This window comes from Hyla sarda, chromosome 2, assembly GCF_029499605.1.
Source record: "Hyla sarda isolate aHylSar1 chromosome 2, aHylSar1.hap1, whole genome shotgun sequence".
In the NCBI taxonomy this organism is placed as follows: Eukaryota; Metazoa; Chordata; class Amphibia; order Anura; family Hylidae; genus Hyla; species Hyla sarda.
In genome coordinates this window covers 277,890,337-278,178,694 of record NC_079190.1, presented here as the reverse complement: position 1 = coordinate 278,178,694, position 288,358 = coordinate 277,890,337, and the positions used below count along the sequence as shown (strand labels likewise).

The window sequence follows — 288,358 nt, the reverse complement described above, 5'->3', positions numbered from 1 at the left end:
AATATTGCATTGACATACGTATTCATACCCTTTAGTCGGTACTTAGTTGAAGCCTTATTTTGGCAGATATTACAGCCTCCCGTTTTTTTATGGGTGATGCCACAAGGTTTGCACACTTGGATTTGGGGATTTTCTGCCATTCTTCTCTGCAGATTCTCAAGCTCTGTGAGGTTGAATGGGAACCAGTGGTGGGGTGGTCTCTCCAGAGATATTCAATTGGGTTTAAATCAGGGCTCTGGCTGGATCACTCAAGTTGTCCCTAAGTCACTCCTATCATGTCTTGGCTGTGTGCTTGGGGTCATTGCCTTGTTGGACTTTGAACCTTCGACCCAGTCAGAGGCAGACCAAAACTGGCTATGTGGTTTTGGCTGCTGTACCAGGCTGTGTAACTGTTCAAGGCTGGTCCCCTGGCTCGAAGTGCAATTAGCTGGGGTGAGATCACACTGCCACTTTAAATTATTCAGGACATCAAGCGTACATATACTGTTCAGGATACCGGGCATACAAGTACGCCACAGTGTCCTTGTACGTAAAGACCAAGTCTGTACCTATATGCCCCGATGCCTTTACGCCTTAACGACGCAGGACGTATATTTACATCATGCGCCAGCTCCCACAATATATCATAATGGGTCAGTCCCAGCGGCCATCAACGTCCGGGACCCGTGGCTAATACGGGACATGACTGATCAAGGTGATGCCAGGTATTAATCCTTCAGATGCGGCGATCAAAGTTGATTGCCGCATCTGAAGTAAAAGTGAAACCTTCCCGACAGCTCTGTGGTGCTGTACGGGACCGCTGCAGTGAAATCGCGGTGTCCCGAACAGCTTACAGGACGCGAGGAGGATCCCTACCTGCCTCCTCGCTGTCTGATCACTGAATGACTGCTCCGTGCCTGAGATCCAGGCAGGAGCAGTCGAGCGGCAAGAACACTGATCAATGCCATGTTAATGCATGGTAGTGAACAGTGTAGGAAATCAGTGTGTGTAATTTTATAGTCTTCTATGGGGGCTATAACATTGGAAAAAAAAAGTAAAAATAAAGTGTTAATTAATGTGATTTAACCCCTTCCCTAATACAAGTCTGAATCACCCCCCTTTTCTCATTAAAACAAAAACTATGTAAAAATAAATAAACGTATGTGGTATCGCCGCGTGCGTAAATGTCCGAACTATAAAAATATATTGTTAATTAAACCACACAGTCAATGGTGTACACATAAAAAAATTCCAAAGTCCAAAATAGCGTCATTTGGTCACTTTTATACCATAAGAAAATTAATAAAAAGCGATCAAAAACAAAAATGGTACAGATAAAACTTCAGATCACGGTGCAAAAAATGAGCCCTCACCCATATGCAGAAAAATAAAAAAGTTATAGGGGTCAGAAAAGGACATTTTTAAACGTACAAATTTTCGTGCATGTAGTTATAATTTTTTCCAGAAGTAAGACAAAATCAAGTAGGGTATCATTTTAATTTTATGGACCTACAGAATAAAGAGAAGGTGTAATTTTACAGAAAATTGCACTGCATAGAAACGGAAGCCCCCAAAAGTTACAATTATGTCGCACAATGATTTTTTTTTTTTGGGGGGGGGGTTTCGCCATAGATTTTTGGGTAAAATGACTGATGTAATTACAAAGTACAATTGGTGGCGCAAAAAAAATATGCCATCATATGGATTTTTAGGTGGAAAATTGAAAGGGTTATGATTTTTAAAAGGTAAGGAGGAAAAAACAAAAAATGCAAAAACTGAAAAATGCTGAGTCCTTAAAGGGGTACTCCGGTGAAAACCTATTTTCTTTTAAATCAACTGGTGGCAGAAAGTTAAACATATTTGTAAATTACTTCTATTAAAAAATCTTAATCCTTCCTGTACTTATTAGCTGCTGAATACTACAGAGGAAATTCTTTTCTTTTTGGTATGCTCTCTGATGACATCACAAGCACAGTTCTCTCTGCTGACGTTATTATAATAATAATAACGCTCTATTTATTGTTGGCCTTAGTGGGATTTTAACCCAAGTCGCAGCACTGCAAGGCAACAGTGCTAACCACTGAGCTACCATGGTGCATCTGCTATGCGTGGTTGCTAAAATGGACAGAGATGTCAGCAGAGAGCACTGTGCTCGTGATGTCATCAGTGTTCCAAAAAGAAAAGAATTTCCTCTGTAGCATTCAGCAGCTAATAAGTACTGGAAGGATTAAGATTTTTTAATAGAAGTAATTTACAAATATGTTTAACTTTCTGCCACCAGTTGATTTAAAAGAAAAAAGGTTTTCACCGGAGTACCCCTTTAAGAGGTTAAGGACAATGAACATATATTTACATCCATTGCCCGCTCCCGTTATATGAAGCACGTTCAGGAACTGAGCGTGCTTCATACCCAGTGGGTCTCGGTTGCTATCAGCAATCAGGACACGCGGCTAATGCCGATCGGTGCCTCGGTGCTCCAGTCAGCAATGGCAGCCTGGAGCAGTTGAGCACTGATAACACTGATCAGTGCTATGCGATGACATAGCATTGAACAGTGTATGCAATCTAAGGATTGCATGTAATAGTCCCCTATGGGGACTAAAAAATAATGTAAAAATGTTTTAAAATAGTTAATAAATGTGATTTAACCCCTTCCCTAATAAAACTATGAATAACCCCCTTTTCCCATAAAAAAAATGTTAAACAAAAATAAACATATGTGGTACCGCCACATGCGTAAATGTCCAAAATTTGTGCATTTTTGGTCACTTAGTATGCCCTAGAAAAAAAAAATATTTATATAAAGCGATAAAAAGGTCCCATCAAAATAAAAATGGAAGCAATAAAAACTACAGATCATGGCACAAAAAATTGTGCCCTAACCCATCCCCGTATATGGAAAAATAAAAAAAGTTATAGGGGTCAGAAGAAGACATTTGTACACATGCTAATTTTCTAAAAGAAGTCTTACTAAATAAAACCTATATAAGTTTAATTGTATGGACCTACAGAATAAAGATAAGGTGTAATTTTAACCAAAAAGTGCACTGTGTAGAATTGGAAGCACCTAAAAATTACAAAATGGTGTGGTTTTATTTTTTTATTTTTTTTTCAATTTTGCCCCACAAATATTTTTTCTTTTTTGGTTTCCACTTAGATTTCATGGTGTAATGATTGATGTCATTACAAAGTAAAATTGCTGCCACAAAAAACGAGGCCTTGTATGAGTTTGTAGGTGGAAAATTTAAAGTGTTATGATTTTTAGATGGTGAGATAGGAAAAAACAAAAGTGCAAAAATGAAAAAACCTGTGGTCCTTAAGGGGTAAAATACATTGAGCGTAAGTGTTCGCCCTAGTCCTGCTCCCGTTGTATGAAGTGCACTCAGGAGCTGAGCACGCTTCATACCCGGTGGGTCCCGGTGGCTGTGGGCAGCCAGAACCTATGGCTAATGTTGTGCATTGCCAATCAGGACTTAGGAGGACTTATCGGTCTGGAGGACGAGGACAGAGAGGTCTGGAGGTAGAACATAATGGGGTGGGATTCTGCCGAACTGAGAAGAAACTGAGAAGTGTTTGGCAGTATTATTTTCAGGAGCACTGTGTGTGGCAGGGTTATATTCACGGGGAACAATGTACGGCAGGGTTATAATAATTATTGTCTTCATATAGAGGATGTGTCATGTTGCGCAGGGAATAGTGCAAGCTCACCCAGACCACTGTCCCTGCCTTTTGGGGTGCCCACCTCCTTAATCGGATTGCCTCAACCATGGTGCCAGACCCTATTCTACTACAGTACAAAATGTAGTAAAGTCCAATACAGTAAACAAACACTATACAGAAGTCAGGAAAACTGGTAAGGATGCAATGGGTAAACAGGCCAGAAATAGATACAAAACACAGGATAAACAGACAAACAGTAAAAGAGTAATGAGAAAGGCCAAATGCATAGCAGATAGGGTTAATTATTATTATTTTTTTTACTTCATAAGCCCCGATAAAATGTGGAGCCAGTTTCAAGAGGGTACTTTGAGATGCAAATTTCTGGAGAGCCAAACCTTATCTCAAAACTGGAACCACATGTATTTCTATTATGGTATTTTTTCTTTGTATCTCTTGGGCTTCCCTCAGGTTCTCTTTAACCTGGGCCCAAACCGTGCACAGTTTTTCATAAGTAGAGCCAACTTCAGGATTATCGGACTCTGACAAGAAGTATACAAAGGATGAAAATAATATGTAAAATTAAATGGAGACAAAGCAGTAGAGGAATTTTCACGATTGTTCAAGGCAATCTCAGCCAACGGCAGAAAAGACACCAACTCATTTTGATTATTGGACACATAACATTGGAGATGTGGTTCAATATTTTCTTGACACAAGCTCAGGCAAGCACAAAAGCCCCCACATCCCTGTTTAGAGTTGGCTACTAGATATGAGCAAAGTTACAGTACTCCGATTCTGCACGAACCTTGCGGCTCAGCGGTTGCTGACTTTAGCCTGCATAAATTAGTTCAGCTTTCTGGTGCTCCGATGGGCTGGAAAAGGTGGATACAGTCCTAGGAGCGTCTCCTAGGACTGTATCCACATTTTTCCAGCCCACCGGAGCACCTGAAGGCTGAACTAATTAATGCAGGCTAAAGTCAGCAACCGCCGAGCCGCGAGGTTTGTGCAGAATCGAAGTACTGTAACTTCCTCATCTCTACTGGCCACCAATACCTTCTATGAACCAATCTCTTAGTGCCTGATACACCAGGGGAGAGTTTAGACACTCCTCTAAAAACGAATGAAAGACAAAATTGGCTGGGTAAAAAAGTCTTGTCAAAGGGTAGTGTGATGTCCCAGTGCGGTAGTCCTGTACAGTACTTAGGCCCTGTCATGTTGAGTCCCTCTGTGTCCTTGGGTCTCTCCTGCAACATCTCTCCCATAGTGTTATATGTATAAAGGACCTTTGAGTTAGTCACATGATACTGTTGTCTCATGTTCAATTCACTTGTCTGTTACCCAGAGAGCACCACCTAAATAGGTGACCTGCAGCTTTACCTATGGCCTCCTTGCTCAGCCCCCCTTTATAAGAGGAGGAGCCATTACAATCTCTCTCTCTTCCACCACACTTTCTGCTGAGGTCAAGTTCAGTCCAGACGTCTCAGAGTCAGTGCCTAGCACACCTGGAGGCCTCAAGCCTAACCTACAGCCACATGTCAGTTAGTCAAGTCATCTATGTCTGCTGTCACTACCTTCAGTCAAGTCTATTATAGTCAGTGTAGCTGTCCTAAAGTCTGTCAAGTCACTGCAAGTCCCAGCAAGCTGCAAGGTCCCTTCTGTGTTACTGGCCACCTCTCTGGGATCCTAGCCTAGCTGTAAAGACTGTTACCATCTATCTACCTCAGTAAAGCTACCATTAACATTAAGCTGGTCTTGGACTATTATTACCCTGCCTAACCTAGGGATAGCAGAGCTACCTTCGGGTAGTTACTTAGGAAAACCACGCCCTGGCGTCACGAACATTTAGGGGTTGATACCATCTGCCCCCGGGCTATAACATCTGCCTCATACACCTCACCTTCGCACCCCCGTGGCACACCACAGAAGCAAATAAAAAATTAAAAAACAATGAGCAAAAGGAGGAAAAGCCGGCACAGCTTAGCCTCAACAACGCAGTCCCACAATGTGTATAGGCGGACAGCAAGGGTGATGCAAATGATAGACCCAGTTTACGAATCCCGTCTTGGGTGCTCAATCCTCAAAGATATGCAGTTCATCAAAGACTTTAACAGTAGAAGTAGGAGGCACTCACCACTGGGATTTCGTGAAAATACGTAGCTTTATTTCAGACGTGCAGAAGCATGGAGGACTAGTGTGGATGCAGCACACCGTGCAGAGGTTACAGCTATTTCACGCCAACTAGGGGCCACTGAAGAAGCGCCCCTAGTTGGCGTGAAATAGCTGTAACCTCTGCACGGTGTGCTGCGTCCACACTAGTCCTCCATGCTTCTGCACGTCTGAAATAAATCTACGTATTTTCACGAAATCCCAGTGGTGAGTGCCTCCTACTTTTACTGTTATAAAAAAAATAAAAATACTGAAACCACAACCCCCATAGGTAAAATGGTTTTAGGGTCTAAGTCTCGGGCCTGAATAGTAGAAAAAACATCAGCTTTCAAATTTTTAAAACCTGGACGGTATATAATTACAAAATGAAACCTGGTAAAGAATAAAGCCCACGAGGCTTGATTAAGGTGGATGTATTTAGCTGACTCCAGGAAGGTACATTTTTTGTGATTAGTAATGACTGTCACAGTATGAACTGCAATGCAGGAGTAGAAATCTGGGCCGGTAACTGCAGGACTTGAAGACTGTGCGTGGATAGAGGAGGGATATATGCTAGGTACGCTCCAAGTGCTGAATGCTCCAGCCGGTGCTAAGTCAATGCAGGTGTAATGACAAATGGCTGTAGAGAAGATACAATAGAAGACTTGCACTCTTCATGCGTATGAAGGCTTTATTGTGATGGATAAAGCATAACCATTAACAGCAGGCAAATAAGCAGAAGGCAGGGGTGCAGGACAGATCCGTTTCGCGCAGCAGAGCACGCTTCCCCAAGCTGACACACGGCGTCTCCCCTGGCGCATGCGCCAGATATCACGAGAATATATCACGGAAGGACTTCCATGGCAACATGTAAACAATAAACGTGATTGAACAACAAGTATATAGAATGTAAGTGCAATTAAATCTAGACAAGTATGTAATCAACATTAACAAAGAAGTACAAAAAGTTACAAAAACGGTGCAAGCTTGTTGCGATCGTTCAGGTGTAATGCTCCCGTGGAGTCTAGTTTAGCGATCCATTTAGCTTCCCTTTGTAAAAGCATAACATGTTGGTCACCTCAATGCAGGGGAGCATTCACTCTCTCTCGAGTCCTGCTAATCGCAGAGTGTTGTAATCCCCTCCGTGCAATTCTTTTACGTGGGCGTATAACCTGGGGACACCAGATCCAGTCCGTATGGAGCGAAAATACTCACGAATGCGGACATGGAGCTGTCTGATGGCTTTGCCCACGTAAAAAAAAACGCACGGACAAAGCAGAACGTATACAACGAAAGCAGTGCGGCAAGTAATGAGGTGGTTAACAGTGTTGTTATGGTTACGGCAGGTGGTGGATCTTCTGGGCCTGTGTGGATGATGACGCGAGCCGTGCCAGGGAGCGGGGTCTAAGGTGCCACTGGCACGACTCATCCACACAGGTAGCTGGGAGGTGGCGTGGCACAGAAGGAGACTGGCAGGATGTGGCAAGATGGCAGTAGGTCAGGGCAGGAACACAGATGCAGGGTAGGAAGGTAGCAAGGAACAGGTACACAGTAACAGAGACACAGAACTTTCACTATGGCAGTAGACAACCAAAGATCCGGCAGGGAAACAAGGGAGGAGCTGATATTTAAGGACAGGAGACAGGTGTAGACACTTTGATTCATTGAGCACTGGCCCTTTAAGAGTGAGAGTTCTGGCACGCGCCCTAGGAGGCGGGGACAGGCGCACCGGGGCGGCGAAAACAGGGAGGTAAGTGACGGGCTGGGATTCGCATGCGGGCGCGTCCCACGATGCGAATCCCAGCCCCGCCGGCAACGGGGATATGACAGTGCGCTCTCGGCCAGCGTGTCTGGCCGGAGCGCGGATGTTACAGTACCCGCCCCTTTGGTCTCCCCCTCTTTTTTAGAACTCAAAAAGTTCCCCACTGCATGAGACCAAGGGGTTTCTGGAATGGGCAAAAGCTGTAAAGGACTAGCAGGCTTCTGTCGTGGAGTCTTCCGTTTTCTAAGGTGACCAACTGGCAAAGAAGAATGTCCCCAGTTCAAGACTTTTTGTCTGAGTTTAACAGGCACAGAAGATAACTCAGGGGGAACCAGATAGTGATCTTGGCAATATTGTCCCCAACAAGTGATTTCACAAGTCAAGATGTGGAGAATGACGTTGAAACCAAGGAAGACCGAGAAGAAGCTCCAAAGTACAATGTGGTAGCACATAGAACTAAATTTTTTCCTTATGCAAATTCCCTACATGCATGCCGAGGGGTTTCGTGCGAAATTGCACCTTATAGTTCAGATTTTGTCCATTAACAGAAGAGATGTAGAAGGGCTTGGCAAGACGATACCCTGGAAGTCGGTGTTTATAGATCTGGGAGGCACCAATGAAGTTAACTGCGGAGCCGGATTCCAAAAGAGCAGAAGCAATGAAAGAAGTCTTGGCAGGGGTAAACACTTGAACCGGGGTGGTCAAGCGAGGAGGGGAAATATTCACATCAAGGGATGCCACTCCAACTTGTCCAAGATGAGAGTGTTCTCCCGGACGCGGAGGACGTACAGAACAGTCTTTGAGAAAGAGCTTTGGACTGGCACAGTATAGGCACAAATTCTCATCATGTTAACGGGATCTTTCCTGCTGTGTTAAGTGAAAATGGTCCACTTCCATAGCCTCTTTGGCAGGAGGCAAAGTAGACAGTAAAGGTGGATGTTGGAACACGGTTGCCAGGCAAGGTAATCGCCGTGTTCTGGCCAGTTCTTTTTCCAAAGGAAGTTCTTCCTACCTCTCAGCAATACGCACATCTATTCGAGTGGCTATATATATATATAAGTTTGCTCAGGTTAGTCAGAGAATCTCGTGCAGCAAGAGCATCCTTGATTTGAAAGGAAAGTCCTTTTTTAAAGGTAGCACACAAGGCCTCGTCGTTCCAAGCAAGTTCAGAAGCAAGAGTGCAGAACTGAACCATGTAGCCGCCAATGGAGGAGTTCCCTTGGCAGAGGTTCAGTAGAGCCGTCTCGGCAGAGGACGCTCGTGCGGGTTCTTCAAATGCGTTGCGGAATTCTGCAAGGAAGGCTGACAGGTTCAAGGAGACTGGATCTCTATGAACCCAGAGAGGAGTAACCCAGGCCAAAGCTTTTCCAGACAGTAGACTGAACACAAACGCCACTTTAGCAGGCTCCATCGGGAACAGATCCACCATGAGTTCAAGATGGATAGAACACTGTGTCACAAAGCCTCTACACAGCTTGGGATCTCCGTCATACTTCGAAGGCAAGGACAAACGAAGCTTGGTCCCAGGAGAAGCTGCAGACACAGGAGGAGGCTCAGGAACAGGTGGCTCCTGCTGTTGTTTCTGCTGAGCGGCAAGAAGCTGTTGCACCATGGCAGTGAGTTGATTAAGTTGTTGCCCCTGATGGGCTAACTGCTGCGACTGTTGAGCCACGACGGTGGGAAGATCCGAGACATCTGGCAAAGGCAACCCAGCGGGATCCATGGCCGGCTCTTACTGTTATGGTCACAGCAGGTGGTGGATCCTCTGGGCCTGTGTGGATGATGATGTGAGCTGTGCCAGGGAGCGGAGTCTAAGGTGCCGCTGGTTTTCACCAGAGCCCGCCGCAAACGGGATGGTCTTGCTGCAGCAGGCGGCACCCAGGTCGATACCCCTGGCACGACTCGTCCACACAGTTAGCTGGGAGGTGGCGTGGCATAGAAGGAGACTGGCAGGACGTGGCAAGATGGCAGTAGGTCAGGGCAGAAACACAGGTACAGGGTAGGAAGGTATCAAGGAACAGGTACACAGTAACAGAGACACAGAACTTTCACTATGGCAGTAGACAACCAAAGATCCGGCAGGGAAACAAGGGAGGAGCTGATATTTAAGGACAGGAGACAGGTGTAGACACTTTGATTAATTGAGCACTGGCCCTTTAAGAGTGAGAGCTCCGGCGCGTGCATGCCCTAGGAGGTGAGTGACGGGCTGAGATTTGCATGCGGGCGCGTCCCTGCGATGCATATCCCAGCCCTCACGGCCAACGTGTCTGGGCGGAGCGCGGATGTTACAAGTGTGTGTATGGCTGCCTAATTTCACGTATCGACTCGCATTGTAGGCACAAAGGGATCAGGTCCTACAGGGATAATTACCTTTGGGTAAATCTCTGGATAACCAATTTTTGGTTGTAGGTGTTTGATATTGACTGCAAGATCTTTTAAGTTTAGTCTCCTATAGTAATGCTCTTTCTGAAGGTTATGAGTGGAGGGTGTTTGATGACCTCTTTTAGGTCCGTGTCTGTATCAAGGATGTACCAGTCACAACGTATTGCATTGGACACTACGGAATTAGGTTGGTATTGTTAAGGTAAAAGGTGAAACGTGACCTGTGAGCGATTTCTAAGTAAATCTGCTCTATCAATAGTTTATATTCGTTCAAGGCCATCGTGGATGATGGCACTAGGGTAACCTCGTTGTTTTAAAGAGGAACATAAATCACTGGCTTGTTGTTCGAACACTTTTTGGTCACTATTTATCCTTTTTAATTTTAAGCGGAGTAATTGAGAATATGGGATGTCCTACTTTATGTGTGGTGGGTTGGAGCTTGAAAAATGGAGGAGTGCATTGCAGGTGGTGGACTTGCAGTATCCCATAGTAACCAACCTGTTATCAATGACTCTAAGCTTCACATCTAGGAAATCAGGCTCTTGGCCTCAAAACACATAAGTAAAGTACATACGGTACTATCCTTGTTGGAAGTATTCAAGAAAGAAACAAAATTAGAAAAATCCACCTCTATGCCATCCCAAACCACCAAAATATAATCAACAAAACTTAAAAAAAGGTTTTATGTGTTTCACGAAGGGGTTACTGGGAGAGAAGACATAACGTTGTTCAAGGGCGGCAAGGAAAAGGTTGGCAATGCACTGCACTCCTCCATTTATCAAGCTCCCAGCCACCACACGTAAAGAAGGGCATCCCATATTCTCAATTACCCAATGATGGCCTTGAACAAATAAAAACTATTGATATAGCAGATTTACTTAAACCTAAACCTAGAAATCACTCACAGGTCAGACGTTTCACCTTTTCCCTGTAGTATCTAATGCAATACGCTGTAACTGGTACATTCTTGATACAAACCTAAAAGAAGTCACCAAACACCCTCCACTCATAACCTTCAGAAAGAGCATTATCATAGGATACAAGTGTAAGCCTATTTGGCTGTGTTTGTGCAAGGGGCTGGAGTATTCCACCCCCAGACTAATAGGTGGGGCTTATAGGCTTTGTGGTTGGGGGCAGGTATATATAACACCCCTCCTCCCACTAGCAGGGTGTGCGTGACGTTTTGCAGATGGTGGTGGACTTCCTGCCTTCCCCACGTGTTTCAGTGCTCGGTCCAGGAGCGTTTTGCTGGGGCGGTGGGTAAAGGCACAGTGTGCCGTGCAATCCTCCATATTTCCTTTCCTTGGCAGGAAGAGCGCAGTCGGGCTTGTGTGTCAGCAGCCGGCACACCGCTGCCAACCCTGAGCACAGGGCTGGTTAGTATATCGCAAAGCCCTGCTCTGCGGCGTAGAGCCGCGCTCCATTCGCATGTGTCGCGCACATGTCCGCTCCTGGTGCAAAATATGTGTTTCCTCCCCGGTATCCATGCAGTATCATAAAATCAGTAACCTAGATAATGGTTTTCTAATTGTTACACACTTTCTGCCACCTCTCTATATCCAGATCGATGTTAGTCAAAGCGCTGCAGCTACCTGGTTTTGCCCACGGTCTGGGCTCTCGGCACTGCGATGCGCTCCCAGCCCCGCCCCCCGCAGCGGGATTGGGCAAATCATACATCATGGCCAGGACATCTGGCGGACGTCGCTGATTACCGGAGCTCCTCAGTGGGCTCCGACTCCAGCTTCTCCAGCGCTGCAGAATGATAAGGGGACACCGGAACGTTGTTGCTAAAGCTTTAAGTTACGTAATTTATAGTTGAATTGATAAATGTGTCTGGTTGGTCAGAGCATACCGCTATTCTCACAGTTGGTTCGTTTGTCCACTGTGAATTATTCGGGACATGTGTATGTAGACTGGGTTGCCCTCAAATGCTATTCTGCTATGTTGCGAATTGTTCGCCGGCGAACGGTTCCTGGCAAACTTCCCTTGTTTGCGTTCGCCTCGCCGGGCGAACATATGTGAAGTTCGATCCACCCCCTATTCATTAACATTGCAGTCAACTTTGACCCTGTCTGTCACAGTCAGCAGACACATTACAGCCAATCACTAGCAGACCCTCCCTTCCAGACCCTCCTACCTCCTGCACGGACGCCATTTTACTTTCATTCGGCATGCTGTAGGCTTAGAGAGAGGAGGGAAAGTGAAGCTGCTCTTGCTGTAATAGGGAAAGCGATAGCTAGGTGGTTCATTCAGGGTCCACTACACTCCTAAACCACTAATATAACATCTGCTTTAAGGACAGCACCCAAAAAAAGCCATTTTTAGGGCTCAAATATCAGTCCGTGTGTCTTGCACTAGCTGGAGGCACCCTGGTTGGGAGGGAACCACAGGTTAAAAGGGGTACTCTGGTTGAAAACTTGATTTCTTTCAAGCAGCTACAGTATTAGAAGGGCTCAAAGATCAGTCCGTGTGTTGTGCAACAGCTGGAGGCACCCTGGTTTGGTAACCTCTGGTTAAGGGTTACTCTGCTGGCAAACTTTTTTTCAGTCCAGCAACTACAGTATTAGAAGGGCTCAAACATCAGTCCGTGTGTTTTGCAACAGCTGGAGGCACCCTGGTTGGGTAACCACTGTTTAAAAGAGGAACTCCGCTGGCAAACTTTTATTCAGTCCAGCAACTACTGTATTAAAAGGGCTCAAACATCAGTCCGTGTGTCTTTCAATAGCTGGAGGCACCCTGGTTGGGAGGGAACCACAGGTTAAAAGGGGGACTCTGGTTGAAAACTTGATTTCTTTCAAGCAGCTACAGTATTAGAAGGGCCCAAAGATCAGTACATGTGTTTTGCAACAGCTGGAGGCACCCTGGTTGGGTAACCTCTGGTTAAGGGGTACTCCGCTGGCAAACTTTTTTTCAGTCCAGCAACTACAGTATTAAAAGGGCTCAAACATCAGTCCGTGTGTTTTGCAACAGCTGGAGGCACCCTGGTTGGGTAACCACTGTTTAAAAGGGGTACTCCGCTGACAAACTTTTATTCAGTCCAGCAACTACAGTATTAAAAGGGCTCAAACATCAGTCCGTGTGTTTTGCAACAGCTGGAGGCATCCTGGTCGGGTAACCTCTGGTTAAGGGGTACTCCGCTGGCAAACTTTTTTTCAGTCCAGCAACTACAGTATTAAAAGGGCTCAAACATCAGTCCGTATGTTTTGCAACAGCTGGAGGCACCCTGGTTGGTTAACCACTGTTTAAAAGGCGTACTTCGCTGGCAAACTTTTTTTCAGTCCAGCAACTACAGTATTGAAAGGGCTCAAACATCAGTCCATGTGTTTTACAACAGCTGGAGGCACCCTGGTTGGGTAACCACTGTTTAAAAGGGGTACTCTTCTGGTAAACTTTTTTCAGTCCAGCAACTACAGTATTAAAAGGGCTCAAACACCAGTCCGTGTGTTTTGCAACAGCTGGAGGCACCCTGGTTGGGTAACCACTGTTTAAAAGGGGTACTCCGCTGGCAAACTTTTTTTCAGTCCAGCAACTACAGTATTAAAAGGGCTCAAACATTAGTCCGTGTGTTTTGCAACAGCTGGAGGCACCCTGGTTGGGTAACCACAGTTTAAAAGCGGTACTCTGCTGGCAAACTTTTTTCAGTCCAGCAACTACAGTGATAAAAGGGCTCAGACATCAGTCCGTGTGTTTTACAACAGCTGGAGGCATCCTGGTTGGGTAACCTCTGGTTAAGGGGTACTCCGCTGGCAAACTTTTTTTCAGTCCAGCAACTACAGTGATAAAAGGGCTCAGACATCAGTCCGTGTGTTTTACAACAGCTGGAGGCATCCTGGTTGGGTAACCTCTGGTTAAGGGGTACTCCGCTGGCAAACTTTTTTTCAGTCCAGCAACTACAGTATTAGAAGGGCTCAAACATCAGTCCGTGTGTTTTGCAACAGCTGGAGGCATCCTGGTTGGGTAACCTCTGGTTAAGGGGTACTCCGCTGGCAAACTTTTTTTCAGTCCAGCAACTACAGTATTAAAAGGGCTCAAACATTAGTCCGTGTGTTTTGCAACAGCTGGAGGCACCCTGGTTGGGTAACCACTGTTTAAAAGGGGTACTCCGCTGGCAAACTTTTTTCAGTCCAGCAACTACAGTATTAAAAGGGCTTAAACATCAGTCCATGTGTTTTGCAACAGCTGGAGGCACCCTGGTTGGGTAACCACTGTTTAAAAGGGGTACTCCGCTGGCAAACTTTTTTTCAGTCCAGCAACTACAGTATTAAAAGGGCTCAAACATCAGTCCGTGTGTTTTGCAACAGCTGGAGGCACCCTGGTTGGGTAACCACTGTTTAAAAGGGGTACTCCGCTGGCAAACTTTTTTTCAATCCAGCACTACAGTATTAAAAGGGCTCAAACATCAGTCCGTGTGTTTTGCAACAGCTGGAGGCACCCTGGTTGGGTAACCACTGTTTAAAAGGGGTACTCCGCTGGTAAACTTTTTTTCTTTCCAGCAACTAGTGCAAATCATCTTTGGGGTGACCTTAGTGTAAATTTGAAAAAAAAATACCTTTTTTGGCTGTAAAATAAAATCAGTAACTTCAATTCACACTTGGGAGTCTTTTGGCCTTCAGGGCTCATTGTCACACTAGTGCAAATCCTCTTTGGGGTGACCGTAGTGTAAATTTAAAAAAAAGAAACCTTTTTTGGCTGTAAAATAAAATCAGTCACTTCACTTCACACTTGGAAGTCTTTTGGCCTTCAGGGCTCATTGTCTCACTAGTGCAAATCATCTTTGGGGTGAGCATAGTGTAAATTAAAAAAAAAAAAAACTTTTTTGGCTGTGAAATAAAAACAGTCACTTCACTTCACACTTGGGAGTTTTTGGGCCTGCTGGGCACATTGTCACACTAGTGCAAATCATATGTGGTGTGACCGTAGTGTAAATTTGAAAAAAAAAAACAAATTTTGGCTGTTAAATAAAATCAGTCAGTTCACTTCACACTTGGGAGTTTTTGGGCCTGCTGGGCTCATTGTCACACTAGTGCAAATCATATGTGGTGTGACCGTAGTGTAAATTTGAAAAAAAAAAACTTTTTGGGCTGTGAAATAAAATCAGTCAGTTCACTTCACACTTGGGAGTTCTTGGGCCTGCTGGGCTCATTGTCACACTAGTGCAAATCATATGTGCTGTGACCGTAGTGTAAATTTGAAAAAAAAAAGACCTTTTTGGGCTGTGAAATTAAAGGGGTATTCCAGGCAAAACCTTGTTTTATATATAGCAACTGGCTCCGGAAAGTTAAACAGATTTGTAAATTACTTCTATTAAAAAATCTTAATCCTTCCAATAGTTATTAGCTTCTGAAGTTTTCTGTCTAACTGCTAAATGATGATGTCACGTCCCGGGAGCTGTGCATGATGGGAGAATATCCCCATAGGAACTGCACAGCTCCCGGGACGTGAGTCATCAGAGAGCAGTTAGACAGAAAACAACAACTCAACTTCAGCAGCTAATAACTATTGGAAGGATTAACATTTTTTAATAGAAGTAATTTACAAATCTGTTTAACTTTCCGGAGCCAGTTGATATATAAAAAAAAGTTTTGGCCTGGAATACCCCTTTAACATCAGTCACTTCACTTCACACTTGGGAGTTTTTGGGCCTGCTGGGCTCATTGTCACACTAGTGCAAATCATATGTGGTGTGACAGCTGGCTTGTCTGAACTCATAGCACGCCAGCTTTTAAAAAAAAAAAAAAAAAATGTATTTAAAAAATGTAAATTTTTTTTAACAAATTTACAAAAAAATTGCTAAAACATTTTTTACAGCTCTTGCACCCCACCCACCTGTATCAGGTGTATATTAGGTGTCTTGGATGTTTTAAATCTTGCAATGCCTGCTAAACTGTTCACACAGAGGCATATTCATAGTGTTGGGTCCGTCCCAATTAGGTCACCTTACCGTGGTGGGATGGTCCAAGCTATTTGCCCGCCAAATTGCAAGCTAAGTACCTCACTATGCATAACTTCATCATTTTATATTTTCATTTTTTTGAACCATAGCTATATAGCTTTTCATGTTGTATCTATATAGTCATGTTTTATCTATATATTTGTGCTAACAGTGTGCTGCTGTATTCTCCTGTTGCTGCATATTTTAGCCCAGCAGCTGGCACCTGCTAGCCAGGTCCATATAATAGTTTGTAACCAATAGTGCAGGCTAACTTATCCTTTGGCTAAAAAATGTTTTAGCTATTGGGACACCGCAGTGGAAGGTACCCGGCCGAAATGTAAAAAAATTTAAACATTTTTTTTTAAGATTAAAAAAAAAATAGCTAACATTTTTTTTTTAGCTATTGGAACACCGGAGTGGAAGGTACCCCGCCAAAATTTCTTTGCACAAAAAGCAATCCCCAACCTGTACTCGTTTGTGCAACAGGAAGTAATGGCATGTCTGGCACACAGTGTTGGGGAAAGGGTCCATCTGACCACTGATACCTAGTCTGCAAAGCATGGTCAGGGCAGGTATATCACCTACATTGCGCATTGGGTAAACCTGGTGACGCTGTGCAGGGTTGCCGCGGTGGATTTTGAATGAAGATGGGCCTCTTGAAGCTGATTGGTCGCTCGCTGCTGGATGGTATGGGGGCGACCAATCAGGAACGTGCCGTACATGGCTGTGTATTGTTACGCTGTCATAGGAAAAAGTCAGTGAGGGGATGTCATCCAAACATGGGCATGGGGATGGTAGGCTTAACTCTGATTGGCTGTTCGGGATGTCGAGTGAGCCAATCAGAGAGGGGACGTATGAGTTCAGGTTGCAAGTCTTTGCCGCTGGTGGCGGCAGGATGTCTTTCAAATCTTTCTGCCAATCGCTGCTGGGCAGGTCCGGGCAGCGACCAATCAGGTTAAAGACATATCATTTCTCTTTGGGGGATTCCTAGAGGCATCGGCGGCAAATCTTTTTTAAAGAATTCGACCAATCGCTGCTGGGCAGGTCCGGGCGGTGACCAATCAGGTTAAAGACGTATAATTCCTCTTTGGAGGATTCCTAGAGGCATCGGTGGCAAATCTTTTTTGAAGAATTCGACCAATCGGTGCTGGGCAGGTCCGGGCGGCGACCAATCAGGTTAAAGACGTATAAAACCTCTTTGGGGGATTCCTAGAGGCATCAATGGCAAATCTTTTTTGAAGAATTCGATCAATCGCTGCTGGGCAGGTCCGGGCGGCGACCAATCAGGTTAAAGACGTATAATTCCTCTTTGGGGCATTCCTAGAGGCATCGGCGGCAAATCTTTTTGGAAGAATTCGACCAATCGCTGCTGAGCAGGTCCGGCCAGCGACCAATCAGGCTAAAGACGTATAATTCCTCTTTGGGGGATTCCTAGAGGCATCGGCGGCAAATCTTTTTTGAAGTATTCGACCAATCGCTGCTGGGCAGGTCCGGCCGGCGACCAATAATAATAATAATTTATTTATATAGCGCCTACAGATTCCGCAGCGCTTACAATTATGGGGTACAAACAAAGACAAGTATCAGACATAATATTACACAATAACTATTGAAACAAGAGGTGTGGGGATATGTTGAGGATATGTTGAGACCAATTAAAGAATGTTATAGGCCTGTCTAAAGAGATGTGTTTTCAGGCCACGTTTGAAACTATGGATGTTCTTGTAAGGGATTGAGGGATAGCATTCCAGAGAATCGGTGCAGCACGAGTGAAGTCTTGGAGACGGGAGTGAGAAGTTTGGATTATAGAAGATGTTAGTGTGAGATCATTAGCAGATCGGAGAGAACGTGTAGGATGGTAGACAGAGATGAGAAAGGAGATGTAGGGCGGTGCAGCATTGTGGAGGGCTTTGTGTGTGAGACTGAGGATTTTGTACTGTATTCTGGACTGAATTGGTAACCAGTGTAGTGACTGGCACTGGGAGGAGGCATCGGTGTAGCGGCTGGAGAGGAAGATGAGTCTGGCTGCGGCATTAAGGATGGACTGGAGAGGAGAGAGTTTGGAGAAAGGAAGTCCTATTAGTAAAGAGTTACAGTAGTCGAGGCGGGAGTGAATCAAAGCAATAATGAGAGTTTTAGCAGATTCAGTAGTGAGAAACGGGCGGATTCTGGAAATGTTTTTGGGATGCAGGTGACAAACGTGAAAGGGACTGAATATGGGGAGTGAAAGACAGATCAGAGTCAAGTATAACTCCAAGACAGCGAGCCTGCTGCCTGGGAGTTATGGTAGTACCACATACCGAGATGGAAATGTCAGGGTTAGGTACAGTATCAGTTGATGGAGAAAAACAAGAAGTTTTGTTTTCGAAAGATTTAGTTTCAGATATAAAGAGGACATGATGTCTGAGACAGCAGAGAGACAGTCACTGGTATTCTGTAGGAGTGCAGGGGTGATGTTGGAGGAAGAGGTATAGAGTTGGGTGTCATCAGCATAGAGGTGGTACTGGAAACCAAATCTACTGATGGTTTTTCCAATGGGGGATGTGTAGAGTGAAAAGAGTAGAGGACCCAGGACCGATCCCTGGGGAACCCCGACAGCAAGGGGAAGAGGAGAAGAAGTAGAGCCGGAAAATGAGACGCTAAAGGAGCGCCCAGAGAGATAGGAGGAAAACCAGGCGAGAGCAGAGTCCTTGAGACTGATGGAGCGGAGACTACTGAGGAGGAGTTGGTGATCCACAGTGTCAAAAGCCGCAGAGAGGTCCAAGAGAATCAGTAAAGAGAAATTGCCATTTGATTTGGCCGTCAGAAGATCGTCAGTGACTTTGGTTAGGGCCATTTCTGTGGAGTGAAGTGAGCGGAAACCAGACTCTAAGGGGTCAAGGAGAGAGTTCTCGGAGAGATAGCGGATAAGGCGGGAGTAGACCAAGCGTTACAGGAGTTTGGAGATAAAGGGGAGATTTGAGACGGGTCGATAGTTGGCTGCACAGGACGGGTCCAGAGATGGTTTTTTCAATATTGGGGTTATGGTAGAGTGTTTGAAGGAGGAGGGAAAGACCCCAGAAGAGAGGGAGAGGTTAAAGATTTTAGTTAGGTGACAGCTGATAGCAGGAGAGAGAGACTGGATGAGGTGTGAAGGCATGGGGTCACTAGAGCAGGTAGTGGGGCGGGCGGAGGAGAGGAGCTTGGAAACCTCATCCTCCATTACAGGCTCAAAAACTGAGAGTGATGAAGAGGAGACGTGGCTGGGAAATGGATCAGAACTTTTCTGGGACTGGGAGAGGATTTCATCTCGAATGTCATCGATTTTAGTTTTGAAGTATTTGGCCAGGTCTTCAGCACAGAGATCAGTGATTGGGGTCTGTACTATAGGCCGAAGGCCTAACAACCCAAAAAGGCGTTTTGGGTTGTTAGACAGAGAGGAAATGAGGGAGGTAAAATATGTTTGTTTGGCGAGATGAAGAGCGGAGTAATAGGATTTAAGCATGAATTTATAGTGCAGATAGTCTGAAGGAGTCTTAGTTTTCCTCCACAGATGTTCAGCACACCTAGAGCATCGCCTGAGAAAGCGGGTTGTTTGCGTGTGCCAGGGTTGCTGCTGTCTGTGTCGGGAGGTTCGTGTTTTAGGGGGTGCCATTTGATCCAGGGTAGACTTTAGGGTGTCATGGTAATGTTTGGCTGCTAGATTAGGGCAGGAGAGGGAAGAGATTGGTGATAGTGAACATTGTAGAATGTCTATAAATTGATTTGTGTTTATGGCACGCAGGTTTCTGTAAGTGTACAAGGTTGGAGTGTCCGGAAGAGGATAGGAGTTACTGATAGAGAAAGAGAGAAGGTTGTGGTCAGAGAGCTCAAAAGGAGAATTAGTGAATTCAGAGACAGAGCAAATTCTAGAGAAGATCAAGTCCAGTGTATTCCCATCCTTGTGTGTGGGAGAGTCAGTAAGCTGTGAAAGGGCAAAGGAGGAAGTTAGAGACAGAAGCCGAGAGGCAGAAGAGGAGATTGGGGTATCAATAGGGATATTAAAATCACCCATGATGAGTGTAGGTGTTTCTGAGGAAAGAAAGTGAGGGAGCAAGGTGGCAAAATGATCCAGGAACATTTGGGGAGAACCAGGAGGACGATAGATGACCGCCACTCTGAGAGACAGTGGGCGGAAGAGCCTGAGGGTGTGGACCTCAAAAGAAGGAAACGTGAGTGAGGGTAGTGGGGGGGATGACTTGAAAAGTGCATTGTGGTGCTAGAAGCACCCCAACTCCTCCACCATGCCTGGTGTCAGATCTGGGGGTATGGGAAAAGTGAAGGTCACCATAAGATAAAGCAGTGAGAGAAGCAGTGTCAAAAGGTTGTATCCATGTTTCTGTGAGAGCCAGCAGATTAAGAGAATTAGTGAGAAATAAATCATGAATCTGGGTGAGCTTATTGCACACAGATCGAGAGTTTAGGAGAGCGCAGTAAAAGTTTGTAGTGGTTCCGCAAGAGGCAGGTAGTGTAGAGCAAGTATTAGTGAAAGGTGGGCCAGGGTTAGGAGCAATGTCCCCAGCAGCTAAAAGGAGAAGAAAGAAAAGGGAGAGCAGATGGCTGGGTGAAGTGATGGAGGGACTTCTGTGCTGTACCATGGAATGAGGTGACTTTGGGTGGTTTATGATGGTGAGCAGTGCATGCGAGCAATACATAGGTGAGGGAAGGAGACATGGACAGATGTATATAGAGTCCACCGGAGAAATTGGTGGGGGATAGAAGAGAAAATGTATCGCAATGATGTAAATAATAAGTGTGTGCATGTTTGGTATTTGTTTTTTTTTTTCCTGAAAAGGAGTGACTTATTTTTGTAGTCATAATGTTGAGTTAGTTACCTTTTGTTCCCTTCTGGTTCAATTCTGGTATAATTCTTGCTATCACACTTAAGAGCACTTTAGATGGCAGTATTAGATGGCTACAGACCTATTGGCTCAGATATTTAGTGCTAGGCTGAGCCAGCAAATTGCCAGAGGATTGCAATCAGGTGTGAAAAGGGGTGGGGGAGCAATAGCATTTGGAGAATAAAGTTAAGAAAAAATAAACAGTTTGGGATCACTCAGGGGAAATGAGTTGTGATCAAACAAAATAGAAACACATACCAAATAACAGTACTAAGTATACATGACAATGCAATGATGGGGGTAGTTGTTCAAGAGATGAATGATGACATACCAAATAATCAGGGATGAGACGTGTATTTCCTCTTTGGAGAATTCCAAGAGGCATCAGCGGCAACTCTTTTTTGAAGAATCCGACCAATCATGTTCTGTCTGGGTAAGGTGGCGACCAAGGATGACTTGCCTGACTTATCCGCCACCAACTAGGGTTCAAGCCGCAATGTTTTAGGGCACTTTCTGCCTGAGAAACAAACAGAATTTTTTCTGGCCGCTGCTACAGCGGCTGCGTCAATGCCAAATTTTCCAGCCATGTGTACATGCCTAATTTTTCTGGCCTCTGGTGCTGCACTTTTTTTGGTACTGCAATTTTTCTGTCCGCTGCTTTCATCTTTATTTGATGAAAATTTTTATTTAGAAAAGGATTTCTTTGTGTGTGTGTTTCTCTGTCCTGCATTATAGAGTCTTCTGGACTTTCTGATAATTTAAACATGAATTTTCCAGAGTACTAACCATTACACCATGGAATGCTTGTTGTGTGTGATTTTTTAAGTGAAATAAAAAATTTAAAAAATACAGAGAGGGATAAACTCTGCTTCTTTATTTGATTAAAAATTTTATTTAGAAAATAATTTCTTTTCTTGGTCCACCGTCCTGCATTATGTGCTGCCTAATATGGGGGAATCTATGTGCTGCCTAAAGGGGGCTCTAACTATATGCTGCCTAATATGGGGGAATCTATGTGCTGCCTAAAGGGGGGATCTATGTGCTGCCTAACATGGGGGAATCTATGTGCTGCCTAAAGGGAGGATCTAACTATGTGATACCTAAAGGGGGCTCTATGTGCTGCCTAAAGGGAGGCTGTACCTATGTGCTGCCTAAAGGAGGGATCTAACTATGTGATGCCTAAAGGGGGGATCTAACTATCTGCTGCCTAAAGGGGGCTCTATGTGCTGCCTAAAGGGGGGCTCTAACTATGTGCTGCCTAATATGGAGGAATCTATTTGCTGCCTAAAGGGGGGATCTAACTATGTTATGCCTAAAGGGGGGCTCTATGTGCTGCCTAAAGGGGGCTAAAGCACGTTATTCCAAACAATTTAGGAATAATGTTAGGTGATTTATGCCCTTTATGCATCAAAACCAGACTCTGCATCAACTATGTAATTTTCCATGGGAGTTTTGCCATGGATCCCCCTCCAGCACGCCACAGTCCAGGAGTTAGTCCCCTTGAAACAACTTTTCCATCACTATTGTGGCCAGAAAGAGTCCCTGTTGGTTTTAAAATTCGCCTGTCCATTGAAGTCAATGGCGGTTCGCCCTTTTGCGGAAGTTCGCCGTTCGCGAACCGAAAATTTTATGTTCGCGACATCACTATCGTTGAGTACTTGCTTGGCATTTCTTGTCATGGGTTGTGTTCTGAGTTGTGCTTGGGGTTGTGCTCACTATTCTGCTGGTGGGGGCACTCTGTGCAGGCATTGCATTGCTGCTCCTGTGCAGATAGTGAGTCGTGCCCTGGAACTCTAGTCCTTATTCTGCCGGTGGGGTCACTGTGTTCATATATTTTATTACAGTTTTCATGTATACAATGTCATGCTTGTATTTACATTTACATTTCTATAGGGTACCTATCTTGCGTTTTTACATAAGGTGCCATGCTTCCGTGAAAATTCGACTCACCACGCTCACGTTACCACAATATATCCCGCAATGTTCCTGGCAATAAAAAAATAAATAAAGTGTATGTATATATATATATGTGTGTGTATGTATATGTATGTGTATATGTATGTACAGTGCATAGTGAAAGTATTCGGCCCCCTTGAACTTTTCGACTTCTTGCCACATTTCAGGCTTTAAACATAAAGATATAAAACTGTAATTTTTTGTGAAGAATCAACAACAAGTGGGACACAATCATGAAGTGGAATGAAATTTATTGGATATTTCAAACTTTTTTTAATAAATAAAAAATTGAAAAATTGGGCGTGCAAAATTATTCAGCCCCTTTACTTTCAGTGCAGCAAACTCTCTCCAGAAAAAAAAGTTCAAGGGGGCCGAATACTGTACATATGGATATAAAAAATATATATATAAAATTAATAATCAAAACGTACACGAGTATAGTCATGTGCAGTGTGTACGCCTGCACCCTGCAGGCGGTCTATGCTCTATGGGTAGGCAGTACGTACAGTTACAGTATTGAATACGGTACTACACCAGCAGTCATAGTTAGTGTGGTGTTTAGTTTCAGACATGTGCATGTGCAGTGCAGTGTAGTGGAATGTGCAGTGCATTCAATACAGACGCTCATAGTGCTGTATGCAGGGCATAAGTTAGTGTTGTAGACACATACGCTCATAGTTTTACATGCAGTACGTTCAGTTATGGTATTCTATACAGTACACACGCACACTGTTATATGCAGCGGGTACAGTTATAGTGGTGTATGCAGTACTCATTCCCATAGTAACGCATACGGTCCATATGGTTAGAGTATCAGTGCGGTATGGTGTTCTAATTTCTGTACATTCAGTTATTTATAGGTGTTAATCTATATGTGGCATCTCTATCGTAGCAGTTATAGGTATTTATTTTCATGGTAGTGATTACAGTGTGTATATTTCATTTAATTCAGTTTCTCAAGTTACTATGATTACAGTGCTTTTATCTTGGTAGATACATTATAGTGTTGGATGTGCACAGACATTCATAGCGTTAGGACGCGCAAATTTCACATTAGCAATCATAGGTATGTTGCAGTCATTGCATAGACAGTTTCATAGTATTTATAGTGTGTATTCTTTGTAGCTTTGTCAATGGGTCACGCGCTGAACCTACTATAGTGATTCAAAGGTATAGGCAACAACGTTTGTTTAGCGGATTAGGGTATTATGTCATGGCCATTATGTCAATGCCTTAGTAGCATTTTATACTCTTGCTTGTGCTCGTGCTTGTGGCAGTTATGCTGTTGATGCGCCCATCGCAGTGATGTTGGGCATTCGCCCCTGGCATGACTCTGTTCATAGACACGTATGAGAAGTATAATGTTTATATTTTCATGCCATCGATACTGTGTTACGCTAGTGGCTTCATTGTGAATATTCAGGACATTCTTAGTGTTATAGGGTTTATAGGGTTACACGTTCATGCGCTCTCGTTTTTTGGTACGCTTCATTTGATTGGTCATGGTCATACGCTTAGGGCAGAGGTAAGGTTATACTCTTATAGCAGTTATACTGTCTACATTCATTTAGGATTCATACTGTTCACACGTTATGGCAGGTGTACTTTAAGTTCGTGTCATGGCAATTATACTATTCACTTGCTTGTGGCCGCCATGGCGTTCATACGCTTGTGGTGGTTTATACTCTACTAGGTTGTTCAACAGCTCATGGCAGTCAATGTCATGGGCTTGGGAAATTGGTACTGCATACAAGCATGATATCATATTGTTCATTTGTTGGTTTTACACAATGCACACACTCAGGATATGAGTTGGCAGATGTTTATAGTATTTCCTACGGTCTACACACTTATGGTTTCCCTGGCCACACGCTCGTGGCATCTACAATGCCCGCATGCGCTTGGCATTTATACTGATCTTACGGTCACGGCATTCATTTTGTTATATGCTCCTGGCATCTTTGTTGTTCAAACGCTTATAGCATCTATATTCGTATATTTTAGCATGTGTATTGGTCGGACATTCATAACATTTGGGCTGTTCACGTCAGTCATACGGTCTTACAATCAGCGTATTCACACTCTCATACGCGCCCGTTTGTTCATACACTCATAGCTTCATGCGGTACGTGTACTCGTGGTGTTTTTATGCTCTACTTGTGCTGGTGTGCTGGATTCAGGCGCTTAGGGCATTTATTTTGCGCATGGCATTACACATATTCTACGCTAATAGTATTGAGGTGGTTGCTCTATCATACCTGCTACTTCTGCAAGGGGTTGCACTGCGTGGTGGTCGGTTATCTGACACATATTCAGAGCACCAAGACACATAGGTGGTTATACCCTTTATACTTCCCACGACTGCAGAGGGATACGTGGCATAGTAGTCACTACAGTCACTTTTCAGAACAACATCACAACATATAGGCAGGTATATACCCTTTATACCTACCATGTGTACAGGGGGTTACTTTGCATTACTCGAGCGTTTTCAGAGTAGCAACATCTCGACACGGTTGTATACCCATTGCCTGCCACGTCTGCAGGAGGATACATTGCGTAGTTGTTATTTCTGACACCTTTCAGAGCAACAACATCACGACACATAGGTGTATGTCCATTATACCTGCCACGTCTGCAGGGCGATACGTGGCATGGTTGTTGTTACTGACGTTTCAGAGCAACAACAGCATGACACATAGGCGGTTGTATACCCATTATACCTGCATCATCTGCAGGGGGATACATTGCATAGTTGTTGTTACTGACACGTTCTTTCAGAGCAACAACATCACTACACATAGACGGTTGTATACCCATTATACCTGCCCCGTCTGCAGGGGGATACATTGCATAGTTGTTGTTGCTGACATGTTCTTTCAGAGCAACAACATCACGACACATAGGCGGTGGTATACCCATTATACCTGCCACGTCTTCAGGGGGATACATTGCATAGTTGTTGTTACTGACACGTTTTTCAGAGCAACAACATAACGACACATAGGCGGTTGCATGCACATTATGCCTGCCACGTCTGCAGGGGGTTGCACTGCGCAGTTGTTGTTATTGACACGTCTTCAGAGCAACAACATCACGACACATAGGCAGTGGTAAACCCATTATACCTGCCACGTCTGCAGGGGGATACATTGCACGGTTGTTGTTACTGACATGTTTTTCAGAGCAACAACATCACGACACATAGGTGGTTGTATGCACATTATACCTGCCACGTCTGCAGGGGATGCACTGTGCAGTTGTTACTGACACGTCTTCAGAGCAACAACATCACGTCACATTGGCGGTGGTATACTCATCATACCTGTCACGTTTACAGGGGGATACATGGCATAAGTTGTCATTATTGATATGACAACATCAACGCACATAGGCTGTGGTATACCGATCTCATGCGGCATGTCTGAAGGGAATTCTGCGCAATTGTCATTACGGTCCAGTTTTCAGAACAATAACATAATTTTTCACGACACATAGACGGTGGGATAGCCAGCATACCTGCCACGTGTGCAGGGTAGTACACTGGGCAGTTGTTGTCATTGACACGGCTTCAGGGCAACAACTTGTTACACAGGTGGCTGTGCACTCTTTATACCCAACACAGCTGCAGGAAGAGGCACTGGGGACTTGGTGTTACTGACACAACTTCAGAGCAATAACAGCATGGCATATAGGGGTCGTACTCCTTTCATACCTGCCACACCTGAAGTGGCATACACGGTGTAGTTATTATTACTGATACGTTTTTTCGCAGATATAGTTTAAAAAAAATATGGTTATGCCAGACCTGTCACGTGTACAGGCACGAGGGTAACGCGGAGACCTGTCACCTTTTACAGGTACGAGGCTCATGAAGAGAATTGGTGGAGCTGCAGGCATAACGGTTCTCAAATAGGGTCACAAAAGGGACTGTCACGTTTACAGGCACGGTGGAAATGAAGATATCTGTCACTTACGGCAGCATGTCACCCCGGAGTCTAGTTTGAAGCAAGTTTGGCGGTTTTAAGGTTGGGTTTGTGTACAGGAAGGGGTTGTTTCAAGTGTAGGTGTTGGTACATAGTACCTCTCAGGTGAATAGGCACAGTGTATACGCTTAGTCCTGGCCTGTCTGCAGGCACGACGGTTATGCAAGAATCAATCTCCTGAAACAGGCAATTTCTTCAAAGTACAGTTGGCAGGTAATTCACACTTTCGCGGTCGTTACAATTCGGGTAGTTTTCAGGTAGGTTTTTCGAGCTTTTTGGCCTCTAAAAAATAGGGATTGGATATTACAGTGTTAGGCCTGATAGGCAGCTATCAGTTCTCTTGGCTGGATAACACTGGTCAGCATGTTTATCTTGTATACTATCATGGTCTTGGGTTAGTACTGGCTTATTCCGCAGGGTAGGCATAGTGGCTAAAGCTATCCACTACCAGGTAAGACGTCGTTTCACAACTAGTTGGTTAATCCCACTGTCAGAGGGTCTGTATCATGTAATTAGGGTGCGGTATGGTTTTATGAGGTTTATACATTCTATTAATAACCTACCGGTTAATGTGTTTTGCCCTCTTAAGGCCTGCCCTCAGTCGCGGTTTATGGGCACACTTCAACCGCTGTTGTCAGGTTTAATATTTTACATACAGGTACGTAAAACGTTGGTGATGCAGGTACGTTAAATGTTTGTGACACGAACACGAGTGGAAGCCTATTTGGCTGTGTTTGTGCAAGAGGCTGGATTATTCCACCCCCAGACTAATAGGTGGGACTTATAGGCTTTGTGGGTGGGGGCAGGTGTATATAACACCCCTCCTCCCACTAGTGGGGTGTGCGTGACGTTTTGCAGATCCCTCCCAACCCGCCCTATTTTACTTTCATTTACTATTTATATTATTATTATAGGGTATGCCCTCTTAAGGTCTGCCCTCGGTCGCGGTTTATGGGCACACTTCAACCGCTGTTGTCAGGTTTAATATTTTACATACAGGTACGTAAAACGTTGGTGATGCAGGTACGTTAAATGTTCGTGACACGAACACAAGTGGAAGCCCTGAGCACAAACTTAAAAGATCTTCCTGTCAATATCAAACACCTACAACCAAAAATTGGTTATCCAGAGATTAACCCAAAGGTAATTATCCCTGAAGGACCTGCTCCCTTTGTGCCTACAATGCAGTCGATACGTGAAATTAGGCAGCCATACACACATTGTTAACCACCTCATTACTTTCCGCACTACTTTCATTGTATACGTTCTGTTTTGTCCGTGCGGTTTATTTAACGTGGGCAAAACCATCAGACAGCCCCATGTCCGCATTCCTGAACCTTTTTTGCTCCATACGGACTGGATCTGGTGCCCCCAGGTTAATTGCCCACGTAAAAGAATCGCACAGAGGGGTTTGCAAAACTCTGCGATTTGCAGGACTTGAGAGAGAGAATGCTTCCCTGCATGGAGGTGACCGACATGTTATCATTTTACAAAGGGAAGCTAAATGGATCGCTAAACTAGATGCCACGGGAGCATTAGGCCTGAACAATTTTAACTTTTTGTACTTCTTTGTTAATGTTGATTACATACTTATCTAGATTTCATTGCACTTACGCTCTATGGCTCAGATTTATGAAACTGTGTGAGAGAAAAAAATTTAATGATTTTACCACAACAACCAATCACAGCTCAGGTTTCACTTTACCTCAGCTCGTTAGCTGAGCTGTGATTGGTTGCTGTGGGGAAATCATTCCTTTTTTTCTCTCACACAGTTTGATAAATCTGGGCCTATATACAGTCACGATTATTGTTTACATGTTGCCATGGAAGTCCTTCCGGTGATCTTGTGATATCTGGTGCATGCGCCAGGGGAAACGCTGTGTGTCAGCTTGTGGAAGTGTGCTCAGTCGCGCAAAACAGATCTGTCCTGCGCACCTGCCCTCTGCTTATCTGCCTGCTGTTAATGGTTATGCTTTATCCATCACAATAAAACATAACCCAAGAAGGCACATTTCCAATTTGACAAATAATTGATTTTCATGTAACACTTGTAATACGTTTCGCACATTTCACATTCAAAGACCAATCTGAAGACTAAATTAGGATATTGTCCAAATACACCATTAGAAGCCTTCCTAGAAATTCTCAAAATATACTACTGAGAAGATTTTGGAACACAGCAAGCCTGTTGCTTAGCCGGAAAGGCATGGCAAGATATTCAAAGTGCCCTTCAGGAGTATTGAAGGCTATTTTCTACTCATCCCCTTCTTTTATGTGTAGAAAATTATAGGCCCCCTGAGATCTAGTTTGGAGAACCAGCAGGAGAACCTGAACCTGGTTGCAGATATAAGAGATGAGTGGCAAAGGGTACTGGTTCTTAATAGTGATTTTATTGAGAGCCTGACAATCTTTGCAGGGTCTCAAGCCACTGTTTTTTTTGTTTGTTTGTTTTTTTAGCTATGAAGAAGCCATTGCCATAGGAGACACAGAAGGCCAGATATGACCCCTTTGAAGACTGGACTGAAATTCATTAAATGGCACAATCATAAGCTCAGTGTGGAGTTAGAGCTTAGGAGGCCTCCTTAGAAAGACATTTTTAAATCAACTGGTGCCAGAAAGTTAAACAGATTTGTAAACTACTACTTTTAAAAAATCTTAATCCTTCCAGTACTTAACAGCTGTTGTTATGATCCACAGGAAGTTCTTTTCTTTTTGAATTTCCTTTTTGCCTGACCACAGACCCCCATAGAAAACCTATTCTGCCCTGGACAGTTCCTTAAATGGACAGAGGTGTCAGCAGAGAGCACTGTGGTCAGGTAGAACAGAAATTAAAAAAGAAAAGACCTTCCTGTGGTTCATAACAGCAGCTGAGAAGTACTGGAAGGATTAAGATAGAAGTAATTTACAAATCTGTTTAACTTTCTGGCACCAGTTCATAAAAAAATAAAATGTTTTCCATTGGAGTACCCCTTTAAATAAAGTCATAAAGATTGCTCTGACCAACACCAGAGACCATATATAGGCAGGAATAAAATTAACCATGCTATGGGAACCCCATTGATTAGTTCACCAGAGGCCCAGTTCAACACCAGATTTGTAACCAAGGTAGACCCAAAAGGAAATTGACAGACAGATTTTTCTGAAACAAAAAACTAGATTTTTTGGCAAAGAACCCACTAACAACCCCATCCCTGTCAAATGAGTATTATCTACACCAGAGAGAAGAATGGGATTTTCAAGAGATTTTGAAGAAAGACCAAAGAAGGGATAAAACCAAAATCCACAAAATTGGGGGGACGCCATGGAGCGTGCTTCCTCCTGAACCCCCCCCCCACCTCCGATTCCCCTCACCCAGCAGCGCTATGGAAACAGCCTGGAGGCTGGGCGTGGTTGTGTCTGACGCGCCTGCCGGGGTCATGTGATGAGAGGCAGCCAGGCATTGCAACAGAGCACTGACTCACCACCAGCTACTGGATTCTTCCCCTGGCCTTTTTGATTCGTGGAGATGCCAGGGATGCAGAGGGATGAAGACTGGGACCTTATGGGAAGCTGTGGGGAGAGGACAGAGTCCTGACCGGGCTACATGGGGGCGCAGCTCGACCTCTCTACCAGTAGGTCTGAAGTGGTGGCCCCCTCCCTCGACAGCTATAAAATGCAGAGCCAGTAAGGCCTTTATTCCGATCTGCCCAGTGGTGTGGAACAGTACACCCTCCAAGACTCTGCCATCAAACATCGGTCTGATGGTCAGAGTGTCATGTCCTTTGAAAATGCAGCTCCTTGGATGGGATGATTTTATACTATGATTGTATGGGGGACCTTCCATAAACTCCTCCAAACTCGTAATTGCAGATTAGAACTTTACCCTTTGTTAAGAAACTCTTTTGTCGATTTTGTGGGGGGTCTGTCATTATATATACTATAACAGACGTTTAAAACATGAAAGAATAAAAACAAGGCACTACAAGAACTGCAGGTAAGTGGAGGAGGTACAGCAGGCATAAATACACGGAATACAGGGAAAGATGTTTCATAAAATCACAATAAAAGATTATAAGATCTGAAAATGTATACCCACGCACTTTTTAGGCTAAAATTTTTAGCCTAAAGTCTGTGTGCGTGTTATACGCCGATACACCCCCAGGAAAGGCAGGGGGAGAGAGGCCGTCGCTGCCCGCTTCTCTCCCCCTGCCTTTCCTGGGGTCTAGAGCGCTGCTGTCAGCCCTTCTCACCCCCTGGCTATCGGCGCCGCTGCCCGTTCTGTCCCCCTGACTATCGGTGCCGGCGCCGATAGCCAGGGGGAGAGAAGGGGCAGCGGCACCCATTGCCGGCGCCGCTGCCCCGTTGCCTCCCCCCATCCCCGGTGGCATAATTACCTGAGTCGGGTCCGCGCTGCTGCAGGCCTCTGGCGTGCGTCCCCGGCATCGTTGCTATGCGCTGAATGGCGCGGCGCATGACGTCAGTGCGCCGCGCCGTGCATAGCAACGACGCAGGGGACGCATGCCGGAGGCCTGCAGCAGCGCGGACCCGACTCAGGTAATTATGCCACCGGGGATGGGGGGAGGCAACGGGGCAGCGGCGCCGGCAATGGGTGCCGCTGCCCCTTCTCTCCCCCTGGCTATCGGCGCCGGCAATGGGGCGCCGGCACCGATAGTCAGGGGGACAGAACGGGCAGCGGTGCCGATAGCCAGGGGGAGAGAAGGGCCGGCAGCAGGGCTCTAGACCCCAGGAAAGGCAGGGGGAGAGAAGCGGGCAGCGACGGCCTCTCTCCCCCTGCCTTTCCTGGGGGTATATCGGGGTGTACACGCGCACACACGCACCCTCATTTTACCATGGATATTTGGGTAAAAAACTTTTTTTACCCAAATATCCTTGGTAAAATGAGGATGCGTGTTATAGGCTGGTGCGTGGTATACCCCGATAAATACGGTAATAAATGCTAGACAGATAGTATTCACAGGATTAATGGAAAACTATAAGTGAGAAGAGGTCATAACATCCTGCTATGCATTGCCTACCTACCAACTCCAATCCCAACGTACGTTTCACTTGTGCTTCGTCAGGGTGACGACCTCTGACGAAGCACAATCGGAACGTACGTTGGGGTTTGAGTTGGTAGGTAGGCAATGGATGGCAGGATGTTATGACCTTTTCTCACTTATAGTTTTCCATTAATCCTGTGAATACTATCTGTCTAGCATTTATTATACATATTCTGATCTTATAATCTTCTATTGTGATTTATTACACATCTTTCCCTGTATTCCGTGTATTTATGCCTGCTGTACCTCCTCCACTTACCTGCAGTTGTTCTTGTAGTGCCTTGTTTTTATTCTTTCATGTTTTAAACGTCTGTTATTCTTATATTTGTTAAATAAAATATATATTTTTCACTACTAGTTTTCTTTTTGTTGGTGTATATGTATATTTCATAAACTAGTGGTGGCTCTTCCCTTTATGGCTAGGCGCCTCTTATGTTTGTTGGTGAAACATTATATATACTACCGGTTTCCTCGGTGGCTAAGCTTTGCTCAGGAATAAATTTTAGTACAGACATTATCCCGCTCTCCTCTGTTTTGTGAGCCTCCAGCTGTTGCAAAAACTGTATATTAGCTGTCATAGAGAAGTCAAGCTGTGAGCTTGAACAGACAATACCATGTTTCCCCCTGACCCATTTGTTGCCATCAGGAATCTCATATGTGTCGCTATGTAGGAGATAATTCAACGGTTAATATATGTTATATATCTTATTACCCTGCCCTTTGTTTTGGAAACCTCCAGCGAGGAACTGTATCTAAGATGTTATGGAGGTGACAATCTGTGGGCTTAAATATATAATACCATGTTCTCCCTTGGGTTAAGGACCTTCTGTTGCCTTGAGGAATCCGACATAAGTCGCCACTGGTTGAAATACATTTTTCCATCCTCCCTTCAGTTCTGGGAGTCTCCAGCTGCGGAGAGAAGCTATACATAAGTTGATGCTGGATATAAGCTGTTGGCTCATAAATAATATTTGTTCTAGGTTTGATTGAACTTCTCCATCTCTCTCTGTGTCTCTAATTTGCTTAGCCACACACCAAGGTGTATGCACAGCATTTAGAATCAAATCCGGCTGCTCTCTAAGGTGGGCTTAGACAGTGGGTACAATGTTACTCTACCATTATTCAGAGGTGAAGGAATCTTTTATCACACTTGGTAATGATGTAAAGGATTTAGCATCCACTGTTTCATTTTCTGAAGTTCTGCCTGTGCATAACATTCAGAATGATAGGCAGAGGCGCATAAATTAGTTCAATTTATGGCTTAGTTAATGGTGTCAAGAGCAAGGATTTGGCTTTGTGTCTTATGATAGCTCTACTTGGAATAGAAAGGAACTGTACAAAAAAAGATGGTTTGCATCTTTCTCTCAAAGGAACGAATTTCAAGAATTTGCTAAGGAGTATTTAAACTAGGAAGGGGGGGGGGGGGGGGCAAAAGAGTGAAAATCCATGAGTCCATAAATACAAGTTAGCGAGGCAAACATAGAGTCAGTTTGGGTTACGTTGCAGTTTGGTAATCAGACAGTAACTCGTGTAGGTTTGATATATAGACCACCTGGCCAAGTTAAAGAATTAGATGATCTTCTAGTTGAAGAAATAGCTAAAATGACAATGAAAGTAGACGTTATCATTATGGGAGACTTCAATCTTCCGTATATAAACTGGAAAACCAAAATAGCTAGTTCTGCCAGGAGTACAGATATTCTAAATTCCCTACTGGGATTATCTCTACAACAAGTGGGGATTTGGTATATTATGTTATTATAAGCGAAAGCTTGGGATCTAGTGGTCACCAGTCAGTGTGGTTTAATATAAGAACAGTGAAGGAGTCACACCAGACAAAAACAAAAGTTTTAGATTTTAGAAAAACAGACTTTTCAAAAATGAGATTAGTCATAAATGAGTCCCTATCAGACTGGATTGGAATACATGGAGTCCAGGAGAAATGGGACTACTTAAAAGACGCATTATTGAAGGCAACAGAAAATTGCATTAAGGTGCATTCACACCACGTTTTTGCAATACAGTTCCCGTATACGTTTTCAATGTAATTTCTGAAATGTCTTAATCCTTCCAGTAATTATCAGCTGCTGTTATGATCCACAGGAAGCTCTTTACTTTTTGAATTTCCTTTCTGCCTGACCACAGTGCTCTCTGCTGACACCTCTGTCCATTTTAGGAAATGTCCAGAGTAGGAGCAAATACCCATAGAAAACCTATCCTGCTCTGGACAGTTCCTAAAATGGACAGAGGTGTCAGCAGAGAGCACTGTGGTCAGGCAGAAAGGAAATTAAAAAAGTAGAGAACTTCCTGTGGATCACAACAGCAGCTGATAATTACTGGAAGGACTAAGATTTTTTTACAAAGTAATTTACAAATCTGAAGAAAAAATAGATTACTCAGTCCTCAGCTATACCACTCAAAAAAGTGTATGATGGATGTATGGTTCAAATGGAAAACATTATAGACTTCCAGACCAATAATTGTTATAAAATTTAATGAAGAAAATAGCAAACTTACAAAAAAAAAATCACAGCCGTAGGGCTCCAAGGCTGTGTGACTTGTTAAAATGATTACATAAATTTCTATCACAAATAGTGAATATGCCCTGGAGAGTATAATGTTGCTCACATATAATATACAGTCATATAAAGCAATGTTAATCAATGGGGATTGTAGATTAGGGATTGTGTAGTATAACCCTATGAAACAATGTAGCAACAATGTAACAATATAGCAACAATATAACAATATGTCTATATAACAGCTTGTGATTCCAAAACCTGTAAAGAAAATGGCAAATGGATAGCAAAAAAGAAACCAGTCTTTATATAACTCTCTGATGCATCAAAATCAGATACTTCCAAAATCCTCAAAGAAAAAATCTATAGAATTTCATAGAACTTGGGACAACTGCTAAAATTTGGCCCCTTTTCTCTTTTCTAACAACCCTAGAATCAATAAATGCGAAAACAGAAATCAACCTGTTTGAAAAAAAAAAAAAAAACACTGGCTGGTAGCAGAATTTTAGAACGAGATTTAGGAGATACCTGTGCACCTTAGTAATCTGCCTGATAATCACTCGTGCTGGCTTTTCCCGGCTGCTGATGTTTGGGGCAGGCAGAAAGCATATGACTGGTGTCTCCTCAATAGAAACATAGAATGAAAGAAGGGAGCTGGTTTGGCAACTTATTAACGATGAGCGAACTTTTCAAAAATTTGATTCGGCCGATTCGCCAAATTTTCCCGAAAAGTTTGTTTCGATCCTAATTTGTTCGCGGTGAATCGATATTAAAAAAGTCTATTTCTAGCCTACATACAGCCTCTATAGGGGTATAGAACACTTTGCTGTGTCCTAAAACGCATATGGAGTGTGCTGGGGTAGTGAAATAATACTGTTATTCAGAATAGCATGCAGATTACCGGCGTCGCTCTTAGAATCACTGTCACACAGCAGCACAATGACAGAGCCTGGTGGTGGCATCAGTGTCAGGAGACCATATAGTGACTGAATGACATAGCGTGGACATGTTGGCAGCAAGAGGAGACCATTTAGTGGCTGAATGGCACAGCGTGGAGTTGGCTGATGCACTAGTACACTACACAACAGGGCTTCACAATCCCCCCCAAAAAAACAACACAATATATGACATTTTTGACAAAGATTTCTCATTGGTAGCACCCGCTATCCAAAAATTTGAAATTTCCAGACCCAGGCCCCACCTCTGCGGCATCAGGAACCCATATATTGCCTGAAGGACACAGCCTGGAGTTGGCTGATGCACCAGTACACACCCGGGCTTTACAATCCCCTCCAAAAAACAACAACATTTTAGAAATGTTTTCAAGAAATACCTTTGTGTAAGAACAAGCGCATATCCAACAGTTCACAAGACTCTATAATGCAGGACGGTGGACCACCCAAAGACATTCTTCTCAAAAATAATAAACCACACAATGTTTGAAATTTTTTTACAAAAACGAATTCAATATGTGTGTAAGCGCATCTGTCTCCAAAAGACCAGATCACCAAAGGACTTTTCTCGCCCAAAATGATGAAGCAGAGTTAATCCCAGTCCGTTTTTTTTTTTTTTTCATTTAAAAATCACACGCAACAAGTGTTCCGTTGTGTAACGATTAGCATTCTGGAAAATGAAATTTTATAACCAATAAAAACAAGCGCATATACAGCATTTCAGAAGACTCTATAATGCAGGACGGTGGACCACCAATAGACATTCTTCTCAAAAATAATAAATCACACAATATGTTCCAGTTTAAAAAAAAATTGAAATTCCAAGACCAAGGCCCCGCCTCTGCTGCATCAGTAACCCATATAACGGACACAGAATGGAGTTGACTGATGCACTAGTACACACTACATCCCCGTCACCCGGGCTTCACAATCCACCCAAAAAAAACGCAAAATTTTATTGAAATTGTCTGACAAAATACCTTTTTAAAAAAAAAACAAAAAACAAGCGCATATAAAGCAGTTCAAAAGACTCTATAATGCAGAATGGTGGACCACCAAAAGACATTCTTCTCAAAAATAATAAACCACACAATGTTTGAAATTTGGTTAAAAAAATGATTACATGTGTGTAAGCGCATCTGTCTCGAAAAAATCAGATGACAAAAGGATTCTAATCGGCAAAAATGATTAAGCAGAGTTAATCCCTCTCCATTTTTTTTTTCATAAAAAAATCACACGCAACAAGCGTTCCGTTGTGTAACCGTTAGCATTCTGCAAAATTCAATTTTATTACTGATAAAATTACCAGTAAATTTAACAATAACACTACCCAAGAGTGTTTAATTACCCCAAACATTGCACCAGGAGCAGTCAGGAGTAGGCCTAAGCAGTACCCAAGAGGCTTTAATAACCCCTTACCTTGCCTGATCAATTGCGAGATCGAGCAATAACAGGTGTGTTATGCCCTCAGATGTCCGGGGCCACAGGCGCGCTCCACTGAACGGATTAGCGTGTTTCTATCTTTCAAGGACAGGTGCGTGTTGCAAGCTGAAACCAGTTCGTGATAGGGATCTGGGATTGCAATTATTTAACCTTAAAACGAGGAATTACCAGTAAGTGAGGTTCATAAGCTGGCGTTGATTAAGTCCCTGCCCTTTGTACACACCGCCCGTCACTATAAGCGATTGGATTAGTTAGTGAGTTGGTTAGTGAGGTCCTCGGATAGGCCCAGGCGGGGTAGGAGAAGGCCCTGGCAGAGCGTTGAGAATTTAACGATCATTGTTGAAATTTGCATTAAGCATGTATTTAGCTACTGCTAAACATCCAAAAATGTAAGGCCCAAGGCCAGAGGCACCAGGGAGGCAAGTAGTTCCTGAAAGACACAAAATGAGTCTGGAGCATGCATTTGCAGTACCCAAGAGGTTTTCATAACCCCTTACATTTAAAGATCAATGTTTACATTTGCATTAAGCATGTATTTAGCTACTGCTAAACTTCAAAAAATTATAGGCCCAAGGCCTGAGGCACCAGGGAGGCAAGTAGTTTGTGAAAGACACAGAATGAGTCTGGAGCAGTCATTCGCAGTACCCAAGAGGGTTTCATAACCCCTTACATTTAAAGATTAATGTTGACATTTGCATTAAGCATGTATTTAGCTACTGCTAAACTTCAAAAATTATAGGCCCAAGGCCAGAAGCATCAGTTTTCCCCATATTAGGAGCCTAGTTGTCCCCTAGATTAGGCAGCATAGATGTCCCCCAGATTAGGAGCATAGTTGTCCCCCAGAGTAGGCAGCATAGATGTCCCCCAGATTAGGAGCATACTTGTCCCCCAGATTAGGCAGCATAGATGTCCCCCAGATTAGGAGCATAGTTGTCCCCCAGATTAGGCAGCATGGATGTCCCCCAGATTAGGAGCATAGTTGTCCCCCAGAGTAGGCAGCATAGATGTCCCCCAGATTAGAAGCATACTTGTCCCCCAGATTAGGCAGCATAGATGTCCCCCAGATTAGGAGCATAGTTGTCCTCCAGATTAGGCAGCATAGATGTCCCCCAGATTAGGCAGCATAGATGTCCCCCAGATTAGGAGCATACATGTCCCCCAGAGTAGGCAGCATAGATGTCCCCCCAGATTAGGAGCATACTTGTCCCCCAGATTAGGCAGCATAGATGTCCCCCAGATTAGGAGCATAGTTGTCCCCCAGATTAGGCAGCATAGATGTCACCCAGATTAGGCAGCATAGATGTCCCCCAGATTAGGAGCATACTTGTCCCCCAGAGTAGGCAGCATAGATGTCACCCAGATTAGGCAGCATAGATCTCACCCAGATTAGGCAGCATAGCTGTCCACCAGATTAGGAGTTTAGTTGTCCCCCAGATTAGGAGCATAGTTGTCCCCCAGATTAGGCAGCATAGTTGTCCCCCAATCAGCACGGGCCAGTCAGAGCCAATCAAAGGGCCGTATGTGGCAAGCGGGCCATACAATGCCCAGGTCTGCCCCAGAGGGTTTCATAACACACCAGAATAGAGAAAATGTTGTTGTAGGAGCATGGTTAATCTACTCAGACCCATCTGTCATTGGTGGCTGGAAATCCTGGCTGAACCATCCCTGATTCATCTTGACAAACGTCAGTCTCTCCACATTTTTAGTGGACAGATGAGTTCGCCTTGGGGTGACTATGGCCCGCTCTGATGGCACACTACTGGCCGGGCAGGACAGCTTTTCCAGGGCAAACTCCGCTAGTTGCGGCCATAAATCGAGTTTGGCTGCCCAGAAGCCCAGCGGATCTTCAACGGTTGTTGGCAGGGTCATGTCGAGGTAAGCCACAACCTGCTGGTTCAGGTCCTGCTCCATGTCCACCTGCTGTTGATGAGTAGCTTCACTATGCAGCTGAAGGAAGCTACTCATCAGCGACTGTAGACTCAGGCTGCTGCTGATTGAGCCGGTACTGCTCCTGCCACCCCTCCCCTCCCCAGCAGACGTGGCAGTGGAAGGTGAGCGCAGAGGGCCCCCCCAAGTCAGACCTGCGAGTGGATGGACCATGTGGCCGATACGTAGAAGCTCCCTGAAGTAGGTCAGTTTGTCCTCCTTCTCAGTGTGTGTAAAAAAGGCCCCCATTCTGGGCCGGTAGCGATGGTCTAATAATGTGGAGATCCAAAAGTCATCGTGCTGACGAATTTTGACAATTCGGGGGTCACTACGCAAGCAACTCAGCATGCATCGTGCCATTTGTGACAGTGACTCGCTGGGACTACCTGCCTCCATCTCCACTGCATACTGCCATGATGTGTCTGGGTCCTCTGTCTCGCCTCCCTCGTAATAACCCTCCAGCTCCTCTGGCTGCTCCTGCTCCTCCTCTCCTGTCCAATGACCAGAAACACCGGCCATCTCATCCACCGTAAACTGTGCTCCGCTCTGCCCCTCATCATCCTCCTCCAGTTCATCCCCCACAGGACTCATGTAGCCTTCTGATGTAGGCGCAACGTCTCCATTGCCATGAGCAGCCATGTTTTCAATCATTTTTTGGAGTAAATGTAGGAGTGGAATTACGTAGTGCATGGCGTAATTCGAGCGACTAACAAAAAATGTGGCTTCCTCAAAGGGCCTCAGCAAACGGCAGGTGTCATGTATGAGCTGCCACTCGTTCACATTGAAGTTACACAGGGGAGTACTCCTATCTGCTTGTATCATCAAAAAATCCGTGATGGCTTTTCTTTGTTCGTATAGTCTGTCCAACATATGGAGGGTGGAATTACAACGTGTGGCAACGTCACAAATGAGACTATGTTGTGGGATATAGTTCTGACGCTGCAGCTCAAGCAAAGTGTGCTTGGCGGTGTACGAGTGGCTGAAGTGCATGCACAGTTTCCTTGCCATTGTCAGGACGTCTTGCAAATGGGGTGAAGACTTGATGAACTTCTTGACAACCAGATTCAACACGTGTGCCATGCAGGGCGAATGGTTCACACTTCCTTGTCGCAGCGCGGCCACAATGTTCTTCCCATTGTCGGTCACAATGGTTCCCATTTCCAGATTTTGTGGAGTAAGCCATACTCGGATTTCTTCCCTAATGAACTTTAGCAGTTCCTCCCCTGTGTGACTCCGTTCGCCAAGGCAAACCATGTGAAGGACGGCTTGACACCGCTGTGCCCTACACACGTGATACGATGAGGGGCCACCAAGATTTGGACGTGCAGTGGAGGCCGAGGACACGGGGGAGGAGGAGGCTCACACTGTAAAAGGACCAACTGCCTGGGAGCCAGAGCGCGGAGGAGGAAGCGGTGTGACCTGTCCAAGTTGCTGTTGTGGCTGTGCAGGAACATTTACCCAGTGGGCCGTAAAAGACATGTATTGTCCCTGCCCGTAGTTACAGCTCCACACGTCGGCGCTGCTGTGCACTTTTGAACACACCGACAGGCTCAAGGACTGGCCCACCTTCTCTTGTACAAACTTATGCAGGGCTGGTACTGCCTTCTTCGCAAAGAAATGACGGCTTGGGACTCTCCACCTCGGCTCGGCACAAGCCATCAATTCCCTGAAAGCTGCAGAGTCCACCAGTTGGAAAGGGAGGGACTGCAACACCAGCAACTTGGACAGGAGCACATTCAACTTCTGCGCCGTTGGATAAGTGGGCGCATACTGTTGTCTCTTGGACATGGCTTCGCCGATCAATTGTTGGCGGAATGGCTGACTACGAGTGGAAGAAGCAGGAGCGCAAGAAGGAGGGTTTGACACAATGCTCCCTTCGGCTGAAGGGAGCCTTGGCTGGATGACGGAGGGAGCGGATGGCCACTGGGTGATGCGGCAGGCTGGACCACTACCTCGGAGCCACGGTTATCCCAGGCCGCTTTATGGTGGCGAATCATGTGTTGACGCAGGGCCGTGGTGCCGAGATTGGGACCCTGGCCACGCTTCACTTTCTGCCGACAGATTTTGCATGTGACTACGCTAATGTCCTCCGGATTCTTTATGAAGAACAACCACACCGCAGAGTAACTGATTTTCCCACCCGCAGTTCGCACTATTTCACTGCTATTGGCGCCGTCTCCAGGAACCCCTGTTCCACTACCTCCCTGAATGGTAGCTTGCCGCGAAGCAGGTGGTCTCCCCCTGGCACGTTTGGCTCCTGAATTTCCACTACTGCCACCACCACGCTGATTGCCAACCGTGCTACCACCTTGCTGCCTCATAGACAAAGAGCAAATCTCTTCTCCTGATGATGATGAAGCCCCGGCTTCTGCACCCAGCTCCCAATTGCGATCGGCTTCATCATCATCATCAAAAGATGTGTGCACGTCACTGATGTCCTCCTCATGTTCCACAACAGTGTCTGCCTCAGGACCCTGAACAATTGAAACACCGCCTCCCACGTCACTCTCCGCATCAATACTTGCCCGCCTTGCGGAGCAAGGAACGCATGTCTCCTCTTATTCTTGGCTGCCCATTAGATGCTGACTGTCCTCTATTACATCGTCCTCACTAAATAGTGGAGCTGAACCCAAAGAATGAGATACTTTTTTGGGAGAGGGAACAGCATAGGACAAAGGCAATGGGATTACAGGGACTGCTCCCGGGCCATGCCAACTGAGGGTTGTGTCTGAGGAACCCACCAACTCTTGACTGGGGTTGTCAGATGTCACTTGTGATGATGGGGATGAGTGTGCAAACCAATTGACGAGGAGAGATGGGTCGACGACACGACCACTGGGTGTTAACGGGAGCTCAGGCCTATGATAAGGCCACTGTTAAGCGTATTTGTACTCAGGAAATTTTTTTTTTCTTTAATACACCGGCAGGTGTATAACGTGTGGTATAACACTTAATATAGCACAGAGACAGAAAAAAAGGTGGTATATGGTACGCTATTTGCTTGTATGTAGGCCCTTTGCAATGATAAGGCCACTGAAAAAGCGTATTTGTACGCAGGAAAAACTTTTTTTTTCTTTAATACACCGGCAGGTGTATAACGTGTGGTATTACACTTAATTTAGCACAGAGGCAAAAAAAAGGTAGTATATGGCATGCTATTTGCTTGTATGTAGGCCCTTTGCAATGATAAGGCCACTGTTAAGCGTATTTGTACTCAGGAAAACCTTTTTTTTCTTTAATACACCTGCAGGTGTATAACGTGTGGTATAACACTGAATTTAGCACAGAGACAGAAAAAAAGGTGGTATGTGGTACGCTATTTGCTTGTATGTAGGCCCTTTGCAATGATAAGGCCACTGAAAAAGCGTATTTGTACTCAGGAAAAACTTATTTTTTCTTTAATACACCGGCAGGTGTATAACGTGTGGTATTACACTTAATTTAGCACAGAGACAGAAAAAAAGGTGGTATATGGTACGCTATTTGCTTGTATGTAGGCCCTTTGCAATGATAAGGCCACTGTTAAGTGTATTTGTACTCAGGAAAACCTTTTTTTTCTTAAATACACCGGCAGCTGTATAACGTGTGGTATAACACTGAATTTAGCACAGAGACAGAAAAAAAGGTGGTATATGGTACGATATTTGCTTGTATGTAGGCCCTTTGCAATGATAAGGCCACTGTTAAGCGTATTTGTACTCAGGAAAAACTTTTTTTTCTTTAATACACCTGCAGGTGTATAACGTGTGGTATAACACTTAATTTAGCACAGAGACAGAAAAAAAGGTGGTATATGGTACACTATTTGCTTGTATGTAGGCCCTTTGCAATGATAAGGCCACTGTTAAGCGTATTTGTACTCAGGAAAAAAAAAATTTTCTTTAATACACCTGCAGGTGTATAACGTGTGGTATAACACTTAATTTAGCACAGAGACAGAAAAAAAGGTGGTATATGGTACGCTATTTGCTTGTATTTAGGCCCTTTGCAATGATAAGGCCACTGTTAAGCGTATTTGTACTCAGGAAAAACTTTTTTTTCTTTAATACACCTGCAGGTGTATAACGTGTGGTATAACACTTAATTTAGCACAGAGACAGAAAAAAAGGTGGTATATGGTACACTATTTGCTTGTATGTAGGCCCTTTGCAATGATAAGGCCACTGTTAAGCGTATTTGTACTCAGGAAAATTATTTTTTTCTTTAATACACCTGCAGGTGTATAACGTGTGGTATAACACTTAATTTAGCACAAAGACAGAAAAAAAGGTGGTATATGGTACCCTATTTGCTTGTATGTAGGCCCTTTGCAATGATAAGGCGATTGAAAAAGCGTATTTGTACTCAGGAAAAAAAATGTTTTGTTTAATACACCGGCAGGTGTATAACGTGTGGTGTAACACTGAATTTAGCACAGAGACAGAAAAAAAGGTGGTATATGGTACGCTATTTGCTTGTATGTAGGCCCTTTCCAATGATAAGGCGATTGAAAAAGCGTATTTGTACTCAGGAAAAACTTTTTTTTTCTTTAATACACCGGCAGGTGTATAACGTGTTGTATAACACTGAATTTAGCACAGAGACAGAAAAAAAGGTAGTATATGGCACGCTATTTGCTTGTATGTAGGCCCTTTGCAATGATAAGGCCACTGAAAAAGCGTATTTGTACTCAGGAAAAACTTTTTTTTCTTTAATACACTGGCAGGTGTATAATGTGTGGTATAACACTGAATTTAGCATAGAGACAGAAAAAAAGGTAGTATATGGTACGCTATTTGCTTGTATGTAGGCCCTTTGCAGTGATAAGGCCATTGAAAAAGCGTATTTGTACTCAGGAAAAACTTTTTTTTCTTTAATACACCGGCAGGTGTATAACGTGTTGTATAACACTGAATTTAGCACAGAGACAGAGTAACAGGTGAAAAATGGTAAAAATGCACTAAAGTCCACACTAATATGACTTATTTCTGAACAGCAGCAGGACCCAACAGTGCAGCACCACCAAAAAAAAAATCCAGGGATTAAACCCTAAAGTGCACTCTGTCACACAATTCTGAGCAGCAGAAGATTTGTGGCGCAAAAAAAAAAAAATCAATTGGGCTGAAAAATGAGGAGATAAGATGCTTCAGAAAGTTCATGCAGCTTGGAGATCTGTATGAGGCAGCTGACAGCTATCTGCCCATCTCTGCTGCAATGCTCAATAACGTGAATAGGAGGTTTAGCAATCAATGATCCTTCTCAGAGTAACAGCACAGCACTCTGCACTCCTGCCTTTCCCTAATGCTGATGTGAGTAGCAGTTGCAGTGTAACGCTGTGGTATGAGCTATTCACACACACACAGTCCCGTCCTCTCCATCTGAGTGCATAGATGAAATGAAGTGAGGCAAGATGGCCGCCGATTATATAGGGGCTATGACATCGCAGGGGTCAGTGAACACTGATAGGCTGCATCTCACATGTGGTTCAGGGTCAGCCCGCCTACCTTCATTCCCGCCGCTGTTTCCCGCCCTCCCATAATCCCCTGCCCTATATACTCACATGTGGATCCGCCATCTTAGGTCTCCAATAGCCTGGAACGCTGTAAAATGGAGTTTAATGAAGCGATTCATGCGATAGAATCGTGGCGATATTCGTATTCGTTGCAAATCAAATTCTTCATGAAATTCGTAATGAATTCGGGTTCGTCAACTTCGATTTGCTCATCTCTATTATCAATGTTTGGTCTGCACAGATTTTTATAAATACCCCCCTTAGCATTTAACTAAGTTCCTTCTTTCTTGAGGGGACATGGTCCCCACTTGCATGGGCATTGATCTGTAACTGAAGAAGAGGAGAAGGTAGAGGACAAAGTATAGGGAAAGTGAGTGACAAGGGTAACAGATCATTCATGACATCTCTCCCTAGGCCACCTGTCCAAACGCACTGCCAAGGTCTTAGCCTGCTCCAAAGTGTCAAGGGAGGGGTAAATGATCAGCAAATCTTTTACGCTCTCAGACAACCCAAGTCAGCATTGTCAGTGAAATATTGAGGATGTTATTGTTAAAGGGGTTATCCAGGAAGAAACTTTTTTATATATATCAACTGGCTCCAGAAAGTTAAGCAGATTTGTAAATTACTTCTATTAAAAAATCTTAATCCTTTCAGTACTTATGAGCTGCTGAAGTTAAGGTTGTTCTTTTCTGTCTAAGTGCGCTCTGATAACACGTGTCTCGGGAACTGCCCAGTTTAGAAGCAAATCCCCATAGCAAACTCTTCTAAACTGGGCGGTTCCCAAGACACGTGTCATCAGAGAGCACTTAGACAGAAAAGAACAACTTTAACTTCAGAAGCTCATAAGTACTGAAAGGATTAAGATTTTTAAATAGAAGTAATTTACAAATCTGTTTAACTTTCTGGAGCCAGTTGATATATATAAAAAAAAGTTTTTTCCTGGATAATCCCTTTAAAGTGTACCTGTCAATATGGAGCTGTCCATCCCATACGTGGCAAGACCCAATAGCGAAGCAGTAAGAGTATTCAGAGCTGTGGGTTTTTTTTGTGCATATATTTCCTCCTCATGTAGCTTCAGGAAAAGTTGCAGAAGTCTCATGAAGTTAGGAGAGTTCAGGCATCTTGATGAAAGAGTCACATAGTGATACCAATATAGACAGCCATAACTGAAGAGGGGTCCTAAATAATATCAAACCTGAGGGAACACTGGTTGGTGGCCACCAGCACGCCTGAGGGGACTTATGATATGCAGCTGTACCCAGGGCTCAAGTCTTGCAGGAACACATGGGGACTGAGTTCCTGCACTTCTTCCACAGCATGAACACCATTCCTATTAGCAGGACTAGCCTTTGAGTGGAAATCTTGGGTGAGTTCCCACACTTTTTTCCCCCCCCCCAAGACTTGAACCCTGGCTGTACCCCTTACAGAATGACCCCAAGTTCTGAGATCATAGTCAGAGCAACACAAGTGAACAGTGGGTATGGTGCAGGAAAAGGAGCAATCAAGATAGCTACAGTGACCCCCCGACCTACGATGGCCCCGACATATGATCAAATCGACATATGATGGCCTCTCAGAGGCCATCGCATGTCGATGTCAGCATCGACATACGATGCTTTTTTATGTCGGGCCATCGCATTAACTGCTATCCGACAGCGCAAAATGCTTAAGCTGCTGCCGGATAGCAGCTTAATGTTCCCCGTGTGGTGCGGTAAGTATTACTTACCCCTCCATGATGCTCCGGGGTGCCCTCCGGGTCCAGCGCTGGTCTTCTGGTGTCTTCTCGGCCCTCTCCGATGACGTCAATACGCTGCTGCGCACGTCATCCAATAGGAATGGCGTACGCAGCGGCGTAATGACGTCGCTACGCAGGCCCAGTAAGGCCATGCGGAAGACAGCAGAGGACCGGAGACCGGAGGACCGGAGAAGACAGCGGAGAGCCCAGCGGAGGCCCGGGGACACCATCGCGAGCGACGGGGACAGGTGAGTACAGCTTCCTATACTTTACATTGCACGAATCCCTCAACATACGATGGATTCGACAAACGATGGCTCGTTTGGAAATAATTACCATCGTATGATGAGGGACCACTGTATATCTGCTAAGAGAAAGAGAGCAGTAATCAAGGCTTGCCACAAGATGGCACTATAAGTACTCAAATGAAGAAACAATGAAAGCACTTTATAGTAAAAAATTTTTTTTTTTAAAAAGCAGATGAGCAGGTATGTGCTGAGAGCAAATAAGTACAAGCCCCCCCTATCCACGCCCTCAGCTGTGCCCCAAACCATGCCTGCAGAATGGGAATCTCTCTTTAACAGCAATAATTATTGTTGTTAGTCTATCACCTACATTTAGGGGGACCTCCTGTACTTAGGTGACAGACTGACAACGGACACCATCATTACCACAACAGATATATATATATATATATATATATATATGTGATTATCTGTGATCGGAGTCGTTCACATTGCTATTTCTTCTCCCTCCAGCTCAAACTATCATGATGATTTCTTTCAGGTACGACTCATCTCTGCAGAACCTGCCAGAAAAAACATTTGAGGCTCTACACAAGACCTATGGCGTTCCAAACAGTAATAATAGCCCCCCCACCACCACCACCACCATTTTAGTGTCCCTCATAGGAGGTCCCCCTCCTTTAGATAGTTAGGTCACTTCAGTAGGTAGGTAGGTCCCTTCCCATAGTTTACGTAGGTACCCCGAGTAGGTTGAACCCCCCCCCAGATAGCTGCTTCCTGTACATAGATGCCCCTAGATAGCTGCCCCCAGTAGGTTTATTCCCCTAGATGGCTGTCCCCTGTAGGTAGACACCCTGGAAATAGTTGCCCAATGTAGGGAGACTCCCTGGAGATAGCTGCCCCCTGTAGGCAGAAGCTCCTAGATAGTTGCCCCCTGTAGATAATTTGCACCTTGTATATAGTTGCACCCCTGTAAATAGTTGTCCCCTGTATATTGTTGGCCCCTTGTAGACAGTTGCCCCCCTGTAGATATTTGTCTACCTGTAGATAGTTGCCCCCTGTAAATAGTTTCCCCAATGTATATAGTCCCTTGTAGATAGTTGCCCCCTGTATATAGTTTCCCCCTATAGTTGCCCTCCTGTACATAGTTGCCATCGTGTATATTGTTGGCTCATTGTAGATAGTTGCTCCCCTGTATATAGTTGGCCCCTTATAGACAGTTGCCCCCTGTAGATAGTTGTCTACCTGTAGATAGTTGACCCCCTTGTACATAGTTGCCATCCTGTATATTGTTGGCTCATTGTAAATAGTTGTCTACCTGTATATAGTTTCCCCTTGTAGACAGTTGCCCCCCTGTAGATACTTGTCTACCTGTACATAGTTGCCCCCCTGTATATAGTTGACCACCTTGTGCATACAGTCATGGCCGTAAATGTTTGCACCCCTGAAATTTTTTATGAAAAGGAAGTATTTCTCACAGAAAAGGATTGCAGTAACACATGTTTTGCTATACACATGTTTATTCCCTTTGTGTGTATTGGAACTAAACCAAAAAAGGGAGGTGTCAGGCCCAAGGCCTGATTATGGAAACATACATGTGTTTTATAATTATATCTATGTATTATCCAAGACATGGGCGAGGGGTCATTCAGACGGTGTATCCGTTTTGTGTATTGTATTTTATTGGGGGTCTGGCTGTTTGTTTGTATCTCCTTTGAAGTCATGCACTCTGGTCTCATCATATAATCAAAGAGATAAGGGGTCAGGAAGAGAGAAGCCCCACCTGGTGGAATCAGAGGGGAGGGGGGGAATGGAGTTTCCCTCCAAAGAAGCAGATAAGACTTAAAATGCTAGACTCAGGGTGTTTAATGCTGTGCCAAAGCTGACAAGAGCTGGACTCTCACTCACTGAAGGACTGCTATATCATCGTGCTGTAAAAACTTCATCTTTTGTTTTCTGAACTTGCCTTGCTAAACTCTTTTATATATTGTTATACCTGTATGTCATTTGTTCCTGTATTTTATATATTTAGCACTGGGATACTGTTTCGCCGAGCGCTCCGGGGCCCCGCTCCTCCCCGGAGTGCTCGCAGCGTTCTCCTGTTCGCAGCGCCCCGGTCAGACCCGCTGACCGGGAGCACTGCGACAATGTCCCTAGCCGGGATGCGATTCGCAATGCGGGACGCGCCCGCTCGCGGTGCGCATCCCGACCCGCTTACCAGACTCGTTCGTCGTCTGTGCTGTCCCGGCGCGCGCGGCCCCGCTCCCTAGGGCGTGCGCGCCCGCTCTCTGCGATTTAAAGGGCCAGTGCGCCACTGATTGGCGCATGGTTTTAATTAGTGTGTTCACCTGTGCACTTCCCTATATTACCTCACTTCCCCTTCACTTCCTTGCCGGATCTTGTTGCCATTGTGCCAGTGAAAGCGTTCCTTGTGTATCCCAAGCCAGTGTTCCAGACCTCTTGCCGTTGCCCCTGACTACGATCCTTGCTGCCTGCCCTGACCTTCTGCTATGTCAGACCTTGCTCTTGTCTATTCCCTTGTGCCGCGCCTATCTCAGCAGTCAGAGAGGTTGAGCCGTTGCCGGTGGATACGACCTGGTTGCTACCACCGCTGCAAGACCATCCCGCCTTGCGGCGGACTCTGATGAAAACCAGTAGCAACTTAGAACCGGTCCGCCGGCACGGTCCACACCAATCCCTCTCTGACACAGAGGATCCACCTCCAGCCTGCCGAATCCTGACAGATACCTTTTATCAGATTAAATGCTTATTTAATTAATCAGCTCTGGTCTTTGATCTCTAAATATATGAGCTCACCTTTCTGAAGGCAGCTCTGGTGGAAACACGTTTATCTAAGGGTTAATTTGGTGACTTGCTGGGATTAGTAGTGGATACCCAGAGGTCTGGCGGCTTTAACCCTTGCACCATCACACTCTCTCTAATGTCTTGGCTGGACCGATAGGGTGTGATCGTGACAACTGGTGGCAGCGTCGGGATATATTTAGAGATTTTTTGTGCTTGCTGGATTTTTCCTGTAAGGAAATCTTAGCACTAAAAAAGAAATTGCATACATCTTCTTGTGTGTAAATTCCAAAGACAGAGCACAGTACTGGTTTAAAAGACATACAAAAAGAGTGCAAGACAGTTCTGTCCTCCCCATCTCCTGTTTTACCTACTCTGTCTCATCTCGGAAATATGGAGGCATATCGCAAGCAGTCCTAGCCTGCACTGGAGCTAATGTGCCAAGAAAAGGACATCCCTACTGCAGGAAAGAACAAGGAACAACTTATTGCTGATCTTGTGGAGTATGATGCCCGTGGAGAAGAGCTGAGTGACATGAGGCAAAGTCCTACAGCTGGAACTGCCATCCAAGGACTGATATCTCCTGGGGAATACAACATTTCTCCCCATCAGGACAGTACTCCACATGAGGCCTTGGACTCTTATATGCGGACTGCCTTACAACACTTTGGGAATGTGGATGCCAATATGAAACTCCAACTGCTTCTCCAGTACCAAACTGCAGAGAGAGAGGCACGAGCGGCAGAGAGAGAGGCCCAGGCATGAGCCGCAGAAAGAGAGGCCCAGGCACAAGCCGCAGAAAGAGAGGCCCAGCGAAGGCATGAACTGGAGGTTCTGAGGCTGAGAGGGGATGCTTCATCCGCACGGAGTGATGTGCAGGATCAAGGAGACCACAAACCCCGCGTGGACATTTCCCCATGTTGGAGAAAGATGGTGATCTGGATGTGTTCCTGAGGGGATTTGAAAAGGTTTGCCGGCAGTTCCATCTACCTAAGGAACAGTGGGGACGATATCTAACCCCACAGCTGCGAGGGAAAGCTCTGGATGTGTTTGCTTCGCTTACCTCTGAAAGTGACCAGGACTATGAGGCAATAAAATCGGCCCTGCTAAAAAGTTTTAATCTGACTCCAGAGGCTTATCGGAAAAGATTTAGGACTTTGCAACAAAGCGCCACAGAAAGCTGCACTGAACATGCAGGTCAGCTAAGGACTGCATTCAGGCAATGAACTGGGGGCCTACAAGTCACTACCTATGAGGCCCTGGAGGACTTGATGGTCCTAGATCAGTTTCTCCAAACACGGAGCTTTGAAGCCAGAGTGGATTTTGGACCGCAAGCCCAAGACAGCCATGGAAGCAGCAGAACTAGGAGATGACTTTGCCAACAATCGGGCGCCAGCAGCAAAGCGTGGATCTGCACAAGCTGGAGCAAGTACCTGGAGGGGAGCCACACAACCACAAAGCACCACCAGGTCAACCGGGAAATTCTTGCCATCATTCCCAAAAGCAACAGAAGCCACATTGGGTCAGTGGGACACCCGCCGATGTTACATATGCAACAATATTGGGCACCTGAGTGCCACTTGCCCCAACAAAAATAATTCTCCACCAGTAGCTGGAGGACACACAGCCGTTCTTCTGGTGTCCGGAGCGGTGGAGAAAAGAGCGGATAACCTGCAGAGTGTAACTGTGGGTGACCGGGTGACAGTGGGTTTGCGAGATTCTGGAGCCTCCTTTACCTTGGTGCGGCCTGAAGTGGTGGATACAGAGGACATCATCCCTGGAAGAACCATGGCCTTAAAAGCAATTGGAGGTGTGCGGCCTGCTGTGCCCATGGCCCGTGTGTACCTGGATTGGGGTACAGGCCAAGGTTTGCGGGAGGTGGGGGTCTCTGAGAACATCCCTGTTAAAAGTTCTGCGGGGGAATGATTTGGGTCGGATGCTCTGTCGTTATGCTCCAGAGGACACTACCTGCACACCGGAAGGGCTAGGAGAGAGCCCTGTTCATTCTGAGGTACTGTGCGAGAGTTTGGGAGACACTGCAAAATGTGGTAACTAGGAGGGAATGCAGGGGATTGATAATTGTTTACCTGTGACTGAACCAGTAATGTTTTCCAAAAGTGAAATGGGGTGTATTGTAAAATGTGGTGACAATGCATTGCCAATGCCAAAACCTAGTGGAGATGGGCTAGGGGGAGGGGTTGGTGTGCCCCTGGTGACATTTAAGGATGAGGGACCAGCAGTGAGTGATATGTCCCAATCCTGTGAGCCTAAGGAGGAGGAGGGAAGGAGTGATATATGTGTATGATGCCTGTAATATTGTTATGTCTGGAACTGAGGTGGCATTGGTAACGCGTCAGCAGCATGCCAGGGCTGCAGCTTTAAAAGGAAGGGAGGATGGTGATGCAAGGGGCAAGCTGTGTGACTTGCAAGCCCCAGCAGAGGAAGGTGGAGATGCTAGTTCACCTGGGGGAAATGTGCTCCCTGATACCACGAGATGGGGGAGGGAAATTAGCATTTCCGGGAAGCTCTGCGCAGTGACCCTTCCCTTGAAGGGCTGAGACAATGGGCTGAACATACAGGTGTTGACACAGATGTGCATCGGGTATATTGGGAAAATGATATCTTGTACTGGGAGACCCTTTCCAAAGGCATGCTAGGGGCCCAGGAGGGAGAAAGGCCGTTAGTGGTTCCTAGGCAGTACAGGAAAGAGCTGCTGAGGTTGGCCCATGAGACCCCCCTGGCAGGACATTTGGGAGTGGCCTATGCGGTCATAGAGATGGAATGTCTAGCTGTGGTCTGGGCTTTGCAAAAATTACAACCAGACCTGTATGGCAGGGATTTTACTATCATAACTGATCACAACCCTCTACATTGGTTGGACAGAGTGTCCGGTAACAAGTATTTACCCCATCTGTTATTTGCTTACAGGGAGGTACCCCAAGAGCCTACAGGTTTCTCGCCCTTTGAGTTATTATATGGTCACAAAGTGCGGGGACCCCGAGATTTAGTTAGGGAAAAATGGAAAGGGGGGCTACCTGCCCCTGAGACTTCTGTGGTGGAGTATGTTCTGAGATTCAGCGACAGGATGCAGGCATTGACTGGGCTGGTACAGGACAACATCATAGCAGCACAGTCCAGGCAGAAGTACTGGTATGATCACAATGTAAGGGACCGGGTCTATGAAGTGGGACAGAAGGTAATGGTTCTGAACCCCATCAGGCAGAATAAGTTGCAGGCTGCCTGGGAGGGTCCCTTCCCCATTTTGCAGTGCCTAGAACCCACCACATATGTAGTTGCCCTTGATGAAAAAGGTCAGAGGCAGAGACAGTATCACATTAATATGGCATACTATGACCCTGAGAAGGTGGTACTCAGTGTATGCAGTGCACCAGAGGAAGGGCTGGGTAGTGATCCCCTACTGGACCTAGTGGAGGAAGCTAAGAGCCAGGGATCCCTTCAGGATGTAGAGATCAATCCCCAGCTCTTAGCTGCAAAGAAAAGGTAGCTAAATTATGAAATAGGCCCCTTCAGTGCCATCTTTGCCTGGAAATGCAGGGCCTGTGGTGTCAAGAAAGAAATAGATGGTTAAGGGAGACAGATCTATCAGCCTGTAGAGGCAAGATCTCTCTGTCCCCATCTTAAAGGGAGATGTCAGGCCCAAGGCCTGATTATGGAAACATACATGTGTTTTATAATTATATCTATGTATTATCCAAGACATGGGTGAGGGGTCATTCAGACGGTGTATCCGTTTTGTGTATTGCATTTTATTGGGGGTCTGGCTGTTTGTTTGTATCTCCTTTGAAGTCATGCACTCTGGTCTCATCATATAATAAAAGAGATAAGGGGTCAGGAAGAGAGATGCCCCACCTGGTGGGATCAGAGGGGAGGGGGGGAATGGAGTTTCCCTCCAAAGAAGCAGATAAGGCTTAAAATGCTAGACTCAGGGTGTTCAATGCTGTGCAAAAGCTGACAAGAGCTGGACTCTCACTCACTGAAGGACTGCTATAAAAACTTCATCTTTTGTTTTCTGAACTTGCCTTGCTAAACTCTTTTATATATTGTTATACCTGTATGTCATTTGTTCCTGTATTTTATATATTTAGCACTGTGATACCTTTTATCAGATTAAATGTTTAATTAATCAGCTCTGGTCTTTGATCTCTAAATATATGAGCTCACCTTTCTGAAGGCAGCTCTGGTGGAAACACGTTTATCTAAGGGTTAATTTGGTGACTTGCTGGGACTAGTAGTGGATACCCAGAGGTCTGGCAGCTTTAACCCTTGCACCATCACACTCTCTCTAATGTCTTGGCTGGACCGATAGGGTGTGATCGTGACAGGAGGGAAAAAAAGCAAATCTGACATAATGTCACACCAAACTCCAAAAATGGTCTGGACAAAATTATTGTCACCCTTTCAAAATTGTAGATAAATAAGATTGTTTCAAGCATGTGATGCTCCTTTAAACTCACCTGGGGTAAGTAACAGGTGTGGGCAATATAAAAATCACACCTGAAAGCAGATAAAAAGGAGAGAAGTTCACTTAGTCTTTGCATTGTGTGTCTGTGTGTGCCACACTAAGCATGGACAACAGAAAGAGGAGAAGAGAACTGTCTGAGGACTTGAGAACCAAAATTGTGGAAAAATATCAACAATCTCAAGGTTACAAGTCCATCTCCATAGATCTAGATTTGCCTTTGTCTACACTGCACAACATTATCAAAAAGTTTGCAACCCATGGCACTGTAGCTAATCTCCCTGTGCGTGGAAAATTGATGAAAGGTGTCAACGCAGGATAGTCCGGATGGTGGATAAGCAGCCCCAAACAAGTTCCAAAGATATTCAAGTCCTGCAGGCTCAGGGAGCATCAGTGTCAGTGCCAACTATCCGTCAACATTTAAATGAAATGAAACACTGTTACTACCTGCGCTCCGGCCGCACATGTCAGCCGTGAGCGCACTGTCCCTGCTCCCGGCGGGGTAGGGATTCGAATCGCGGGACGCGCCCCCATGTGAGTCCTGGCCCGTCACTTACCTCGCTCCTCTGCTGCCTCCTCCACTATCTCTCAGCTCCAGCATGCATGTCCCCGTCTCCTAGGGCGCACGCTGGTGCTCTGAGATTTAAAGGGCCAGTACGCCCATAAAGGGCCAGTACGCCTTGCCCAGTCACCTGTGTGGTCGAGCCGTGTCTGTAGCGACCTGGGTGTCGCCTGCCGCGGCAAATACATTCTGCTTTGCGGCGGGCTCTGGTGAAGACCAGCGGCACCTTAGTCTCCGCTTCCCGATATGGTTCGAGTCATCCGCATACATGTGCGTAACAGCAAGATCGGGCCATGGATCCAACTGGGGTTCCTCTGCCTGACAACTCGGATCTTGCACCTATCGTGGCACTTCAGTCCCAGCAGTTGACCCAGCAGGCACAGCAGATTAACCAGCTAAAGACCATGATGCAGCAGTTGCTTTCTGCTCAGCAGCAACTGCCACAGACTCCCCCAGCTCCAGTACAGCCTCCCGATGCTGCAGTCTCCTCTGGAATCAAACTCCGTTTGTCGCTTCCAGAAAAGTATGAGGGGGATCCCAAGTCCTGTCCTGGTTTTGTGACGCAGCGCTCTATGCACATAGAACTCATGGCGGATCAGTTCTCCACGGAACGTGCAAAGGTGGCCTTTGTCATTAGTCTCCTGTCCGGAAGGGCTTTGGCCTGGGCAACCCCGCTGTGGGATTGCAGTGATGTCGTCACTACTAATCTTCAGGCATTCCTGACGGAATTTCGCTCTGTCTTCGAGGACCCTGCTCGTGCTTCCTCCGCTGAGATGGCTCTGCTGAATCTTTCTCAGGGCAACTCCACTGTTGGCGAGTATGCCATCCGGTTCCGGACCCTGGCATCGGAATTGTCCTGGAATAATGAAGCTTTCTGCGCTACCATCAAGAGAGGATTATCTAGCCAAATAAAGGATGTCCTTGCAGCCCGGGAATTGCCATCTACCTTGAATGAACTGATACAATTGGCATCCCTGATTGATATCCGTTTCTCTGAGAGACGTGAGGAACAACGTCAAGAAAGAGAATCTGCACGACTTCCAGCAACCACTGCAACTATCTACGTTACCTCCCGCAGTGGAGGCCATGCAGGGGGATCGGTCTCGCTTGACCCAGCAGGAAAGGACTCGCAGACGCACCGAAAACCTTTGTCTCTACTGCGCCAGTGCAGATCACTTCCTTAAAGACTGTCCTCTGTGCCCCCAGCCACAGGGAAACGCTCGCACCTAGGGTTTGTAGGAGAGGCCTCCCTTGGTGTGAATTCCTCCTCTCCACGTTTAAATTTGACAGTCCAGCTCCTTCTTCCCTCCAAAGAGATAATCTCTGTTCTGGCTTTCCTGGATTCTGGCTCTGCAGGAAACTTTATTGAGGCCTCCCTTGTGCATAAGTATCATCTGCCTATGTGCCGCCTCCTGAAACCCCTGTACATCTCTACGGTCAATAGAGAAAGACTAGACTGTACTGTGCTATACCGCACAGAACACCTGTCTATGCAGGTCGGGGTCTCTCATAAGGAGAACATGTCCTTCTACGTACTCCCACACTGTACTTCTCCTCTCCTGCTTGTTCTACCTTGGTTACAGCTCCATGCCCCACATACCTGGATTGGAAAACTGGAGAAGTCCTACGCTGGAGTCCACATTGTAACAGTCACCTTATCCATATAGGTGTTACTAAATTGAAACCAACTTCTAGACCTCTGCCTGGTCTGCCTACTTTTCTCCAGGACTTTGCGGACATTTTAAGCGAAAAGCAAGCTGAAGTATTGCATCCACACCGTCCCTACGATTGCCCTATATATTTGCTGCCTGGCACCACTCCTCCCAGAGACAGAATTTACCCCTTGTCTGTTCCAGAAACCCAGGCCATGGCAGACTACATCCAAGAAAATCTTCGAAAGGGGTTTATCAGGAAGTCCTCTTCTCCTGCAGGAGCAGGGTTCTTCTTCGTTAAGAAAAAAGACGGTTCTTTGCGACCTTGTATTGACTATCGTGGGTTAAATCGGTCGCCTGAGAGGTGCCAAAATCTTCTCAAAACTTGATCTGCGTGGGGCGTATAATTTGATTCGCATCTGTAAAGGAGACGAATGGAAGACCGCGTTTAATACTCGTGATGGACATTTCGAGTTTCTTGTCATGCCATTTGGACTCTGTAATGCTCCAGCAGTCTTTCAGGAGTTCGCCAACAATATTTTTCGAGATCTTCTATATACCTGTCGTAGTCTATTTGGACGACATACTCATCTATTCGTTTAATCCTCAAATCTCATCGCTCTCATCTCCCCCAAGTCTTACAGCGTCTCCGGGAAAATCATGCCAAACTGGAAAAATGCACTATTGAAAAAAACTGTCTTCCGTTCTTGGGCTATATTATTACAAGTGAAGGTCTCCAGATGGATCCCAATAAGTTGTCCGCTGTTCTGGACTGGACTCAACCTTCTGGTTTGAAAGTGACCCAGCGCTTCCTTGGTTTTGCCAACTACTATCGGCAATTTATACCACATTACTCTACTCTGGTAGCTCCCATCGTCTCCCTTACCAAGAAGATGGCTAATCCCAGGGTGTGGACACCAGAGGCTGAAGAAGCTTTCAAACAGTTGAAGTCCGCCTTTGCTTCTGCTCCTGTCTTATTCAGACCTGATCCTAACAAGCCATTTTTCTTGGAAGTGGATGCTCCTCAGTAGGAGCAGGGGCAGTTTTAACACAAAAGTCTGCTAAAGGGAGAACTTTAACTTGCGGCTTTTTCTCTAAAACCTTCACCCCTGCAGAGAGAAACTATACTATCGGAGATCGCAAGCTCCTAGCCATTAAACTGGCCTTAGAAGAAAAGAATGTCCGTGCTGACGCTCTCTCCAGGTCTTCAGATGTGCACGACGATGAATCTCTTCCACAGCATATTATCCCGCCGGAGCGTCTCATTTCTACAGCACCAGCAAGTCTCCAACACCTGCCTCCTGGAAAAACTTACATATCACCTCGTATGAAACTCAGAGTTTTGAAATGGGGACATTCTTCTCTTCTGGCTGGCCATTCTGGTATTCGTAAGACCCTACAGCTCATCTCAAGACATTACTGGTGGCCAACTTTGAAAAGGGATGTCGTTGATTATGTTTGGTCCTGCCCAGTCTGTGCCCGGCACAAGACTTCCCTTTCCAAGCCAACAGGTCTGCTTCAACCCTTACCAGTTCCTGAACTACCTTGGTCTGACATTGCCATGGATTTCATTACAGATCTTCCTTCTTCCCAAGGTAATACTTTCATATGGGTATTAGAAGAAAGTTTTTCTAAAATGGCTCATTTTGTACCACTACCGGGTCTCCCATCAGCCCCACAACTTGCCAAGCTTTTTCTCCATCATATCTTTCGTTTGCATGATCTTCCTTCCCATATTGTCTCCGATCGAGGGGTTCAGTTTGTCTCTAAATTTTGGCGGGCCCTGTGTTCACGTCTACAAATCAAGTTGGATTTCTCATCGGCTTAACATTCTCAAACCAATAGACAGTTCAAGAGGGTGAATAATGTGTTGGGAGACTATCTACGCCATTTAATTTCTGCGCGTCAAGATGATTGGGTCGATCTGCTACCATGGGCTAAATTTTCCTACAACCACAAATATTCCGATTTCACAGGTGCTTCTCCCTTCTTTGTGGTCTATGGACTTCACCTTCGTCCTCCTCTTCCTTTGTCATCTACCTCTGGGGTTCCTGCCGTAGATGAACAAGTACAGAATTTTTCTTCCATCTGGCAAAAGACACGTCTTTCACTTCTACAGGCTACTTCCCGCATGAAAGTTCAAGCAGACAAGAAGAGACGTCCTCCTCCTGAGTATTCTCCTGGTGACAAAGTCTGGCTATCCACTAAATATATCAGTTTCAAGATACCCAGTTATAAACTTGGTCCTCGTTATCTGGGTCCCTATAAAATCAAGAAACGGCTTAATCCTGTGGCTTATTCCCTTCATCTTCCCTCCTCTCTCCGGATCTCGAACTCCTTCCATGTTTCTCTCCTGAAACCAGCCACCTTCAACCGTTTTTCTCCAAGGGACATCTCTCCTGCTCCCATCTCTGATACCTCAGATGTGTATGTTGTAAAGGAAATCTTGGACTCTAAGTACATCAGAGGAAGACGCTTTTTTTCTGGTCGATTGGGAAGGTTTCGGTCCGGAGGAGAGGTCTTGGGAGCCGCAGGACAATATTCTGGACAAAGTCCTGCTTAAGAAATTCCTTAGCCGCAAAAGGAGGGGGAAACCAAAAGGGGGGGTACTGTTACTACCTGCCCTCCGGCCGCACATGTCGGCCGTGAGCGCACTGTCCCTGCTCCCGGCGGGGCCGGGATTCCCATCGTGGGACGCGCCCGCATGCGAGTCTCCCGGCCCGTCAATCACCTCACTCATCTGCTGCCTCCTTCATTGTCTCTCTACTCCAGCACGCGTCCCCATCTCCTAGGGCGCGCGCTTGCTGGTGCTCTGAGATTTGAAGGGCCAGTACGCCCATAATTAAGTATGCACCTGAACAGCACATTATAAAGTTGTTGCACCTCCCACACCCCCCCTGCCGGATCTTCAGTGCTCATAGCCTAAGAGAAAGCGTTCCCATAGCCTGTTTTGCCTGCCCGTGTTTCCAGACCTTCCTGCTATGTTTATTGACCCCGAACCTTTGCCTCCTGCCTTGTCCTTCTATTACGTTGACTATGCCTCTGTCTCATCCTCCTGTACCTCGCCTTGCACCTTTGTGGCCAAGCCGTGTCGGGGGTAGCGACCTGGGTGTCTCCTGCTGCAGCAAATCCATCCTGCTTTGCTCTGGTGAAGACCAGTGGCACCTTAGACTCCGCCCCCCGATACGGTCCGAGTCATCAGCCACAACAGGTAGAGGATCCACTACCAGCTCCATGAAAACCCCACATACAAACGCTATGGCAGGAGACCCAGGAGGACCCCACTGCTGACACAGAGACATAAAAAAGCAAGACTACATTTTGCCAAAATGAACTTGAGTAAGCCAAAATCCTTCTTGGAAAATGTCTTGTGAACAGATGAGACCAAGATAGAGATTTTTGGTAAAGCACATTATTCTACTGTTTACTGAAAACGGAATGAGGCCTACAACGAAAAGAACACAGTACCTACAGTGAAATATGGTAGAGATTCAATGATGTTTTGGGCTTGTTTTGCTGCCTCTGGCACTGGGTGCCTTGAATGTGTACAAGGCATAATGAAATCTGAGGATTAGCAATGGATTTTGTGTTGCACTGTAAAGGCCAGTGTCAGAAAGCTGGTTTTGCTTCCGAGATCTTGGGTCTTCCAGCAGGACAATGATCCCAAACATATGACAAAAAGCACCCAGAAATGGATGGCAACAAAGCGCTGGAGAGTTCTGAAGTGGCCAGCAATGAGTCCAGATCTAAATCCCATTGAAAAACTGTGGAGAGATCTTAAAATTGCGAATGAAGAGTGGTCCAACATTCCAGCTGAGAGGTGTAAGAAGCTTCTTGATGGTTATAGGAAGTGACTGATTTCAGTAATTTTTTCCAAAGGGTGTGCAACCAAATATTAAGTTAAGAGTGCCAATAATTTTGTCCAGCCCATTTTTGGAGTTTGGTGTGACATTATGTCCAATTAGCTTTTTCTCCTGCCTTTTATGGTTTAGTTCCAATACACACAAAGGAAATTAACATGTGTATAGCAAAACGTGTGTTACTGCAATCCTTTTTTGTGAGAAATGCTTCATTTTCATGAAAAATTTCAGGGGTGCCAACATTTACGGCCACGACTGTAGTTGCCATCCTGTATATTGTTGGCATATTGTAGATAGTTGCTCCCCTGTATATAGTTGGCCCCTTGTAGATAGTTGCCCCCTGTACATAGTTTCCTCAATGTATATAGTTGTCCCCTTGTTGAAAGTTTCCCCTGTATATAGTTTTCCCCCTATAGATAGTTGCCCCCCCCCTTGTATATAGTTGCCCCCCTTGTACATAGTTGCCATCCTGTATATTGTTGGCTCATTGTAAAAAGCAGCCCCAAAAGAAGACATGCTCACTGTGCTAGTTCCCCCACAGTCCAGGGCATGGCTACTCTCTTCTCTCCCTCCTCTGGCATACAATGGTGTAACTTGTGTACCAGCGAATAGAGGAAGAGAGCAGCCTCTTGTGACTGCCGGATAATGCAGCCAGTTGTCACAGGAGAAAATGACACGGTGAGGAAATTTCTTTTTGCTCTGTCTAAGCTTGGCTTCCCCCACTCAGGTCATAGCAGCAGTCCCAGCACTCCCTTAAAGAAATATACAAGGAATGGGACTTTATAATGGAGTGACACAGTCCAAGGGCATTTACCACTCTAGTGGAATGGAAGCAAAGGCACCCCAGGATGCTAACGGGTGCAGAGAGGGAGGAAAAGGGAAAAAAAGATGCGGGGCGCTCTCTGGCGTAGTAGGTTATGTACTTCTTGATTGAAAGAAGAGAGATGAAGAAACCCCACCACCACACCTGTGCAGTGGTACTGAGCTCTAAGAGTAATGCAACGTTTATGGCGCGACTCTGGAGTGGTGTGGGGTGGACTGTTACAGCTTGCTGCTTGGTACCCCCTTGTCCGTTGTGCCCAAGGCAGGGCAACAGAAAGAGCTATATAGGAAGAGGAAGTACAGAAAATGCAGGGGTTCTGTCTCCCAAGCGCTACTGTTAGATAAAGTCGATATGTCAATAGGTACACAGGATACAACTGGACACCGCGTTTCGGCGTGCTCTCATGCCTTCCTCAGGTCCACAGTAAAAATGTTGTGGCGTCCTGTGTGGAGGTTCCTGTGTGCTTGCGGCATGGGGAAGGAGTCAGGGTGCCAGTGTTTTATCTGCCCACTGGATGTCACTTCTTTCCGAACATGCGCATTGAGTTGCACATGTCGGGAGCGCAGCACTGACAGCACTGCGCTCCCGACATGTGCAACTCAATGCGCATGTTCGGAAGGAAGTGACCTTCGGCGGGCAAATAAAACAACGGCACGCTGACTCCTTCCCCATGCCGCCAGCACACAGGAACCTCCACACAGGATGCCACAACATTTTTACTGTGGACCTGAGGAAGGCGTGAGAGCATGCTGAAATGCGTTGTCCAGTTGTACCTTTTATGTACAAATGAAATAAAAGAATCCGGTGTACCTATTGGCATATCGACTTTTTCTAACAGTAGCGCTTGGGAGACAGATTTTCTGTACTTCCTCTTCCTATATAACGGGTGCAGAGGCATGGTAGAGTCCAGGCAGCAGCAGAACAATGTAGCTGGTGAGCATTCCCGTCGCCCAATACCAGAGGAAGCCACATACAGTCGGCTACCACAGCAATAATCTCCCGATATTACAAATGCATTGATCAAGCTCACCCGAATTATACCAGATTTCCAGCGAGACCTGTCTTTGGCAGGAACATAACCTTCAAGGAATAAATAGATGCACAAAACACTGATACACAAAAAACAAACACATGGTAGTCTTAAAGGATAAGTACTAAAAAACGTATGCCCTATCCTATGGATAGGTGATAAGTTTAAGACCGCAGGGGGTTCGACCGCTGGGGCCCCCCGCGGTCTCCTGTAAAGAGCTCCGGCTCTCCTCAGGAGCGGGACATCATAACCCCCACCCGAAGCAGGGGCCGCCACTCGCCCTCCATATATCTCTATGGGGGAGCCGAAGATTGCCGTACAGGGAGGGGGGTGGGCTGATGGTGGAGGCAGTGGCGGATCCAGGGGGGGGGAACGTGAATGCCTACCTAAAGTCTGCTGCCTACCTAATGTGGGGGAACTGCTGTCTATACCTAATGTGGGGGAACTGCTGCCTATATCTAATGTGGGGGAACTGATGCCTATACCGAATGCGGGGGACTTCTGCTACCTTCCTAATGTGGGGGACTATGTTTCTGCATAGATAATATGGAGACAAACTACCAAACTGATAGGGGGCAACCTACTACCTACATAGCTAATATGGGGGATTTACCTACAGGGGCATGACTACCTACCTGGGGAACATCACCTACCTGGGGGCATGATCTACTAGGGGCCACTCCCTACTGGGGGCATTACCTACATGGGGCACTACCTACCTGGGGGTAAACCTACCATGTGTTGAAACCTAGCCTTATAATCCCAGACAAAATATGAAGTCTCAGCTTAGTTTTAGGCTTAGTGGTGAGAATGAAAACTGCAAGATTTTAGGATAATAGGACAACAACTTTTTTTTTTTCAAACATATTTTATTTTAATTTTACAATTATAGAAAACAAAATCCAATGTACAATGGTGTGCATGCGTACATACAAACATAGAAAAGAGCAAGCAAATGCGAATCAAGTCCAAATATATGATGGAGGGGCAGAGTAGATTCAGAGTATTCGAGTCAGGAGCTAATCAACTGTGAATCCGGCAGCTAGAGTATCCTGGGCAGCTATGGTGGTCAGAGCAGAGCACACAGACGGCCACAATAAAGAGAACAGGAGCTACAAGTCATGACCAACAACCCATAACACATCTATGAAAGCCAAAGAGAAAAGAAAATAACCAGTGGGCACCAGCTATGGAGGAGGTTGTTAGGCTCCCAACATGTCACCTAATGCTCCCAGGCAATACCAATCAGTGGAACTAAATGGTCTGACAATGTCTGCTATTTCAGTAGATGTATTGCGAAAGAATAAATACCTTCCATTTATGAAAAAAAATTCTGTTTGTGTGCTTTTGTGACGTTCTGTGTCTAACCCAGTGGTTCCCAACCTTTTTTGGCTCGGGCACCCCCCTGAATTTTTTTTTTGTGGGGCACCCCTGCCAAATAACTTTTGACACACAATAAAAAAATGACTAAAAGGAAGTAATACACAACACCTATGCATCTGTTAGCTATGTATATTACAGGGCTGCTATGCAGGAGTCGTTCACTTTTCCCCTATCTTACCCATCTGGCCCGGACCGTCATGACGGTTTCTTCCAGACACAACTCTTCAACGCAGAACCTGCAACACAAACATACATTAGGCTCTGCACTTTTCCAGCATCATCCTCCCCTTTTCCCCACAAATGCCTCCAGCCTCACGAACACAATAAAAGGCCTCCAGCCCCTCCTCCCACCAAATGCCTCCAATCTCTTTCTCACATACACAATGCCTCCAGCATCCTCCAAAATGCCTCAAACCTCTCTCCCCCCCCCACATGCACACAATACCTCCTGCCTACCCCCAAATTTCCCCAGCCTCTCTCCCACACACGCACACATACAAGGCCTTCAACATCCCCCCAAATGCCTCCAACCTCTCTACTACACACACAATACCTACAGCCTCCCCCAAATGCCTCCAACCTCTCTCTCCCACACACACACAAGGCCTTCAGCATCCCCGCAAATGCCTCCAACCTCTTTCCTACACACACAATACATCCAGCCTTCCCCTCAAATGCCTTCAACCTCTCTCCCACACACAATGCCTCCAGCATTCCCCCAAATGCCTCAACCTCTCCCCCCCACACACACAGTACCTCCAGCCTTCCCCCAAATGCCTCCAACCTCTCTCCCACATACAGAATGCCTCCAGCCTCCCCCAAATGCCTCCAACCTCTCTCCCACACACAATGCCTCCAGCCTCCCCCCAAATGCCTCCAACCTTTCTCCCACACACGCAATGCCTCCAGCCTCCCCAAATGCCTCCAACCTCTCTCCCACACACGCAATGCCTCCAGCCTCCCCCAAATGCCTCCAACCTCTCTCCCACACACAATGCCTCAAGCATCCCCCCAAATGCCTCCAACCTCTCTCTCACCCACACACACAATACCTTTAGCCTTCCCCCAGCCCTTCTCTCTAACACACAATGCTTCCAGCCTCTCCCACACACAAAAATACCTCCAACCTCTTTCAAATGCCTCCAGCTTTTTACCCACCCCTATTGCCTCCAGACCCTTACCAACCACTATTGCCTCCATACTCGCCTATTGCCTCCAGACTCCCAGCCACCCACCACTTTTGCCTTTTGACTCCTCTCCATTCACCTACCACTATTCCCTTCCTACTCCCCTGTTGCCTCCAGACTCCCAGCCACCCACCACTATTGCCTCCAGCCAGCCACTCATACCTTTTGCTTTCAGCCTCCCACCCAAATGCCTTCAGCCACCCACCCGAATTGCTTTCAGCCACTCATATTGACTTCAAGCCACCCAAATTGCTTCAAGCCTCCTGCATCCCTGTGCCTTCATTCACCCTCCAGCCATTGCTTCCTTTCACCTCCCACCCCTGCTTCCATTTAACCCCCATTCCCCCTGTCACTGCTTCCATCCACCCTCATCCCCCCTGCCACTGATTCAATTCACCCCCATCCTCCTTGCCACTGCTTCCATTCACCCCCAGCCACCCACCCACCCTTGCCACTGCTTCCATTCACCCTGCAGCCACCAATCCCTGCCACTACTTCCATTCATCACCCAATCATCCCCTGCCACTGCTTCCATTCACCATCCACTACTGCTTCCATTCATGCCCCCGGCCTCCATTCACACCCACTGTCTCCATTCACCCCCACTGCTTCCATTCAACTCCTCCTGTATTAATTTCCCCCTGCCCAAGCTTCCATTCAACTTTCCTGCCCCTGCTTCCATTCACCTCCCCTGCCCCTGCTTCCATTCACCTCCCCTGCCCCTGCTTCCATACACCCCCACTCCCCCTGCTTCAATTCACCCTCAATGCCCCTGCTTCTATTCACCCCCCTTCCCCTGCTTCCATTCACATCCCCTGATTACATTCACCCCCATCCCCCTGCCACTGCTTCCTTTCACTCTGAAACACCCACCCTTGCCACTGCTTTCATTAACCCCCCTGCTTCCATTTACACCCCCACCCCGCCCCTGCATCAATTCACCCCCACTGCCTCCATTCAATTCCACTGCCCCTGCTTCCATTCACCTCCCCTGCCCCTGCTTTCACTTATCCCCCCTGCCTCTATTTACCCCCACTGCTCCTGATTCCATTCACCCCCTACTTCCACTCACCCCGCCTCCATTCACCCACACACAGCCTGTATTCACCCCCTCCCTGCCCCTGCTTCCATTCATCCCCCCTGCTTCCATTCACCCCCCCCCCCCCACTTCCATTCACATGCGCCCGCCATTGTTTTCAATAAAAATCCCTGCTCCCCAATCCCAGTATTACCTGTGACATGGACACTTCCCGCCCGGTGTCCGTATGCTGGATGCTCCCTGGTGGAAACTTTCAATTATCTTTTAAAAAAAAAGAAATTTTTGCCACCAGAGCCTGGCTGGGAATCACTGGTCTAACCTATCAATCCCACAAAGCAGTTTAAGTTGTGTGATAACCATGGCCAGTGTAGGGGTAAAACCCCCAAAACCAGGAAGCAAAGAGACATCTAAGGGACATCTTAGAGAGTACTGGCTTGCTTGGTTTGGGTAGTCTAAGCTGATGAAAAAGTAAGGCTTTTGGAGTACAAGGCAAAGTCAGACCCCAGTTATCCCTAATGTCAGAAAGGACTAGGCGCCAATAATCAGCAGTGAACGACCAAGTCCACACTCCACATTTAGGGCAAGCCGTAATCCTGTCTGGGAAGTCGGGGGACGGGAGGATGTTAAACACACGTATAGGGCCTTCTGAGCCAGTTTGTAATATGTCTCACGCCGGCACTCATTGATAATACAGCACCAGACAATGTGCCAGCCCCATAGAACACATTCAAAAATATCCATGTGGACCAAGAGGAGAAGAGGGTAGCGTGGTCAGTTTTTAGGAAAACCAGAGAACTGAGTATATAGTAGAAAAGGTAAGTTTGCCCGGTCTAGTACCAATCAGGTAGTCTAGTTCGTGTTCCTGGGATTCCTTGTCTAGATTGCATAGCCGTTTCATATAGAAGTAATATATTTGGTTTAAATGTAGTGTGTGTGAAGACTGTAGCTCATATATGGACATTTGTTAGGCTTGTCTATGAGTTGACAGATCGTACCCATGCCCTTGTCCACTCACATTGTATAAATTTGGGAAGGTGATTTACGGGTGTCCAGCTAAGGGGAGATGTTTGAAAAAACAGGAAAGGAAGGAGAAATAGCTTCCGCAACTTCTTCCATTAAGGAAGGCAACTTTGAAAAGGAAGTGCGGAGGAGAGCCGCTAGGCCCCATGGTGCCACTATAGTCTCTTATCTGAGGATACGTTTCTTTTAAGGCTAAATATAGGTGGGTCAGTAAAGGGGTTTTCTGACCTTGTGCCTTGTGTAATAATGAAAAAAGCAACATAACCAACCCATGGTTTACCTCCAGTCCAATGCTGCAGTCATGTGCAAAGACAATACCTGCACAAGGCTGGACAAAACCTTTAAGGGGTTATTGGGACTAACATTGACCTGCAGTGTAGATACCTATATATGGCACGAGGAGGGACAATGGGGGACATTTAGCAAGGCTTGTACACAGCTCTTCTGTGTACATGTCTTTACCAATTCTCTTCTGGGCCTAGGCTCTTCAGGGACTAAATCCCTATTTCTAGGGAACCCCCCCCCCCCCCCACCCCTAAAAATTCTTATCTTTATTGATTCTCTCTCAAAATAAACACCCTGTCTTTTCGTATATACAGTGATATTAAAATTACAAGGGGAGAGAGATCCTTTTGTAAGTGGCTATATTAGCCCACTCTTTAGCTGGGGAGTTTATTCCAGTGATACCATCTTTCTGGATTAATCACTACCAATACAGTTAATTCTGAGGGTTGCACAGTCGCACAGTTTTTTGCGCAAGTGCAACATTTGTGCAACAAAAGTACACAGAAAAATCCATCTATTCATATATTTTACACACATGCATCTCCTCAACGTTTTGCCTGTAAAACCAGCTTTGTCAAGGGTCGAGGTAACAGCTTTTTAACTTTGTAACCTCGGCCTTTGACAAAGCTGGTTTTACTGGCGAAATGTCGGGGAGGTACATGTGTGTAAAATTTTAAAATCACTGGGGAGAGATCTGAATAGGGAGACCTGGTGGCATATCACCTATAATATGAATAAGAGTTCTAACCCTCAGAATTAACTGTATTGGTAGTATTGTACTGTATTGTATTAATCCAGAAAGATGATCTACGCCCGGAAGGAAATTTTAGGAATATTAACCCTGGGAATCCTTGGGGACTTTTTGGTTATAGATGGATTTTTCTGTGTACATTTGTTGCACAAATGTTGCACTTGCGCGAAAAACTGCAACTTTTTGCTCAAATGATTTTGACTGAACTGACTTGGGTATACACTTTTGCATTTTCACTTTGCAGTGGTCAGAGATTTATGACATGTGACATTTTAAAAAGTCCCAGATTTGTTGCATAACTCTCAATTTCACCACAAACATACACCAGCCCAGACCTGGCTTACAAAACTGGCTGTGGGCAGCAGTTTCAAAAAGTCACAGAAAAAGTCATGCACGTGAATAAGTCATAAAAGTCGCGCTGGTTTAAAAAGTCGCAGAGAAGGGGGTCATACAAAGTGGTGAAATTTCTGAGAAATATGTACTAGCCCCATATTTATCACATGCCCTGCAACATTCAATAAATGTGGTGCTTGTACACTCCAACTACACAAACTTTGGTAAATGTTTCCCAATATATCTTCTTCTGAAGGAGAGGTAATTTGCATACTTTTTCCCAGGAAGCATTGCCTGTTAAACTAACTACACAAGCTGGATCTCAAAAATAGAATTAGTATCTTCCAAAAGCTGCATTAAAGGCATCTGACTGACATAAAGCGAGACCTCTTATTGGGAGAAAGTGGTTTCTAGCAGGTTGACCAACAGGTACAAAAACAGAATAGCAAAACCAGGACAAGATCGCTACAATGTCAAGTACTCGCTAGACATGGACGACGTGACCATCTTCTGCTCTGACATACGTAAGGTGACTGCCATGCTCTGCCCTCTTCCCATTTACAATCAAACACCCTGATCCATCCAGGAAATCTGCTTCAGGAAAGAAAGTGCGGCACAAAAGTCCTGGAAAGAATGCTTAGCCAGGAAAAACTGCCTTTGAGGTCGGTCATTCATGGATGCCAACAACTTGTGCAAGACTAGATATTGCCCCAAGAGCTCATGGTAATGTGTCACCATTTAATTATTTTAATAAATAAAATTGTTCTATCAAGATAAAGCATTTCATTTATGTATTTAGTTTCAGGACAATGTAGTTTTAATGTTATTTATTTATGTACTGGGGGCTGCCATTGCTGTAGCCTCTTCGTGGTGTGTCACTTCACAACACTTACACAGTTGCCTTATAGCAGGCACAGGCCATAGAAAAGTAAAGACCCAGAGTGTCTCATAGAAAAGCATGGACTGCTTCCTGCACATGTGCAAAGGGGGAGCCAGCACCCATTTCTTGAAGTCCCTGAAGAGCCGTGACCTATCAATGGAGCAGAGAGCATCAGAGAGGTGGATGGGGGAGGGGCACCACACATTACGCAGTCCTGCCCTGGTCTCCTCTCAGCTCACTCTGCAGACATGGGACAGGAGAAGATAAGGTTTATACAAAGTTTATAGCTGCTGTCCTTTCCGTCCTCCATCCCCCCTGCTCATCTCTGTGACCTGCCTTTCAGGCCTGATGCTCCCTGCACAGCCCCGAGCTCCTCACTGTGTAATATACTGAAAGGCCAAAGAGTGAGAGACCTCCAGGGCTGCCAAACAACCCTTCTGTGACATCTCTAATCCTGAATGGTTACAAATGTTTCGGTACTAAGCAGATCAGGAGCCTGGAAAAGTTGTGTGTGTGACAGTAACACCCTGTGATGACTCATAGCCCTGTTATGATTAAACAGCCTGATTGTCACACACAGCTTTCCAAGGCTCCTGATCTGCTTAGTACTGAAACATTTCTGGCCATTAAGGAGCCTGGGAAAGCTGTGTGTGGCAGTCAGACCTTATAATGACTCATGGCCCTGTAATGGTAACAGAGCCTGACTGTCACACACAGCTTTCCCAAGCTCCTGAATGGCCAGAAATGTGTCAGTACTAAGCAGAGCACATGCCATTTAGGTTCCTAGGAAAGCTGTGTGAGACAGTGAGGCTCTGTTATCATTAGAGGGCCATGAGTCATTACAGGGCGTAACTATAACACACAGCTTTACCAGGTCCCTTAATTATCATAAAAGTTTCAGTTTGAAGCATATCACATGCCCTTCAGGAGCCTGCGAAAGCCATGTGTGACAGCTAGGCCCTGTTATCATTACAGGACCATGAGTCATAATGAGTCAATATTCTGCTGTCACATCATGCCCTATTCTCCAGTCACCTCCAAAGCTGCACTTACTATTATGCAGTTTCCTAACATCTTATCCTCTAGTCACTTTCAAAGCTGCACATGTAATAGATTTTTTTAAATGTCATCCACTGGTATTGTAATATGCTGCAGATTTTTTTTTTACCTGGAAACTCTGCAGCAGATTTTTCCTATGTGAATATACATTAGTCTGTAGCGGCTGTATTTTACCACTGTTCAGTCACCAACAAGATGGTGTGGTACTGTGGAATTTCTCCCCCTCCTCTAGCATAGACACATGAGGAAGGAAGATGTGAGGTCATCACCAGGGAGAGGGGTGGGTCAAATCTGCAGTAGCCAAGTTTCAAGTTACTTTCTCTTCACATTTTCATTTTAGCACCCTCTACTGGTCAACAGTGGGATATAAAAAAATATATATATATATTTTTCATATTTTCTGACAAGTGAATTTTTTTTTAAGATTTCCAAAAATATTTAAAACATAAATAAATGTATTAAACCTTTTAGAAAAAAAATTATAATTTGGTGTCACATTCCCTTTAACAGAAGAAAAATGTGCACCTGTTTGGATAGTACCCCTGGCTCAGAGCCTGTTGGACATCCTGGAACATGAATTCACACACTCTATGCCGAGGAACAGCCTATAATACCATTCGGTGCTTTGCTGACTATTTCCTTGGGATGATACCATCAGGCAATCCACGATCCCATGTGCATTATTAACTGTTTTAAGATCGCTATATGGCTAGCAAGGAATTTTGAAGAGGGAGAGCATGTCCGTCCTGGACTGTCACAGGCTAATCCTCAGCCTTTATGGTCCATCTACTGTTCAGAGACTATTTAATCTTGAACAGTTCAGACATCGATGAAGAGGAGGATTAAAAGGGTACTTAGGGATACAACTTTTTTTTAGCATACTGTCCAGAATAGGTTGACAGGCTGAGTGGCAGTGTGCAAAATTGACCCCAGCACCAGGAAGGCGACCGGGGCTCAAAATGTCACACGTTGACCACAACAAGCAGAAAGCGAAGTGTCAGGAGTCCAAACTCAGGAAGTGCTTCTTTGCACTGAGCTTGATTGACAGCTGCACAGAAAGTGAAAGCTCAACAGATTCTCACAGAAAGCTGCACAGACTGAAATCTGCTGGAGTAGTCTCACTGATAGCAACACAGACTGAAACATGCACAGAACCTGAGGTCTTCTATTCATGAGGGTGGAAGTGGTCACCTAGCAGGCTTCAGTGATGTCGTGCCTGCTGGGAAACGCTCACTTTCTCCTGCTGGGAAATTGCACTATGTGAGCAAGAAGAAAGGTATGATACACAGCTTTTTAAAGCTCTGAAATTTTTTTAAGGGCTGGAGGGATGTTAGGAGTAGCTAGGGAGCATAACCTGTGTTAGTTTAGAACAGTTTATTTGGTGACTTTTAATTAAAACAACTGGCACTAAGACCTGGCATGGAGAATTTTCCTGCATGCAACCAGGATTGCCACAGCCTGCTAAGAGACATTGGAATCATGAAATGTCTGTTTCTTGGCAAAGACAAGGATTAAAGGGGTTATCCAGTGAAAATGATCTTATCCTCCTCCAACGCTCCCATACAAATTAATGGAGCGTGTGCAGGTTCCATTTTGGAGATCAAGGGGGGTCCCAGTGGTCAGACACCCCGCAATCAGATACTCATTCCCTATGGATAGGGATAGCATAATTTTCCCCTGGAAAACCCCTTTAACAACTATCTCTTCCCCCTTACGATTATATATTATATGTTAGGGATAAGCATAAGGCTATCCTTCATATAAGATAGGGCCAGGGACTATTCATAGTATTCAGATTATTGGGCAGACTAGATGAGCCAAATGGTTCTTATCTGCCGACACATTCTATGTTTCTATGTTTGTATTTGACAACTGATTGAAAATAGCTGTTTTCAATAACTACAAAATAGTGCAATTTACAAGAGGATACACCTCTGGTTTTCAGCTTCCCAACCACTGCAGGTAGCCAGCAAGCCAGTTAAGGCCAGAAAGATGAGAATACTGCTTTAACTTACATGTACATACCTATAAGTGGATTCTGGATGAATACACCAAATACTATCCCCATGCATTGCCTGTTAGACTCTGTACAAGAGCTGGATCTCAGCAAGGAGAACTAGTACCTTTGAAGAAAGTGGGAATAAAATCCAAGAAATCTGGCCTTTGAAAAAATATGTGATATTTTTATATAACGTGGCCAAAATGGAATGAGGCTTTTTTATCAGTAGCCCATTGTCCTTAAAGTGGTTCTCCGGTGCTTAGACATCTTATCCCCTATCCACAGGATAGGGGATAAGATGCCTGATCGTGGGAGTCCCACCGCTGGGGACCCCGGGATCTTGCACGCAGCACCCCATTTATAATCAGTCTGATTACCGCTGACCACAAGGCTGGCAGCGTGTGACATCACGCCTCCGCCCGCGTGTGATGTCATGCTCCGCCCCTCAATGCAAGCCTACGGGAGGGGGCGTGACAGCTATCACGCCCCCCTCCCGTAGGCTTGCATTGAGGGGCGGAGCGTGACGTCACACGGGGGCGGAGGCGTGACGTCAAATGCCGCCGGCCTTGTGGTCGTCGGTAATCAGACCCGGAGCGAACATGCTCCGGGGACTGATTACAAACGAGGTGCTGCGTGCAAGATCCCGGGGGTCCCCAGCGGCAGGACTCCCGCGATCAGGCATCTTATCCCCTATCCTGTGGATAGGGGATAAGATGTCTAAGCACCAGAGAACCCCTTTAATGGTACTGAGCAGATGTTATAAATCGTAGTATTGTTCCTTAACTTTCAGGTTATGTTCACAAGGCAGAATTTCTGCAGCAGAAATTCTGCTGTGTGAATGGGACAGCGGAATCCCATTGGAGTGTTTTGGCTATAAATTCATGCAGAATTTTCATGTGGAAATCCGTGCAGAAATTCTGAAGTGTGAACATAGACTAAAATGTTTGAAAGAACAGCATTCTAGTATTTGGAAGTCACTCAAAAGTGGCTGACTGCTTGCTGGTGATAATACCAGCCTGCACTTTACAGTTACACTGCTGCTATGGTAACTCATACCAGCTAGCATGATTAGGGGCATTTTGATACTGATGTGGGTGGTGGTTCTATCTAGGGCACAGAACAAGTAGCATTGTGATGGGATCAGCTAGTAGATAGCTACAATAGCTAAACAGATCATGTAATTTTTGGGGTATTTATTTAAACATTAGCATTAGATGCTTATGAGTGGTGGGTACTACAAATAGATGCTATAATAATAATCTGATGTCCGTTTTTAAACCAATGCCCCATAAATAATTCCATGCACTCAGGAACATGATGCAGAAAGGATTCCATCCATGGGAGGGACATTTCAGACCCTGCCTCAGATTCCCATACAGGGAGAGGCTCATACAGCATTCCTACAGAAACAAAGACAGACCTGAAATATTAACCCTTTACTTGATCGTCTAGACACCTAAATAGTGGGCACATTCAATGGGGATGAGCCATAAAATACATGCCGCAATGTCCCTTCTCTTACTTTATTATGTATTATTACTGTGCTCAGAACTACAGCCGGGCAAAAAAGTATTTAGTCAGCCACCAATTGTGCAAGTTCTTCCACTTAAAAAGATGAGAAAGGCCTGTAATTTTCATCATAGGTATACCTCAAATATGAGAGACATAATGAGAAAAAAACCCATACAATCAGAATCCATAAAATTTAAGAATTTATTTGCAAATTATGGTGGAAAATAAGTATTTGGTCACCTACAAACAAGCAAGATTTCTGGCTCTCACAGACCTGCAACTTCTTCTTTACAAGTCTCCTCTGTCCTCCACTCGTTACCTGTATTAATGGCAACTGTTTGAACTTGTTATCAGTATAAAAGACACCTGTCCACAACCTCAAACAGTCACACTCCAAACTCTACTATGGCCAAGACCAAAAAGCTGTCAAAGGACACCAGAAACAAAATTGTAGACCTGCATCAGGCTGGGAAGACTGAATCTGCAATAGGCAAGCAGCTTGGTGTGAAGAAATCAACTGTGGGAGAAATTATTAGAAAATGGAAGACGTACAAGACCACTGATAATCTCCCTCGATCTGGGGCTCCATGCAAGATCTCACCACTTGGTGTCAAAATAATCACAAGAACGGTGAGCAAAAATCCCAGGACCACACAGGGGGACCTAGTGAATGACCTGAAGAGAGCTGGGATCAAAGTAACAAAGGCTACCATCAGTAATGCACTATGCCGCCAGGGACTCAAATCATGCAGTGCCAGATGTGTCCCCTGCTTAAGCCAGTACATGTCCAGGCCCGTCTGAAGTTTGCTAGAGAGCATTTGGATGATCCAGAAGAGGATATAGAGAATGTGATATGGTCAGATGAAACCAAAGTAGAACTTTTTGGTAAAAACTCAACTCGTCGTGTTTGGAGGAGAAAGAATGCTGAGTTGCATCCAAAGAACCCCATATCTACTGTGAAGCATGGGGGAGGAAACACCATGCTTTGGGGATGTTTTTCTGCTAAGGGACCAGGACGACTGATCCCATGTAAAGGAAAGAATGAATGGGGCCATGTATCCTGAGATTTAGAGTGAAAATCTCATTCCATCAGCAAGGACATTGAAGAACGTGGCTGGGTCTTTCAATATGACAATGATCCCAAACACACAGCCCGGGCAACGAAGGAGTGGCTTCATAAGAAGCATTTCAAGGAGTGGCCTAGCCAGTCTCCAGATCTCAACCCCATAGAAAACATTTGGAGGTAGTTAAAAGTCTGTGTTGCCCAGTGACAGCCCCAAAACATCACTGCTCTAGAGGATATCTGCATGGAGGAATGGGGCAAAATACCAGCAACAGTGTGTGAAAACCTTGTGAAGACTTACAGAAAACATTGGACCTCTGTCATTGCCAACAAAGGGTATATTGAGATGAACTTTTATTGGCCAAACACTTATTTTCCACCATAATTTGCAAATAAATTCTTTAAAAATCAGACAATGTGATTTTATGGATTTTTTTCTCATTATGTCTCTCATAGTTGAGGTATACCTATGATGAAAATTACAGGCCTCTCTCATCTTTGTAAGTGGGAGAACTTGCACAATTGGTGGATGACTGAATACTTTTTTGCCCCACTGTATATAACATACAGACATATACAACATCTGCTTAAGATATATACGTGTGTGTGTGTGTGTGTGTGTGTGTGTGTGTGTGTGTGTGTGTAAGTGTGTGTGTAAATCTGTGTGAAAAATGATGCAAGTGCATTTATTTATTTATACAGCAAAAGATATACATCCCATTGAAATCAATGGCGGGTACATTTTGGCGGAATTCTGTGTGCTTACAACACAGAAATTCCGCCGCAACTCTGGCGGCATTTCACAATTTTCGGTGAAATTGTGGGCATATCGCTGTGTGAACATACCCTCAGTGTGAATTCTCCACATCTATTGTTTTAACCCCTGCATATTTGTCACTTGTGTGTTTTCTGCTTATGTGCTCAGAAATGCTTTTGAGTTAATAAAGGGAGGAATCCCAAAAAAATGGTCTCTACATAATACTGTTAGTCCAATAAAAAAAGGTATTACAAGATTCTGCAATATTCTATGATTTTGTATCTATCTATCTAGAGTAGTAATCCGCAGCACTCCAGGGGTAGGTGCAAAAATAAAAGTGCTTTATTCCATACTAATACAGAGCAACGTTTCAGCTGCCATGCAGCCTTTCTCAAGCATGCATTGCAGCTGAAACGTTGCTCTGTATTAGGATGGAATAAAGCACTTTTATTTTTGCACCTACCCCTGGAGTGCTGCAGATTACTACTCTGGATTTGTGACTGCCTGGACCGGGCTATATCGCTGCTGGCACCGCTCCTATCTATTTACCCTTTTGGATGTGCTGCTCTGTTGGTATTTTGGGAATATCTATCTATCTGAGTATATCACATGTGTGATAAGTGATTCCTCCCATTTTTCATGTGACAACACTGAAGAAATGACACTCTGCTATAATGTAAAGTAGTGAGTGCACAGCCTGTATAACAGTATTTAATGCTGAGTCCCTTCAAAATAATCCAACGCATAGCCATTAATATCTTAACCTTAGCAACAAAGGTGAGTACATCCCTAAGTGGAAATGTCCAAATGTCCAAATTGGCCTCCCCACCGCTTCAACCTCTGCAGCAATGCTGGCAGCACTCACGGGTACTTCTGGCCTTGGGCCTTTAATTTTTGGATGTTTAGCAGTAGCTAAATACATGCTTAATTCAAATTTCAACATTGATCTTTAAATGTAAGGGGTTATGAAACCCTCTTGGGTACTGCGAATGACTGCTCCTGACTCATTCTGTGTCTTTCCGGAACTACTTGCCTCCCCGATGCCTCGGGCCTTGGGCCTTTAATTTTTGGATGTTTAACAGTAGCTAAATATATGCTTAATGCAAATTTCAACATTGATCTTTAAATGTAAGGGGTTATGAAACCCTCTTGGGTACAGCGAATTTTCCAAAGACAGCCTCTGGATAGGACGTTTAACACATGCATTTAATGTGGTGTCAGGGTGCGGGGTGCAGAGCAGATTTTGTTAACCTAGGGGCAGATGGCTTTAACCCCTTATATTCGTGATGCCAGGGCATGGTTTAGCCTATAACCACCCAATGGTATACCGCTGGATCCTGGGCTAGGCACAGGGGCAATAAAGACTCAGACACCAAGTTACGAGCAACGGTAGCTTTACTGAGGGTAGACAGTTGATAAAGTCTGTACACTTCAGCCAGGGCCCAAAGGACTTGCTGGTACTTGTAGTAGGACTGGACAACTGAATGCAGACCACACTGACTTGACAGATGACAGGGACTGACTTGAATGGATTCATAAAGCTGTGACTTTAGCTTACTTGAATTGATGGTGGCTGCAGGACTTGATTTTGAGGTCTCCAACACTCTGGACACACACACACTAGGCACGACTGCTCTGGACCTCAGCTTAGCAGAACCTCACCTGGTCACTGTTACCTCCTGGGTAACAATCACATGACATCTCACTTGGTATAACTCTTAAAGCAACATTACATTTTATAACACTTTACCTGGTAAAACATATTTACAATGGGGAAATAAGTGCAGGGGGCCTTGGGAACACTGAAGGAGGCTGCCTGATAGGACAGCAGGGGCACGGGGTAACGCCTCCGGTACTGGGCAACCACAAACTCTCACTCTTAATTAAAGTCGTCCGCGAGGGCCCAGTCCTAGAGGGCAGAGGACTGAAGTGGCCACTCAGGCCTAGTGACAGTGTCTGGGGCATTTATGCACAATGTCCTTCTCAGGTCTGGATTACGAAACAAGATAAGGATGAGTACATGTGGCATGGTTAATGTCCATACATGCTCTTTAAACATTTGGGGTTAATTTGACTGTGTAACTGATTTCTGAAGACACTCAAGACAACAATATACATATCAATATACATAGATTCACGGATTGGGCTGCCGGAGACTATCTACCCAATGCCTTGGCTCCTCAGGCCCCTTGGTTCTCAACTCTTCTCCCCAGAACTCAATATATGTTGTTGCACTATACAACAGTGTTACCTTTACATTTATCAATTCTGTCGCTCTACGTGCATTATCTAGATATAAGGTGAACCCTCTGGCCAGGAGAGAAAACATTAGACATATAACTGTATATATTTAGAACTTGTGGACTGGGACGACAAATAACGTTACAATCCTACCTTAACTATTTGCATATGTGTGGACTACTTTTACCATATGTGGACTGACTATGTGTGGTACATAACTTTACATTATGCGTTAATCTTTGTACCTGGCAGGAATTTGTCCTTGTGTCAACTGTTGGGACCTACGCTACGCCACTTCGGGGGAATCTGGAACTCTTGCGTCTTCAGGAGCCCTTGGAGCCTCTGAAGCTGCAGCTAACTGTTCCTCGACGAATTCAAGAGCGGGTATTGGTCCAGGGCTGGCATCTGCACTGGAGAGGCTGGAGACTGAGTTGGTACTCTAGAGACTGGCATATAGGCCGGGGCCAATGGTGACAAGACTGGGACTGGTGTGGAGACATATTCTCTCACAGGTCTGACAGCTGGAGGAGGGGGTGCTGGGAGCACTGGTAGATCTTCTTTCAGACACAACTTGATTTGGTTTCGGTGAACAACTTGTGGCTCATAACCAGACTTTTGTACTTTGTATACATCAGAGTCCGGATAGGGTATGGCCGTCATCGTATACAGTTCGGTCTCCCAGATAGAGCCTAACTTGTGGGTCCTTGGAAACTTCCGCAGCCAGACTTTATCGCCCAACCAAAGTGTTTTGGCAGATGCATGACAGTTATAATCCTCTTGTTGTCTCTGCTGGGCCTCGCCCATCTTCTTTCTGACAATTTCTTTGGCCTCTTGGATTCTTCTCTGGTGGTCAGAGACCCACTCCAGGGAGGCTTGCGAGAATTGCTGAACAGGCCTTGGAGCCCAAATGTTTGGTCTTTAGGCAGCTGTCCATGGCGCCCCATCATCAAGTAGAAAGGTGTGTACCCCTTAGAACAGTGGACTGTGTTATTATAGATCTCCAGTAACTCGAGCAGCAGTCGGGTCACTCTTCTTGTCTTGACACAGAGGCGGCATGCAACATGTGGATAATGACTTGGTTGATGCGCTCACAGAGCCTGTTCCCCTGGGGGTGATAAGCAGTAGTCTGGAGTTTCTTGCAGGTATGGAATTGACACAGCTCTTGGAAGAGTTGGGCCTTGAACGCCGTTCCCCGGTCCGTTAGGACAGACTCTGGACACCCAAGACTTTGCACCCAATTGGAGTAGAACATTTGGCCTGCTGTCTTGGCTTTAAGATCTTTCACGGGGACAACGACAACCCATTTAGAGTAGTGTTCCGCCATGGTGAGAGCATAAGTGTACCAGAACTGGGTAGGAGACAACTTGACATGGTCTAGCATGACCAACTGGTTAGGCCTTTCACTCTGGGTGGAATAGAGGGGAGTGTCATTCATCCTTGTGCACGTTCTTGGTGACATTACAGACATCACATTCACTGCACAATTTCCCAATGTTGCTCCGCATTCTGATCAAATAGAATCTTCGCCTGACAGTAGCTTCGGTCTTGTGGACTCCAAAGTGTCTTGACTGATCATGGTATGCGTTGAGGATCATTGTCAAGTCTCTTTGGGGAACCAGAATCTGATGAAGTCGATTACCAGAAACCGGATCCAAAGAATTTTGGCACAACAGCCCTTTGTGCATAAACAGGGGCTTCTTCTGTTGCCACAGACGTTTCAGCTCATAATCACACTGGGCCCGGCGTAGACAGGTTGGTACCTTTTTTGCCAGAAGGTAGTCCAACAGATCCCCCAGAACTAGACTTTCATCTTGAAGAGTCTTCCAGGTGTACAGGTCTTCTTTAACCTTTTTGGACCTGGGTTCACCCTCCATCAGAGCGGTCACAACATTCTGATTCACGAAGCGTTGATAAAATGGGGGTATCTCCACGTCCTCCCACACGTCTTCAACAGGTGGTTCTTTGCAGGGGGTCATCCGAGACAGCACATCGGCACTGACATTCGACTTGCCGCTTCTGTACTTGATGAAAAAATAACCTATCAACCTTAAAGACCACTCAAAAACGGACCATATATTTTACACGATTGCACTTATCTATATTTCTACCTAGTCCTGCCATATACATCTGTGTGGGACTACTATATTATTGTTTTTGTTTTGTATAGCTGGCCATGACTTTTTATTAGTGCTATATAGCCATTATAATATTTGATTCTGTACCCCTCCTTTCCCCAGTCCCCACCTTTTTCTGTGTCCATGCCTCTTGCTTTTAACCTATTTTTTGTATCATTTTCATCAGATTACCTATTTTTATATATGGTCCATATTTGAGTGGTCTTTAAGGTTGATAGGTTATTTAATTCAGTTGTTTTAAGCACCACAGGACCTTATCATTTGATTTACATTGGATGTATCCCTTCTTTGGTGGTAATTCTGTACTTTGTTCAATGGCACATTGTTCAATGGCACCCAACTTGGCAGTGTTCAGATGGGCCAATGGGTTATTATCTGTGTAAACAGTAAATGGCGTGGCAGCCAAGTAGTCTTTGAACTTTTCGGTCACGGCCCATACCAGGGCATGAAGTTCTAACTTGAATGATCTGCAGTTTGCATCGTTCTTCTCTGCTCCTCGCAGGTTACAACTGGCATAGGCAACTACTCGCTCTTGCCTTTTCTGGACTTGGGACAGGACAGCTCCCAGACCTTCGAAACTGGCATCGGTATATAACCGGAATGGCTGACTCTAGTCTGGGTACGCCAGGATGGGTGGTTCTGTCAGCAGACGTTTAAGAGCTCGGAACACTGTCTCTTGCTATTCGGCCAATTCACAACAGGTAGTTTCCCATTGTAGTTCTCCTTCGCCATAGCCCGTAAAAAAGCTGTGAGGGGTACTGCAATCTGGGCAAAGTGGGGAATGAAGCGGCGGTAGTAGCCAGCAAATCCCAGGAAGCTCCTGACATCTTTCACGGTGAGCGGGATAGGCCAGTTCTTGACAACTTACACCTTTTCAGGATTGGGCTGGACTCCCTCGGCGCTGACAACATGACCCAGGTAGTGTACCTGGTGTTTGAGCAAGTGACACTTTGACGGCTTGATCTTCAGCCCATGCTTGATCAGGACTTGGAAGACATCTGACAGATGACTGAGGTGTTCCTGGTAGGACTTGGAATACATAATGACATATTCCAGGTACAATAGGAAACTTTGAAAATTTAGATGGCCCAGGCATCTTTCCATCAAACGCTGAAACGTAGCAGGGGCATTACATAGCTCAAACGGCATACTTTTAAAATCGAGCAGTCCCATGGGTGTCACGAAGGCGGTCTTCCCCCGTTCTTCCATGGCCATGGGCACTTGCCAATATCCACTGGTTAAGTCCAGGGTGGAGAAGTAAGCAGCAGACCCGAGGGCTGTGAGTGACTCCTCGATCCTTGGCAGAGGATAAGACACAGAAGCAGATGGTTCTGTCTTTTTTCTTGACCAGGAGAAGTGGTGCCGCCCAGGGACTCTGACTTTCTTGGATGACGTTTGCCTCTTTCATGTCAGCCAGCATCTTCTTGACAGTCTGATAAATGCCTGGCGCCACTGGGCAATGTCTTTCTTTGATAGGTGGGCTGTCGACTGTGAGGATTCGGTGTTGAATCATGGAAGTATGCTCAAAATCTGTGGGGTGTTTGCTAAAAGCTTCATGATACCTTTTGGTGACATTGATGATTCCCTTGACTTGATCCCTTGGGGTAGTGTTCTCTCCAACTTGGAGTTGTGCCCACCAGGGCTCTCGGGAGGACTCGTACTGTATCCTTCAGCCACTTGGGCTGCACAATGTCGGGCCACCATACGTTCTGTTAAGATGTCCTTTGACTCTATGAGAAACAACTGGGCTACTGGGGTGTGTTTGGGTAACACAGTAGCAGCATCAGACAGGTTGACTAACCGGACTGGAACTCTCCCATTGGTAACGGTGACAAGACTTCTCGCAGCTTGGACAAGAGGGTGGTCTTCTAGTTGCAGAGGCTCCAGCAGGGCTTGATAGTCTCTATTCTTGACTCCGGGACATGCACGACACCAGATGATAGTCTCTGTTTTGGGTTGCAAGGTCACCGACTGGATGTCTTGTACTCAAACTCTGCATATTTCACCTTGCTTGTTGGCAAACTTCTGCTCCACTTGTAGAATTTTAAGTGGTGCTGCACAGCACGCTGGCCTGAAGGGGACATATGGGGAAGAGAGGCATACAAGGCATCTACTATTTCAACAAAACAGTTTTTCATAATGTTCATCCCCAGTATAAATTCAGCAGACCCCTTATCTGTCACATTAGTTATAATCACTCCCTTCCCACTAAGAACATGCTTTCCCAACTGAATAGTTGGTTCCCAGTATCCATGGCTGGGGACTGGCTGCCCATTACCTGCAACTACTCTGAAGTTAACATCCTCCGGTTCACACAATAAACTAGCATCCCAATGCTGATAGAATTTTTTTCTAGGTATGGTAGACACTTGTGACTCTGTATCTATCAACGGCTCCGAAGTTGCATAGGGGCAGGAGGCAATTTTTTTTACATAGGGGCAGGAGGCGACATAAAGTGACAGTCCTGACTGAGGTCGTTCAGGGACCTGATGACTGTTTTCCTGAGGGCCGGTCCGCGACCTCAGGGGAAATCCGTTTAAATCCCAACACTGTATTTTCTAATGTCCTGGTTTATTACAATAGGTACAAAAGGGTCTTTGAGTCCCTGAGGGTCTATTAGGCGGAGGGTTGTGGGGGTTGAAATTGCACGAAGCAGGAGCAAGGGCAGGTTTTCTGGGTAGGGGCAGTTTACGGTCAGGTCGGGCGGACCGGGTGGCAAGCTCCTTCACAGCCTTAGTCAATGTCCTGCCTAACACTCTGTAAATCTGAGGCTGCGGTGACTGGCAAAGCAGGTGACACTGGGGAGGGGCTGGTGGTGGTGGTGGTATAGGTCTGGCTACTGCCCCTAATGGCTCTTGGACAGGTGGGCAAGCTTCCTCTTACTCAGTCCCGGACTCAATCAGTTGGATAGCCAGTCTCTTAAAAGCGGGGAATGACAAGTTGGAGTTTTGGACCGCTAACATTTGCAGCTGGGCTTTGTCCCATTTATTATGAGCCCCATCAATAAATCTGACCATTAACACCTTGTTGCCCTGCTCGGGAGTTACACCATCTAATTTTTGAACAGTCTCTAGGGCAGTCTGTAGGGCTACGGCATATGCTCTCAAGGTCTCACCTGGCTTCTGTCGCCTTTCATACAGCCAGAGACGTACCTCTGACGGAGAGTGTGACTCAAATACCTGGTACAGTCCTTCAAAGATCTGCTCTACAGTTGCCTTCTTGGAGGCTGGCCAGGTGTGGACTTCCTCTAATCCTGGTCCCTGTTGTTGTCCTGTGAGCAATTGCACCTGTTGATTAAAAGGGAAAAAGTAAAAGACAAAAACTCTGGATCCTTTGTAGGTAGGGAGGACAGGGTTCCCCATGTATATCGGTGCAGACGCTGGAACACCACAACAACACTAGTTGATGTAGACTGCAGGCAGGACTGGCAACATTCCGGCCACTGGGGCAGGTGATGATCCCGCTGCTGGAGATGGAGGGGCACTGGTGCCTGGTTGATCTGGAGAGCTGGGTTTTGTCATCTTGTTTAATTTTGAGTGCCCTGTCGCTTTAAGAAGAATAAGGTGCTTTCCCCTTTAAGATAATTGGTAAAGTGCTGCAGCAGCTTAGACTCGGCTAGTGGGAGTACTATAATGAATGCTCCTCCTCTATTTTGCAGGTACCCCGTAGTAATTTGTCCTGCGACAAGACTTGCGGACACTAGTGGGTTAATGTTGATAGTTACCGTCACCGAAGACTTGACACTGGTAATGGTTGCCGTTTGCAGAGTTGGACCTAATTAACCCTTTCAGGTACCGACTCTCTACAATCCACTATGGCAAATAAAAGTCTTTTCTTAACCACCCCCTCTGTTTCACAAGTAAAACACTTTTCACTTGCAATGTCCCATACACTTTTTGGCGCAGACTTAAATCGCATTGGCATGCGGTTTTTGCAGACAATATTGACACAGTTCAGACTAGGGAAGGACTCCTGGCATAAGGCGCACACCCGTATCCTGTTCTGATGCCAAAAGTTGTGGTGGCGGGGTGCGTGGTGCAGGGCAGACATTGTTACCCTAGGGACAGGTGGCATTAACCCCTTGTATTTGTGACACCAGGGCATGGTTTAGCCTATAACCACCCAAAGGTATACCGCTGGATCCTGGGCTAGGCACGGGGGGCAATAAAGACTCCAACGCCAAGTTACGGACAATGGTAGCTTTACTGAGGGTAGACAGTTGGTAAAGCCTATACAGTTCATCCAGGGCCCAAGGAGGCGACCAGTGATGCAGAGACCTTAAGGGCTTGCTGGGACTTGTAGTAGGACTGGACAATTGCATGCAGACCATGCTGACTTGACAGATGACAGGGACTGACTTGAGTTGATTCATAAAGCTGTGACTTTATCTTACTTGAATTGTTGGTGGCTGCAGGACTTGATTTTGAGGTCTTCAACACTCTGGACACACACACTAGGCACGACTGCTCTGGACCTCAGCTTAGCAGAAGATCAGAGAGAGAAGAGAGAGAAGCTAGCTCCACCCAGGGCTTATATGGGGGAGACTAGCAGGGAGCCCCTAGGTCACTCTTGGTATCACCTGGTCACTGGTAACAATCACATGACATATCACATGGTATAACTCTTAAAGCAACATTACATTTTATAACACTTTACATGGTAAAACATATTTACAATGGGGAAACAAGTGTAGGGGGCCTTGGGACAGTGAAGGAGGCTGCCTGACAGAACAGCAGGAGCACGGGGTAACACCTCCTGTACTGGGCCACCACATTAACATCTTTTTTTAAGATCCTCAGAGAGTTCTTTGCTATAAGGTGACATGTTAAACTTCCAGTGACCAGTATTAAAGCGTTATTTGCCAAGAGGCACCATGTTAACTTCCAGTGACCAGTATTAAAAAGTGTGAGAGTGTTAACACCAAATCTAAGACTAACACTAAAAGACTTTATAACACTAACAAGTCACATGACAACGGGGGGGGGGGGGGGGGGGGGGAAATGGCTAATTGGGCCCAATTTGACATTTCCACCTACGGGTGTACTAACTTTTGTTTTATACGCACACTTGTGCTATCTTGAGAGGACACAACATTAAACACTGTCATACAGGCTGTGCACTCACTACTTTACATTGTAGTAGAGTGTCATCTCTTCAGTGTTGTCTCATAAAAACATAAAATATTGACAAAAATGTGAGGGGTGTACTCATGTAATATACTGTGTATAGGTGTGTGCGTGTGTGCATGTGTATATATATGTATATATATATATATATATATATATATATATATATATATATATACACACACATATATATATATATATATATATATATATATATATATATATATATATATATACTGTATACGTATGAAGTCATGTTGGTGTGTGAATTGTGCAGTGCTCACATGGGGCAGCATCATGTTCATGGTTGTACCCACCGGTCACTTTGCCTACTATTCAGCTTCTAATTCCATTGTTAAAAACAAATCTCCTCTTTCCCCTTGTAGTGCCAGCTTTGTGGCTCCTGGCATCCTGTATGCACAGATCTCTCTATAGCATCTTCCTTTACCTTATATAGCAGGGTGCAGATGAATTTCTCACTTCTAATATTAATAGCCAGGAGGAGCTCAGGGGAGCTGCCAAAAATAGCAGGGAGGAGAGAGACTGAGGAGGGCTGAGGAGGAGATAGGACAAGAGGGGGGGGGGGTTGGGGGGTTAGGGGTTAGTGAGAGACACCAGCAGATAGTCTGGGTACAGGAGAGGACACTTGTGACTTTGGCTTTAGGTGGCTGCAGTGAGGCACATCTTCTACAGCATGAGGTAAGTGCCAGAAATCTTGCACAGTGCAAAGAACTAGAACTCACTGTGCAGGTGTTTCTGAATTTCCACATTTTGTTTTGGTCATCATCATACTGTCTTGCCAGCGTCATGGGCACACACACAAATGGGCACACACACACAAATGGGCACACACACACATGGGCACACACACACAAATGGGCACACACACACAAATGGACACACACACACATGGGCACACACACACACATGGGCACACACACACACATGGGCACACACACACATGGGCACACACACATGGGCACACACACACAAATGGACACACACACACATGGGCACACACACACACATGGGCACACACACACACATGGGCACACACACACATGGGCACACACACATGGGCACACACACACATGGGCGCACACAAATGGGCACACACACACATTTTTAGTACAAAGCAGGCTATACATAATTCAAAGATCATTGCAAAGAGACACATGTCATTTGATGTTCATATAACTGAAAGAAAACTCCTTATCTTGTACAATTTTACAGTTTTCTACTAGTGAAAGAAACTTATTTCAGATGCGATCGGTCCAGCTGCATTTGGGTACAATTTATCTAGTATTTTACATTTATAGTTCCGCTCCACTATGCACTATAGAAAAACACAACAAGACGACACATTTCTTGTCACATTTACTAACTTTTCGGTTGTTCAATTACAAATATTAGTAACGGAACAAACAATCCTCATTTGCACCAGAAACCTCATGCACATTTGCGCCAAAATACATCCACAATGGAAAGTGTTTATTTTTTTTCCCAGTTGTACTGAACTTGACTTTGTGAATTTGGGGCTGCAGATATATATTACATAAAGATCAGTATAAGCTTTCTACTCATAGATCAATATAACATGAATGTCAAAGCAAATAGATAAAAAAAAAAACCGAAATGCAACAAAGCGAAAAAGGCCTAGAATCATTGATAGATAACCCGTCTGAACTGGGCATAAACAGTGTAAATAGGGTGTTATCTGCAGCAGGCCTCTCTATAAATCAGCTATGTCTGGCATTTGTATGGCATGTGTAACTCACCCTGACAGCTGTGTGATAGGAAAGCTGCACAAGTGTGATGTGCAGGAGGGGCTGGACTAGGCCTGTGTACAAGGGCTTTCTCAGATCATTCCCCAGTGCCTGGCCTTTTAAGGGAGCATCAGTTCAACAAAAATTGCGCTGCAAGCTGCTCCTACTGTTTCCACACAACAGGAAAAACTCATGCTGGGTTCACAAAGACCATACTTGATATACTGTATGCTATTCCTTTCAGGTATAATTTTTTTTTTTTTTGAGGCCTTCAGTTTTCGAATTTTCTTGCAACATTTTAAAAGGTGTTGTGAAGTGATTGTTCCTTGTAGTGGAAAAAAAAAACAAAACAAAAAAACATGTAAACAGCTTAAACAGTGTAAACTTACAAAAAAGGCTGCCTAAGGCTGCTCCAAATTTTGGCAAGTGGCTCATTTTGTATGACTTTACACATCTGTAGACTAGACTTCTCTATTATTTATATAAAAATTTGGACATTTGTCATTCTTTTCAAATGCATGGCTTTTAGATGACAATTTTTTTTAACTTACTTTTGCTTATATGCAACCTATTTATCAAATAGTCGCACGATCTTGATAAATAAATTGCATGTAAGCAAAAACCGCAAAACCCGCTTACAAAAGCATTTTTTAAAGCAGAAAAGTTTTCCCTTATGTTAATAGCTGAAGTTCTTTATCTTCCCTTTATTACCAGTAGTGTTGCTAGAAAGTGACGGGGAGGGGGGCGTACTGCATCGGGTGACACCCTGACTGGCCTGCCCGGCACTAAATAGCTGCACTCCAACTATCCCGCAACCACCCATCCACCCTCCTCAGAAATTAAAAAAATATTAAAAACATACTATGCCGCACTACGCAATGAATATCCGTACTCTGGAGGCTTTTTTGTTTAATTTTGAGTGCGCTTTTTGTGATGTTGGTGGGCGGAGTTTTGCGTTGATGCGCTGAGGTGGGAGTTTACGTCAGGAAAGAAGACAGCGCAGTACCGACAGGCACATAAACAATAGTTAAGCCACAAAAAAAGAAAAAACAACTCTGTACGTTACCCACCCCAAAATGTCCATGAAGCTGTATTAATTACTACTGATGTTTCTTTTTTTAAGGAAAAATTTTAGTGGCACATATGGGTTATTTACGTAGTCTGTAAAGATTCTTACACAATTATTTTGTGCCTTATTCTATTTTAACACAACATTAATAAAAAAAAATTTAGTGTGTACGTGTCCTAAAATTAACAAGGTGTCCAGAGTGTATTTTCAACCTTAACCCCTTAAGGACCAGAGCGTTTTTTGCAATTCTGACCACTGTCACTTTAAACATTAATAACTCTGGAATGCTTTTAGTTATCATTCTGATTCTGAGATTGTTTTTTCGTGACATATTCTACTTTAACTTAGTGGTAAAATTTTATGGTAACTTGCATCCTTTCTTGGTGAAAAATCCCAAAATTTGATGAAAAAAATGAAAATTTTGCATTTTTCTAACTTTGAAGCTCTCTGCTTGTAAGGATAAAACATTTTTGGGTTCACATATACAATATGTCTACTTTATGTTTGCATCATAAAATTTATGAGTTTTTACTTTTGGAAGACACCAGAGGGCTTCAAAGTTCAGCAGCAATTTGGAAATTTTTCACAAAATTTTCAAACTCGATATTTTTCATGGACCAGTTCAGGTTTGAAGTGGATTTGAAGGGTCTTCATATTAGAAATACCCCATAAATGACCCCATTATAAAAACTACACCCCCCAAAGTATTCAAAATGACATTCAATAAGTGTATTAACCCTTTAGGTGTTTCACAGGAATAGCAGAAAAGTGAAGGAGAAAATTCGCAATCTTCATTTTTTACACTCGCATGTTCTTGTAGACCCAATTTTTGAATTTTTGCAATTGGTAGAAAGGAGAAAATTTTTACTTGTATTTGAAACCCAATTTCTCTCGAGTAAGCACATACCTCATATGTCTATGTTAATTGTTCGGCGGGCGCAGTAGAGGGCTCAGAAGGGAAGGAGCGACAAATGGTTTTTGGGGGGCATGTCACCTTTAGGAAGCCCCTATGGTGCCAGGAGAGCAAAAAAAAACCCACATGGCATACCATTTTGGAAACTAGACCCCTCGGGGAACGTAACAAGGGGTAAAGTGAACCTCAATACCCCACAGGTGATTCACGACTTTTGCATATGTAAAAAAAAAAAAAAAAATGTTTTACCTAAAATGCTTGGTTTCCCAAAATGTTTACATTTTTAAAAAGGGTAATAGCAGAAAATACCCCCCAAAATTTGAAGCCCAATTTCTCCCGATTCAGAAAACACCCCATATGGGGGTGAAAAGTGCTCTGCTGGCGCACTACAGGTCTCAGAAGAGAAGGAGTCACATTTGGCTTTTTAAAAGCAAATTTTGCTCTGGGGGCATGCCGCATTTAGGAAGCCCCTATGGTGCCAGAACTGCAAAAAAAAAAACACATGGCATACCATTTTGGAAACTAGACCCCTCGGGGAACGTAAAAAGGGGTAAAGTGAACCTTAATACCCTACAGGTGTTTCACCACTTTTGCATATGTAAAAAAAAAAAATATTTTACCTAAAATGCTTGGTTTCCCAAAATTTTTACATTTTTAAAAAGGGTAATAGCAGAAAATACCCCCCAAAATTTGAAGCCCAATTTCTCCCGATTCAGAAAACACCCCATATGGGGGTGAAAAAGTGCTCTGCTGGCGCACTACAGGTCTCAGAAGAGAAGGAGTCACATTTGGCTTTTTGAAAGCAAATTTTGCTCTGGGGGCATGCCGCATTTAGGAAGCCCCTATGGTGCCAGGACAGCAAAAAAAAAAACCACATGGCATACCATTTTGGAAACTAGACCCCTCGGGGAACTTAACAAGGGGTAATGTGAACCTTAATACCCCACAGGTGATTCACAACTTTTGCATATGTAAAAAAAAAAAAAAAAATTTACCTAAAATGCTTGGTTTCCCAAAAATTTTACATTTTTAAAAAGGGTAATAGCAGAAAATACCCCCCAAAATTTGTAACACAATTTCTCCCGAGTACGGCGATACCCCATATGTGGCCCTAAACTGTTGCCTTGAAATACGACAGGGCTCCAAAGTGAGAGCGCCATGCGCATTTGAGGCCTAAATTAGGGACTTGCATAGGGGTGGACATAGGGGTATTCTACGCTAGTGATTCCCAAACAGGGTGCCTCCAGCTGTTGTAAAAGTCCCAGCATGCCTGGACAGTCAGTGGCTGTCTGGTAATACTGGGAGTAGTTGTTTTACAACAGCTGGAGGCTCCGTTTTGGAAACAGTGGCGTACCAGACGTTTTGTGTATATGTAGTGTTTTTTACTTTTTATTTTATTTTGTGTTAGTGTAGTGTAGTGTTTTTAGGGTACAGTCGCACGGGCGGGGGGTTCACAGAAGTCTCTCGCTGGCAGTTTGAGCTGCGGCAGAAAATTTGCCGCAGCTCAAACTTGCAGCCGGATACTTACTGTAATCCTCCGCCCATGTGAGTGTACCCTGTACATTCACATTGGGGGGGGGGGGGGGTAACATCCAGCTGTTCCTTAAGGACTCGGAAAGCGTAGGAATACGTCCATTGTCCTTAAGGGGTTAAAATGAATAGAGTTATTAGTAATTGTTTTTATAATTAACATTAACATTAATGTAGTAGCTTTGTTTCATGATGCAGAACAAGAACAGTTGTTATAATGGGTGTTAATGTCCTTTTCTGCAGAAGTATGCACTTTCTGTAAGCCAGGTTGGACCTGGAATACATATGTGACTTTTAAATGAAGATGCAACATTTTTCCTTCATAAATAGCGACTATCACATTTGATAAATACATGACCACTGCAAAGTAAAAAATAAAATAAAAATTACTACGTGAGCAGATTTCAGAACCGTGCTTTGGAATAAGCAAAAATCAAAAAGTTGCAGCATGTATGGAAAAATCTACTATGGAGCTTGATAAATCTCCTTCTTACTTTTCACTCATGAGTTATGCTAAAATTTTAACAACTTTAAATTTTGCCAATTAAAGCAACACCCCTTTTAAGGCACACTAAGGCTGGGTTTACAAGGTCGAAAATGTGCAGAATGTCCCCCCGGAAAAAACAGACCGATATTCCACATAAATGCAAGATCTGGTAGGCGCTAGGACTGCGTGGAAATGCGCCGTCTTATAGATGGCAATGCACTTCCAAGCAACATCCACAGAGAAAATAGACAAGTCTATTCTTTCTGCAGACACCGGATATAGGATTTCTGTGGCAGAAATATCTGCCATGGAAATTCCACCATGTGCACAGTGCAGCAAAATCTCACTGAAATGTCCATGTGGAATACTCTGACGGAATTCCGCACGAATATACTGCCGAATATACCCTAACTGTTAAACTGAAAAACAGAAACAGGAAAGCTGGGTGCTCCCCCTTGAGGACAACAGACGTAAATGTATGTCCTGATGCGATGGTACTTAGCACACCTGGACGTACATATACGTCCTGTACATGCGGCGAGCACCAGACTGGTGCTCACATCATGCACGGCAGGTCCCGGCTGCTATCAGCAGCCAGGGACCCTCCTTTAATGGCCCGACATCAGCAATCGTGCCGATATCTGCCATTAACCCCTCAGATACCATCATCAATACAGATCACAGCATCTGCGGCAATGCGGTTGTAGTTGCAATGGGGGATCCGATCATCCAACATGTCGGCTGAGATTATGGGGACTATAAAAGTGTGAAAAAAATAATAATAATAATTGTAAAAAAAAGTTGAATTATTTTTTTTTTTTTTAAAAGCCCCTCCCAATAAAAAATTTAATGGTCCCATTTTCCTATTTTATCCCCAAAAAAGCATTAAAAAATTAATAAACATAATATGTAAAAGATCCCATACGGTGAATGGCGTAAACATTTTTAAAAAAGTCCCAAATTGCTAAATTTTTTGTCACATTTTATAAAAAATTAAAAAAAATTATAAAAAGTAATCAAAAAGTTTAAATTTAAGCAAAAATTATAGGTGGTCAAAATAGGGAAATTTTAAACATACAAAATTTCCTAAAAAAGTTTGAGATTTTTTTTTTTTTAAAGTGGTACAGTAATAGAAAAGCGCGTAAGAATAACATTTTAATTTTATTGACCCATAGAATAAGGAAAACATGTAATTTTTACTATATAGTGTACAGTGTAAAAACATAACCTGCCAAAATTTACATTTTATGGTAAAATGAGTGATGTCATTACAAAGTACATTGATCACGCAAAAAACAAGCCTTATGTTATGATTTTTAGAAGGCGAGGAGCAAAAAACAAAAATGCAAAAAAATAAATTGGCCTGGTCCTTAACCCATTAAGGACACAGGGCGTACAGGTACACCCTGACATCCTGGTACTTAAGGACACAGGGCGTACCTGTATGCCCGTGGGAATTTTGGTTCTCGGTGCGCGCCGGGCGGGGACCGGACTGGGATGCCTGCTGAAATCATTCAGCAGGCACCCCGTGCAAACCCCTGGAGGGTCCTGAGACCCCACTCAGATCGGCGATTTGCGGTGATTCAAGTGACCCGGAAAAAAAGGGTGATAGGTGCTGTCTGACACGGCAGCTATCATCCTTTAGCAGCAGAAGTGAGGTGGTACTGGCGCCACCTCACGATCATCCTGATTCGTCGGCCGTTATCGGCGACCGGAGGGCGAGAATGGGAATATGTACCTGAAGTGGCGGCCCCCGTTCCCCGACATCGGTGGTGGCATTGGGGGCCCCCGGAGCGGAGACAGCGGCAGCGACAGGCAGGATCCGATGTGTGCAGCAGCGAGACGTAAGGCCGTACCGCCTGCTGTTGCTTAGCAACAACTCCCAGCATGCAGAAAAGAACATGCTGGGAGTTGTTGTTATGCAACAGCAGAAGGCACAACTACAACTCCCAGCATGCCCTTTGGTAGTTATGCAACAACTGGAGGCACATTTTTTATATGAAAAAGTGTGCCTCCAGCAATTGCATAACTACAACCCCCAGCATGCACAAACTACCAAAGGGCCTCCAGCTGTTGCATAACTGCAAGTCCCAGCATGCCCTTCGGCTGTAAGTGCATGCTGAGAGTTGCAGTTTTGCAACAGCTGAAGGCACACTGGTTTCGAAACACAGAGTTTGTTACCTAACTCAGTGTTTCGCAACCGGTGTGCCTCCAGCTGTTGCAAACTACAACTCCCAGCATGCACTGATAGACCGTACATGCTGGGAGTTGTAGTTTTGCAACAGCTGGAGGCACACTGGTTGCAAAACACTGAGTTAAGTAACAAACTCTGTGTTTTGCAACCAGTGTGCCTTCAGCTGTTGCATAACTACAACCCCCAGCATGCACAGGAAGCCAAAGGGCATGCTGGGAGTGTTAGTAGTATGCCTCTAGCTGTTGCATAACTACAAGTCCCAGCATGCCCTTTGGCTGTCCATACATGCTGTGGGTTGTAGCTTTTGCAAAAGCTGAAGGCACACTGGTTGCAAAACACAGAGTTTGTTACCTAACTTAGTGTTTTGCAACCAGTGTTTCTCCAGCTGTTGCAAACTACAACTCCCAGCTTCCACTGACAGACCCTACATGCTGGGAGTTGTCGTTTTGCAAAAGCTGGAGGCACACTGGTTGCGAAACACTGAGTCAAGTAACAAACTCTGTGTTTTGCAACCAGTGTGCCTTCAAACTCTCAGCAAGAAACTTGCTGTAAACCCCCGCCCATGTGAATGTACCCTAAAAACATTACGCTACACTAACACAAAATAAAGGGTAAAACACTGTATATTCATACACCCCATACACCCCCAATAAAAATGAAAAACGTCTGGTATGGCAATGTTTCTAAAACGGAGCCTCCAGCTGTTGCAAAACAACTCCCAGTATTGCTGGACAGCCATTGACTGTCCAGGCATGCTGGGAGTTTTGCAACAATTGGAGGCACCCTGTTTGGGAAACACTGCCGTAGAGTAATTTTGGTATCGGAGGCAAGTGTAATTCTGGGTCCCCCATGCAAATCCCTAATTTAGGCCTCAAATGCGCATGGCGCTCTCTCACTTCGGAGCCCTGTCGTTTTGGGGGCTTTTTCTCCTTTCACCCCTTATGAAAAGGTAAAGTTGGGGTCTACTCCCCAATTTCTCCTTAGTATGGAAATAACCCATATGGGGACGTAAAATGCTCTGCGGGCGCACAACAAGACTCAGGAGTGAGAGCGCCATGTACATTTGAGGTGATTTGCACAGGGGTGGCTGATCGTTACAGCAGTTCTGACATAAACACAAAAAAAAAAAACACCCATATGTGACCCCATTTTGGAAATGACACCCTTCACGGAATGTAACAAGGGGTACAGTGAACCTTAATACCCCACAGGTGTTTGAAGAATTTTCGTTAAAGTTGGATGTGAAAATGAAAAATGTGTATTTTTTCACTAAAATGCTGATGTTATCCCAAATTTTTCATTTTCACAAGGGGTAATAGGAAAAAAGATTTTTAACACAATTTCTTCTGAGTATATAAATACCCCATGTGTGGATGTAAAGTGCTGTGCAGCACACTACAATGCTCAGAAGAGAAGGAGCACCATTGGGCTTTTGGAGAGAGAATGTGTCTGGAATTGAAGGCCATGTGTGTTTACAAAGCCCATGGTGCCAGAACAGTGGACCCCCCCACATGTGACCCCATTTTGGAAACTAAAGCCTCATGGAATGTAACAAGGGGCACAGTGAGCATTTACACCCCACAGGTTTCCGACTGATTAACGCCAGTGGGATGTAAATGCTCACTGCACACCTTATTAAATTCAGTGAGGGGTGTAGTGTCCAAAATTAGGTCACATAAGGGGGGGTCCACTGTTCTGACACCACGGGGGGGCTTTGTAAACGCACATGGCCCCCGACTTCCATTCAAAACAAATTCTCTCTCCAAAAGCTCAATGGCGCTCCTCCTCTTCTGAGCATTGTAGTTTGCCCGCAGAGCACTTTACATCCACATATGGGGTATTTCCATACTCAGAAGGAATGGGGTTAAAATTTTTGGGAGACTTTTTCTCCTATTACCCCTTGTGAAAATGAAAAAGTGGGGTCATTTTAGTGAAAAAAATCTAGTTTTTCATTTTCACGTCCGGCTTTAGTGGAAATTTGTCAAACAACTGTGGTGTGTAAAGGATCACTGTACCCCATGTTACATTCCTTGAGGTCTGTTGTTTCCTAAATTGTGTGCCATGTGGGGCTTTTTTGCTGTTCTGGCACCATAGGGGCTTCCTAAATGCGACATGCCCCCCAAAAACCATTTCAGCAAAATTTGCTTTCCAAAAGCCAAATGTGACTCCTTCTCTTCTGAGCATTGTAGTGCGCCCGCAGTGCACTTGACGTCCACACATGGGGTATTTCCATTAAGGGGCATTTTCTCTTATTACCCCTTGTAAAAATGGAAAATTTGGGAAAAAACTGCATTTTAGTGATAAAAATAAAAATGTATTTACACATCCAACTTTAACAAAAAGTCGTCAAACACCTGTGGGGTGTTAAGGCTCACTGTACCACTTGATATGTTCCTTGAGTGGTGTAGTTTCCAAAATAGTATGCCATGTGTTTTTTTTTGTTTTTTTTTGCTGTGAAAATAGGCTGTGTCCTTAAGGTTTTTTTTCTTTTTTTTTTAAATCAACTGATGCCAGAAAGTTAAAGAGCAACTGTCATCAAATCTGGGCCATATAACCTACACACAGCCTCTGTACTGTGTGCAGATTGTGTATTAGGCAAGGTTTTTACCTTCTGTCTGCCGTCCTTTATTACCCCCAAAAAACTGTTTTGATGGAAGCCGCACACAGTTGGATAGGAGTGGCCAGGGTTCGCAATGCCCCGTTGCTCAGTGCTAGGACCACTGTCCCAGTGCATGCGCCCCTTCGCTTATCCCCCGTGCGTGCAGCGGCGTGTGTCATCATGCTCTGCTGTTAAAAATAAACTTTATTTAGATGTGCACCTTTATTATTACTGAATATCTAATAGTGCCTGCTATCCTCTTCTTTCTTCTTGCTGTGCCGGTGACCGAAGACACGCGCTCTGTTGCTTCTATTCCCAGTGCCTCGAGGCAGAGAGGAAGCGTGCTCCCTAAATATAGCCCTGGCCATGCGCAGGTAGGTAGGTAGGCGGCAGGAGCGAGCGCTTGCCATGATGACACGCCGTGGCACGCACAGGGGTTAAGCGTAGGGGCGCATGTCCTGGAACTTGTGTGTCAATCACACAGTGGTCCCAGCGCTGACGTTCAGTGGATAGGGGTGGCGGCGGCAGGGCATTGCGAACCAGTTTGAAAACAGTTTTTTGGGGTAATAAAGGATGGCAGACAGAAGGTAAAAACACTGCCTAATACACAATTTGAACACAGTACAGACGCTGTGCGTAGGTTATATGGCCCAGATTTGATGACAGTTGCGCTTTAAACAGATTTGTAAATTACTTCTATTAAAAAAATCTTAATCCTTCCAGAAATTATTAGTGGCTGTATACTACAGAAGAAGTTCTTTTCTTTTTGGATTTCATTTATTTCACAACCACAGTAATCTCTGCTGACCCCTCTGCCCATGTCAGGAACTGTCCAGAGCAGGAGAAAATCCCCATAGCAAACACATGCAGCTCTGGACAGTTCCTAAAGTGGACAGAGGTGTCAGCAGAGAGCACTGTGCTCAGGACAGAAAATAAATCCCAAAAGAAAAGAATTTCCTCTGTAGTATTGAAGCAAAAGTTCCAGGTACAATAAATAATTCATGTTACTAAATAAATGTTGTAACCTTCCTATGAAAGGCCATGTGTTGTATTTGTTGCATATTTTTTGTGTGAAATGTATTTATTTTTAAAACCCTTGTGGGGAAAAAAATAACAGACTTAGGCTTTGGCTACATGAAGACATTTTGGTGGTTAATAATTATTGATTTTATTGGGGGTACAGCTGCAGTCCAAAGGAATACATTAAGGTGTATGTTATCCTGTGGCCTGCAACTGCTACTCAATAGTTAAAGGAGTTTTTTTTCTAATTATGGCCATTATGTGGAATATAAAAAAAAAACACCTACTTACCTCCAGCGCTCCTGTAGTGCTTCTGGTGTCCTGCTTCATTTGTGTCATACTGTCACTCAGCAAATCACTGGCCGAGGCGGGACATCGTTGCAGCCAACAATTCGCTGAGCTGCAGTACGACACACTGGGCCCGTGTGCTTATGTAGACGACAGTCACACTGCAGCTTTAGGTAGACCACCGCTGCGGGGGATCGAAGCAGGACACTGGAGGTAAGAAGATTTTTATTTATTTACATCCCACACAATGGCCATAATTATAACAAAAAATCCTTCCACCAGAGGTTTCCTTTAAAATCAGTAATACTATAAAAGGTTTTAATGTTTCTCCATAGTTACATAGTTACATAGTTAGTACGGTCGAAAAAAGACATATGTCCATCAAGTTCAACTAGGGAATTAAGGGGTAGGGGTGCGGCGCGATATTGGGGAAGGGATGGGATTTTATATTTCTTCATAAGCATTAATGTTATTTTGTTCCAGGAATGTATCTAATCCTGTTTTAAAGCTGTTAATTTTTCCTGCTGTGACCAGTTCCTGAGGTAGACTGTTCCATAAATTCACAGTTCTCATGGTAAAGAAGGCGTGTCGCCCCTTGAGACTAAACTTTTTCTTCACCAGACGGAGGGAGTGCCCCCTCGTCCTTTGGGGGGGGGGGGGTTAACCTGGAACAGTTTTTCTCCATATTTTTTGTATGGGCCATTAATATACTTATATACGTTTATCATATCCCCCCTTAAATGTCTCTTCTCAAGACTAAACAATTGTAACTCCTTTAATCGCTCCTCATAGCTAAGATGTTCCATGCCCCATATTAGTTTAGTCGCGCGTCTCTGCACCCTTTCCAGCTCCACAGTGTCCCTTTTATGAACAGGCGACCAAAACTGAACAGCATATTCCAGGTGAGGCCGTACCAATGCTTTATAAAGGGGGAGTATTATGTCCCTGTCCCTTGAGTCCATGCCTCTTTTGATACATGACAATATCCTGCCGGCTTTGGAAGCAGCAGCCTGACATTGCATGCTATTCTGTAGTCTGTGATCTACAAGCACACCCAGATCCTTCTCTACCAGTGACTCTGCCAGTTTAATCCCCCCCTAAGACATACGACGCATGCAAGTTATTAGTACCCAGATGCATAACTCCAGTCTTCGTCTCTTTGTCTACAGTGTCCACCAGATATAAAATGCATCAGAAAATCTTCAGACCCTTTCACTTTTTTCACATTTTTATGTTAATGCCTTGTGCTCAAATAAAAAAAAATCAAGTTGTCCTATATAAATCTGCACTCAATGTTTTGGACAGGATTCAGGGTGCTTTCCCACAGGGCGTATACGCAGCGTATTTGACGCTGCGCAAATTTTACGCCAGCAGCAGGAAATACGCTGCGTATTCCTCGCTCACTATACACACAGGGCTTTCCGGCGGCAGCCCTATGTATGTAGTGAATTTTGGAGGCGGGGCCGTGTGCCGGCGTGTCTGTGACGCGCGGCCCCGCCTCCAAAACTCACTACACACTGTGTGTATAGTGAGCAAGGGATACGCAGCGTATTTCCCGCTGCTGCCATAAATTTTGCGCAGCATCAAATACGCTGCGTATACGCCCTGTAGGAACGCACCCTTAGGGTACATTCCCACACGGCGTATTTGCTGCGTATTTGCTGCTACGTATTTTATTTTCTCTGTTGAAGTCAATGGGTAGGAAAATACGCAGCACCAAATACGCAGCAAATACGCAGCAAAATACGCCGTGTGGGAACGTACCCTTAGAAGGACACAATCCCTGTATATATAAGTATTACACAGGGGTAAAGTCCTGGGAAAAAAGGGAGGGAACTCACCCAAGATTTCCACTCAAGGGCTGGTCCTGCAGGACTTCTGCTTATGGGAGTGGTGTTCCTGCTGTGGAAAAAGTGCAGCAACTCAGTTCCTATGCGTTCCTGCAGGACTTGAGCCCTGGTCTTACAGCTGCCAATGTATATCAAAGCAAAACCAGGCCAGGAGGAGAAAATATCTGTCTGTAAAGCTCAATGGCAGGATTGTGTAGAAACACAGATCTGAAGAACTTTCTACTTCAGTGAAAATTAACAATAGCACAATGGTCTCCATAATTCTTAAATGGAAGAAGTTTGGAACGGTCAGTTCTTCCTGGAGCTGACTGCAACACCAAACTGTGTAATCGGTGAAGAAAGGCCTTGGTAAGAGCAGTAATTGCAAAACAAAAACCTCCAAGGAAAGTGGACTTCAGTATGCATACTGGGAATAAATGTTTTACTGTCTCCACGTTGTCAGCTCCTTCAGCGCCTGAAGTCCACTTTCCTTGGAGGTTTTTATTTTGCAATTGCTACACCGTTGGCACGGAGCAGTGGACCATTGTTACATACCTTCACCCAAGTTGTGCTGGCCCATGCATAACTTGTTCTGGTAAGCGCTACTATCATCTAGTGTCTTACTTTGATTTGGTGATATTACACCATGGAGCGCTCCTTTTCTGTTTTTTTTTTTTGTAAGAGTAGTGACAGAGAACCAAATGGTCCCTCTAGCTGAGCTCCAAAGTCCTGTGTAAAGATATAAGAAGCTTAGAGGAGAGCCAGAGCGCCATGCAGGAAATCACAGGGGGTCCCAGCAGTCGGACGCTGCGCGATCAGACATTTATTCCCTATTCTTTAGCTAGAGGATACATTTTCTTAAACCGGAGTACCCCTTTAATTTTTTGTTCCACAACCTTTTGAGGCAGTCAAGTGATTTCTGTAACTCTCAATGAGACTTGTCTCCAGGTATCTTGGCCCACTCCTCAGAAGATACTGCTCCAGCTGTCTCAGGTGTGAATGGTGCCTCCTCCAGACTGAATGTTTCACCTCCTTCTAGACATGTTTAATAGGGTTCAGATCTGGGCTCATAGAAGGCCACTTCACAATAGTTCCCATGGTTTGCTCTTAGCCTTCATCGGGTGTTTCTAGCTGTGTGTTTTAGGTCATTGGGGAAGATTCATCAAGACCTGTGCTAAGGAAAATATATTTTTCAGAGGCCTTTAAAAGAATGAAAGAAGTGATTGATTGGTTGCTATTGGCAACCAGTCGACTTTTCCTCTGCACAAGTTTTGATAAATCTCCCCCTATGTCTCAAGATTGAGGCTTCTTAGAATTCAGCCTGTGACACTGCTAGGACCGTGTGGACATTGCCGTCCCCATAGATGGCAATGTCTGTGAAGAGAATTCTGCCTTAGAATGGTCAGGTCTATTCTTTTGGTGGAAGAATTTCAGCGGCATCAATTCTGAAGTGTGCACTGTAAAGTGGAATCGCAGTGCCAGCACTGGGACTCTGCTGTGCCGCAATTTCTCAGTAGAATTTCAAAACAGAATTCCGCTCAGAAATTCTGTAGCCATAGGCTGGGTTTTCACTTAGCAGTTTTTTTTTTTTTTCGTTTTTTTTTAACTGTCACAGCAATTTTTGAGCCAAAGCCAGAAGAGTATTCAAAGGTAATGTGAAATATAAAGGAAGGATTTATACTTCTGCTTCCTCCTGGATCCACTTCTGACTTTGGCTCAAAAACTGCAGTGGCAATATTCCCAAAAATTTTTAAAACTAGCCTCCTTAGTTTACTCTGTCTGGTTTTTAACAGTGTTTATTAATCTTGGCCACACTCTTTCCTCTTGGTCCTCAGGCAAAACAGATGGGATATTCTGTCCCCCTGGCTCCACCCTAGGATTGCCCACTTAGCAAGATAAATTAGCACAGTTAATTGCTTAATAAGATCCCTCTCCTACAGCTGACACATGTGGAAGACAGGGTTTTATCATCATTGCAACAGGCTTCAATTGACAGCTTGGAAGCTGATAGAGAAAATGCCTTAAAGGAGTAGTGCAACAAAACTTTCTTTCCGGCATTAAGCTTGGTTTTAAAAGTTATATAGAAAACCCAATTAGCACCATCCCGGAATCCGCAGCGGTACCAGAGATCTGAGCAGTCCGGATGCTGAGCTGTTCCTCAGTAGCTGTGACATCCGACCCCCTGTATGCCGCCTCTCGTCACCATTTTGTGCCCAGACCCAGCATCCTTAGTGCTCTGTGCCGGCCCTACCTACAGGAAGTCGGGTCCTCCCCATCTCTCAATATTCATATATTCAGGGGGAGCTCAGCCTGCATAGGCGTGAGACAGGGGGAGGCAGCAGGGGGCGTACTACATTATTCTATACGGGGTGGGGAGTGAGAATAAGGGAGGGCTTGTGAGCCATCGGACTGCAGCAAAGTCACAGGCACACGTACAGGACCCGGAAGTACCGGTATGGACGGCAGGCTGCAGCGGGAGAACTGTTGGAGCAAAGTGAACAAGAAGCAACTTTAGTGACTGGTAGGAACACAACCTGTCTTATGGTGCTATGTTTTTTTGGTCATTACAATACTCATTTAAAATAAAGATCCTTCAGAGTTTATGGTTGATTCTAGAGATGAGCGAACTTCCAGTAAATTCCATTCGTCACAAACTTCTCGGCTCGGCAGTTGATGACTTTTCCTGCATAAATTAGTTCAGCTTTCAGGTGCTCCGATGGGCTGGAAAAGGTGGATACAGTCCTAGGAGACTCTTTCCTAGGAATGTATCCACCTTTTCCAGACCACCGGAGCACCTGAAGGCTGAACTAATTTACGCAGGATAAGTCATCAACTGCCGAGCCGAGAAGTTCGTGACGAATCGAATTTACTGTAAGTTCGCTCATCTCTAGTTGATTCCTTGCTTCAGAATGACAGCTACAATGACCTCTGAGATGTGAATTCAGTTGCTGATCATAAGAATTCTTAAAGTGTTTAGTCTGATCTGGCTCTCTAGTTTTGTCTGAAACTGTGTTTTACCATCTGAAAACTTGTCTTTTCTGGGCCAGAAAAGGCTTTAGAATTTCATAGATCTTGACTGGAGTTAATGATTCTACTATCTCTTGAACTCAGCCGGCAAAGGGAACTCCAGTAAGGATTGTTCTGCCAGTCAACCTCCACCTGACTGGCAAAGAGGGTCTAATTTCTTTAAAAAAAAAAAAGTCTACAATGCAGACTCCTAGTCCACATTGCTAACCTGTGAATTAATATGGGGGAGATTTATAAAAACCTGTGCAGAGGAAAAGTTGCCCAGTTGTCCATAGCAACCAGATTGCTTCTGTTATTTTTGCAGAGGCCTTGTAAAAGATAAAAGAAGCGATATGATTGGTTGCTATGGGCAACTTTTCTTATGCACAGGTTTTATAGTTACATAGTTAGTACGGTCGAAAAAAGACATACGTCCATCAAGTTCAACCAGGGAATTCAAGGGTAGGGGTGTGGTGGGATATAGGGGGAAAGGATGGGATTTTATATTTCTGCATAAGCATTAATGTTATTTTGTTCCAGGAATGTATCTAACCCTGTTTTAAATTTATTAATCGTTCCTGCTGTGACTAGTTCCTGAGGTAGACTGTTCCATAAATTCACAGTTCTTATGGTAAAGAAGGCATGTTGCCCCTTGAGACTGAACCCTCGTCCTTTGGGGGGGTTTAACCTGGAACAGTTTTTCTCCATATTTTTTGTATGGGCCATTAATATACTTATATACGTTTATCATATCCCCCCTTAAATGTCTCTTCTCAAGACTAAACAATTGTAACTCCTTTAATCGCTCCTCATAGCTAAGATGTTCCATGCCCCATATTAGTTTAGTCGCGCGTCTCTGCACCCTTTCCAACTCCGCAGTGTCCCTTTTATGGACAGGTGCCCAAAACTGAACAGCATATTCCAGGTGAGGCCGTACCAATGATTTATAAAGGGGGAGTATTATGTCCCTGTCCCTTGAGTCCATGCCTCTTTTGATACATGACAATATCCTGCCGGCTTTGGAAGCAGCAGCCTGACATTGCATGCTATTCTGTAGTCTGTGATCTACAAGTACACCCAGATCCTTCTCTACCAGTGACTCTGACAGTTTAATCCCCCCTAAGACATACGATGCATGCAGGTTATTAGTACCCAGATGCATAACTTTACATTTATCCACATTGAACCTCATTTGCCAAGTGGATGCCCAGACACTTAGTCTATCCAAGTCATCCTGTAACTTATGCACATCCTCTATAGACTGTACTGTGCTACAAAGCTTGGTGTCATCTGCAAAGATAGAAACAGAGCTGTTAATGCCATCCTCTATATCATTGATAAATAAATTAAACAACAGTGGGCCCCGTTTTGATAAATCTCCTCCTATGTCTCCTGATTGAGACTTCTAAGAATTCAGCCTGTGACACTGTTGTCCTTTTTGAAGTTTTACCCTTCGCTATGGTTTTCTATTTTAGATCCCATCTGTGCTGGCTCAGGATGAAGACAAATTTTGACTAAAATTTGCTTTCCTGGAGTCTGAATGCAACACACACATACTGTCCCAATAACTATCTTTTCTGTGATTCGTCTTTATTTAGTATATGTGTGAGCTGTAGGAGAGGGTTCTTATTAGATCAACAATTAACTGTCTTAATTTCTTGACTTCTCTTGCTAGGTGGGCAGTCCTAGGGTGGAGTCTGGGGGATAGAATATCCCATCTGTGCTGCCTTGGGACTTAAAGAAAGCAAAATTACTGGTAAGACAAATTTTGCCATTATGATTAACACCTGCTGTGGCATTGAAACCTGCATAAAAAATACATTGATTAAAACTTTAAAGGGGTACTCCGGTGAAAAACTTTTTTTTTTTTAAATCAACTGGTGCCAGAAAGTTAAACAGATTTGTAAATTACTTCTATTAAAAAAAATCTTAATCCTACCTGTACTTATTAGCTGCTGAATACTACAGTGGAAATTATTTTCCATTTGAAACACAGAGCTGTCTGCTGACATCATGAGCACAGTGCTCTCTGCTGACATCTCTGTCCATTTTAGGAACTGTCCAGAGTAAAAGAAAATCCCCCATAGCAAACATATGCTGTTCTGGACAGTTCCTAAAATGGACAGAGATATCATGAGCACAGTGCTCTCTGCTGACGTCAGTAGTATGTAGTATCCAGCTGTAGTATCCAGCAGCTAATAAGTACAGGAAGGATTAAGATTTTTTAATAGAAGTAATTTACAAATCTGTTTAACTTTCTGGCATCAGTTGATAAAAAAAAAAAAAAAAAAAAAAAAAAGTTTTTCACCGGAGTACCCCTTTAAGTTATACAGATAAACAGGATTCTTCCACACTTGGCAACTGCCGCCATCTTTTTGCTGCATAGAGAATTACTGCATGTCAAGTCCAAACATGTTTTACTGCACATTGCAATGGTTTTGCTATGCATTTTTGGCTGCATGGCTTCTTCACAGGTACAAGAGGAATTTCAGCTGAGGGAAACCTTACAATGTGACCACCATACCCTATAACAAGTTATCTCAACATAAGAATTATAAATGGTACATTGAAAGCGGGGGCATGGTTGGGTTCCTCGGCAGCTTCTAAGTTTCTTCTGGACCTCCACCTATCTAGAGAATGGATTTATTCTTGTTCAGTAGGTGAAGTGGCTGCAGGTAACTGGAATGGAGCAGTCTTGCTTGACTCTGCATTAGACCAGTTTAACACAAGGATAAGGAAGACACATTTTTGCATCTGTATATACAGCTGTCAGTTTGGGTCATCAGGCCCATTGTCATGCAAAAATGCATTTGTATTACACGTGGATGAAATAGGACAAAAACTCGAATGGAGAGCTAGGCTCATGCATGGCCTCCTCTGCTTTTTCTCTATAGCCTCTATAATCTGTGTATAGGCCATAAATGTCTTATGGGATGGGAACATCCTTTTAGAGTTAAAAAAATATTCTGCTGCAAAGCTCTTATTGATTATAATAGGTGCAGTACACAGGGGCTTCCTGCAGCATAAAATCCACAGCATAAAACCCGCACTGATCCTTTCTTCCTCTGGAAGGCAAGTACTGTCAAAGGTTCACTCTCCATTTAGTGCACACGTGTTTTTTTTTAACAAAGTCTTTTACAATGAAGAGAATGGACATTACAACTGGACATTTTTCATACAAAAGTTGCCCTCTCTTTACGGATATTTTCTTTTCTTTTTCACAGAATAAACCTAGTACGAAGAACAATTTGTTGTGAACTACCTCACATTTTCTCCTTTAGGAAACGTACTTCTTTATATGCCCATATTGAATCACGTGGCTATGGAATGTTAAGAAGTATGTAACCTGAAGGTGGGATGCCAGCTGGACATGAAAGCACTATATCCTATGGTCTTACCACATATGGTTGGAGTGAAATGTAATGTGCGAAACATTAAAGTGGATATGTCAGGTCTCCTATGCTCCCCTATCTGAGGACATCATAGGATAGAGGGGGTATGCTGAGCGCTGTGATATATCGATTCATATTATTTGATTCAGTATTTTATTGTAGAAAGCTGTTTAACCCCTTAATGACCCCATGACATATTTACGTCATGACATTTTTAAGTACCGTAGGTATGGTCAGGCTTAGGAGCTGAGCTCTCTATACCTGGTGACTATCAGCTTGTGTGCATAATCTAGGGTCTGTCTTGGGTCCAATCAGCCATCATGCAACAAAATCATGGGGAGCCAATTGGTTGTCATTGCATTCTGGAAGGCCTTCTAAACACCTCTGTGGATGACATGACAGATCTATTCTAATAGCCTGTCACAGGCAGGCTGTACTAGTAGATCACCTTTATTAAAAAGTAAAGTTTCCAAGGGGGACTAAAAAGGTTACAGAAAAAAAATAGATAAAATGTTTGTTTTTTTTAAATATAAAACCACAAATTGTTTTTAAATAAAATAAAAAATGTAAACTCCAAACTATTTAAAATACAATATCTGTGGATAACATGACAGATCTCCTATAATAGCCTGTCATAAGCAGGCTGTACTAGTAGATCACCACTATCAAAAAGTAAAGTTTCCAAGGAGGACTAAAAAAGGTTATAGGAAAAATATAGGTACATTTTATTTTATTTTTATTTTTTTAATAAAATTAAATGTACACTCCAAACTATTTAAAAGACAATATTATTGATTTTGAAAGGTGAACAAAGTAAACAATCCAAAAAAAACTGAATTTAGTAACAGGAAAAAATGGAATAAAAAACAATCAAAAAATACCACCTACCCTAAATATGTCCAATAAAAACCTACAGATCAAGCCTTCACACAGCTCCGAAGACAGAAAAAATGGTTCTAAGGTTTAAATTTAAAAAAAGTTATAAACCATTAAAAAAAACTAACACTGTAAAAGTCCTGACCTGGAGAATGAATATAACATCAGTGTTACCATACGGTGAACAGCATAAAAATTAAAACCCTGAAAAGTTGCAAAATTGCATTTTGTTTCTAATTTCAACCCACAAGTATATTTCTTTTTTGCTGTGCAGTACATTTTATGATAAAATGAAGAATGTCAATGAAAGTCCAACAGGTCCTGCAAAAAAAAAAAAAATGTAGGTGGCTCATGGGGTATGCTTAGATCTGTCCATTTAAATATACATTAAACACTGCAGTTTTAAATGACAACCCCTATTTAGGTCAATGGAGTCCACCAGGCTCCATTGGTGTCCATCGTGCAGTGGACCAGCTGGCTCAGTTTTCTGGCACTATATGAATGTGAACCTGGCCTAACAAGGGGAGGAGGAGAAAATGAAAACGCAAAAATTAAAAGTGTTAAATGCTGCCAGGACTCATGGAGAAAGCATGTGTGTCCTGCTTCCCTCTACTAATGATGATTGACAGCTTTCCGCCTATACAAACTGATACAGGAAAATCTGTCAATCATTGTGTCTAAGCATTTACATAACTTTATAAGCTGATTCTACACAAAGAAAAGTAATATACTCCTTGGCTTAGCATCTCCCCGTCAATCTTGTGTTAACTCCAGATCTGGGTACATAGGAGACCTGACAGATGTGCTTTACATGTAAAGTAACTATATTAAAAAGGTAAGTTATTGCAAACTTTTTTTTCAATAGAGATTATTTCAACACTTAATATGAATAGAACATAAAATAACATGATGCCTCAATGTTTGTAGATCAGATACAGTATGTATCCAGCATCAGCCTGATATAGGCAAATGCAAACCAATGCAAAATACATAAAAAGTATTGTCAAGGCTGTATTTGCTGTTAGAAACTTGTGGGCATGTGCCTAGGGCAGCAGTGTTGAGGGGGGGTGGGGGCAGCAGTTCAAGCGAGTATAAAAAATTATAAATACATTTGATGTAGCTACTGCGGCCTGGAGGGAAAAAAATCTAATTTTAGTAGCCAAATTGCCATTTTAGTTGAATCCACATAGATCAGAACAGCTACATTATGTAGAAGGTCATTACGTAGTTCCACAAATGCCTCTAAAAAATGATATATAGTGAAGAATTGATATATATACAGAGGCTGAGATAACTGGATTCTTATTTTACAACATTACAGCAAACTGCAACATATATATGAGGGTAATAGCAATAGAGATAAAAGTGGCTAAATTATCTTTTTTTAGGCTAGGTTCACATGCAACAGTAGTGTTCAAGCAGCAAAAACCATACTTCATTTACTATAGTTCTGCAGTGCAGTTATTGGCCGCACAATATTCACATGTGAAAAACTATGGCCCAGCTTCATCACTCTGTCTGGGACAACAATTGTCTGATTTGCCCATAGCAACGAGTCACAGCTCAGCTTTCATTTCTTAAAGGGCTCTGACCACATAAAATCTGTTATTGGTAGATATATGCAAGTCAGGCGTTTTTGTCTCAAAGTGATAAATCTGGACCACTGTGTGTATTAGGGAGCATTCACACCATATTTTTACAATACGGCAGCTGGACTGAAAACCATGGTCTGCCAATAAAACTGATACAGTTCAAAAAGGAGCCGCCCGGAGTCACTATCTGACTCCGCCCAGCTCATTCAAATGAATGGGGTGTGGCGGGGATATGGCAGTGACCAGTTTTTTTTATTTTTATAATCTCTCGCCGGATTTGGCTGCCAGATTGTAAAAATGTGGTGTGAATGTATCCTCACATTTAAAACTTTCAGGTACTAAAACTGCATCACAAACTTCAGCAACCCATGGGAAAACGCACATGGTTTTATAGTGCGGCACACACAGTATGTGTGAACCCAACCTTAATGTTCATTGAATTTAGCACTATATGGGCAATAGAGATGAGCGAACTTACAGTAAATTTGATTCGTCACGAACTTCTCGGCTGTTGATGACTTTTCCTGCATAAATTAGTTCAGCTTTCAGGTGCTCCGGTGGGCTGGAAAAGGTGGATACAGTCCTAGGAGACTCTTTCCTAGTAATGTATCCACCTTTTTCAGCCCACCGGAGCACCTGAAAGCTGAACTAATTTACGCAGGAAAAGTCATCAACTGCCGAGCCGAGAAGTTCGTGACGAATCGAATTTACTGTAAGTTCACTCATCTCTAATGGGCAATGATATTTATTAACTATTAATGATTAATTCTACATAGTTAATAATCATCATGTTTATATTCCTAATGTTGCCCCTATTTAGGCTCCTGCTTTGCCCTGCATTCATGTCTAGGCCATGCATATTTAGAGGATAGGCTGTTGCCAAATATTACTGGCAGGGCTTATTTCTGTGGAATTGGGTATATTAAATCCAACATATACAAACCTCGTTTCCAACCTTTATCTTATGACTATCTTTATATTATATATGCGAGTGATAACAATAGTATAGCAAAAAGATAACTTTATTGGTGAAAACAGTACAATTGATAAGGCTCTAGTACCCCATAGCCTGGATAGAAGAGGAGACATGGTTGGGTATGAAGGTATACAGGTTCTGTATGGCATCCTGCAAAACATTTGCCCCTATATGTTGCAGCTGAGCTTGTAGATTCTGCACACTCTTAGGTTGCCAAAGCTGGCTCGGCAAAAATTTGTGATTGACAATAAATCTGTGAACAGGGCATGTCAAGGAAGTATTGAAATATGATGGAGACTAGGGCTGCACGATATATCGCAAAAGCAATCGAATCACGATTTTTGCAATATAGTGATATGACCCCCCAGGAAAACTTACAATTATCTGCTCTGGCCGGCTCCTGTGTGCTGCTGCAGGCAGGGGCTGGCCAGAGCAGGTAAAAACAGATTTAAATAAAAAAAAGTCAGTGTTTGCCAACTGGGGTGCCTCCAGTTGTTGAAAAACTACAACTCCCGGGCATGCTGGGTGTTGTAGTTTCACAACAGCTGGAGGCACCCTGGTAAAAAAAAAACACTGGGCTAAGTAAAAGGGCACAGAGAGGAAAAAAAAATTCTCACTTACTCCCGGTCCGGTGTCTCCTCTCTTCTCCATACAAGCAGTAGGACCTTTTCCTTTTCAGCCAATTACTGGCCTATTGGTGTCACATGTCAAGCCAGTGATTGGATGATGGGGAAAGGTCTTTTTTGGCTGCAAAAACACATGGTTTCCCAGATCCCGCGGAAGATTTGAAAACCGTCCGGGAAGTCCAGTGACATGGGGGGAAAATGTGACAGGGGGATATGTGACATATGGGGGGGGGGGGGGGATGTGAAATGGAGAAGATTGGACATGAAATTGGGGGATTTCACAATTTTGTTATTACATCGCATCGCATATATTTAGGCCCATAATTGCAATCTCACATTTTCCCCATATCGTGCAGCCCTAGTGGAGACATTCCTGCAAAACCTTTGCTGATTATGGTTGAGAATTATCCTGCTGAAAAATGCCAGTTAAAAGCCCTGTAATGAGAGGCAACACATGTGGCCACAGGATATCCTGCACATATCACGGAGCTTTTTTTCCCCTGGAATCACTACTAAGGATACGTTCCCACGCGCAGATTTTTTAGCGGGTTTTCCGCTGCGTATTTGAAAGTGGGCGGGCTCTTCTCAGCTGTCCGCAGCAGATTTTCCGTGGCGGAATTTACGCTGCGGAAAATCCGCAACCGTCCTTACTGACTTCAATGGCGCTTGCGGCGGATTTTCTGCAGTGTACATTCTGCCACGGAAAATTGCCGAGAAGAGCCCGCCCACTTTCAAATACGCAGCGGAAAACCCACAAAAAAATCCGCGCATGTGAACGTAGCCTAAGGGTGATGAACTATCATATGCAATGGCTCCTCAGACCATCACTACCATTACGTCGTAAAGGCATGTTTAGCGGTCAATCTATGGCATAGTCTTAGGGCATTTTTATAGGGCAGCAGGGAAGCACCATTATGCCCTCTTGTAGCAAGACCCAGTATCTAATCAGATCATACCTGTAAGAATTTACATATCTGCATGCAAAGTTTTGCAGCAATCTGACATTTCTGGGTGCCTTTATTTATTTTTGACAATGAGTATTTTGGGGAGGGCGCATTAATCCATCTCATGGAGACAAAATACGGTAATTGTGTTTCCCTGAGCCATGACAGCACCAACTGAGAAAGGGTCTCCGCCCCTAAGGACAGGAAACCTACAGAATAAAAGGAAGGTCCCTCCTCCCAGACTAGAAGGGCCTACCATCGGTTAGTATACAAAAATATACATTATTACAAAAATAGGAAGATGATGATAATAAGGGTGAACTCATACCAGTGCAGAAAAAACACTAAAATAATTCTTCCGAAACATAGGGTGGGAATGCCCCGATGCACCTCCACTGTGCCAGACATCACTTCCGGGCTACTTACTGTCACTTCCGGCGCATCATTCCAGTGTCCCACATCACATCCGGCCTCCTCCTGGAACGGCCGTAGCATCCTGCAGAGGGCCGCCGCAAATAGGGGGAGTTACGGGACCATGCTGCGCGACCACCGGCAGCCAGAGGACAGTCCTGGATTCCGCCCGGAGCATGCAGGCCGCGACCAGCCAGAGCCATCCAGGTAACAGGAGCAGGCAGTGAGGTCTTCCCCAGACTAGGGGAGCCTGCTAGGGAACAGTACCATAAGACTACAGGGTGAAGATCTATTCCCTCAGCCTCAGTATCCAACTGGTACAGGAACTCCTGCCCCACTAGGCTTCCCAAGGACAGGAAACCCCTGAGGCTGGGAAGGAGGGAACTGCCTTTTATCCTCTAGGTTTCCTGTCCTTAGGGGCAGAGTCCCTCTCTCAGTTGGTGCCGTCATAGCGAAAAGGAAAAAAGGTGTTTTTTGTAACTTTTTTTTGAAGACAAAGAAAGTATTAAATCAAAAGTATGTGTGAAAGAAGAGTTTTATGGCTTAAAAAACATGGTGCTTAGCATCAGCAAAACGTTGGAGAATTCATTGTTCGTATGTTGTCCTTAAATGTGACATTACCATTAATGTTTGTATAGGAAATATGGACCATTCTAAAGGATTTTATAACAGTGGTAAAAAATGCCAGCTTTTGCCTGGTTACAGCTGGTGAAAAGGAACCACATCGACACTACACAGGATTTGGTCCCCTTCAACCAGCCGTAACTGAGCAGATAAGGTTCTGCATTTACCTGAAATAATGACCATGGATCAATGATGTGTTATTCAAGATTCATTGTGGAACAGATCAAATAAATGCAAATAAAATCTGTGTTGTATGTTTTATCACACTGTAGCAATTGCAACCTTAAAAGATGAAGACCATGCTTTATGATAGTTAAGCTAGATCATTGATCGGTTTCCTCCACCAAATAAGTGTATGGCCACAGGTAACACTTACAACCCATGCAAATTGTAGATTGTTCTGAGTACTTGCATGTTTTCAGTCTTGTGTCCAGTATCATCCATACTGTAGACCAAATTGGACACAAGGAAAAGTGTCAGAGGTGCCGATAGCTAATAAAACTAAGAGTTTATTTGCATATTGCAAGATTGTGCTTAATTTTGGGAACGGCTAAAAGGATTGGGGGGAAGGAATACATGGTCTTACTCAGGATCACCCACACACACAAACCACCTGTATATTCAAGTTAGTGGGGTTCTGTATGTTACCCTTTGCATGTTGATGAAATTTAACCAAACCTGATAATTTTTAAAATTCAAAAGTCAAATCCCCCCCCCATTTACGGTGCACCAAAGATAAAAAGGGGTACTCCACGGGAAAACTTTTTTTTTAGATCAACTGGTGCCAGAAAGTTAAAGATTTGTAAATTAATTTATATTAAAAAAATCTTAATCCTTCCAATACTTCTCAGCTGCTGTATAAGCCACAGAAAGTTCTTTTCTATTTGAATTTCTTTTCTGCCTGACCACAGTGCTCTCTGCTGACACATCTGTCTTTTTTAGGAACAGTCCAGAGCAGGATAGGTTTCCATGGGGATTTGCTCCTACTCTGGACAGTTCCTAAAATGGACAGAGGTGTCAGCAGAGAGCACTGTGGTCAGGCAGAAAGGAAATTCAAAAAGAAAAGAACTTCCTGTGGATCATAGCAGCTGATAAGTACTGGAAGGATTAAGATTTTTTAATAGAAGTAATTTACAAATCTGTTTAACCTTCTGGCAGCAGTTGCTTTAACCCCTTAAGGATGCAGGGTTTTTCAGTTTTTGCATTTTCGTTTTTTCCTCCTTACCTTTTAAAAATCATAACCCTTTCAATTTTTCACCCAAAAATCCATATTATGAAATTTTTTGCGTCACCAATTTTACTTTGCAGTGAGTAATTTTGCCCAAAAATCCACGGAAAAAAAATAATTGTGCGACAAAAATCGAAGAAAAAACCCCGCCATTTTGTAACATTTGGGGGCTTCCGTTTCTACGCAGTGCATTTTTCAGTAAAAAATGACACCTTCTCTTTATTCTGTAGGTCCATACGGTTAAAATGATACCCTACTTATATAGGTTTGATTTTGTTGTACATCTGGAAAAAAAATCATAACTACATGCAGGAAAATGTATATGTTTAAAAATGTCCTCTTCTGATCCCTATAACTTTTTTATTTTTCCCAAATACAGGGCGGTATGAGGGCTCATTTTTTGCGCCGTGATCTGAAGTTTTTATCTGTACCATTTTTGTTTTGATCGGACTTTTCCATCACTTTTTATTCATTTTTTAATGGTATAAAAAGTGACCAAAAATAAAGCTTTTTTGGACTTTGGAATTTTTTTAAGTGTACGCCATTGACCGTGCGGTTTAATTAATTATATATTTTTTATAGTTCGGACATTAACGCACATGGCGATACCACATTTTTTATTTACACTGTTTTATTTTTAATGGGAAAAGGGGGGGGGGGCGATTTAAACTTTTATTAGGGAAGGGGTTACATTTTTATTTTTTTTTGCAATGTTATAGCTCCCATATAACATTACATACACTGATCTTTTACACAGATCACTGGCATGTATTAACACGCCTGTGATCAGTGTTATCGGCGCTTGACTGCTCCTGCCTGGATATCAGGCACGGAGTAGTCGTTCGCCGATCAGACACCGAGGAGGCAGGTAGGGTCCCTCCCGGTGTCCTGTAAGCTGTTTGGGACGACACAATTTCACCAAGGTGGTCCGGAACAGCCCGACTGAGCAGCCGGGATAGCTTCACTTTCGCTTCAGACGTGGCAGTCAGCTTTGTTCGCCACGTCTCAAGGGTTAATACAGGGCATCACCGCGATCGGTGATGTCCTGTGTTAGCCGCGGGTCCCAGCCGTTGATGGCTGCCAGGACCGCCACGATATGACGCGGGGTCACCGCGTGACCCCGTGGCATATCGCGGGAGCCGGCGCAGGACGTAAATATACGTCCTTCGTCGTTAAGGGGTTAAAAAAAAACTAACACAAGTGTTTTCTAGTGGGGTACCCCTTCAAAGAGGTATGGAAACAGCTTAGAAGCCAAGTAGTCTCCATATCTGGTAGCTGCAGTTTAAAACAGTTTAAAGCAACACCTAGACTTATACCCACCACGCATCCCACAAATACAGTACAGACTAAAAGTTTGGACACACCTTCTCATTTAAAGAGTTTTCTTTATTTTCATGACTATGAAAATTGTAGATTCACACTGAAGGCATCAAAACTATGAATTAACACATGTGGAATTAGACATTACAAAAAAGTGTGAAACAACTGAAAATAGGTCATATTCTTGGTGGAAAGTGTCGACAAGTGCAGTCACAAAAACCATCAAGAGCTACAAAGAAACTGTGTCACATGTGGACCGCCCCAGGAAAGGAAGACCAAGAGTCACCTCTGCTGCGGAGGATACGTTCATCCGAGTCACCAGCCCCAGAAATCGCAGGTTAACAGCAGCTCAGATTAGAGACCAGGTCAATGCCACACAGAGTTCTAGCAGCAGACACATCTCTAGAACAACTGTTAACAGGAGACTGTGTGAGGCCTTCATAGTAGAATATCTGCTTGGAAACCACTGCTAAGGACAGGCAACAAGCAGAAGAGACGTGTTTGGGCTAAAGAGCACAAGGAATGGACATTAGACCAGTGGAAATCTGTGCTTTGGTTTGATGAGTCCAAATTTGAGATCTTTGGTTCCAACCACCGTGTCTTTGTGCGACGCAGAAAAGGTGAACGGATGGACTCTACAGGCCTGGTTCCCACCGTGAAGCATGGAGGAGGAGGTGTGATGGTGCTTTGCTGGTGACACTGTTGGGGATTTATTCAAAATTGAAGGCATACTGAACCAGCATGGCTACCACAGCATCTTGCAGCGGCATGCTATTCCATCCGGTTTGCGTTTAGTTGGACCATCATTTATTTTTCAACAGGACAATGAACCCAAATACACCTCCAGGCTGTGTAAGGGCTATTTGACCAAGAAGGAGAGTGATGGGGTGCTGCGCCAGATGACCTGGCCTCCACCGTCACCAGATCTGAACCCAATGAAGGCAAAAGGGCCAACAAGTGCTAAGCATCTCTGGGAACTCCTTCAAGACTGTTGGAAGACCATTTCAGGTGACTACCTCTTGAAGCGCATCAAGAGAATGCCAAGAGTGTGCAAAGCAGAAATCAAAGCAAACGGTTGCTACTTTGAAAAACCTAGAATATGACATATTTTCAGTTGTTTCACAATTTTTTGTTATGTATATAATTCCACATGTGTTAATTCGTAGTTTTGATGCCTTCAGTGTGAACCTACAATTTTCATAGTCATGAAAATAAAGAAAAACTCTTTGAATGAGGTGTGTCCAAACTTTTGGTCTGTACTGTACATATTTTTCTAAATATTTTATGGTATAAAAAAAAATAAAAAAGCCCACATAGGAATTTGTCAATACAAAAATTAAGAGAAAAAAAAATAGAAAATTTGCATTGTCCTTTAGGGGTTACAAATTGTGGACAAGGTAAGCAGATAAGGATACTCACATTTAAAAACAAATTCCAAATTAAATTTTTATTAAAGATTGTTACACAAAATACTTTCTTAACATAATTATACAGAGGAAATTGTAAAGCAAGTTAAAATGTTAACTGCTAGAATGTTGAGAAAATGTTTTGGCATGTACGTGATGACGAATTGGCACGATTTCAGCTGTTGTAACTCTTCACATCTTCCTCCACAGGGAAACCCCCATAAATAAGTTACTTAGTGGTGCATGGATGCCAATATCCCACATTTATTACTGCATAATATTTGGAAGGATTGGAAGCTGAATATTTAGTACTGGGAATAAAATGAGATACTGATAAATAACTAAAGTAAAAAGGGCATATCTGGTTTATCCCATGTCTTAGGCTGCTTTCACACTATTAAATTCATCCGTTTTAAAGATCCGTTTGATGTTCCGTTATGAAAACCCTGAAAATTGGCCATTAAACGTCCGTTAGAAAATCCCATACGTCCGTTAGAAAATCCCATTCTAGTTTATGGGATTTTTACATTATCCGTTTTAATCCGTTATAGTCCGTTATTAATAACTGAGGCTATTTTGTCACGGGAGAATGAACGGAAGAAATAGTGCATGCACTATTTCTCCCGTTACCATCTTCCATCACAAAATAACGTCCGTTATTAATAACTGACTATAACGGATTAAAACGGATAATGTAAAAATCCCATAGACTATAATAGGATTTTCTAACGCATGTTTAATGGCTGATTTTCAGGGTTTTCATGACGGAACATCAAACGGATCTTTAAAACGGATGAATTTTATAGTGTGAAAGCAGCCTTACAGAGTTACTATTACACAGCTAGTATCAAGCTCTGCAATATATTTTACAACTCAGGCCTGATAATGTGAATAACAAATGTTCGGCTAAAAAAAAAGAAACAAAACACAACATAATACTACTAATAATGATCAGGATAGGTTGGATCAAGTGGCTTTCACCTCAGGTAGGCTGGTGAGATCAAGAAAATGTGCAAGTGTTTGGCAATGGCACAGTATAGCAAGTGATATTTCATAAAGATTTGGACATATGATGTACTATCAGGTCAAAAAATATTAAATTAAATTATCAATGTCTACACTGGAATGCAAAAAAACTGAACAAAGTATTGCTCTGCCATAATAGGTGAATGGAATACTCCATCAATTACTCAAAATCTGTCTGTGTTTATGACACTGCATGAAATATATAACCGGTGGATTTTTCACTGAATGGTCCATCTGCATGGTGGGAAAAGGGTACCAACCACGGAATGGTTTTAACAAAAAGGTTAGAACTGCTCCTGTTGGTGATCTGGCATATGACCCCATATCTAACAGGATATAAAATCCACACTGTGAATATTTAGTGGCTGTAAAGTCCGGATACGGTCGTTACTCATCTCTGACTTAACATAAAATAGGTAGGTGCATCCAGATTTATAGAAGAAATGTCTTTTAGAGATGCTCAACTCACTCCATTTAAAAAGGAGGATATACCTAGAAAATGCAGGAAAAACAAATTAATAAATAGGATGAACACTAATGCTTCTGACACTATATGCAAAAAACAATAAAAAACAACAACATTGTAGCTTGTGATGTCTTTACATATGGGAGGATTACTAAATACTTGTCTGAAACATAAAGCTACTGCAGTCAATTACAGGTCAGGTGACACTATATCACACACCTAAGGCTAGGTTCACACGGCCATTGTCTCCCATCCTGCTATTCTCCTGTCATTGCTGCTAAACGGACCATACTAAAACTGCTGCAAAAGCATGCCATTAAGTGCTATCCTGTTGCATCAGTTTTTAATCTGTTTATATTTTTGTCTGGTTACTTCCTGCTTGCTCACAACTCTTCTGAGCATGCTCAGAAGTAATAATGGGGATTGGAAAAAATGGGTACAATTGGATACATTAAAGGCTCATCTGTTTTCAATTCGTTACCTATAGACTTCAATGTTAAATCTATCCAAAAATATCCATTTCTATTCCGTTATTCTTGACAGGAAAAAAAAAAAAAAATACTATGTGCCAAGTCTTTTTGCTGTCAAAAAAAAATTATGGATTAAGAACCAAATGGGTGCAAACGGTTTGCAAAGGACTTTAAAAAAAAAAAAAATTTAATAATAATAATAATAATAATAATAATAATAAATAAAATAAATAAAATAGTACAGCTTTTTTTTTTTTTTTTTTTTGGGGGGGGGGGGGGGGGGAAGGGGGGGAACGGGACCATAGGGTATATGCTGCTTGCCGCCAGGAGGCTGACACTAAGCAAAAAACAAAAGAAAAAGTCGGCTCCTCCCGGCAGGATATACCCACCTCGAGCATGAGAGTCGCGGATGAGAAGGGGATGGGCAGAAAGAAGGCAACACTATCTCCTCGTTCAAGTGAAAAGTCACGACCTTGGGTTGAAAAGAAGGCACCAGCCGAAGAACTACATTGTCTTGGTGGATCACCAGAAAAGGCACAGCAAGAGGGCAGCCGATTCTGACACACGGCGAATAGACGTGATCGCAACAAGTAAGGCCACCTTCCAGAAAAGGATACAAAGGGAAGCCTGACACAGAGGCTCAAACGAAGTGCCCTGAAGAACATCCAAAACAGGGTTAAACGGGTATTCCAGGATTTTTTTTATTTAGAGTTTGAATGGCACGTACAATTTGGGGCAAAAGGGAGCTCTTGTCCCCGGTAGCCTCAGAGATGTTCTCATCTAGGCATTTGCCGAATAGATGAGATCCCAGAAAAGGAGGGAACGCTTAGAGGCCGGATCAGCGTTCCAAGCTTTCAGCCGGAGCGCCACTAGATTGCCAGAGGCAAAGGCATCGCAGCAAGCCAACTCCGAGGAGGCCGAGCAGAGGTATTCCCCTGCAGTATCAATTTGCGACGCAAGAACTGCCGGAAAATCACCGGGGGACGCACCTTTCAAAATCCCCTGGCGCAATTGACCGGCCCAAACAGAGAGGGCTTTGGATACCCAAGTGGAGGCAAAAGCTGATGACAAAGCCAAGCCTGCCACCTCAAAGGCAAATTTGGCCAAATCAATGCGCTTATCTGAGGGGTCCTTAAAAGGAAGTTGAGTCAGCCAGCGGCAGGGTGGTTGATTAAGACAGCCGCGATAGATGAGGGTCCACCGTAGGAGGAGGAGACCACTTTGTAACCAGGTCCTGAGCAAAGGGAAAGAGAGCCCGGAGCTTTTTGGTCCCGAGGAAGCGCTTATCTTTATGCTTCCAAGCCGCCTCTAACAGCTCGTCTAATTCAGTGCGTGGACTGAAAACTTGGGGCGTCAGGGGCTGCGCCTGAAGCTCCTGCGTCCTATAAATGGAATGTGTCCCTGACTGCAGACTGTCCACCATATCTGACATGCGGGAAGTCTCTTCCGAGTCAGAGGGAGGATCTGAATGCAAGTCCACCAGCTTCCCTGGGAACCGTAGGAGTCCTGGAACGGGTAGAGGTGGACTGGGAGGGGGGGCATGGAGACCGGGAGCGGACACTGGGTGACCGGTTGCGGTGGCGGCTGGAGGAGGTGGAGGGAGAACAGGAGGACCCCGCACGGCCCCACTCAGGAGAGGAAGCGGAGGAAAGGCGACCTGGATGGCCACGGGAGGGCCGTAGAAAATGACGGAGGGGGAGACCCACTGATGTCTCCCTAGGAGACGAATGTAAGGAGGACCGTCCCAAGGCGGAAACTACCTCCTGGAAAACCCTGGCTAAATCGGAGATAGTCTGAGAGAGAGATGAGACCCACTAAGGAGCGGGATCAGACCTTCTGCCGTCCAGAAAACCATCCTGCACGGTAGCCAGGGGAGCACTGGGACACAGGGACGCACCCGATGGACAGGTGGGATCAGAGGAACCGCCTGGCATTTTGATTTTACAGCCTGAGCAAGCATAGTAAGTGACCAGAGAGGAGGAGGGGGGGGGGGGGTCTGGGATCTGACATGAAGAAGGGCACTAGCAAGTCAGACAACCAGACGGACAAGGAGTGATCTTACCCAGGTTCCCGTGTCCTGAGAGAAGCAAGTCCTGCAGGTGCAGCCAGAAATAGGATGACCAGCAGAGATGCTGAGGAGCAGCAGAGCAGGGCTTGTATGCATCCAGGTCCACACTGGGCCAGTAGCAGAGGAGGAGGGGCCAGCTGGGGACCCCTTCAGCGCGCGCAAACCCAAGGAGTGGGTAGAGCCCCGACTCCTGGAGCGCTCTATTTATTCTCATAGGAGGATAAGTGTGTGTGTGGGGGGGGCAGAAAACCCAGCCCAGGAACAAACTGACAGCAGCTGACCAGGCCTGAGCCGTGGGCTCAATTAGTGCCACTGGTCGCGGCCCGAACCGGAACAAGAGCAGGTGCGCAGAGGCCACAGAGCTGAAGGGAGTGCTGTGGGAAGAGAAGCTGCGGTGCAGGGCACTGGCAGGCCACCAGCAGCCCAGACCAAAATAGCCAGCATAATAGATGCCAAGGATGCACCCCCCATGCTGGAACCCTGGAGCCATGCGACTGAGGAAAAGGTAGGTCCCACGGCAGAATATGGCAGATGATCGGTGGAGGGGAAGCTAACTGCAGGTTAACCCCTAATGGCCAAGCATTAGGGCCCATTCAGCAATACACTGTGCCCCTAACTTGCAGGTGGGGGTATCAGGCAGCGCCATGCTCCTGTCGCCCCACGCTAGAGAAGACAAAAAAAGGGAAATCTAACTATACACTGAAACTAGGAAAAAAAACTAAAGAAATAAGACCAGGTCTGGAGGACACCTGTGTTTGCCTCCTGCTGACACTAAGCTAAAACTGAGTTGAGTCAGGAGGCGGGTATATCCTGCCGGGAAGAGACTACTCTCTCTTGTTTTTTGCCTAGTGTCAGCCTTTTAGTGGCAAGCAGCATATACTCCATGGTTCGGTGTCCCCCAATGAAGCGCTTGAGAAATCCCATTGACATCAATGGAATTCATTTACAGCCGTTTGCAAGCGGTTTGAAAATATCAAAAGAACAGATTTAATAATGGGCATGAGAATACCGGTACAGACGGTAATGTGAATGAGCCCTTAACGTAGGTAAAGAAACTGTATATTTAATCTGGCCTATTTTGGCCTTAAGGACCGCAGCAATATTGCCTTTGTGTTGCCGCATTTACACTGACATAACTGCTTTTTTTGTCTACACAGCAGAACAAGAGCTTGTTTTTACTGAATAAGTTGTACTATTTTGGAGTACATGTAACCTATTTAGAAACCGTGATTAAGCTATATAATTTGGCATTTTAAATGTTTTGCTGTTCAAAACAAAGAAAGAATACTCCCATCACATTTTCTCTGCCCAGTTGCGTGCATACAACCAAGGCAACAGGCCTAGAGATCAGGTAAGGCCACTTACTCTCCCAACTAAAAGAAGATGTGGCAGCTATTAACCATGGCATCTAAGGGGCTAAACGGTCAGGATAAGAGGCTTGTCTGATTCCAGCTATTACAGGCGCCCAGCTGTTAGCCATAGTCAGGACATCAGCTGTTTATCATTATGACATGCTTGTATGTCAGAGGATTTATGCATGGCCAGTTACATCACAAAGGCTACAGGGTTAATGCCAGATGACAAGTTTGGCAAGATCTGCTGATGACCTAATCTCTTCTGTGTGCCACAGACTGACTGCGCACAGATCTCACCAAAACTGCTGAATATTAAGGTGGATCATACATGTTTAGTCAGCAGATCCGATCTATTTCTGTGACAATCTGATGTGTATGCAGGGAGCCCATCTGCCTCTTGTAAGGGCAAGGACTGAGCGGCATAGATTTATTTTGGGCATACATTTAGGCCAATGGCAGAGTGATGTTCAGTAGGGTACCATAGCATACAAGGAGCTGCAGAGACTCTATGTGCTGCTGTAAAACACATTATGCGGGAGATTTATCAAAACCTGTCCAGAGGAAAATTTGCTGAGTTCCCCATAGCAACCAATCAGATCGCTTTGATTTTTCAGAGGCCTTATAAAAAATAAAACGAGCAATCTTGGTTGCTATGGGCAACTCTACAACTTTTCCTCTGGACAGGTTTTGATAAATCTCCCTCTATATGTGGGAAATATCTGTACAGCAAATATAACATGCACTAATTTTTTGACATAATTTTCTTCTCTTTTGGTTGTGCTGAAATGCTTTTGTATCAAATTGGAGGCAGTGTAAAATGACCTTGTGCATGTCTGAGACTTCTTAAAGTAATAATACATTTCATGCTGTTAAGAGACATGACTGCCAACTTAGCACGGTGTGATCTTTAATAAAATGTAGAAAAAAAATGTACATCATAAACAAGGCAACATGTTCTCTAATAATTCTGACTCACTGAGAAACAGAGTGACTAACCGTCATTTCCTGTTACGCCTCCACGTCTACCAGTTCTGGAGGCATTGGAGATTTAGGGTGTTTGCTTTCAAAATGCTGCTTAAAGGTTTTTGGGTCTGGCATCTGTGTCTGAAATATATTTAAAAAAAACATCTGACATAGGTCATAACACTCGCAAAATCTGTAAACGTAGTTTGATGTACATCATGATGGCTAGGATATGCCATAAGTCACCCATCAGTGAAGGAATGACCTCAGAGACAACCACAGATCATTAAAGGAGTAGTCCAGTGGTGACTCAGTGGTGAGCAACTTATCCCCTATCCTAAGGATAGGGGATATGTTTGAGATCGCGGGGGGTCCGACCGCTGGGGCCCCCTGCGATCTCCTGTACGGAGCCCCGACAGCCCGCAGGATGGGGGCGTGTCGACCTCCGCACGAGGCGGCGGCCGACACGCCCCCTCAATACAACTCTATGGCAGAACCGAAGTGCTGCCTTCGGCAATCTCCGGCTCTGCCATTGAGATGTATTAAGGGGGCGTGTTGGCCGCCGCTTCGTGCGGGGGTCGACACCCGCTATCTGGGCGGAGAGCCGGGGCCCCGTACAGAGAGATTGCAGGGGGCCCCAGAAGTCGGACCCCCCGCGATCTCAAACTTATCCCCTATCCTTAGGATAGGGGATACGTTTTTCACCACTGGACTACCCCTTTAAGTTTATGATTGAACATCACCTGTACTAATATGCTGGTAAAGGGTACTGGTGAGGGTAACACCAATGCCAACACAGTTTACTTTTTTCCCCTACGTGGCCCTGTTCCTGAAATATGACCGGAAATCAAAATTTGCAAATAAAGTGCTTAGGTGCATTCCCAGCCCATTGGTGCATTCTTATGCCCGACTGGTTCGGCCCTATACAGGGAACATGTGCCTCCACATGTACTGCATCCAGCAGATACAGAGCAGGTCCTGGTCTAGCAGTCACAACTAGAGATGAGCGAACTTACAGTAAATTCAATTCGTCACGAACTTCTCGGATCGGCAGTTGATGACTTTTCCTGCATAAATTAGTTCAGCTTTCAGGTGCTCCCGTGGGCTGGAAAAGGTGGATACAGTCCTAGGAGACTCTTTCCTAGGACTGTATCCACCTCTTCCAGCCCACCGGAAAGCTGAACTAATTTCTGCAGGAAAAGTTAGCAACCGCCAAGCTGAGAAGTTCGTGACGAATCGAATTTACTGTAAGTTCGCTCATCTCTAGTCACAACAAATCTCCACACAAAACACATCAGCAGAGACTGCCCGACCAGGACCTGCTCTGTATCTGCTACATGCTGAAGCTTTAGACCCTGTGATGATGTCACAGTCATGTGACCATTGCATGTGGAAGTGGAGCTCAGCAGTGCAGAAGAGAATGTGGATGACTGACCTGTAATGATCATAAAATAATTGCATATTTGGGTTATTGGACATAACTCAGGAACGGGGCCACAAATGAACAGGCCCTTCATATTACTCTGCACAGTACCACTCCTAAACAAGTCATGACCCTGGCTGCAGTTTACCCTACATTATAAGACAGATCACATTTAACAATCATCAGAATAAGATGAGACTTGCACCAAACCACGAAAAAAGAAGTGCTCAGCTAAGCATGATTGTTTCGGCACGATTACTAGGGGAATTTTTTTTTTCTGGCGCTTTTTTGTAAAGTGTATTGAAAAGGGAAATATAAAGGAAGGATTTACACTTCTCCTTCCTACTGGATCCACTTCCGGTTTTTGTATCAAAAACTGCAGTGGCAGTGTTTCGAAAAACCTATCACTGAAAACACAAAAAAAAACATTTAATATTACCACCAAAAAGGATCCTCAAGGGTCCAATACCATCAAACAACAAAAACACATGCTGCACCGGAACCATGATCGGTATCCAATTTGCAGACTTACATTTATAGTGATTCAATTATCCAATCTGTCGGTTAATGACAAAAACAAAATGATGGCAACCAACTCCTGTCTCAGGTAGGGGTATAGGAGGGGAGGGTCCAGAGGGGCATGTATGTGAGCCAAGGATGTAAGCGGCCCCTACCTCACTGCGACTCTGTTCTCCCACCCTCTCACTATGCCTAAACCTAGGACTATCGGTAGAAGGAGTGTTGCAGGTCAGAAACTAGGGAGAGACATGTAGAAGGCCTGTGATTTTTGATAATTCATCTTGAAGTTGGACAGCTCAGCCTCGATTTTGAGGTTAGCTAACATGTCCTGGGGGATAAGGCAAGGTTTTCAAATAGTTTTTTTTTTTTTAATACACAAATCACCAAAAGAAATGAACTGTAATTAGTCTGCCGAAATAAACAAATCACTGAAAACACTAAAACTTAACATTTAATATTACCACTAAAAAGGATCCTCAGGGGTCCAATGCCATCAAACAAAAACACATGCTGCACCTAGGAGGGGGGGAAGAGGGGGGAGGGTCCTGAGGGGCATGTATGTGGACCAAGGATGTAAGCGGCCCCTACCTCACTGCGACCCTGTTCTCCCACCCTCTCACTACGCCTAAACCTGATAAGGGCGGCCCCGCTCCGGAACCTAGTCATGCACTGGTCCTGTTTAGTCCCTACATTCGGGATAAGTGAGGAAGGAGGCTCTCTGTCTCACTACACTACTTCTGATATACCCAATATATGTGAGAAGAAAAAAGATAAAGGCCAGACTGGTCGTGTGTTAATAAATCATGCATGTGATATATTAAGAAGCAGATAAGGGGACCTGTCAGGCCAATAGTTCAGGGTTATATGGCCTGGGCTATTGTGATATAGGACCTGAAATATATACATTACCCACTAGGTATCAGTGTATATATATATTTTTTTATTTTATTTTTTTATAGTTATTCATACATCAGGATGAGATGTCTTATCACCAGAGGACTTCTAGAAATGCAATTCAGATTTATGGAATACTGGAGACTCAAAACAAATCCCATGTACACTGTCTCTAGAACCAACCCATGTGGGTGGGTATCACAGGGCGCTATTATCAAGAAATGAAGCCACAGTATATACACAGTATGTGACCTGGGATATGCGTCTTCATCTGACGCACCCGGGCACATGACTGAACATGTGATGCGATCATGTGTTCAATTATATGAAGCCCAGATGGGACGACACATCCGTAACCTAGCCAATCATGTAACCCAGGAGACTCACCCGGCACATGATGCGATCATGTGATCGCACCAAGGAATGGAGATTGCAGCACAGGAAGTTACTCTCCGTCTGGCATGGTTTCCGCACATAGAATCACCTGTCTTCATCCATTAAGCTGAGCACGATCTAGACGAATGTAGACACCACTGGCTGCTGGAACTTGAGGGAGAGACCATAGCCAACATTTAAACATGTGGTGTGGGCAGTCTAAGCATGGCTACCAGGCAGTCTCCATCTATCTTGCACTGTATCGGCCATCAGAGGTTGTCCTCATATCATGAAGCCCCTTCATTGTCCCCTGAAAAGCTGGGGGGGGGGGGGGGGTGAAACGGGGAAGTTTGCTTTTCTGATCAGTCAGCGACATAAGTACTCTCTCTTGTTTTCCAATGTGTATCTATACCTATCTGCTCAGGTTTGAAAATAACCATGTGTATATACTGTGGCTTCATTTGTTGATAATAGCGCCCTGTGATACCTACCCACATGGGTTTGTTCTAGAGACAGTGTACATGGGATTTGTTTATAGAGTCTCCTGTTTTCTATAAATCTGAATTGCATTTCTGGTGATAAGGCATCTCATCCTGATGTATGAATAACAATAATATATATATATACACACACACTGATACCTAGTGGGTACCCCATTATGATATATGAATAACACACATATGTGAGAACTATTATACTATATATATATATATATATATATATATATATATATATATATATATATATATATATATATTTTATTTTATTTTTATTTTTTCCCAGGTCCTATATCACAATAGCCCAGGCCATATAACCCTGAACTATTGGCCTGACAGGTCCCCTTATCTGCTTCTTAGTATATCACATGCATGATTTATTAACACACGACCAGTGTGGCTTTTATATCTTTTTTTCTACTCATATATTGGGTATATCAGAAGTAGTGTTACCTTTCCCCATCCAACCAGCCAGATAGGGTACCCCAGTGAGACAGAGAGCCTCCTTCCTCACTTATCCCGAATGTAGGCACTAAACAGGACCAGTGCATGACTAGGTTCCGGAGCGGGGCCGCCCTTATCAGGGCGTACACTCCGCATAGGTTTAGGCGTAGTGAGAGGGTGGGAGAACAGGTTTGCAGTGAGGTAGGGGCCACTTACATCCTTGGCCCACATACATGCCCCTCAGAACCCTCCCCCTTTAACCCCTTCAGGACTCAGCCCATTTTGGCCTTAAGGACTCAGACAATTTAATTTTTACGTTTTCATTTTTTCCTCCTCGCCTTCTAAAAATCATAACTCTTTTATATTTTCATCCACAGACTAGTATGAGGGCTTGTTTTTTGCGCGACCAGTTGTCCTTTGTAATGACATCACTCATTATATCATAAAATGTATGGCGCAACCAAAAAACACTATTTTTGTGGGGAAATTAAAACGAAAAACGCAATTTTGCTAATTTTGGAAGGTTTCGTTTTCACGCCGTACAATTTATGGTAAAAATGACGTGTGTTCTTTATTCTGAGGGTCAATATGATTAAAATGATACCCATTATTACATACTTTTATATTATTGTTGCGCTTAAAAAAAATCACAAACTTTTTAACCAAATTAGTACGTTTATAATCCCTTTATTTTGATGACCTCTAACTTTTTTATTTTTCCGTATAAGTGGCGGTATGGGGGCTCATTTTTTGCGCCATGATCTGTACTTTTTTTGATACCACATTTGCATATAAAAAACTTTTAATACATTTTTTATAATTTTTTTTTTAATAAAATGTATTAAAAAAGTAGGACCCCAGTAGGACCCCACTGGACCACCAGGGACTTAATACAGGCACCTTTAGACGCCGCTGTCAACTTTGCGATCTAAAGGGTTAATAGCCGGCCGCGGTTAACGCCGGCCCCCAGCTACAGGAATCAGCTGGTGGCTGGCCGGTATGACGCGGGCTCGAGTCGGGAGCCCGCGTCATACCCCGGTAACGGCCATTCACGAGTATAGACGTCCATGGTCGTTATCGGGTTAACCCCTTAAAGGACCAGGCCAATTTTCACTGTAGGACCAGAATATTTTTTGCACATCTGACCACTTTCACTTTAAAGGGGGTATTCCAGGCCAAAACATATATATATATATATATATATATATATATATATATATATATATATATATATATATATATAATTACTTCTTTAAAAAAAATCTTATTCCTTCCAATAGTTATTAGCTTCTGAAGTTTTCTGTCTAACTGCTCAATGATGACTCACGTCTCGGGAGCTGTGCATGATGGGAGAATATCCACATAGGAACTGCACAGCTCCCGGGACGTGAGTCATCAGAGAGCAGTTAGACAGAAAACAACAACTCAACTTCAGAAGCTAATAACTATTGCAAGGATTAGGATTTTTTAATAGAAGTAATTTACAAATCTGTTTAACTTTCCGGAGCCAGTTGATATATATAAAAAAAAAAAAGTTTTGCCTGGAATACCCCTTTAACCCCTTAAGGACTCAGGATTTTTCAGTTTTTGCACTTTTGTTTTTTCCTCCTTACCTTTTAAAAATCATAACCCTTTCAATTTTCCACCTAAAAATCCATATTATGGCTTATTTTTTGCGTCACCAATTCTACTTTGCAGTGACATTAGTCATTTTACCCAAAAATGGAAAAAAAAAATCATTGTGCGACAAAAATCGAAGAACAAACGCCATAACTTTTGGGGGCTTCCATTTCTACGCAGTGCATATTTCGGTAAAAATGACACCTTATCATTATTCTGTAGGTCCATACGGTTAAAATGATACCCTACTTATATACCGTATGTTTGATTTTGTCGTACTTCTGGAAAAAATCATAACTACATGCAGGAAAATGTATACGTTTAAAAATGTAATCTTCTGATCCCTATAACTTTTTTATTTTTCCATGTACAGGGCGGTATGAGGGCTCATTTTTTGCGCCATGATCTGAAGTTTTTATCGGTATGATTTTTCTTTTGATCAGACTTTTTGATAACTTTTTATAAATTTTTTAATGGTATAAAAAGTGACCAAAATAAGCTTTTTTGGACTTTGGAATTTTTTTACGTGTACGCTATTGACCGTGCGGTTTAATTAACGATATATTTTTATAGTTCGGACATTTACGCATGCGGCGATACCACATGTTTATTTTTATTAACACTGTTCTATTTTTTTTTTTATGGGAAAAGGGGGGTGATTTAAACTTTTATTAGGGAAGGGGTTAAATGACCTTTAACACTTTTTTTTTGCAGTGTTATAGGTCCCATAGGGACCTATAACACTGCACACACTGATCTCTCATGCTGATCACTGGCGTGTATTAACACGCCTGTGATCAGTGTTATTGGCGCTTGACTGCGCTTGACCGGTGTCCTGTAAGCTGTTCGGGACGCCGCGATTTCGGAGGTCCTGAACAGCCCGACTGACTAGCCGGGATAGTTTCACTTTTACATTAGAAGCTGTGGTCAGCTTTGACCGCCGCTTCTAAAGGGTTAATACCGCACATTGCCGCGATCGGCGATGTGTGGTATTAGCCGCGGGTCCCAGCCGTTGATGAGCGCCGGGACTGACGCCATGTGATGCGGGGTCGCAGCGCGACCCCGCTTCATATCGCGGGAGCCGGCGCAGGACGTAAATATACGTCCTGTGTCATTAAGGACTAATTAATAACTCTGGGACGCTTTTACCTTTCATTCTGATTCCGAGATTGTTTGTTTTTTTTTACACTGGCATGTTCTTGTAGACCCAATTTTTGAATTTTTACAAGAGGTAAAAGGAGACAAATCCTCACTAAATTTGTAACCCAATTTCTCGAGTAAGGAAATACCTCATATGCGTATGTCAAGTTTTTCTGAAATGGTTTTTGGGGGGCATGTCACATTTAGGAAGCCCCTATGGTGCCAGAACAACAGAAAGCCCCCCACATGGCATACCATTCTGGAAACTACAGCCCTCAAGGAACGTAACAAGGGGTCCAGTGAGCCTTAACACCCCACAGGTATTTGATGATTTTCCGTGAAATTTGTATGGGAAAATGAAAAAAATAAAAGTTTTTTTTCACTAAAATGCTGGTTTTCCCACAAATTTTACAAGGGTTAATAGCAGAAAATGACCCCCAAAATTTGTAACCCCATTTCTTCTGAGTATGGAAATACCTCATGTGTGGACGTCAAGTGCTCTGCTGGCGCAATACAATGCACAGAAGAGGAGGAGCGCTATTGAGCTTTTGGAAAGGTAATTTGTTTGGAATGGAAGTCAGGGGCCAAGTGCGTTTACAAAGCCCCCATGGTGCCAGAACAGTGGACCCCCCACATGTGGGCCACATTTTGGAAACTACACCCCTCACAGAATTTAATAAGGGGTGCAGTGAGTATTTACACTACACTGGCGTTTGACAGATCTTTGGAACAGTGGGCTGAGCAAGTGAAAAATTACATTTTTCATTTTCACGGACCACTGTTCCAAAAATCTGTCAGACACCTGTGGGGCGTAAATGCTCACTGTACCCCTTATTACATTACGTGAGGGGTGTAGTTTCCAAAATGGGGTCACATGTGGGAGGGTCGATTGTTCTGGCACTATGGGGGCTTTGTAAACACACGTGGCCTCAATTCCGGACAAATTTTCTCTTCAAAATCCCAATGTCGCTCCTTCTCTTCTGAGCATTGTAGTTCGCCTGCAGAGCACTTTACATCCACATATGGGGTATGTTCTTACTCAGAAGAAATGGGGTTACAAATTTTGGGGGGGCTTTTTTCATATTTTCCCTTGTGAAAATGAAAAATTTAGGGTAACACCAGCATTTTAGTGAAATTTTTTAATTTTTCTTTATTCTCCCATCCAACTTTAATGACAATTCGTGAAACACCTGTGGGGTGTAAAAGTTAACTATACCCCTTGTTACATTCCATGAAGGGTGTAGTTTCCAAAATGGGGTCACATATGGGTATTTTTTGGCATTTATTTCAGAACAGATGTAAAATCAGCCACCCCTGTGCAAATCACTAATTTAGGCTTCAAATGTACATGGTGCGCTCTCACTCCTGAGCCTTGTTGTGCGCCCGCAGAGCATTTTACGCCCACATATGGGGTATTTCTGTATTCAGGAGAAATGGACAAATTTTGGAGATCTTTTTTTCCCTTTTACCTCTTGGGAAAATAAAAAGTAAAGGGCAACACCAGCATGTTAGTGTAAAATTATTATTATTATTTTTTTTTTTTTTTTTTTTTTTACACTAACAGGCTGGTGTAGACCCCAACTTTTCCTTTTCATAAGGGGTAAAAGCCTCCCAAAATTTGTAGTGCAATTTCTCTCGAGTACGGAAATACCCCATATGTGGCCCTAAACTGTTTCCTTGAAATACGACAGGGCTCCGAAGTGAGAGATTTGCATGCGCATTTGAGGACTAAATTAGAGATTGCATAGGGGTGGACATTGGGAAATCACTGGCGTAGAATACCCCTAACAGGGTGCCTCCAGCTGTTGCTAAACTCCCAGCATGCCTGGACAGTCAGTGGCTGTCCGGAAATGCTGGGAGTTGTTGTTTTGCAACAGCTGGAGGTTCCGTTTTGGAAACACTGCTGTACAATACGTTTTTCATTTTTATTGGGGAGGGGGGGGGGGGGGAAGACAGTGTAAGGGGGTATATATATGTAGTGTTTTACCCTTTATTATGTGTTTGTGTAGTGATTTTAGGGTACATTCACACTGGCGGAGGTTTACAGTGAACTTACCGCTAGGAGTTTGCGCTGCGGCGAAAAATTAGCTGCAGCTCATACTTGAAGCAGGAAACTTACTGTAAACCTGCCCGTGTGAATGTACCCTGTACGTTCACATGGGGGGGGGGGCAAACCTCCAGCTGTTTCAAAACTACAACTCCCAGCATGTACTGACAGACCGTGCATGCTGGGAGTTGTACTTTTGCAACAGCTGGAGGCACACTGGTTAGAAAACCCATCAGTTAGGTTCTGTTACCTAACTCAGTATTTTCCAACCAGTGTGCCTCCAGCTGTTACAACTCCCAGCATGTACTGATCGCCGAAGTGCATGCTGGGAGATGTAGTTATGCAACAGCTGGAGGTACGCAACTACAACTCCCAGCATGCCGAGACAGCTGTTTGCTGTTTGGGCATGCTGGGATTTGCAGTTTTGCAACATCTGGAGGGCTACAGTTTAGAAACCACTGCACAGTGATCTTCAAACTGTGACCCTCCACGTGTTGCAAAACTACAAATCCCAGCATGCCCAGACAGCAAACTGCTATGTGGGCATGCTGGGAGTTATAGTTTTGCAAGATCTAGAGGGCCACAGTTCACTGCACAGTGATATCCAAACTGTAGCCCTCCAGCTGTTGCAAAACTACAAATCCCAGCATGACAGCTTGTCTGGAGGGCAACATCTGGAGGGCAACAGTGTAGAGACCACTGTATAGTGGTCTCAGACTGTAGCCCTCTAGATGTTGCTAAGCAACTTACTGGCTTCCGTCGGATCCAGGGAGCCAGCTGCACGACATCGCCGCCCGCCGATCTCCAACACGATCGTTGCCCACAGCCTCCACCAATGGGTAAGTGGACTTCGGCGCCGGTCCTCTGTCGTTTCCCCGTTCTGCCCCGCCTATTGTGGGTGGGCAGAACGGGGAAAACAAAAGTTAATCCCCCTGCCTCCAATCTGCTATTGGACGTCGCTTCTAGACGCCCAATAGCAGGGTGGCACCCCTGCCACCTCACTCCTATCTCTTCAGGGGGATTGTGGGTGTCTTAGACAACCATGATCCCCCTTATATTCTGGGTCACCAAGTGTGAATTCACTTGCGATTTGCGCCGATCGCCGACATGGGGGGGGGGGGTTCGGTCTGATGACCCCCCTGGGCATTTGCGCGGGGTGCCTGCTGATTGATATCAGCAGTCACCAGCGGGGACCGAAATTCCCACGTGCGTACAGGTACGCCATTGGTCCTTAAGTACCAGGGAGCAAAGGCTTACCTGTACGCCCTTGGTCCTTAAGGGGTTAAGGACCAGGCCAATTTTATTCTTGCGTTTTCGTTTTTTCCTCCTCGCCTTCTAAAATCCATAACTCTTTATTTCATTTTACAAAAAATGTACGGAGAACCCAAAGAATTATTTTTTTTTAGGGAGGAAATTTAAATGAAAACCACAATTTTGCACTTTGGAGGGTTTCATTTTCACATAGTACACTTTTACGGTAAAAATGACAAGTGTTCTTTATTCTGTGGGTCAATACGATTAAAATGATACCCATGGCTAGATACTTTTATATTTTTGTACCGCAAAAAAAAAATAAAAAATTTCAACTTTTTGTACAAAATCGCCCTATTTTGACCACCTATAACTTTAATTTTTCTGACATGGGGCAGTATGAGGGCTCCTTTTTTGTGCCATCTTCTGTACTTTATTGATACCACATTTGCATATATAAAATTTTTAGATCACTTTTTGTCATTTTTATTTGGAATAAAATGTGACAAAAAAAAAAAAAGCAGCATTTCCGTTCACCGCACAGGATCATTAACATTATATTTTGATAGTTCGGACATTTGCGCACACGGCGATTTACACTTTAATAGTCTCCATAGGAAACTATAGAAATCATTTGATTGCTAATACTGTTCAGTGCTATGCATAGGGCATATCACTGATCAGTGTTATCGGCTATCTTCTGCTCTGGTCTGCTCGATCTCAGACCAGAGCAGGAGATGCCGGGAGACGGCTGGAGGCAGGTGAGGGGACCTCAGGCCGCCATTACAGATGATCGGATCGCCGCGGCAGCTCTGTGGGCGATCCGATCATCTATTTTAACATGCCCATTGCTGCAGATGCCGTGATCTGTATACATCATGGCATCTGAGGGGTTCATGGCGGACATCCGCACGAATGCAGATGTTGACCATTACCGGCGGGTCCCCAGCTGACCTGCAGAGTATGATGCGAACACCGCTCCGATGCTTACGATCATACACAGGACGTAAATAATGCTGCACCAGGACGTACATTTATGTCCGCGGGCGTTAAAGGGATATAATAAAACCTGTCCCATCCTATGGATAGGGGATAAGTTGTTTTTTGATGGACAAGCGCCTGTTAACCTGTAAAGTAGTATCACTCGTGCACCACACAGTGACACCTGAAGCGAACGTCCACACTTACTCTGCACACAGGACACGTGAAGACCAGGGCGGCTTTAGCTGCTGCTTTCTGGTCACTTCCATGTTTCTTCTTCTCAGCCTGCTTCTTGGCATTCTTCTGCTGAGCCTGGATCTTCTGCTGCCCACGAGCCATTATACCAGTTCTGACAAAACACAACATTTTATGAGAGATACATCATACTGTAGGACACCGGTTTCCAAACTGTGGAGTTCCAGATGTTGCAATACTACAACACCCAGCATGCCCAGACAGCCGTTGGCTGTCTGGGAATGCTGGGAGTTGTAGTTTTGCAACATCTGAAGGTCCGCAGTTTGGAGCCCACTTCTGTAGGACTTCACTGTGAGATTTCCTTTTAGTAGATGCTTTTTGTGTGGGGGTGATGATCCAGGGACATTGAGGTGATGATCCAGGGACATTTCCATTCACTGACAGCAAGAACAGGTATGGACAAATGGGTGCACAAGTGAGTAACTCAGAGTTCACTATCCCGTATATCATGACAGGGATCTGGTGTCCATCATCCTTCTGCACCTGCTCACCACTCTGCAGTCACATCCACCCCTGGGGTCAGAGGTTTCATCGCCATAGGATGCGGGGCACGCATGCGCAGTATCCAAAGAGTGCGATGTCCGCCCTCCCGGGGCTGTGCACTGCAGATACACCCGGTGCCCGTTATCCGGGCTAAAGTCAGCGGCCTCGTAGCATCCTAACGCCGACCCTACCACCCCTTCCCAACCTCCTCCAGGGAGCTCTGCTGAAACACCGCACCGGACTCTGTTCTCCCTTCGCGCCGCACAGTCGGGTAGCTTTTCGGCCCCACATACCTGTCTGTGGCGTCCAGACACCGCCACCAACCTCCTCTGTCACGACAGACCAATCACGCGGTGTCGCGACACGCAGACGCGCTCACATCCGCCTTTTTCCGGCTCCTTCCAGTTTTCAGCACTACGCCACTTCCTACCTAGAGGCAGCCTGGACCGTTACCAGGCAACAAGCGCTGGACACGTGACTTAAAGGGACCCTGCACTTAAACCAAACAGCATTGGAGGCTACAGTGCTGATGGTCAATGTGAGACATCATGGACGACATATATACCTGATACAGCAGTGTTTCCCAACCAGGGTGTCCCCAGCTGTTGCAAAATTACATCTCTCAGCATACTGGGAGTTTTAGTTTTGCAACAGCTGGAGGAATCCTGGTTGAGAAACACTTTGCTACAGAAAGGAAGCTGAGGGTAGGTTCACACTACGTTAATACCACCGTCAGCATCCCGTCGAAAACAACTGACCCCATTGCTTTTTATGGCCGAACTAGTGAAGGGGCATGCACACTACGTGTTTGCAATACAGTTTCAATGTGAAAAACCGTACGGACCCTTACTGAAAACCGTATACATTGACTCTTCATTGAAAACCGTGTGCCAAAGAAGCTTCAGGTTGTGTACGTTTTGCATTACGTACGTCATGTCCGGTTGCATCCTTTTTTAAAGAAAAAAAATATATACTTTTTTAACTTTTAAATAAAGTTTCACTTGTTTGAATTAAATTCCAAGAAAAAAAACTGTGCAAAGTCAATAACCGTATGGGGAAAACCGTATGGAACCGTACGCACATACATTTCTCTACAGTTCTCATTGACTCCCATGTTAAAAAAAAAAACGTATACAGTTTAAAACAGTTTTTCACCCGGACCAAAAAACGTGGTAGACTACAGTTTTGGATACGGAAATAAAAAACCGGACACAACCGTATAAGACTAAACCGGATGATGCCTTTGACATACGGTTTACAATGTTAGGTAAATGCATACGGTTTTCTATACAGTTCCATACGGTTTTTAACTTGAAACTGTATTTTATAGTAAAAACGGGGTGTGCATGCACCCTTAGTCTGTTCAGAACCATGCGCTATTATGAATGGACTCAAACGCAGACCACTGCACTTTTGAAATAGGGCATATGTCCTGAACAGTCACTAATTGACTTTATACGGCCATAAAAAGCAATGGGGTCAGCTGCTTCCGTCTACAGTATGCGTCACCTCGGGACCAACCATTGGCAGGACTAATGGGAGCAGTAACATAGTGTAAACCGTTCCGTAGGGCTCCTTTACATGACTTTTGTGCTGCATCTCCGAGTCCTTATGAAGGATGTAAGTTGAATGGAGAAAAAAAAATAGTGCGCGTCCTCCGCTCAACTACTGTAAAATAACGGATCACCCACAAACCCCATTCGAGTAAATGGGATCCATAGAGACCTGGCGGTGTCAGTTGTGCTTAAAAAAAAAAAAAAAGACGAACGGACCCTGTACAGGGTGGAGGACAACAGCAGTGTGAACCTAGCCTTATAGTTTTCCTGTCCATGTACTGGTATCACCTACAGCTGTGATGTGCAGACATCCGGGGGCTGTAATAGATTGTCATGTATTACAATTATACAAGCAGGGCCGGTTTTAGGCTTAGCGTGGCCTTAGGCAAAATCAAAAGAGGGACCCCAAAAGTCGTAATAGTGCACTAACCAGATTTTCACATTTTTGGTCACTTCAAATACCATAAAGAATATCTAAAAAGCAATTGAAAAGTCCCATCAAAACAAAAATAGTACAGATAAAAACTACAAATCAAAGCGCAAAAAATGACCCCATACATAGAAAAATAAAAGAGTTATAGGGATCAGAATAGTACAATTTTATTCTTTTGTATAGTTCCCCCACATTAGGTGGGCAGTACAGTTCCCCCACATTAGGTGCAGTACAGTTCCCCCACCTTAGGTTGGCTGTATAGTTCCCCCACATTAGGTGCAGCACAGTTCCCCCCACATTAGGTGCAGTACAGTTCCCCCACCTTAGGTTGGCTGTATAGTTCCCCCACATTAGGTGCAGCACAGTTCCCCCCACATTAGGTACAGCACAGTTCCCGCCACATTAGGTGCAGTAAAGTTCCCCACATTAAGTGCAGTACAGTTTCCCCACATTAAGTGCAGTACAGTTCCCCCACATTAGGTGCAGTACAGTTCCCCCACATTAGGTGCAGTACAGTTCCCCACCATTAGGTGCAGTACAGTTCCCCCACCACATTAGGTGCAGTATAGTTCCCCACATTAGGTGCAGTACAGTTCCCCCACATTAAGTGCAGTACAGTACAGTTCCCCACATTAAGTGCAGTACCATTCCCCCACATTAAGTGCAGTACAGTTCCCCCCACATTAAGTACAGTACAGCTCCCCCACATTAGGTGCAGTAGAGCTCCCCACATTAGATGCAGTACAGTTCCCCCACATTAGGTGCAGTACAGTTCCCCCACATTAGGTGCAGTATAGTTCTCCCACATTAGGTGCAGTATAGTTCCCCCACCACATTAGGTGCAGTATAGTTCTCCACATTAGGTGCAGTACAGTTCCCCACATTAGGTGCAGTATAGCTCCCCACATTAGGTGCAGTATAATTCCCCCACATTAGGTGCAGTATAGTTCCCCCACATTAGGTGCAGTATAGCTCCCCACATTAGGTGCCTTTGAAAGGGTGCCAATCATTTTGTCCAGTCCATTTTTGGAGTTTGGTGTGACATTATGTCCAATTTGCTTTTTTTCCTCCCTTTTTTGGTTTAGTTCCAAATCACACAAAGGGAATAAACATGTGTATAGCAAAACATGTGTTACTGCAATCCTTTTCTGTGAGAAATACTTCATTTTCTTGAAAAATTTCAGGGGTGCCAACATTTATGGCCATGACTGTATGTAATACGCATGTAAAATATACTTGTGTGACACCAGCACAGAAGCAGAAGAATGCTGTTTAACCCCTTAACGACGAAGGACATATATTTACGTCCTCCGCCGGCTCCCGCGATATGCCGCGGGGTCACGCGGTGTCCCCGTGGCATATCGGGTCGGTCCCGGCAGCTATCAACGATCGCGGTGATGCCCTGTATTAACCCTTCAGACGCGGCGATCAAAGCTGACCGCTGCGTCTGAGGTGAAAGTGACCCGGCTGCTCAGTCGGGCTGTTCGGGACCGGCGCGGTGAAATCACGGCATCCCGAACAGCTTACAGGACACCGGGAGGGCCCTTACCTGCCTCCTCAGTCCCTGAGATCCAGGCAGGAGCAGTCAAGCGCCGATAACACTGATCACAGGCGTGTTAATACATGCCAGTGATCAGCATGAGAGATCAGTGTGTGTGTGTGTGTGTGTGTGTGTGTGTGTGTGTGTGTGTGCAAAAAAAGTGTTAATAAAGGTCATTTAACCCCTTCCCTAATAAAAGTTTGAATCACCCCCCTTTTCCCATAAAAAAAATAAAACAGTGGAAATAAAAATAAACATATGTGGTATCGCCGCCTGCGTAAATGTCCGAACTATAAAAATATATTGTTAATTAAACCGCACGGTCAATGGCGTACACGTAAAAAAATTCCAAAGTCCAAAAAAGTGTATTTTTGGTCACTTTTTATACCATTAAAAAATGAATAAAAAGTGATCAAAAAGTCCGATGAAAACAAAAATGGTACCGATAAAAACTTCAGATCACGGCGCAAAAAATGAGCCCTCATACCGCCCTGTACGTGGAAAAATATAAAAGTTATAGGGGTCAGAAGAGGACATTTTTAAACGTATACATTTTCCTGCATGTAGTTATGATTTTTTCCAGAAGTACGACAAAATGAAACCTATATAAGTAGGGTATCATTTTAACCGTATGGACCTACAGAATAATAAGGTGTAATTTTTACCGAAATATGCACTGCATAGAAACGGAAGCCCCCAAAAGTTACAAAATAGCGTTTTTTTTCTTCGATTTTGTCGCACAATGATTTTTGTTTTCCCGTTTTACAGTGAATTTTTGGGTAAAATGACTAATGTCCCTGCAAAGTAGAATTGGTGACGCAAAAAATAAGCCATAATATGGATTTTTTGGTGGAAAATTGAAAGGGTTATGATTTTTAAAAGGTAAGGAGAAAAAAACCAAAATGCAAAAACTGAAAAACCCTGCATCCTTAAGGGGTTAAACGCAGGGCCGTATTAACATTGGGGAGGATGGAGCGGCAGCTCCAGGACCCTGCGTTAAAATAGGCCCTGCGGCCCGCACAAACGGCCAGCACAGACTGACCGCCGCAACTCCCTACTCTCCGGCCCCGACCGCTGGGAGTGAAGCTTAAAAATAAAACATTTCCTATGGGCCCCAGCGCTGCTTCCGACCAGCCCCTGCTGCCCCTTTAAGAGAGGGGGCTGATGGGGCTGGTCATGTGCCAAAGACATTGCAGCTTATTAGTCCCTGCCCGCCCGACCCCTCCCCCAGCTGCTCACTGCAGAGCTGAAGAGAGACGGTGTGAGGTGAAAAATTAAGACCCGTGAAAAAATTGGACCGCCCCTTTCCGAAGTTTGCCAAAGCTAGAAGGGGAAGGAGCAAGTGTCAAATTTTTTTCACAGGTCTTAATTTTTCACCTCACACCGGCAGAGAGAGACACTGCCTCACAGCTAAACAGCCTCTGCGGTCTGTATCTTCACTCCATGTGAGGAGCTCCATCCAGTCTGACAGTCTCCGACCTGCAGAGGCGGCCATCAGTGCGGAAAAGAAGGTCAGAAGGTGACGACCTCTGTAGTTAAAGGGGTTGTGCGCTGCCCTGCAGTTCGGAGCTCCGCTCACAGCGTCCGGAAGTTCATTACTCCGAACACTGTGTGCGGGCTTCCGTGTTCGCAGCCACCGGGCGTGATGTCACGCCCGCCCCCTCAACGAAAGTCTATAGACTTTGGTAGAAGGGGCGGTCGTGACGTCACGAGGGGGCGGGCGTGACATCACGCCCGGCAGCTGCGAACACGGAAGCCCGCACACAGTGTTCGGAGTAATGAACTTCCGGACGCTGTGAGCGGAGCTCCGAACTGCAGGGCAGCACACAACCCCTTCAAGTCCCAGTGGCCGGGCCTGGACTTATCCCCTATCCACAGCACAGTCATTGATATACAGCACTGTTTCCCAACCAGGGTCCCTCCAGCTGTTGCAAAACTACAACTACCAGCATGCCGTAGTTGTAGTTTTGCAACAGCTGGGGGCACCCTGGTTGGGAAACACTGATATACAGTGACATAATACTGCTGGGCTATATACATCAGCTGGGCTGTGCTGTTCCCACTGCCCTGGTTACTATATATATATATATATATATATATATGCATATGTTTACATGCATACATACATATATATATATATATATATAGCAGCCAGGGCAGTGGGTACAGTACAGGGAAGCTGATGTATATAGACCTGCATTATTATGTCACTGTATACCAATGACTGTGCTGTGTTCTCTGCCCTGCCTGGCCCATACTACATATATTATATACATAATATGGGCCAGGCAGGGCAGAGAACACAGCACAGTCATTGGTATACAGTGACATAATAATGCGGGTCTATATACATTAATTGTGCTGTTCCCACTGGCCTGGCTGCTATACATATGCATATATATATATATATATATATATATATATATATATATATATATATAGTAACCAGGGCAGTGGGAACAGCACAGTTGCTGTATATAGCCCCGCAGTATTATGTCACTGTTCTCGCTGGCCTATACTGGCCGGCCTCTACATGGGAACTAAAAAAGTGTAAAATAAAAAAAAAAAAGTAAATACATGTGATTTAACACCTTCCCTAATAAAAGTTTGAATCACCCCCCTTTCTCATTTTTCAAATGAAATAATGTAAAAAAAAAAATTACTATAAACATATGTGGTATCGCCACATGTGCAAATGTCTGAACTAATATAATATAATGTTAAAGGAGTACTCTAGTGCAGAGTATTCCTGCTCCGTCCTGCCCGGCCTGCAAAATAAATGAAAATTAACCATCTCTCACCTTCCTGGGTTTCCGCGGAGCGCCACTACAGCTTATCGGTCCTCCGGTCATTCTCCTTCATACTTCCGGGTGTAACGAAGCTTCACATGGCGCTCAGCCTATCCCCGGCCGAGGAAGAACATCGCTGCAGGCCGTGTGATAAAGGGGTACTCCGCTGTTCAGCGTTTGGAACAAACTGTTCCAAACGCTGGAGCAGGAAGCTTGTGACGCCATTGCCCCACCCCCTCATGACATCACACCCTGCCCCCTTAATGCAAGTCTATGGGGGGCATGACAGCCTTTTTCTTTTTTTTTGGCCTTTAACAGAAGTTTTTGAGATGGGGCACAACGTGCAATAACGGGTCTCGATGGATCCCATTTACTATAATGGGGTCCGTTGGGCGCCGTTATTTTGTAACGGGACTAGCAGGAGAAGATGGCGCAAGCAGAATTTTTTCTCCCACTATTCCCCGTGTGCTAACGGCAGTGTGAAAGAAGCCTTATTCATATGAAATTGCTAGCATAGCCATAAAAGATGTTGGTGTATGGATACTTTACATATCATAGATGTTGTTTGATCCTTTATTTCGCAAAAAAAATTTAATTTTTTTTTAGGGGTGCATTGAGTGTGAAAGAAGTGTTGCTAGGGTGCGCTAAGGCAACACTTCTCCGCGCCTTCTTTAACACATGCATCCCCTATGCGCTGTGAATGGGGATTGTGATGCATGAGCAGTATGACATCCTATGCATGCACCATGAATAGGGATTGTGGTTCACAAGTGGCAACACGTCACTGGCAAACAAGTCCTGTGTGTTACCCAAAGAAGCAGAAGATATGACGTCAAATCGGATAGGTGTTACAGTCTGGGGGGCATAGCAGACCCTCTACCACACCTCTTTGACACTTTGTGTCCCTTTCTAGGGAATTACCTATCTGTGGGCATGACATTCCTGGGGGAACTATCTACTGTGGGTACCACCTAATGAGGGCAATACCTACTGGGGGCATTACCTACATGGGAACACTACATACCTGGGGGGGGGGGGGCACTATCTACTAGGGGCATTACTTACTACCTACTTACTGGGGGTGTTACTTATGACCTACTTGAGAGCATTACCTACTACCTGCCTACTAGGTGCTTCTACCTTGGGGGGGGGGATTCCCTACCTACCTACTTGGGGGTATTACCTAATAGGGGAGGTGAAATTACCTACCCACCACCACCCAGTCCCTCTACGCTTTCCCCCCAACTCACACCTATTTCCTAAAACTATGCAGGGCACCAAGGGGGGCATTATTTGGGGGCATTGAGGGTAGGGAACAGGTGTGGAATATGCTGAAAAAGTGCAAACCCTAATATATTTGTTGTCTGGCAGATTCTGTGGAAGAATGGTTGGAAGAAGACTTCATGACAGTCTGAGCAAAACAGAGAAGAACAGGATAAAAATACACTCCAAGAAGACACCTCCTGTGAGTCAGTGGATGTAAGGCCATGTTCACACATCCGGAATGTCCGCACGGAAAATCTCTGTTCGGACATTCCATAGACTGTGGGCTAGGACCGCAAGGGAATGAGCCATTTCATAGACATTAATGCATTTCGTGCGGATTCCGCAGAAAGAATGGAAAGGTGCATTCTTTCTGTGGACGTGAAAATCAGAAACATATGGCGCAAAAATTTGTGCACAACGCAGCAGAATCCCATTGAGTACAATTGGAACAGAATCTCCGGAAAATTCTGAACGTGTGAACATGGCCTAACTGCACTGTAATCACTTATATGTTCAGCAGAGCATGTGTAGAGCTGGGATCACCACTATATGGGCTTTGTAGGGGGGATATTGGTCTATGCTCACTGGTTTGTATACAGTTACTATCTGGTGGTAATGGTCATAGTGCGGCAGAATTATTTTCGACCGTGTACTGGTGTTTCAGTATACAGGATTCTGTCAGTAACATTATGATGGTAATAAGTATGGTGACTATTTCCTCCTTCCTTCCTCATTGAAATAAAGGGCTCTTGTTTTTCTTTTCCTGTGATTTTAAATATTTTTTTCACAGACAATGGTGAAGATAGTGTGTGTGTGATTGCCAACGGCTGTCCGGGCATGCTGGGAGTTGTAGTTTTGCAACATCTGGAGGTCCGCTGGTTCAAGATCACTGTTGGGTTCAGAATCTTTTTTTTCTAGATTTTGCACCTTTAAAATTGCGTGCATCTTATATGCCGGTGCGTCCTATAGGGCGAAAAATACGGTATATAATATTTTGGGCAGAAGGTGCAGTCTACAAAACTGTCACTAGATGGCAGGGTAGACCAGCTAATGAAATAATACAGAAAAAAATGCTGAAAAGATGAAAATCTTTTCACCAATAGTAGAGCAGTAAATAGCAACAATATATTTGCGACACGGAGCTCCAGCGAATGATGGGAGTTTAGTGACTGCGCAACAGGTGACTACCACTCTGCTGCGAACGATCGCGAAACCGGACGGAGAGCCTCGGCAAAATGGCGGCGGTGACGCAGGAAGTAATAGAAGGGTGGGGCCGAAGAACGGACGCCAGAGAAGAGATCCAGAGGAATCAGAAGAGTCGGGGAGAATTTCGGAAGTAACACAGGATCAGGTAATGTATAAATATATATGAATAAAAGGAAAAAAAGGGAAAATCTGTATAATGAAGGAATGAAAAGAGGGGAGGGGGGAAGGAAAAAGGGGGAGGGAAAAAAACAAGAAAAAGCCTATGGGATATTAGAAATATGGTAAACGAAAATAAACAATATAGAGAACAATGAATAAATAATACAAATATATATTGAAGGAAGTAGAGAAAATAAATATATATATCCAATATAAAATCATATGATCATGAGAATATATGGAAAAGACATATATAATGCCATGACTAAGGGTCTTGTTACCTGAAACGCGTAGGCTTACGCTCTGTCCTGTTCATGTATCTGCTTTTATGCCAATAAACACTATTGCAACGGATATCGAGTGCTGGACGTTCTCTCCTGTTTGCTGTATTGGGCGGTTGCGCTTCCGCCAGTCCGTGCACACCTGTGTCCAGTGGGAGGTGAGAGCTGTCTACTTACCGGCCAAGACATATATAATATTGCATAAATAATGGACAAAATTTTACTCATCTGTTATGGCTGCTGAGCAGCAAAAGAAGAGGAAGATATATTACTAACCGTGACTTACATATTGTGCTACACTCTGATTGGTCATTGATATGTCAGCATGTATGGTCACGCCATGTCATGCTCTACATTAAAGTTTTTTCTCTGTAATATTTCATAAGTTCTTTTGCTGCTGAGATTTATAGCATAATAGGAGCGTTTTGTATTTAAATAAAATAAGTATTAGATGAAAAATATAGCGCAACATTTTCCAAAAATATATATGGGGAAGAGAGATCGAAAAATGTCAAAACATGTACATTTGGGGGTACCTAAATTCGAGATATGTCAATTGGAGGTGCCTAGAGTAGACACTGTGTCACGATGCCGGCTGGCAGGTAGTGGATCCTCTGTGCCAGAGAGGGATTGGCGTGGACCGTGCTAGAGGATCGGTTCTAAGTCACTACTGGTTTTCACCAGAGCCCGCCGCAAAGCGGGATGGTCTTGCTGCGGCGGTAGTGACCAGGTCGTATCCCCTAGCAACGGCTCAACCTCTCTGGCTGCTGAAGATAGGCGCGGTACAAGGGAGTAGACAGAAGCAAGGTCGGACGTAGCAGAAGGTCGGGGCAGGCAGCAAGGATCGTAGTCAGGGGCAACGGCAGGAGGTCTGGAACACAGGCTAGGAACACACAAGGAAACGCTTTCACTGGCACTAAGGCAACAAGATCCGGCGAGGGAGTGAAGGGGAAGTGAGGTGATATAGGGAAGTGCACAGGTGTAAACACTAATTGGAACCACTGCGCCAATCAGCGGCGCAGTGGCCCTTTAAATCGCAAAGACCCGGCGCGCGCGCGCCCTAGGGAGCGGGGCCGCGCGCGCCGGGACAGAACTGACGGAGAGCGAGTCAGGTACGGGAGCCGGGGTGCGCATCGCGAGCGGGCGCTACCCGCATCGCGAATCGCATCCCGGCCAGAGGCGGTATCGCAGCGCCCCGGGTCCGTGGAACCGACCGGAGCGCTGCAGTGAGAGGAGTGTAGCGAGCGCTCCGGGGAGGAGCGGGGACCCGGAGCGCTCGGCGTAACAGTACCCCCCCCCCTTGGGTCTCCCCCTCTTCTTGGAGCCTGAGAACCTGAGGACCAGACTTTTGTCCAGGATATTGTCCTCAGGTTCCCAGGACCTCTCTTCTGGACCACAACCCTCCCAATCCACTAAAAAGAAGGTTTTCCCTCTGACCTTTTTAGATGCTAAAATTTCCTTGACGGAGAAGATGTCCGAGGAGCCGGAGACAGGAGTGGGGGGAACAGATTTGGGAGAGAAACGGTTAATGATAAGTGGTTTAAGAAGAGAAACATGAAAGGCATTAGGAATACGAAGAGAAGGAGGAAGAAGAAGTTTGTAAGAGACAGGATTAATCTGGCGCAAAATCTTGAAAGGACCAAGATAGCGTGGTCCCAACTTATAGCTAGGGACACGGAAGCGGACATATTTGGCGGAGAGCCATACCTTGTCTCCAGGGGAAAAAATGGGAGGAGCTCTTCTTTTCTTATCCGCGAATCTCTTCATGCGTGAAGAAGCCTGTAAGAGAGAATTTTGGGTCTCTCTCCATATGATGGAAAGATCACGAGAAATTTCATCCACAGCGGGCAGACCAGAGGGCAAGGGGGTAGGGAGGGGGGGAAGAGGGTGACGGCCGTACACCACGAAAAACGGGGATTTGGAGGAAGATTCAGAGATTCTGAAATTATACGAGAATTCGGCCCAAGGTAGAAGATCTGCCCAGTCATCCTGGCGGGAGGAAACAAAATGTCGTAAATAGTCACCCAAGATCTGGTTAATTCTTTCTACTTGTCCATTGGATTGAGGATGGTATGCAGAAGAAAAATTTAATTTAATCTTGAGTTGTTTACAGAGAGCCCTCCAGAATTTAGACACAAATTGGACGCCTCTATCCGAGACGATCTGCGTAGGCAACCCGTGAAGACGAAAAATGTGTACAAAAAATTGTTTAGCCAACTGAGGCGCTGAAGGAAGACCAGGAAGAGGGATGAAATGTGCCATTTTGGAGAATCGATCAACGACCACCCAAATAACAGTGTTGCCATGGGATGGGGGTAAGTCAGTAATAAAATCCATACCAATCAGAGACCAAGGTTGTTCGGGAACAGGCAGAGGAAGAAGAAAACCAGCGGGCTTCTGGCGAGGAGTCTTATCCCGGGCACAGATAGTGCAGGCTCGCACAAAGTCCACCACATCAGTCTCTAGAGTCGGCCACCAATAGAAGCGAGAGATGAGTTGCACAGATTTCTTGATGCCCGCATGACCTGCGAGATGGGAGGAGTGACCCCATTTGAGGATTCCGAGGCGTTGGCGTGGAGAAACAAAGGTCTTTCCTGGAGGAGTTTGCCTGATGGAGGCTGGAGAAGTGGAAATCAGGCAGTCAGGAGGAATGATGTGTTGAGGAGAGAGTTCAATTTCAGAAGCATCTGAGGAACGAGAGAGAGCATCGGCCCTAATGTTCTTATCAGCAGGCCGAAAGTGAATTTCAAAATTAAATCGGGCAAAGAACAGAGACCACCTGGCCTGACGAGGATTCAGCCGTTGGGCAGACTCGAGGTATGAGAGGTTCTTGTGATCGGTGTAAATAATAACTGGAAATCTTGATCCCTCCAGCAGATGCCTCCATTCCTCAAGTGCTAATTTAATGGCTAGAAGCTCTCGATCCCCGATGGAGTAGTTCCTCTCCGCCGGAGAGAAGGTCCTAGAAAAAAAACCACAAGTAACAGCATGCCCGGAAGAGTTTTTTTGTAGAAGGACAGCTCCAGCTCCCACTGAGGAGGCATCAACCTCCAATAGGAATGGTTTAGATGGGTCAGGTCTGGAGAGCACGGGAGCCGAAGAGAAGGCAGACTTGAGTCGTTTAAAGGCGTCTTCCGCTTGAGGAGGCCAAGACTTGGGATCGGCATTTTTTTTGGTTAAAGCCACAATAGGAGCCACAATGGTAGAAAAATGTGGAATAAATTGCCTGTAATAATTGGCGAACCCCAAAAAACGTTGGATGGCACGGAGTCCGGAGGGGCGTGGCCAATCTAAGACGGCAGAGAGTTTATCTGGATCCATTTGTAGTCCCTGGCCAGAGACCAAGTATCCTAGAAAAGGAAGAGATTGGCATTCAAACAGACATTTCTCAATTTTAGCATAGAGTTGATTGTCACGAAGTCTCTGAAGAACCATACGGACATGCTGGCGGTGTTCTTCTAGATTGGCCGAAAAAATTAGGATATCATCAAGATATACAACAACACAGGAGTATAACAGATCACGAAAAATTTCATTAACAAAGTCTTGGAAGACAGCAGGGGCGTTGCACAGGCCAAAGGGCATGACCAGATACTCAAAGTGTCCATCTCTGGTGTTAAATGCTGTTTTCCACTCATCCCCCTCTCTGATGCGGATGAGGTTATAGGCGCCTCTTAAGTCCAATTTAGTAAAGATGTGGGCACCTTGGAGGCGATCAAAGAGTTCAGAGATGAGGGGTAAGGGGTAGCGGTTCTTAACCGTGATTTTATTAAGTCCGCGGTAGTCAATGCAAGGACGTAGAGAGCCATCTTTTTTGGACACAAAGAAAAATCCGGCTCCGGCAGGAGAGGAGGATTTACGGATAAAGCCCTTTTTTAGATTCTCCTGGACGTATTCAGACATGGCAAGAGTCTCTGGGGCAGAGAGAGGATAAATTCTGCCCCGGGGTGGAGTAGTGCCCGGGAGGAGGTCGATAGGACAATCATAAGGCCTGTGAGGAGGTAGAGTCTCCGCTTGTTTTTTGCAGAAAACATCCGCGAAGTCCATATAGGCCTTAGGGAGACCGGTTACTGGAGGAAGCACAGAGTTACGGCAAGGGTTACTGGGAACCGGTTTTAGACAGTCCTTGGAACAAGAGGGCCCCCAACTCTTGATCTCCCCAGTGGACCAATCCAGGGTTGGGGAATGAAGTTGAAGCCAGGGAAGTCCAAGGAGAATTTCCGAGGTGCAATTGGGGAGGACCAAAAGTTCAATCCTCTCGTGATGAGATCCGATGCTCATTAGAAGGGGCTCCGTGCGGAAACGTATGGAACAGTCCAATCTTTCATTGTTTATACAATTGATGTAAAGGGGTCTGGTGAGACTGGTCACTGGGATGTTGAACCTGTTGACGAGAGAGGCCAAAATAAAATTTCCTGCAGATCCAGAGTCCAAGAAGGCCACAGAAGAGAAGGAGAAGGCAGAGGCAGACATCCGCACAGGCACAGTAAGACGTGGAGAAGCAGAGTGGACATCAAGGATTGTCTCACCTTTGTGCGGAGTCAGGGTACGTCTTTCCAGGCGGGGAGGGCGGATAGGACAATCCCTCAGGAAGTGTTCGGTACTAGCACAGTACATGCAGAGGTTCTCCATGCGGCGTCGTGTCCTCTCTTGAGATGTCAGGCGAGACCGGTCGACCTGCATAGCCTCCACGGCGGGAGGCACAGGAACAGATTGCAGGGAACCAGAGGAGAGAGGAGCCGAGGAGAAGAAACGCCTCGTGCGAACAGAGTCCATATCTTGGCGGAGCTCCTGACGCCTTTCGGAAAAACGCATGTCAATGCGAGTGGCTAGGTGAATAAGTTCATGAAGATTAGCAGGCATTTCTCGTGCGGCCAGAACATCTTTAATGTTGCTGGATAGGCCTTTTTTAAAGGTCGCGCAGAGGGCCTCATTGTTCCAGGATAACTCAGAAGCAAGAGTACGGAATTGTACGGCATACTCGCCAACGGAAGAATTACCCTGGACCAGGTTCAACAGGGCAGTCTCAGCAGAAGAGGCTCGGGCAGGTTCCTCAAAGACACTTCGAATCTCCGAGAAGAAGGAGTGTACAGAGGCAGTGACGGGGTCATTGCGGTCCCAGAGCGGTGTGGCCCAAGCCAGGGCTTTTCCAGACAGCAGGCTGACTACGAAAGCCACCTTAGACCTTTCAGTGGGGAACTGGTCCGACATCATCTCCAAGTGTAATGAACATTGGGAAAGGAAGCCACGGCAAAGCTTAGAGTCCCCATCAAATTTATCCGGCAAGGATAGTCGTAGTCCAGAAGCGGCCACTCGCTGCGGAGGAGGTACAGGAGCTGGCGGAGGAGATGGTTGCTGGAGCTGTGGTAGTAACTGTTGTAGCATAACAGTCAGTTGAGACAGCTGTTGGCCTTGTTGCGCAATCTGTTGTGACTGCTGGGCGACCACCGTGGTGAGGTCAGCGACAACTGGCAGAGGAACTTCAGCGGGATCCATGGCCGGATCTACTGTCACGATGCCGGCTGGCAGGTAGTGGATCCTCTGTGCCAGAGAGGGATTGGCGTGGACCGTGCTAGAGGATCGGTTCTAAGTCACTACTGGTTTTCACCAGAGCCCGCCGCAAAGCGGGATGGTCTTGCTGCGGCGGTAGTGACCAGGTCGTATCCCCTAGCAACGGCTCAACCTCTCTGGCTGCTGAAGATAGGCGCGGTACAAGGGAGTAGACAGAAGCAAGGTCGGACGTAGCAGAAGGTCGGGGCAGGCAGCAAGGATCGTAGTCAGGGGCAACGGCAGGAGGTCTGGAACACAGGCTAGGAACACACAAGGAAACGCTTTCACTGGCACTAAGGCAACAAGATCCGGCGAGGGAGTGAAGGGGAAGTGAGGTGATATAGGGAAGTGCACAGGTGTAAACACTAATTGGAACCACTGCGCCAATCAGCGGCGCAGTGGCCCTTTAAATCGCAAAGACCCGGCGCGCGCGCGCCCTAGGGAGCGGGGCCGCGCGCGCCGGGACAGAACTGACGGAGAGCGAGTCAGGTACGGGAGCCGGGGTGCGCATCGCGAGCGGGCGCTACCCGCATCGCGAATCGCATCCCGGCCAGAGGCGGTATCGCAGCGCCCCGGGTCCGTGGAACCGACCGGAGCGCTGCAGTGAGAGGAGTGTAGCGAGCGCTCCGGGGAGGAGCGGGGACCCGGAGCGCTCGGCGTAACACACTGTAATAGATAAATATATCAGAGAGTGGGACAGATCGCCAGGGTCGATCCTTGTGCTGGAAAAGAGCCCGACAACAATGAGGAAAGGCCCACCCTCCTACTGATTGAGCCCTTATCTAAAAAAACATATAATCCGAAGTCTATGTTAAGGCCTCTTGGAGTAAGTGAATCAAATTAGAAAATTTTACTGCATGTGGCAGGGACACTCAATCAGATAAATAACCCCCTTGCTTGAACATGTAAAAAACTCCATCATTTTCTATTCAAACGTGTTGGTGGTGGAAATTTAGTGATCTTACAACTAGGGCAATGGCCACACCTGTAAAAGCCAGACTAAAATGTCTAAAATGGTATTGGACCTATTTTGTGTCTAATGGAAGGGGCAATTTTAACCCCTTGGGGATGGAGCCCATTATAACCCTAAGGACGGGAGCATTTTTTGCAAATCTGACCACTGTCACTTTAAGCATTAATAACTCTGGGATGTTTTTACTTATACATTTGATTCCGAGATTGTTTTTCGTGACATATTCTACTTTATGTTAGTGGTAAATTTTTGTCGATACTTGCATCATTTCTTGGTGAAAAATTCTAAAATCTGATGAAAAATTTGAAAATGTTGCATTTTTCTAACTTTGAAGCTCTCTGCTTGTAAAGAAAATAGACATTCCAAATAAATTATACATTGATTCACAAATACAATATGTCTACTTTATATTTACATCATAAAGTTGACATGTTTTTACTTTAGGAAGACATTAGAAGGCTTCAAAGTTCAAATAATTTTTCAGGGACCAGTTCAGGTTTGAAGTGGATTTGAAGGGCCTCCCTATTATAAATACCCCACAAATGACCCAATTATAAAAACTGCACCCCCCAAAGTATTCAAAATGACATTCAGTAAGTTTGTTAACCCTTTAGGTGTTTCACAGGAATAGCAGCAAAGTGAAGGAGAAAATTCAAAATCTTCATTTTTTACACTGGCATGTTCTTGTAGACCCAGTTTTTGAATTTTTACAAGTGGTAATAGGAGAAAAAGCCTCCAAAGATTTGTAACCAAATTTCTCTCGAGTAAGGAAATACCTCATATGTGTATGTCAAGTGTTCGGCGGGCGCAGTAGAGGGCTCAGAAGGGAAGGAGCAACAATGGGATTTTGGAGAGTGAATTTTGCTGAAATGGTTTTTGGGGGGCATGTCACATTTTAGGAAGCCCCTATGGTGCCAGAACAGCAGAAAACCCCACATGGCATACTATTTTGGAAACTACACCCCTCAAGGCACGTAAGAAGGGGTCCAGTGAGCCTTAACACCATGCAGGTGTTTGACGACTTTTTCGTTAAAATCGGATGTGTAAATGAAAAAAAAATTTTTTCACTAAAGTGCAGTTTCTTCCCCAAATTTACCATTTTTACAAAGTGTTATGGGAGAGAATGCCCCCCAAAATTTGTAACGCCATCTCTTCTGAGTATGGAAATACCCCATGTTAGGACGTAAAATGCTCTGCGGGCGAAATACAATGCTCAGAAAAGGAGGAGCTCCATTGAGCTTTTGGAAAGAGAATTCATTTGGAATGGTAGTCAGGGGCCATGTGCGTTTACAAAGCCCCCTGTGGTGCCAGAACAGTGGACCCCCCCACATGTGACCCCATTTTGGAAACGACACCCCTCACAGAATTTAATAAGGGGTGAAGTGAGTATTTACACCCCACTGGCGTTTGACAGATCTTTGAGACAGTGGACTGTGCAAATGAAAAATACAATTTTTCATTTTCACGGACCACTGTTCCAAAAATCTGTCAGACACATGTGGGGTGTAAATGCTCACTGTACACCTTATTACATTACACGAGGGGTGTAGTTTCCAAAATGGGGTCACATGTGGGGGGGGGGGTCCATTGTTCTGGCACTATGGGGGCTTTGTAAACTCATGTGGCCTTCAATTCCAGACACATTTTCTCTTCAAAATCTCAATGGCGCTCCTTCTCTTCTGAGCATTGTAGTTAGCCCGCCGAGCACTTTACATCCACATATGGGGTATGTTCTTACTGAAATCAATTAAGAAAAAATACACTGGGGAGCGGCTGCAGCTCACTTAAAAAAACAAACACACTGGAACAGAATTAGCTGAATAACTTACACTCTGTGAGTGGCCAAAAAAAAAAAGAACACTCACAACTGTAACTTGCACAATCAATTCAACAGGACAATCTTCTTTAGGTAGCCGCTACACTCCTTTCTGGTGGGACTTGCTCATCCGACATGGAAAACTGTGAAATAAGGAAAAAACGAGGAGCGGACACACCTATCACTTCTTATCCCCAAATGGCAGATACACGTAGTGGGTGCACTTACTTCACCGAGGGGAGCTGGGTCTGTGTTGTTCCCCTCGTGCCGGTTCACCTGTAAGTCCACCTGTACACGGAGACAGCCAATATTTCTTTGTACTTCTCTTCGACTCAAACAAGCTCATATGGACTGCGGACACTTCTTAAAGGTACAACATTTATTTTAAAACAATAAAAAACTATACAGATAGATACATCCGACACGTTGCAGAGTTGTCTCCTTCCTCAGGGAATCCTTCCTAACAGCCCCCAACTTTTCCTTTTGATAAGGGGTAAAAGGAGAAAAAGCCCCCCAAAATTTGTAGTGCAATTTCTCCCAAGAACGGAGATACCCCATATGTGGCCCTAAACTGTTTCCTTGAAATACGAGAGGGCTCTGAAGTGAGAGAGAGCCATGCGCATTTGAGGACTAAATTAGGGATTGCATAGGGGGTGGATATAGGGGTATTCTACACCAGTGATTCCCAAACAGGGTGCCTCCAGCTGTTGCTTAACTCCTAGCATGCCTGGACAGTCAGTGGCTGTCCAGAAATGCTGGGAGTTGTTGTTTTGCAGCAGCTGGAGGCTCCGTTTTGGAAACACTGCCGTACAATACGTTTTTCATTTTTATTGGGGGGGACAGTGTAAGGGGGTGTATATGTAGTGTTTTACCCTTTATGATGTGTTATTGTAGTGTAGTGTAGTGTTTTTAGGGTACATTCGCACTGGCATGTTACGGTGAGTTTCCCACTAGGAGTTTGAGCTGCGGCGAAACTTAACCTGCTCGTGTGAATGTACCCTGTACGTTCACATGGGGGGACAAACCTCCAGCTGTTTCAAAACCACAACTCCCAGCGTGCACTGAAAGTGCACGCTGGGAGTTGTACTTTTGCAACAGCTGGAGGCACACTGGTTGGAAAACCTTCAGTTAGGTTCTGTTACCTAACAGTATTTTCCAACCAGTGTGCCTCCAGCTGTTGCAAAACTACAACTCCCAGCATGTACTGACATACCGTGCATGATTGGAGTTGTACTTTTGCAACAGCTGGAGGCACGCTGGTTGGAAAACCTTCAGTTAGGTTCTGTTACCTAACTCAGAATTTTCCAACCAGTGTGCCTCCAGCTGTTGCAAAACTACAACTCCCAGCATGTACTAATCGCCGAAGGGCATGCTGGGAGATGTAGTTATGCAACAGCTGGAAATTACGCAACTACAACTCCCAGCATGGTGAGACAGCTGTTTGCTGTTTGAGCATGCTGGGATTTGCAGTTTTGCAACATCTGGAGGGCTACAGTTTATAGACCACTGCACAGTGATTTCCAAACTGTGACCCTCCAGATGTTGCAAAACTACAAATCCCAGCATGCCCAGACAGCAAAGAGCTGTTTGAACATGCTAGGAGTTGTAGTTTTGCAAGATCTGGAGGGATACAGTTTAGAGACCACTATATAGTGGTCTCAAACTGCAGGCCTCCAGCTGTTGCAAAACTACATATTCCAGCATACCCAAACAGCAAACAGCTGTCTGGGCATGCTGGGAGTTGTAGTTTTGCAACATCTGGAGGGCTACAGTCTCAGACTGTAGCCCTCCAGATGTTGCTAGGCAACTTACCGGCTTCCGTAGGATCCAGGGAGCTGTCTTCTTCTGCTGCCCGCACCGGTGTTCGGTCCCCGTCGTTTCCCCATCCTGCCCCGCCTATTGTGGGTGGGTAGGATGAGGAAAACGAAAGTAAACCCCTCCGCCTCCGATCTGCTATTGGTGGTCGCGTCTAGACCACCAATAGCAGGGATAGGAGGGGTGGCACCCCTGCCACCTCACTCCTATCGCTTCAGGGGGATCGTAGTTGTCTTAGACAACCGCAATCCCCCTTCTATTCCGGGTCACCATAGACCCGTAATGACCCGTAACCGGCACAAATCGCAAGTGTGAATTCACTTGCGATTTGCGCCGATCGCCGACATGGGGGGGGGGTCTAATGACCCCCCTGGGCATTTGAACGGGGGTGCCTGCTGATAGATATGGATACGCCCTTCGTCCTTAAGTACCAGGACGCAAGGGCGTATGCATATGCCCTTATGCCCTTCATCCCCAACAGGTTAATGCCCAGATTGGGAGTTTTAGTGTAAACTATCGGTGGTCTCTCAGGTAGAGAATCTCCAAAAATTCTGTCATGTTTAAGCAGTGGCCAGTATCTTTTTATAATGTTTTCCACCTGCTGATATTGCGTATTAAATGGTAGAATGAGTTTTGAAGTCTGTTCTTATGTACTGGTAGGTGGTTCGATGGGTTTGTCAATAAAAAAATTATCTTCTGTCTAACAACCTAACTTTCTTTAAAGAGTTCTGTAGTGTTTTCGTAGGGTATTTTTTTTTTTAGAAACAAATTGCTCTGTTAGAACCACAGTTTCTTTTTCAGACATCCACATCCCACCCATTACACCCATGAACAATCGCACAGATGGGTCAAATCCCTAGTTACACAAACTCACCAGTCACTGAGGTCCCCTCCTCTACCCCAACCATTACACCGAACCTCACCTTCAGCACTACCAGCAATCCCCAATCTCAGACCAAACAAAAAAAAAAGAACACGACGAAGTAGACAGAGACGTAGAAGAACATTATCAGCTCAAAGCCAAAGCCATAAGGAAGTAACTGACAGTGCTATTTTTAATTTAAGTGCCACCCAATTGAGTCCGAATCAGATGAGTCTGCTTGGAAAGGGCCTAAAGTTTGCTCCCAGTAAATCATTGAACAAATTCGACACCTATATTGGTATTCAAAAATATATGAGAAAATTGTGTTTAAAAAAATATTTTATTAAAAATCCAGTCGAGACATCTAATAAAAATATCGAAACAAACGATTTCAATTTTCAACATACCCCTCTAACGAAAAACTCAAAATTTTTTCCAAAAACGAAATGGGACCAGACTTGATAGCCTTTTCCAAAGCAGTAGAGAGAGAGAGAAATTTAAGAAAAATTAAACCCATTCAATCTAAAAATGGGGCAATCTGACTTCCAGGGAAACCCGAGCCATTCAAGAATTTCAGCAAGACTTATCCATCACCATCCGTCCCGCAGATAAAGGCGGGGGGATAGTGATTTTAAATACTGATAAATATAATAAGGAATGCTTATGCCAATTATCAGATAACACATACATACAGCTCCCGAGAGATCCAACAAAGTCTGACTTGACTAGGTTATGTAAACAAGCTCTGGAGAGGGGAATTTTATCCAAAACAGAATATGAATTTATAGTTGAAAACCATGTACACACTCCAATTTTTTATTGTATCCCTAAAATTCACAAGAGCCTCATAGACCCTCCAGGGAGACCGATAGCTTCATATATCCAGTCATTGACATCAATCTATCACACTATATAGACCAAATGGTTACAACATTATGTTAAGGAAATCCCTTCATATTTACAGGATACGACACATATGATCAAAATTTTTGTAAACACACCCTGGGAACAAGGATGGATATTGGCTACACTAGACGTAAGTTCCCTTTATACAGTTATAAATCACACACAATGCATCCAAGCTATAGAACAAATTTTACAACAAAAAAACTTTCTCCATCCTTAACAAATTCAATAAATTTTAGATATCAAATTTATTTTATCCCACAAATGTTTTATGTTTGGATCGGATTTTTATCTTCAGACCAATGGCACAGCCATGGGCACCAAGTTCGCCCCCAGCTATGCCAATTTGTTCATGGCAGTTTGGGAAGCCAAGATCATCATACCCATGTTGGGGGAGGGCCTGGTGTCCTGGCATCGATATATCGATATTTTTTTAAACTGGAATAAGTCAAACTCACTACAAAATGTTTTAACATCCTTGGACACTAATGTTTTTAATTTAGAATTTACCCCACACATGGCCACTTTAGCAGCTGAGTTTTTAGATTTATTAATCAGAGTCACCCCAACAGGTCTTGTAAGCCAGTGGCCAAAAATAGCTTTATTTTACAACAGCAAAATGTACCTTCCAGTCAGTACTGATGCCTTAAAAGGAATTTAACAATTCCTGAACAATTTGAAAAAGAAGCTGTGGTTCTAACAAAGTAATTTGATTCTAAAAAAAAAATACCCTATCAAAACACTACAGAACTCTTTAGAGAAAGTTAGGTTACATAGTTACATAGTTAGTATGGTTAAAAAAAGACATACGTCCATCAAGTTCAACCAGGGAATTGAAGGGAAGGGTGTAAGGAGATAAGGGGAAGGGATGTCGTTTTATAATTCTGCATAAGCATTAATGTTATTTTGTTTCAGGAATGTATCTAACCCTGTTTTAAAGCTATTAATTGTTCCTGCATTGACCAGTTCCTGAGGTAGACTGTTCCATAAATTTACAGTTCTTATGGTAAAGAAGGCGTGTCTCCCCTTTAGACTAAACCCTTTCTTCTCCAGAAGGAGGGAGTGCCCCCTCGTCCTTTTGGGGGGGGGGGGGGTTAACCTGGAACAGTTTTTCTCCATATTTTTTGTATGGGTCATTTAAATACTTATATACGTTTATCATATCCCCCCTTAAACGTCTCTTCTCACAATTGTAACCACTTTAATCGTTCCTCGTAGCTAAAATGTTCCATGCCCCATATTAGTTTAGTCGCACGTCTCTGCACCCTTTCCAGCTCCGCAGTGTCCCTTTTATGGACTGGTGACCAAAACTGAACAGCATATTCCAGGTGAGGCCGTACCAATGATTTATAAAGGTTGTTAGACAGAAGAGAATTTTTTATTGACAAACCCATCGAACCACCAACCAGTACATATGAACAGACTTCATAACTCATTCTACCATTTAATACGCAATATCAACAGGTGGAAAAAATTATAAAAAGTTACTGGCCACTGCTTAAACAGGACAGAATTTTGGGAGATTCTCTACCTGAGAGACCACCAATAGTTTACACTAAAGCGCCCAATCTGGGCATTAAAATTGCCCCTTCCATTAGACACAAAACACAAAATAGGTCAGATACCCTTTTAGACACTAAAGGCTTTTACAAGTGTGGCCATTGCCCTAGTTGTAAGATCACTAAATTCCCTAAAAAAAACAAAGTAATTTCCACCACCACCAAGTTTGAATGGAAAATTATGGAGTTTCTTACATGTTCTGATTGAGTGTCCCTGCCACAAGCAGTATATAGGCAGGACATCACGACCATTGAAGACCCGCATTATGGAACACGTACAATATTCAAAGAAAAGAGAAATCACCCCCTGGCTTTACACTAAAATGAATTCCATGCTAGTGACCCAGGCCAGATGACATTCACTGCCCTACAATCGGTTAAACAAGACTGGCGAGGAGGCAATTACTTAGCTAAGATGTCCAAAGCTGAAAGCCATAAAATCTTTGAATTTGACTCACTTACTCCAAGATGCCTTAACATAGACTTCGGATTAGATGTTTTTTTTTAGATGAGGGCTGAATTAGTAGGAGGGTTTCCTCACGACCCATTGTTGTCAGCTGTTTTCCAGCACAATTATCGACCCTGGCGATCTGTCCCACTCTCTAATATTTATTTATTACAGCGTCTACTCTAGGCACCTCAGATTGACAGATCTCAATTTTAGGTACCCCCAAATGTACATGTTGCACTCTATTTTTCATCTAATACTTATTTTATTAAGTATTACCTCTATCTATAGACATACAGTAACCCCCCCGACCTACGATGGCCCCGACATATGATAAAATCGACATACGATGGCCTCTCAGAGGCCATCGCATGTCGATGTCAGCATCGACATACGATGCTTTTATATGTCGGGGCCATCGCATTAACTGCTATCCAACAGCGCAAAATGCTTAAGCTGCTGTCGGATAGCAGTTTAAGCATCCCTGGCAGGTTCGCTTACCTATTCCCGCTGCTCCGGGTCCACTTCGCGATCCTCCGGTGTCTTGCGCATCTTCTCCAGGGTCCGGGCCTTGCTTTCCGGCGTCGTTATTACGTCACTACGCACGCCGCGCCGGCGCAGCAGCGTAATAATGTCACCAGAAAGCGAGGCCCGGACCCTGCAGAAGATGTGCAAGGCACCGGAGGATCGCGAAGAAAACACCGGAGCAGCGGGACAGCATCGGGAGCCCCTGGGACAGCATCGGGAGCGGTGAGGACCTGGTCCGGAGCGACGGGGACAGGTGAGTACAGCTTCCTATACTTTACATTGCACGGATCCCTCAACATACGATGGATTCGACAAACGATGGGTCGTTTGGAACGAATTACCATCGTATGTTGAGAGACCACTGTATATCCTTGTTTGAGGTTCCTATATGTGGGTCAACATCTTTATTGTATGTATCTATATTGTCTACTACACATACAGTGGGGCAAAAAAGTAATTAGTCAGCCACACATCCGATTTGATCCGCACCCGATTTCACACGATTTTTGTTCAGGTCTGAAATCGTGGTCAAACCCGATTTCAGACCCGAACAAAAATCGTGTGAAATCGGATGCGGATCAAATCGGATGTGTGTAATGGATCCGATTTTTTAATGGAGCTCAATGGATCAGACTTTATATACGATTTCATACGATTTTAAGTTATAAAATCGTGTACTCAAGTCGGATGGAGAAATCGTGATATTGAACGCTGCCTTACAGAAAACATTTGACCTCTGTCATTGCCAACAAAGGGTATATAACAAAGTATTGAGATGAACTTTTGTTACTGACCAAATATTTTCCACCATAATCTGCAAATAAATCTTTTAAAAATCAAACAATGTGATTTTATGGATTTTTTTTCTCATTATGTCTCTCATAGTTGAGGTATATCTATGATGAAAATTACAGGTCTCATCTTTTTAAGTGGGAGAACTGGCACAATTTTATTTGTTTGAAACATTTATCTATTAAAGCGGCTACTCTAGGCACCTGTGATTGATATATCTCGATTTTATGTACCCCCAATTGACATGTTTGGACATTCCTCGATGTAGCAGTGTGGAGGATGGGGGGGGGCTGTAGGAGTGTGGAGGATGGGGGGCTACAGGAGTGTGGAGGATGGTCCCCCTCCCCACTGCTACAGCCCCCCCATGTTGTTCAAGGTACATACCGTGACTAAAATTAATATAAGACCCGTGTTGTTCACGGTAATTTTTTTTTTTTTGGAGTCCTTGTCGGTATCTTTTGGGAAAACTTAGACCTGCCATGCAGATTTTACACAAGGCAGACGCCGGCTCGCCAACTTCATCTGCCATACTTGCACACTGCCATATGTGCCGGCCAGCGCAACAAGAACCACATACCGTGCAAGAAGAACTACACATCGCAGCCAGCACTGCAGACCTTGCGAGAAAATCCCGCTTCGCCACATCCAGGTCTGCATACTAAGAGGGCTTGCGGAACTCCACAAGCAGCCACTCTCACTGCAGGAACGACTTGCTTAAACGGCTAAGGGTGAGCGGTACCGTGTACCAGCATCTATTACAGGATCATCTCTTATTTCATTTGCACATTATTGATGACAATTGTTAACAATCGCCACAATCTTTGCATACATACCGTTTGTTTATTCCATGATCTACATCATTCCGCATTACGTACAGGACTAATCTCCCCCCCCCCCCTTCATACTGGAAAATTATCATCAGCATTGTTTTTACTGCAGTTGAGTGGTGGACCCCCTTTTTTTCCAGCTTTTTAAGGTTTCATATATATTTTATGCTGCTATCCTTGTTTATTTATTATATATATTTTTTCTTTGCATCATTTGTACATTTATCTTACCATAACCACCCAAAAGGGCCCTGTAGGTGGACTGTGTATATTAATTTGACCACTTTTATTTAATACAATAAATTGATTTTTAACTCCTCTTTATCCATATATTTTTTTTTAGACCTTGAGCTCCAAATTCCTTTCTCGTAGATTTGTAAATTACTTCTATTAAAAAAATCTTAATCCTCCCAGTACTTATCAGCTGCTGAAGTTGAATTGTTCTTTTCTGTCTGACAACAGTGCTCTCTGCTGACACCTTTGTCTGTCTCAGGAACTGTACAGAGCAGAAGTGGTTTCCTATAGGGATTTGCTCCTACTCTGGACAGTTCCTGAGACAGACAAATATGTCAGCAGAGAGCACTGTTGTCAGACAGAAAAGTACAACTCAACTTCAGCAGCTGATAACTACTGGAAGGATTAGGATTTTTTAATAGAAGCAATTTACAAATCTTACAAAAAAGGTTACAGCGGCACTCTTGGTAAAAAAAATTGAGGCTCTTGGCGCACTTTTTGATCACAAAGTGTCCCCCATCTACCATGCAGAGGTGGCCTCACTTAGGATGGGACCCTAACATGCTCATTCCACTCACCTCTGATGGGCATACAGTCTCTGACTGGGTGACATGCAGAATCCACTATCAATTTAAAAAACCTCCTGGTTTTTTGAGGGGTGCACAGCTAAAGAGGGTGCCACTCCCCCTAACTTGCACAGAAAAAAAAAATAAACAGGATGTTTTTCAACCTTTTAAGGATGCATACGCCCTGCATCCCGAGTCCTTAAGGACGTGGGGCGTATGCATACGCCCGTTGGAATTCCGTTCCCTGCCGCTATCCAGTTGGGGACCGGACCGGAATGCCTGCTGAAATCATTCAGCAGGCATCCTGGCACATCGCCGAGGGGGGTCCTGAGACCCCCCATGTCGGTGCAGACATGCGATTTTCTGCTATTCCGGGCTGATCGGGTCTCTGGTGACCCGATCATCCGGAAAATAGGGATGATCGGAGCTGTCAGGGACAGCCCTGATCATCCTGAGGGATAGGAGTGAGGTCGCAGTGCTGCGATCTCCTCCTATCCCCTGCCATTGGTCAGAACTGATTCTGACCAATGGCAGGGCAGGACAGTGGGTTGCCATGGCAACCCCCCGTTCTGCCCACCCCTGGATGTCGAGGGGAACAAGGGGAGAAGATGGAGGCCGGTACCTGGAGAAGATGCATGGGGACCCCCGATCGTCGCTGGAGACTGCTGGATCCTGGCTCAGGTAGGGAAACTACGGTGGTGGTGGGGGGGGGATGAAAGTAAAGTGATCTTTACTGTGGAAACCACTAGGAAGGCCAAACTGCAACTTCCAGCATGCCCAGACAGCCAAAGGCTGTCTGGGCATGCTGGGAGTTGTAGTTTTGCAACATCTGGAGGGTCACAGCTTGGAGACCGCTGTTAAAGTGGTGCCCAAACAGTAGCCCTCCAGATGTTGCCAAACTACAACTCTCAGCATGCCTAGACTGCCCAGGCATGCTGGGAGTTGTAGTTCTGTAACATCATTCCCTTCAGATTTTGCAATTTTCATGACATTTTTGAAAATTGCTGCTCTACTTTGAATCCCACAAATGTTTTCATAAAGCAAAAATATGTGCATTTTATGATGCCAACATAAAGTGGACATAGTGTATTTGCGAATAAAAATAAAATGTATTGTGAATATCCATTTTCCTTACAATTAGAGAGCTTCAAAGTTAGAAAAATGCAAAATTTTCAAAATTTTCATGAAATTTTGGGATTTTTCACCAAAAAAGGATCCAAGTAACGCCGAAAATTTACCACCAAAATAAAGCAGAAATGTCACGAAAAACAATCCCAGAATCAGAATATTCGGTAAAAGCGTTTGAGTTAATTCATAAAAGCGACGGTGTTCAGAATTGCGAAAAAGGGCTCAGTCCTTAAGGGGTTAAATTGATAGTGGATTCTGCATGTCACCCAGTCAGAGGCTGTATGCGCAGCAGAGGTGAGTGGAGTGAGCGTGTTAGGGTCCCATCCGAAGTAAGGCCATCTCTGCGTAGTGGATGGGGAACACGTTTTGATCAAAAAGTGCGCTAACAGCCTCCATTTTTTGACCAAAAGTGCTGCTATTTCCCGCATCAATATAGACCAACCTACAGCGCATAAGGCCGGACTATTGTGTGCCTAATTTATCAAAAGTTGCACGGCTCTTGATAATTTCTGCCCACGGACACCAGGATCTACGGTTTAGACTGTATTTAACCCCTTAAGGACCAAGTCTTTTTCAGTTTTTTTGCACTTTCATTTTTTCCTCAACTTTTAAAAATCATAACCCTTTCAATTTAGCATCAGTCATTTTACCAAAAAATCTACGGGGAAACTGAAAGAAAAATCATTGTACGACAAAATTGAAGAAAAAACACAATTTTGTAAATTTTGGGGGCTTCCGTTTCTACGCAGTACATTTTTCGGTAAAAATGACAGTTTATCTTTATTCTGTAGGTCCATACGATTAAAATAGGTTTTTTGTCGTACTTTTGGAAAAAATCATGACTGCATGCACGAAAATGAATACAGTTAAAATGGTCCTCTGACCCCCTATAACTTAATTTTTCCGCATACAGGGTGGTATGAGGGCTAATTTTTTGCGCTGTGAACTGAAGTTTTAAGCTTTTTATTCCTTTTTTATGGTATAAAAAGTGAAAAAAATACACTATTTTGGACTTTGGAAATTTGTTTGCACATACGCCATTGACTGTGCGGTTTAATATAAAATATATTTTTATAGTTAGGACATTTAAGCACGCAGCGATACCACATATGTTTATTTTTATTATGTTTATATATTTTTTTATATGGTCCTGCCGGGCTTTATCATTCCGAGTGCAGGAGCTGCCGTGTAAGGAGGTGAGCCCTCAGGCTACCTCCACAGTGGATCGCCCCCCCCCCCCCCCCTTGCGCTGCGGGGGGACGATCCACCCCACTGGACCACCAGGGATGGGATACAGGCACCTTTAGATGCCGCTGTCAGCTTTGACAGTGGCGATCTAAAGGGTTAATAGCCGCCCGCGGTGATCACCGCATGTCGGCTATTAACGCTGGCCCCCAGCTACAGGAATCATCTGGGGGCCGGCCGGGATGACCCGGGCTCTAGTTAACGGCCATTGGACGAGTATAGACGTCCTTGGTCGTTAACAAGTTAAACCTGCTTCAGCATGGTCTGACATTTCAGCGTACTTTTGGCCGATGCGACTTTTCGCCAAAAAGTAAAATGATGCTATAGTGGAAACTGACAAAAATTGGGGCTGTGCACGCCGGTACTAAATATGCAACATAGAAAAAGTGCAGCAGGATGTAATGAACCTGCTTATAACTAGCAGCGTAAATACAGTGCACTACTCCTTTAAGAGGAGAGATATAGCAGCAACACAAAGTGCATGGAAGGGGGCGTGAAGCTTAGGATCGAAAACATTTGGGTGTTGGAGGCCTGCACGCTGCACTTGCTGTCACTATTGGAAACCAGTGCGCTATATGTTTACATCTTATGCTCTTTGCACTTATGTATGCTTTTGAATGATTAGCTTGCTTACTTTGTACAATGCACCTTATTGTATTGCTGCTACACTATTGTGATTAACTATAGGCTGGTGTATATATAAAAGGAGTAGTGCACTGTATTTACGCTGCTAGTTGTAAGCAGGTTCATTACATCCTGCTGCACTTTATATGTTGCATATTTAGTACCGGCGTGCACAGCCCCAATTTTTGTCAGTTTCCATTACAGCATAATTTTACATGATTTTATTCTTGTTCTGTCTATTTCATGCATTTATGTCAATACAAAAGTTAAAGATGCAATCTAATTGGTTGCTATGGGAATTTCTTTCTGCTACACAGGATTTGATAAATCTCCCCCATTCTTTTCCATTTGAGCCACAAAAGTAAAGTTTTACATGCTGCACTCCAAATATTGCACCTTGGGCTTTGACCCTAGTATCATTTGAATGCTGATATTCTGGGCTTATAAAGACATAAGCTGTTATAGTCTAGTCACTGCAACTATTAGTCATGATACAGAGGACAGAAAAGGGGTTAAAACAAGTATAATGAGGCTGCTGCAGTTTAAAAAAATTAAAATAAACACCACCTTTAAATTAGTGCTCTGCTCAAGTTATGCCCAGCTTATATTTTTATATCTTCTATCAAATGTATAATACTCACCCCTCTGCTCACTTTCACTACTCAAGAGAATCCAGGGAAACCGCTTCAATGATGTCCCCATTTTCTCAGTACAGGCTGCTGCAGCCAACCACTGGCCTTAGTAGTCATATGTAGTACGTGCCAGAAGAGGCCATGGAAGTGCAACATCCTATGTTGACTGTATAGGGACATCTTCAGGGCTCATTAGTAATGCACTCCTACAGTGCTGGACCACTTTTTTCGGATTTCTAATTGCCCACCTATTCTCTGCCCCAAAGCAATTTTGTATAAAGGCTTAAAAGAGTTGTCCAGGAACATAAATATATATATTTTTTTTTTAACATACAGCTGGGGGCAGGTAATACTCACTCTTACCTACCCTGATTCCCTACCACTGCTGGTTCCTGTGATGTTTCGCCAAGCCAATCATTAGTTGAGGTAGGACACGTCACAGGAATTGTCAGTGATAAGCAGTGACCAAAAGACATCTTAACGTCAGCTGTGGGGGGATCCGGGTAGGAGAGTATGGCCTGATTTACAGCCATATGGGGAAAAAAATTGATGTACCCGAAAACAAGAAAAACTCACCTCAACGCTACAATAATTTTATAACCTATGAGCAACACAAATTCTTCTACAACATAAATGTATCACCAGTTTTGAAACCTCTTTTCTACTCTACTTTCGACCACCAAATACTTTTCTATATGGGGTTTTAAAATGGCTCTTACCTATATTCTGACAATAAGCTCACTACCATATGGAACTCTGGGAATTACGATCATCATGTATGTGGCATGAAAAAAACCAAGTATCTGTGGGTTTTCTTTTGTAGGGCATCCACACAAATCACTGAACATTAAAAACACAAATCAGTGATTTATTGTACAAGCAGGATAAGAACAAATACACAAAATGGGACTACTTTGTTTTTAATATTAAACTGTAACTGCTAAAACAAGGGAAAAATAAAAAAAGAGAAAATGAGAATCATTACTACCCTTTAAAATACAAGGGGATATGAACATAAAACACTAAAAACATGTCTGGGTCCCCTCTGATAGAAAAGAGTGTAATGAATTAACAGTAACATACAGAGTTCTTGCTTTACCCCAGCCACATATTAATCTTTAGTGACCTGTCTTAGGGGGGAGGGGGTGACATTTTCTTGTTATTTATAAACATTATAAAGTCCATGTTTTTTCCTTCAATCCTACAAAACAGATCCAAGTCTAGGTTGTTATTTTTTCTTCACTGGATCAAAAGGTCTAGAGGTGTTACACTAAAGTGTTACAGTAAGGTTCCTTTCTCATTTTTTCTGATGGAAGATTACTTCATTTTGTTTGGAAAGCAGACCACAAGACATAAAAATAAACTGCTATGGTGGTATTTCACTCTAACAGTAACGTCAACACTAGATGTATGTTAACTGCAGGATTCATTATTACAGCGCTACTCAAACCGTCTTCATGTTGAAAATGAAAAACATTATAGGATTTTACTTGACCCTATTTATGCAGCAGTAACTAGTGGGACTGCACACTACTGTTTATAGAAACCTTTGAGCTGACATTTGCCGCACTTTGCTAACTCCGCAACTGTGTGTGTGTATATAAAAACTTTCAGTGCCGTACATTATGGAAAAATTATTCCAAAATGAGTCTTAAAGGATTTTAACTACCCAAATAAGTGCCTCTGGGCTGAAATACACACAAGTGCCCTGTGCCTATATGTTAGCCGTGGTACTGCTATTGTGGTCTAATCTGGTCTAAAAGAAAAATAGACCCCTGGTTTCTGTGAATTCATCTATAGTTAGTGCTATGTGGCCTGCTTTGGCTAGTGTAAGAAAGGAAGAACTGCAATGTGGTGAATGGTTCACTGGAGCCTTCATAAGTTCCTTTTAATGTAACGTTTTGTTCCGAGTGGAATAAAGAAGGTCAAAGGGGCCTTTAACATTGTTTATACATACTTTCAGTAATATAAGGTAGGTGGCACCTTAATGCACCCATTCTAAGTGTCGTTCAACACAAGCATAGAAGAGACTTTTTTTGTAAACCCTTTCTGCTGTTTCCTACATAGCATTATCAGACAGTTACACAGTAGAAAGAGCTAATCTCCCCTTTTCTCCAGTTAAAAAGATATAACAGTTTCTATTGTGGGTCTAGCACCTAATTTTAGGTGAATGATTATAAGAGTCATTTGCTCATCTCTGGGCCCATTATTCAGCCATAGAAATCCTGGACTGTATAGTATATGTTCCCATCAGTCCCAGCAGTTCAAGACATCCTTTGTCCATTTATACATGAGGATGGGCTCAAGGGGCAAAAGGAGGGCAGTGCACACAAGTCCAAAGTGAAAAAATGTTATATTCACAGTTTAGCGCTTGCCCCATTTTTTTTTTTTTTACTGTCTGTGGTTTCTAAAGTAGGGCATCTTGTGTCACTTTAATCAGACAGCTCTCCTTCTGAGTCATCTTTTACTTTGGTCAGCTCTTCATGAACTTCTCGAACCATGAGAAGACGAGTCAGCATGCTGTCCAATGTGCCAGGGTCAATAGGCATTGTGGAAAACCACATAGGGCTATTGGGTACACAAGAACGTTCTGGCTGAAGGTAGAATACATCACTCCGCTGCTTCACACTTTCAGAACTGCAAAGGAGGAAGCAGAAAAGATAAGATAAACCCAGTCAAGTGTAAATGAAAGACCAACATTCAATCACATTTTTTCTCTATTATATGAGCATGGATAGGGCAGCAAAAGTATTATAATAGTTTACAATAAATGTTTAAAGTTTAAAATACATTTAGCTCTTTTCACACTGGTTTAAGAATTTAGGTAAAAAACAAAATAGCAACTTTTAACAACTCAGGGGAATGCTAAAAACCATGGTTTAAATGGGCACTGTCACCAAACATTTTTTTTTGGATATGTTGTAGTACTCATGTACTACAACATCTCTCTAATATAGATCTATAATAAATTTTTTTTTCATTAAACTAGTTTATTTTACATTTGAAAACCGGCCACTAGGGGTCTCCCTCCTAGTGGCCGGCTGCAGGCTGGCGTGACGTCACCCATGAATCCGGACCGATGCCGGTCGGGCATCGGTCCTAATTCATTCTGCCTGCACTCGCTCCCGGCCTGTCAATCAGACAGGCGGGAGCAAGCACTGAGAGCGCATTGGCTCCCTGGCCTCATGCCGGCATATACGCGGCGCTGCTGCTGGACGCAGCACTTGGGTATGTGTGGAGCAGGGAGTGGGGAAGAGGGGGGTTGGTTGGTAGCGCCGCTGCCATAGCAAATTTATTGTTTTCGGCGGGGGTCGGGGCGGCCGCGGGGGGGATATGATTAGGACCGCGGCCAGCATGCCCTGACAGCCAATAGATGTCAGGTCAAGCTGAGAGCTGTAGTGGTAAAACAGGTGGAGGCACCCTGTATAGGTGGACTAAGGGCGGAAGTCGCGACCCCCCCCCCCCCCCCAGCAGGCATCAGTGATGTCACGCCTGCTGGGGAAGTCTGACTGGTGTGAGAACACTACCAGGCAGACAAAGGCATTTCAAAAATAGTTAAAAAAAATAAAAAATAAATTATAGGCAGGGATAGATGGGCAATAGGCATGGACACAGAAAAAAAAAAAAAAAGGATGGTGGGAGCTACTCTTTAAATAGGACTCCTAACTGCAGCATGCAGTCAGCTTTGCATCACACAAACTGTATTGCACACACGTGGGCTGAATAACCTGCCTGTTTTACCCTGTATTCTTCTCTTAGAATTACCTCATTGCATAGCTCCGTTAGATCATATTTAGCATCTATAGCACACATACAGATGTGGACAAAATTATTGGTACCCTTCACTTAAAAAAAAAAAAAAAAAAAACTGAAAAATCTACAATGCTCCCTGAAATAACTGAAAACTGACAAAATTCATAATGAATAAAAATGAGATTTTTTGGTACTCACCATAAAATCTCTTTCTTGTAGCCTTCATTGGGGAACACAGAGACCATGGGAATTATGCTGCTGTCCACTAGGAGGCTGACACTAGGCAAAAAAAGAAGTCTGCTCCTCCCAGTAGGTTATACCGCCCACAGGCACTGAGCTGATCAGTTGAGTCACAAAGCAGTAGGAGAAGCCAAACAACTAAGGAGATTTGTCCAAAGGACATCAAAAGTAACAACAGGCAACAAAACAACCTGACCAGGAACCAGAAATGGGTGGGTGCTGTGTTCCCCAATGAAGGCTACGAGAAAGAGATTTTACAGCGAGTACAAAAAAAAAAAAAAAAAAAAAAAAAAAAAACATTTTCTCGGTCACCTTATTGGGGAACACAGAGACCATGGGACGTCCCAAAGCAGTCCCTGGGTTGGGAAAAACAACCGTGAGAGAAGGGAAGAGCAGTCCAGAGAACTACACCCATTCGCACAGGAATGTGAAAGAGGTTCAGGAGGAAACTGGAAACCCACCAACTGGAAACCCCCACAAAACATGAGGGGAGAGCTAGGACCCGAAAAGGAAGGAACCAAGTAAGGACGCAGGTCCAACCTCTAACCAAATGCGACAAGAAAAAGTCGCCTCGGAGGCCTGCGGGCCAGACACCCCCCCTGGCCATAGAGAGCGAACACCACTTCCAAAGAAAAGACATAAGGTGCAGGACCACCGAGGCCTGGCCCAAACGTGGAAGAGAGAGCGACAAGAACTCCAAGTCAGGGGTTCCCCAACCAAAACAAACATGGCGAAGAAACTCCAGCTGCCAGTAGAGAAGCGTGCCGGACAGGCCCAAAGGGAGAGCCCCACCTGGAGGCCAGCTGCAATACAGGACCGAGGCAGAGGAGAGAGAATGACAAGGCAGTAGCTGAACACACCGAGCAGAGGGCAAGACCCTCAGAAGGTGGAACTAGAAGCCGCCGGAAAAGGAGAAGAGAGAGACATACAAGATCCATGTCCAGGCCCGAACGCAGAGCAATCAGGCCCAGAAGAAGACTGAGGCAGGAGCACATTGCTGACCGATCGGACCGAGATGCCCAGACACCAACCACAGTCCCAAGGCCATGATGCCAAGGGACAGGGAGGAAGAGAAAACTCAGAGCACACAGTATCCCCTGGAAGGGTGAGGAAAATGGAGGGCGACAAGAGGACAATGCCCATCTAGGTGCGAAATGCCAGACAAAGGTAACCAGGAGGACAGAAGGGCCCTCGGTCACAAGGTCCGTTCACCCCGGAGGGAGATGATGAGAGATAAACAGGCCGGGGAGGAGGTTAGAACTGTCTGGACACCCTGGAACAGTCGTCACGAGAACCAGTGGGTCCTAGACCTGGGAATAAGATGAGGGACCGTGGGGTCCCACACCAGAAGCGGCTAAGCAAACCCAAGCCAGGGTGCAACGCCCCTAGGCCGAAAAAATTTATAGGGAAACCACCTCGGATACAGAGACAAGTAACCGCCACTTGGAAGATAGCACAAGGCAAAGAAGCCCAAGCAGAACATTAAGGGAGAGAGTGCTGAACAAGTCTGGGACCACCATGAAAGAAGTTGCATGTGAGAACGGCGGATAGAGCAACAGGACACGCTACCACAGAGATCACTGTGCCACCCAAGCACCCTCAGATACAGGGGACGAGAGGTTAGACAAGGCTGAACAAGCATTGGATCCCAGCGGTCATAACGGACTGGATGACTCCAAGGAGACAGCCCAAAAGGCAAGGCATAGAGAGAGAGAGAGTAACCGAAGGGACCCAGCTCCGGTGCCAGTCCAGCTGAAGTAATAAGGCGCATAAACAGAAGACATGATCTGGGCGTAGGAGGTCGCCCACCAGACTGTCGTCCAGGCACGGAACAACTGACACCCACCCTGAAAGAGGACAGACATGCCACATTGAGACTGATGCAGAAACCGCACAAGGACTGCCCGGATGTTGTCTAAGTAAGTTACCTTGAAGGAGAGTGCCACATGAGGGTCAGGGTAACTAGAGTTGAAACCACGCCAGGATTGCCAACACCCCACGCAGAAAAAGAACATGGGGGGGCAGAAACCATCCCAGCAATGTGGAAGGCAACGTAAATGCCAAGAGAGCAACAGCCGCAACTTAGCCAATCCAGCAGCACTCCGCCGGAGGTGGGAGGATGATGGCAGGGATAGGAAGAATAAGAGAAGATCGGTGCTGCCGAGGCCGGAAGGCGAACCCGGGCCTCCCGCATGGTGGGAGAGAAATGTACTACTGACGTACCAATGCTCCGCCACCAACAAAATAAACCATCCAATACAAGGAGGCTGGAGGATGACAGCTGAAAGAACAAAAACAGGAACAGTGCCATTCTTGCAAAACTCCCTGTAGGAAGAAGAAGCAAAATGGCTAAAATCCGGATAGCCGGCAGCCCACCAAGCCACTCCGAGGCTGGAAACGGAAGGGGTTAACGTGATGGCTGGACACGCCATAGGAGGGATATAGAAGATTGGCCAGAAGAAATGCAATGACCACAGGAGAAAAAGTAGGCCACCTACGAAACCTGTCCATAAGCAAGGGTGCGAACAATGACTGTATGATGAATAGCAGGCATTGTATAGTAGGCAATAGAGATAGGTAGCAAGGCCACCAAATACCCATGCCATGGAGAAAAATGTGATGGAAGAACCAGCCGATGCAGTAGAGTGGCCAATCGCATCATGTCGTCTTTTCTGGGAAGGGAATTGTTAACCCTGAACTAGCCAGAGTCGGAATCCACTAAGCCCCGACCTGGATACACTGTCACTCCATTAATGACTGCGAATGACTACCTCCGTGGAAGGGGGAAAAGAAAAGGCTGCAGTGACTCATACAGGCACTCCACAAACTTGCCCTTGTAACAAGAATAATAAAACTTAACTTTTATTTTAACCAAATGATATAATAAGTGAGGAATCAAAATTTTAAATACAATTCCACTGCTGTCATCGATATATAGGATTATGCCTAGGTCCTATGTTGGTCATCCCATGCTAGTGAGTCGGTCCACTTGGACTCAAGACTCCTAAATCAGGTTTATAGTGGAATCTTTGGCTTACAGATTCTGGGGAAACTAGATATTACCCAGAGTGAGATAAATGAACTCTCTTTTATATAGCCACTTATGTATGTGACATTTAACCAGTGTTTGACCACGCACTGTGTATCAAAGATGTGTGACCATTGGGCATCTCGCACCTGCTGTGCACCGCAGGCGTGAGTTATTCAGCCTGGACCTTATTTTATTGGCTATTATTAGACATAGACTGCAGAGGAGTTGCTAGTTAAAATACAATACTGTCACACCCAGACATGTTTCGCCACTAAATTATCAAGGAGACAACTATTGCATGTCAACAATTGCATGTCAACACGCTGTCCATGGGCTTTGTAGAAGGTCCATTCTACATCGGTCCACACACACATAGTGGGGACAGGAACTGGAGCTGCGGATGCGGCAGGCGTCAAGTGCTCTCTAAGAGTCGTAGAGAGTCCAGTGTACATCAGTCTACTCTCACTCACAGTGGAGTGCCGGAACAGCAGCTGTGGCAGATGGCACATTCACCAGTTTACACTGGACTAGTCTATGGAAGCTGCAGAGATTCTGTTGCCCACACCTTGTCACCCCGGTCAGGTACCTCGCCACCCCGGTCAGGTACCTCGCACAGGTAGAGGGGAGAACGGAAATTCAGGCACAGCAGATCTGGCACTGGTGACTGGTGGTGAAGGAAAGAGAGAGGTGCTGTCAGGTTTCCTGGAATTCCCCTAGGAAGGATAAAGGTAGCATGGCGAGCCATGCCGATGGCTATCCCTAGGTCTGGACCACTGATAAAATCCCAAACCCCAGAAAAATTACCATCAGGTCACCACAGAAAAGGGGCCAGGGCCCAAAAACCATCGCTCAGAAAAACAGGGGCTAGGAAAGCACATGGTTGCAGACCGGAATGTTAAAAGACACCAGGCAGCCAGCTAGCCGACAGGGATCGCGGCAGCCAAGTGGGGGGAGCAGAGCTGAGGGAAAAATGCCCATATCTGAGAGGAGCTGGGGAAAAATGCCCATAGCTGAGAAGAGCTGGGGAAAAATGCCCATAGCTGAGCTGAGTGGACGATGAGGGAGAGACAGGCCACCGGACTGACCCCTACTGGTATGGCACTGGGGGCATCTTGCCCAGAGCAGCCACAAGCAATGGCGGCCGAGGAGCTGGGCACAGTGTATAGGACCCCAAGAAGGTAAAGGAGGAAGAGAGGGGGGAATGTAGTACATACTCACCAGCAGACCTCATCTTCCTATACCTACCCTGAAGTCTTCGGCCAGCTAAAAACTGTGCTGTATCACGCCAAGCTGCCATAGCGAGACAGGCAGGGGCAAGTGGGGGACCCGGACCCAGGGTACTACCGCCAGGCACTGGTGAGAAGGGGTTAACGGCCCATACTCTATGCAGTGTGCCCCTTCATCGCATGTAGGAGATCAGGTAGCGCCATGCTCCTGTCGTCCCAACCTAGAAAAATAACAAAGGGAAAAAACCTTAACTTAACATTCCTAGCTAGAAAATAAACAGAAAAGACCAGGTCTGGAGAGTGCTCCAGACCTGTGTCTGCCTCCTACTGACACTAAGCTAAAACTGATTAGCTCAGTGCCTGGGGGCGTGTATATCCTGCTGGGAGAACCAGACTTCTTTTTTGCCTAGTGTCAGCTTCCTGGTGGACAGCAGCATAATACCCATGGTCTCTGTGTTCCCCAAAAAGGCATCCAAGAAATTTACAAACTTAATTGATAGAAATCAGACATTGCTTCTGAATTGTGCTAACAGAATCAGTTTGAGAAAACAAAATAATTAGAGATGAGCGAACTTACAGTAAATTCGATTCGTCATGAACTTCTCGGCTCGGCGGTTGCTGACTTTTCCTGCATAAATTAGTTCAACTTTCAGGTGCTCCCGTGGGCTTGAAAAGGTGGATACTGTCCTAGGAGACTCTTTCCTAGGACTGTATCCACCTTTTTCAGCCCACCGGAGCACCGGAAAGCTGAACTAATTTATGCAGGAAAAGTCAGCAACCGCCGAGCTGAGAAGTTTGCGACGAATTGAATTTACTGTAAGTTCGCTCATCTCTCAAAATAATGAAACTGGCCAAACTGCTGCAGCTATCTCGGGTGTGAATGGTGCCTTCTCCTTCCACAGATGTTCCACAGAATTCACACCAGAGCTCATAGAAGACACCTTAGTCCAGTGTTTTATTCTTAGCCATTCTTGAGTGTTTTTAGCTGTGTGTTTTGGGTATTTTAAATGTTGGCGGACTCATGACCTGTGACGGAGACCAAGCTTTCTAACACTGGGCAGCACATTTTGCTCAAGAATGCCTTGATACTCGAGATTTTATTGTACCCTGTACAGATTCAAGACACCCTGGGCCAGATGCAGCAAAGCAGATCCAAAACATAATCGAGCCTTCATCATGCTTCACCATAGTTACAGTATTCATTTCTTTCTGTGCTTCATTTTGTGTCTGAGAACATAGAGCTGATGTGATTTGCCAAAAAGCTCCAGTATTGTCTCATCTATCCAAAGGACATGCAACAAAGCTCCTGGGAGAATGTCCATTGGACAGATGAAACAAAACTGGGGGAAAACACTGGATGATTCTGAAGTGACCTTCTATAAGCCCTGATCTGAATCCTATTTTACATGTCTAGAAGGAGGTGAAACATTCAGTCTGGAGGAGGCACCATTCACACCTGAGACAGCTGGAGCAGTATCTTCTGAGGAGTGGGTCAAGATACCTGGAGACAAGTGCAGAAGTCTCATTGAGAGTTACAGAAATCACTTGACTGCAATGACTGCCTCAAAAGGTTGTGGAACAATATATTAAAATTTGGAGACCATCAGACAGTTCCATTTTTTGGTTTTCTCAAAACGATTCTGTTGAATCACAATTCAGTTGCAATGCTAACTTTTTATTAAACAATCTACCTAAAGTGAAAGGAAAGCTGTTCAGCACTGTCTGTCCCTGCTAATCAGCTGTATATAGTCCCAGGCTGCAGCTGATGGGAAGAACCTGGCGACACCAGGACCCAGAGGCAGTGAAGCAGTCTGCAGACACAAGGGTTTGCTGTGCAGAGCTTGTTATGATTCTGGGCCTGCGGGAGACATGTAGCAGAGATGAAGATTTCTCCGTGCCCGGGCTGTTAAACACACCCATGTAGGCATGATTGGACAGGAGGGGTGTGATTACAGCCCTGTACACCGTGACTACATGCAAACTCCACACTGCCCAGGGGACTACTTTAGCTTCATTTGCATACAGGGCGGGACGCTTTATAACCTCATTTTCAGAAGATTACAGTCATCAGCAACTAATATGAAAACATGGTAGGAACGTTTGTTTAATGATCTAGTGGGTGTTTTTAATGGTTACAGGGGCTCAAATGTGGTGATTGGTTCCCTTTTAGCAAATCTATTACCTGAATATGTTGCCATATGAAAATGCAACAGTAATTTTTTTTTTTACATAGAACGGCATAGTTCACATGTTGCTGAAAAGCCACTTACCATTTGGACAAATAAAATTCGTACAGCCTGACTGGGCACCTGAGTGGGTTGTCTGTGTTTTCAGCCATTTCCATGACAAATTGTCCATCTTCGTCCTCTAATCTCTTCCTCTTCCCGCCTAATGCTTTTTCTGTAAATAATTGAAATAAGTATTTCTATATTGTTTTAGAACACTTTTGTATATAAAAGGACAATAAATCTCTATTTCGAGTCTTTTTCAGCACTGACGCAACTAATTTTGTTTGCGCTACAAAAGCAAATTTTATCAGTTCGGTTTTGTAAAAACAATGCAGAACAAAACATGCAGCACATTCCATTCATAGGGAAGAAAAGTTAAAGGGGTACTCCAATAGAAATCTACTTTTATTTTTTCAAATCAACTGGTGCCAGAAAGTTGAACAGATTAGTAAATGACTTCTATTAAAAAATCTTAATCCTTACAGTACTTATCAGCTGCTGTATGATACGGAGGAAGTTGTATAATTATTTTCCGTCTGACCACAATGTTCTCTGCTGACACCTCTGTCCATGTCAGGAACTGTCCGGAGCAGGAGAGGTTTGCTATGGGGACTTGCTCCTACTTTGGACAGTTCCTGACATGGACAGAGGTGTCAGCAGAGAGCACTGTGATCAGACAGAAAAGAACAACAACTTCCTCTGGAGCATACAGCAGCTGATAAGTCCTGGAAGGATTGATTTTTTTTCTTAATAGAAGCAATTTACAAATATGTTTAACTTTCTGGAACCAGTTGATAAAAATGTTTTCCATTGGAGTAGTCCTATTAAATGATTTGGCATACTTTAAAATCTGTTTGTACTTTTTCAACTACATTATCATAAGATACTAACTATGTTGCAGATTTTCTGTGTGGAAAAATTAGCAACAAATTCTATATCTAATCATGGCCTCATAGAGAATGATCTTATTGCCTGTAAATACTGTTTTAATTGTAATTTTGATAATCCTTCTGGCTGCTGTAATCCTCCCATTGCATGTATTACTCTGGTTGCCCACTTATGAACCTACTTGAGTTCCCTTGATACTGGATAACCCCTTTAAATTTACTGTCAACTAAAACCCCTAAGTCCCTTTCCATGTCAGTCATCCCCAGTGTTTTCCCATTTAGTATATAATCCCTGCCTGGATTTTCCCTCCATATGTGCATAACCTTACATTTATCAGTGTTGAACCTCATTCACCACGTCTCAGCCCAAACCTCCAACCCATCTGATCCAATCTTAACAGTGCACTGTCCTCTAAGGTGTTAACCACTTTACAGAACTTAGCAATTTACTGTGCAATCCCTAAACAAGGTCAGTCATTTATATATTAAAAAGAATAGGGCACCATCTTAAAATAATTGCATTCAGTACTGTGCTATACATGTACTAAAATAACAAATAATGTATGACACACCATGCTCCAGTTCTGGCTTCGGAAAAGGAGGCATAAAACGCAGATATGTTGTCTTGGTGTTGTATTTTAGAGTTTTTGTACGTCTCATGACATAGGCAAAGGAAAGTTGCTGGTGCTCAGTCACAGTCTTCAGTTGGAAGAATTTGGTGGTGAAGAAAAGCAGGGTATTGAGAAGAATACTAGGGGAGTAGGCACCCAGCTGCTTGCACTCCCATAAATGTTCCTCTTCAATCCTTGAAAACATGAAACCTAGAACAGAATTGTTTAAGTCAGCTAAAGAAGGAATACTTTGATTCTACAATAATGTGGCAATATTCATGCACATTTGATTTACCATTGGGTAATACTGGCGGGTGCCAGCTCTTCAATAGCTTTGTTAGTTCCACCATAAATCTGGAATAGGGTTCTGTAAAAATATTATCTATCCTTCCATTCTCAAAAAGATACTAGAAAAAAAAACAGAAAAAACAAGTAAATATTAGACTGTGCTAGCTTTAGAAATGTGTACAGTGCACTTGGAATATGGCACTCATCCAGTCCTCTCTGTCCACAATAGACAAATTAAGTGTCTGTATGAGACTAGATGAGTGCTGGATTCCAATCACAATTTGCGTTGTAAGCTTTTGCTCCACAGCCTACTGGCTCCAGCCCTGAACATTTTCTAAAAGGTTTGGTAAACTGGACTTGTGTTTTTTTATCGTCACGAGTTAAAATGTACCTCCAGTTGTTACTAGAGAATATGATACAAGGCACTATTGACTGTTGCTGCTCCAATAGGGTCCCACTCTGTAATAAAATGTATATAAAACTTTTTGCACACCTTGATAATGCTTAGATATTTTTTTATTAGCAAACCACAGAAACTGTGTGACAGGTCTCAGACCTTTCTACAAATATTGGACTGTAATTAAAATCATGTGAGCAGGGAAACTAGTGCTGGGGTGTAGCAAAAGTCGCCACAGGTAAAGGTGCTGTCAAGCCGCTCACATGACTTCACATACAGTCAAATAGTTTGAGAAAATGTAGTTTGTTAATGAAATTATCACTAAGTATTATCAAGGAGTGGCAAGGTTTTTGTATACATTGTACCTCTAGATATATAAATAAATAAAAGTCAATAGGCCACTAGACTTCCCAGATATAATTTTTCTGAATAAGATTGCAGCTATGATAAAAGCTAACTGCCCCACTATTGCATAGCGTATCTAATCAGGTGCTGATGTGTTGTACATTTATCTATTTATATTTGGACAATACTTTACTACATTACAAACTACCTTTAAAGGTAACACTGTCACATGAATTGCTGCTTAGGAGCCTCATTTATTACCATATGCATACATTGAGATCACCATGAACAATACCAATAGTAGAAAGTAGTAGTGCAAAGCTCACCACCTTCTGTGAGTGATAACTCATGCTTGAGCATCTGGCACATTCAATGACGATCTGAATTTGGAAGATGCACCAGTAAAAACTGGTGGGGAAAGAAAAATTGTCTGGGGAGCAGGACCATTGTATGACTACAACTGTACTGCAATTGTATGACAGGCAAAGGTTTATGGAATGTCCGTGTGTGTAGGCCAAGATGACATTAATCTTTGCAAAACATATATTCTGAGCCATTTACCTGTTGAACTCCAAGGCACAGGTAGAGGATGCTATCTGCACTGTATATTTCTCCATTTGGCCGACGTACTTCCTGAATAAACTGACACAGGCCATAACTAAGTTCAGCAAAGGTGCATGATAAAATATCTTCTTTCAGCTTTACAGGTCGCACTACGAGACAACAAGGTTATTAGCAATAATATAAGCAAACAACATGTTTTAAGGGTTCTGTTACATATAAAATGTACCTCCAAAATTTATGTCTTCTGGTTCTTCTTGTGAATTTTTCCATCGTACCCAATTCTTCCAAGCATTTACCCCATACATGTATTTTAATGTGGAACCTAATGCAGAACATCCCGGGTAAGTACCCTGCATAAGGTTTCGTGGCTCCACAGCTACTACTGACTTTTTGCGGCCCTTAAAATAAAAAAATAAAAATAAAAGGACGTTTAGAAATCAGTACAGCTTTTGTTTTACATCATTGACTAAAATAAAATAAAGCTTCTCACTCACCCGGCGTTTCGGCTGCGGGAAGCCATCACGTTGTTTTCGTCTTCCTCGAGGGCGACCAAAGAAACTTGAACCTTTACTTAATGGATCAAAAGCTTCTGTGATTTGTGAAAACAAACATTTTATAAGACTTTCAAAAATTACAAAATAAAAACAAGCAAACTAATCATTATAGCTGTTCACTAACAAAATACAATGTAGTGTTATCATGTGTTATGTCACGCTATCAACGTTTATTGACATATGTGTAGGTGAAAAGAATGGTGAATTACATTACTTAAATGACCTAATAGTCACAGATATAGATTGCTTATACCAATATATTTCATATATTTGTACCAAAAAAATGGCCAACCTGTTGGGAAGTCTAATTCCAGATCTTGCTCAATTCCCACTCTGGAAAGCTGTTGGATTTCTGTGTCTGGTTCTTGCAGATTGTTGGATCTAAGGGTGTAGTGGTTTAATTCATCCTCCCAACTGTGTGGTGTAGAAACAGCTTCAGATTCCAGGTCTCCACTGTAAGTGCTGCCCTGATCTAGAGAACAAAAACATCTTAGTAGCCTGCACCTCCTATATAAATCCTGGTGATCACGTGATGGTCATGGCACCTTAGTTAGAGACAGACCTGGTGGGTAAAAAAATAGACTTCTCACGTCGTCTCAAAAATCTAAACTCAAAAGATGTAAAATGAACTATAGTAACTGGATTACTGTATAGAGCAGTGATGGCAAACCTTTTTGGGGCCGAGTGCCCAAACCGTAATGCACGCCAACTTTTTTTTCCCTCAAAGTGCCAGCACAGGAATTAAAGCAAAATACTGATGTTTAAATGAGAACTCCAGAATATAAAAATTGTCCCCCATACTGCCGGCAGTAAACATAAAGATGTACATACCTTCCTCCGCTCCCCCGGTGCCTTCGGTAACAGTCTCCGGTCTCCGCTGCGATCCTCTTCCTGGTTTGCTGGTGGTAGGCGATTCATACTGTGCTCAGCCAATCACCAGCCGCAGCGAAGTCCCGGCTCGACCCGGCGATAGGCTGAGCGGCAGTGTGACGTTATCGGCCCCGGCAGCAGGTGCCGGTGTAGTGAAGAATTTTGTGTCTTGAAGCGTTCTCACACTGCTGCTCAGCCCATAGCCGGCCGAGACTTCACTGCGACCGGTGATTGGCTGAGTGCAGTATGACTCGCCGACCACCACAACCAGGAAGAGGATTGCGGTGGAGACCGGAGCCGGTTACCGGAAGCCCCGGGGAGCAGAGCAAGGTATGTACATCTTTATTTTTTTTACTGCTGGCAGTATAGGTTTAAGTTTAGAAAAAACAACATTAGGTTGGCAGCACAGTTCCCCCACATTAGGTTGGCAGCACAGTTCCCCCACATTAGGTGTGCAGTATAGTTCCCCACATTAGGTGTGCAGTATAGTTCCCCACATTAGGTGCAGTATAGTTCCCCACATGAGGTGGAGTACAGTTCCCCCACAGACATACAGCCTCCAGCTATATACAGTGTATGGCTGGAGGCTGCATGCCTGTGTACTGCCCCACTTCAGTTTTCCGACCACAGATCCACCGGTCAGGGGTCACAATCTACTGCTATGGCCTATGGCCATAGCGGCAGGTCCCGGGACCGGAGGAGCGCTGGTCGGAACACTGAAGATGACGCGCAGGTAACTTACCATGCCCGCGCGTCGTCGTCCTCCTCGATGCTCCACTCGGCTGTTGCTATGGGCGCACGCACGGGACGTCAGTGACGTCCCTGCGTGCGGTACCTCCCGGCGGCCCTGCGTTTTTAAAGTTAATGTGGGGCCGCAGAAAGGTAATAGGGACATCCTTGTGTCCCGAAAAGATCTTTCGGGACACAGGGATGTCCCGAATGGGCTGATGGCGAACTATGGCCGCATGCCCACAGAGGAGGCTCAGCGTGCCACCTGTGGCACGTGTGCCATAGGTTCGCCATTACTGGTATAGAGTATATAAGGCTGCTGACCTCCATGAGATAGTGTTTTCTCTTTTTCCTCATCTTCAGCAATCATTTCTGCCATTTGAAGGATATCTGCCTCAAAGGGATCAGATGGGACTTTTTCCTTGAGATCCTCAATTGCATCTATAATCTTGTCAGCATTGTCAAGAGTGGTAGGAATCAGCACTGGGACAGGGACCTTTTTATTCAAGAGAATAAAAAAGTGAAGACAAGAAAAAAAATAAGTAAATACAAAAAGTAATAATTTCAAATGACGTGACAAGAAAATGTATGAATTAAAAAGATTAACTGAGACTAATAAGAATTCCGTAAAAAATAAACTTACCGGGAGTGGTACACTTAGTGGGACCGGAGCAAACTGAGTGTACAAGTGCATGGGTACAGGAATAAACACAGGCACGGGTACAGGTAGCACCAAGATCTGTGGCTTCCCATCGTGTTCTATTGGGGGGAAATACACAATATAAAAATGTAACCACATGGAAATATTCCCTAAAAACTTTGACATTTACCTCAGAATCAAGGTCATTGCTCTAGGTTAAGTCAAGCTATATATTGAGCTTTCCTTTGTTTCCTTCAAAGGAAAAGATGCTCTGTGCATAGACTAGTGCTTCCCAAATAGTGTGTCTCAAGCTATCGCAAAACTACATCTCCCAGCATCTACGTAAGCCGTCCAGGAATGTTGGGAGCTGTAGTTTTGCAACAGCTGGAGGCCCTCTGGTAGGAAAACACTGTCCAAGGCCCTGAGGACCCTGTCTAATACATTCATATGCTCTGGCCATATGGATAGGAGTTCTCTAAAGCAGACAAAACTTTAAAAAGTAAACTTGGACTTCATGACTCAACTGACTCCAACACCCTAAGGATACCTGTTTGACACTCCTTGTGTTGTGTGTGAGGTTTGCACGAGGTTGCTTTAGTTTGTGTGATAGGCTTGCAGAGCAGGGCCTTATTCTTCAGGAGGCGTGGGGGCTGCGAGGGAGGAAGTTTCAGGGCATCCGTCTGAGTGCTGGCCTAGAAGATAAAGTTAAAGTTAATGACAGACAAATATAATGTGCAGCTAAAACATATGTCTACACATAAAAGATACACATAAAGGTAAATAAAACAGACTTACATCTCCAATTATCTTTGGTGTTACTGTTGGGACAGCACCTGAAAAATGTAAAACCATAAAATCTCAGTAGTATTACACCTTGTAAATCAGAATTTAATACCTGCTATATTAGAACTGGTAGTACAGATGACAAGTTCATTTTACTAAACCATCATTTACTGGCAAATGTATTACACTAAACCAGGAGGTGACCTACAAGTATTTCTGGAACCGTATAGATGCTGCGTACTTACCTTGTAAGACATTATTGGAGTTTGCAGTGGGTTGTGCAGCAGGAGCACTTGCAAGGGATACTACATTGGCAATAACTGGAGTAGAATCTTTAGCTCCAGAGGAGCCAGTGGAGGCTGGTACTGCTTGGACCATGGGAACATTAGATGCTGAAAGTAACACAGGGTCACCTCATTAAAATACTTTAGAACATAACTATATTAAGCAGCATTTATAACAAACACATAATACAGTATACTGGGTATTCATTTTCTTTTCACAATTTTTTTATTTCTTACTGTATACAATGAATTTGTCAGTGAAAATAGTGATACTGTGGCCATGATTTCAAAAAGAATCACACTGCAAAAAAAAAAAAAAACTACAACATTTACCATCAAGCAACTCAGCGACAACAGAGGCACTAGATGATAAACTAGATATATTCTAAATAAGGGACTTAGGGTGCGTTCCCACACGGAGTATACGCAGCGTATTTCACACTGCGCAAAATTTACGGCAGCAGCGGGAAATACGCTGCGTATTCCTTGCTCACTATACACACAGGGCTTTCCGGCGGCAGCCCTATGTGTGCAGTGAGTTTTGGAGGCGGAGCCACGCGTCAGTCACGCTGGCACACGGCCCTGCCTCTAAAACTCACTACACGCATAGGGCTGCCGCCGGAAAGCCCTGTGTGTATAGTGAGCAAGGAATACACAGAGTATTTCCCGCTGCTGCCGTAAATTTTGCGTGGCGTGAAATACGCTGCACATACGCTGTGTGGGAACGCATGGTAATACTAAAACACCTATATAATGTCTTATAGCATAATTTTGTTAATGCTTTTTATTGAATTAAATCATGCTTCCAACTAAATACTAGCAGCATTATGTAATGCAGCCATCTTTTGTGTCCAGGAAAAGGAGATTTTTTAACACTTACCGTAAAATCCTCTTTCTCGAAGGATCCATTGGGGGTGTATGCTGCTGTCTCTAGGACTCTAGGAGGTATGACACTATAGTAACTAAGAAGTCGGCTCCTCCCAGTAGGATATACCTGCCTCCAGGCCCTGAGCTTATCAGTTTTAGTACCAGAGCAATAGGAGAGGACCGACAGGTCAAGGAAAAAACACGAACTGTCCGAGAACCAGAAGAAAATATATAACTGAACACACCCTCGGACGGAGAACCAAAGAGAAACCCAAAAGGGCGGGAGCTGTGTCCCCCCAATGGATCCTTCGAGAAAGAGATTTTACGGTAAGTGTTAAAAAAAATCTCCTTTTCTCTATCGGCTCCATTGGGGGACACAGACCGTGGGATGTACCAAAGCCGTCCCTTGGGTGGACAGATAGTCAGTCAGACGGCCGTTCCACTGCCGCCTGCAGCAGTTTACGGCCCAAACTAGCATCAGCCGATGCAAAGGTATGAACCGGGTAGAACCTCGAGAAAGTGTGCAAAGAGGAACAAGTAGCCACCTTGCAAATCTGCGAGGCCGAGGCTTTGTTCTGGAGAGCCCAGGATGCCCCAAGAGAAACAGGTAGAATGAGCCACAACCCTGAAGGGAGTAATCTTCCCCCTACAGCGATAGGCTTCCGAAATGGCAGACCGGATCCACCGATAAATGGTGGCCTTGGAAGCAGGTTGTCCCTTACGACGACCTTCCGTAAAGACAAAAAAGGAATCGCACTGACGAAACGAAGAGGAGATAGAGAGGTAAGACCTAACAGCCTGAACCACATCCAGATTGTGGAGTAAATGCTCCTTAGGATGAGGAGGAGCAGGACAAAAGGACGGAAGAACAATGTCCTCATTGAGATGAAAGGCCGAAACAAACTTAGACAAAAAGGAAGGATCTGGTCGGAAGACAACCTTGTCCTGGTGAAACACCAGAAACTGAGAACGGCAGGAGAGAGCTGCCAAATCAGACACCCTCCGAATGGAGGTGATGGCAACAAGAAATGCACCTTTCCCAGAAAAGAAGCGCAGGGACACCTCCCCTAAGGGGTTCAAGATGTTCACCTTGGAGGACACCCAGAACCAGATTCAAGTCCTAAGGGGGAGAAGGTGACCGATAAGGAGGAGTAGCATGCGCCACTCCTTGAAGGAAGGTCCGGACATGAGAATTAGAAGCCAGAGTCCGGACATGAGAATTAGAAGCCAGAGGACGCTGAAAAAGAATAGAAAGGGCCGAAACCTGACCCCTAAGGGAACTGAGAGACAACCCCAGTTCCAATCCCGACTGCAAGAAGGAGAGAAGACAGGGGACAGAAAAAGTAACAGGAGACAAGACCTGAGCTTCACACCAACGATAATAAGACCGCCAGGTACGGTGGTAAATTTTCGCCGAGGAGGGTTTACGAGCCCTGAGCATGATGGGAATGACTTGGGAAGAGGACCCGCGGTTTCTCAAAACCCCGGTCTCATCCGCCACGCCGTCAAAGGCAGCAACTGTAAATTGGGGTGGCAAAGAGGAACCTGCGACAGCAGGTCCGGACGAAGTGGAAGGCGCAGCGGAGCGTCGTCCAGGAGCCTGACCACATCGGCGTACCACGTCCTTCGGGGGCCAAACTGGAGCTACCAGTAGGGCGAGGACGTCCTCCGCTTGGGCTTCCTCAGAACCCTGGGAAGGAGTGAAAGGGCAGGGGAAACCCCGCCCAAGGAATCACAATGGCATCCACGGCTAGAGCCAGGGGGTCCCGGGACTTTGACACAAATGAAAGAATCTTCCGATTGTGCCGAGATGCGAAATCTGCACGAAGACCTCTGGATGTAGAGACCACTCGCTGGGGTCGGCTGATGATGTCCGCTTCCCAGTTGAGCACACCCGGAATGTGAACCGCTGAAATGGCCGGGACCATGTTTTCCACCCAGAGGAGAATCTTTCACACCTCGGCCATGGCTGTCGAGCTGTGAGCATTGCCTTGCATTGTGGCGTTGTCCGACTGGACGGACAGGGCGGGACTGGAGCAGGGACTCCCAATGAAGAAGACAAAGAAGAATCGCCCTCAGGTCCAAGATGTTTATCGGAAGAAGGGCTTCCCGGGGAGACCAGAGGCCTTGAACCGTCCAGTCCCTGAACACACCGCCCCAGCCCGACAGACTGGCATCTGTTGTAACTACCTGCCAGTGGAGGGAAGAAATGATCACCCCTGAAGAAGGGGGGAGCGAAGCCACCAGAGCAGAGACTGACGGATCCGACGAGGGAGAGCAATCTTGCGATCAAGAGACAGAGGAGATTTGTCCCATCGAGAGAGAATCGCCAGTTGAAGGGGGCGGTATGAAACTGGGCAAAGGGTACGGCCTCCATGGCCGCTACCATCCGACCCAAGACTTCCATGCAAATGTAGATGGGAACTGGGAACTGGGCCCGAAGGGAGCGGACTCCTGACAGGAGAGTCAGACGTTTGTCCGGCGACAAATCAGAGCAGAGGCCATGTTGAATTGAAGTCCCAAAAAGATCAGAGACAAGGGTGGGAGAGAGGATAGACTTGTCCCGGTTGACATCCACCCGAAGTGATCCAGGGTCTGGAGAGTGAGATCCACATTCTCCAGAGTCTGGACTCTGATGGGAGCCTTGATGAGAAGGTCCTCTAGGTAAGGAATCACTGAGAATCCTCTCAACCGCAACAGTGCTATCACTGGCGCAAGGATCTTGGTAAAGACCCGAGGAGCAGTGGCCAGACCAAAGGGAAGAGCTACGAATTGAAAATGCCCTTCCGGAACTGCAAAGCGGAGGTACCGCTGATGGCCAGGAAATATTGGAACATGGAGATAGGCATCCTTGATGTCCACCGAAGAAAGAAACTCCCCTTGTTCCATGAATGCCACTACTGAACGGAGAGATTCCATTCAGAAGTGGCGGATGAGAAGACGACGGTTGAGACGCTTGAGGACCAGGATTGGTCATACAGAACCGCCCTTCTTGGGGACCACAAAAAGATTGCAATAGAAAACCCCCGAAAACATTCACCTGGAGGAAAGGGGACAATAACTCCCCGGAGAGGCAGGGACTGGAGGGCCTCCCGAAACTGCTTCGCCAGAGAAGGAGACCAGGGGGCCCGGGACTTGGAAAAAGAAAAAGATTCAGTATCCGTTGGACACCACGACCCTGACCCTGAAAAAAGTAAGACGACCTCCCACCCGAGAAAAAACTGCGGGTGGGGGCTTCACTTCATGCGGAAGTGGGTTTGCGGATTGCCCGATTTGGCTGCAAAACGGCCGGAACGGTTGGTGTCCGGCTTCCAAGACTGGCGCGCCCGGAACGAGGGAGCCTTCCTGTCCAGCGAAGGCATCTGCTCAGACCCCTTATTGGGGCCAAAAGTCTGAAAGGACCAGAAAGAAGAGGACTTCCTTTGGGAAGTAGAGCGAGCCGTATTTTGAGGCAACTCTTGAGGCAACCCCCCGTCGCCTCATAGATAATCTCGTCAAGGCGCTTGCCAAAAAAACGGGTACCAGTAAAAGGAAGCTCGGTGAGAGACCTTTTGGAGGCGGCATCAGCATCCCACACTTTAAGCAAGGCGGAGGACCGCTAGATGACCTACAGCAAAGGCAGCACAACGGGCTGACCATATGGAAGCTGCGCACCGAAAGTCCCCAGCTTTAGAGCATTGGAGAACCAAAGCAGACAGATCCTCTGGGGGGGATCCCGCTAGGATACCCTGACTGAGTTTGAGTACCACACCGACAGGGCCTCGGACACCCATGCAGAGGCAAAGGTAGGAAGCAGAGAAGAGCCTGCTGCTTCAGAGGCAAACTTTGCCAAGGACTCCACCTTCTTGTCCGTCGGATCCTTGATGGCAGCCACGTCTGCTAGCGGCAATGTAGTAGCCTTAGAAGGGCGGGAAATTGGTGGATCCACCTAGGAAGGGGAAACCACATTAGAGACAAGGTCCTTGGCGAATAGATAACGCACTTGACCCTTCTTCCTTCCCGGGAACCTCTTGTCCGGATGTTTCCATGCAGATTCTAGAAGAGTGTCAAATTCAGCGTGAGAGCTGAACATTTGAGGTGCTGGTTTAGCACGATGAAAGGATACTTCAGGAGCACGTCCAAAGATCCTGGGTCCTATAAATGAAAGGGGTCTCTTATGGCCGCAACCAATGAGTTCACCGTTACAACTGTATCCGAGCGGTCCTCTTCAGATGCCGATTTGGAAGCCTCATCCGCCAGTTCACCAGGAGCATGTGAACGAGTGGAGGCAGCCCTGGAGGGGGGCGACCCTGATCGGGTACACGGCTCTGGCGAGGCAGAGCAGCAGCTCCGGGAACGTCCTCTGGAGTGACATTTGTGACCAGATGACACGAGGGGGAGGGGACCCACAAGGGGAGCACCCATGTCTACTTGAAGACTCAATGGAAGAGTCAGAAGAAGCACCCCTAGTACGCTTGGCATATGGGGAAGAGGCACAGGATCCTATAGAGGGGTGCCACGTCACTGTGATGCCTCAGCCACCGAACGGGAGACTTGAGTCAAGTCATCCATATACTGGGATAGGGAAGAAACCCAGGTTGGAGGGGTGGCCGAATCCACCGGGACTACTAGAGCATCAGGGGTTGCCAGGGAGTCTGGGGGAGCAGGCAGGAGTACCAGGCATTTTGTGATTACAGTTTTTACAGACAAAATGGAAAACAAATGCTCCAGATGTCTGTTTAGAGGGAGGAACAGTTCTGGGTACAGATATAATGACAAAAGAACTCTCTCCCGAGTCTGTAGTCCCCAGAGCAGGTGCTGTGAGGAGAACTCCCTCTGTAGATAGAGAGGGAGAAAACCCAGCCTGAGCCTGAGAGGGGCTTGCCTGGAGCAGGGGCAATGTCCGATTGGCCCGTCACCTAATCACGCGCGCAGCGCTGATTGGAGGACGATTCGCGCCTCCAGCAAGCTCTGAAATGCCGAAGAAGAAGATAGTAATGGTAATGATAGTAATGGCGCCCGCTCCTTGCCCCGAGCGCACGTCAGCCGCATATGCGCCTGCGGGGAAGTGAGCGGGCAAGACACATTTGCCGGCAGCAGTTTGCTGCCGAAAGCGAAAGCAAGTCGGCGCTTCATGCACCCGAACAGTATAAGCGCCGCGGCTGTCAGCCGCATAGTAAGGGCCGTGGCTGTTAGCCGCATAGCAAAACACACACACACACACACACACCCCCACACACGAGTGCATACAATAAAGTGAACCATTCATTCCTGCCACTGCTCTTTGCCCCAGAAATAAAGATAAAGCCCCTAGTATATGCCAGCCCCATAAACCCTGAAAGGTGGGCCAAAAACTGAGGGTCTCCAGAGGTTGCAAGTCAGCACCTAAGGGTGAAAGGAATATATACTCACCTCAGTCAGAAGAACTTACCTAATGGAGTCTTCTGTGAAGGTCTTCAGTCAGCTTTCGGTCACCTGCATCACGCCTAGCTACCATGTGCGAGCGAGGCGAGCAGGGAATAGGGGGACCCGGACCCATGATGTACAACCCAGGCGCTGACCGTTGGCGAGGGGAGGGGGGGTGAACAGCGCATATACGCAATGTGTGTGCCCCCTTACTCACAATGGGGAAACAGTGAGCTGCAGTTCCCGAGTCCCCACCTGAAAACATGAAAGAAAAAGGAATAAAAAACTAACACATTCCCTAACTAGGAAAATAATAAAACATAAGACATGGTCTGGAGAAATCCAGACCATGTCCACCTCCTTCAGACACTAAGCTTAAACTCATTAGCTCAGGGCCTGGAGGCTGGTATATCCTGCTGGGAGGAGCAGACTTCTTAGTTACCATAGTGTCATACCTTCTAGAGTCCTAGAGACAGCAGCATACACCCACGGTCTGTGTCCCCCAATGGAGCCGATAGAGAAGAGTAATTTATCCACCTGTAAGCTTTATACTCTACAGCTCCGCTACCTATGGCTGCAAGCTAAAAAGGTGAAGTATGTAACACATCTATCAAGGCACAAGCGACACAGCAAGTATGTCCATTTCTCTTCATTCCATCTCAGCCAATGGGATTGGATCAAGGAAATGGTGAACATCTTTAGTAAATTTGGCACATTTTAACACATTAAATTCATGCCTCCTTTAATAGTTACATAGTTTAACCTTTGACTGTGACAAGTAAAGCTCCTTTCACACTATATGTTGCTCCATTTTAAAGACACGTTACAATGTCCCGTTAAGAAAACCCTTAAAAACGTCCGTTAAACGGCCGTTACAAAATCCCATTCAAGTCTATGGAATTTTTTGATTATCCATTATCACTCGTTATAGCCAGTTATGAATAACGGATGTTATTTGTGACAGGAGAAAAAATGCACTAATTTTTCTCCCGTCACAAATAATGTCCGTTATTCCCATAGACTTGAATGTGATTTTGTAACAGCCGTTTAAAGGACATTTTTGAGGGTTTTCTTAATGGGAGATTGTAACGGGTCTTTAAAATGGAGCCACATATAGTGTGAAAGGAGCATAAGCTAAAAAGGTTCTCTTTGTTTTACACACAAACCTGTATTATTGACTGGTGAAGGCTCCGCTGTGCTTTGCTGACTGCAGAAGACTAGTACACACATCAGATTACAGAAGTGTTTCATCTCCCCTCTCCATTTCAGAGACTCACTGAGCTTGCCTTGTCGTTTGCAGCTTTCACATTTTCCCATCTATGACAGACGCATGACATATCATAAAAATGCATATTGTTCAGGAAAACTGTTAAGCTACTAAATCTTTGAGGGTTGCTGTGTTTTGGTGATAATAAGAGGAAAATTTTTAGTTATTGTTTGTCCTTACTTAGAAGCCTTACCTGGTAAAATAACACTGTATATTTTGACATGCACTCTTCCCCGCAAAACTCCTCCAACTTTCCTCCAAAATGGTTCCGCACTAACTTAGAAGAGGTCTGGCAGCAATAGCTACACATTTTGCAGTAATTGCCCCACTTCTTTGAAAGGTCATGTTTATATAGAAGCTTGCAACCTACAGAAAACAAAAAGTAGAATTTTGTTTAAATTACAGGCTGTGATCTGGTAATATGGAGAACAGGCTATAATTGGTTTCTGGGCAAATAGAAAAACTTAGTTAACTTCTTCCCTGTGCCTTAAAACAAGGAAGGAATACTTACCACCTCCACTTCTCCACTGCTTGCACTGTCTGATCTTCCGGTCCCTGACAAACTCCTTTTCTGTCAGCTTCTGATGAAACCCCGCTCAGCCAATCACAAGCAGTGTGTATGGGAGCAGGACTTCATTAAAAACTGGCAGAAAAGGAGCGCAGCAGGGATCAGAAGATCACAAGCATTGGGGAAGCAGAGGAGGTAGGTATCCAGTCTTTTATTGTTTTATTTCAATGGGAGGCAGTTATTTAAGTTTAATATTTGCCCAAAACCAATTAATGCTCTTGAATAAATTTAACAAAGATGCACAGACTTTGTTGTTACGAGTGGAAAAAAGCACTTAAAAACTGACTTGACTATGCAAAAAAATGTAAGATGTTATTTTCTGGGCTCACCTTCACTGCAGAATACCTTCTCAGCACCTGAGAAACGTACAACCTCCTTGATAGTCTTCTCTATCTTGCAGTACTCGCACATGGCCATAACCAAGTTAATTTTTTTGTACTCATCACAGCATGCTTTGCCACAAAACTGATGCATTTTACTCTAAAATGAGAATAGAATGTATAAAATAAGTTATATATAATGTAATTCAAAATGTAATACAATTAGCATATTCATTGAATTAATATACATTAATTTCTATACTTATAATCCAGGTTTAGGGTAGGGTTACATGTGCCATATTTTCCTGCATATTTTTTGCAGCCGATTCTGCTATTCATTGACTTCAATGAGATAATATGCAACAAAATAAGCCAGTTAGTTTTTAGCAACAGAAGACAATTGCAACTTTATCTCTATGCAGTTAAAAAAAATGATAATCAAAGTCACATATATGCAAAAGTAGTACTGATAAAAACTACAAATCACAGTGCTAAAAATGAGCTCTCATACAATTTTTTTTTTTATGTTTTAGGGGGTCAGAATAGGGCAGTTTTAACCTCTTAACCCCTTAAGGACTGAGCCCTTTTTCGCAATTATGACCACCGTCACTTTACAAATTAATAACGCAAAAACGCTTTTACCGAATATTCTGATTCTGAGATTGTTTTTTCGTGACATATTCTACTTTATTTTGGTGGTAAATTTTCGGCGTTAATTGCATCCTTTTTTGGTGAAAAATCCAAAAATTTCATGAAAATTTAGCATTTTTCTAACTTTGAAGCTCTCTAATTGTAAGGAAAATGGATATTCCAAATACATTTTATTTTTCCTCACAAACACAATATGTCCACTTTATGTTGGCATCATAAAATTGACATATTTTTGCTTTTTGAAAAAATTAGAGGGCTTCAAAGTAGAGCAGCAATTTTCAAAAATGTCATGAAAATTGCTAAATCTGAAGGGACAGATGTTACAGAACTACAACTCCCAGCATGCCTGGGCAGTCGAGGCATGCTGAGAGTTGTAGTTTGGCAACATCTGGAGGGCTACTGTTTGGGCACCACTGTAACAGTGGTCTCAAAACTGTGACCCTCCAGATGTTCCAAAACTACAACTCCTAGCATTCCCAGACAGCCTTTGGCTCTCTGGGCATGCTGGGAGTTGCAGTTTGGCCCCCCTAGTGGTTGCCACAGTAAAGATCGATTTCCTTTCACTTTCAATTCCCCCCCCCCCCCCCATTGTCGATTCCCTACCTGATCAGGATCCTGCAGGCTCCAGCGAAGATCCCAGGTCCCCAGGCATCTTCTCCTGCAGGTACGGCCTCCATCTTCTTTCCAGAGCCCCTCGACATCCAGGGGCGGGCAGAACGGGGGGTTGCCATGGCAACCCCCTGTCCTGCACTGCCATTGGTCAGAACTCCGTTCTGACTAATGCCAAGGGATAGGAGTAGATCGCAGCTTTGCGACCTCACTCCTATCCTTTGGGCTGATGGGGGCTGTTGCTGACAACTCCGATCAGCCCTATTTTCCGGGTGATCGGGTCACCAGAGACCCGATCAGCCCGGAATTGGAGAAAATCGCATATCTGAATTGACATGCGATTTTCTCCGATCGCCGACATGGGGGGGTCTCAGGACCCCCCCTGGGCGATGTGCCAGGGTGCCTGCTGAATGATTTCAGCAGGCATCCGGCTCCGGTCCCCAACCGGCTAGCGGTGGGGACCGGATTTCCCACGGGCGTATGGATACGCCCTCAGTACTTAAGGACTCGGAATGCAGGGCATATCCATACGCCCTGTGTCCTGAAGAGGTTAAGGACACAGACAATTTTATTTTTGCGTTTTGTTTTTTCCTCCTCATCTTCTAAAATCCATAACTCTTTTATATTTCCATTCCCAGACCCATATGAGGGCTTGTTTTTTGCACGACCAGTTGTACTTTGTAGTGAAATCACTCATTTTACCTTAAAATTTATGATAAACCCCCCAAAAAATTTTTGTGTAAGGAAATTTTCATGAAAATCATAATTTAGCAAATTGGGGGGAGTTCGTTTTCACGCTGTACATTTACACGTAAAAAATTACATGTTTTCTTTATTCTCTGGGTCAATTCAATTAAAATGATACCCATGGTTACATACATTTCTATATTGTACTATATTTTTTTTTATTTTTTATTTTTTTACAAAATCAGTACGTTTAAAATTGCCCTATTTTGACCACCTCTAACTTTCTTATTTTTCCGTATTCAGGGTTGTGTGAGGGCTAATTTTTTGCGCCGTGATATGTAGTTTGTTTTAGTACCACATTTGAGCATATGTGACTTTTTGATCGCTTTTTATAAAAAAAAATTGCAGTTTGATGTGACAAAAAAGCAGAAATTTTGGACTTTGTTTAATATTTTTTTTACATTTATGTAGTTCGCCGTAGGGGATCATTAACATTATATTTTTATAGTTCGGACATTTACGCACGTGACAATACCAAATCTGTTTATTATTTATCTTTTTTTACGCTTGTGTGTATTAAAAGGAGATGTCCGGTACGGACTATTCCTATTCTATACTGCCCGGGCTGCAAAAAAAAGAAGAAAACAAACTTTCACTTCGGTCAGCCGGGCTGTCTACTTAGGCGGGACATCGCTGCGGCCAGTGATAGGTTGAAGCGCTGTGTTACGTCCCGAGCTAAGGGAAGTAGACAGCCTGGCCGCTCCGGGGGAACGTAGGAAAGTAAGTGAAAAAGTTTGTTTTCTTTTTTTGCAACCCGGGCAGGGTGGAATAGGAATAGTCGGTACCGGACATCTCCTTTAATATGGGGAAAAGGGGTGATTGAACACTTTATTGGGGGAGGGGCTTTTTCACATTTATTTTACACTTTTATAGTCCCCATAGGGGACTATTTACAGCAATCATTAGATTGTTAATACTGTTCAGTGCTATGCATAGGGCATAGCACTGATCAGTATTATCGGTGATCATCCGCTCTGGTCAGCTGGAAGGCAGATCAGTGCAGAAGACCTCGAGAAACGGATGGAGGCAGGTGAGGGGACCTCCGTCCGCCATCTTGGCTGATCTGATCCCCATGGAAGAGCCGCGGGCAATTAGATCAGCCATTTTAAGTGCAGCACTGTCACAGATGCCGTGATCTGTATCGATCACGGCATCTGAGGGGTTAATGGCAGACATCAGCGCGATCACTGATGTCTGCCATTACCGGCGGGTCCACGGCTGCTGACAGCCGCCGGGAATGAAGCAAGCGCAGCTCCTGCACTCGAGTCACAGCCGCGCCGTAAATGTACGGCACTGTGCGCGAAGTGATGCTATGCAGCTCCGTACATTTACGGCGCATGTCCTTAAGAGGTTAAACATACTTTCCTTGTTTAAAAAAAATTGACGTCACTCGTCATTGCGCCTTGCAGCGCATAGCAACGACGCATAGACGACACACCGGAGCCAGAACCAGCGCGGACCCGACCCAGGCAACAGGTAATCATAAAACCGGGGATGGGAGAGGCAATGGGGCAGCGGTGCAGACAGCCAGGGGGAGAGAAGCAGCAGCAACAGGGCTCTAGACCCCAGGAAAGGCAGAGGGAGATGTGGGCAGCGATTACCTCTCTCCCCCTGCCTTTCCTGGGGTCTTCTGCGGGGTCAGAAACAGTGTATCGGGGTATACACATGCACACACACCCACCCTCATTTTACCAAGGATATTTGGGTAAAAAGGAGATTTTTTTTTTTAGACTTACCGTAAAATCTTTCTCGAAGGATCCATTGGGGGACACAGACTCTGGGTATATGCTGCTGTCTCTAGGAGGTTGACACGATGGTAACCAAAAAGTCGGCTCCTTCCCAGCAGGATATACCCGCCTCCAGGCCACTGAGCAATTCAGTTTAGTCTCAGAGCAATAGGAGGAGACCGACAGGTCAAAAGGGAAAAAAAAACATGAACTGTCCGAGAACCCGAAGAAACAATAACTGAACACTCCCTCGGACAGATAAGCGAAAAGGAACAACAGAAAAGGGGCGGGAGCTGTGTCCCCCCCCAATGGATCCTTCGAGAAAAAGATTTTACGGTAAGTCTAAAAAATCTCCTTTTCTCTATCATCTCCATTGGGGGACACAGACTCTGGGACGTACCAAAGCCGTCCCTTGGGTGGGCAGAGAATAAAAAGGTCAGGCAGTCGGCTGTACCACCGCCGCCTGCAACACGTTACGGACCAGACTAGCATCAGCCGATGCGAAGGTATGAACTGGATAGAATTTCGAAAAAGTGTGCAAAGACGACCAAGTGGCTGCTTTGCAGATCTGCGAGGCCGAGGCCTTGTTTCAAAGAGCCCAGGATGCTCCCACAGAGCGGGTGGAATGAGCCAAAACCCTGAAAGGTGGGGGTCCTCCCCTTGCAGCGGTAAGCTTCCGAAATAGCACAACGGATCCACCGAGAAATGGTGGCCTTAGAAGCAGGCTGTCCCTTCCGACGGCCTTCCGTAAGGACGAAAAAAGAATCGCACTGACGAAAGGAAGAGGTGACGGAAAGAAAAGTCTGATCCGCTCAAACCACATCTAATATGTGAAGCAGGCGCTCCCTGGGATGAGAAGGACCTGGACAAAAGGACGGAAGGACGATGTCCTCGTTGAGATGAAAGGCCAAAACGACTTTAGGCAAGAAAGACAGATCTGGTTGGAAAACAACCTTATCCTGATAAATTATCAGGAAAGGGGAACGGCAGGAGAGAGCTGCCAGTTCAGAAACTCTCCTAATGGAGGTAATAGCTATAAGAAAAGCCACTTTCCAGGAAAGGAAGAAGAACCTCCCTAAGGGGCTCAAAGGGTGTGCCCTGGTGAGCGCCTAGAACAAAGTTCAAGTCCCAAGGGGGAGAAGGGGACCGGTAAGGAGGGGCCGCATGTGCCACTCCTTGGAGGAAGGTCCGGACATGAGAATTGGAAGCCAGAGGACGCTGAAAAAGAATAGAAAGGGCCGAAACCTGAAAGGGCCAACCCAGACTGTAAAAAGGAAAGGAGACGGGGCACAGAAAAGGTAACTGGAGAAAAAGATTGAGCTTCGCACCAACGAAAGTAAGACCGCCAGTTACGGTGGTAAATTTTCACAGAGGTGGGCTTGCGAGCCCTAAGCATGGTGTGAATTACCTGGGAAGAGAAGCCGCGGGCCCTTAGAACCACGGTCTCAACCGCCACGCCGTCAAATGCAGCGACTGTAAATTGGGGTGGCAAAGGGGACCCTGTGACAGTAGGTCTGGACAAAGAGGAAGGCGGAACGGAAAGTCGTCCAGAAGCCAGACCACGTCGGTGTACCATGCCCTTCGAGGCCAGTCTGGAGGCACCAGAATGGAGGGGACTCCTTCCGCCTTGAGCTTCCTCAGCACCCTGGGAAGGAGAGGGAGAGGAAGAGGAGGGAACAGGTAGGGCAGGACAGAGCCCGACCACGGAATTACTAAGGCATCCGCGGCTAGAGCCAGGGGGTCCCTGGACTTTGACACAAACTTCAGAACTTTCCGGTTGTGTCGAGACGAGAAGAGATCCACCTCCGGGGTCCACCAGAGGTCGCAGATCTACGCGAACACCTCTGGAAGAAGAGACCACTCTCTGGGGTCGGCTGAGGACCGACTGAGGAAATCCGCTTCCCAATTGAGAACTCCCGGAATGTGAATTGCCGAAATGGCTGGAACCACTTGTTCCGCCCAGAGGAGGATCTATGACACCTTGGACATGGCAGCTGAGCTGCGAGTGCAGCCCTGCCGATTAATGTATGCCACAGCTGTGGCATTGTCCGACTGGACACGGACAGGGTGACCCTGAAGCAGGGACTCCCAATGCTTCAGACAAAGATAAATCACCCTCAGTTCCAGAATGTTTATGGAAAGAAGGTCTTCTTGGGGAGGCCAGAGGCCCTGAACCATCTGATCCCTGAAAACACCCCCCCCCCCCCCCAGCTCGACAGGCTGGCGTCCATCGTGACCACCTGCCAGTGGAGGGGGAGGAACAAACGCCCCTGAAGAAGAAGAGGGGAGCGGAGCCCCCAGCGCAGAGACTGCCGAGTCCGGAGCGGGAGAACGAGAGAGAGAGAACGAGAGAGAGAGAGAACGAGAGAGAGAACGAGAGAGAGAACGAGAGAGAGAACGAGAGAGAGAACGAGAGAGAGAACGAGAGAGAGAACGAGAGAGAGAACGAGAGAGAGAACGAGAGAGAGAACGAGAGAGAGAACGAGAGAGAGAACGAGAGAGAGAACGAGAGAGAGAACGAGAGAGAGAACGAGAGAGAGAACGAGAGAGAGAACGAGAGAACGAGAGAGAGAGAGAACGAGAGAGAGAGAGAACGAGAGAGAGAGAGAACGAGAGAGAGAGAGAACGAGAGAGCGAGAGAACGAGAGAGCGAGAGAACGAGAGAGCGAGAGAACGAGAGAGCGAGAGAACGAGAGAGCGAGAGAACGAGAGAGCGAGAGAACGAGAGAGCGAGAGAACGAGAGAGCGAGAGAACGAGAGAGCGAGAGAACACGAGAACGAGAGAACACGAGAACGAGAGAACACGAGAACGAGAGAACACGAGAACGAGAGAACGAGAGAACACGAGAACGAGAGAACGAGAGAACACGAGAACGAGAGAACGAGAGAACACGAGAACGAGAGAGAGAACGAGAGAACGAGAGAGAGAACGAGAGAACGAGAGAGAGAACGAGAGAACGAGAGAACACGAGAACGAGAGAACACGAGAACGAAAGAACGAGAGAACACGAGAACACGAGAACGAGAGAACACGAGAACGAGAGAACACGAGAACGAGAGAACGAGAGAACGAGAGAACACGAGAACGAGAGAACACGAGAACGAGAGAACGAGAGAGAACACGAGAGCGAGAGAGAGTGAGAGAGAGAGAGGACCTGTCCATTGTGCAAGAATCACCAGCTGAAGAGGATGGTAATGAAACTGGGCAAAGGGTACAGCCTCCATGGCTGCCACCATCCTACAAAGGACTTCCATGCAAGTACGGATGGAGACCTGGGATGGTGTCCGGAGGGAGCGGACTCCCGACAAAAGGGCCAGACATTTATCCGGCGGAAGGCGAATCCGAGCCGAGGCAGAGTCGAACTGAAGCCCCAAGAAGACCAGCGACTGGGTGGTGGAGAGAACTGACTTGTCTCGGTTGACCATCCACCCGAAGCAACATAAGGTCTGAAGAGTGAGGCTCACATTCTCCAGAGCCTGGGCTCTGGTGGGGGCTTTGATGAGAAGGTCGTCCAAGTAGGGTATCACTGAGACCCCTCTTGACCGTAACAGAGCCACCACAGGCGCCAGAATCTTGGTAAAGACTTGTGGCGCTGTGGCCAGACCGAAAAGGAGAGCCACAAATTGATAATGACCTTCCGGAACCACAAAGCGGAGGTACTGCTGGTGTCCTGGAAAAATTGGAACGTGGAAGTAGGCATCCTTGATGTCCACCGAGGAAAGAAACTCCCCTTGATCCATAGAAGCCACCATCAATCGGAGAGATTCCATTCGGAATCGGCGGATAAGAAGATGGTGGTTGAGACGTTTGAGATCCAGGATTGGCCGCACAGAACAGTTTTTCTTGGGAACCACGAAAAGATTGGAATAAAAATCCCGAAAGCATTCCCTTGAAGGAACTGGGACGATGACACCCTGGACGAGAAGGGACTGAAGAGCCTCCCAAAATCCCCTCGCAAGTGAGGGAGATCGGGGAGCATGGGACTGGAAAAAACAATCCCTCGGAAGGGAGGCAAATTCTATCCGGTATCCGTTGGACACCGCATCCCTGACCCAGGAGTCCTGAATGCGCGTGGTCCAAACGTCTCAAAAAAGCAAGAGACGACCTCCCACCAGGAAAAAAGCTGCGGGCGGGGGCGTCCCTTCATGCAGAAGTGGGTTTGCAGTTGCCCGCTTTGGCCGCAAAACGGTCGGGACGGTTGGTGTCCGACTTCCACAAGGGATGGGCCTTGAAAAAGGGAACCTTCTTGTCCCATGGAGGCGCCTGGTTGGACCCTTTAGAGGGGCCAGATGTCCGAAAGGAAGAAGACTTCCTACGGAAAGAAGTGCTAGATGTTTTGAGGTAATAAAGAGCTATTGCCCTGTCGGCTCAGAGATAATCTCATCCAGGCGCTTGCCAAAAAGACGAGAACCAGTAAAAGGAATCTCGTGAGAGACTTCTTAGATGCAGCGTCCGCGTTCCAAGTTTTAAGCCAAATGGAACAACGGAGGGCCACTAGATTACCGGTGGCATAGGCAGCGCAGCGAGCTGAGCGCAAGGAAGCAGAACACAGGAAATCTCCAGTTTTGGAACATTGGAGGGCCAGAGCAGACAGTTCTTCCGGGGGAGAACATGAAAGAATGCCCTGACGGAGTTGGGACTGCCAAACTGAGAGGGCCTTAGACACCCAGGTGGAGGCGAAGACAGGGAGCAGGGAAGAACCCGCTGCTTCAAAGGCATACTTCGCTAACAATTCAACCTTTTGTCTGCAGGATCCTTGAAGGCCGCTGCATTCACCAGCGGCAAAGTAGTAGCTTTAGAGAGGCAGGAAACGGGAGGATCCACCGACTGATAGGAAGTCACTTTAGAAACAAGGTCCTTGGCGAAAGGATATCGTGCTTGGACTTTCTTCAGTTCCTGAAACTTCTTCTCAGGGTGCTTCCAGGCAGATTCTAGAATGGCCTCAAATTCAGTGAGAGCTGAACACTTTGTGTGCCAGTCGGGCACGATGAAAGGATACTTCTGGAGCTGCGTCCGAAGTTCCTGGTTAAAGGTGTCTCTTATGGCCATAACCAATGAGTTCACCGTGTCCACTGAGTCCGAACGGTCCTCCGAATCGGATGCCGAATCGGAACCCTTATGGCCATAACCAATGAGTTCACCGTGTCCACTGAGTCCGAACGGTCCTCCGAATCGGATGCCGAATCGGAACCCTCGGCCGCTAGCTCTCCAGGAGAGTGCAAACGAGTGGAGGCAGCCCTGGAAGAGGGAGACTCCAACCTGGTACGTGGTTCAGGAGAGCCAGAAGAGTCCTCCAGAAGAGTGACGCGTGTGGCCTGAAGAAGTGGTCCGGTGAGACCTGCGAGAGGAACGCCCGTGCCTACCAGTAGACTCCTGGGAAGAGTCAGAGGAGAGGAACAGTTCTGGGCACGGACATAGTAAAAAAAAAAAAATGAACAGTCTCACCCAAAGTCTGTGTCCCAAGGCAGCTGCTGTGAGGAGAACTCTGCACAGTGCTGAGGGAGAGAGAAAAGACGCCGGCCAGTAGGAGGAAGAGGCCGGGTCAGGGCAAGGAGCTCTGTGATTGGCCCCTGCACGGCCCCAACGCGCGCCCAGCGCTGATTGGTGGCCCATTTGTCCGCCGGGCCATTGAAGATATACAGCGGGACTCCTCTGTAATAGCGCCCGCTCAGAACCCCGAGCATACACTCCGCCTGTAGTGAGTCCTGTGCGCCCGGGAATGGAGCAGGCGAAGTGCCGTCAGCAGCCGCGGCTGCCGAAAGTGAAAGTAAAAAAGGCGCAAGCCGCCCGCAGGGAGAAGCCTGCGGTGTGTACAGTAAAACACACGCCTCTAATAAAGTGCCCGTATAGACAAAACACTGTCCAAAGCTCCACTGCCCCCCATATAATAAAAAAAATACGCCCCCTGCAGGGAATAAGTCTCCCCCGGCCAGTCCCAGCTTCTGTAGGATAGGGCCAAAAAACAAAGGGTCTCCAGCTGTTGCAAGACCTAGGGAGAAAAGATACTCACCTATGCTGAACTTACCTAAAGAAGTCTTCATACTATAGTCTTCAGTCAGCATTTTCACCTGCGGCAAACCAAGCTCATAGCAAGGCGAACAGGGAGGTAGGGGGACCCGGACCCATGAGGTACAACCCCAAGCGCTGACCGTTGGCGAGAGGGGGTTAACAGTACATCCAAGATGCCTGCCACCTCTCGCAATGGGGAAACAGTGAACATTGCATTCCTGATTCCCACCTGAAAACAGAAATAAAAAGGAATAAAGAACTAACACATTCCCTAAACCTAATAAAATAAAAAAATATGAGACTTGGTCTGGAGAAAACCAGACCATGTCCACCTCCTTAAGACACTAAGCAAAAACTGAATTGCTCAGTGGCCTGGAGGCGGGTATATCCTGCTGGGAGGAGCCAACTTTTTGGTTACCATAGTGTCAACCTCCTAGAGACAGCAGCATATACCCAGAGTCTGTGTCCCCCAATGGAGCCGATAGAGAAAAACTTTTTTTACCAAAATATCTTTGGTAAAATGAGGGTGCGTGTTATAGGCCGGTGCGTGGTATACCCCGATAAATACGGTAATTCCACATGTGTTACTTCATAGTTTTAATGCCTTCAGTGTGAATCTACAATTTTTATAGTCATGAAAATAAAGAAAACTCTTTAAATGACAAGGTATGTCCAAACTTTTGGTCTGTACTGTACATGTATATATTTGAGATTAAAAACAAACTACATTTATAGCTTTATCACAGGGAAAAAAAAAAAGGAAAAACAACAGTGAGGAATTTGGGTGGGAGGGTTTGAATAAATTCCTCCACAACATAATTCAGAAAAGGGGTAACTGTAGAAGGAGAATTAAATCAAATAGAACTATTGTTTTAGCCCCGCCATCATGAACGTGACACAACGTAACAATCAGTTTTATCACTGGTTTTAATGCATAGCTTTACATAACCATGCCCTTGGCATCCAGCTTTTACCTTGTAATCCAAAAGTTCAGGCTTATTGGCAAATAGTCGGCTGCACTGCAGGCACCTCAGCTTCACAGAAAGACGTGAAAAGGTGTTTTGTTGCTGGGATTGGGATTGTGATTGTGCTGCAGCTAGTCTCTGCAGACCAACAGCTGCCGAACTGCTAACAGTAGAAGTGGAGGCCGTTGATGTAGCTGAGACCACAGATGGTGTGCTATTCCCAGCTTGCGTTGCGGTCCCAGCATTGACGCTCATAATCACTTGGCCTTGGGACAGGGGGACTACAGAAGAATTCATGCCAGCTTGAGGCTTGCTGAATAGGTTCTGTTAAGATAAACAAAATACAGGTGAACAGAGAGTTGGTGAAAGCTGAATAATAATTCATAACATTTTAGGCTTTTTTTTTTGTCAAGACTCACCTGAAAGGATACCACACAGTTGTAGGTGCAGAAATTTCGGATGCTCCCATCAGACATTGCCAAATGATACTGAGGCACAGCCATCATTTTACAGCTGTTACACTGGATCTGTATGCCTTTTAATTAGAAATATAATGAGTCTCCACCATGAATGTTTAGTTGCACTTTAATAAGGAATGCAAACAGAGGATCTAAAAATATACTACTATTCTCATGTGCCTTCTTTTATCATCTGTACTTTTCATAGTTTTTCAGGTTATTTTTTCTGGAAGTTCTTTCTACCGCCTCAAAAATATGTAAATTCAACCACTAGTGGCCTGCCAAACAACTAAAAAAGTATGTCTGGTTCACAAATGACTCCGTAAGAATATACCATGACATCCTTGCAGAATCAACAGCTGTATGGAAATTGTGCAGGAGCGAAGAGCCGCACGTCAGCAACTTTCGTACTCTTCCAGAGAGTAGGCAGACAGTTTACTATCAACTCTACCTAACACAGTTCAACAGACAGCAGTGGGTATTGGAGGACTGTTTTCCCCTTTAATTGGGGATAATAGGTCAGGCTCAGGTAAAAAATTCAACTATATATATATATATATATATATATATATATATATATATATATATATATATATATATATATATATATATATATATATATATATATATATATACACATATACATATACATACATATACATATACATATACATATATATATATATATACATACACACATATACATACACACATACATACATACATACACAATGTAAACATACTTTTAAAACAAGTGTAAATAAAATGTAAAAAATAAAAAAGTAAACAAAATGAAATTTAAAATTACTAATATAAAAGTGACAAAATAAATCCTATGTATCACAGAGAAAGATGCTAAAATGATTTAATTATTTGAACAACTGAATGAGAAAAACTTTTATAGCTTTCAAATCCACATGTGCTAAAAACAAAAACGTGTCTTGTCATAAAGGTGAGAAACAGGCCCACTTCTGAAGTGGTAAAAACATTTTTTTACTAAGTTAAACTTTTAAATATGTTATATGGACAGAAAAAAAAGTTGATATATACCTGATGATGTGACACTCTGGACTCTGTAGGCAGACAAACAATTTACAGAGCAATACAGCTCAATGCGGCCCGCACTGTTGGTGTTCTCTATCATTTCTGCTGATGAACGTAATGTTTTACATAGTGCACATGGAGTGATCTTAGCAGATTTCTGGTGGGGGAAAAAGGCTCATAATAAAAAAAATTCAGTCTCCTTAAAATGTTTTTCATTCTATTTATTATTAAAAATGTAAGTACAGTTGTGTGGTATGGGTGTTTGTCGTATATCATATCTAGCACCCAACTTATTTCAATGTATTATACTGAAAAATAATTGAATAGTAAGCGCTGTATTATACACACAAGTTACAAACTGACCTATAGATCGTATGGTTGCTGATAAAAATCGGTGGTTGCTGTGTAAGTGTACTGATCCCACCACAATGCTGTTACAGCGCGATCGCTGTGTATTGCAGTGAAGGAGGTACCGCTCTGCAGACACGTGGGCTCCCTGAAGTGGTGTTCCAGAGGTTGCAAGTGGTTCTTACTGAATTGACTCCAGGATGTAGCGGGTTACTTCTTTTAATGTTTCCTAGAGTGTTACTTTATGAAGGGTCCCGTCTCTAGGAAGGAGCGTGGATTGCAGTGGGAGCGTGCCCCGGCCGGTGACACCTCTACCAACTTGCACGCACGCTACGATCAGGTTAAGGTTCCGACTGAATGTGTTGTGAGTGACGTCACTATGGTATCCTCAGCAGTCCACAAGGCTATCGACGTACGTTTCTTAAGTCTCGGCTTCCTTCGTCTGGATTGCCTTAATGGACCATTAGTTCTCTCTTATAGCTGTGCGCTCCTGGTGTTAACTCCTCCTTCCTCGTCAATGAGCCTGATGTTAACTCCTTCCTTGCCAGTTTTTTTCCTCCACACACAGTTCAGAAAGTTATATTCCTATAGAAATGCAAATAGTTCTAGTTCGGCATTCAAGCCGTGGGGAGTCAGGGAATTTAAATTAAAAATCCACTTAGTTTCACTGCGGGATAGTAATGAAATGTAGTTGCCTCCCCTCCAATGGGGGGCCACCATTTCTAATCCACGGAATGTCGAGGACTTCACAGATTGATGGTGCATTGCTTTATAATTTAAGGATAGAGGATGACCCTCATATCCTCTCTGAATATTATATATAGGTTCTTTAATGCAAGTACCTATTTGCCTTTTGGTGCGCCCCACATAGATCTTCTCACAGGGGCACATTATTACATAAATTACCCCTTGTGACTTACAGTGTATGTGGCTTTTTATTTTATATTCCGTTTGTTTTTTACTGTCCATTATGCTAAATTTTGGTTGTTTATTGTCCATGGCATTGCAAGCTTTACACCTTTTGCACGGATAGAAGCCATTTTTTTAAATGTAAAAAATTAGCACTGTTTCCATTATTTTTATGCATGTCTGTTTTATTCTTTATGGTGGGTGCTATAAAGTTCCCTATGTCTTGGGCCTTTTTGTACACAAAAGATGGTGCTCTCGGAATCATTTCTCCCAAAATTTTGTCCTACAATAAGATATCCCAGTGTTTTTTTTTTTACAATTTTCTGGAATTTGAAGCTGTGTTTGTTAGATTGGGTTATTATAGGAATTTTTATATATCCATCTGAATCTGTCCCTTCTTTTTCCTTAATTTTTTTGTCTTTGGTGGTTATTAATTTTTCTCTATCAGTGTGTAATATTTGTTGTTGGATAATGCTCAGATTTTCTTCCTTATATCCTTTACTAGTAAATTTCTTCTTTAGTTCCTCAGACTCCTGGTTATATTTGGATTCCTCTGTGCAGTTCCTGTGGAGCCTTAGGAACTGGCTCCTGGGGATGTTCCTCAACCAGATGGGTAAGTGACAACTATCCATCTCTATGAATGATTTGCTGTCAGTAGGTTTCAAATATGTATGGGTAGTTATTTGATTATCTACAATATTTATGGTGAGATCTAAGAAATGGACTGTAGTCTGACTACAAGACGCTGTAAAGGTTAAAAACAATTGATTTTTATTAAGATCCGCTAAAAACGTAGACAGACTATCAGGTACTCCTTTCCATATAAATAAAATATCGTCAATGAACCTACTTTATATGGAAAGGAGGACCTGATAGTCTGTCTACGTTTTTAGAGGATCTTAATAAAAATCAATTCTTTTTAACCTTTACAGCGTCTTGTAGTCAGACTACAGTCCCTTTTTTAGACCTCACCATAAATATTGTAGATAATCAAATAAACTACCCATACATATTCGAAACCTACTGACAGCAAATCACTCATACAGATGGATAGTTGTCACTTACCCATCTGGTTGAGGAACATCCCCAGGAGCCAGTTCCTAAGGCTCCACAGGAACTGCACAGAGGAATCCAAATATAACCAGGAGTCGGAGGAACTAAAGAAGAAATTTACTAGTAAAGGATATAAGCGCATAGACGTAACTTGTGTAGACGTTACTCGTCTGGGGTAGGAGGAAATATGTTAAGGGAACATCACAAAAATCAAGAACAACATATTTCATATGCAATATATTTATTAAAGTACAACACTAATCGTGTAGCGACTGGTGTGGGCCAGTATTATTTACATACACACAATTGGATAGTATACATTGGATCGAGGATGAGTCAGGCGTAACTGGTATATCCCTATCTAATAGCCCTGCCTGGCGATACTGTAGGTCCCCTGTCCTAATGACCTGGGCCTACACTGGAACCTCCTAGTGACCCTAGGCTACAGAGGGGACAGTAAAACAATATTGCTGCGTCGCCAGGAAGCAGTTGAGCAAGGCTATTGGCCCAATAGATCCAATATAAAGTATAATATATAAGATATAACGCACTAAAAAGGATAAGGATAACCATACATGTGGTTTTAAGGATAAACATACATGTGGTAAATACAATACAATATCAAGACCCGAGGAAGGTAGCCAGGGGTATGTAATAGTATTCACGTTTCAAACCCACAGTTGTATGTGTTGCATAGATAAAGATATACATATGCATTTGACAGAGATTGCATTAATCTAACGCGTTTCGCTAATCCATGTGGGTACAGATAGCTCCTTAGGGATTATAGTCGAGAATACTGCAGAACTAGGGTCATGGGAGACCGTACATATAGTAGCAATGCATCATCACATGTAGAATGAAGAAGCGTACAGTAGATATACTTATATGATGATATAGTGAAAGTGACACACTGATCTGGACAGCTGCGTATGAGTATCAATCTTGGGTCCGGGTGCTTGGTAACTCCTCTTAATATGATGATGGAAGGGGTCCCCACTCAGATGAAGTAGAGTAGGTATAGATACTTTTGCATAAGTGTACCCGGTGGGCAATGTTCGATGTAAGAGATGATCCTCGATCGGGAGCAACCAGGTCTGGTCCCTCGGCGTCCGTGTGATACAGCTGTCCGCGAGTCAATGAGGCGTCCACGAGCTGCGCCCGTTAAGACGCCGTGAGACCGGAAATTCAAATGCATATGTATATCTTTATCTATGCAACACATACAACTGTGGGTTTGAAACGTAAATACTATTACATACCCCTGGCTACCTTCCTCGGGTCTTGATATTGTATTGTATTTACCACATGTATGTTTATCCTTAAAACATTTTTAGTGCGCTATATTTAATATATTATACTTTATATTGGATCTATTGGGCCAATAGCCTTGCTCAACCGCTTCCTGGCGACGCAGCAATATTGTTTTACTGTCCCCTCTGCAGCCTAAGGTCACTAGGAGGTTCCAGTGTAGGCCCAGGTCATTAGGACAGGGGACCTACAGTATCGCCAGGCAGGGCTATTAGATAGGGATATACCAGTTACGCCTTACTCATCCTCGATCCAATGTATACTATCCAATTGTGTGTATGTAAATAATACTGGCCCACACCAGTCGCTACACGATTACAGTGTTGTACTTTAATAAATATATTGCATATGAAATATGTTGTTCTTGATTTTTTTTTTGTAAAGGATATAAGGAAGAAAATCTGAGCATTATCCAACAACAAATATTACACACTGATAGAGAAAAATTAATAACCACCAAGACAAAAAAATTAAGGAAAAAGAAGGGACAGATTCAGATGGATATATAAAAATTCCTATAATAACCCAATCTAACAAACACAGCTTCAAATTCCAGAAAATTGTAAAAAAAAAAAAAAACACTGGGATATCTTATTGTAGGACAAAATTTTGGGAGAAATGATTCCGAGAGCACCATCTTTTGTCTACAAAAAGGCCCAAGACATAGGGAACTTTATAGCACCCACCATAAAGAATAAAACAGACATGCATAAAAATAATGGAAACAGTGCTAATTTTTTACATTTAAAAAATGGCTTCTATCCATGCAAAAGGTGTAAAGCTTGCAATGCCATGGACAATAAACAACCAAAATTTAGCATAATTGACAGTAAAAAACAAACGGAATATAAAATAAAAAGCCACATACACTGTAAGTCACAAGGGGTAATTTATGTCATAATATGCCCCTGTGAGAAGATCTATGTGGGGCGCACCAAAAGGCAAATAGGTACTTGCAATAAAGAACCTATATATAATATTCAGAGAGGATATGAGGGTCATCCTCTATCCTTACATTATAAAACAATGCACCATCAATCTGTGAAGTCCTCGACATTCCGTGGATTAGAAATGGTGGCCCCCCATTGGAGGGGTGGCAACTACATTTCATTACTATCCCCCTGTGAAACTAAGTGGATTTTTAATTTAAATTCCCTGACTCCCCACGGCTTGAATGCCGAACTAGAACTATTTGCATTCATATAGGAATATAACTATCTGAACTATGTGTGGGGGGAAAAAACTGTCAAGGAAGGAGTTAACATCAGGTTCATTGACGAGGAAGGAGGAGTTAACACCAGGAGAGCACAGCTATAAGAGAGAACTAATGGTCCATTAAGGCAATCCAGACAAAGGAAGCCGAGACTTCTGAAACGTACGTCGATAGCCTTGTGGACTGCTGAGGATACCATAGTGACGTCACTCACAACACACTCAGTCGGAACCTTAACCTGATCGTAGCGTGCGTGCAAGTTGGTAGAGGTGTCACCGGCCGGGGCACGCTCCCACTGCAATCCACGCTCCTTCCTAGTGACCGGACCCTTCATAAAGTAACACTCTAGGAAACAACATTAAAAGAAGTAACCCGCTACATCCTGGAGTCAATTCAGTAAGAACCACTTGCAACCTCTGGAACACCACTTCAGGGAGCCCACGTATCTAGAGAGCGGTACCTCCTTCACTGCAATACACAGCGATCGCGCTGTAACAGCATTGCTGTGGGATCATTACACTTACACCGCAACCACCGATTTTTATCAGCAACCATACTATTTTTGGTCAGTTTGTAACTTGTGTGTATGATACAGCGCTTACTATTCAATTATTTTTCAGTATATTACTTTCAACACACAGTGTGCATCCATAGGGGAGCACATTTATAGTAAAGCAGCAGTACAATCACACATCAAACCAGACCCATCCAGCGCTATTGATCTTTTTTATTCTCTAATTTCAATGTATAATGTTTTGTTTTACCCCCTAATCCACCTGATACATTATACTTTACACTACAGTGGTCCCTCAAGTTACAATATTAATTGGTTCCAGGACTACCATTGTATGTTGAAACCATTGTATGTTGAGACCATAACTCTATGGAAACCTGGTAGTTGGTTCTGAAGCTACCAAAATGTCATCCAAAAATAGGAAAAAGTGAGGATTAAAGAAAAATAAGTAGATAACTAATACAGATAAAGCAAATCCTTACATATAAAAGTAAGAAAGATCTGCTGGGAGCTGTAAATCACTGTCTATGTAGAGGACATGAGCTTCTTCAGGGTCCTGTACAGTATACACAGTGTCCCAAAAAAGTAGAATGGAGCCACCCTTATTTTGTGTCCAAAGGAGCAACTAACCGTGGTACAGTTTGAGTTGCACAGAACATGTAATACCTCACTGTACTATAAGGGGCACTACCAGACAGGAATTCAGTGCATACACTTCATTAATACAGGTGTTTTACCAATGAATGTCTATTCTGATTGGTCAGTTCTTCCAGCCATTGACATGTTTCACAGATCTGGACTGTCTTGTAGCATTGTATGTTGAGTCTGTTTTCAAGTTACAATGGTCCAGAAAAGACCATTGTATGTTGAAACTATTGTATGTTGAGGCCATTGTAAGTTTAGGGATCACTGTATACCTATTATAGAATACCATACAATTCAGCATATTCTGATTCTTACACACACATAGACACACTATGATGAATGAAAATATTCAAAAAATATCTATAACTAGAATGAGGAAAGATGTTGTATTCACCTGTTTGAAGGCGGTCACACAAGAGGAACTGCAGAACTTTTTGCACTGACCATCAATGTTGAGCAAGTGACACTGTCCAGAGCCACTATAGCAGTATCCCCCACAATTTTCACAACAGTTCATAGTCAGGTTGTTGGCAGAGCGAAATTTGGAAAAGCAGACATCGCTGCAGAGCTTGTGAACCACATTCTGGTAGTTTACTTCATGTCGGATCTAAAAGCAAAAAAGTAGATTTTTTTTATGCTTACCGTAAAATCTCTTTCTTGGAGGATCCATTGGGGGACACAGAGACCATGGGTATATCTTGCTGACACCATTCCTGGCGGGATATACCTCGCCTACACCTGAGCTAATCAGTTTAGTCCCAAAGCAGCAGGAGAGGACAGACAGGAAGAAACCAGCAGGTGTTCGAGGAAACCAGACAAAAAAGGAACAGAACACAACCCCTCAGACGGAAAACCGAACCATAGCAACAAACACAATGGGTGGGTGCTGTGTCCCCCCCAATAGATGCTCCGAGAAAGAGATTTTAAGGCAAGCATAAAAAATTCTCTTTTCTCGGTCAGCTCCATTGGGGATACAGACAGTTGGATGCACCAAAGCAGTCCCTGGGGTGGGAAAAATACCCAACTCAGAATCAAGCAGAAGATTGAGCCACTGCTGCCTGCAATACTTTGCGACAAAAACCAGCGTCAGCTGACGCAAATGTGTGCACCTGGTAGAATTTAGTAAAAGTGTGCAAGGACGACCAGTTGGTTACCTTACAGACTTGCAAGGCCGAAGCCCTATTGCGGAGAGCCCAAGCCCCAACCGAACGTGTGAAATGCGCAGTCACCCGAAAAAGGTGGGACCTTCCCTTTACGACGGCATGATTCCGAGATGACAGAACGGATCCACCGCGAAATGGTCGCCTTGGAAGACGGAAGACCCTTGCGACCACCCTTCGGAATCACAAAGGAGTCACCCTGCCGAAAGGAGGAGGTGACTGAAAGATGGATCCGGACAGCTCGAACAATGTCCAGACTATGTAGGGAATGCGCCTTAGGGTTGGATGGAGCAGGACAAAATGAATGAAGAAAGATCCCCTCTTTCATGTGAAAGGGGGAAACCACCTTGGGCAAGAAGGAGGGAGGCGGCCAAAAACACCACCTTGTCCTAATGCAGGACCAAGAAGGGAAAGTGACAAAAAAGAGCCACCAGCTTGGAGACCCTCCTAATGGAGGTAATCACGATGAGGAAGGCGACCTTCCACGAAAGGATACGAAGAGAGGAGTCCTGGAGAGGTTCGAACGGAGCCTCCCTCAAAGCGCTAAGCACTAGGTTGAGATCCCAAGGAGTGGGAGACCTGAATGGCGGCGCCCCATGGGCCACACCCTGCAGGAACGTGCGGACGTGAGAATTGGAAGCCAATGGCCGTTGAAACAGAATAGAAAGGGCTGACACTTGACCTTTAAGAGAGCTGAGTGCCAAGCACTAATCCAGACCGGATTGCAAAAAAGCAGGAAGATGTGGAAAAAAGAAAAAACAACCGGGGAGACAGACTGAGCCTCACAGTACCGGAAATAAGCCCATCAAGTGCGGTGGTAAATCCTAGCGAAGGAAGGCTTCCGAGCCCGAAGCATGGTGCGAATGACCCCGGAAGAAAATCCAGAGCTCTCAAAACCGCGGTTTCAACCGCCACGCTGTCAAATGCAGCAACAGTAAATCTCGGGGTGAACTGGAAGATGCAGTGGTGCGTCGGTGACCAGCCGAATTACATCAGCGTATCACACACGCCTGGGCCAGTCTGGAGCCACCAGAATGGCGGGAACGCACTCCACCTTGAGTTTCCTTAGAACCCTGGGCAGGAGCGGGAGAGGAAGGAAGATGGAAGGACGACCATGGGATGATAAGTGTGTCCACCGCCAGAGGGTCTCTGCAAAAACGCCTCCGGATCCGCGGAGGAGTGGCTGAGGAAGTCTGTTTCCCAATTCTCCACACCCGGAATGTGGATCGCGGAGAGGGCGGGAACTCGAGTATCGGCAGAGAGCAGAATCTTGGAGACCTCCTCCCTCTGCCCTGGCGATTGATATATGCCACTGCCGTTGCATTGTCCGATTGGACACGGACCGGACAACCCTGTAGCAGGATCTCCCAGTGAAGGTGGCAAACAAAGATGGCACGGAGCTCCAGAAGATTGATAAGAAGGTGAGTCTTCTGGGGAGACCAGCGACCTCAGACCGTCTGGTCCTGAAACACACCTCCCCAACCCTAGAGACGCGCATCGGTCGTGACGACCTGCCAGTGGAGGGGAAGAAATAACCGCCCCTGGAGAAGGAGTGGAGAGTGGAGTCACCACAGAAAAGACCGACGAACGGAGGGTGGCAGAAGAATCCAGCGATCCAGAGTAGACTGCAACTTGTCCCACCGGGCCAAGATGGCCAGCTGGAGAAGGAGATAGCGGAACTGTCGAAAGGGACCACCTCCATGGCTGCCACCATCCGGCCCAGTATGTCCATGCAGAAGCAAAACGGAGCAAGAGAGGGGCGCTATAGCCAACGGACACCCTTCTGCAGGGAGCACCGCTAGTCCAACAGAAGACTAACACAGGCGGCTGTCGTGTCGGAAAGGAGACCCAGAAAGACAAGAGACTGGGAGGGAAACAGGTTTTCCTGGTTGATCACCCAACCGAAGGCGGACAGAGTTTGTACCGTGAGATGAAGGCTCTCCAAGATCATCCAGTTAAGGGAGGACCAAGATCCCCTAGGCCCGAAGGATGGCAATCACCGCCGCCATGACTTTGATGAAAACCCTGGGAGCCGTAGCTAGGCCAAAAGGAAGAGCCACAAACTGAAAGTGACCCGCAGGGACAGCAAAGCGGTGGAAACTCTGATGGGCGGAGAAAATGGGGATATGCAGATAGGCATCCCAGATATCCACTGAAGAAAAACTCCCCCTGATCCATGGACGCCACGTCAGAGCGGAGGGACTCCATGCGAAAATTACGTAGCCGCAAATGGCGATTGAGTAGCTTGAGGTCCAGAATGGGGCAGGCAGAGCCTTCTTTCTTGGGGACCACAAAGAGATTCGAGTAGAACCTCGAAAAACTGGAGGGACTAGCACAATCACTCCCTGAGCGAGGAGGGTACTTAAAGACCTGAAATGCCACCGCCAAAGAAGGGGAACAAGCAACCCGGGGAAGGGAAGCAAACTATCAGTTAACCATCGGATATGATTTCCCGGACCCAGGAGTCCTGAATCTGCGCTAGCCAAACATCCTGGAAAAGAGACAAACGCCCTCCCACCCGAGAAGAGGACACAGGTGGGGGCGTCCCTCCAGGAGGAGGGAGGCTTACGGTTACCAGACTTGGCCATGAAACTGCCAGAACGGTTGTCTGACTTCCAGGAAGGACGTGCCTTGAAAGAAGGGGCTTTCCGAGATTGGGAGTGCGCCTGCTTGGAAGGGCAATCCGATGCAAAGGACCGAAAGGAAGGCGCCTTCCGACGGGGTTCGGAGCGGCAAGGTTTGTTCTGCGGCAGCAGAGAACTTTTTCCTCCAGTAGCTTGGGAAATAATTTAATCTAGGAGTTTCTCAAAGAGCCGAGAACCTGAGAAAGGTAACTCTGTTAGAGATTTCTTTGAAGCAGCATCTGCATCCCATGCCTTCAGCCACATGGAGCGATGAATCGCAACCAAATTACCCGAGGCAAAGGCCGTGCATCAGGCGGACTCCAAGGCCGCTGAACAGAGGAAGCCTCCAGCCTGAGAAAGTTGGAGAGAGAGATCCGCCAAGTCCTCCCGAGGGGCGCCTGACAGGATGCCCTCTCGTAGATGAGAAGCCCAAATCAAAACTGCCTTGGTCACCCATGCGAAAAGCGAAAGTGGGTAGCAAGGACAAACCTGCCGCTTCAAAGGAAAATTTTGCCAAGTTCTCGATCTTCTTGTCCGCAGGATCCTTAAAGGATTGCTGCGTCCGCCAGAGGCAGGGTAGTAGATTTGGACAGATGAGAAACTGGAGGATCAACTGTAGGTGGCGCCGTCCACTTGGAAACCAGATCCAGAGGAAAGGGAAACTGAGCTTGAATCTTCTTGGTTCCCTGGAATCGTTTGTCAGGATGCTTCCAAGCCGCTACCAACAAGGCATCAAATTCAGCATCAGAACTGAAAGCCTTAAGGGAACACCAAGTGGCGAAAAGAAACTGCCGGATCAGGATCCGAAGTTCTTGGGTCCTCCAGATGAAATGTGTCCCTGATGGCGGACACCAAGATGTCCACCATATCAGACACGGCAGAGTGGTCCTCATGATACGAGGTGGATTCCGACCCATCATCCGCTACTCCCCTTGGAGAGTGGGAGCCTTAGACTGAGGTGTGTTAGACCTAGAACAAGGAGTCGGGGACCAGGGATGGTCACGGGGGAGCGGCCCCTAGAGTTTAGGCGCTGCCGGCAAGCTGGGAAAGAAGAGCAAGAACTACGGGAAAAGGGTCTATACCGATTAGGGATCGACAGATTATCGGTTTGGCCGATATTATCGGCCAATATTCACGATTTTGGACGTTATCGGCAATTACCTTGCCGATAATCCGATAATGCCCCGCCCCCCGCCACTGCCCCACTGCCTCCCCGGTTTTATAATTACCTGTTCCCGGGGTCCACGCTATTTCTGGCTCCTGCGCGTCCTGTCTTGCGCACAGTGACAGCTCAGGAGTACGGCGCCGGAGACAGAAGTAGAGTGGACCCCGGGCCCAGGTAATTATAAATAAGGGGGGGGGGGGGGAGGGTTCTTGCGGTGCGCCGGGTGGTGTCGCCGGGGGGGGGGGGGGGGGGGGGGTAAATAGCAGTTAACTAATACCTGAATATCGGTATAAGTCATCGGCAATCGGCCCTAATCTCCACAGAATATCGGTATCGGCTCTGAAGAAAAAACAATATCGGTCGATCCCTAATCCCGATTTCGCAACTCTGGAGAAGAGCCTGACGAAATCCCGTTAGGGCGCTTGTGAGGGCACTGGAAGTGGGGGTCAGGAGAGATAGAGCGGGACTCCAAGGCAGAAGCCACTGACCCTAAGCCAGGTCAGAGATCAACTGAGAAAGGGAAGAAACCCACTCTGGGGGAGGGGTGGACATCGCACATTTCAGGGGGACATCCTGAGATACAGACACAGGAGGGATGGTGCGCATGCGGGAGCAGGCAGAACAGGTGGAATCAGTAGAACCACCAGGCATTTTGGTCTTGTAGCCCACGCAAGAGCAGTAGGTAACTAAGGCTGTGGCCGCCGTCTGGGGGGGGAGGTTCGGGTCTCGAGTCGGAATTAAGTGCTAGTAAGGAAGCAGTCAGCAATTAAATTAAGAGCAATCTCACCCAGGTCCTGTGTCCCACAGCTGGAGCGGAGAAGCAGGCTGTAGCTGTCCTGTGTCCCACAGCTGGAGAGGCAGGCAGGAAGGTGGGAGTAGAGAAGCAGGCTGCACAGACCACACCCAGATGTACCCCATTGGAGGAGGAGAGAGAAGTACAGAAGCTGTCCCCCACCGCCCCCCCCCCCCCCCCCAAAACGGCAGAAGGAGGAGGCCGGGAGCCCTGCCAGTGAGCACGAATGCGAGAAGTGAGCAGAGTTAAGTGCCGGACCAGGCCGTAGCCTCAACTAGTTTCCTGACCGCTGCACAACTTGACTGAGAAGAGGGCGAAAATGAAAGTAAAATGAAAGTAAACTGAAGAGCCGGCTGCGCGACAGCAGCCCAGATGACAGGCGCTGCGTTTGGCGTGTCGGAACAGAATGAAAATGAAGTAAGCAGTGTCAGGGATGGCGAAGGGGAGGGGGAGGAGAGCTGTCCCGCGGTCCCCAGTGTCCCAACACTGCAAATATAAAGAATGAAGCCCGTATCCCCCTAAAGCAAGGAGGGAAGAAGAAGGGGGGGGGGGGGGATACTCACCCAGTGACCAGCACATACTCACTTAAGATGTCTTTAGCCATCTATTTGTCACCTACGTCATGTCAGGCTGAGACAGCGGGACGAGCAGGAAAGGTAGGGGGACCCAGCCGCTGGTGGGAAGGGGTTAACAGTGCATACTCTATGCCCCGTGCCCTTTAGCCACATATGGGGGGGGGGGGGGAACAGGTAGCACCATGCTCCTGAATCCCACCTAAAAATAAATAAATATATAAATAAAAAGGAGAAAAGAACCTACCACAGGCCCTAGCTATAAAATAAAAAAGAAGACCAGGTCTGGAGAGCTCCATTGTATGCCTAGTATCAGCCTCCTAGTAGCAGCAAGATATACCCACGGTCTCTGTGTCCCTCAATGGAGCCGACCGAGAAATTCAGGATTATGACAATATTCAAAAGTGGTGCTGATTATGAGAAGAAAGCAAATATTCTTTGTGTCACATACAATTCTCTTTTAGCAAATTATATAACATATCTAATGCCCAGGAAGTCTTCTTCTGCTTGTTTAAATCCTGGGGATTGTGATCCACGTCTGGTAAGCATGTCCACCTCCACAACTATTTTGGAAACAGGTGATTGAGGTGACCCATAGTTGCAGGGATTTACTGTGAGAAACGACTATTCCTATCGGTTGCCACATGTACAGTTATTGCCCCGAGATTGAAAGATAGCCATCCTCTCGTTCTACTCAACATGGTTTGGAGACCATGGTTGGACTACATGGAAACATCTGATTTTAGACTTATTTTATGCCCTCTAAACAACCTTATTTCTCTGTATGCATACTTTTAAGACCCACCACAGCATGTGTGGCCTCCAAGTGCTCTTTCTTTAATGTGAGTGACTATAATTTTGATGTGTACTAATTTGTTACATTGTTTTTGGTTACTTGCCCTTTTTTCAGACATTGTACTTTGCCATTTTACACACTCCCCTATGATGCTACAATAGTTTATTATCTGCTATGTTATGAAGGCTTTGTTCACACTTTGCATTTCCCCTCGAATTCAGACATGTCTTATTATTTTGCAGAATCCGTAATGCAGAATTTCCACTGAGTGAATCCTCATTGAAAATAACGTGCACAAAAATTTGAGGAATTTCCTAATTTTTGTGAACATGGCCTAGGTATCCAATAAGATTTTATATCCTATAAGAGAGTAACGCATTTGGCCTTAATGACCGTCCAGTCTTCATTTTTGCATTTAGTTTTTTTATTCCTTGCCTTTTAACCTTCTATAATGTAGAAAATAACATATGTATATTCACCTATAGTTTCTTATGCATATATAGTATTCTAGAGAAAAGTTACCCTGCCGCTTTTTCTCCAAATATACTGGACTCACCCCAAACATATCTTTTTATTAAAGTTATTCTAGAATACTATATTTGCATAAAAAACTATAGGCGATTAGAACAGACTAGACCAGAGAATGGTAATCTTTATGTTTTCTATATGTTTCTTAGGTTGTACAGGGTACACAACCTTATTTAAACTAGTTCTCGTTGGGTCCTATTTAGGCTACTGTTGGGCTACCCATTTCTTTATAGTCAACATTATATAAATATTAGTAAAACACATTGGTTAAAAAAATTTATATATTTTTGTCCCTGCAGCTATTGACTGTTTGTGTCTGTAAAGAGACCAAATACAGGAAATGTGGGCAGGACAAGCGGTCCTTAGTGCACAGAGCCCCGCACGTCCTCACTGCAGGGCAAGCAGTGCTCTGTGCAGTAAGGCTCTATGACATGCCTCGGTTCACACAGTAGGATGATTGACAAGCCAGGAGCCTGCACAGAGCCCTGCTTGACCTACCCTTACTTCCCTTAAAGAGTACCTGTCACCAAATAAAACTTTTAATATAGTCTTCCTTGTGTAATAAGCAGACACTTTCACTTGCTTTTAAAATTAGCAACATAAATATGTTTAAAATTTAATAGAAAAAACGGCCACTAGGTGGCTCTGTTCTGTTCCCTGCCACAATTAATACAGTGAGTTCGGTCTCCTCCCGGCCAGGCAGGAGTCTGAATTCAGGAAGTGTTTCTCTGCACTGAGCTTGATTGACAGCTGCACAGAAAGTGAAAGTTACACAGATTCTCACAGAAAGCTGCACAGACTAAAACCTGCAGGAGAGTCTCACTGATAGAAACACACAGACTGAAAAATGAACAGAGCCAGAGGTTTTCTATTCACCACAGCACTACAACCATGTGTGGGCGGAAGTGATCCCCCAGCAGGCTTCAGTGATTTTTTGCCAGCAGGGAAACGTCCACTTTATCCTGCTGGGAAATTGCACAATGCGAGCTAGAAGAAAGGTACGACACACAGCTTTTTAAAGCTCCGAAATTAATTTTAAAGGGCAAGAGGGGTGTTAGGAGTCCTTAGATGAACATAGCCTAAGGTAGTTAAGAACAGTTTATTTGGTGACAGGTACTTTTTAACACTTCACAATGTAACTAGACATAATTTCAGTATAACATAATCCCACCTAGGATTTAAATATACATCATGGCGCGGGAAGGGGTAACAACATTAAAAAGCCAAGCACCTGTGCTTGGTTAGAGCTCTTTGGACATGTTATCCTTCCATCTCTAATTACATATAGGATTTAGTAGAATTTTTGGTGTTGCTTACTTACCACTGCATTTTTCAAACATACGCTGCACTTCGTAGAAATGCTATTGGTGTGAATTGTAACTGTAGCCTTCCTCTTTAACTCATAGGACGACAGACAGGCTTGACTGCAGAAGTCCTTACTGCCACTAGGATTGTCAAACTGGGCTGTAATAACATCCTTGGGGTCTGCAATAATTCTGATGAAAGGGCACAAATAAAGCAGGAAGAAAAGAAAAAAAAGAATTTAGCAGGATGGAGAGGGAGTAGTAAGGTGAACTTGCACTATGCAGTTTTGGCTGCAGCTTTGAAGCCAAAACCAGGTATGGATCATATGTGTTAGTAGGGCTGGGCGGTATATCGGTTCATACCGAATACCGAATTTTTTGGGCTGCACGATATGAATTTTCCCCCATACCGCAATACTGGTTGGGCCCCTCCCCCTCGGGAATGTATTATCAGCCCAGCACAGCGCTGTCCCCACATTGGGGAACTATAACTATGTTACCCGCAGCGCTGTTCTGCCCCCCCCCCCCCCCCCCCAAATTAGTGATCAGCCCAGCAAAGTACTACTCACAGATGTCACACCTTCAAGCACTGCCCCCCTCCTCTTTGTTGGGGGGCCGCCGGCGATGGAACTCTCTGTACGCCAGTGGTCTCCAACCTGCAGACCTCCAGTTGTTGCAAAACTACAACTCCCAGCATGCCCGGACAGCCAACAGCTGTCCGGGCATGCTGGGAGTTGTAGTTTTGCAACAGCTGGAGGTCCGCAGGTTGGAGACCACTGCTGTACGCTGTATCCCTATGCCCAGGCTGCAAAAGACAGAAAATAAACTTTAAACTCGCCTACGGCCACACGCTGAGGACTGGAATGTCGGACAGCCGTCAGCCTATCACCAGCCGGAGCGATATCCCGCCCCGGCCAGTGATAGGCTGAGCCCACTGTCATGTAAGAAGCTGTCCAGAGCTCCTTACATTACAGTGGGCTCAGCCTATCACTGGCCGGGGCGGGACATCGCTCCGGCCGGCGATAGGCTGACGGCTGTCCGACATTCCAGTTCCCAGCGTGTGTGGCCGTAGGTGAGTTTAAAGTTTATTTTCAGTATCTTTTGCTGCCCGGGCATAGGGATACAGCGTACAGCAGTGGTCTCCAACCTGCGGACCTCCATCTGTTGCAAAACTACAACTCCCAGCATGCCCGGACAGCAGTTGGCTGTCCGGGCATGCTGGGAGTTGTAGTTTTGCAACAACTGGAGGTCCGCAGGTTGGAGACCACTGGCGTACAGTGAGTTCCATCGCCGGCGGCCCCCAACAAAGAGGAGGAGGGCAGTGCTTGAAGGTGACATCGGTGAGTAGTACCCCGCTGGGCTGATCACTAATTGGGGGGAGCAGAACAGTGCAGGCGGGTCACATGATTGGGGGGGGGGGGTTCATCGAACACCGCGCGCGGGTCACATGATTTGGGGGGTGAAAATACTGTTATATACCATGGAACCGCCGTAAGTTAAAAAAAAAAATACTGTGATACACATATCTGGTCATACCGCCCAGCCCTATGTGTTAGATAATATAGGTAACAGATGCAACTTCTACCCTTTTTTTTAATATGCTTCTGGTGTGAAATGGATTCAAAAAGAAAAAAAAATTCGAATGTATTATGATCTACACCTGGTTTTAGCTGTAAAGCTCTAGCAAAACTGCAGTAAGAGCAGCTTCAAACATTAGTGGAACACATTTTATTAACTGCTTAAAATTAGATTTTCAATTAAAGTTTTATTCTAAATGGTTAGTAAACTAAATATTTGGACTTTTTATTCTAGAAAAATAAACTCCATTTGAAGTGCATCTGTAAAATTAGCATACTTAATCTTCATATTTAACAACAACTGTACAGTAACCCTATTATTTAGGGGCTGCAATGACAATGAAAAAGAAACAAAAACAAAAAATATACATACTTACCTACCCCTGTGAAGTCTTCCTTTACCATGCTGAATGCTTCAGCTGCTACTTCCAAGAAAGTGTTCTCGGCAGTGATTGCCCACTCAGCGATCCACTGACTGATGCAGGATACCACTACAGCCAGTCACTAACTACAAAGATGTGTCCATTTATGAAGTAGCAGCCAGAGCGATCAGTGGGGGACCCAAATATGTGTGTTTTTATTGTCAATGTGGCCCCAGCAACATAAAAAATAAAATAAAAAGTTTAATATTCGAATAACTCAACTTTATTGTGTATTCTATGCTGAAGAGGCACCTCTTCGGTGGCATGATCTCCCCATGTGTGCTCCCGTCATTTGTAACCAGAGAAAGGAGGAAGGTTTTCATTCACATGTAATAAAGCACAATGGCTGTGAGTGCTGTTTGTAAACGGTTGCCAGTTCCTGCAAATACTAAGCAGCACTATCTGAACGAATAAGTGGTTACTTAGAGAACTACAATGTCTGCAGTCTTATGTTGTGGGTTCTGCATATACCTCTGCTTGGCACTTGGATTCTCACCCAGCATAAAGAAGACTCAAATTATAACATCAAATTAGTGTCATACGGGTGTGCTTAAAATATAACTTTTAATAATTTCTCTAAAAGTCACCAAAATCAAATAGTGCCTATGCACCAAATCACCTATTATACAAATTATGGTGTATCTGCCAATCACATGGTCATCCGGGCAGTCATGGGCCCAGACCAGCCCGAATGCCAATATGCATCAAAAAGAACAGCCGATGCGTTTCTGCCTCTTATATTAACAGAGGCGTCATCAGGGTGGTTTTATAAACAAGAAGGAGAGTTATTACCACATAGAAGCCAGTTTATGGCAAATATATAAAAAATACAAAGTAAAATGTATTATTTATGGCCAATAGAGGGAGCAACATATTATATCATAGACCTTTTGCACAATGAGGGAAATATCCCTCCACCTGTAAGGAGAAAAAACCTGCAAAGGAATCATGTATAGCAGTAGTGCCATTGCAATTATCCCCTCTATATAGCCTCAGGATGCCACGTTATTCACCTGCAAAATCAAAGCAAGACAGGCACAGAAAGGCCAGTTCAGTACACAACCTGCTAAGACAACGACGGGGGTATGTAGTTACATTCCCCTATCTACTTACGGTTAGTGGCTATGTCCCGAACGTGCAGACAACCTGCTGTTGTGCAGGGAGCCAAGAACTCAGTCTCTGGCCGCCTAGTATGGCGGTGTCTCTGCATCTGAAGTAGTTTCCGTCAGAGAGCAGAAGTAATGCGCTTAGCTCTACCCATCTCCGTGACGCTAGCGGAGATGGGTGTAACGTCACCTAGCCAATGGCGCATGCTCAGTATACACCGCTCCCGAACAGTGGCCGAACTAGTACGAAAACATGCAACGGATTACTGGTAGGTATATAGCGCACTTGTATTGGTGTGGATGATACCATTCCCGATAAAGATATTAAGAACAATAGAATTGTATGGAGTATGGCTCTGAGGCAAAAGCAAAGGGGGACACTAGTAGGGTAATGTTCACATTTTGGAGAGCAACTATATAAAATATAGACCTATATATGCACATGGTGTCATGTGCATCTATTTGGACAATATTGACCAATCTGGGGCACAATAAGGTTTGACCTATCAGGGAGTTGACAGGGAATAGCAGGGACCTAGTGGGTACTAATTCTCCCTAATTAGCCCTAGGTTATTACCTTAAAGGAGATATCCAGTGGTGACTCAGTGGTGAGCAACTTATCCCCTATCCTAAGGATAGGGGATAAGTTGCAGATCGCGGGGGGTCCGACAGCTGGGGCCCCCTGCGATCTCCTGTACGGAGCCCCGACAGCCTGCGGGAAGGGGGCGTGTCGACCTCCGCACGAAGCGGCGACCGACACGCCCCCTCAATACAACTCTATGGCAGAGCCGAAGCGCTGCCTTCGGCAATCTCCGGCTCTGCCATAGAGATGTATTGAGGGGGCGTGTCGGCCGCCGCCTCGTGCGGGGGTCGACACCCGCTATCTGGGCCGAGAGCCGGGGCCCCGTACAGAGAGATCGCAGGGGACCCCAGCGGTCGGACCCCCCGCGATCTCAAACTTATCCCCTATCCTTAGGATAGGGGATAAGTTTTTCACCACTGGACTACCCCTTTAAGCCTAGGCAGGCTGGCCGCCCTAAAAAGGGCAGTCCCGCACAGGAACCTCACAGGAACCTATTTATTACCTATTGTACCCTAAAAACTAGGAGTGACCAATAGCTCCTTCTTGGCTTACTAAAGCCCTCCCTATCTGCCTACTATGTCACTCCAGTGCCCCAGTTGATGTTTGCTACAGGAAACATGCGAAATTTAATTGTTCATTCAACCCTCCGGGCATAACCGTGCCCAGGCGGTGAATCCACCGGCATTCTCTCTGTAGCAACACTTTGTCCAAGTCTGCTCATCTTTGTGAGGGGGTCAATTTGTCAATACCTACAAAGTGTAATGCAGAAGGGTCCCCATCATGTTTCTCATGTAGATGGTTAGCTAACGATGTATCTCTTTTATTCCTAACATCGCCCACATGCTCCAGAACTCTTTTGCAGAACTCTCTAAGTGTCTTTCCCACATATAGTAGTGGGCAGGGGCAGTAGGCTACATAAATAATGGCTTACGAGGAGCAGTTGATAAAATACTTGATAGGTATGGAGATGCGCTGTCCAGGTGTTAAACTTCTTGTTTTGACCACATATTGGCAGGCCCTACAGTGTCCACACCTATTGCACCCCTCGGTTTTACCAAGCCGATCCAACCAGTTGGTGGTGCCCATATCCATCGGCTGAAGATGACTCAACCAGCATGTCTCCCAAACTACGACCCCTTCTATATGTGATCTGGGGGGATGGTCCAATGATGTCCTGTAGGTCCCTATCCATGTGCAATACATCCGTACGAGTTACGACCCTCACCTCGTGGCCAAAACAAACCACCAAATCAATAACACCACTTATAGACCGCTCTGTTGTCCAGGATGCTCCTTCTGACAAGACACAAATAATGAATCTATTTAGCCATGTACTAACTGAGGCACAATACTCAGTATTACTCAAAGGGCTCTCATTTGTACCAACTGTTAAATATGATGAATTCACATGGACAAAAGATCTAAATCTCTTTATTCGTAAACTACGGTGGCACAAGTTTTTCAAAATAAAAATAGGAGAGAGGGACAAAATATGGGCCTGTCTGAGGAGGAACTTGTGGCTGCCAGAGATTTAGTAACTTTACTTGATGACAATGAACATCCTTTGGGTAGGGGCCCTTTTACAGACCTCAAACTCACCAGCAGAAGCTTTCCCCCATTGGGAGATACCTCTTGTATCGAGGTGTTTCTCAAGCTGGTACTTCGAGACCTGAAAAAGATCCCCAGTATGGGTAATATATGCGGGACAATCTGACCTATCTGGAAAGACTTGCCATTAAACAATTACAGGACAATCAACAGCTAATCATAAAGGCCTCGGATAAAGGGGGCAACATTGTCCTCCTGGATCGTACTAAATATATTAGAATGTGCAGAAGGTTATTGGATGATAAAGACACCTATGAAGTATTGCAAATAGACACGACCTCTGAGAACAGTGATCCCTCAACTTACAATAGCCTCGATATACAATAGTTTCAACATACAATAGTCTTTTCTGGACCATTGTAACTTGAAACCAGACTCAACATACAATGCTAATGGAATCTGCGAAACGTGTCAATGGCTGGAAGAACCAATCGGATGGATATTTCACTGGTAAAATCTGTGTATTCCTAAAGTGCATTCAGTGACTGGTGTCTGGCTGCGTCCCCTACAGTACAGGGAGGTATTACATGTTCTGTTCTGCTCTTTACCTGTGCCAGGGTTAGCTGCTCCTTTGGACATCAAGTGAGGGCGGCTCCTTTTTCCTTTTTTTTAGGACATTGTGTGTTCTTTACAGGACCCTGAAGAAGCTCCTGTCCTCTACACAGACCAGTGTTTCCCAAAGAGGGTGCCTAAAGCTGTTGCAAAACTACAACTCCCAGCATGCCCGGAAAGCCTTCGTCTGTCCGGGCATGCTGGGAGTTATAGTTTTGCAACAGCTGGAGGCACCCTGGTTGGGAAACACTTAAATAGACAGTGATTTACAGCTCCCGGCAGATATTTCTTTTATGTGCAAGGATTTGCTTTATCTGGATTAGTTATCTACTTATTTTTCTTTAATTCTCACTTTTTCCTATTTTTGGATGACATTTTGGTGGCTTCAGAACCAATTACCAGGTTTCCATAGAGTTCTGGTCTCAACATATGATGGTTTCAACATACAATGGTCGTCCCAGAACCAATTAATATTGCAACTTGAGGGACCACTGCACATCCAGGAATTGGTACCTTTGCTCAAAAAGCACATGAGCAGGGACTAATAGACTCAAATGAGCTTGATTTCCTCATGCCGTCCAAACCAACCATTCCAACATTGTACGCCTTCCCGAAGGTCCATAAAGGCCTCATACCACTAAAAGGCCGCCCGATAGTTTCAGGAATTGGAGGTATGGCGCAGAATTTGGGAATATACATTGACCGTATTCTTAGGCAATTTGTATTCACCCTCCCATCATACTTGCGGGATACAATGGACTTGCTCAGACATTTGAACGGTATCACCATGAACGAGGGGTCCATTCTCGCAAGTATTGACGTGGAGGCGCTATATTCATCGATCCGCCATGATATTGGATTACAAGCCTGTGAATACTTTCTTAAAATGCGAGGAACTGAATATCATGAACACAATGTACTTGTACTACAGCTGTTACAATTTGTCCTCACTAGGAACTTTTTTCTCTTTAACGGCGTCGTCTTCCACCAAATAAGGGGGACCACCATGGGGTCCCCCTGTGCCCCTAGCTATGCCAACTTGACGTTAGGATGGTGGGAGGCGACGCACGTGTTTCATGATGAGCGGGTCTCCTTCAGTAGCCAGATATCAATCTGGCTACGTTTCATAGACGACATATTCGTACTGTGGAACGGGTCAGCTGGAGAATTTGAACAACTTGTTAACTACATTAACAGTAATGACATTGGGTTATACTTCACATTTGAGACTAATGAGGAAACCCTAAGCTTCCTGGATGTTAAAATCTACAAAGGACGCAGAGGTTGCCCTTCGGAGCACTATATTTCGTAAACAAACTGCGACGAACAGCCTCCTGAGGTGGGAGAGCTGCCACCCGGGCCCCCTTAAAAGGGGGATCCCGAAGGGGCAGTTTCTCCGCCTCAGGAGGAACTGTTTGTCGACGAAGGAATTTAGAAGGGAGGCATCAGCGATTTAAGTACAGATGGTATCCAGATTATTTACTCACTAGGGCCTATCAAACAGCAAGTCAGGCACCTAGAAATAGTCTCCTCATACCTAGGATTACTCCAGATGTGCAGCCACAAACCAGAGTAATTGGCACATTTGTTAAGATGTCCACAGAGGTTCGTAACATTAGCCAACAATGGGATGTATTGCACATGGATAGGAACCTACAGGACATCATTGGACCATCCCCCCAGATCACATATAGAAGGGGTCATGGTTAGGGAGACATGCTGGTTGAGAGCCATCTTCAGCCAATGGATATGGGCACCACAAACTGGTTGGGTCGGCTTGGTAAAATCGGGGGGTGCAATAGGTGTGGACACTGTAGGGCCTGCCAATATGTGGTCAAAACAAGAAGTTTAACACCTGGACAGCGCATCCCCATACCCTTCAAGTATTTTATCAACTGCTCCCCGAAAGCCATTATTTATGTAGCCTACTGCCCCTGCCCACTACTATATGTGGAAAAGACACAGAGTTCCGCAAAAGAGTTCTGGAGCATGTGGGCGATGTTAGGAATAAAAGAGATATATCGTTAGCTAACCACCTACATGAGAAACATGATGGGGACCCTTCTGCATTACACTTTGTAGGTATTGACAAATTGACCCCCTCACAAAGAGGAGGAGGCTTGGACAAAGTGTTGCTACAGAGAGAATGCTGGTGGATTCACTGCCTGGGCACGGTTGCTAATTAGGGAGAATTAGTACCCACTAGGTCCCTGCTATTCCCTGTCATCTCCCTGATAGGTCAAACCTTATTGTGCCCCAGATTGGTCAATATTGTCCAAATAGATGCACATGACACCATGTGCATTTATAGGTCTATATTTTATATAGTTGCTCTACAAAATGTGAACATTACCCTACTAGTGTCCCCCTTTGCTGTTGCCTCCGAGCCATACTCCATACAATTCTATTGTTCTTAATGGCCTTATCGGGAATGGTATCATCCACACTGATACAAGTGCGCTATATACCTACCAGTAATCCGTTGCACGTTTTCGTACTAGTTCGGCCACTGTTCGGGAGCGGTGTATACTGAGCATGCGTCATTGGCTAGGTGACGTTACACCCATCTCCGCTAGCGTCACGGAGATGGGTGGAGCTAAGCGCATTACTTCTGCTCTCTGCCGGAAACTACGTCAGATGCCGAGACACCGCCATACTAGGCGGCCAGAGCCGGAGTTCTCGGCTCCCTGCACAACAGCAGGTTGTCTGTACGTTCGGGACATAGCCACTAACCGTGAGTAGATAGGGGAATGTAACTACATACCCCCGTCATCGTCTTAGCAGGTTGTGTACTGAACGGGCCTTTCTGTGCCTGTCTTGCCACGAGCGCTAATGGTGACGCCCCGTTAGGGACATCGCGGGGGGTCCCAGCTGTCGAACCCCTCGCAATCGAACACTTATCCCCTATCCTGTGGATAGGGGATAAGTGTCATACCGCTGCAGTTGTCCTTTAATGAAAATAACGCATTCGGGTAGGGTCACGCATGCCGTATAGAAATTGTTGGATGATATACTGTTACAAAAAGAAAGCAGTTTGATCTTTGAATTGCAGTCCATAGCCCCGGCTGTCTAAATGAAAAAAAATAATTTCTTCCGTTTCCTGTGACATGTATACTCCTGACAGCATTTATCTACCAGAATATTACAAATATATACAGTATAGCTGCCTCGTCTTTGCAAAATTCATTCAGAACGATAGATTGATTTAAAAGATACATCTAGGACTTTGTGAATACAAACAGCCACAATAACTTTAAAGGGGTACTCCGGTGCTTACACATCTTATCCCCTATTTAAAGGATAGGGGATAAGATGCTTGATCGCGGGAGTCCCGCCACTGGTGACCCCAGGGATCTTGCACGCGGCACCCAGTTTGTAATTAGTCCCGGGAGCGTGTTCGCTCCGGGTCGGATTATGGGCGACTAAAGGGCGGGCGGCGTGTGACAGCTATCACGCCCCCTCCAGTAGGCTTGCATTGAGGGGCGGAGCATGACATCACACGGGGGCGGAGGCGTGACGTCATATGCCGCCGGCCATGTGGTCGCCGGTAATCAGAGCCGGAGCGAACATGCTCCGGGGACTGATTACAAACGGGGTGCCGCGTGCAAGATCCCGGGGGTCCCCAGCGGCGGGACTCCCGCGATCAGGCATCTTATCCCCTATCCTTTGGATAGGGGATAAGATGTGTAAGCACCGGAGTACCCCTTTAAGGGTGGGATCACACCACAATTTCACTGTACGGCTGCCGGATCCGATTGGGGGGTAGCGGAAACCGGGTGCTCCCATATCCCAGCCAGACCCGGCCCATATTGAATTCATTTCAATGAGCCGACTGGAGTCAAACGGTGACTCTGGTCAGCACATTTTTTCTTGTATCCGTTTTTCTGCCTGGACCTATAAATGGCATACCACAGTTTTAGGTCCAGTCAGAAAACCAGATACAGGGCAAACCTGTGCCGACTGGAGTCACCGTTTGACTCAGTTCGGCTCATTGAAATGAATTAGATACAGGCCGGGTCTGGCTGGGATACGGGAGCGCCCGGTTTTCGCTCCCCCCAACCGGATCCAGCAGCCATACAGTGAAATCGTGGTGTCAACCCACACTGATACAGGTACCACACAGCCATTCGTCTGTGTACTAGCCAGTGCCACATCCCCCCTGAAACTCCACACTCCTGAGGAAGTCACTCAGTGACGGAACGTGTGGAGGTTTTTCGGACCCGGGCGTATAGGGTGAAATTTGCCCCTACCTTTTGCAGGCCCTGCCTCCTATCTTACCTTATATTTTGCTGGTATCTCTTGCTCATTTGCATATTGCTTGGCACTTTATTTACAGAGATATTGTATGTCATTCTTTGATGTTCACTGTGACACCCCTGCATATAGGTCAGATGGGGGCATAGTATACTGCAATCATTTTATTGGTGGTAGGAGAGCCATACTTTGGCCCTAGTCCGGATGAGACATACACCATGTCTCATCTGTGTGGTGTGGCTCAATTTGGGCCTTTTTAAGTGTTTTTAATTAATTCTGTGTGTCTGTTACATTATTATCAATATTTTTTGTCTTTTTGCTATGTTAATCATGTGCTCTTAATTAAGATTGTTACATTTGCATAAACTGAATATTTTTGGTGTGCTTCCATTTGTACATTATTTCTGGTTTTGTTGTCGTCCTGGCTTCATATAATGTTGGTTAAGCACCCAGTCTCATATACTATTGTCTAGCTGAGCCCCCCTCCCCTTCTTTCTTGACCATCCCCCCTGAAACTGTCATCGTGAAGTGTGGCCTGGTAACGCGCAGGTCAGGCAAAGAGATATGAGAACAGACACAGGCAGCACATAATTGCACACAAGCCAAACGAGTACAGCACCATGCCACTGCAGTTCTGCACTTTTTGCTGTGGATTAATACCAGACAAGGAGATTGAGTAGCGGCAAACCAGCAAATCTCCCCCCTTTTCTCTCCTTAGGTTTTACATGGAGGACATGGGATATATCTGTGATGGGTGCATATATTCTTTCTTTTTAGGTTACCCTCAAGATGGCCAGCTAGAAGTGCATATTTTAAGGCTCTACACTCTAGACCTGGGATATTAATTTGAAAGGGTTTATTTGTTTCTTTTTCAGGTACCGTTGGATGGCTACAGTCCCCTTTATCCCCTCTGCATGCTACAAAATGTGAAAGTGCATTACATCATATACTGTCTGGACACACGGCTGTTTTAACTACTATAGTGGCTGGTCTTACATTCTGCCTGAAATCGTGGTTAAGTTGCACCCAGAGTTTGTCTGTAATTTGTAGGGGTTCTGACAGAAATTCACTCCGCATTCTCACACTCCCACGTGTCTTATAGGTCTGATATTTATTGTCCTTTTTCTACAGTGGGGCAAAAGAGTATTTAGTCAGCCACCAATTGTGCAAATTCTCTCACTTAAAAAGATGAGAGGCCTGTAATTTTCATCATAGGTATACCTAAATTATGAGAGACAGAATGAGAATAAAAAGCCATAAAATCACATTGTCCGATTTTTAAATTAAATTTCTTTGCAAATTATGGTGGAAAAAAAAAGTATTTGGTCACCTACAAACAAGCAAGATTTCTGGCTCTCACAGACCTGTAACTTCTTTAAGAGTCTCCTCTGTCCTCCACTCGTTACCTGTATTAATGGCACCTGTTTGAACTTATCAGTAAGAAAGACACCTGTCCACAACCTCAAACAGTCACACTCCAAACTCCACTATGGGCAAGACCAAAGAGCTGTCGAAGGACACCAGAAATAAAATTGTAGACCTGCACCAGGCTGGGAAGACTGAATCTGCAATAGGTAAGCAGCTTGGTGTGAAGAAATCTACCGTGGGAGCAATTATTATAAAATGGAAGACATACAAGACCACTGATAATCTACCTCGATCTGGGGCTCCATGCAAGATCTCACCCCGTGGTGTCAAAATTATCACATGAACTGTGAGCAAAAATCCCAGAACCACACGGGGGACCTAGTGAATGAGCTGCAGAGAGTTGGGGCCAAAGTAACAAAGGCTGTCATCAGTAACACACTACACAGCCAGGGAATTAAATCATGCAGTGCCAGACGTGTCTCCTTGCTTTAGCCAGTACATGTCTGGGCCTGTCTGAAGATTGCTAGAGAGCATTTGGATGAGCCAGAAGAGTACTGGGAGAATGTCATATGGTCAGATGAAACCAAAGTAGAACTTTTTGGTAAAAACTCAACTCCTTGTGTTTGGAGGAGAAAGAATACTGAGTTGCATCCAAAGAACACCATACCTACTGTGAAGCATGGGGGTGGAAACATGTATTGGGGCTGTTTTTCTACTTAGGGACCAGGACGACTGATTCGTGTAAAGGAAAGAATGAATGGGAACATGTATTGTGAGATTTTGAGTGAAAACCTCCTTCCATCAGCAAGGGCATTGAAGATTAAACGTGGCTGGGTCTTTCAGCATGACAATGATCCTAAATACACCACCCGGGCAATGGAGGAGTGGTTTCGTAAGAAGCATTTCAAGGTCCTGGAGTGGCCTAGCCAGTCTCCAGATCTCAACCCCACAGAAAACCTTTGAAGGGAGTTGAAAGTCTGTGTTGCCCTGCGACAGCTCTAAAACGTCACCGCTCTAGAGGAGATCTGCATGGAGGAATGGGCCAAAATACCAGCAACAGTGTGTGAAAACCTTGTGAAGACTTAAAGAAAACGTTTGACCTCTGTCATTACCAACAAAGGGTAAATAAAGTATTGATATGAACTTTTGTTATTGACCAAATACTTATTTTCCACCATAATTTGCTAATAAATTCTTTAAAAATCAGACCATGTGATTTCATGGATTTTTTTTCTCATTAGGTCTCTCATAGTTGAGGTATACCTATGATGAAAATTACAGGCCTCTCATCTTTTTAAGTGGGAGAACATGCACAATTGTTGGCTGACTAAATACTTTTTTGCCCCACTGTATTTACAGTATCTATGATTTGCACGTATAATGGTGTGCCAAGGGTCTTTTGTGCTCTCAGATAGACTAGCAGTAGATATGATGAGTAAAAATTAGTTTATTAATGTAAAAATATAGTAGGCCTAGCAGGGCGCAATCTAATACTAATAGGGGATAAGTTATACATCCCGGAGTTATCCTTTAAAGGAGTACTGCAGCCTTAAGTGTCTGATCGCGGGGGGGGGGGGGGGGGGGGGGGAGTCTGACCGCTGAGGACCTGGAACTGCTGCGGCTCTGTGCAGCTAATGCTTGTGTCGGCAACCTCACTAAGAGGTTGACAGACATGCCCCCTCCATTCAGCTCTATGGGAGAGGCGGGGATGCACGAATGCTGCATCCCCACCTCTCCCATAGAGATACATGGAGGAGGCGTGTCAACTTCAGCTGCGGCAGAGCTGGGGCCCTGTACAGGAGATTGCAGGAGATCCTGTACGGGGCCCCAGCTCTGCTGTGGCTCTCCCCATGCATGAGGCATGTTGTCCGCAGCTGACACGCCCTGCAGATAGGGGATAAGTTGTCTAAGGCTGCAGTACTCCTTTAATTATCAATAAGAGTTTAGTATTAGGCATCTCCCTTTTCTAGATTAATTTAGTTTTTGTGATATGATTGTTCATGTCCTAGAGACATGTCAAAAGTTTAAATTGTTGTTGAGTGTTCAGACCACGACTGATTGCTAGAATGATCCGGGAAAAGAGTGTGCCGCTGAGTGCGACAGAGACTAACTCATTGATTTACATAGTAAGTTTGTGTTGGTCACATGACACAGAGCCAATAGTGAACATGCTTAGTGCAGACTTCTGGTTTATTATCATGATCAGTAGGGGGTCTAAACAATCTGATTCTGACCAATCAAAACTTGACATGTCTCTAGGACATGTCAAAATGTTTTTTAACCCCTTAACGACGAAGGATGTATATTTACGTCCTCCGCCAGCTCCCGCGATATGCCGCGGGGTCACAAGGTGCCCCCACGTCATATCGGGTCGGTCCCAGCGGCTATCAACGGCCGGGACCTGCAGCTAATACAGGATATCACCAATCGCGGTGATGCCCTGTATTAACCCTTCAGAAGCGGTTAAAATAAATAAAATAATAAAACAGTATAAATAAAAATAAACATGTGGTATCGCCGCGTGTGTAAATGTCCGAACTATCAAAATATATCGTTAATTAAACCGCACGGTCAATGGCGTACGCGCAAAAAAAAATTCCAAAGTCCAAAAAAGCGTATTTTGGTCACTTTTTATACCATTAAAAAATGAATAAAAAGTGATCAAAAAGTCTGATCAAAACAAAAATGGTACCGATAAAAATTTCAGATCACGGCGCAAAAAAGAAGTCCTCATACCGCCCTGTACGTGGAAAAATAAAATAAAGTTATAGGGATCAGAAGATGACATAAAGTTATAGGGGTCAGAAGATGACATAAACGTATACATTTTCCTGCATGTAGTTATGATTTTTTCCAGAAGTACGACAAAATCAAACCTATATAAGTAGGTATCATTTTAACCGTATGGACCTACAGAATAATGATAAGGTGTCATTTTTACCGAAATATGCACTGCGTAGAAACGGAAGCCCCCAAAAGTTACAAAATGGCGTTTTTTCTTCGATTTTGTCGCACGATTTTTTTTTCCCGTTTCGCTGTGAATTTTTGGGTAAAATGACTAATGTCACTGCAAAGTAGAATTGGTGACGCAAAAAATAAGCCATAATATGGATTTTAGGTGGAAAATTTAAAGGGTTATGATTTTTAAAATGTAAGGAGGAAAAAACGAAAGTGCAAAAACTGAAAAACCCTGCGTCCTTAAGGGGTTAAAGTGACAGTTCGCACTGAGGTTAACTGCTTTAATAACACTATTGTCTCCAATAGCCACATTAGAATTCAAAGCTGGTTTGTTTTACTATGACAGCAACTGAATGCATGTTCTGAAAGCAGAGATAAGCTTGATTTGATACTACTTAGAATTGTAGCTTACTTTGAGCAGCTGGAGCAGGTTTTCTTGGCAGCCGGACTTGGCCTGGGGACAGGAGGTGCCGTGTAGCCAGTAAGGCAAAGGGTGGAACAGAAGAGCTGTGTAGATCCCTTACGCTGGTATGCAGTCTGTCCCTTCTGGAGAATCTTTTTGCAGCCTGAACAGGACACTCTGACAGATGGTGCAGGGACAGCAGGAACTGCTGGGATAGGTTTGCTTGCTCCTGGGGAACTCAGAGGTGCTTGCAATCCACTGGAGAGCTGGGGAGCTATGGAAAGACATAAATCACCACGTGGGTTAGCATACTTCGTTATTTTCTTTAGAAAAGTGATAGACTAGTTTGCAGAAATCAAAATAACCCAATTAAAAGTCAAAGAGGTTTGTCCTGTGGATATGCCATAAATTTTAGTATGCGACCACCCTTGGGGAAAGTAGTGTGTTGCACAGTCAATTTGTTTAATCACAAATTTAGCTTGTGTTGCAGTTATCATCTGCATTGCTTGTGCAGGTAAAACACAATGAACCTGAGTTTCACCTGTACATTCTGCACTACCAAATATCACATCCCGTATTAGTTTTTTTTTTCTTTTTTTACAGCACACTGCCCATCCATGTAAATAAACATATGTAGTTTTGGCTGACACCTGGATTATTGCCAGTTGCTACTGTTTAAAGAAAATTTATGTAGAGATTTATCCATAAAAGCTAATGTTAAAAGGAAAATTTCCCCCACTGAAAGTGATAGTTACATAGTTCATAAGGTTGAAAAAAAGACAAGGGTCTTCAAATTTAACCAAAAGCCTTACTGCCTTGATCCAGGGGAAAGCAAAAACACATTATATGGGCTAATGCCAATTGCTCTATACTAAGGAAAGAATTCCTCCCCAAAACCAAATCTGGCAATAGTTCAAAATGTTATAATTTTTAAGGAAGGAATCTTTCTTGATGTTGTGATTGGATCCATTGAACAAGATAATGTGGCAAAGAGTTTCATAGTCTCACTGCTCTTACAGTAAAGAATTCCAGTCTGTGTTGATGGTGAAACCCTCTTTCCTTTAGACATGGAGGATGCCCCCTTGTTATGGTTACCAGCCTAGGTATAAAAAGATCACCACAAAGATTATGGAACTGTCCTTTATATACTTGTACATTGTGATTAGGTCCCCCCTAAAGATGTATTTTCTCCAAATAAAATTACCCTAAGCTTGATGAACCTGTCTTGGTACTGCAGTCCACCAGTTTCTTTAATTACCTTGGTCCCCCCACCTGTGCACCCTCTCCAGTTCAGTCATGTCTTTTTTTTATATGCAGGTGCCCAAAATAAAAATCAACAGTCCTTTTTACTGGTAGTTTTTCTATCTAGCTCATAAAGTTATAGGCAGCAAGATTTATAGTTATAAATCTTGTTGCCTAGGTCCAAGTGCATAACAAGTAGATTTTTTTTTATACTGTAATATCTATTTCTCGGAGCCTCATTGGGGGGGGGGGGGGGGGGACAGGAACCCTGGGTATATGCTGCTTGTCCGCTAGGAGGCTGACCCTAGGCAAAAAAGAAGTTGGCTCCTTCTGGCAGGATATACTCGCCCACTGACTCTGAGTTAATGTGTTTAGTCGAAAAGCAGTAGGAGAGAGCCAAAAAAGAGGAAAACAATGTTGTCCGAGGAATAACCCAGATAAAAAAATACAACCGAGCACCTCACAGAAAGACAACCAACAAAATCCTGGAAACCAACAACAGCTGATGGGTGGGCCCTGTGTCTCCCAATGAGGCTCCGTGAAATAGATTTTACAGTAAGTATAAAAAAAAAAAATCTACTTTTCTTGGTCGCCTACACTGGGGGACACAGGAACCGTGGGACGTCCTAAAGCAGTCCCTGGGGTGGGAAAAGAAAATCCCAGCAAGTGGAACTCAGGCGGAGGTCTGAGCCACCACCTGCAGAAAATTGCAACCAAGCCCAACATCGGCAGATGCAAAAGTGTGCACCTGATAGAATTTAGAAAAAGTGTGCATGGACGACCAAGTGGCCGCCTTGCACACCTGAATCGCAGAAGCCCTATTTCTGACCACCCAAGAGGCCCCCACGGAGCGGGTAGAGTGAGCAGTAAACCGAAAGGGTGGGACCTTACCCTTAAAGCGATATGCCTCCGAAATGGCTGACCAAATCCACCTGGAGATGGTCACCTTAGAAGCAGGAAGCCCCTTACGCCGTCCGTCGGGAATCACAAACAGCGAGTCACAGCGTCGAAAAGAAGAAGCGACTGACAAATAGGCCTTGAGGGCCCGAACTAGGTCCAACTTATGGAAGGAGCGTTCCCGAGGATGGGAAGGATTGGGACAAAAAGAGGGGAGAAAGTCATCCTCATTCAGGTGGAAGGAAGAAACCACCTTCCGCAGAAAAGAGGGAACCAGACGCAGTACCACTTAATCCTGGTGAAGGATTAGAAAGGGAGAACAGCAGGAAAGGGCTGCCAACTCAAAGACCCTCCAAAAAGAGGTAATTGCCATGAGGAAGGCCACCTTCCAAGAAAGGAAAGGAGGAAAGACTTCGTGGATAGGTTCAAAGGGAGAGTCCGGCAAGGCAGACAGCACCAAATTCAGGTTCCAGGGAGGAGTGGGGGACCTGTAAGGAAGAGCCTTGTGGGCCACTCCTTGCAAAAAGGTTCAAACATGGGAGTCGGATGCCAAAGGCCGTTGGAAGAGAATAGAGAGTGCGGACAATTGACCCTTCAGAGTGCCAGATGTGTTTCCAAACCAGCCTGCAGGAAAGACAGGAGATTAGGGAGAGAAAAAAACTGGGAGACAGAGACCTGGCCTCACAGCAGCAAAAGTAAGCCTGCCAGGTATGATTATAAATCCTGGCCGCAGAGGTCTTCCGAGCGCGAAGCATGGTGCGAATAACTTGGGCCGAAAACCCCCTGGCCTTCAACTCCGTGGTTTGTACCGCCACGCTGTTAAACGCAGCGGAAGTGAATTCGGGTGGCAAAGGGGGCCCTGAGAGAGAAAAACGGGCCGATCAGGAAGACGCATGGGAGCGTCCGCGAGGAGGTGGACGACGTCCGCGTTCGGCGTGGCCAATCCGGGGCTATGAGAATGGCGGAAACGACTTCTGCCTTGAGCTTCCGGTTTACTCTGGGAAGAAGAAGAGGAAGCGGAGGAAAGAGATACAGAAGGGAGAAGTCTGTCCAAGGGATCACAAGAGTGTCCACGTCAAGTGCCAGAGGATCCCGGGATCTGGCTACAAAGTGAAGAACCTCAGGCGGGACGCAAACAGGTCAACGTCCGGAATCCCCCAGCGGGTGCATATCGCCGCAAACCTCTCCCCGAATGAAGAGACCACTCCCTGGAGTCACCTGTCGTGCGACTGAAAAAATCTGCCTCCCAAATGTCCACTCCCAGAATATGGACTGCCAAAATCGAGGGAAAGTGGTGCTCTGCCCAGGCAAGAATCCTGGCCGCTTCCGCCATTGCCAAGGCACTCCAGAGGAGTGACTCCCAATGACGAAGGCATAGGAAAATCGCCCTCAGTTCCAGAACGTTAATCAGGAGACGGGACTCCCGGGAGGACCAACAGCCCTGAACCGTCCTGTCCTGGTAAACTCTTCCCCAACTCAGGAGACTGGCATCGGTCGTCATGACACGCCACTGGAGGGGGAGGAAGGAACGACCCTCCCATAGAAGAGTGGACTGAAGCCACCAAAGAAGGGAGTGGCGAACCCGAAGGGACAGCCGGATGGGGCGATGAAGAGATAGGGGAGACTTGTCCGATTGGCCAGTTGCAGGGGACAATACGTGAACTGGGCAAAGGGAACTGCCTCCATGGATGCCACCATCCTGCCCAACACCATCATGCAAATTCTGATTGAGACATAAGTCGTGCAGCAGAGGAGACGAACTCCCGCGCTTAACACACATCTCTTGTCCGCCGGAAGCCGAACCCTGGCACCACGGTGTCAAAGTGGAGTCCCAGGAAAACCAGGGACTGAGAGCGAGAGAGATTGGATTTACAATTCAGCTGAAATGCTCCAAGGTGTGGAGGGTGATGTGGAGGCTTTCCAGGTTCTCTGATAAGGAGAGAGCCTTGACCATTAGGTCATCCAGGTAAGAAAGCACAGAAACTCTCCGAGAGCGGAGGATGGCAATCACTGCAGCAAGGATCTTGGTGATGACCCGAGGGGCCGTGTCCAGCCCGAAGAGCAGGGCCATGAACTGAAAGTGACCGGGAGGAACCGCAAACTGTAGCAAACGCTGATGAGATGGGCAGATGGGGACATGTAGGTAGGCATCCTGAATGTCCACAGAGGACAGAAACCCGCCCGGGTCCATAGACACAATTACTGATCTCAGAGATTCCATGCGGAAATGCAGCAGACACAGGCGACGACTGAGCAGTTTGAGATCCAGGATAGGATGAACTGTGCCTTCCTTTTTGGGGACCACAAAAAGATTGGAGTAAAACCCCTAAAAATGCTCTAGAGGAGGAATTGGCGCAATCACGCCTTGGGACATGAGGTTGTGGAGGGCAGACAGAAACACCGACCAGACCAGGGGACCTCAGAGGGCGGGACTGGAAAAAACGATCCCGGGGAAAACAACAAAAAAGTTCCAGGGTCCTGCAAGTGAAAGGTGTCTCTCACAGCTGACACTAGGCTATCCACCATGTTCAACATACGGGACATTTCCTCCGAATGCGAGGGCAGGTCCGACTCTGTGTCATCAAGTTCTCCAGTAGACTTGGAACGGACAGCATGATCCCTGGAGCGGAACGTATGATCCCTAGAGCGGGACGAGGTGGACCAGGAACCCAGTGGTGGAGACCCTGAGCGGCTCCTGGGTGAACGGCTGCGGGAAAGAGGCTGGCTGCGGCCAGCAGGAGAGGTGGATGAAGAACCGCGCCTCTGAGAGGATGCCAAGGACTCCTGTCTCAGGCGGTAATGAGGAGAGCGCCTGGAGGAGCGGTACTGGAAAGCCGCCGAAGTGTCCTGGACAGATGGCTGCAAGGGGGAACACTCCAGGGCGGTAGGCACTACCTGCGACACCCGTGCCAAATCGGAGATGGACTGAGAAAGGGAAGAGGCCCATCCTGGAAGGAGCTCAGGGGCCACACGCACTGGCGGACCGTCCTGAAAGTCGGTAAGGGGAGGGCTGGGTCGCACAATAGTGCAGGCAGAACAACCCCAACAGAAGTAGTAGGCGACCAAGGCAGGGGCCACCGGCCAGAGAGGGGCATCGGGTCTGGGGTCGGACATGAAAACATTTGACAGACAGACAGGCAACAAGGAGCAAGCTCACCCAGGTTCCTGTGTCCAGAGACTGTGGAGAACAGCAGCAGATGCAGCAGCAAGGGAGAAAAGAGAGAACCCCTGAGGAGAAGGATACAGGAGCACAGGGAGGAGGCGTCAGCTGGGACCTCCAGAGCACACGCTGGCTGGAGATAGGACCAATGATTGGATAGCACAGCACGGGGGGGCGGGGGAGGGGGGGGGAGGGAAGCCAAGAACCACAGCTGAGACCTCCGGAGCATGGCGGGCCATGGAGCGGAGCCAAAACTAGAAGGTGCCGGCCACGCACTTATATGCCTTGGCACCTGAGGCTGAAATAGAGAAGTGCCGGGGAGCGGGGTCGGAGTGGAGAACTAAAGACAACCGGCCCCGCTCCTATGAACAGCTGCGGCTTCGAGCATGGAGCGCCCAACCGCCGCAGCAGAATGCGCACGGGAGACACATATTGCCGCCGGCACTGATGAGAAGCCGCAGCTGTACGCTGCGGCCGCCTAAAGTGAAAATAAAAAGGTGCATCCGGGACCCCATGGCGGAACGCAACTAAAGCACTCAGACTGATGCCTGTTAACCTCCCCTCCCCAACCCCCCCCCCCCCCCCCCCCTCCCTCAATAAAGTTCCCTAAATATAAGAGTCCTGTGCCCGAAGATGTAAACCAAAAATGGGGCAGGGGGGGAGGGGGGGGAATGTGATGCTTACCGCTGAGGCATGACATACTCCCCTAAGGTGTCTTCAGCCAGTATGGTGCTATGCTGCATGGCGAGCAGGGGCATAAGGGGGAACCGGACCCAGGGTCGACCACCTGAAACTGGCCGTTGGCGAGGGGGGTTAACAGTACATATCTTATGTGCCGTGCCCCTACCTGGCAAATGGGAGACCAGGCAGAACTCTGCTCCTGTCCTCCCAACCTATGAAAATGAAAAAAGGAGAGAAAAGCTAAATGGAGTTAACTAGAGAAATAAAAAGAGCAGGTCTGGAGATCTCCAGACCTGCGTATGCCTCCTACTGACACTAAGCTAAAACTGATTATCTCAGAGTCAGTGGGCGGGTATATCCTGGTGGGAGGGGACGACTTTTTTGCCTAGTGTCAGCCGCCTAGTGGACAAGCAGCATATACTCACAGTTCCTGTTTGCCCCAATGTAGGCGACCGAGAAATTACATTTGCCATTTCTCTGCCCAAGCTTCCAGGTTCTCCAGATCCATCTGTGGAATGATGTTATCCTCTGTGTCAATTAACTTACAGAGCTTGCACTGTCTTTTTCTCCGTCTTTTCTCTACAAAAATAACGGCTGCTATTGAATACAATGGGTTCCCATCGGGATCAGTTATTTGCCGGTATGCTCTGGCAAAATTACGGCCGGTGATGTAAAGTATTTTCCAATCTGTGAAAAGTGCCATACGCATGCGCGAGTCTACGCTATTAGCGTAGGCCTAGCGTAGGTTACGTTAGTAGCGTAAACCTGCACATGCGCAGTAGTAAATTTCGCTTATTGGGAAATACTTTAGATCATAGGCTTACGTTAATAGCTTATCTCTCAGCGTAGCCGTGGAGAAACCTAGCGCGCATACGCAGGGTTTTTAGCGTAAGTTACGAAATTAGCTAAGAGATAAACTATTAACGTAAGCCTATAATCTAAAGTATTTTCCAATAAGCTAAATTTACTACTGCGCATGCGCAGGTTTACGCTACTAACGTAGCCTACGCTAGGTCTACGCTAATAGCGTAGACTCGCGCATGCGTATGGCACTTTTCACAGATTGGAAAATACTTTACATCACCGGCAATATTCAAAATAAAAAGAGGGAGTTTGACGGACGAATTTGCCGGAGCATACCGGTAGTGTGAAAGAGGCCTTATCCTACTTTAACCCCTTCACTCTTTGGCGATTTTTAATTTTTGCACTTTTGTTTTTTCCTCCTTACCTTTTAAAAATCATAATTTTGCACCTAAAAACCCATATGATGGCTTATTTTTTGCGCCACCAATTCTACTTTGTAGTAGGGATGTCCCGATACCATTTTTTTAAGACGAAGTACGAGTACCGATACTTTAATTCTAGTACTTGCCGATACCAAGTATGAGTACTTATATTTTAAAGGGAATCTGACAGCAGGGTAACCCGGTTTCTGGCGCTGCTTACCGTATGATATGCGAGTCCTTGTTGTGTACAATGGAGGCGGTTGCTGTAGTATGAGCCAAGATTTCTCTCTTCTCCATTGGACAGAACAGGGAATTTGCATTGGCGGCGAGACCGATGTACACATGGTGAGCAACAGTAGAAACCGGGTCACCTGCACTATCTACCTATAAATTCAAGTTAGTGCAGGCGACTCTGCTGTACGTTTGTCTTTAATAGTAGGTAGTATCCCATTGCAGACATTAGCAGCAGCCCCCAGGCAGTCATTAGTAGCAGCCCCCATGTAGACAGCAGCTCCCCTGTAGACCTAAGTAGCAGCCCCCCTGTAGACAGTGGGCCCCCATTTAAACAGCAGCAGCAGCCCCCCCCCCCCTTTAGACCACAGCAGAGCCCCCCCTCGTTTAGACAGCAGTGTCCCCCAATGAAGGCTACAAGAAAGATTTTACGGCGAGTACAAGAAAATCTCCTTTTGGGGGGACACAGAGGCCATGGGACATCCCAAAGCAGTCCCTGGGGTGGGAAAAACAACTGCCAGAGAAGGGAAGATCAGCCCAGAGATTGAGCCATAATCAGGCACCCAAAAAAGTGGTCGAGGCAAAGAGGAAACCAGAACCCAGCCACCAACCACCTGGCAGCCCCCACAAGGAAGGAACTGAGCAGATACTGGGGTCCGACAGCCGACCAAATAGACAACCAATGGTCGCCCCGGAGGCCTGCTGCTCCAAACCTGTCCTGGCAGGGGAGCAGAAGACACCTCTGAGGAAGGAGCTAGAGAGGGTTGGCCGAAACACAGAAGAGAGAGATAAGAGAAGCTCTAATGCAGAGATTGAGCAAAGCAAGACAAACATGGCAAAAGAGAAACATGCCGGGTAGGCATGAAGGCCAACTCAACCGTAGGACAGAGGTTGAGGGGGAAGAACAATAGCAAAACAGCTGAGCACGCTCAGCAAGAAGGCAAAGCTCAGAAGGCGGATACCATAGCCGCCAGAATCGGACGAAGGAGAAGCAAAACTCACGTACAGTCCCGAACGCCTGACGAAAACTGCCAGAAAGAAGGCTAGGGCAAGAAGCACCCGCCGAAACCCCAAACCAACAGGAGTAGACTCAAAACAGCAATCCTAGGCCACTCAGCTCAAAACCTGGTAGAGGAGAACACAAGAGTACTCCGCACAGCCACAAAAGTGGGAAATAAAATGCGACAAGGTGGACTGCGCACGTGGAGACGCACGAAACAGCCAGACTGGGCAACCAAGCCCATAACCCCGAGACCCTAAATAGACTGGAGGGGAGGAGCAGAGCCCACCAGAACACTGTAGCCGCCACCCAGGGAAAAAGAGGGACCCATGTCCAGGAAGAAAAGGAGGGACCCTGGAGTCCCAACCAGGAGAGACAGAAAACCTCAAGCCATAGCGAACACACCGGCTGAGCACCCAGACCGGGGCAGGACATGGAGCCGCAAGCAAAAACCGCCGCTACGGAGAAACAGTGGAGAAGGGCAGGACCGGAACTCTGCCAAGGCCAGAGACAAACTCCCAGGATGGTGGAAGTTCCAGGAACAACTACTCCGGAGCAAAAGGCATGGAAAAGAACCCTGGCTGCGAGCCCAAGGCAAGGAGAGCCTGAAAGGGCAAAGGACCAAGGGACAGGGAGGAAAGAAAAACTAAACTTTAGACTAAAACTAGGAAGAAAAAAAAAAAACTAAGAAATAAGACCAGGTCTGGAGAGAGCACCAGACCTGTGTCTGCCTCCTACGGACACTAAGCCAAAACGAATTAGCTCAGTGCCTGTGGGCGAGTATATCCTGCTGGGAGAAGCAGACCTTTTCTGCCTAGTGGCAGCAGCATAATACCCAAATTACACCTTATCTTTATTCTGTAGGTCCATACGATTAAAATGATACCCTACTTATATAGGTTTGATTTTGTATTACTTCTGAAAAAATCTTAACTACATGCAGGACAATTTATACGTTTAAAATTATCCTTTTCTGACCCCTATAACATTTCTATTTTTCCATGTACGGTTTTTGCACCGTGATCTGAGTTTTTATGAGTACCATTTTTCTATTGATCAGACTTTTTTATTATTTGATTTATTAAAATAAAAAATTACCAAAAATACGCTATTTTGGAATTTGGAATTTTTTTGCGCGTACGCCATTGACCGTGCGGTTTAATTAACAATATATTTTTATATCCAAACAATGTAGATAGAAAAAGCGGAGCACTCACCACATTAGGCTTCTCGATTGCGATCAGACTTTATTCATGTAGTCTTCAGGGGATACGAGCAGGGGTGTGCGGACGGGGGTGCCCCCTCGGTGACGGACCATTTGGCGCCGAAGCGCTTCGTCAGACCGGGAAAGTCGGGATCACAGGAAGAGGTGTGCTTAAAAGAGGTCAAGGTATCCATGACGTTTCAGGTAAGTTGATGCGCCATTGGATACTAGATATCTTAATACAACTTCTATTACTGTGATACTTTTAGTATATGATAAGTTATAATAAAGCTCCATATTCTTGTTTCTCATTTAATCCGAGCGGGCCTGTAGCGTCCGTACGGATTATCCATCTAGCTTCACTTTTTAAAAGACGCTGGTGCCTGTTCACACCTCTACTTCCAGTTTCTACTTGTTCTATAGCTGCAAACCGCAGCTGATCCGGATTATTATTGTGGCATTCTCTCATGTGGGATATGAGGCGTGGGGCTCCTATTCCAGTTGTAATGGATTTTAAATGCGCTCTTACTCTGTGATACAGTGGGCGTATTGTCTTCCCTACATAGTAACGTCCGCATGGATAGATCAAACAATATACAACATGTGCCGTTTTACAAGTAAGGAATTGTTTAATCTGGATAGTATATCCACCTAATTGTATCGTTTTTTATCTGCCATTTTGTTTGCACTGTTTACCGGACCCACATGCAAAATTGCCAACAGGACAAGAATCTGTAAGCCAATTACTTCTATGTTTCGTTTTTTCCCTACTTTTTTTGTTGTAAAAATCTTGAATTGTGCCATTCCTGCGGTATGTTACAATAGGGTTATGTTCAGTGATTTGTGTAAGGTCTGTATCCTGTTGTAGCATGTACCAGTTTTTTTGGATAGATCTCCTGATAACGTCATTCATCGATGTATTTTTAAACGTAAATGTAAATCTATTTGTATTTTGTTTTTTTCGGGATTTTGCTAACTTTATGTTGGGCTTTTTGTAAGACAGGTAAGGGATAACCTCTTTTTAACAATTTCCTCTGTAGTTCAACTGCCTGCTCTTCATATTTAAGAGGATTATTATTAATTTGTTTTAGTCGAATGAATTGACCTGTAGGGATACCATTTTTTGTATGGATTGGGTGGGATGAGTCGTAGTGCAATGTAGAGTTTCTGGATATACTCTTTCTAAAGCCAGATGTAACTATAGAATGATTAATAATATCCACTTGGATGTCCAGAAACTCTAACAAATTTTTGTTAAATACAGACGTGAATAACATATTCATGGTGTTAACCTCATTGAGATATTGCACAAAGGAATTAAATTCACTTTCCGACCCATCCCACACCACAAACACATCATCAACAAACCGGAGGAGGAGTTTAATATGACGGATGAATGGATTTTGTACTGTGAGGATGTAATTGTATTCAAAAATGGCCAGGTATATGTTGGCAAATGCACATGATATGGGCGTGCCCATTGCCGTTCCGTGGCATTGCCTGTACCATTGCTCATTAAACTGGAAGCAGTTGTTACTTAAAATGAAAGCTGTGGATTCAGTAATTAATTTTATTAGTTCAGGGGACTTATCTGAACCTGCCATGAACTGAGGGAGAGCCTGTACACCCTGTATATGACAATGTGACTGCCCAATTGTGTAAAATGAAGTGTGAATTGCGCACTAGTATCACAGATGCGGTTTACAAAAAATTAATCTCTAACCTAGACCACAAAATGTCTAATCTACAAAGTACCATAAAGGACATGAAGAGAGACAAGTTCCTCAGGGACAAATCGGACTTTGAGACACATAGGGAATTTACGTGGAACAAAACTCGTCAAGACCGTAAATCTCCCCATAACATCAATAAATCCTTCATGCGAAAAAAGAGGAATTATAATCAACAACAACAAAAAAAGAAATATCCTAAAAAAAAGTGATTATCTCACTACCGAATCAGATTCTAGCCTATCCGATGAACCATCTACCGTGGAACAAACAAGAAAGAGACAAAACACCTCGTGAGTTCGCTTTAGGGTAAGAACACGCCGAGGAGGAAAGAGAAGAAGGAAAAGGAAAAGCTGTGAAACGGAAAACTGTAACTTGGAGGCATGGAAAAATGAAAACATAGTGGTGAATTTAACTGACATTTCTTTAAGCGAGGACTGCGTTAAGATGTTAAATAAAGGGTTACATTTTGGGATGCATGAAAAATTTGATTACTGTTCCTTTGAGGAAGACATGGCTAAAGCCATACGTAGATTAGCATTAGCCAAACATTTTGCTATTGTGGGAAAAAAAACGAAAAATACCACTGTTGTAACATCTTGAGAAGGAGAGGAAAGATGTAAAATTGGGCCATTAGGGTTTAGAGTTATGTCTGGTTTAACAATACAGGATGAAAATAATAGAGCTTTGTCGAGTTTAGCTGATAATGACAGAGATGGATAACAGGGAAATCATGGTAGATAGCCCCTTTAAGGGTGGCAATCCCTCCCATTTCTATCCCCCTGTGCCTTCAGGCAGCTCCGTGGATTTATTCCACAGAGCTGTTTGCCAAGAGGTAAAAGCTCTAATATATCCTCCCCCCAGAAACTAACATAACCCCTAAAGAGAAAACCGCCCTTCAAGAATTAGCAGACAGAGATGACATTGTATTGTCCCGAACGGACAAAGGGGGTTCCGTAGTTGTTTGGTACAAGATGAATTATATTTCCGAAGCTAGAAAACAACTGGAGAACCCATTAGTTTATGAAAACTAAAAACCCTCTTATGGAAACATGTAAGCATGAATATCATAACAGAAAAAATAGCTGAAAGATTACTGCCCGAAAACCCATCAAAACCCAAATGGTACATCTTGCCAAAAACGCACAAAGCCATAATCCCGCCCCCAGGACGGCCCATAATTGCGGGCATAGGTTCACCTACATCATTTTTATCTAGTTACATAGATTGGTTAATATCTCCACTATTGTCTCACATACCAACTTATTTAAGAGATACAGGGGACCTCATTTCAGCCTTGGAGGATTTTGAGTGGAAGGACAATTATGCGCTGGCATCGATTGACGTTGAGAGCCTGTACACTCGTATCCCACAGGATACGGGTGTACAGGCTCTCCGTCAGTTCAAGGCAGGTTCAGATAAGTCCCCTGAACTAATAAATTTCATTACTGAATCCACAGCTTTCATTTTAAGTAACAACTGCTTCCAGTTTAATGAGCAATGGTACAGGCAATGCCACGGAACGGCAATGGGCACGCCCATATCATGTGCATTTGCCAACATATACCTGGCCATTTTTGAATACAATTACATCCTCACAGTAAAAAATCCATTCATCCGTCATATTAAACTCCTCCTCCGGTTTGTTGATGATGTGTTTGTGGTGTGGGATGGGTCGGAAAGTGAATTTAATTCCTTTGTGCAATATCTCAATGAGGTTAACACCATGAATAGGTTATTCACTTCTGTATTTAACAAAAATTCGTTAGAGTTTCTGGACGTCCAAGTGGATATTATTAATCATTCTATAGTTACATCTGGCTTTAGAAAGAGTATATATCCAGAAACTCTACATTGCACTACGACTCATCCCACCCAATCCATACAAAAAATGGTATCCCTACAGGTCAATTCATTCGACTAAAACAAATTAATAATAATCCTCTTAAATATGAAGAGCAGGCAGATGAACTACAGAGGAGATTGTTAAAAAGAGGTTATCCCTTACCTGTCTTACAAAAAGCCCGACATAAAGTTAGCGAAATCCCGAGAACAGCTCTATTATCATCATCCCGAAAAAAACAAAATACAAATAGATTTAAATTTACGTTTAAAAATACATCCATGAATGACGTTATCAGGAGATCTATCCAAAAAAAACTGGTACATGCTAAAACAGGATACAGACCTTACAAAAATCACTGAACATAACCCTATTGTAACATACCGCAGGAATGGCACAATTCAAGATTTTTACAACAAAAAAAGTAGGGAAAAAACAAAACATAGAAGTAATTGGCTTACAGATTCTCGTCCTGTTGGCAATTTTGCATGTATGTCGTGTAAACAGTGCAAACAAAATGGCAGATACAAATCGATACAATTAGGTGGATATACTATCCAGATTAAACAATTCCTTACTTGTAAAACGGCACATGTTGTATATTGTTTGATCTATCCATGCGGACGTTACTATGTAGGGAAGACAATACGCCCACTGTATCACAGAGTAAGAGCGCATTTAAAATCCCTTACAACTGGAATAGGAGCCCCACGCCTCATATCCCACATGAGAGAATGCCACAATAATAATCCGGATCAGCTGCGGTTTGCAGCTATAGAACAAGTAGAAACTGGAAGTAGAGGTGTGAACACGCACCAGTGTCTTTTAAAAAGTGAAGCTAGACTGATAATCCGTACGGACGCTACAGGCCCGCTCGGATTTAATGAGAAACAAGAATATGGAGCTTTATTATAACTTGTTATCATATACTAAAAGTCTCACAGTAATAGAAGTTGTATTAAGGTATCTAGTATCCAATGGCGCATCCACTTACCTGAAACGTCATGGATACCTTGACCTCTTTTAAGCACACCTCTTCCTGTGATCCCGACATTCCCGGTTTGACGAAGCACTTCGGCGCCAAACGGTCCGTCACCGAGAGGGCACCCCTGTCCGCACACCCCTGCTTGTATCCCCTGAAGACTACATGAATAAAGTCTGATCGCAATCAAGAAGCCTAATGTGGGGAGTGCTCCGCTTTTTCTATCTACATTGTTTGGAAGTTATTTATCTCTTACTACAAGCGTGGAAGCACCATTATCGGCATCTCCAGCGGTTGCAAGGGGACAGTACTATTTTTCGGTAGTTTTCCACCATACAGCGTTAATACAGTAGTGCCGAGCATATTCCCTTTGTTTTATGAATATATTTTTATAGTTTGGACATTTACACATGCGGTGATGCCACACATGTTTATATTTATTTTCACTTTTTTTTAAATGTGAAAAGAGGGGTGATTCAAACTTTTATAAGGGAAGGGTTAAATCATCTTTATTAACTTTTTTTGCAATGTTGTAGCCCCCATAGGGGACTATAACATGCAATACATTGATTCAATACACTGATCCCTGCCATTGCATTGCAATGCATTGATCAGTGTTATTGGCGGTTGATTCCTCAAGCCTGGATTTCAGGCTTGGAGCAATCAATCGCCGATCAGACGTGCAGGAGGAAGGTAAGGCACCCCCCCTGTTGCTTTCTAGCTGATCGGGACATCGCGATCAGCCCGACTGAGCTGCCGGGAAGCTTTTACTTTCACTTTAGACGCGGCAACAAACTTTGATTGCCGCATCTAAAGAGTTAATGCCAGACATCAGCCCGATCGGCGTCCGTATGCGGCAAGGGGAAAAAAGTCATTAATATATTGAAAAGAAGTGGCCCCAATACCAACCCCTGCAGTATACCAATATTAACTATGACGCATTGTGTACCAAATGCCTTAGAAAAGTCCTGATACACTATATCCACAGCTGCACTCCAATCCAATCTATAACTGACCTCCTCGTAGAAACTGATCAGATTATTTTCATTAAGATAATCCAGAATAGCATTTCTCAGAAAACCTTAAAATATTTAACTCACTATAGATATTAAAGGAGAAATGTGACGCAAAACGTTTAACTTCCCCTGTGACAGGACGGCAAAAAACAAACTTTAACTCACCTTCCTACGTTCACCTGTTGCGTCGGTATCTGCGCCCTGTTCCTTCAGCACTGCTCGTCTCCCCGCTTTTTAGGCTCGGAATGTCACACTGCAGTCAGCGTGTCACCAGCCACACAGATGTCCTGCCTCGGCCGATGATAGTGCAGGGTCATGTAAGGAGCTTGGGCCCCGCCTTCTCCCTGCTGCTCGGGCTCCTTACATGACAGTGCGCTCAGCCTATCACCGGCGGGACATCGCTGCGGTCGACGATACGCTGACTGCAGTGTGACGTTCCAAGCCTAAGAAGAAGGGAGCCGAGCAGCGCCAGAGGAACAGGATGCAGATATCGTAGCAATGGGGGGGGGGGGGGGTCTTGTGTTTCTGGGATCATTTTTTGAACACTAACACCACATTTGCTACTCGTCCAGTCCTTTGAAACAAACCCTGTCATCAAAGAATCCTTAAAAGGGAACCGCGTAATTGCTTGTGACCCCTCGGCCTGTGTTTATATTAGGATTGGCTTATGGTATGGGGACTCTTTGTATGTGACTTCACTCTCTTCCTTGTCTGCCCTTTTCTTTCTCTCCTCTTCTGGTGGCTTTGTTGAATTGCCTGGGGGTGCTGCTTGCTGGAGTTGTGTGCGCTGGGATTGGGGGGGGGGGGTCTCCCTATTGGAATATGAGTATATTAAAACCTCTAGTTTACTGCTTGTGTATATTCCTGCTCCTGTAGAGGGAAGAGACGGACTGTTTGTATGTACGGTGGGTGGGGGGTTTATTGTTGGGGAAATATTGTTGTATGTTTAAAAATGGTTAAAATATTAATAAAAATATCGGATTTAAAAAAAAAAAAAAAGGGAACCGGACAGGTCACCCAACCCCTATAAGCCCTCCCCAGTACCTTTTATGAGAAAAAAAAAAAAACACGCCTGCCCACCCCCTTTCAGCCACACTCGCTTTTTTGGACACACTCAACAGCAGGCACTTCATTCAACGCTCAACGCAGTCAGTGTAAGCCAAGCACGAGTGCTGAAAGGAGGGGCAGCTTGACTACATGCACTGCAGCTCTGTTATCATGCCTTAAAGGGTACCTCTCATCAAATAAACTTTTGATATATTTTAGATTAATGAATGTTGAATAACTTTCCAATAGCATGTTAATGAAAAATATGCTTCTTTCTATTGTATTTTTCCCGATCAGTCCTATCAGCAAGCATTTCTGACTTATGCTGGAGTCCTAAACACTCAGAGCTGCCAGCCTGCTTTGTTCACAGCCAAACAGGCTGTGAACAAAGCAGGCTGGCAGCTCTGAGTGTTCTCCTTTGTGAACAAAGTAGACTGGCAGCTCGTAGTGTTTAGGACTCCAGCATGAGTCTGAAATGCTTGCTGCCAGGACTGGTAGGGAGACCCCTAGTGGTCATTTCTTCAAAGTGGAAAATTAAATAGAAAGAAGCATATTTTTTAATAACATGCAATTGTAAAGTTATTCTGCATACATTAATCTATAATATATCAAAAGTTTTTTTGATGAGAGGTACCCTTTAACAATGGCAGTGGGCAGTGAGCAGTGATTAAAGTAGGTTTTTTGTTTTTTCCATAGTGACACTTTAGAAGAAACTTATGAGCACAGTTTATAATTCCTGCAGAACTAAGGGGTGGATGCCATCTGCACCCTGTGATTTTCGTAGTTTTATATTTTGAAGGGGGCAGTGCACTTGTTGGATTAAGCAGTTCACATTTAAATGTAGAATTTACATTAACCCTACTCATGTCATCTGTCATTGGTTTTTCCAGTGTAAATACACTGGAGAAGAAGGCATTTTAATAGATTAGCCTTTTACTCATCTTCCTCCAACAATTTCACCCAGTTCATTTCTAATAGCATATTTTAAAAATATGCCATTACTTATCCATGAGAAGCTCTTTTTTTGGCAACTCATGATACTGATCTACCTTAAATGGAATAGTGCTGCAGCTCGATGCGGTACAGCATTTAACTGAAAGAGTGTCGAAGCAGAAAACCAAGAAGTGGATCATGAGCATCAAGAAGTACTGGCATATCACAAATCTTTGTCATGTGAAAACCCAGAATGTCGAAAGTTTAGAATTAATTTGTCAATACTACTCACCTAAAGGACTGCCGCTGACTGAAAACACTGCACTGATTTTAAGTTCCCCTTCAGAGGTTTTTGGTTGCTGAGTATATTCCTGAAAGAGACAGATTAAACATTTGCAGCTTTTGTATTATGCTCCTACATATTGTTGTCAAATTCCATGAAGGTTAAAATGTAACAAATAAGTGAAAATCGTGAAATTTGCATATGAAGGCCAAGATAAGCCAACAGATGAAGAAACTATTTTGTAAGGGCATGTGCAAACTTTCTTATTTATGAAGTAAAATGTAAAAGTTTCAATTCTTATTTACCTCAGAGTTGTCTGGTTCATCTTTGACTTTGTCTACAAAGCTGGCTGGAGGTGCCAGTGCCCTATCATAATCTTCGTCCATTGGCTCCTCCTTTATTCTTACACTTGGAGTATACGAGTTTCCTAAATTTTCACCCATTGGTGACTTACTACTGAAGCTGTAACCAGGTTCCTAAAAAAACCAAAAAATAAATCAGCCTGTTACTAGCACAATATAAGATCAACATAACTTGCTGTTTTAATTTGCAGAGCAGGTAGCTTTTAGCCTTAGTTTACTAAGGTCAAGACAGAGCTTTTTTTTTTTTAACCCCTTAAAAGGGGTTTTCCAGGAAGAAAACTTTTTTTTTATATATCAACTGGCTCCAGAAAGTTAAACAGATTTGTAAATTACTTCTATTAAAAAATCTTAATCCTTTCAGTACTTATGAGCTTCTGAAATTAAGGTTGTTCTTTTCTGTCTAAGTGCTCTCTGATGACACGTGTCTTTAGAAGAGGTTTGCTATGGGGATTTGCTTCTAAACTGGGTGGTTCCCAAGACACGTGTCATCAGAGAACACTTAGACAGAAAACAACAACCTTAACTTCAGAAGCTCATAAGGATTGAGCCCTTTTTTTCAATTCTGGCCACTGTCCCTTTATGCATTAATAACTCTGGAATGCTTTTACCGTTTATTCTGATTCCCCGATTGTTTTTTTGTGACATTCTATTTTAAACTGGTTGCCGACGCAGAATGAGCCGGCTCGTCCTAATCAGCGAGTACTTGCCGCGTTAGGACGAGCCGGCTCGTCCTGAAGCTCAACTGTCACAGCATGTAAACATGTGACATCAGTCTCGGGCCCCCCACCCCGATTGGTCAATCAATCCAGATTGAGCAATCACAGCAAAGGCAGTTGAAAAAATTTCTCCCGAGTATGGAAATACTTCATAAGTGGACGTAAAATGCTCTGCGGACACACAACAATTTTTTATGTTCACAAGGGGTAATAGGAGAAAAAGTCCCCCAAAATTTGTAACCCCATTTCTTCTGAGTAAGGAAAGTGCTCTTCGGACGCACTACAGGGCTCAGAAGAGAAGGAGGGCCATTGGGCTTTTAGAGAGAGAATTTAGATAGAATTGTAGGCCATGTGCGTTTACAAAGCCCCCATGGTGCCAGAACAGTGCCCCGTCACATGTGACCCCATTTTGGAAAATACACCCCTCACAGAATGTAACAAGGTGTACAGTGAGCATCTACACCCCACAGGTATCTGACAGATTTTTTGAACAGTGGTCTATGAAAATGAAAAATAAAATTTTTCATTTGCACAGCCCACTGTTCCAAATATCTGTCAAACGCCAGTGGGGTGTAAATGCTCACTGTACCCCTTGTATTACATTCTGTGAGGGGTGTAGTTTCTGGAATAGGGTCACATGTGGGGGGGGGGGTCCACTGTTCTGGCACCATGGGGGCTTTCTTCTCTCTGCACATGCAGTTGTAAACAGAGAGGAGAAGATTCAGAGCTGCCAAAAGGGGCATTTTCGGCGGCCGAAATTTCGGTGCATCCCTAATAAAAAGTTTTTTCTAACAACAGGTACACTTTAAGAAAAATCACCAAATGCATCAAGTAGTGCATTACTTCTGTAGTGCAAAATAATTGTGTACCAATCATGATTTGGCATAAACCTTAACATATATACTTTTCCTAATTGTCTCCTTTCAAAACATTCTGAAAAATACATATTACTCAATTCAGGCTTTTGAATTCCAATGGTAAGTATATTGAGAATTTTATTACTATATATAACACCTTGGCCATTTTTGTAACTCCTGTAAGGAAGCTTGCTATTTTTCTTACTCTATATAAATAAAACACAGTAAATATATAAATACTGATCATAAGACCCAGAGGGGTCACAAAAAAAAAAAAAAAAAAAAAAATCAGGATATAAACACCTTACCCTAAAATTACTGTCTGGGGCTTGTGCCGCCAACTGTCCTCGCGAGGATTCCTCCATTTGAACTAAAAGACAATAAACATGGGTTGTAATCGAAATCCTCCCTAAAGTAATGAAATTAACATCTCTAAACATTTTAGCATCTTCCATTTGAACACCTATTCTGCCAAGTACACAAACGCCAATATCTTACTATAGTACTCAACATTACAGAGGTCTAAAAAACCTTACTTAGGGTGGGTTCACACCTCGTTTTGTACTTACGGCTCCCGTATACAGCTGGGAGGAGGGGTGGGCGGGGCTTAATCACGGCGCCCGCACTCAGCCGTATAGGGGAACCGTATTTAATGCATGTCTATGAGCCGACCGGAGTGAACCGCAGCCTCCGGTCGGCTGCGTTTTCGGCCATATGCGGTTTCCAGACCGTAGGCAAAAACGCAGTCGACCACGTTTTTTTGCCTGCGGTCGGGAAACCGCATACGGCCGAAAACGCAGCCGAGAGAGCACAGAGAACTGCTAGCCCACTCTGACTTTCTGGACTTTGTTCATGCCTGTGCTTCAGCTTGGACAAAGCCATGGTTTCCATAAAAAGGAAATACGTTTTCCTTATGAAGTATATTAGAAAGGTTAATGTTTTGCCAAGATGTACAACATATAAAAATGTTTTGTATCTCACAGTGCCCATTTAACCCCTTAAGGACCAAGCCCATTTTCACCTTAAGGACCAGAGTGTTTTTTGCACATCTGACCACTTTCACTTTAAGCATTAATAACTCTGGGATGCTTTTACTTTTCATTCTGATTCAGAGATTGTTTTTTCGTGACATTCTACTTTAGGTTAGTGGTAAATTTTCATTGATACTTGCATCATTTCTTGGTGAAAAATTCCAACATTTGAAAAATTTTTTTTGAAAATGTAGTATTTTTTTTAACTTTGAAACTCTCTGCTTATAAGGAAAATGGACATCCCAAATACATTAAATATTGATTCACATAAACAATATGTCTACTTTATGTCTGCATCATAAAGTAGACATGTTTTTACTTTTGGAAGACATCAGAGGGCTTCACAATTTTTGTGAAGAAATTTTAACAAAAAAAGCAATTTGAGGGGTCTCCATTTCTACACAGTGCACTTTTCGGTACAAAGGACATGTTATATATATTCTGTAGGTCTATACAATTAGAACAATACCCAACTTCTATAGGTTGTGTTTTATTTTACTACTTCAAAAAGTTACCAAAAAGCCCCATACAAATTTTCGTATAAAAAGTTATAATTTTTTTAATCATTTTTCAAGAAGCAACCAAAAAAGGAGATTTTTTTTGTACTCACTATAAAATCTCTTCCTCGTAGCCTCATTGGGGGGCACAGAGACCATGGGAATTATGCTGCTGTCCACTAGGAGGCTGACACTAGGCAAAAAAAAAAAAAAAAGAAGTCGGCTCCTCCCAGCAGGATATACCCGCCTACAGACACTGAGCTAATCAGTTGTGTCACAAAGCAGTAGAAGCCAAACCACAAAAGGAGAAAACGTCTAAAGGACATCAACAGTGATTAACAGGCAAGAAACAACCTAACCAGGTAAATGTAAATAGGTGGGTGCTGTGTCCCCCAATGAAGGCTACGAGAAAGAGATTTTACGGCGAGTACAAAAAAAATCTCCTTTTCTCGGACGCCTCATTGGGGGGGGACACAGAGACCATGGGACACCCCAAAGCAGTCCCTGAGGTGGGAAAAACAACAGCCAGAGAAGGAAAGGTCAGGCCAGAGACTGAGCCACAACCAGTCGCCCAAGATAGTGGACGAGGCCCAAAAGGATACCGGAACACGGCAACCAACCACCCGGAAGCCCCCGCAAAACATAATGTGAGAGGCTGGACCCAAGAGGAAGGAGCTGTGCAGAGACTGGGGTCCGACAGCCGACCAAATAAGACAACAAATGGTCACCCTGGAGGCCTGCCAGGCCGAACACATTCTGGCAGGAGAGCATAAAACCCTTCCGATGGAAATACATAAGACATAGCACCACCGAGACCTGGCCCAAACACGGAAGAGAGAGATAACCGAACCCCTAATGCAGAGATTCGTCTAACCAAGGCAAACATGGTGAGGAAACGCCGCTTCCATAAGAGAAACATGCCGGGGAGGCATGAAGGGAGAGTCCTGACAGGAGGCCAACTGCAACCGTAGGACAGAGACTAAGGAGAGAGAATGGCAATAGAAAAGCAGCTGAGCACGCTCAGCAAGTAGCAAGACTCAGTAGGCAGATACAACAAGACAGAACTACACTTGTTGAAGACGCATGAAACCGCCAGACTGGGCAACCTGAATGACCGGAAGGCCCCAAGGTACAAGGGTCAACTTTCACTCACAGTAGGAGTAAAGGAACAGCAGCTGCAGCAGACGAACCAACCTCTATGGATGGTGTAGAGGGTCCATGGTACATCAGTCAACTCTCACTCAGAGTGGGAATACCGGAACAGCAGCTGCGCAGATGACCCAACCTCCATGGATGGTGTAGAGGGGCCATTGTACAGCGGTCTACTCTCACACAACGGAATAGCAGCTGTGGCAGACGTCACGTCCTCCACGGGCATTTGAGAGGACCACGACCACCCAAGAGGAGTTTGCAAAGAGTCCACTGCCCACACAGGGGCACCCAGTCAGTCACTTCACTCAGGAAGTGGAACACTGGGACTGCAGTCGCGGACGCAGTAAGGGTGGCCGGTGGAGAAGGGAACAGAATATCTATATTGTCCTTGGTGGGATCTAAACCCCAGACCCCAGTGTTGCAAGGCAACAGCGTTAACCACTTAGCCACTGTGCAGCCCCTGGCAAGCAACGCAGGTTACTGTCCCAAAGACTGTACCTTCAGCAAAACTGCATATCTCAGCGAAGGTGACCAATGGGGTGCACAGGAAAGCACAATCACTCCTTGAGCGAGGAGGGTAATTAAAGCGACCTGAAAGGCCGCCACCAAAGAAGGGGAACGAGGAGGGCGGGATCGGCAGAAAACGATCCCGGCGAAAGGAAGCAAATTCTATCCGGTAACCATTGGATATGACATCTCAGACCCAGGCGTCCTGAACTTGCGCCTGCCAAAAGGTCCCGGAAAAGAGACAAATGCCCTCCCACCCAAGAAGAGGACACGGGTGGGGGCGTCCCTTCAGGAGGAAGGAGGCTTACAGTTACCGGACTTGGCCGCAAAACCGCCAGAACGGTTGACTGGCTTCCAGGAAGGACGCGCCTTGAAAGAAGGGGCTTTCAGAGAGTGGGAGGGCGCCTGCTTGGGAGGGCGACCTGATGCAAAGGACAGAAAGGAAGCTGTCTTCTGACTGTGATCGGAGCGGCAAGGCTCGTTCTGCAGCAGCAGAGAACTTTTACCTCTATTAGCTTCGGAAATAATTTCATCTAGACGTTACCTAAAGAGGAGAGAACCGGAGAAAGGCAACTCTGTTAGAGATTTCTTCTAAGCAGCATCAGCATCCCACACCTTCAGCCACATGGAGCGACGAATCGCAACCAAGTTAGCTGAAGCAAAGGCCGTGCATCGGGCGGACTGCAAAGCCGCCGAACAGAGGAAGTCCCCAGCCAAGTCCTACCGAGAGGCACCTGACAGGATGCCCGGCCATAACTTGGAAGCCCAAACCGAAACTGCTTTGGACACCCAAGCGGAAGCAAAGGTGGGTACCAAGGACAAACCTGCCGCTTTAAAGGCAGATTTCGCCAAGTTTTTGATCTTCTTGTCTCCCGGATCCTTTAAGGATGCTGCATCTGCCAGAGGCAGGTTAGTAGATTTGGATAGACGAGAAATTGGAGGATCTACTGCAAGTGGCGCTGTCCACTTGGAAGCCAGAACCGAAGGAAACGGAAATTGAGCTTGAATCTTCTTGGTTCCCTGGAAATGTTTGTCCGGATGCTTTCAAGCCGCGTCCAACAAAGCGTCAAATTCAGCATGAGAACTGAAAGCCTTGGGGAAACGCAGAGAGCGGCAAAAAGAAGCTTCTGGAACCGGAACCGAAGTTCTTGGGTCCACCAGAAAAAATGTGTCCCTGATGGCTGACACCAAGCGGTCCACCATATCAAACACGGCAGAGTGGTTCTCATGATACGAGGTGGATTCTGACCCGTGATCGCTACTTCCCCTGGAGAGTGGAAGCGTGCGGTGGTAGCCTTAGAATGTGGTGTGTTAGACCTAGAATGAGGAGTCAGGGACCTGGGATGGTCACTGGGGGAGCGGCCCCTAGAATGGGGGGTGAGCTGGTGAAGAGGAGAGTGATCTACAGGAAGAATGTCTATCCTGAACACGCGACTCTGGACTAGAGCCTGGCAAATGACTTTAGGGTGCTTGTGAGAGCATTGGGAGTGGGGGTCAGAAGAGACCGAGCAGGACTCACCGGGGTTCGTGCGCATTGAAGACATCTCCAAGGCCGAAGCCACTGATCTGCCGACCCTAGCCAGGTCAGATATCGACTGGTAAAGGGAGAAAACCCACTCTGGGGGAGGGGCAGACACCGTGGAGCGCATGGTGGAGCAGGCGGGACAGGTGGATTCAGTGGAACCACCGGGCACTTTGGTCTTGCAGCCCACACAAGAATAGTAGGTGACCAAGGCTGCGGTCGCCTGTCTGGGTGGGGGGGGTTCAGGTCTGGGGTCAGACATAGTTGCTAGTGAGAAGTAGTCAGCAATAAAATGGAACAATCACACCCAAGTTCTGTGTCCCATGGCTGTAGCTGAGCTGTGACCCTTGACTGGAGCTGGAAATCAGGCTGTGGCTGTGCTGTGTCCTGGCTGGAGCTGAAGAGTACGTGGAAAAATTGTCCGATTAGGTGCCAGCGCCAGAATCGGCCAATTTTCCACATTTTCTTCCTACTGCTTTGAACTGGGACAGCAAGACTGCTACCAGAGGACCGTGGCTGAGGGTCTGGAGATATGTTTTGAAACACGGTACATTCAGTGTTGTACTCTGAGCGCAACCCGTCTTGATAAGTGTAACTTTAACTACCACAAATATCCATGTGGCTGGAGCCGAAGAGGTAGGCAGCAGCTGAGTCTGCAGGCAAGCAGAAAGGGGGAGGTGGCAGCTGCACTGACCCAGGAACAGGTCGGTCACAGTACGAGAACGGTGTCCTATTGGAGCAAGAGAGGGAGGCACCCAGAAATTGACCCCCCCGAAGCGCAAAAAATCATTGGCCACCGAAGAGAGGAGGGCGGGCGCATGTAATACGGGAAGTGGGTGGAGCTAGGTCCCAGCACAGGACCTAGCCTGAATTAATATGCACCCTGCAGCGCGTACATGCCCGAAAAGTGGGCGAAAACTAAAGTAAAAGCGCGCAGCTGCGCGCAGCAGCCGAGCTGACAGAGGCTGCGGGCGGGCGCTGGAGCGCTGAAAACTCTAGTAAGCAGCGTCGGTGTGGGAGGTTGCCCCGCTACCCCCTGCCGTGCATAGAGGGAGAAGACCCGGAGGCTGAAAACCCCTAACCCCTAGAAATAAGAAAAGATAGCCATCGCCCCCAGGAAAATCCCCCTAGGGCCCCAGGTAATAGGGGACCCCAAGAGGCAGATGAAGAGGTGATGTAGAGGGAAAGGGGGGGGGGAGGAGGGCTGGGGAAGTAGAGGGACATACTCCCCCTTATCCGCCAGGTAATAGGGGACCCCAAGAGGAAGATGAAGAGGTGATGTGGAGGGAAAGGGGAGGGACATACACCCCCTTATCCGCCATACTCACTTAAGATGTCTTCAGCCAGCTATCGTCTCAACTGCATTATGTCAGGCTGAGAAAGGTACAAACCCAGGCACTGGCCATTGGCGGGAAGGGGTTAATGGTGCATACTCTATGTCCCTTAGCCGCATATCGGGGAACAGGTAGTGCCATGCTCCTGAACCCCCACCTAAAGAAAGAGAAAATAAAAAAGGAGAAAGGAACCTATAAACAGACCCTAGCTATAAAATAAAAAAAGATGACTAGGTATGGAGAACTCCAGACTGGTGTCTGCCTCCTACGGACACTAAGCTAAAACTGGTTAGCTCAGAGTCAGTAGGTGCATATATACTGCCAGAAAGGGCCAACTTACTTTTTGTATGCCTAGAGTCAGCCTCCTAGTGGCTGCAAGATATACCCACGGTCTCTGTGTCCCCCAAAGGAGACGACCGAGAAATTATACATTTCAAGACATGCCCCTTGAGTGCACATTACGCTGTGCTCTGCTTGTGGTCACCAAAGACCCCATAAATATAAACCTATTAAAAATAAAATGTATCAGGGACTACAACTAAAGGAGAAGCCTGGCACTAAAACAATTTTTCCTTTTTTGCATTAACTTACAGGCAGTTGAAGAGAGAGGTAGTGTCTGGTAACTATAAAAGGAAGTATACGAAGAGATTATCTGAGCTAGTGATTGTGTGTCTGTATACAAGAGAGTGTGAAGTATACAAGTGAGTGTAAGTATAAAAGTGAGAGGGACTTAAAATTAAGGGACTTTAAATTTAGGGCATTTAATTGAAATACTTGATTGTTTTTTTTTTTTACTGTTAATTTTTGCAATTCCCAAATCTAATATGGCCTCCATGTTGGAAAAGGCAGTCCAGTGTGCATCTTGCACAATGTATGCAATCCTTTAACAGCAGTTTGAGGGTGCATATTGTTGTGCAAGTTGTTCGTTTGGAAGCCCAGATCCTGGATCTAGAGGATCAACTGGCAACACAGATGCATTGACAACTTGGAGATGAGTCTCCTGCTCACTAAGCAATTACTCTCTGTGGTAGAGGTGGGGGAGGATAGTGGGTCAGTCAGGCAGCTAGCTGGGTTACAGTTAGGAAACGGGGTAGAGGGACTCTGCCTCTGACCACCAGGGTGGTGTCTGCTCCAGTAAGGAGGGAGGAAGGAGTGCTGAGCAGGCCAGACAGGTACTGGTAGTGGGGGACTCAATTATTAGGGGGACAGACAGGGTGATCTGTCACAAAGACCAGGATCGATGAACAGTGTGTTGTCTTCTTGGCGCTCAAGTTCGGAACATCGCGGATCAGTTTGACAGGTTGCTGGGTGGGGCTGGAGGGGACCCAGCAGTCATGGTACATATTGACACCAATGACAAAGTAAGAGGCTGGTGGGTGTCCTTAAAAATGATTTCAGGGACTTAGGCCGCAAGCTTAAGGCAAGGACCTCCAAGGTAATATTTTCTGAAATATTACCTGTACCACGAGCCACACCAGAGAGGCAGCCGGAGATTAGGGAGGTAAACAAGTGGCTCAGAAGCTGGTGTAGGAAGGAGGGATTTGGGTTCATGGAGAACTGGGACGACTTCTTTGTCAGATACCGGGCTGCAGCTCAATGGGGAGGGTGCAGCTGAGCTTGGGGAGAAGATGGCTAGAAGGGTGGAGGAGTGTTTAAACTAGGGACTGGGGGGGGGGGGGGGAGGGAACCTAGTGTAGATAAAGAAGGGGGACTCTATTGTACTTGGGGGTGGAGCGGAGGAAGGGGTTAGAATAGGCTTCATAGGAAGAAAAAAAAAAAAAAAAAAAACACCTTTAAATTGCATGTTGACCAATGCCACAAGTCTGTCCAATAAAACAGAGTGGAGTGGTTGATGTCTGAGGAAGATTATGACATAGTGAGTATAACTATGGTTGTACGATAGCTGTGACTGGGCCGTCAACATACAGGGTTATAGTCTATTCAGGAAGGATCGGTCAAAACTGAAAGGGGGAGGAGTTTTTCTTTATGTGAAATCTGAAGGCCGCACTACGGGAGGATACATGGGAGGGAAACAATAATGTAGAGTCATTATGGTTAGAAATATATGAAGATGAAAATTAAAAAAAAATCTCATAGGGGGTTTGCTATAAGCCACCAAACATAATGGAAGAGCCAGAATATCAATTACTGAGGCAAATAAACAAGGCAGAAAATCAGAATGAGGTAATAATAATGGGGGACTTTAACTATCCTGATACAGTGACCCCCCCCCCCCCCCCCCGACCTACGATGGCCCCGACATACGATCATTTCAAGATACGATGGCCTCTCAGAGGCCATCATATGTTGAAGGCAGCATCAACATACGATGCTTTTGTATGTCGGGGCAATCGCATAAACGGCTATCCGGCAGCGCAGACTGCTTCAGCTGCTGCCGGATAGCCGTTTACGGTGCGCTGTGTGCCCCGACGATCACTTAAATGTCCTTGGGGCTCCGGCGCGTCCTCTTCGGGGTCCAATGCTACGCCGGCGCTCTCCTTCAACGTCATCACGTCGTCGCGCACGCCGTCCCGTAATCCAATAGGAGCGGCGTGCGTAGCGACGTGATGGCGGTGACAGAGTGAGAGGATCCCGGGCAGCAGACACGTTCCGGAGTGATGGGTACACTCCGGGGACACGGCGACAGCGATGGAGGGCTACATCCAGTAGTATTACCTCCTATACTTTACATTGCACGGATCCCTCAACAAACAATGGTTTCAACAAACGATGGTTCATTTGGAACGGATTACCATGGTATGTTGAGGGACCACTGTATAAACTGGGAGACTGAGACCTGTGAATATCATAAAGTAAACAGGTTTCTGACTTTAGCTAAAAACAATTATCTGTCCCAAATGGTACAGTAGAAAGACACCTAGGAAATAGTGATCATAATATAGTACATTAAGGGGATCTCTCGAGGGGCCACAAAAACAATGAACTTTAGGAAGTCAAACTTTGATCAACTCAGAGAAGCCCTTAACAATATAAATTGGGATAATGTTTTAAAAAACAAGAACACTGACACAAAATGGGAGACTTTAAAAAAAATATCTTAAATTTTCACTGTAAGAGATATATACCTTATGGGAATAAAATGGTCAGAAATAAAAGAAAACCAATATGGATGAATAAGAACATTAAGTGGGCAATAAATGACAAAAATAAAGCATTTAAACTACTAAAAACAGGACGGCAGTGAAGAAGCATTAAAAAGCTATAGTGAAAAATGTAAAAAAAAAAAACAAACAAAAAAAAATAAAATAAAAACACACACACTACAGATAAAAGCCGCAAAAATAGAGACAGAAAGACTCATTGCCAAAGAGAGTCAAACTAACCCCAAAATGTTCTTCAAGCCCATTTTCACCTTAAGGACCAGGCCAATTTTATTTTTGCGTTTTCGATTTTTCCTCCTCGCCTTCTAAAATCCATAAAACTCTTTTATATTTCCATCTACAGACCCATATAAGGCTTGTTTTTTGCGTGACCAATTGTACTTTGTAATGAAACCTCTTATTTTACCAAACAATTTACAGCGAACCCCAAAAAAATAGTTTAGGGAGGAAATTTAAATGAAAACCACAATTTTGCACAGGGTTTCGTTTTCACACGGTACAATTCACGGTAAAAATGACGTGTTCTTTATTCTGTGGGTCAATACGATTGAAATGATACCCATGGCTAGATACTTTTATATTTTTGTACCGCTTTAAAAAAAAAAAATGTATAAAAAAAACAAAAAAATCTAAAAAATTTTGGTACAAAATCCGTAATCTAAAAATCGCCCTATTTTGACCACTTATAACTTTTTCATTTTTCTGTATATAGGGCGGTATGAGGGCTCATTTTTTGCGCTGTCATCTGTACTTTTTATCACTACCACATTTGCATATATAAAACTTTTATATCATTTTGTTTATAAAAAATTTTGGTATTAAAATGTGACAAAAAAGCTGAATTTTTGGACTTTTTTTTATTTTTACATTTATGCCGTTCACCATACAGGATCATTAACATTATATTTTGATAGTTCAGACATTTACGGACACGGTGATACCAAATATGTTAATTAAAAAAAAAAAAACGCTTTTTGGCGGTAAAATGGGAAGAACTGACAATTTTTATTGAGGAAGGGGATTTTTGTTTTACATTTTTCAACTTTTTTTTATTTTTTTACACTTTTTATGTCCCCATAGGGGACTATCTATAGCAATCATTTGATTGCTAATACTGTTCAGTGCTATGCATAGAGCATAGCACTTATCAGTATTATCGGTGATCTTCTGCTCTGCTCGATATCAGACGAGAGCAGGAGACGCAGGGAGATGGACGGAGGCAGGTGAGGGACCTCTGTCCGCCATTACAGATGATCGGATCGCCGCGGCAGCGCTGCGGGCGATCCAATCATCTATTTTAACTTGCACATTGCCGCAGATGCGGTGATCTGTACTGATCACGGCATCTGAGGGGTTAATGGCAGACATCCGTGCGATTGCGGATGTCGGCCATTACCGGCGGGTCCCCGGTTGCTGCTAGCAGCCGGAACCTGCCGTGTATGAAGCGAGCACCACTCCGATGCTCGCGGTCATACACAGGACGTAAATGTGCGCGAAGTACCGCCAAACCCGGACGTACACTATATAAATAGCAAAAAAGGTTAAAAATAAAAGTGTTGGCCCTTTAAAAAACGACAAAGGAGAAATTACAAATGGGGATAAGGAAAAAGGAGATTTTTATGCTTACCGTAAAATCTTTTTCTTGGAGGATCATTGGGGGACACAGACCTTGGGGTATATGCTGCTGCTAATAGGAGGCTTGACACTAGGCAACAAGAAAAGTCATCCCCTCCGAGCAGGATATACCAGCCCACAGGCAGCTGGGCTAATCCGTTTAGTCCCAGAGCAGTAGGAGAGGACCGATAGGTCAGAAAAAAAAAACAGAACCGTCCGAGGAACCACAGAATAAAAATTAACTGAAAGCACCCTCGGACGGGCAACGAAACCAGAACAACTGGTAGAGAGCTGGGTCCTCCAAGAAAAAGATTTTACAGTAAGCATAAAAATCTAATTTTCTCTATCGGCTCCATTGGGGGACACAGACCATGGGACGTACCAAAGCAGGCCCCAGTGTGGGTAAATGATTCCCAACTCAGGTGGGAGGCGGAGCCGCCTGTAACAGCTTGCGACCCAGACTAGAATCAGCAGTTGCGAAGGTATGTACCTGGTAGAATTTTGTGAAAAGAGTGTAAAGATGACCAGGTGGCCACTTTACAGATTTGCAAGGCAGAAGCCTTGTTGCGGAAAGCCCAGGAGGCTCTGACAGAATATGTGAAAAGAGCTGAGACCCTGAAAAGAGTGGTCTTCCCTTTGCAGCGGTAAGCTTCCGAGATGGCTAAACAGATCCACCGCAAAATGATGACTTTGAAGCAGGAAGTCCCATACAACTACCCTTCGTAAGGACAAGGAAGGAGTAACACTGGCGAAAGGAAGAAGTGACTGAGAGGTAAATCCGAACAGCTTGTACCACATCAAGTCAATGGAGCAAACGCTCCCTGGGATGAGAAGGAGCAGGACAAAAAGACAGAAGGACAATGTCCTCATGGAGGTGAAAGGCAGAAACAACCTTAGGTAAAAAGGACTGAACCGGGCGAAAGACCACTTTGTCCTGGTGTAGAACCAGGTAGGGAGATCGGCAGGATAGGGCTGCCAGCTCAGAAACCCTCCTAATAGAAGTGACTGCAATAAGGAAGGCCACGTTCCAAGAAAGGAGACGAAGAGGAACATCCCCGAGAGTTTCAAAGAGAGCCCCCTGTAGGGCCCCGAGAATCAGATTGAGATCCCAGGGGGGAGCAGGTGACCTGTAAAGCGGGGTAGCATGGAGAAAGGTCCGGACATGAGGATCGGACACCAGGGGATGGTGAAAAAGAATGGAGCCAAAACTTGTCCCATAAGGGAACTGAAAGCAAAGTGTTGTTCTAACCCGGACTGTAAGAAGGAAAGAAGTCGTGGGAGAGAGAACGCAACTGGAGAAAAGGAGTGAGACTCACACCAATGAAAATAAGACCGCCAAGTACGGTGGTAAATATTTGCAGAAAAGGCCCTGCGCGCTCTGATCACAGTGCAAATTACTTGGGGAGAGAATCCCCTAGCTCTCGGAACCTCAGTCTCAATCATTGGGGTGGCAAGAGGACTCTGAGAGAGCAGATCTCATCGAAGTGGAAGGCGCGGTGGCACATCGTCCACCAGACGAACCACGTCTGCATACCATGCCCGCCTGGGCCAGTTCAGAGCAACTAGAATGGCGGGAAAGCCTTCCGCTTGAGTTTCCTCAGGACCCTGGAAGAAGAGGAAGAGAAGAGATATGGGAGGATGAAGTGGGACCAAGTAATCACCAGGGCTTCCAAGGCTAGAGCCAGGGAGTCCTGGGAGTTCGCCACAAACCGAGGAACTATGTGGTTGTGGTGAGACGCGAAAAGGTCCATGCCTGAAGTGCCCCAGAGGTTGCAGATTTCCGCAAACACTTCCAGAAGAAGAGACCATTCGTTGGGGTCAGCTGAGGAGTGGCTGAGAAAGTCCGCCTCCCAAGATTTCACACCTGGTATGTGAATAGCTGTTATGGTGGGGACTCTGAGCTCCGCCCATAGAAGGATCTTGGAGACTTTAGCCATAGCTGCTAAGCTGTGTGTGCCGCCCTGATGATTGACATATGCCACAGCTGTGGAGTTGTCCATCTGTACATGAACAGGGGGTCTTGGAGAAGGCACTCTCAATGGCGGAGACGAAGGTAGAGTGCTCTGAGCTCCAGAATGTTGATGGGGAGAAGAGCTTCCTGAGTGGACCAAAGTCCCTGGACCGTCCGGTCTCTGAAAACTCCTCCCCAACCACTGAGACTGGCATCCGTCAAAATGACCTACCAGTAGAGGGGCAGAAGGATTTTCCCTGATGAAGAAGAGAGGACCGAAGCCACCACAGGAGGGACTGGTGAGTCTTGGGAGGGAGAAAGATTCTCCAATTGAGGGTAAGTGGAGATTTGTCCCATCGGGACAAAAGAGAATTCTGAAGAGGTCGATAATTAAACTGGGCGTAAGGAAAGCTTCCATAGCCGCCACCATTCGACCCAGGACTTGCATGCAGACCTGAATGTAAATGGGAACAGGACATCGGAAACTCCAAACCCCTGATAATAGGGCCATATCCTTTCCCTTTCCTTCTCCTCTCTCCCTTTTCCTTACTTTTTTCCCCCACTTTCCTTCTGTGGATAGTCCGTCTGTCTGGTTTGTCATTTGTTTGTCTCTCCCACCTCACCCCTCCTTTGTCTGTGGTTAAAATGCGTTTTTAGCGACGCCAGCTGGCGGTTGGATGTTCGTGGGCTCTATCTCCTCCCTGCCTACTGCTTGGGGAGGGGGTTCTGCCGCCTTTTGGTTTAATTTGACTTATTGTCTGCCTGCTATTGCTCTGTATTTTTGTGCTCTAAAATTTTGTGACATGTTTTCTACGCTACTTCACGTTTGGATTGTATCTGTGAAAAACCTTAATAAATATTACAGTAAAAAAAAAAAAAAAAACACAAGATAATAGGGCCAGGCGCTCGTCCGGCGGAAGAAAAATCCCGGCAAACGCCGAGCCAAATTTCAGTTCCAGAAATATTAGGGACTGAGAGGGAGTAGACAGGACTTGTTCTGATTGATCGACCAGCCGACAGGGTCTGTAGAATGAGACGGAGACTCTCCTGATTCTGGACCCAGCTTGGTGCCTTGACCAGGATGTCGTCCAGGTAGGGCATGACTGACACACCCTGTGCTTGCAGAATGGTGATCACTGCCGCCCGGACCTTGGTGAAGACCCTCGAAGTAGTGGCTAGTCCGAAGGAAAGAGCCACAAGCTGAAAATGGCCCTCCGGGAGAGCAAAGCGAAGATATTGCTGATGTGCTGGAAAAATAGGAATGTGGAGGTAGGCATCACGGATGTCTACCAAGGAAGAAACTCCCCTTGATCAATGGACGCCACCACCGAACGAAGGGACTCCATACGAAAATGACGGATTAGTAGGTGGCGGCTGAGGCGCTTCAGATCCATGATCGGGCGGACGGAACCGCCATTTTTTGGGGACCCCAGACAGGTTGGAATAGAAACCTGAAAAACGCTCCACAGGAGGAGCTGGGATGATAAAAACATCCCGGACCCAAGAGTCCTGCAGGTGAGCAGACCAGACTTCCTGGAAGAGTGACAAACGTCCTCCCACCCGAGAAAAATCTACGGGTGGGGCGACCCTTCAGGCAGGGGTTGTCTTGCGGACCCCTGCCTTGGCTGCGAAACTGCCGGAGCGATTATCCAATTTCCAGGAGGGATGGGCCTTAAAGGAAGGGACCTTCTTGCCCCTAGATGGTGCCGTTCCGGTCTACCTATTCGAGCCATAGGTCCGAAAGGAACGAAGAGAGGTTGACTTCCTTCGGGAGTCGGTACTGCGAGATTCATTTAGAGGCAATAAAGAACACATACCACCAGTTGTCTCTGAGATAATCTCATCAAGGAGTTTTCCAAGCAGTCGAGAATCAGTAAAAGGAAGCTCCGTAAGAGATTTCTTAGAAGCGGCACCAGCGTTCCAGGCCTTGAGCCACATGGAACTAGGAAGAGCCACCAGATTACCTGTGGCAAAAGCCGTACCACAGTCCGATTACATAGAAGCAGAGCACAAGTAGTCCCCAGCATTGGAGAGTTGAAGTGCAAGGTCCGCCAGTTCCTCCGCAGGTGACTGAGAAAGAAAGTTCTGGCAGAGTTGGGAAGCCTAGACAGAAAGGGCTTTTAATACCCCAGCAAAAGCGAAGGACGGAAGTAAGGATGAACCTGCTTCAAAGGCGAAATTTTGCTAGATTTTCAATCCGCCGGGTCCTTGAAAGAAGCCGTATCCGCCAAAGGCAGAGAAGTTGCTTTAGAAAGGCAGGACACAGGTGCATCCACTGCTAATGGAGATGTCTACTTTGCAATAAATTCCTGGGCAAAGGAAAATTGAGCTTGAACTGTCTTGGTTCCTTGAAAGCGCTTGTCAGGATGCTTCCATGCCATTTCCAGCAAGGCAACAAATTCAGCATCAGAGCTGAACACCTTAGGAGAGGGACGGGAGTGGTGAAAGGAGACTTCTGGAGCTGGTTCTGAAGTTCCTGGGTCCTTTAGATGAAATGTGTCCCTTAGGCCGAGACCAAGGTGTCCACCATGCCGGCCATGTCAGTTCGGTTCTCTGAGTCATAGGCAGAACCTGAAGCCTAATCTTCCAGTTCCCCAGGAGAGTGGGAGCGGGTGGAGGCAGCCTTGGATGAAGGCGAAACTAACCTGGTACGCAGACTTGGAGACCCAGAGAGCGACCTCTGGTATGGGTTGCAGGGGGGGGGGGGGGGGTGGGGGGAAGAGTGGCAATACCTATGAGGAGATGAACCAGAGGAGAAACCCCTAGGATATTTATGAGAGCAGCCAAAATTGGGGGAACGTCCTGGGCAGATATACCAAGAGGCATAGAGGTGCAGGCAGAACAATTGGGTTCAACAGGACCCCAGGGCAGTTTAGTGTTGCACATTAAACAGGCATAACAGGTGACCAGGGCCATGTCTAGAGGGTGGGTTAGTTCTGGGTTCGGACATAGTGCCAGCCAGACTGTATAACAGCAAAAACCTAATTCCTCAGAAAGAGGAAGGGGGGGGGAGGCCTCATGAAGGAGAGGGCCAGAGCTGTATGAGCCAAACTCTCATTGGAGGAAAACAGGCCACAGCTGCGCACAAACCGCACTGATAGGAGGAGAGGCAGATCCCTAAACCTCTGCAGCTGTAGTGGCCGAAATTCCTGCCAGAGAGGAGTGGGCGGGGCTATGCCTCTGGGCAGAAGCATGCGGCCATAGAAAAACACCCCCGACTGCCCTATAAGTAATACATACAAAAGGAGTATGGCCGGAAGGAGTGGAGCTGTCGGCGACAGTACAGGCGCTCCTGCGCGCCGGTCGCATCAGAAGATGCGCTGGCGCAATATATAACTATATATGCCGGCTTCAACATGCGCCGAAGTTCAGAAGTTCTTGCGCTCCGGAGCATCTGAAGAATCATGTCGGCGCATCACTAGTCAGACCACACATAGAATACTGTGTACAGTACTGGGCACCAGTGTACAAGAAATATATAGTGGAGCTGGAGAAGGTTCAAAGACGGGCAACCAGGGTAATACGGGGAATGGGAGGACTACAGACCCAGGAAGATTAGATCATCAGAATTGGGGTTATTTAGTTTAGAAAAAAGAAGGCACAGGGGAGACCTGATAACTATGTATAAATATATCAGGGGACAGTACAGAGATCTTTCCCACGATCTATTTATACCCAGGACTGTATCTATTACAAGGGGGCATCCTCTACGTTTGGAGGAAAGAAGGTAAGAGCAGTGAGACAGTGGAATTCTCTGTCTGAGGAGGTGGTCATGATTAACTTAAACTTTAAAGAATTTAAAAAGGGTCTGGATGCATTTTTGGAGAACAACAACATTACAGGTTATGGATACTAGATTTATAGGAACAGAACATTGATCCAGGGATTTATTCTGACTGCCATATTTGGAGTCGGGAAGGAATTTTTACCTCTAGTATGAGAGGTTTTTGCTTTCCTCTGGATAAACTCAGTAGAGACTCATTAGGGATATAGGTTTAACTTGATGGACTCTGGTCTTTTTCAAACCTTATGAACTATGTTACTATGATTCACTGCTTTTTTTTAGTCTTTTGGATGTGGTGATTTTTTTCTGGTTTTCAAGTCGCTTGCCTATTAAGAGCCATAACTTTTTAATCGATGTAGCCATGTGGGTACCTGTTATTTGTGGGAAGTGTGCATACAGTGTTTTTAAAAACTTTTTTTTGTAAAATTATGAAACCAAAAATAGCAATTCCAGGTTTTGAGTTTCATTTTTATAGCAATATAAGGGTTAACATTATTCTTTGGGTTGATATGTTTACAATAATTCCAAATATAATTTTTTTTACATATTAAAGTGTATCTGTCCCTTTAAAAAACTTTTGAAATATCTTAGAGTCAAGTTAAAAGTTTTGATCAGTCAGAGTTTGTGTGTTCAGACCCAGATCAAATCGCCGAATAGAGTTGGGAGAAAAGCACGGCTGATACATTGTAAGTTTGTCCCGCTTAGTGAGCTCTTCTCCCAGCTCGTTCTAGTAATCAGTCGGGGTCCAGGCACCCCGACCCTAACTAATAAAAACTATTGACATGTCTCTACAATATGTCAAAATGTGACAGTGCCCATTCTAAATTAATCAGTATTCCAAATTAAAATAATTTATCCCCTATTCACTGGAGGTCCAAGCGATCTTGAGAACAGGGCTCCCCATCTGATGAATATTCTAAGTGAGAGTGACGAAATTAGAATATTCCTCAGATAGGCGGGGATAGCACTGCATCTAGGCCGGGAAGCTCAGCAAGTCAGCTCCCCCCCCTCCATTGCGCACAGTACTATAGCAATTACACTACAGGGAAGTATAGCTTTATCTGCTAGACAGAATTATGTAAGTAACCCCCTGTTTTAATGCTGTTAACCTGCACTAAAAGCCAGTGTGTTGGCTTTAGTGTGGGTCAACAGGACGTCAGTTTCCGTTTAAAATTCCAGGGTATGTTTACATAGGCGGATTACCAGAGTTGGGCTTTACGCAACGGAAAATCCATAGCAGTCCCCGTTGAGGTCAATGCAATCTGCTGGGGAAATTTTGCCACAGCTAAAACTACAGCAAAAAGCTTGATGTAAATCCGCATGTGTGAACATACCCTCGGGGTACATTCACATGTACTGCATCCCCCATGGATTCTGCTACCTATTGACCTCAATGGGTCCACAGAAAATAGACAAGAGTGGTTGATTCTCTGCAGACGCATTGTGTAGCAGAATACGCAGCAGATTTCCTGCAGTGTGAAATCTGCTGTGGATGCGGGTGTGTGTACGTACACGCTTCTAAAATAGAAAAACAACAAAATAGACCTCTCAAGAAAATACAGTGGTCCCTCAACATACGATGGTAATTCGTTCCAAACGAGCCATCGTTTGTCGAATCCATCGTATGTTGACGGATTCGTGCAATGTAAAGTATAGGAAGCTGTACTCACCTGTCCCCGCCGCTCCCGATGGTGACCCCGGGCCACCGCTGGGCTCTACGCTGTCTTCTCCTATTGGATGACGTGCGCAGCAGCGTATTGACGTCATCGGAGAGGGACACCGGAAGACCACCGGAAGACCAGCGCTTAACACGGAGGGCACCCCGGAGCATCGTGGAGGGGTAAGTAATTCTTACCGCACCATACGGGGAACATTAAACTGCTATCCGGCAGCAGCTTAAGCATTTTGCGCTGCCGGATAGCACTTAATGCGATGGCCCCGACATAAAAAAGCATCGTATGTTGATGCTGACATCAACATGCGATGGCCTCTGAGAGGCCATCGTATGTCGATTTGATTATATGTCGGGGCCATCGTAGGTCGGGGGGGTCACTGTATAGGAAATTTAAAAAAAATAATCTTCTGAAAGCATTCTGGTCAGTGAAGAAACTTTTCTGCTAGCAATGCTACAGACAGAGGTTTTTCCCTCCATAACCACTAATCTATGCCTGACTGTGAGGGTCTGCCCCTTGGGACTTGCAACAGTCTCTAGATCAATGGAACTGAAGGTCTGAAGCTAATCATATAGAATCCTTGTTTAGATTGGGAAAACCCCCTTAAATAATCTTCTGGCGTTTCATATCAGATCAGTAGTCTCTGCACTGTTTTCTTTCTAAAAAAGATCAGTGAAACATTAAAGGACTATTCCAGGGAAAAAAAAATGTTTATATATCAACTGGCTCCAGAAAGTTAAACATATTTGTAAATTACTCCTATTAAAAAATCTTAATCCTTCCAATAATTATCAGCTGCTGAAGTTGAGTTGCTGTTTTCTGTCTGGCAACAGTGCTCTCTGCTGACATCTCTGCTTGTCTCGGGAACTGCACAAAGTAGTAGAGGTTTGCTACGGGGATTTGCTTCTACTCTGGACAGTTCCCGAGACATCAGAGAGCACTTAGACAGAAAAGAACCACTCAACTTCAGCAGCTCATAAGTACTGAAAGGATTAAGATTTTTTTAATAGAAGCAATTTACAAATATTTGTTTAACTTTCTGGAGCCAGTTGATATAGAAAAAAAAAGCTTTTTCCTAGATAACCCCTTTAATGTCTTTAGGAATGTAATTTCATTTACCTTGGTTCCTGTCAAAACTTTCTTTTAAGCTGCAATCTGATTCTCTAGAAAACGTGTCTTGGAATATCCCTGCCCGGCCTGATTGCTTGGCCCGCTCTTTCTCTGGATACACTTAAATTTTTTCGGATTGTTTGTAGCATTGACTCTTTGCTTAGCTGAGGGAGGAAATCTGTTAGTCTCAAGTTACTGATAGAAATTTCCCTTTCACCTTCTGTTTTGTGCTCTGTAGTAGTCCTCTCTTTTTCCATACTCTGTAGAGGGTGTAGTGTGGAGGAATTGCTGACCGTCAGCAAATAATCCCGCTCATCGTCACCAATAATATCTTGAATTCCCTTCAGCACCTCTGAGTTCATGAAATAATTCTCATCCAATAGAGATTCCTCTGGTACCTTTGCAGTCTGCTTCTTGTAAGAGTTTTCTAAAACCACCGGCTTTTCTTTATTAATGTTGGCATCCATACTTCAATCTATATGAAGAAAAGGAACTTTTAGCAAATAGAATTATTCAGTCACTTAATACACCAATAAATTAAATAGCTTAGTTTGGATTTATTAAGCCCTGGATTTTATCACTACACTGTATGTTGTCTGAATTCTTGTTTGTAATCCAAAGCCAGCACACTATGGTGTTACAACAACTCAATGGAGGAGTTTTATGAAAAGGTCCTAAAAGTCAATGTCTTTTTGCTCATAGGAATCCATCAAAGAGCAGCTCAGTTTTTTTTAAAGCAGAATATGAAATAAAAGCTGAGCTCTGATTGGCTGTTATGTACAAGAAAGTTTTTCTTATAAAAGTTTCAAACTTGGAACAGCCATTGATTCCCTTGTTCTAAAGCTAGAAGTTTGGGTGGGGGGGGGGGGGGGTCAAAAAATTTTGAATACCTTCTTGGGGAAAATATGTATTTAAAACTCTGTCAAAGTCTTCCAGTGGCCTTTAACAGGTTTTCTGTGAACATATTGCAGCTATTTTGTGGTGAAGGGCCTATTTATCAAAGCTTGACACTGAAAATGTTGAGTGATTTGAGGGAGAAACAACCCCTGGTGTCTCCTGATGGAGATAATACAGATATGCATGACAGTCAGATGTTGCCTGTAGGTGAGATAAAGGGATTCCTTATAAACCTAGTGAGCGAATGTATCCTATCCTACCCATACTTGTGACAAGCAAAGCAAACATTGTAATTAGCTTGGAGACTACAAAAAAAACTAAAAATGGTACATACAAAAGAGCCCTGTGGACAGAAAATAAAAAGATATAGAGGTCGGAATAGGGCAATTTTAACAACATATGGCAACATATGCCACATGGCTTACTTTTTCTATTAAACTTTGAAGCTGAGTTTGCTTTCTAGATGGTGGGTGACTACTGCTATCAGCCATTAACCCCTAAATGCTGCATTTAAGAAGATTAGTGACTGGAGTGGCACCTATCCGAATGGCACCCCACACAATGTGACTTTGGGGTGCCAATCTATTACCATGGCAGCTGGAGGCCTTCTAAAGACCTCTGTGCTGGCAGTGGAGTAATTTGCTAATAGAGCCTGCCTGAAAACAAAAATAAATACACAAGCTATGTAAATATGGGTATCATTGTAATCAGACAAAGAATGAAGAAAACAAGTCAGTTTTACCATGAAGTTTGGAAAATAAAAAGCAATCATTCTACTATTTATATTGATCAGTGCAATACATATTTATTGCATTTATTTATGCAATCAGTAATCTACTAGTATAGCCTGTAGCAGGCTGTAACAGTTGATCCATCACAGCAGCCAATGACAACCAGTAAGCACCCCATGATTACAGTAATTTAGAAACTATAGACTTTTATGGGAGCAATAGTTTTACTTCTATTCGGAAGCTTTTCTGTATATTGTACGAATTTGCCATAACAAAAGTCATGGCATATGACACTGGTTGTCATTTCACAAAGCTATCATAACCCCTTGGTTTACAGGACACAACAGAGTAACACCTGCAGCCTCAACAATACACATGGCCAGCCGCTCAAGGTTTTCTTATAACTGCCCTGTTTGTTGCAGAAAGTAGCAGTAAAGAGATAGCTAATGTAAAATTGTCTCCACTACACACTATAAAGAAATCCATTGGTGTCACACATAAGTAGTGTCCATTTGTAGTATATGGTATCTACTAGGGATCGACCGATATAGTTTTTTTAGGGCAGATACCAATACTCTTTGGAGGTTAGGGCCGATAGCCGATAACTTACACCGATATTCCGGTATAAGTTAACGGCTATTTATCCCCCCCAGCGACACCGCTGCAGATCATTGATTTAAAGCGGGCGCTTTTATCGGATTATTGGCAAGGTAATTGCCGATACCGATAATGTCCTAAATCGTGAATATCGGCTGATAATATCGGCCAAAACGATAATCGGTCGATCCCTAGTATCTACAACCAGAAATGTGCACCAAATAGATGAGGAAAGCTGTGCATGCATTTTACTGTACATACAAGGCCATATTCATATCACAATTTAACAAAAATGCATGTTCAGTGTACATCAAAAAGTGATGCTGAAGTCTACTGCCACATACTGACCTCGTCTCATTCAGTTTAATGGGCCAGACTAAAGACTGTGGTTGGGCCATTTCCAGTAGGTGTGCTCATTTTAAAGGTTACCTGTTATTTGCAAAAACTATTTATACAATAGCATTATATCAGGGGTGTGGAAATGTAATAAAAAAAAACTACTTGTCCACTGGACTAAAACAGAGCAAAATCTACTTGTCCCTCATGACGATCCACTTGTCCGGACCAATTTTCGCTTTTACACTCACTTTTCCTCCTCGCCTTATAATAGCCATAACTACCTACTATAATGATACCTTTTAATTTTTCAATAACAATCTCCGAAACAAAACCAAAAAATTATTTTATATATATATATATTTATATTCGTTGAAGTGAAATTGAAATAGTAAAAGATGATTTTGCAAATTTGATGGTTTTCTTTTCTACGCCATTTACCTTGAGGTTGAGATAACATTTTGTTTTGATACTTTAGGCCGGCCTGATTACAGCGATACCAGATCTGTATAGTTTCCCTCATGTTTTACAAAATATTAAAAAAATTCTGAACTTTTTCGAATTTTTTTTTAATTGCCTTTTTTTTTTTTACCCCTGTAGCTTTATTTTATTTTTTTCCCCACATACCAGGCTGTATGAGGGCTCATTTTTTGCACCATAATCAGTTTTTTTTGTATCGGTACCATTTTGGTATTGATCTGACTCTTTAATCGCTTTTTTACTTTTTTTTCTGGGATATTATAAAAATTGCAATTCAGTGGTTTGGAATTTTTTTTTTTTTACGTTTACGTCATTTACCGTATGGGATACAAATTTACCGGTGCATAACTCAGCAGCAATTGGAGGAAGAAAAATAAGTGACCCCCTCATTGGATTCCTGTTCACCCACACTATAATCCCAGTGTATTGAGTTTAGTGTGGGTGAACTTGTTGACAGTTTTCCTTTGAAGGGGTACTCTGCCCCTAGACATCTTGAGCTGTCAGATCGCCGCGGTCCCGCTGCTGGGGAGCATGACGGGCAATACGGGGGACGGAGCAGCGTGATGTCATGGTGCCGCCCCTCGTGACATCACGGCCCGTCCCCTTAATGCAAGTCTATGGGAGGGGGCGTGACGACCGCCACACTCCCTCCCATAGACTTGTATTGAAAGGGGAGGGCCGTGATGTCACGAGGGGCGGAGCCATGACGTAACAATGCTCCGGCCCCTGTACTGCCCATCATTACATGCAGAGCGAACTCGCTCTGTGCTGTAATGATAGCGCGGTGCCGCAGCGGGGATCCCAGGGGTCCCCAGCAGCGGGACTGCGGCGATCGGACATCTTATCCCCTATCCTTTGGATAGGGGATAAGATGTCTAGGGGCGGAGTACCCCTTTAAGGGATTAATCCTATTACCCACAGAATAAAGAAAAATAAATTTTTACCGCAAAGTGTACAGCGTGAAGACAAAACCCTTCAAAATTAGCATTTAAAAAATTGCGGTTTTCCAATACTCCAATCCCAAATTTTATGATTAAAAAAAGAGCAATGGCATTACAAAGTACTTTTGACTGCACAAAAAACAAGCCCTCACAATGGGTCTGTATACGTAAATATAAAAAGGATCTTAGAGGGCAAAGAGGAAAGAACGAAAATGCAAAAATAAAATTGGCTGTGTCATTAAGGCCAAAATGGGCTGTGTTCTTAAGGGGTTAGAGGAGAACTGTAGTGCAATATAACTTATCCCCTATCCAAAGTTATAGATTGCGGGGGGTCCGACCGCTTGGACCCCCTGTGATGATCTATACAGGGCCGCGGCAGTACGCAGGAAGGGGCTTGTCCATTGTCCTCAGCATGACGCAGCGGCCACACGCCCATAGAGATCCATGGAGAGGAGGGGTCTGACGTGGCTTTCTTCTGGGGGCGACACAGCGCTTCCTGCGATCGATAACTTATCCCCTATCCTTTGGATAGGGGATAAGTTATATTGCACTACAGTTCTATTTTGACAATCTCTCTGGATTCCTGTGATTGTTAACTTCTCTCCCACTCCAAAAATACAGGTATTAACCCCTTAACGGCGCAGGACGTATATTTACGTCCTGCGCCGGCTCCCGCGATATGAAGCGGGATCGCGCCGCGATCCTGCATCATATCGCTTCGGTCCCGGCGCTCATCAACGGCCGGGACCCGCGGCTAATACCACACATCGCCGATCGCGGTGTGCGGTATTAACCCTTTAGAAGCGGCGGTCAAAGCTGACCGCCGCTTCTAAAGTGAAACTGAAAGTGACCCGGCTGCTCAGTCGGGCTGTTCGGGACCGCCGCGGTGAAATTGCGGCGTCCCGAACAGCTGATCGGACCCCGGGAGGGCCCTTACCTGCCTCCTCGGTGTCCGATCGACGAATGACTGCTCCGTGCCTGAGATCCAGGCAGGAGCAGTCAAGCGCCGATAATGCTGATCACAGGCGTGTTAATACACTCCAGTAATCAGCATAGGAGATCAGTGTGTGCAGTGTTATAGGTCCCTATGGGACCTATAACACTGCAAAAAAAAGTAAAAAAAAAAAAAAAAAGTGTTAATAAAGGTCATTTAACCCCTTCCCTAATAAAAGTTTGAATCACCCCCCTTTTCCCATAAAAAAAAAATAAAAGTGTAAAAAAAAATAAAAAATAAACATATGTGGTATCGCCGCGTGCGTAAATGTTCGAACTATAAAAATATATCATTAATTAAACTGCACGGTCAATGGCGTATGCGCAAAAAAATTCCAAAGTCCAAAAAAGCGTACTTTGGTCACTTTTTATACCATTAAAAAAATGAATAAAAAGTGATCAAAAAGTCCGATCAAAACAAAAATCATACCGATAAAAACTTCAGATCACGGCGCAAAAAATGAGTCCTCATACCGCCCTGTACGTGGAAAAATAAAAAAGTTATAGGGGTCAGAAGATGACATTTTTAAACGTATACATTTTCCTGCATTTAGTTATGATTTTTTCCAGAAGTGCGACAAAATCAAACCTATATAAGTAGGGTATTATTTTAACCGTATGGACCTACAGAATAATGATAAGGTGTAATTTTTACCGAAATATGCACTGCGTAGAAATGGAAGCCCCCAAAAGTTACAAAATGGCGGGTTTTTTTCGATTTTGTCGCACAATGATTTTTTTTTCCGTTTCGCTGTACATTTTTGGGTAAAATGAATAATGTCACTGCAAAGTAGAATTGGCGACGCAAAAAATAAGCCATAATATGGATTTTTAGGTGGAAAATTGAAAGGGTTATGATTTTTAAAAGGTAAGGAGGAAAAAACGAAAGTGCAAAAACGGAAAAACCCTGAGTCCTTAAGGGGTTAAAGGGATTCTCTGCTTGAGATATCCAATCTAGTTCAAAAGGTCCCTAAAGGGATATTAAGAACAAATACAATTAATTATATAGGGCATGGTGTAAAAATAACAAACAAGTGATACTTATTTCCCTCCTGTTCCCTGCAACTCCGGTCTCACAGACTTCTGGTCCCACTGTTCATCTTTTTCACCTGCTTTCGAGACTAGGTGTCTGAGCAGGACCTGCCGCCAGTCACTAACCACAGCAGTGTAAGTCTCGACTAGTGATTGGCTGAGCGGGTGGGCATGTCCTGCTCAAATTCCTCAACTTGGAAGATGGGAGAAGAGATAAAACATCATGAGACTAGAAATCTGTGAAACAGAAGCAGCGGGAGACCAGAATAGGTAATTATTACTTTTACATCATACCTAGCACCATATAAAACATTTTGCTGGAATACCCCTTTAATGCATTACTGTCATTTAAAGAAAACTTTTGACATGTTGCACAAACATGTAAAAAGTTCAGATAAGTTGGGGTCTCAGTCCTGAGACCCCTCTGAGCGTTGAATATAGTTAGGAGAATAAGACAGCTGTGTGTTTAACTCCCTGGCTCGCTGCTACGTCGGATTGCTGGAAATGGTTTTCATTGTAAGACAACGTTCCCGTTTTGCAAAGCTTGCTGCAGAATTTCTGTGTGCTCAAAACACAGAATTCTGATGAAATTCAAAGCCCCATTGACTTCAATGGGATTCCGCCAGGAATTCAGCAAAATTTAAAGACACGTTAAATGGGGGAGATTTATCAAAATCTGTCCAGAGGAAAAGTTGCTGAGTTGCCCAACCAATCAGATTGCTTCTTTCATTTTCAGAGGCCTTTTAAAGTGTGCTGATTGGTTGCTATGGGCAACTCTGTAAACTTTTCCTCTGGACAGGTTTTAATAAATCCCCACCAATGTTTTTGCAGAAATCAGAATTTCTGCAGCGGAAATTCCGTCATTTAAATGGGACAGCGGCATCCCCATTCAACACAATGGCCCTTATTTACTAAGAGTGGAGTGTAGGTTATAATTCCCTACATTTTGCTTTTTTTGCTCTGATCTGTAGGGTTTTCCTCAAATTCACCACATTTAATGTGGAAACCGTAGTAAATATGTTGAGCTTTTGTGAAAATGTAGGGCCCCGCCCCTTTTCCCGGCGGTCACACCCCCTTTTCGGGTTTTCTCAGATCTCAAAATCTAGCGAACAACCCGACAAAACATTTCGTGTTTGCAATAGTAAATGAGGACCAATGTGCAGTTGAACTTTTCCAGCAGATTCCGCTAGGAAATACTGCCCTGTGAACATAGCCTGAGTCTCAGGACTAAGACACTAAATGATCAAAATTTTTGATGTATTTGTGTGACATGTTATAAGTTTATTTAAATGACAGGAAAGTTTTAACAAAGTACTAATCACAAGAAGCCCCCACTGATAAACTTTAATTTGTTGGGAAACATGGTGCTAATTATTTAATTTCCTTACAGCATCACCATAGGGAAGGTGAAAGCCATTGACATTTTTCTCTGCTCAGGTCCCACATTTTAACCTGTTAAGGACCAAGGGCATACAGGTACACGCTTGCGTCCTGGTACTTAAGGACCAATGGTGTACCTGTATTCCCTGAATCCTTAAGCGGCTTTAAAGAGAGTGCAGGTGCGCTGCTCGCTTCAGAACAGTGAGTGTTTCGGCTACCGCCAATGCTGGTCATTAACCCTTTAGGTGCTGTGATCAATGCCGATCAAGGCGTCTAAAGTGAAAGGTTATTGTTAACTCAGAAGGGCTTACGGAACCCTCGCAACGTGATTGCGGGGGTTCTGTGGCAAAAATTGTGGAAGAGGGTGCCCTTACCTGCCTCCTGCTGCTATCCTAACTGATGTAGCCTGTCTTAGCCAGGCTAGATCAGTGGATAGCCGATCACACTGTATAATAGGCAAAACATTACCGTATATAGAAAATGCAACACAATTATTGCATATCAAAGTCTCTTTTGGGGACTTAAAGTGTAAAAAAAAAAGTTATAGGGGTCAGAAAAGAACAATTTTATGAATATGAATTTTGTTTAAAAAAATGCAAGCTTTTTTTTTAAAGTAGTATAATAGAAAAACTATATAAATTGGGTATTGTGTTAATCACATCAACCTGCAGAATAAAGATAATATATTATTTTTAATAGGGATGCACCAAAAGGGAAATTTTGGGCTAAAACTGAAACCGAAATTTTAGGCTATGTTTGCCCGAAAACCGGAACCAAAAAACACATTGCACCACCTACTTTTTTTTTTTTTTTAAATATAGTTTTTATATATACAGGGATTTATGAGGGCTTATTTTATGCGCTGTGATCTGTAGTTTTTATTGGTACCATTCTAGTTCTGATGTTTTTTTTTTTTTATACTTCATTTTTTTTTATGATAATCTATATTTTTGGACTTCTGCCATTACTCTGTCACTGTTATAAGCCATATCCTGTTATGGGGGTACTTTATCACTGTTATAAGCCATATAACAGTGATAAATACCCCCATAACAGTAAGAGTACCCCCATAAGAGTATATGGCTTATAATAGTGATAAAGTACCCCTCACAGTATAAGCCATATACTGTTATGGGGGGTACTCTATCCAGGAGGATTATACACTATCAGTTTCCAAACCAGGGTGCCTCCAGCTGTTGTAAAACTACAACTCCCAGCATGCGTTGACAGCTGAAGTCTGTCCAGGCAAGTTGGGAGTTGTAGTTTTGCCACAGCTGGAGGCACCCTGGTGGGAAACACTGCACTATATATTCCCAGGCTCCCTCTTATGAAGATGGCCGCTGGGTATGATCCAGAGCAGCTGCCGCACTATGGTGGATAACTCACAGCTCACCCCCTGCGACCTCCTCCACTCAGAGCCCACGGACACCGCCTTGGCCACCTCATCCACAAAGCTCATGGTCCCGTAGCTCAGCAGCAGACAGCTCCCTGTCAGCTGGGCTACCAGAAGCGGTTCACGAGGCGCAGCTCATGATGTCATCAGCGTGAAAACATCAGCCACCTACAATTTCTACCATTACCTACGGGCTATGATGCAAGCACAGCTCTTGCACTCGCAACATAGCCGCGGCGGGACTCAGGGCGTACAGGCGTGTTCTGGGGTGCTCAGTCCCTGGCACCCAGGCTGTACCTGTAGGTAGAGATGAGCGAAGTTACAGTGATTCGTTTCGTCACAAACTTCTCAGCTCGGCGTTTGCTGACTTTAGCCTGCATAAATGAGTTCAGCTTTCAGGTGCTCCGGTGGGCTGGAGACTCTTTCCTAGGACTGTATCCACCTTTTCCAGCCCACCGGAGCACCTGAAAGCTGAACTAATTTATGCAGGACATAGTCAGCAACCGAGCCGAGAAGTTTGTGACGAATTGAATCACTGTACGTTCGCTCATCTCTACCTGTAGGCCCTGTGTCATTTAGGTCACGGCCGCCCAAAATTTTCGGCACAAAAATGCATCACCCGAAAATGCCAAAAGCGGCATTTTCAGATGATAATTTTCGGCAGCTGAAATTTCAGTGCATCCCTAATTTTTACCATAAAGTACACTGCGTAAAAACCAAAGACCCTAAAAGTTACAAAATTTAAGTTTATACATTTTCGCCCACAAATATTTTCTTTGGTATCATGGTACATCTTAGGCCCCTTTCACACTAGAGGTATCATCCTGAAAAAACTTCCATCATTACTCCCGTCAAATAGTCCTGAAAACGTCCGTCAAAAAATCCCATTCATGTCAATGGGATTTTTTGACCATCCTTTTGCATCAGGTATGTCCGTTTTTACTAATCTCCGTTATTTTTGACGGCACAAAAGACTTTTCATGCACTAATTTTTGTTCCGGCAAAAATAAAGGTGAAATAACGTCCATTAAAATTTACATTGAAGTCTATGGGAAACAGATGTTCACAAAAAACATCGGTTATTATCGGTTATTGTCCGTTTTTTTGTATTAAGCATGCTCAGTACAGCATTACAACCAGGAAGTCACATGGAAATAAAATAACGGACATAAAATAACGGATTATAACGGGTGATAGCAGATGGCACATGTCCGTGTTTTTGAGAGTATGTCCATTAAAATTGGTCATCAGTTATTATCAGTTGTATTCAGTTATTTTATCCAGTTTTTCATGACCGTTATTGCTGAATAATGGATGTCAGAATGCAGTAACATAACTGTAGTGTGAAAAGGGACCTTATGGTAAAATTTAAGAGGTAATTACAAAGTACAATTGGTGGCGCAAAAAAATCATACGGCGTCTGTCCCGTAATTCCCTTCCAAGCCTCTTTCCAACAGCTTTCAAAACATTTTTAAACAGATCCCATTGACATCAATGGGATTTTTTTTTTTTTTTAACAATCCTTTGTTAGCCGTTTGCACCAGTTTGGTTTCATTTTTATTTATTTTTTTGCAGGAGAAAAGGCCGTGCATGCAGCATTTTTCTCCCAAAAACCGACAATAAGGCTAGGTTCAGACTACGGAATCTCCGGGCAGAAAATGTCTGCGCTGAGTTTCCGAGTGCGGCCAGCGCCGACAATCAGTCGGCGCTAGGACCACACAGACACTGCAGTCTCCAATAGACTGCACTGTGTTCCGTAAGTATTTCCACCTGAAGAAAGAGCACCGCCATTCTTCAGGCGAAAATTTCCAAGCAGATTTTCCGTTCACAAATTCCGCAGTGTGAATTTATAAATGGAAACCCATTCACTACACTATACATTTTAGCAAGCGGAATTTCCACCTGAAATTTCAAATCGGAATTGCATGCGGAGATTCCGTAGTCTGAACCTAGCCTTAAAGAGATTAAAAAAACTGATGCAACAGGATTCCACCTAATGGCATCCTTTTTCATCCGTTTGTTAGTATGGACAGGAGAATAGCGGGACGAGAGATAACATCCATGTGAACCTAGCCTAAAAGAGCTATGGATTTTAAAAGGAGAGGAGGAAAAGACAAAAGCACAAAAATTAAAATTGCCCTCGTCCTTAAGTGGTTTAACTGAGTCTGCAAATGGAGCTCTGCAAATGGACCTCCCAGAACAGTAATGTACACTTGGCCTAAGAGCTGCAGACACTGCAGATAGCTGTTAGGATATCAAAGCAAACTATACCTTTCCTGAGACTCATCGTGGCTGCTACACTTTTAAAATTACCTTTTTTCTTTTAAGTGCCATAGAGGCAGAGCCGAGCTGATCAAGTGCCACAGCCTAGCAGCCCTTCTCAGCCTCCCCTTGACTGATGTACAGGGCCCTGGGTGTACAGGGAGGGGAGGACAAGAGTGGAAGAGGGCAAGGCTGGGGCACTTAGAGAAGCAAAGCTCTACCTCCTCGACAGACAATTTTAACTTTGGCAGCCACTGTTCGTTCCAGGAAATGTAGTTTGCCTTTATACCCAGATATCCAAACCCATCATTTTTCTTTTGAAAACAAGTTATATTTGTATAAAAAGGCAGGAATGATACTCACCTTACCAATCCCCTGCCATTCCCATACCTACTGATCTCTCTTCACTCATCTTTAACAAAGATGTATTGACAACACGCGACAACTGCAGCAATGACGTCACATCATCAATGGCAAACAGTGGCTTCCCAAGGTGGCAACAGGGGATTGGTAAGGTAGAAGTTCTTTTTTATCTTCTTTAAATTACTTAAAGGGTCTTCCAGATGAAATTTTTTTTTCATATACCTGCAGTTGCATTAAAAACAAAACGCTGATGTCATTCTAAAGTAATTCAGTCCCAGGAAATACTCAATCTGTCAATCACTGGGCATTTTCTACCTAAACATCACAGGAACCAGGAAGAAAAGAAAAGCATCAGGGAATGAACCCCTTCAGATCTACAGTAATGGGGGGGGGTATGCCTTCTTGTTTTAAGTGCATAGAAAATGTATTGGGAGCCTTCTTTGGAGACATGAAGGGGTTACAAGCTGGGTACAGTGCTAAGAAATACAGAGGTGCTATATGTTTCAAGGTAACACTTTTTGGGGGGGCCTTCCCTAAGTTAAACATATGGCTTCAGGACACAAGCTAAAGCTATGCTCATTGTCTGATCAAACTGGACTAGAATGAATGATAACAGATGCCTCCATGTGCACCCAATGCTGCCAATATGACCCTCTCAATATGGAACCTATACCAGAGGTGACAAACTGCTTTATATAGCAATACAAGTCACTATGGAACACTGCTGTAGGAGCTTCTTTCCTACCACCACAATAGAATAGTTGAGAGGATGCAGTGTGTGCACAGAGGCTAAGCAGGCATACAGCTGGGTGCATGTAATGTCCACTCTGAGAGGATGTCCAGGGCACCCCCACATACAATGCCCAGAGGCAGGGCCCGTCCATGTGCAGCATTGTACCTATGCACTGAGGGGACATGGCACTCTCCCTGCACTAGGGATGCAGCACCATACAATGTCTGCTGGCCCGTAACATGCACATGAGGCCACCATCCTCACAACTCAATGAGCCCAGTGCTGCACCGAATACACATCCATAGGAGTGCACACAAGTGTCTAGGTGCAGCGCGGGTCACACACACAGGGAGACACAGAGCTGTGCAGCCATGAGCCCATGGTTCCCAGCCCGCCCTTTTACAGCACGAGCTCTCCCCCCGGTAGGCCCCTCCCTGCAAACCGGTCCTTACCCCCCGGCCAACCCGGGTTCTGTATCCCGCCGCTCCGCCATGTCGGCCCCGGACCCGTCCAAATGCAACACTCCGCAGGGGGGGTGAGAGGTGGGCGGGTCAAGACAGTTCCATAGCAATTAGAGGGGAATAGAAAATGTCCTAGGTAGCGCTCACACACCTGCCGTTTAGACAGGAAGACTACAAGACGTAATAGCCGGGGGCAGTCAACCACAATTTATCTGCCTAGAACTTATACAGGAAATCCCAGTGGACGGCCAACGGACACGGAACGCTTTTAATAACTCGGTCTGAACCTCCCCAATCTAATTGATGGGATGGTTCAGTCCGTAGACCCGGGAAAGCACGCAAGCGCGAACATGAAGGGCGGGAACTAAGCAGACAGGCATGCGTGGGGAGGAGGGTTCTGCACGTGCGCACTGGGTGCAATCAGTTCGGCAGAAACATACTCTTAAAGAGACAGTAACACATTATCACTGCTTCCATTTTGTTTGCTCCCCCAAAAGTATATGGGATTTTTAATTTTCCAGATGAATTCAGAATAACATTTCAGATAAAATATATACATTCAGAAGCTTAAATTCTGAAAATAAAAGCTCCAGTTTAGAAATGTTTGCATGCACAAAATACATTACTGGTACTTAAAAAAAAAAATAAGGATTAAAGATACATATTCTCAAATACACTGTATAGAAGTGAATGCATGCGTCACGTATATATTTATATTCCTAAATAAAAAGTACTGTAATAAAAAATATTTTTGTTTAGTTGTAATAGGAAACAATGTTGTTGTTTTTCCAAAATGTTTGTGTTTCAAAAACTGGGGTTCATGTCTCAAAGCTTAAAGGAGTATTCTGCAATCAGTATATTAAGAAGATCTGTTGTTTAATAATGGCGTTCAACAACTTTCCCTAAAGCCATGAGGGATACATGGGAATAAACAGAAAAATCTACACTTGGACTTCTCTATTGAACTCAACGCTGCGTCCAATCCACAAAGAGAAATGCTGCGGATTGAAAAATTAGTACTAGAGGTCAATTCTTTGTTGATACATTCTGTAAATCCAGACGGAACATCCACGGCCTTTCTGCTATGTGGCCTATCTGTAACAAGCCGAACCAGTGTACTCATCACGACAATGATAACTTTTCATCCTTAGGCTATGTTTCCACTTGGGGTTTTTCTGGCAGTTTTTGGATATCTGCCACTGCAGTTTTTGAGCCAAAGTCAGAAGTGGATCCATAAAGGGGCAGATTTACTTAAAGGTGTACACACATTACCTAGAAGTAGATTGATGGTTGAACAACTGTTAAACAAATGATTTTATAGTAAAAAATCATTTCATAGATGCAACCATATATGTTTAAGTCCATATTGGCTGTTGCGGTTGTTCATTTTGTCCATACATGCTCAATAACACTGAATGAAAGATCTTTTTTGGAACATTCAGAAAATATCTTCCAAAATTTCAAACTTGTCCAACCTCTTTTCAGGTGATGGCAGTTGGCTTGGTCCTCAGTCAGCTAAAACTATTGTTTGGTGTTAAAGGGGTTGTCTGAGGACAGAACTTTGTAGAAAGGAAAGCAGGTACTGCAAAAATAAAAAAAAATAAAGCATACTCCCCCTCCCCGATCCCCGCCTTTATCGCTCTGAGAGCTCCCGGTCTATGGTGCTCTCTGCTTCGTACTGCTTCCCTTCATGTGCCATTCATTCAGGAAATGCCCTGAGGTGGTTCACCTAGAGCCATTGAGAATGGCAGCAGTGGGGAGTCGGGGAAGGTGAGTACGCCATTGTTTTTTTGTTTTGTTTTTTGCAGCACCCAGGGTCAAAAAAAAAATTCTTTCACTGATAAGCCCTTTAATTTTTGCTCAACAAATGATGGTTTTGATTGTTATTTTCCAATTTCATCAATTTTAATCTAATGTGCATGTTTAAATTAATTCTTAACAAGCTTAAACCTAGACTAGACAGGATAAAAATGTACCAGATTTATCATAGTGGCTCCGGCTGTTTGACAAATTTGGTGCACTTTTAGTCTGTCTCTGCTAAGTTTAGACTATTAGGGTACGTTCAGACGAGCGGATCCCCAGCGCGTATTATGCTGCGGATCTGCTGCTGAAGGACCGCTGTATGCTGCCTTTACAGGTGCCTGTTCAGAGCACTACGAGCAGACACACTACGAAGTGTGAGTCACTGCGGTCATGCGCAGTATACTCGCACATCATGGCCGCTCTCGGCCTAGCTTAGGGAGCAGGGGGAGGGGCCACGATGTGTGCGAGTACACCGCGCATGAGCAGCAACTTGCAAATCGCAGCAGCGTGTCTGCTCGTAGCAGCGTATTGCCGCTCCGAGCAGGCACATCTAAAAGCACCCTGTAGGGGTCCTTCAGCGGCGGATCTGCAGTGTAAAATACGCTGTGGATCCGCTCGTCTGAACGTACCCTTAGGGTGTGCTACCTGATCGGATTTACTTTCAAACTCACAGTGTGTTTCCCACTGCGAGTTTGAAAGAGAACAGGCTCTCTGCAGGAAATTTTAGGCAGCGGCATCTCTGCTGCCATAAATCCGTCACAGGCCCCATTAAATTAATAGGGTCTGCGGTGGATTTTTCACCGCAGAAATACACTGCTGAAAATCTGCTGAAAATCTGCTGCAGATAGCCCGTGGAGAGCCTGCTGCCATGTTGGTCATTTGAACGCACCTTTAATTTATGCTAGAATTCTGCCCCAGAATTCTGGCTCAATTTTGGTAAATATTTAAAGGGGTTATCCAGCCAAATACATCTTATCCCCTATCCAAAGGATAGGGGATAAGATGTCTGTTTGGGGGGCGTCACCCCCCTCCTATAGACATGAATGCAGGTGCTGCATGGAGATCGCCCCTGCGATCAGACATTGGACATTGGATAGGGGATAAGATGTATCCTTTGGAACTTTGGATAGTGGATAAGATGTATTTGGCCGGAATACCCCTTTAAACCACACCTATTTGTAGGGGGAAAAAAGTGCTTGTGTTTCCCACTGCGAGTTTAAAGGGGCCAGGCTTACTGTGGGCTGTGCGGGGGAATGTTTGCAGCGGAAATTCCGCCATAGATCCAATTAAAGTTAACAGGATCTGTGTCGAATATTTAACATTGGAAATCCGCTGCTGCCAGCCCACAGAGAGACGGCCCCTTTCAAACTGACAGTGGGAAACACACTGCAAGTTTGAATGTAAATCCGCTTGTGTGAACAAGCCCTAAAACAGTGTTTCCCAAAAAGGATGCCTCCAGCTGTTGCAAATCTACAACTCCCAGCATGTTGGGACAGCCGAAAGCTAGAAGTTGGATTTTTTATTTATTTTTTTAAAGCTGAAGGCACCCTGGTTGGGAAGCACTGGTCTAAAACAGTGTGGTTGGTGTCCAGCATATGCACAAGTTTTTATCAAAACCTGTGCAGAGGAAAAGGGGACCAGTTGCTTATAGCAACCAATCAGTTTACATCTTTAATTTTTAAAGAGGTCTCTGAAAAAAAGAATAAATCTGATTGGTTTCTATGGGCAACTGCTCCCCTTTTCCTCTGCACAAGTTTTGATAAATCTTCACCAAATTGTGCTAGAATTCTGGCTAGTAAATTTGCCCCCATTATATCATGTAGCTTTATTTGCTGAAATCGTAAAACCCTTCTAAGGCGCATCTGGCATCAGTCTATAGAGAACATCTATAAGAGATAATCATAGCACAGCTGTCACACCCACTAAACAAAAGACACAACTCTTGCTTGGGCTGGTGTTTAAACACGTGCGCTGTATGCCAATTAAGGTGCCTTCTGGCCTATTTCACAAAGGAGCATCATAAGGTTGTGCCACAATATGGTTCTCTCGTGCAGGTTAGAAAACAAATTGTTTACTTCAAGCAACAAGGACACTTTCTCTAAGGCAAATGTGTAAAACTAGTGGTAAATCACCTTGCAGAACTAAAGATGTTTTGTGGTTCAGAGGTACTAGGCACTTGGATCCACAGTGAATGGGTGAGAATGCTTGCACAGCCATCCCTGTCCGAGCCGGTCACTACTGTGGTCTGTGATCAGCTGACTGGGTATTTCCTGGTGTTAAGAGCAGATATCAGGAAGCAGAAATCAGCCAGGGCCTAGACAGCATGGGAATAGCATAACGATTCCTGTTCTTATGTTCTACATTAATAAAGGGGTATTCCAGAGATTAAAAAATATATACAAATCTATATTGCTGGGGCCATAGGAAAACAAGCTACACTTACCTATCACGGGTCCCCTGCAGGTACTGTTGCAGCTCCCATTTTGTCTGCTCCCGATCCTCCACTGCCCCTGTCTTCTGCCTGCTTCTAAGACCAGAGCTTGGAGAAGGACCTGCCTGCTCAGCCAATCACTGCCTGATTGGCTGCTAGGAATATCCCTTTAATGAAGGCCCTTTCTCACTACAACACACAGCTGCTGAAAAGAGCTCTCACTATGGAGGACTTGGCATGAATAATTATTATAATAGTAAGATACGCTTCCCTATCCACGTTCACCATGCCAAAAGGAAAAAAAAGCCAAGGGGAAGGAGGTGGCTCTGGACCCATTTGTGGTCAAGAAGGCTGAAGTGAAGAAAATAGTGAACCTACTGTTCCAGAAGGTGCCAGAGAACTTTGGCCTGAACATTCAAATTGGTCAGAACATTCAACCCAACAGAGATCTCACCGGCTTCATAAAAAGTCTGTGCTACGTCCGGCTCCAGTGCCAAAGATTCATCCTATACAAAGGTCTCAAGGTTCTGTGGTGGCCCAGTACGGGAGGTGTTACCCCGTGCTCCTGCTGTCCTGTCAGGCAGCCTCCTTCACTGTCCCAAGGCCCCCTGCACTTGTTTCCACATTGTAAATATGTTTTACAATGTAATGTTGTTTTAAGAGTTATACCATGTGATATATCATGTGATTGTTACCCAGGAGGTACCAGTGACCAGGTGATCCCAAGAGTGACCTATGGGCTCCCTGCTAGTCTCCCCCATATAAGCCCTGGGTGGAGCTAGCTTCTGCTAAGCTGAGGTCCAGAGCAGTCGTGCCTAGTGTGTGTGTCCAGAGTGTTGGAGGCCTCAAAATCAAGTCCTGCAGCCACCAACAATTCAAGTAAGCTAAAGTCACAGCTTTATGAGTCAAGTCAGTCCCTGTCATCTGTCAAGTCTGCGTGGTCTGCATTCAATTGTCCAGTCCTACTACAAGTCCCAGCAAGCCCTTAAGGTCTCTGTGTCACTGATCACCTCCTTGGGCCCTGGATGAACTGTATAGACTTTAACAAACTGTCTACCTTCAGTAAAGCTACCATTGTCCGTAACTTGGCATTGGAGTCTTTATTCCCCCCCTTCCTAGCCCAGGATTCAGCGGTATACCTTCGGGTGGTTATAGGCTAAACCACACCCTGGCATCACAAATACAAGAGGTTAATGCCATCTTCCCCTAGGGTAACAACATCTGCCCTGCACCACACACCCCGCCACCACTGTTTCTCCTGGGATCAACCAGTTTACCCAAGCCCTGGACTTGCAGAAAGCCACTCAGCTCTTCAAACTGTCCCACAAATATGGACCTGAGACCACGCAAGAGAAGAAGAAATGGCTCATGTCCTGGACTAAGCAAAAAGTGGCTGGTAAAGTAGACACCTCCACCGAGAGAACCCCGGTGATGATCCAAGCAGGTGTAAACACTGTCACTGGTGGAGATTTATCAAAACCTGTCAAGAGGAAAAGTTGCTGAGTTGCCTATAGCAACCAATCAGATCGCTTCTTTCATTTTACAAAGGCCTTTTCAAAAATGAAAGAAGCAATCTGATTGGTTGCTATGGGCAACTCAGCAACTTTTCCTCTGGACAGGTTTTGATAAATCTCTCCCAGTAGGTGTAAACACAATTAGCACCCTGGAGGAGAACACGGAGACCAACTAGTCAGCATTGCACACAATGTGGATCAGATGTTATTGAGCTGGTTGTCTTCCTGTCAGCTCTGTGCTGAAAAACTGGAGTAGCATACTCCAACCAATTTTTTTGTTGTGGTGCTTCATGGCTTAAAAAACAAGCTCTCATATAGGTCTGTAGGTGGAAAATTTAAAGCGTTATGATTTTTAGAAAGTGAGGTGAAAAAAAAATTAAATAAAAAAAACTCTGTGTCCTTGAGGGGTTAAAGGGGTATTCCAGGAAAAAACTTTTTTTTATATATCAACTGTCTCCAGAAAGTTAAACAGATTTGTAAATTATAGAGTTAGAGGAGTAAGGATAAGGTTACTCACTGTATTTCATCTGCAATTCGGTGCTATCGGGAGGGCTGAGGTGTCAGGGAAGACACATATGTCAACGAGGTAAAACCAATGTGTTTATTTCCAAGACATAAAAACATAAACAAGTAGGCAGACAACGCGTTTCACGAGGAGACCCTCGCTTTATCACATCCCCGCGTTGTCAGCCTACTTGTTTATGTTTTTATGTCTTGGGAATAAACTCATTGGCTTTACCTCGTTAACATCTTCCCTGACACCTCAGCCCTCCCGATAGCACCGAATTGCAGACGAAATACAGTGGGTAACCTTATCCTCACTCCTCTAACTCTATGAATCGTACCGCCATCATCTGATGACCGGGAACGGATGCAAGGCTGCCACGGGATATGTTTGAATACTGACTCATATGCACAATACTGATAGGTGAGTGTACTGTCTCACTATTGTTTCCATTACTGTCCAAAGCGATAGATCTGAAACAGAACACCTATTACATTGGTTTCACGGCACTTAGATAGCGCCTGTGTCTCTGTTCTCTCTCTCTCTCTGCAGATTTGGAAATTACTTCTATAAAAAAAATCTTAATCCTTCCAGTAGTTATCAGCTGCTGAAGTGGAGTTGTTCTTTTCTTTATGAAAACAGTGCTCTCTGCTGACACCTCTGCTTGTCTCAGGAACTGTCTGAAGCATTAGAGGTTTGCTATGGAGATTTTTCTCCTACTCTGGACAGTTCCTGAGACAAGCAGAGGTGTCTGCAAAGAGCACTGTTGTCAGACAGAAAAAGGACAACTCAACTTCAGCAGCTGATAACTACTGGAAGGATTAAGATTTTCTAATAGAAGTAATTTACAAATCTGTTTAACCTTCTGGAGCCAGTTGATATAAAA

General features: G+C 44.9%; 2 protein-coding genes and 1 long non-coding RNA gene across 3 annotated transcripts; all 3 read right to left on the bottom strand.

Moving 5' to 3' along the window:
* Positions 1-114,113: 114,113 nt before the first annotated feature.
* On the bottom strand, positions 114,114-132,816 carry LOC130356136 (zinc finger protein 706-like). The gene is made up of 4 exons (XM_056557207.1): positions 132,658-132,816; positions 131,834-131,975; positions 120,469-120,576; positions 114,114-115,605 (listed from the first exon to the last, which is right to left on the bottom strand). The coding sequence occupies exons 2-3, from the start codon at positions 131,963-131,965 to the stop codon at positions 120,481-120,483; spliced, it is 228 nt and encodes a 75-aa protein (XP_056413182.1). The 5' UTR covers positions 131,966-131,975; positions 132,658-132,816; the 3' UTR covers positions 114,114-115,605; positions 120,469-120,480.
* A 30,111-nt stretch (positions 132,817-162,927) lies between these two features.
* ZMYM4 (zinc finger MYM-type containing 4) lies at positions 162,928-281,354 on the bottom strand. Its single transcript, XM_056557205.1, is given in 28 exon segments — positions 162,928-164,736; positions 172,620-172,749; positions 174,037-174,285; positions 174,371-174,482; positions 175,667-175,836; positions 175,839-176,067; positions 176,164-176,258; positions 176,516-176,695; positions 178,147-178,318; positions 178,466-178,581; positions 179,010-179,154; positions 179,258-179,295; positions 179,491-179,637; positions 186,948-187,098; positions 187,242-187,414; positions 187,946-188,096; positions 198,655-198,969; positions 199,065-199,180; positions 200,154-200,304; positions 206,535-206,747; positions 215,100-215,274; positions 229,923-230,187; positions 247,398-247,476; positions 247,694-247,864; positions 249,632-249,693; positions 268,630-268,721; positions 268,723-269,095; positions 281,211-281,354. Coding segments are annotated over 27 exon segments (4,467 nt in total). The 5' UTR covers positions 269,088-269,095; positions 281,211-281,354; the 3' UTR covers positions 162,928-164,531.
* A 360-nt stretch (positions 281,355-281,714) lies between these two features.
* Positions 281,715-286,914, bottom strand: LOC130356135 (uncharacterized). The gene is made up of 3 exons (XR_008888790.1): positions 285,466-286,914; positions 285,155-285,292; positions 281,715-282,491 (listed from the first exon to the last, which is right to left on the bottom strand). It is a non-coding gene; the product is annotated as an uncharacterized LOC130356135 (long non-coding RNA).
* Between the last annotated feature and the right edge of the window lie 1,444 nt (positions 286,915-288,358).

Coding starts and splice junctions, on each gene's coding strand:
- LOC130356136 (XM_056557207.1), bottom strand. CDS start 131,965: ATGGCTCGTGGGCAGCAGAAGATCCAGGCTCAGCAGAAGAATGCCAAG. Junction 120,577..131,833: donor TCACGTGTCCTGTGTGCAGA/GTAAGTGTGGAC, acceptor AATATATTTCAG/ACACAGATGCCAGACCCAAA.